Consider the following 237,992-nt stretch of genomic DNA (forward strand, 5'->3'; position numbering starts at 1 on the left):
CTGTGGATTTCTGAGCAGAGGAGTGACTTGATCATACAAGATTCAACAATTTTATTGCAAACTCATAAAATATGTTTAAGTAGTCTGGAGACATCCTACAGAACACAGAAAATAATGGCAGGATCATGACTAACAACATAGCTGGAACTCACCTGTCAAAGAAAAACAGCTACAACATAAAACCCTGGCAGGATAGATGACAATAGTTCTAGGAAGCCCATTACTCAACATGGCAATAGCTCCAATGCTTCCTTATTTTCAGAGGCCCCAGAGACAGAGGGTTTCATTATCCAGACCCAGGACTTGAGTGTTCTGCTTCTAGAGACTACACAAGAGGTATGAAAGATAAGAGGACATACAAGAGTGACACAGAAAAAAACAAGCGGAAGAGAGAAACAAATAGAAATCCATACTGGAAAAAACGCACCGAAATGTATATAAAATGTATCTCCTAAGGAGATGCAATTTGTATGTCCATTTATTTTTAAATGAACGTATACCGTATTTCCATAACAAACAAACAAAAAACACTATGCTTTAGTCAAGTGTGCTTTTCAGTATGACTGGAAGAATCCAGGAATCCCTCAAATTATGTGTAAGGTTAGTTGGTCACAAAATTCCATCTGTCAAATCTCACTTTTAGTTTATTTGCATTGGGAAACGGAAGTGTGTTCTGGAAGAACTAAGATTGAGAGGTAAATTGGGGGGAAAGTAAGGACTTTTCCTTATGTCCATTCCAGCACAGGTATCCTCTCAAGCAACACAGGGCTAGGCATGGTGGTTGTAGGGCTGGCCAAACTGATGAGAGGTGACACTGCTCAGGACACAGTGTAGTCGCACAGCAGGGCATCCTACCACTGGGAACTTGCACCCTATAAAATCAGAGAAACCAAAAAACCCTGTAACTGCCTGCCTTTAGGCTGTATATTCAAAACGTATTTCCTGTTTTACCCAGTCATTAACGTATACAGATATTCCCTACTTAAATGAACAGTGAGTGAATAGATTTTAGGATCAGCATTTTACCACAAAAATGCCATTCATTGCATAACTCCAACTCAGGGAGAACAAATAAAACTAGAGAAACTCATTTCTAGCCCAAAAACAATTTAAAAAAAACAAAAAACAAAACAAACGTCACTGATAAAGCATTCTTGAGCAAAAACAAGAGGATAAAACTTAAGAATCCCGTAAGGATTATACATGCTAAGACTGGCTTTTAAACTTTAAAAACCTTTTTTAAACTGCTTAAAGAAAAAGCAGTCCCATAGACCCAGGTTCCATAAAATTGCAACAATCATATTCAAAGTTACTAGCAACATGTAAAATACTTAAATTCCATTAGTTATGCAATTCCATTTAAAGACATTAAAACACTTTTCACTTCAAAAACAATCTGAAAATTCCTATTTAGGATGTCCGTTATGTTTAAGCCTATATCTGTCTGTCTTTCTGAGGACAATCTCACATTCTGGAAAGCTACCCCTTAACGAAGGTTGAACTACTACTAACAGTCCACTTTTGGGAAAGGGACTGTTGCATACACACTGTTAATGAAAGCTGTTTGGAATCATCTCTTTCCTAGCGGTGCTCTTCCAGGTTCTGTGAGTTACTTAAGCAGTGTGAATGCAAACCTGCTGAGACTCAGGGAAGACTTAATACTTAGGGGAGGTATTTATTGAACCACAGCATTAAGTGTCTACTTCTGCGGACCCTGTCTTAAGTTCTACCTGATTGGGAAGGTAATCTAGGTACTTGGTTCTGAAAAGGTTCTTGAATTTTCATGAAGCAAATCACTAATGTTACCTAGCCAAAGACCCTGGAAGAACATGTGCCTGGCTAACTGGTATCGGTTCATCTGGCTCCAAAGTCAACATTCTAACTTGTTTTCTAAATCGAATGAAAATCTGAGACCCTGTCTCTATTTTTTTGTAATTAAAAAAAAAAAGGCAAAAAAAATTTTTTAAAAAGGTTGGGTGGCTCATGCCTGTAATCCTAGCACTTTGGGAGGCTGAGGTGGGAGGATTGCTTGAGTCCAGGAGTTCAAGACCAGCCTGGGCAACACAGTGAGACCCCATCTCTATTAAAAAAAATCTTTTTTGGCCGGGCGCGGTGGCTCATGCCTGTAATCCCAGCACTTTGGGAGGCCGAGACGGGCGGATCACGAGGTCAGGAGATCGAGACCATCCTGGCTAACACGGTGAAACCCCGTCTCTACTAAAAATACAAAAAATAGCCGGGCGAGGTGGCGGGCGCCTGTAGTCCCAGCTACTCGGGAGGCTGAGGCAGGAGAATGGCGTAAACCTGGGAGGCGGAGCTTGCAGTGAGCTGAGATCCGGCCACTGCACTCCAGCCCGGGCTACAGAGCAAGACTCCGTCTCAAAAAAAAAAAAAAAAAAAAAAAAAAAAAATTTTTAATTAAAACTTTTTTAAAAAGAAAAGAAAAAAAAAAGTCCAATGAAAATCTTCCTAGTTTTCCAAAAATGTGGCCCTTAGCAATCTTTCCCTGGATACTTCTTAATGGAGAAATGTAAGCAAAGCAAATAAGATGCCACATTAGCTTACAGCTGACTTTCCTATAGCTGAATTCCTACTGCTACAAGAAGCATCCTCCCTCCTTTTTTTCCACGTTGTCTGACAGTTTTGCAAAACCCAGATGGAAACAACCTATCCAGATGACAGAAATAAATCATCTTCCTGGTGAATCTTGCATTCTGAATTAGTAAGATGTACACAACCACAGCATGACAGCCACGTATTTCCAATCCTGAAATGAAATCCAGTTAAAAGTTGTGAAGACACAGAAGAACAGCTGTGTAAACTGTTCTGAGCTCAGATCTACGCAGGAGAGCTACAATACATTATCAGAATTTAAAAGATCACACACAAAAGCTTTAATACAGTGAGAGAAAAATGGAATTCAGTTTTATTTTGTCCTCTCTGAAACTTCCATTTACACCATGGCCTCATCTATCAAGAGGAAGAAAAGGCCCTGCCTTATACCATAAAAATCAAGTACTCATGTACTTGTTGGAGGTGGCAGGATATTTGTTTCTCCAGTTTTTTGGCTCTGAGAAATTACACTTTCAGTACCAGCGTAGTGAGGAACCACTGGCAAACTGTTGGAAATGTCTTCTGGATTAGTCAGTGTACCATTTCATAAAGTGCTTCTGGAGTTAAAATCTGCCAAGCTGTCAAAAGTGTCCACACTTTTGCAACAAAGGATAAAAGAATCCCAGTGGGTATCACTGAGTCCTTCCCAGCTGGGTCTCATTATTGGCACTGCTGCTTTAACCTCCAAGGCGCTGGCCCTCACCCCAGGCGAAGCCTCCTGGCCGTTCTTCAGGTAGTGGATTGTAATTTGGATCCTCATCTGGTGTATCAAAAATAGCTTTCCTAAAAGACAGGCAACAGATATAATTTGGTCCCAGAGTCATCTCAGGTCCAAAGTACTACAAGGTCAGTTCAGGTCCCACAGGGTTTCCACCCATAGGTAAACACTACACCCGCCTGCCAATTAAACAGTCAACGTATTGTAAGAGCATCTATAATTATTAACATTTACATTAGCTTTTATCTTTCACTGATTTTTACTAGAAAAGCAACCCAAATCATAGTAATTATAGAGAAGGAGAAAACAAGAGATTAACAAAATATCCTAAATTCCCAGAGGTAACTATTGTCAATGTTTCAGTTACTCTTTGGGAACTTTTACATTATGTAATTTTACAAAAGTTAGATCACACTACTTTTGTAAGCTGACTTTCACATATTTATCATTAATGTCTCCCCATAACCAAGGTATCACCCAAGTGTCCATCAACAGGTGAATGAACAAAATACAGTACATACATATTACAGAATTTTTTTTTTTTTTTGAGATGGGGTCTCGCTCTGTTGCCCAGGCTGGAGTGCCGTGGTGCGATCTCGGCTCACTGCAACCTCTACCTCCTGGGTTCAAGCAATTCTCCTGCCTCAATCTCCCGAGTAGCTGGGATTACAGACACCCGCCACCATGCCCAACTAATTTTTGTATTTTTAGGAGGGACGAGGTTTCATCATGTTGGCCAGACTGGTCTCGAACTCCTGAACTCAGGTGATCTGCCCACCTCGGCGTCCCAAAATGCTGGGATTACAGGCATGAGCTACTGTACCTGGTCAACATGGTAAAACCCCGTCTCTACCAAAAATACAAAAATTAGCCTGGCACGGTGGCGCATGCCTGTAATCCCAGCTACTACTCAGGAGGCTGAGGCAGGAGAATCGCTTGAACCTGGGAGGAACAGGTTACAGTGAGCTGAGATTGCTCCATTGCACTCCAGCCTGGCAACAGAGCAAGACTGTCTCAAAAAAAAAAAAGGAAGGAAATTCAGACACATGGTACAACATAGATGAACCTTGAGGACTTTACACTAAATGAAATATGAAATAAGCCAGACAAAAAAGGACAAATATTGTATGATTCCACTTATGAGGTACATAGAGTAGTCAAATTCAGAGAAACAAAATAGAATGGTGGTGGCTGGGGTGGCGAGTTGTTTAATGAGTACAGAGTTGCAGTTCTGCAGGATGAAGAGAGTTCTATGGATGGTGGTGATGACAGCAAAATAGTATGAATATACTTAATGCCACTGAACATTTAAAATGAGTTAAGATGGTGAATTTTATGTTAGGTATTATTTTACTACAAAAGTTTTAAAAAATTCACAAGGTATCCCAAGAAAAATTACTGCAGAACATAGGAGGGGATAGTAAATGTCCAAAAGACTCTCTAAGTACTAGGATGTAGTAATTCAAAACCTCACTAAAGAAGGAACCATTAAAGCAGCATCCTCAATTTGCACTTATATTTCTACTTGTAATCCCCCACAGTAGATAAAATTAGAAATGTATTTGAAAACTTCTAATTTATACTGGAGTCAGAAAAACTATACTTCAAAATGAGTTTTTAAAATTCTTACGAATTAACAATAAAAACAAACCAACAGAAAAAATGGGCAAAGGGCTGAATAGGCAATTCAAAAAGGAAATCCATGTGGTCAATAAACGTGAGAATGTTTGCTCTCACAATAATCAAAGGAAAGTACATTAGAAACTGAGATCCCGGCCAGGCGTGGTGGCTCATGCCTGTAATCCCAGCACTTTGGGAGGCTGATCACCTGAGGTCAGGAGTTCAAGACCAGCCTGACCAACATGGCGAAACCCCATCTCTACTAGAAATACAAAATTAGCCGGGTGTCGTAGCGCATGCCTGTAATCCCAGCTACTCAGGAGGCTGATGCAGGAGAATCGCTTGAACCCAGGAGGCGAAGGTTGCAGTGAGCCGAGGCTGAGCCTCTGAACTCAAGCCTGGGCAACAGAGTGAGAATCCGTAGCAATGACAACAAAAACAAAACTGAGACCCCTTCTACTGCCCAAACATTAGCAGGATGGGGGTGGGGGCACAGCCTGGTATAGGGAGTCAAGAGCCCCATCAGACCATGCACACATGGAGGTGGCCCGACGAGATGTTAGCCTGAGTAGGGTGGGGAGGCATCCCCGTAAGAGGGCAGCCTGGTCTGGGGAATCTGAGGGTGAGTGAGATGAGCAAGGCATCCATATGGGGCAGGTGGAGACTATCACAAAAGACTGGTTACATATGAGTGGTAATTAGGTAGGTAAAACATTAATCATAGTAAGAATCAGGTTAGGACAGATGGAAAGGGCAGATGGAAAGCAGTGGTACATTCACACAACCAAATAATACTCAGCAATAAAAAAGGAACAAATTACCAATAAATACAAGAACACAGATGAGTCTCAAAAACATTATGTTGAATGAGAGAAGCCTTTTACCAGAGTACATGCATACTGTACGATTCTACTCATGAAGCTGCACAACATGAAAAACTAATCTACAGAGGAACAAAATCAGAATAGCAATTGCTTCTTGGGGGACAGGTGCAATGACTGACAAGGAACGATATCAGGGAACGTTCTGATTGATGGTAATTTTCTGTCTTGATAGATACACAGAAGTGTGCATTTATAGAAACTCAGTTGACATACTCAAGATTTTGTTGCACATAAATACTGAACTCTAGTTACTGATATGCATACTCAAGTATACAAGGAATTAAGTATACATATAATGGCACATACATTTTGGATTGGAAAGCTAGATGTAGGGATAGGTGTGCAAAAAGAATAGGGAACTATTAATTACAGAATCTATGTGGTGGCTACATGAAGCTCACTCCAATTTTTTTCTGATTTCCTATAAGTTTGGAAATTTTCATAATAAAATACTGGAGGAAACAAATAGGAAAAAAGCTAGAACGAACCATGAGGTAGTACTAGAAATGGGAGTATAGTATAAACCCATGTTTTTAAAAATACATAGATCTAAAAATATACATTTGTATACATTATCATACATACATACATATAATTCCACTGCTCTGTTCACTGAGAGGATCTGGGAATAGCAACACTCCAATAGCAATGAGCACATCTAGCACCCAGATCTTGGCTTCTAAATACCATTCTCCACTTTAAAGGAACCAGGGCTCCTTGAAGAAACAGCTGATTCTAGGACTGGATCAAGGAGAGCACAGGATGAGCCTGGTATATCTTGTTGTGCCAGAAAACAATTGCAAAAAATAAAACAAAATAAAAAGTGGGCTGTAGTGGCTCACACCTGTAATCTCAGTGCTTTGGTAGGCCAAGAGACAGGAGGATCACCTGAGGACTGAAGTTTGAGACTAGTCTGGGCAACATAGAGAGACCTCGTCTCCACAAAAAAAAATATTTAAGAAAGAAAATAAGCAGAGGTTGGTGGTGTGCACCTGTAGTCCCAGCTACTCAGGAGGCTGAGGCGGGAAGATCACTTGAGCCCAGGGGTTTGAGTTAACAGTGTGCTATGATCATACCACTGCACTCCAGCCCGGACAATGGAGTGAGACCCTGTACTGCATATGTAATTTCCTGGAGGACTGAAATTGTTTCAAAACATTTTTTAAAAATCATAAACAATGAGACATCATCCTATAACTATTCAACTAGGAAAGGGTAAATGAAATGTCTCCCTTGTTTGATGAGGATGTGCAGAAATGAACAGTTATAAATGCTAGTTGAAATGTAAACTTGAACATCCATTCTGGAAGGCGTTTGGCAACAAAATAGCAATTCCACTTCTAGGAATTATCTTTTGAAAATAATCATGGATGTGTGCAGAGATTTAGCTACAAGGATATTCACCACTCCAATTATAGACGAGAAAACCAAGCACTAATGTCAATGTCCATCAATAAGGGATTAGTAACATTATGCCATATCCATACCATGGAATATCCCCTGTTATAATTTTATAACACTTTAGGATGGAAAAAACAATTCTGACATATTAAGTTTACAAGGTTACAAAAATTGTTTTTTGAGACAGGGTGCCACTCTGTCCCTCAGCCCAAAGTGCAGTGGTGCGATCTTGGCTCACTGCAGCCTCAACCCCTCTGGGCTCGAGCAATCCTTCCACCTCAACCTCTCAAGTAGCTGGGATTACAAGCATGTGCCACCATTTGCAGCTTTTGTAGATATGGGGTTTTGCCACGTTGCCCAGGCTGGTCTCAAACTCCTGAGCTCAAGTGATCCATCTGCCTTCGCCTCTCAAAGTGCTGGGATTACAGGAATGTGTTATGTTTTCCAGGCTGGAATGCAGTGGCTATGTTAAAGGCCTGGCCCAAGAAGAGCAGTGGCTATTCACAGGTGCAGTCATAGTGCACTATGGCCTTGACTGGCTCAGCGTTTTTTAGAAAGTACAGACAGTAAAGACTGAAGAATACACACTGAAAAGTTAACAATGATAGCCACTGCTATACCCAAGTGTGGACAATTTCACTTTCTTCTTTTTGCTTAACTAGTCTACAACAAACATTTTATAACAAAAACTCACATTTTACTTCTCAATTGAGCCCTTTTTAATATGGCATCTCCCAAGGATACCAAATTTCAGAGTAGAAAGAGGTCTCATAAATCAAAGTTCTACTGCACTCCAGCCTAGGTGACAGAACGAGACCCCATGTTTAAAAAAGAAAGAAAGAAAGAAAGAAAGAAAGAAATCAAAGTTCTACCTCAGGAAACTGAATTGCAAAACAGAAGGGACTTGCTCTATGGCTGGTCAGTGGGACAGCTACACCTGGTTTCCAGTCCAAAGCTATTTGCACTCTGCTTCACTTCTTATCTCAACCACCTGCTCGGCAGGCCACAAAGTCCACCATCAGAAACTTTCATCGGTTTTGCCCATTTTGCTACCTTACTTCACTAAACGTGGACAGTGGCTTTCATAAAACCAGCAGGCTCCTCCTGGAATAGGAAGTTCTAGTGGTCATCTGGAACAACGATTACCAGGTTACTCCCAAGATATCCTGAGCCTGTTAACCTTGCTCTTGCCACAACCCTGGCACTCTCTGCTCCTACCCAATCCAAGTGCTCTTCAACTGCAGCCAGACTGCTCAATCTGCAAATAGTTACTGACCTGAACTATGTGTACTAGGAGCTAGGGGAGCCGAAGAAAACACAGATCATGCCCTCTGTCCTGGTTTGCCTGTAAGAGTATGTAACCTGGTGTTAAAATACTCACAAAATAGATGGTGTTTTCAGAATTCTTATTCCACCAGGCTGATTGGGAAATACATCTTCCAAGAAAAAATAAATGTGTCCAACTGCAATACCTAGAGTCAAGCAGAAATAAAGGATGAGGGAGAGAATTAAAATTTAGATGGCAGGTAGACCTACCAACATAAATCGACTACATTTAGGATGAATGTCAACATAATTATTAAAAATTAATGAACTAATATTGTAGTATTTTACAATAGGTAATACATGAAGGCCAAACAGAATAAACATGCAAAATAGTGGTAAAATACTTTTACAGGTAAAATGACTTAAAAAATAGTGAGAAGAGCCTTACCCAAAAGGTCCACAATGATTGAGTTCCCCAACAACAAGGAAAAGCCCATGAGCACCCAGGGCAGAAAGGGGGCCTGGAAGTTGAGAAGGCCAAAGAAGTTCATGCGGACATAGGGGTTCCTTCGGCTCCACACGTAGACGAGCATTATTGTAAAGGCCTGGCCCAAGAAAACTAAGCTCACAAACAGACCAAAAAGCTAGCAAATGACATTAAGGAAAATATCAACATGAAAAGTTTAATAGGGAAGACTGAGCAGGAGAACTAAAGATTGTGTTCTAACAAAAGTTTGAATTGGAAAAGTCAAGTTGTTACATCTTTAGAACAGAAGGAAAAAAACCCAGAAAATAATTACCCAGAGCAATCAGGCAAAAATCTGCTTAGGCTAAATTATTGAGATTTACAGCTACTTCAAACAAATAATTCTGCTTTCGTGAAGTTCTTGCCTCTTTGGAAAATGTGTTAATTCTTCGTTCAATAATTATATTAAAGCTTGCTCACGATTAGCACCTTTACAGAGGTGAATAAAGCTAGCTGGAATAAAACCATCTTGTCGGACCGTACCATATCTAAGTCTATTGTATAGATGAAAATTCTTTTTCTGAAAAATAATTTATTGGTTTTGAAAGCCACCAAGTAAATGTCTTACCAACTTAGTTTAAAAGTGAAGTACGCCAAGCAGCAACGATATAACTGAGATGCTTAACAGGAACCCACCTGGGTTAAAAGTTCCTGTGACTTGCTCTTCCTGTCCGACTGCTAGGCTTGGAAACTTGTCACAGAAAATGTGCTGTAAAATAAATGATAGCGCCCTGAAGCTAAGATCTGGAGATCTACTTTTATCTGTTTGTTCCGAATATCTAGAGAATTGTGGGAGACAGATGACAAGTTTTAGGAAGAGCCAGGGTGTTCTTCAACATTTTCCCGTAGGTTTTCTATTTGTTGAAGGATACGGTCATTAAGAATCCACCAAAAAGGAACATAAATACAAAGTCTGCTGTCCGACCTCGGAAAGAGCCTTCTTCTAGCATTCGACAGTAACGATATCTTAAGTTCCAAGTTAAGAAAATATTCAGCACACGAATATGAACAAAGTAAAAACTTAATGTTATCTTGTAAGTACACTTGGATTCCATATTATTTGTAAGAAGTCAAGTCTTCATTTGTGTAAGAATGTTTGAGTGGTAATGTGATTACTCTTTTACCAAGCATTTTAGAAAAGGTCAAGACCAGCATCATTTTTAACAAACTGTCCCTGGCTGGGAACTAATACAGATGACACACAGACCACAGACATGCTTTCAGTCCCCTATCCTTTTTTTTTTTTTTTTCCTTTCGAGACAGAGTCTCGCTCTGTCATCCAGGCAGGAGTGCAATGGCACAATCTCGGCTCACTGCAAGCTCTGCCTGCCAGATTCAAGCGATTCTCCTGCCTCAGCCTCCTGAGTAGCTGGGATTACAGTTGTGCACCACCACACCAGGCTAATTTTTGTAGTACAGAGCGGGTTTCACCACGTTGACCAGGCTGGTCTCAAACTCCTGACCTCGTGATCCACCCACCTTGGCCTCCCCAGGTGCTGGGATTACAGGTGTGAGCCACCACACCCGGCCCTCCAGTCCCCTACTAAACCTTTAAAAATTTGTATTGTCTTTCCTGTGCTCAGCCACACCTTAATCTGCACCATCTTTGCTTCTCCACGTCCTAACTTGGAAGAAATCCGCAGCAAGAAGCCTTGTGTGCTAAACTACTTTTCCAGGCCTGGCAGGTTGAGCACCTCAGTCAATAAAGATGAATCATGAGGAGAAAAAACTTTACTGGAAACTTCTCAGAACGATATACTACACAGGACTTAAAATGGATTCCTGCCATCCTCGGGAAGGAATGCAGCTGCAGATGAGCTGAACTGTAACTCCCTCTTCATACAGAGGGCAGGGGTGGAGGAGGAATGCCCTGCTCTGTGGCCCCAATTGCCACTGGATCAGAGCTGGGGTTTTCCTTTCAACAAACCGGAACTTGACAAGCCCAGCAGACACAATCACTGTCTTTCAGCCAGTAGTTCCAGCAACCACGACCCAAGGAGATCTCAAGTTTCCACTCCTCATGAACCCACTCCAAAACTTATGCCCAAATTCTGCTAAATTATCATTGTATTCAGGTTGTTTTACCGCTTTGTACCTGTTGGTGTTACTGTGGAGGTATGCCTCAAATCAATTCTCCCCTCCCTTGATCAGATTTGTAAGTAACAAAAAAGCAGAGGTGCTATCTTTTTATGGTTAAAGCCTCCCATTTGAACAAACAGTGACCTACAAACATTTTCAAAACATTACTACCTAACCAACTACTTTATGTACCACCGACCCAGAAATTACAGCTAAGATGGTACCAAAAACAAATAACAGGATTAAAAGTTTCAACTTAATTTTTTACTTCCTAAGAAAACAAAGTTTTGATGCTGACCCCATTTAATAAAGGATACAGAAAAATCATGTTAAATAAAAAATTGAATCCGACTGGCCCAAAAAATAAGAAATTGGTGATTAATCTCCATATCTGTTAAAAAAAAATCAAGAGAAAGATGTATTAAGTAAAATAAATTACCAGGAAACAGTTCCATATTAATACAAAAGATACATCCTATGACTGCGATGGTTGAGAAGCCTTGGACAGAGTGATATTCTGTTCTGAAACAAAAACAGGGGCACATAATCTGATGTTAGATTTTTTTTTTTTTGCTGCTTTTAGTTCAAAGTCTGAAAGACATCATTGTGACTGTGACATTTATAATAATAGGACAGAAAATTTTAAATTGTGATCATCTTATCGAGAAAGTTTGGTAGGAAGGCTAGGTTAATTTGCCGAACAGAAAACAGTGCTTTCGTGTGTAGTATCATCATATAATAAATAGAACTGACATACCAGAGAAAAACTTCAGGGTCTAATATAAATTGCTGAGAAATGTTTACATCAGGCAGTCAGAAACATCAAAAAGAAAGGAAAATTCTTTTTTTTTTTTAATTAAAACTTAAAAAAAAAAAAATAGAGACAGGTCCTCACTATGTTGCCCAGGCTGACTCAAACTCCTGGCCTCAAGGGATCATCCACCTCAGCCTCCCAAAGTGCTAGGATTAGAGGCCTGAGCCACTGCATCTGGCCAGAAGGGAAAATTCTAAGGCAAATACCCAAGTTCTAATCTGAACAAATGGCCAACTCCCTGTAAGAACTAATGCTCTAATAATTACAGTCTACTTGGGAGATACAAGAACACTCATTTTCTTTTTCCTTTTTTTTTGAGACAGAGTCTCGCTGTCGCCCAGGCTGGAGTACAGTGGCACAATCGCAGCTCACTGCCTCCCAGGTTCAAGCAATTCTCCTGCCTTAGCCTCCCAAGTAGCTGAGATTACAGGTGTGCACCACCACACCAGGCTAATATTTTTATTTTTAGTAGAGGCAGGGTTTCATCATGTTGGCCAGGCTGGTCTCAAACTCCTGACCTCAAATGATCCACCCACCTCAGCCTCCTAAAGTGCTGGGATTACAGGCGTGAGCCACTGCGCCCGGCCAAACACTCATTTTCCTGTTGGAAACCCTGATACACCCTTTCCTACCCAACCTCTCCACACCCACAGTAACCACTCACAATGGTAGAGTGCTTAACATTTTAAAATGTCTACTATCTGTTGTGATCCTGTGAGACAAGCAAGTTAATTCACAGATAGGAAACTAAAAGACTAAAAGTTGAATAACTAGCTGATACTAGTTATTCAGCTAAAAGTTGAACTACTAGCTGAACACTAGTTATTCAGCTGAAAGTTGAACTTTTAAATGTCCTGACCAAGGACCCGCAGGAGTAGATGGAGACTGATGGCAAATCTCAAAGTCCTAACTCCAAATGTCATCAAGAGTTTAACAGTTTAACCCCAGGCAGAGTAAAACCAAGCAAGCCAAGTAGGAAGCAAGACTTACTTGGATGGAACTACAGCTCCATGTGAGTATTGTGGGAACACAGTGACAAGAGATGACAGGACTACTTTACAAATCACTAAATTCTTGAGAATTGGTAACTATTAAAGTTGGAACAATTCAGTTATACATATTAATTATCCAGATTTTAGAGTCCTCATCCTAGTGAGGAGACAAGCATACACATAACTGCAAAGTAAAGGTGAGAGATGCTCTAAAACAAAGGAGGATGAGTACATAAAGGTTACACAAAAGCTGCGTTTTGAAAGGCAAGCCAGAGTTCAATGGGTATAAAGTGAATGAAACACATTTGAGACAGAGGGAACAGCATGTGTAGAGGCACAATTATTGGCTTTTGGGTCTCTCCCCTACTCCAACTATGGTCTGTAAGATCATCTTGGAACAGAAAAATCCATGTTTCTTTTAGCATTTTGAGACAGAGTTTCGCTCCTGTCTCAGAGGCTGGCATAATCTCGGCTCATTGCAACCTCCGTCTCCCGGGTTCAAGTGATTCTCCTGCCTCAGCCTCCCCAGTAGCTAGGATTACAGGCATGTGTCATCACGCCCGGCTAATTTTTGTATTTTTAGTAGAGACAGGGCTTTACCATGTTGGCCAGGCTGGTCTCGAACTCCTGACCTCAGGTGATCTGCCTGCCTCAGCCTCCCAAAGTGCTGGGATTACAGGCGTGAGCCACTGCGCCCAGCCTCTTTTGACATTTTAATTACCGGAAAGGACCATCTCCCACTGTAATCTAATAAACCACCATGTAGCTTTAGATGTTTGGAATTTTGTTAGTATGATCTGATCACTGGAAGACAGATCACAATTTAAAAGCACTAACAGAATTGAGTTTCTGGACCATCATGATAACACCAAGGTGGTGGGCGTGCCTAGGTGGTGAATGGACAAAATAAGGCCATCCCTGCAGAGACAACCCCTAAGCAGCTAGCTGGTCACTCTCCTCTCATACTACAACATTAAGTCTAAACCAGTGATTTCCGAATACAGGAACTGGACGCATCAAAACGATGCAGGGAACTTTAAAAATGAAACACAGATTTTAATTCCTACCCTTGCAAATTCTGATTTGGTACTTGTTGAGGAGCTTGGGAATCTCTTCAAAGTTCCCTAAGGGATTCTCAAGTCCAACCAGGCTGCAGAATCACTGCTTTACATCCTGACAAGACAACTTATAATCAAAGGTCCCCCACGGGGTTCTTTTTTAGGATAGTGTACAACAGGATTTGCTACTAAACAGTAAGTAAAAGAAGAAACTGAAGCATTAATCACTATTGTGATGAACCACTTACTTGAAAGTGTTTAAAGATTAATTCAGGATTGAAGTACAACTGAAAAGGTGTGATCAATTCCAACTGCTGAAATAGAAAAAGAGCTTCTTAAAGCAAATCAACCAAGAAACAAAATTTCATCATTTACAACAGAGGATTAGTAGGTCTAGCAATTTCCAACTCTCGGTCAATTACTGATTTTCTTTAAGCCTTTCTTCTTAGGCCAGAGGAAGAGGTTGGTAAAGAATTCTCTAGAATTGGTAGAATTCTTTGTATCCTCAATACCTAACACAAAAAAGTTTATGTTGCAATAGTTGAGGCTGACATGAAGAAATGAGGCAGACAGGTGGTGATATTTTAGACACAGGACAAATAAAAACAGCTGCTATGAATCTACCCACCACATGGGCACCACCTGAAACAGCCGTGTGAAACAACAAAACTCACTTGAAATAACGGAGACTCGAGACCCTGCCACCGTTAGGGCTGGGTACCTCCAGCTAGCCCTTTGTTACCCAGAGACCCTCTTTATTATAAGCCACTCCCCTCTGGACAGTTTCCACCTTGCTTTCCTCATTCCTGTTTCTTCATAAAACGGACCTTCCTCTCACTAGTCACCACGGTACCACCTGGCCATTGGCAGAGCTCTCGGACACATTTCTCGGGTGGGAGGCTCCCGCAACCCTAACCCGGTATAGGTCCGGCCCTCATCTCTTAGAAACTGACCTGACCCCCCATGAAGCAGCACTCCCTTCTCAGGTCACTGGATAAGCATTCTCGGCGCCAACTCGAACCCCAGAGTAATCCCTGTACGTCTCCACCCATCCCCGGACCAGCCCCTCTGGGCCTCCCCGAAGCCCAAACCCCAGTTTCCTGAAGACCCAGTCATATCCAGCCCAGATAATGAGAAGGTGGCACTGCAGCTGCTCACCACGGCGGCGGTGGTGAGGACGCAGGCCGTGGTGTAGGCGCGGCTGACCGGTGGGATCTGCAGGTACTCCAGCCGCAAGCTCTGGTACGCCATCTTCCCCACCGTCGCCTGCCCCCCTCACTTCCCCTTCCGCCAGCAGGCCCCGGCGGCTGGGCGGGACAAAGGCCTCCCCCGCGCCCGCTTTAGGGTTCCCTCGGCTGCCCAATCAACGCCAAGCAATCGGTCAGCCGCCAATCCGTAGAGACTTAAGGAAGGCACATCCGCCAATCACGAGTTGCGTCGCCACCGCCCCCCCACCCCCCACGCCCCCCCCCCCCCCCCCCCCGGGTCCCCCCCCCCCCCCCCCCCCCCCCCCCCAGCGCTCCATCTCCCCATCCTGGCTTCTCCACCAGCCAACGTCCGGGAAAAGCGAGTAAGTACAGGTTCCTTCTGCCAATCCCCGCCGGCCACAGCTAACTTTCCCGCCCGGCCCCTTTCTGTCATAATTGAGGTGTCCCCAACCAGCCAATCAGGAACGCGAGAGTATCCCGCGTTTACTTTCGCTCGCCGAGGCGCGTATCAGTCGGAATTTTGGGGAGCCAACCGCGCCGTCTGTCCCTGGCAAGCCAGCGGCGGTTTAAAGGAGGTGGCGGGAAGCCTGTGTGTGCTCGAATTCGTGACCCTCATGGTCGCTCCGGTAAGTACTGCGGGGCAGCATTTTCTCTGAGGAGAAGCGGGGACGGACGAGACTGGCTTAGGCGGCATCGCGAGGGAGCGCGGCAGCCCGTGGGTCGGCCTTACAGCGGGCTCCAACCTGAAGGTCCCAGCATGCAGCGCGGGCTTGAGGCCCGACGGATGCCGGGAGCCGGCCGGAAGTTCCGGCGCTCTGGCTTCTGGGTCCTGTCCAGCGCGATCGCCGGGTCTTCGCTTAACTCACTGAGATGGCCTGGGCACCTCTGCGTTGAATCGGCAAATACTGATCAAGCCACATTTATTCTGCCTTCAGGAACTCTAAGTCTAGCAGAGAAGATGAGGCGGTAGAAGTTTATCAGCCAGTGCCCGAAAAGAGGTCCTGATGGGAATTCAAAGGAAGGAGTTAATCAAGGAAGTGTATTTTTTGTTGTTAGAGATGGCGCACATCTGTAATCCCAGCTACGTGGGAGGCTGAGCTAAGAGGATCACTTGAACTTAGGAGGCCGAGGTTGTAGTGAGCCAACATCATACCACTGCACTCCAACCTGGGCGAGAGAGTGAGACTTTGTCTCAAAAAACAAAAACAAAAATAACAACAACAAGAAAATTAGCCAGGCATGGTGGCCTGCACCTGTAGTTCTGGCTACTTGGGAGGCTGAGGTGGGAGGATTGCTTGGACCCGGGAGGTTGAGGCTGCAGTGATCCGTGATCGTGCCACTGCACTCCGGCCTGGGTGACAGAGCCAGAACACGTCTCACAAAAAAAAAAAAAAAAAAACAGAAATCCTACCTTACATATACGGCCAAACAGTTATAACCACTCTATATTTAGCCATTACAAACGTAAAGTTTTATTTTATTTTATTTTTTGAGACGGAGTCTCACTCTGTTGCCCAGGCTGGGGTGCAGGGGCGTGATCTCGACTCACTGCAACCTCCGCCTCGGGTTCCAGTGATTCTCCTGGCTCAGCCTCCCGAGTAGCTGGGATCACAAGTGCCCACCACCACGCCTGGCTAATTTTTGTATTTCTGGTAGAGATAGGGTTTTGCTATGTTGGCCAGGCTGGTCTTGAACTCCTGACTTCAGGTGATCTGTCCATCTCGGCCTCCTAAAGTGGTGAGACTACAGGCATGAGCTATCGTGCTCGGCCTACAAACATAAATTCTTAAGATTAGCTGCATCTTCCCATAAGAAGATTTGACTGTACTGCTTATTGCAAATTATTTCATAAAGTGCATTCTAAATTCACCTGATAATTGAAGTAGCAGTTTGTTTTAGCTAATTGCCTTTATCTGAATAATAAAACTTCTCTTATTTCTATGACAAGCATATCATTTCATCTCAGAAAAAGATGCCTAAGTTGAATTCCCACAATGGCAAGGAGATAGGGGTTTATTTTCCTAGATGTTTATATTTGAGAGGAATTGCTTGCAGACCCTTGAAAAAACATGTCAGGGTTATAAAGCTGACAAGGGACTTACTCATCTTCTAATTGGGGTTTTTTCATATGGCTTGGCTGGAGAACAAGCAAATTGAGGACATCGGCAATGAAGTGATCAAAATGATAGATCATGAGGCCTAAAATGAATAAGGAAAGAAGAGAAGTGGGAGAGGCTGAGAACAGAAAGAGAGGGTGGAGGGGCTGTAAGTCTTGAAGATTAGGGTGTAATATGAGTATATAAGAATTGGAAGAATTTTATAGGAGGTGGTAGTCAAAAAGTAGAAGCAGTTTGGAAGAGTGGTTACAAATATCAAGAGCCAGGTGGCTAAAAGGTGGAGCTATAGGTCATTGAAGCTCAAGAAACTGAATCTCTGGGGCATTGGTTAAGTCATCTGTCTAGACTTCAAAGTTGTCTAGGATGGTAATTCAGAAGACTGTGATCTGTGCCAAAGTCACAGGTAAGGGAAGTGAACAATGAGGAGGGGAAAAGGGAGAGTATAGGCTGATGGAAGGAGCCTCAGAGAGGCAAGAGTTTATATTCTGTTGTGGAAGTGGCATCAGGTATAAAGGAAAACAAACTCCTTATTTTTTATTTATTTGCTGCTTTGTTTGCTCTCTGTAATGTGATTTGTTATCCTGCAGAAGATTTTTTTTTCCAAATGAATTATTTCCTTTTTACATTTGCAGGTTTTTCACACCTGAAAATAACATAGCAAAATAAGCCAAGATGTCTGTGGATCCAATGACCTATGAGGCCCAGTTCTTTGGCTTCACGCCACAAACATGCATGCTTCGGATCTACATTGCATTTCAAGACTACCTATTTGAAGTGATGCAGGCCGTTGAACAGGTTATTCTGAAGAAGCTGGATGGCATCCCAGACTGTGATATTAGCCCAGTGCAGATTCGCAAATGCACAGAGAAGTTTCTTTGCTTCATGAAAGGACATTTTGATAACCTTTTTAGCAAAATGGAGCAACTGTTTTTGCAGCTGATTTTATGTATTCCCTCAAACATCTTGCTTCCTGAAGATAAATGTAAGGAGACACCTTATAGTGAGGAAGATTTTCAGCATCTCCAGAAAGAAATTGAACAGTTACAGGAGAAGTACAAGACTGAATTATGTACTAAGCAGGCCCTTCTTGCAGAATTAGAAGAGCAAAAAATTGTTCAGGCCAAACTCAAACAGACGTTGACTTTCTTTGATGAGCTTCAAAATGTTGGCAGAGATCATGGGACTAGTGATTTTAGGGAGAGTTTAGTGTCCCTGGTTCAGAACTCCAGAAAACTACAGAACATTAGAGACGGTGTGGAAAAGGAATCGAAACGACTGAAAATATCTTAATTGCTCAGTAGTCAAAAGGAGGAGCCTGTCAAAAAGTAGAATCATAAGGAATTTATACCAATGACTGTTCAAGCCAACCATACTTTTTATTAGATTTGCTTTGTCAACTCTTTCTTGTATTCTGTGTCTTCCTCTTTTTTGGTCCACTTTCCTGAGGTATGTGTGTACTTCTTTGAACTAGGCTGCAGCATCTGTTCCTTAGAGTCTTCTAATACGTGGGAAGGGATCAAACGAAGAAGCCATGGCCAGTTAAAGATATTTGCAGAGTTGTACCTTGGTCATAAGTCCTTTGTGACCTTGATGATTTTGACTTACTCTTTGGATGAGACCAGATGAGAAATGGATTAAACGAGTGGCTCCTTTAGTAGTAGTAGTATTTTTGAGGCAAGGTCCCCTTCTGTCACCCAGGTTATAGTAGAGTTCAGTGGCACAGTCTTGGCTCACTGCAACCTCTGTGTCCCAGGCTCAAGTGATCCTCCTGCCTCAGCCTCCCAAGTAGCTAGGACCACAGGTGCGTGTCACCATGCTTTGCTAATTTTTTTGCAGAAACGAGGCCTCACTATATTGCCCAGGCTGAGTGACTTTCTTATTAACCAGTCATTACACTGCGGGACAGCCAACATAGAGTACTTGCTCTCACCCTGTACATTTTCTTACATCAGGGAGTCAATATGTAGTGGAAAGAAGCATGTAGCAAAAAAGACAACCTTGGTCTTTAATAAAAAAGAAATTGGTTTATTTCCAAAATAAATCTCCTGACAAAAATCCTGGTGATGTTAAGCAATGACTGTCTTAGAGTCCAGCCGGAAAAGACCTTACACAAAAAAAGAGAACCCACTGGAATAGAGAACGAAGCATGTAGCATACTCAGTAGTGAAATTTAATTTTACTGTTACGTATCCATGCCAATTTGTTTTCATACTTCAGTTGGTTTTGGAATCTGCTTTGTACCTAATATTTAATTATTTATTCATACAAGCATCAAATATTTCATTCCCTCAGTGGGAAATTTGTGTTTAAACTCAATGGAATCTAATATTTCTTTATGTCATTAGTCCCTGTAAAATGTTAGGTCACCCAAGGAAAGGGGAGAAATAGCAATGGCTGCTCCTAAGGTGTTGCTTGCCCTCCGTGTCTTCCTAAAGAGCAGAACTTGGAGTTTCTCCTTTATGTAGAGAAGAAGTAACTTTGGGTGTATTTGCAATGAAATATTCATAGATACTGAAAGCTTGTGTTTACATGAAATATGTTTATTATCAAGAAGTCCTTTTTCCAATTCTGTACATTAAATATATGTGTTTTAAAAGGTTTGGTTTTTATTTTTTGCTGTCTATAATGCCATGGTATATTTCTTTCCAGTATGACTTTTTACTCATTTGAAAACACTGTCCGTTTCACATTTGCAGCTTATTCAAAATCTGTAGTGGGTTGAACAGTGATCCCTCAAAAGATAGGTCCATGTCCTAATTCCTGGAACCTGTGAATGTTGCCTTATTCAGAAAAGGAGACTTTGCAGGTATAATTAAGGATATGGAGATAAGGAGATCATCCTACATTATTTGGATGGACCCTAAATCCAGTGAAAAGTGTCCTTATAAGAGAAAGGCAGAGGGAGATTTCAGACAAAAGGAGGAGGTATCACGATCTCAAAGGCAGGTTGGGGCCAGGCACAGTGGCTCACACCTGTAATCCCAGCACTTTGGAAGGCCTAGGTGGGCAGATCACTTGAGGTTCAGGAGTTCAAGACCAGCCTGGCCAGCATGGTGAAACCCTGTCTCTACCAAAAATGTAAAAAATTAGCCAGGTGTAGTAGTGCATGCCTGTAATCCCAGCTACTCAGGAGCCTGAGGCAGGAGAATCGCTTGAACCCGGGAGGCGGAGGTTGCAGTGAGCGGAGATATCACCACTGCACTCCAGCCTGGTAACAAAGCAAGACTCCATCTCAAAAAAAAAAAAAAAAAAAAAAGTTTGGAGTAATGCAGCCCCCACAAGCTGGAAGAGGCAAAGAAGAGATTCTCCCTTAGAGCCAACAGGTGGATTGCATTTCTGGCTTCCGGAACTGTGAGAGAAATGTATTTCTGTTGTTTTAAGTCATCAGTTTGTTACAGCAGTCACAGGAAACGATATACCTATTAGCAGACATGTTAGTGAAATCAGAATATTGAGATGTTCATGAAGATATAAACTGTCTATTAAGGAAACAACTGCTGAGGCCTTGTCCTTATTACATGCAGTAATATGGTTCATCTTAATACAGTTAAGTATGGTCATGACCTGGATAGAAGGGTGAAATCCAGTGTTTGAACTCAGGGGTCCATTTCGTGTTGAGTACATGCTTAATAACTGCTGGACATTACTGTTGCTGTTTGTCATGGTGGTGTCTCTGCAGAAATAATATAGTTGGCCCTATCGTCCTCCAATAAGTAAATTCTCCCTTCAGAAATTTACAAATGAATCAAAATTATATACAGCTGGTTACCCATTCTCTGCTTCCCTGGGATGCAAGGTGGTTTTAACGTGTGAAAATGCATCAATAGAACAGAATAAATAGAACCACAATAGAATAAAGGATAAAAATTGTCCCATCTCCCATCCAGCATCAATCACCCAATTTCTCACTCTTCCCCCCACCCCAATACTAGATCCCGTTGTTCTGTAATACCAAACCGTCCCTGGTTTTATTTATTCTCTACTGTCATGCCTATTCACCACTACATAATGGATGTAAATGCAAAAAAAAAAAAAAAGCATAACTGGGTGCAGTGGCTCACGCCTGTAATGCCAGCACTTTGGGAGGCTGAGGCAGGCAGATTGCCTGAGCTCAGGAGTTCAAGACTAGTCTGGGCAACATGGTGAAACCCTATCTCTACTAAAATACAAAAATTAGCCAGGTGTGGTGGCGTGCTCCTGTAATCACAGCTACTTGGGAGGCTGAGGAATGAGAATTGCTTGAACCCGGGAGGTGGAGGTTGTAGTGAGCCAAGATTGCACCACTGCACTCCATCGTGGGTGATAAGAGTGAGACTCTGTCTCAAAAAGCAAAAAACAACAACAACAAAAAAAATTGCTGGCATGCACCTGCAATCCCAGCTACTCAGAAGGCTAAGGCATGAGAATCACTTGAACCCGGGAGGCAGAGGTTGCAATATGAGACGAGGTCCTGCCACCACACTCTAGCCTGGGCAACAGAATGAGACTGTCTAAAAAAAAAAAAAAAAAACAGGCTTGGTGGCTCACACCTGTAATCCCAGCACTTTGGGAGACTTGTTGTGGGAGAATTGTTTGAATACAGGAGTTCAAGACCAGCCTAGGCAACATAGTGAAACCCCATCTCTACAAACGAGACAAAATCAGCCAGGCATGGTGGTGCATGCCTGTAGTCTCAGAGACCTGGGAGGCTGAGGTGGGAGGATAGCTCAAGTCAGGGAAGTTGAGGCTGCAGTGAGCCATGATTATGAACACTGCACTCCAGCCTGGGTAACAGAGTGAGACCCTATCTCAAAAAAAAAAAAAAAAAAATAATAATAATAATAATAATAATTCCTGAACAAAATATAAGTAAATCAAATCCAGTAGTATATGAAAAGGATTATACACGATGACCAAGTGGGAGGTATCCCAGGAATGTAATATTGGTTTAACATGTGAAAATGAATTAATGAAATACACCACCTCAATAGAATAAAGAACAAAAACCCTATGATTACCTCAGTAGACACATAAAAACATTTGACAAAATTCAACACCCCTCCATGACAGAAAACACTCAACAAACTAGGAACAGAAGGGAATTTCCTCAACCTGGTAAAGGACATCTATGAAAAACTCACAGCTAACATCACACTTAATGGTGAAAGACTGAATATCAGGAAAGAAAGCAAAGGATGTCCACCCAGCATCCTATTCAGCATTGTGCTGAAGATTCTCCCAGGACAGTTACACAGGAAAAAGAAATAAAAGGAATCCAGATTGGAAAGAAAGATCATGTCTGCAGATGATACGATCTTGTCTAAGACCATCCTGTTGTCATCTTAAACTATTAAAACTCATAGTTACAAGTATTAGAAGAAATAAATGAGTTTCAGCAAGGATTTAGAATATAATATCAATGTAAGAAAAGCTATTATTTTTCTTTTTTTGAGATAAGGTCCCGCTCTGTTGCTCTGGCTGGAGTGCAGTGGTAAGATCCCAGCTCACTGCAGCCTCAACCACCCAGGCTCAAGCGATCCTCCCACTTCAGCCTCCAGAGTAGCTGAAACCACAAAGAGCTTGCCACCACGCCCAACTAATTTTTAAAATTATTAGTAGAGATGAGGTCTTGCTATGTTGCCCAGGCTGGTCTCAAACTCCCAAGCTCAGTCTCCCAAAGTGCTGGGATTACAGGCATGGGCCACTGTACCCAGCCTCAATTATTTTTCTATGCACTAGCAATGAGCAAACAGGAAATGAAATTAAGAAAACAATTCTATTTTGAAGACATCAAAAATAAAATCCTTTGAAGAAATTTAACAGAAAATGTAGAAAACTCATTGTATTCGTCCGTTTTCATGATGCTAATACAGACACAATCCCTATCAAAATTCTAATGGACTTCTTTGTAGAAATTGGCAAGCCGATCCTGAAATGTATATAGAAATTCAAAAGACCTAGACTAGCAAAAGCAATTTTGACAAAGAATAGCAAAGTTGAAGAACTTGTACTTTCCAATTTCAATATTTACTGCAAATTCCAATTTCAATATTACAGTTATCAGGACTGTGTATTAATGGAATAAAGATAGACATATAGATACATACAATAGAAATAAGAATTCAGGCCAGACAAGGTAGCTCACACCTGTAATCCCAGCACTTTGAGAAGCCAAGGCAGGTAGATCTCTTGAGGTCAGGAGTTCAAGACCAGCCTGGTCAACATAGCAAAACCCCATCTCTACTAAAAAAAAAAAAATACAAAAATTAGCCAGGCTTGGTGGTGCAAGCCTTTAATCCCAGCTACTTGGGAGGCTGAGGCAGGAAAATCGCTTGAAGCTGGGAGGTGGAGGTTGCAGTGGGCCGAGATCATGCCACTGCACTCCAGCCGGGGGAACAGAGTGAGACTCCGTCTCAAAAAAAAAAAAAAAAAAAAAAAAGAGAGAGAGAGAGACAGAATCCAGAAATTAACTCTCACACACACACACAAATTATTAAAAAACAACAAAAACCAGAAATTAACCCTCACATTTACAGTCAAATGATTTGAATAAGGGTGCTGGGATAATTCAATGGGGAAAGAAGAGTCTTCTCAGCAGACGGTGTTGGGATAATTGGACACCCTCATACAAAAGAATGAAGTTGGATCCTGCTGCACACCATGTACAAATATGAACTCAAAATGGATCAAAGACCTACATTTAAGAACTAAAACTATAAAACTCTTAGAAGAAAACATGTATTAGGTTTAAATCTTCATAATCTGAATGGGTCAGTGGGTTCTTAGCTATGCCACTGAAAACATAAACAACAAAGCAACAATAGATAAACTGGATATCATCAAAATTTAAAACTTTTGTGTTTCAAAGACACCATCACAAATGTGAAAAGACAACTCACAGAATGGGACAATAAATTGTAAATCATTTAATAATAGACTTGTATCTAAAATATATAAAGAACACTTAGAGGCCAGGAGTGGTGGCTCACGCCTGCAATCCCAGTACTTTGGGAGACCCAGGTAGGCGGATTGCCTGAGCTCGGGAGTTCGAGACTAGCCTGGGCAACATGGTGAAACTCTGTTTCTACTAAAATACAAGAAATTAGTCAGGTGTAGCAGCGTGCACCTGCCATCCCAGCTACTGGGGAGGCTGAGGCAGGAGAATTGCTTGAACCTGGGAGGCGGAGGTTGCAGTTTGCGGTGACACTGCACTCCAGCCTGGGCAATACAGTGAGACTCCATCTCAAAAAACAAAAACAAAAACAAAAAAAACCCATCTCTACAAAAAATACAAAAATTAGCTGGGCCTGGTGGTGTTCACCTGTAGTTCCAGCTACTTAGGAGGCTGAGGTGGGAGAATTGTGTCAGCCCAGGAGGTGAAGGTGGCAGTGAGCCGAGACTGCGTCACTGCACTCCAGCCTGAGTGACAGAGCCAGACCTAGTCTCAAAAAAACAAACAAAAGAAACAAACAAAAAATGTCCCAATATCAATTGTAATTGTTGCACAACTCTGAGTATATTAAAAGTCATTGAATCGTACACTTTAAATGAATGAATTGTAAGTTATATGAATTATGTCTTAATATAGCTGGTAAAAATAAGAATACACACTCCAGAAACAATGCCTGGGTTCAAAATCTTGCTCCATTGCTGTGACCTTGGGCAAATCATCTCACCTATGCCTGTTTCCTCATCTGCCAAATGGGAAGAATAATAGAACTTACCTCATAGGGTTGTGAGCATTCAATGATCTCATGCTATATAAAATACTAAGCCTGCCACCTGGTAAGTTCCATCATTAACAAAGTGAGCTCCATGAAGGCAAGGGTTGTCTCTGTTTTCCTGATAATTATCTCCAGTGCTTGGACCATAACAAGTAATGACATAGTTAAAAAATTAATCTGGCCGGCCGCAGTGGCTCATACCTGTAATCCCAGCACTTTAGGAGGCTGAAGAAGGTGGATCACCTGAGGTTGGGAGTTTGAGACCAGCCTGAGCACCATGGAGAAACCCCATCTCTACTAAAAAAAATACAAAATTAGCCTGGCATGGTGGTGCATGCCTGTAATCCCAGCTACTCCGGAGGCTGAGGCAGGAGAATCGCTTGAACCTGGGAGGCAGAGATGGAGGTTGTGGTGAGCCGAGATTGCACCATTGCACTCCAGCCTAGGCAACAGAGCAAGATTCTGTCTCAAAAAAAAAAAAAAAAAAAAAATTAATCCATTTTCCCAGTATCAGTTTCTACTGTTTCAAATAGCTAAATTTCAACTGTTTCTCAACAACTTAAACTTACTACTGTTCCATGATATTCAGAAACCACTGCTTACTTCACCATCACCATATATTTACCTATGACTGACAACCCAAATTGCCCAAAACAGTTGGCGTTGGCGTTGCCTTCATCCTTTGTGACTTACCGGAAGTCAGTTTACTGGATATCTAATATTTTTACCTGCTTAGCATCCATGGCTCTTCAATCTTCCTCTGGGAACTATTCCTTTCCTATTGCATGCTATTTTCATAGGATTGCCTATTAAGATGACTCTTCTGCCTTTTAGCCAAAGATGGGCATGTGACCCCTGCCAGGCTAATAAGACTCTAGCATTTGATTCTTGAGCAGCACGGCACAAGGACCCCAAAAATGGGTCCTTGTTTGTTTGGTTTTTCGTTTTGTTTTATTTGGAGATGGGGTCTCTGCCATGTTGCCTAGCTGGTTTCAAATGTCTGGCCTCAAGCGATCCTCCTGCATCAGCCTCTCAAGTAACTGGGACTACAGGAATGCACCACTGCACCTGACTTGGGGGCCTATTTGTTTTTATGGTCTAAAAGGCTGTCTGTGTATACTAAGCAGACAGGGAAACACTTGATATTCTGGACAAAGGAAACTCTTACTGGACGCCCAGAAATTGGAGGACAGTTGCAAGCTCAATACAGGTAAGCAGTAACAGTAAAATTAGGCGGGCAGTAGAGAGACACGTGATCACATATTCCTGGGATACCTAAACTATAACTCAAACTATATAAGAGGAAAATTGGCCAGCTTAGACGCATGATGACACTAAAAGTACACACTTATTGTGTGTACACATTGAAGTGTACAAATTAAGTGTACACTTAAAATACTTAGAGAGTGTGAAGTAGTATCTCATTGTGTAGATGATGTGAGAGTAATGGAAATTTAATATTGATTAGAAAATACAGGCCAGGTACTGGAGCTCTATGGAACCAGGAATTTGAAGGAGAGTGAAATCGGGAGAAGCATAGGGAAGAGAGATGGGCTGATAGGAGAGAATATGGGGGTATGGAAAGAAAATGAATTCAGGGGCTGGAGTGAGTTTAATATTGGAGACAGCAGGGATGGGGTGAATGTCAAGGAAGATTGGAGTACAATATTGAGACAATAATCAAGTAGGGGGAACAATGCAATGAATACTGAAATAAGGGGATCAAATGGGGCTGGATATTTAGGAGAATATTGAAGCCAATATTAAGATTGTAGAGGCAATAGGATCTAATAACAGTATAGTCATGGGAACTAGGTGTTGGAATTTGGGGTAGAAAATGGAGGCCCAGACTGGGCACAGTGGCTCATACCTGTAATCCCAGCACTTTAGGAGGCTGAGGCGGGTGGATCACTTGAGGTCAGGAGTTCAATAGCAGCCTGGCCAACATGGTGAAATCCTGTCTCTACTAAAAATACAAAAAAAGTTAGCCGGGCGTGGTGGCATATACCTGTAATGCCAGCTACTCGGGAGGCTGAGGCAGGAGAATTGTTTGAACCCAGTAGGCAGAAGTTGCAGTGAGCCAAGATCAGGCCACTGCATTCGAGCCTGGGGCACAGAGTGAGTCTCAGTCTCAAAAAAAAAAAAAAAAAAAAATAGCTGGGCATGGTGGCACGCACCTGTAGTCCCAGCCAATTGGGAGGCTGAGGCATGAGAATCGCTTGAACCTGGGAGGTGGAGGTTGCAGTGAGCTGGCCACTGCACCACAGAGAGAGACCCCATCTCAGGGGGGGAAAAAAAAAAAAAAAGAAAACAGAGGCCCAGATTTGTTGGCACAAAAAGGGCCATGATATTGTGGAACAGTGATCGAATGTTGAGGAACAGGGAACTTTGGTTTTGGGAAGAGAGGGACGAGTCTACTGTCAGGAGATTGGCTGAGGAAAGGAAGCTGGGGGATCATATCCTGAGTAGTCCCTGCGGGACTGGATGAGAGATAACAGGGGATGTGTGAAAGGGAGACAATGAGATCAAATGTTTGGAGAGCGCTAGGCTATATGTTGGGAGTCCGCGAGTACTTAATACTAAGAGATAGCAGAAGATCGAATATCTAAGTTTGAAAGCTGGAAACCAGTGAGGGATAAATATTGTGGTCCTTTGGAGACAAATTTTTTTTTTTTTTTTGAGACGGAGTCTTGCTCAGTCGCCCAGGCTGGAGTACTGGGGTGCGATCTCCGCTCACTGCAAGCTCCGCCTCCCGGGTTCACGCCATTCTTCTGCCTCAGCCTCTCGAGTAGCTGGGACTACAGGCGCTGGTCACCACGACAGGCTAATTTTTTTTTTTGTATTTTTAGCAGAGATGGGGTTTCACCATGTTAGCTAGGATGGTTTCAATCTCTTGACCTCGTGATCCACGGCGCCCGGCCTGGAGACGTAATTTTGGGAAATAGTGCCACCGATTGCTGTGGGGAAATTGTTGTAGTAAAGTGTGATTGTAAAGCACAAGCTGACATTGGGAACACTGGATGTCATACTTGTGGCACTGAAATAAGTGTCCGGGGACAAGATATCAAGGCACAGAGTGACATGGGATTATGGGAAGTCAGAACCGAGAAATGGCAAGGCCCTGATATTGGAAAACGGGGAGCTTGTAAAGACCCACGGGGCAAATTCCAGAGCTTAGCTGGGGGACTGTACTTGGTTTTCGTAAAGGAAGCAAGTGGAGACTAAATACTGAGGGGCAGTAGGTGATGCCACAATGGGATAGTGGCTGATCTGCCATAAAAGGACGGTAGACTCGGATACCGGCGTGTTGTGAGGACCGGATGTGGAGAAAGATGCCATCGAAGGGCCTTGTAGCTATTCAGTGGAGGGAGAGGCTACATTTTGGAATACTGGGTCATGGGGTTAAGTCTGTTTTGGAGGGACAGTAGGGAATGCTGTGGAGCAGACTAGGAAGTTGGGCAGGGTCCACTGCAGAGTTGGAAATTAATGGAGAACTGAATATAGAGGAGACTGAAAAAGAGATAATTTATTCCATCAGAGGTATCACAATTACAGATTACAGACATTTGCAAGTAAAGACTATGCAGGGTTACAGCGCTGCGTTTTGACATTTAACATTCATGAGTAAACAGAGATGGCCGGTGGGTAAATATCTTGCCAAAGTGGTTTCTGGTATTAAGCCTTTTGAGTCTAAGATGACAAACCCCTAGGGCTCAGGTGGTTTTCCCGCACTAACTCTTGTCAATGACACATCCCTCAGCCCCCTTTGTCTTGGGTGCCACAGCTCCAGAAAGGCTCCGGGCCAGAACGAAGCCATCCTAGAGTCCCCAAGGACAGCCCTCCCGTGGACCCCGGCTAGGGCCCCAGAGTCTCATCCTGAGGAGTGTGCCAGCTCTGGGCCTGCGTCCCAGTGGGGTTTGCAGCCACAGGTCCCGAGAGTCCCGGACACTTCCAGGGCATGGTCTCCTGGTAAGACAGCTCCTCCGGCTCCTCCAGGCAGCGACAACAAAGTCTAAGGCAGGAAAAACGCACAGTCGTGGTCAGCCAGAGCCCCTGGGGGCGCATAACGAAACCCCGACGAAAGCCACTTACCGAGTCCCGCCCTCCAGCTACGCCTGCGGCGCGGTCTTGTCCTCTCTCGGCCGCGCCAACTCCGGGGCACAGCCGGCTCCTCCTGGGGGCGATGCAGCATCACAGGGCTCCGGCCCAGCCCGGGCCAGGGCGCCGACCCTCCCCGCGGGACCCTCTCTAGAAGGCCGCGGGTCTGGATCTGGCTCATCCCTTAAAGAATCCAAGGTTGGGCGCACTCTGAGCTCCCCAAACACAAAATGATGGGCTCCCTGCGCGTGCCCCCGCGTCACAGAGTGGTAGGGGTCCAGCGACATTCTCCTAATTATAAACGGGGTTCAATCACACCCCAGAATTCTAAACGCCCCCACCCCTAACCTGCAGGTGCAAACAGCACCCTTCTTTCATTGCCTGCAGCTACTTTGTACTTTCCTACTGATAGACAAAGATAGTGACAACAAAGAAGGAAAGAAGCATCGAAAGCTACATGAAGGGGGTGTGTTCCAAAACACAAAATGCCGAGCCCTGTTTTCCCTTTCCCTCCCCGCTCGGTCCTGCGCCCACCCCGTCCCGCGCTGGCCACTCAGGCAAGCTGTAAATGGATATAGGTAAAGATGCAGGAGGTGATGGAGAAGGCGATGGCTGCGTAGATGAAGATGGAGAGGTGAGGAAAATGGTCGAGATAGCAGCCCTCGACCAGTGGAGGCGCCTCCTCCTTGGGCTGGGGGCGCGATGCGGCCTTCGGGGGCTGCCCGGCGCGGCCCCCCTGCGCCCTCCCGCCCGCGCGCCGACCAGCCTTCTTGCCCGCGGCCGACGCGGACCTGGGCGCACGGGCAGCAGGAGGGTCTTCCGGGGGAGGCTTGTCAAACAGGCCTTCGGACTCGGGGTCCGGGCGAATCTGCTCGGGACCCCAGGGTCTGCGCTGAAAGAGTCCGTCAGCCATGGGCAGGATCGCGGGTAGGTGGGTCAGCTGGCTCTGGGTCGCAGCGCAGTGGGCGGTGGTCTGGGCTGCGGCTGTATTTCTACAGCCCCGGGTGGGGGCGGAGCCAGAGGGGCAGGGGGCCTCTGCAGGGTCCGCCGGGCCTCTCAGCAGAGGCGCAGCTTCGTCTGGCTCCTCCTTCCGCCCCCAGCCTGTTGCAGACGCTGGCTCGCCGGGTTCCAGCTCCCCGGCCGGCGGCTCGGCAGTCTTTGCGCAGCAAGGTTTGTCTCCATGGCAACCAGACTGGCGGCGCAAGGGGGAGGAAGAGGGAGCTTCCTGGGACCCCGGCTGGCTGGGACCCCGGGGCACGAGCAGGCTTGGCACCTAAGAAGCCGAAATGCAACCAGCCAGGCTCTCAGCTGCGTGGGGAGCTTCCCCAGGGCATATTTCTCCTTTTAAACGAAATATTTATTGTGTGGTCTGTTTTAAATTTTAATCTTAATACGTGAAAAAGCTAACACATCATCTTCGTAGAAAACTGGAAATTGAGAAAACAGTATAGGCAAAATCAGTGTAAAATAAAGCCTCCCACCATCCCAACGTCCGGAGATAATACAGCTAAAGAATTGGTGCATTTCTCTGCCTTCCTCCTTTTTTTTTTGTCTCTCCATCTACATCTGTATCTGTACAACCTGTTTTCTCTTCTTGCTCTTCACCCACAAAAGCAGGACTCCAGCCTTTTGAGCATCTCACATATGATTAAGAACAAATCCTTCAAAGACCTGCCTCACCTAAGCCCATTTCTCAGACCCACCTGGGGTCTACTCAGGCCTCCTTGTCATCCACCAAGCCCTCTCTGGCTTCACTGGTACTGCCACAGGCTGCTGCGCACTAGCATCTCCTGGCGTCTCTGTTGCACCTGAGGTTCCAAGGCCGGCTGGTGTTCCCTCCTGGAATGGAGGGAGAACAATCACTTGGGTTTATTTGAGTCCCAGTAGATTGGAGGGGTCCGCTGGCCGGCTTTGTTAGTTGCAGCAAATCCAAACTGCATCAGACAACTCCCTGCCTCCTGCAAGTGAAAGGCCGGGGGTGAACCAAGGCCAGGGTGCTGAAACACTGTAACCAGGGTGCTATCCCTCTCTATCTTACAGCATTGCCAGCAACTTCTTGCATGGCCAGAGCCTACTAGGTAGTGGTAGGTACTCAGATTTTTGCTGAATGAATGATGCAGTGAATAATGGCAGCAGCAAACTCTGGTTCTCACAGCTTAACCCCCTCAGCTAAAAGGGCTTCCAGTTGGCTGGATGAGGAGAAGATGTGATCCTGGGAATGTAAAATGGTGCAGTTCCTTTTTTTTTTTTTTTTTTGAGACAGAGTCTTGCTCTGTTGTCCAGGCTGGGGTACAGTTGAGCGATCTCAGCTCACTGCAACCTCCGCCTCCTGGGTTCAAGCGATTCTCCTGCCTCAGCCTCTGAGTAGCTGGGATTACATGCGCACACCATCACACCTGGCTAATTTTTGGTGTTTGTAGTAGAGACAGGGTTTCACCACATTGGCCAAGCTGGTCTCGAACTTCCTGACCTCAAGTGATCCACCTGCCTCGGCCTCCCAAAGTGCTAGGATTACTGGCATGAGCCACTGTGCCCAGTCGGATGGAAGTATATGAAGGGTGAAATGGAAAGGTATGGAGGGTGGAATGGAAGGATGGTTTAGGTGGAGTGAAAGAATGTGAAGAATGGAATGGAAGGTTGCAAAAGGCAGAATGGAAGGACATGGAAGGACCAGAGTTTGAAAAGTGGAATGGGAGGATGTTTAGGGTGCAATGGAAGAGCTTGAAGGATGTCATGGAGGGGTGTGAAGGGTGGAATTGAAGGGTGTGAAGGGTGAAATGGGAGGATGCTTAGGGTGGAATGGAAAATGTGAAGAGAGAAACAGAAGGACACGTAGTGGACTGGAAGAGTGTCAAGGATGGAATACAAGGTGTGTAAGGTGGAGTGGAAGAATAGGAAGGTTGTAATGAAATGGTGTGAACAATGGAATGGAAGGGTAGGAAGGGTGAAATGAAATTGTGTGATGGATGAATGGAGGGGTGTGAGGCTAGAATGGAAGGGTGTGAAGGGTGAAATGGAATTGTGTGACGGATGAATGGAAGGGTGTGAGGCTAGAATGTAAGGGTGTGAAGGGTGAAATGGAATTGTGTGATGGATGAATGGAAGGGTGTGAGGCTAGAATGAAAGGGTGTGTAGGGTGCAATGGGAGGGTTTTCAGGGTGGAATGGAAGGGTATGTAGAGTGGGATGGAAGAGCTTTATGTAAGGCTGTGGCATTGAGAAAGTCACCCAAACTGACCTATGAGGTTTAAGTAGGAGCAGGTAGTGGGGAGGTCTCAGTAACCAAGAGGGTCTCGGGCAGAACCATGCAAAGGCTTACTGCGGCGGAGCTGGGTGTAGGTGAGGAGTGCAGGTGTTAAAAATGCTTTAGTAGGCCGGGCGCGGTGGCTCACGCCTGTAATCCCAGCACTTTGGGAGGCCGAGGCGGGCGGATCACAAGGTCAGGAGATCGAGACCACAGTGAAACCCCGTCTCTACTAAAAATACAAAAAATTAGCCGGGCGCGGTGGCGGGCGCCTGTAGTCCCAGCTACTCGGGAGGCTGAGGCAGGAGAATGGCGTGAACCCGGGAGGCGGAGCTTGCAGTGAGCCGAGATCGCGCCACTGCACTCCAGCCTGGGCCACAGCGCGAGACTCCGTCTCAAAAAAAAAAAAAAAAAAAAAAAAAGCTTTAGTAACTGCAGGGCCTTTTGCATATTGACAAGATGTGAGGCTAAATCCGGAGCTCAGACAGCAGAGGCCCAGGTGTCTCTAGGATACCTTGTTATTTTTTACCTGGTGTATGTGTACAGAAATGAATATATTGCAAAACAGTGCTGGTCCCAGCCCAGGTGACCCCTGGGGGCTCTATCTGTCAGGAATTGAGAGAGCTTGACTTACTCCATGGCCTCACCCTGGTGCAAGCTATGCCTATGCCCAGCAACAAGAGCTAACTTTGTCCCAGGCCAGGGACTTTAGGACCCGTAGACGTCCCTGACAGGACAGTTACCAGAAGGTCCCAAGCTACAACTTCACTCTCTGCTTGGCACCTGAGTGTTCCAGGAAAAATCTCATGAGTCCAGGGCCTGGAGCCAGCATCCGCCAAAAGACCCCAAATGGGGCTGGGCACGGTGGCTCAAGCCTGTAATCCCAGCATTTTGGGAGGCCGAGACGGGCGGATCACGAGGTCAGGAGTTCGAGACCATCCTGGCTAACACGGTGAAACCCCGTCTCTACTAAAATACAAAAAAAATTAGCCAGGCGAGGTGGCGGGCGCCTGTAGTCCCAGCTACTCGGGAGGCTGAGGCAGGAGAATGGCGTGAACCTGGGAGGCGGGGCTTGCAGTGAGCTGAGATCCGGCCACTGCACTCCAGCCTGGGCAACAGAGCCAGACTCCGTCTCAAAAAAAAAAAAAAAAAAAAAGACCCCAAATGGACAAAGGTTGCCTTTAGCTCCTGTTTCTGGGACCTGCCCAGAGTACATACCCCTCTCATAGGTGAGAGAGGCCTCTTCTAGAAGGATCTTTGCTCCTGGGCTATACTTTGATAGGTTTTCTTCATCCATTTAGGGATTCATTCTGCCTCTGGAAGAAAGATACACTGTCTGAGTCAATAGGAATCAGGGATTTGAGGCCAAAGCCTGGATCTGAACAATGGCCAGTTGACCGTGTTGGTGACCCCCTCTATGAGGAATCCTAGGACACACATGGATCATAACAGCAGCAGCAGCAATCACTGAGCACTGACTGTGTGCTAGGAACTGTGCCCAACATTTCTGCAGAGATGGTCTCACTTCATTTTCATGACCCCCTAAATTGGGCACCAGTATTTTCTCCAATGTTCCAATGAGGAAACTGAGGCTGAGAAGTGAAGGAATCTAAAATCTGCTGCTAATGCTGACTGCTGGGGGCCGGGTGTGGTGGCTCACGTTTGTAATCCCAACACTTTGGGAGGCTGAGGTGGGTGGATCACCCGAGGTCAGGAGTTCGAGACCAGTGTGGTCAACATGGCAAAACCACCTTCTACTAAAAATACAAAAATTAGCCAGGCATGGTGGTGCATGCTATAATCCCAACTACTCGGGAGGCTGAGGCACGAGAATCGCTTGAACCTGGGAGGCGGAGGTTGCAGCGAGCTGAGATCGCACCACTGCACACCAACCTGGGTGATAGACTGAGACTCTGTCTCAAAAAAATATAGACTATACTAGAATAGAATAAAATAAAATAAAATAGAATAAAATACTGACTGCTGGGGTTCTAACCCATGTCTCTCTAACCCAAGGGTAAGAGGTATACCTCCCAATCCCCACCCCTTCAGCTACCCACCCCAGGCTTGCTCACCATCAAAGACGGTGTCCTGTTAGCCTTTCCCAGGTCACATCCTGGGCCTCACCCTGCAGCAAAACAGACTTGGTCCCTTTAGAATGTGTGCACAGAGCAAGAGGCAAAATTCACCAAGGCCACTTTTAGCTCGAAGTGTTCATGCCCAGCTGAGGAAACAAGCTTCGGTGGCGGTGGTGGTGGGATGTATGTGTCCATGGGTGGGTGGGAGAGAAGGACCTTGCAGGAATCTCTGCTGCCTGGGCTAGAGCTGTTTGTTATCCTGGAAACCATGGTTGCTTTGAAACTGGCTGCTGAATTTCTCTCCTGCCAATTTCTAATTTCTGTGCATGCCCTGGCTAGGAGAAGGGAAGTCAAGCCAGGAATCTCCCCTTTCCACAGGTCCACTACCCAAACCCACCGTTGATGGGAAACCTCCAAGTGTATTGCAACCTCTACACCAGGATGTGCCTGGATAGGCCTAGTCACCTGCTGAAGGTGCTGTGGTACTTCTAGCCCAATGCAGGGTCAGCTGCCTGCCCCACCCTGAGAGGCTTCTGGGAGCTCACACCCAATGCTGACCATCCCTGTGCTCCACCCAGTCCCCTGCTGGGGATAGGGGTAGCAGTGATTGCTGAGCAAGGCAGAGAAGGGGAGGCTGAGTAAAGCCTGGGGCTCCATGGGGCAGACAGCGGGAAGTCAAGAACCTGTCTGGGGGCTGTGAGGTGGCACCTGGCAGGCGGGATTCCACATGAGCTGTGGCTCCAAGCCTCCCTATCCTCCCTTCCTGCCCCTATGCACGCTCCAGGTCCCATCAGACTTCACTTACAAAGCACACATTCAAAGATACAATTATTAAGAATTTCAAGGCAGTGACTGCCATGCATTAAACCCCAAGCATGGGGGCCTACTGCCATTGCACAGGCTGCACCTCCAGGGAGCTGGTCCTACTCACAGCCTACCGAAGGTCTAGTTTAGCCTAGCTGGGCACGGATGGCTTCTTCCTGCTCAGTGCTGTGGTTCTGCATCAGATGTTTAGCTTTCCACGGTGTGTTTTCTCCCACTAGAGAGAACTCAGCGCTTCCAGCATCTCAGCTGCATTCCAGGGCCCAGCAGAACTCACCACTCTGGACATTTTCATCCTCTTCCCCGTTTTCTTTCACACACACAGACCTCGGCTCTCTGCATATGATCTTCCTCAGAGAGAACAGATTTGGTTACTTGTGCTCTGTCCTCTTCTCTTTGTGCCGCCCCTATAGAACAAGAATCATCAAACAGGGTCAGGCGTGGTGGCTCACACCTGTAATCCCAGCACTTTGGGAGGCTGATGCGGGTGGATTGCCTGAGGTCAGGAGTTCGAGACCAGCCCGACCAACATGGTGAAACCCCGTCTCTACTAAAAATACAAAATTAGCCGGGCGTGGGAGTGGGTGCCTGTAATCCCAGTTACCTGGGAGGCTAAGGCAGGAGAATTGCTGGAATTTAAGAGGTGGAGGTTGCAGTGAGCCGAGATCGTACCATTGCACTCCAGTCTGGGCAACAAGAACAAAACTCTGTCTCAAAAAAAAAAAAAAAAAATTGTCAAACAGCCAATTCAGCAACATCATTCTTCTCCTCCTTTCATTCCTCTATCCACCCAGAAGCTGACCCACACTAAATGGTTAAGAACTGTGAGGATAATCCAGCAATTCCCCTGCTGGGTGTATACCCAAAAGAGTTGAAAACAAGGTTTCAAAGAGACATCTGTACAGCTACGTTCACAGCAGCACTATTCACAACAGCCAAAACGTGGACGCAACACACGTGTCCATCAACAGATGAATAGATAACCAAAATGTGGCATAGACACACAATGGGATGTTTTCCTACCTTAAAAGGAAGGAAATTCTGGCCAGGTGCAGTGGCTCATGCCTGTAATCCCAGCACTTTGGGAAGCCGAGGCGAGAGATCACCTGAGGTCAGGAGTTTGAGACCAGCCTGGCCAACATGGTGAAACCCCGCCTCTACTAAACACACACACACACACACACACACACACACACACACAAAATTAGCTAGGCATGATGGTGGACACTTGTAATCCCAGCTACTTGGGAGGCTGAGGCAGGAGAATGGCTTGAACCCAGGTGATGGAGGTTGCAGTGAGCTGAGACTGCACCACTGCACTCCAGACTGGGCAACAAGAGCGAAACTCCATCTCAAAAAAAAAAAAAAAAATTAAAATTAAAAAATAAGAAATAAATAAATAAATAAATAAAAAGGAAATTCTGACACATGCAATACCATGGATGAACTTTGAACACTTTGTGATAAATGAAAGAAGCAAGCGCAAAAAGACAATGATTGTATGATTCCACTTACACAAGGTTTCTAGAGCAGTCAAATTTAAAGAGACAGAAAGCAGAATAGTGGTTTCCAGGGGCTGAAAGGAGGCAGGAATGGGGAATTATTATTTAATGGGTACAGAATTTCAATTAAGGAAGATGAGAAAGTTCTGGAGATGGACAGTGGTGATCGTAGCACGTCGAGGTGAATGTGCTTACACTTAAAAATGGTTATAATCATAAATTATATTACAGATACATTCAACTAAAGTAAGGAAAAAATAACCGTGAGGACATTTTGTTCTCCCTCAAACTGTCTTCAAATAAATTAAATTAAATTAAAGGTCTTCAAATTAAGGCCTTCTAAAATCAAAAGAAAACAAAAACCAGCCATTAAAGAATCAAGAAATTCAGCCAGGCATGGTGGCTCACGCTTGTAACCCCAACACTTTGGGAGGCCGAGGCGGGCAGATTGCTTGAGTCCAGGAGTTCCAGACGAGCCTGGGAAACATGGTGAAACCCTGTCTCTACTAAAAATACAAAAATTGGCTGGGCGTGTTGGCTCACGCCTATAATCCCACGGGGAGGCTGAGGTTGGTGGATCACAAGGTCAGGAGATCGAGACCATCCTGGCTAACACGGTGAAACCCCGTCTATATTAAAGATACAAAAAATTAGCCAGGCATGGTGGCACGTGCCTGTAGTCCCAGCTACTGGAAACTCAGGAGGCTGAGGCAAGAGAATTGCTTGAACCTGGGAGGCAGAGGTTGCAGTGAGCTGAGATTGCACCACTGCACCCCAGCCTGGGCGACAAAGCGAGACTCTGTCTCAAAAAAAAAAAAAAAAAGAAAAGAAAAAAATTAGCCAGCGGGTGGGCACAGTGGTTCACATCTGTAATCCCAGCACTTTGGGAGGCTGAGGTGAGCAGATCACAAGGTCAAGAGTTCGAGACCAGCCTGGCCGAAAAGATTGAAACCCCATCTCTACTAAAAATACAAAAATTAGCCAGGCATGGTGGCGCACGCCTGTAATCCTAGCTACTCAGGAGGCTGAGGCAGGAGAATTGCTTGAACCATGGAGGCAGAGGTTGTGGTGAGCTGACATCGTGCTGTTGCACTCCAGCCTGGGGGACAGAGTGAGACTCGGTCTCAGAAAAAAAAAAAAAAAATTAGCTGGGTATGGTGGTGTGCACCTGTAATCCCAGCTACTCAGATGGCTGAGGCAGGAGAATCACTTGAACCTAGGAGGCAGAGGTTGTAGTGAGCTGAGATTGCACCACTGCACTCCAGCCTGGGTGACCGAGCAAGACGCTGTCTCAAAAGAAAAATAAAAAATAAAATAAATTTGTTTTGTAGAGACAGAGTCTTGCTATGTTGCCTAGACTGGCCTTGAACTCCTGGCCTCAAGTGATCCTCCTTCTTAGCCTCTTAAAGTGTGAGAATTACAGGCTTGAGCCACTGCATCCAGCATGAGGGAAGCTATTGCAAAATATAAAAAGTCATGAGACTATTGATGTCCTTTGATACAATCATCCTATCCCTTAGTATTGACTTCAAGACAGTGATCTAAAGGATAAAGAAAAGCTCTCTGCAGAAAGACATGTATTGCAGTACTGCTTATCGTGGCAAAAAATTGGAAGCAAACTCAATGTCAGAACAAGAGGAGAATAGTTAATTAAATGATATATCTACTGCAAGGAGTCATGCAGTCATCAGGGGAAGATTATCCTGAAAACCCTTAAGTAGCTTGAGGGATGCTTGTGATGATCCAAATCAAAGTCAAAAAAAAAAACAACAAGATTTAAAACCTCATGTACTAGGATGATAACAAGATGAAAAAGTGTTCCTGCAGAGAAAGACTGGAATGGAAAGAGGAAAGACAGAATTTTTGTATTGTTTGGATAATGAGATCCTGGGGTGACTTCTTTCTCATTTGACCAGAACTTGTACACCATGGTTATATTAGTTTCTGTGCAACGAAGGCAATTAACAGATGAAAAAAGTCTAAGTAATGGACCCAGTGGCCATTTTCAGGATTAACAATACTCTGTGATGGTCTGATTGGTGCCCACGCAGACAAAGGTCCACACCTAACCGCCGGGATGGCCCCACATTACCTAGCAACTACCTGCTTAACAGCAGTTGCTAGGAAACCAAGAACACCGCAGGACTCCTGACCAATAGCACAATGTCCATACTACTGCCAGCCTTCTCTTCAGGTTCTCTCCAGCAGTCATGCTCCTGTCTGGCCATTCCTCTTCTCCTCCTGTTCTCCTCCTTCTCATTCCTACCTGCCTGGGGCTAACCTGCGAGTAGCACTCACTCACGGGTCCCGCAATCATACAGCCTGACACAACACAGGTGATCACAGGTTCCAGAGGACCATTTTCCTTCCCCTGCTTCCCCTGCTTCCCCTGCTTCCTTCTTGCTCCAGGACTGGGGCCTGGACCAGCGTGTGTGCATGGCTCAAAGTTTAAATCCGTAGTTATGCCACCATTGAGACAAGTATTGCTCATGGCCTCCATCAGGTTCTAGCACCTGGCAAATCCTACTCCTCCAGAGTGATTCCTTCAGGAAAGGCACTGAGCCCAGCCCAGGGCTCCCACCATCCATCAGAGTGCCTGGTGGAAGCATTCCATGATTCTTTTTTTTTTTTTTTTTTTGAGATGGAGTCTCACTCTTGTTGCCTACGCTGGAGTACAGTGGTGCAATCTCAGGTCACTGCATGAGCCACCACGCCCAGCTAATTTTGTTTGTATTTTTAGTAGAGACAAGGTTTTGCCATGTTGACCAGGCTGGTCTCAAACTCCTGACTTTAGGTGATCCATCTGCCTCAGCCTCCCAAAGTGTTGAGATTACAGGCGTGAGCCACCTCGCCCAGCCAAATCCATGATTCTTGAATACATTCTTTGACAGGGGTCATGTGGACATCTCCCTGTTCCAAGTGGCCCACTTTAAAGAGAAAGAAAACCTCATGTAGGATGGATTAGTCTGAACGCAATGATCCTGGAAGACTCCAATTTTCCACCATTGTTGAGAATGATCCCTGCTGCCCTGCACTTCTCATTCCCATCATCTCCATGTGTTGTTCGACCATCATGTCCATTCTCAGGAAGTCGCCATGTGTCTCTATTCAAAAAGATCTTTCTTCTATTCTTTTTTAAAACAGAGACAAGGTCTCAGTATGTTGCCCGGGCTGGTCTCAAACTCCTGGACTCAAGCAATTCCCTGGCCTCAGTCTCCCAAAGTGCTAGGATTATAGGCAAGCACCCTGACAATTATTTTTATTTAGAGACAGGATCTTGCTCTGTCACCATGGCTGGAATGCAGTGGCATGATTATGGCTCACTGGAGCCTGGGCTCAAGGGATCCTCCTGCCTCAGCCTCCAGAGTATCTGGGAATACAGGCATGTGCCACAACACCTGGTTAATTAAAAAAACTTTTTTTTTTTTTTTGGGATGGAGTCTCGCTCTGTTGCCCTGGCTGGAGGGCAATGGCACGATCTTGGCTCACTGCAACCTCTGCCTCCCATGTACCAGTGATTCTCCTGCCTCAGTCTCCCGAGTAGCTGGGATTACAGGCACCCGCCATCATGCCCGGCTAATTTTTGTATTTTTGTAGAGACGGAGTTTCACCATGTTGGCCAGGCTGGTCTTGAACTCTTAACCTCAGGAGATCCATCAGCCTCGACCTTCCAAAGTGCTGGAATCATAGGCGTGAAAAATATATATATATTTTTTTGAGACAGGGTCTTGCTATGTCGCCCAGGCTGGTCTTAATCAATCTTCAGATCTTTGCCTCCCAAAGAGCTGGGATTATAGACGTGGGTGCGTATATCGTATCTCCTTGCCACTGGAATATAAATTGCTTGAAAGCAGATACTCTGTGGCTTCTGTTATCACTGGCAGCTACAACAGCCTCAGGCCCAAAGAAGCTAAGATTTACTGCCTGCCTAGCGTTGTGTACCAGCTCGCCCAGAACAACTTCCCACTCATGAGCACACCTAATCAAACAACCGTTTGACGCCAGCTTTACTATTCCCTTCTTACACATCTGAAAACCTGTTTCAAGATCACACATTTAATGGGTGGTAGAGTCAATAATTTGATTCCCAGCTCACTGCCTGTCTCTCGAATTCTAGCTGTTGCTATCAGAATCCGGATCCAGGCCGGGCACGGTGACTCACGCTTGTAGTCCCAGCACCTTAGGAGGCCAAGGCGGGCGGATCACTTGAGGCCAGGAGTTCGAGACCAGCCTGGCCAACATGGTGAAACCCTGTCTCTACTAAAAATACAAAAATTTAGCCGGGAGTGGTGGTGGGTGCCTGTAATCCCATCTACTCGGGAGGCTGAGGCAGGAGAATCGCTTGAACCTGGGAGGTGGAGGTTGCAGTGAGCCGAGATTGCGCCATTGCACTCCAGCCTTCCAGCCTGGGTGACAGAGCAAGACTCCGTCTCAAAAAAAAAAAAAAAAAAAAAGAAAAAAAAAAATCTGGCTCCAAAGCGGACATGCATCTGTGTCTCCCCCACCGCCACGCACTTGTTTTTGTCTGGCCTTTCTCCTACTCCAAGACCGGCTCCACTTCCGGGCTCGCTGCCATGGAGACGGCTCCGGATTTAGGAATACATTTCCTAGGCTTCCGGCAACTAACGTGAGGACCTGCTGGGATGAGGGAGGGGGAGCTCTGCAGAAGGGGGCGGGACACGCGGGGCCTGCGCGGCTTAGCGGGTGGCGGAGTCCCTCCTGGCGTGGGTGCCCTGGGTCTCTCCGTACCGGCGCGCCCCCTTGTGCCCCGCACGCTGCGCGCACGCGAGTCCGCCGAGCCCATCCTGTGCCCCCGCACTCGGGCCAAGGCTTCTGCGAAGGTCGCGAGTTGGCCTCCTGCGTCACCGGCGAGAAAGCTTCACAGGTGGCGCCACCCGGGGCTACGCGCCCTGCGGGGCCGCATGAGGTCACCGCTGGAGCTGCTGTGAGAGGGCATGGGAGGCCCAGGCGGCCTGGACCTATCCTGCGACGCGGGGGCCACCCGGCCCCTAGCTGTCCTCTCCCTTTTCACCTGATGCCGTTTAAATTTTTTTTTAATTTTGTAAATAAAAAAATTTAACGTCTCATAAAGATAGGGTCTTGGTATGTTGCCCAGGCTGGTCTTGAACTCCTGGGCTGAGGCGATCCTCCACCTTAGCTTCCCAAAGTGCTGGGATTACAGGCGTGAGCCACTCCACAGGGCCATCTGATGCCTTCCTTTTTTTTTCTTTTCTTTTTTTTTTTTGAGAGTGAGTCTCTCTCTGTCACCCAGGCTGGAGTGCAATGGTGCAATCTTGACTCATTGCAACCTCCACCTCCCGAGTTCAAGTGATTCTCCTGCCTCAGCCTCCCGAATAGCTGAGATTACAGGCCCGTGCCACAAGACTTGGCTGAGTTTTGCATTTTTAGTAGAGACAGGGTTTTGCCATGTTGGCCAGGCTGGTCTTGAACTCCTGACCTGAAGTGATCCACCCACCTTGGCCTCCCACAGTGCTGGGATTACAGGCATGAGCCACTATGACCAGCCTCTGATGTGTTCTTGAACTCAAACTTTCAGCTCACCAAGGCCTCTAGGAGGGTCAAGAGGGCTGGATGGGTGGGTGGGAATGAAAATAGGTGAGGCAGGCCGGGCGCGGTGGCTCAAGCCTGTAATCCCAGCACTTTGGGAGGCTGAGACGGGCGGATCACGAGGTCAGGAGATCGAGACCATCCTGGCTAACGCGGTGAAACCCTGTCTCTACTAAAAAAATACAAAAAACTAGCCGGGCGAGGTGGCGGCGCTTGTAGTCCCAGCTACTCGGGAGGCTGAGGCAGGAGAATGGCGTGAACCCGGGAGGCGGAGCTTGCAGTGAGCTGAGATCCCGCCACTGCACTCCAGCCTGGGCGACAGAGCGAGACTCCGTCTCAAAAAAAAAGAAAAAAAAGAAAATAGGTGAGGCACTGGACTTCCCTGGTTTGGGTTTGGGGGCGTTCACTGCTTGGTCACCTGGTGATTTGAGAAAACACTCTCTAGTCCATTCAGGCCTCTGTTTCTGTACCTCTCTGTCTTTTGTTGTCTGTTTTCCCAAGAGAAAAGAAGAATCAATGACTGACAGCTGCCATCACCAGAATAAGGTGTAGTTTGCATGGGGATATTTTTCTTAACTTTATTTGGGGGCTGTTGCTGCATCCTATTTTGTGCACTCAAGTGTTTTGTCATTTGGGCAGATGTCTGAGACAAAGTGGCAAACATGAGAAGCCATGTTTGCTCATTTCTGTTTGCCAGAATAATTTCACTAAGTCCCTGACTCTGTAACGTCTGCTGCTCTCCGGAAAGATGCTTTGATAATGAAACAGGATAGAGCACAGGGCCCCCAACCTTGTGGTTGGGGCAAGACTCTTGCCTGTATTCCATTAAAGATAAATGTCCCTAACCTTCTCTTTTTCTACATATAAAATAACATCTAGGCCAAGCTCAGTGGCTCATGCCTGTAATCCTAGCACTTTGGGAGGCTGAGCTGGGTTCAGACCAGCCTGGGCAACGTGGTGAAACCCCATCTCTACTAAAAATGCAAGAACGAACTGGGTGTGGTGGCATGTACCTGTAGTCCCAGTGATGCAAGATTTTTCTCAACCCTGCTTTGCCAGTTGGAAATTTCTGTGAATGGTGGGGTCTCTGTTTGTTTGTTCCCATCGTCCCACTCCAGCCCATGCCTCCCAGGCTGGCCCATCCCCACCGCCACTTCCCGTTGCATGGGATGGCCGCCTGGTGCTGGTGGAGGACTGGAGGGCTACAGCTTATAGCTCCTTTTGCCCCCTCTGTTTGGTGGGTTACAGGTTGTTGTCCCACCTCCAAGAAGAATGAGGTTATGGTGACAATCGAAGGGTGAGGACGGCAGAGAAGAATTTTATTGAGTGACAAAACAGCTTTCAGCTGAAGATGATGTGAGGGTGGTCTCTTTCTTAATGTGGTTGGGTCCAGGGCTTTTATGGGCTCAGAATGGGGAGTACACTCTGATTGGTTTGTGAGTAAGCAATAAAGGCTAAAACAAAACCACCACTCAAAGGTGGGCATGATAGTGTAAAAAAGCCAATTAAGGAAGGGTAGGTGTATGTAAAATAGGTGAAGGGTGAGGATCAGTCAGAGGAAGGTGTCCCAAACAGGAGGGGAGGTTCTCAATCCAGTCCAAGGATTTACCTGGGACTTGTTGCTAGGCTTTAAACTGTCTTTGGCTTAAAGGTGGGGTTTCGCTGGGGACCTGTCCCTATCTGCCTAGGCATTTTACTGCCTCCTGCTGCTATTACCAGCCATTCAGGAGTCTGAGGCAAGCAGATTACCTGAGCCCAGGAGGTTGAGGCTGCAGTGAGCTGTGATTCTCCTATTGCACTCCATCCTGGGTGACAGAGTAAGACCTTGTCTCAATAAATAAATAAAAATAACATCTGGCAGGGTTAGTGATTATGCTTCTGATAGTGACATGAGGCAGTCAAATGCCTAGGCACATAGGGGTGGGTCCCTGGTGAAACCCCACCTCCAAGCAGAAGACAGTTTAAAGCCTGAAAATGAAGCTACAAGTTAAATCCTCAGACCAGACTGAGAATCTTTCCTCTGATTGATCCCTACCCTTCACCTGTTTTACCATTCACCTTTCCTAATTGGTTTTCTACACTGTCGTGCCCACCTTTCAGTGATGTCTTCACTTAACCTTTTTTGCATACTCACAAACCAATCAGCAGGCACTCCCCATTCTGAGTCCATAAAAAGCCCTGGACCCAGCCACACTGAGAGAAGAAAAAACCACCCCACTGCAGGGGTAGGGGAACCACCCCACCGCACCCTGCATCCCTTCTCCGCCAAGAGCTGTTTCATCAGTCAATAAAGTTCTTCTCCCTTCAACTGGCAGCATATTCTTCTTGGATGCAAGACAAGAGTTCTGGAACTGCCAAACTCAGGTACAAGCTGTAATACAGGTGGGCGGAGCCAGTATGCAAGCCAGACTCAGCCTGGGCAGGCTGAATGGGTGGGATACCACCAGTGGCAGGTATCCTGGCCCAACAAGGCCTAGGTGGGAAGGTGGGGGTGGGAGGCTTTGGGGAGTAGGAGGTTGGTGGGCAAAATGACAGAGAAAATTCCTGCATCACTTCCGCAGTCAATAACCACATGTACTTTGGTGATCACTGATGTACTGTACACCCACACCCTGGTCACTCTGATGTGATTTTGCAGGTACTGAACCCCACCACTTGCATATGAGTAGTGGGCTGAGACACTGCTTTGGAGCAACTGACAACCACTCCTGGGCTTTAAGGCCTCAGTTTATAGTCTTCAGCAAGACTTCTGAATAAACTAGCTTTAATTATTTAAAAGCTTGATTTTTTTTTTTCTTTAGTTCACATGTCCCTGGATCACTCAATGTGTTTTTTTTGGTCCTCCTGGAACAAGATGTTTGAGGTGGGACTAGCCTTTCAGGAGGAGTTATTCTGGAGTCCTTGGGGGTAACCTCACTTCCTTCCTGTGGCCTTCCTTCCATAGGTGGAGTCTCGCTCTGATTGCCCAGCGCTGGAAAGTGCAGTGGCACGATCTCGTGCTCACTGACAAGCATCGCACCTTCAGCTGGGTTCATGCCACTTCTCGGACTGTTCCTCGGGAAGCCTCCCGAGCTAGCTGGGACTCCAGGTGCCCACCACCACACCTAGCTAATTTTTTTTTTTATTTCTCTAGTAGAGATCCAGGGTTTCACCATGTTAGCCAGGATGGATCTCAATCTGCACTATGACCGTGCAGTGTGATGCGCACCTGCCTTGGCCATCCAAGCAACTAGTTTTGGGATTACAGGCGTGAGCCACCGTTCCCAGCCTTGTTTATGCTTCCTCCATAGGCTTATCCTACCTGAGACCAGAGAACAGCCCCTGGATCTTAGGTAAAGAACATTTTTCTCAAAGTGTGGGTGTCCTGCTAGACTCCACTTCCATTACAAGATTGCTGGTTGATACAACTGCCACAGTTAGCAGGAACAGTGCTCATCCCCAGGCAGCTGATCTAGAATTCGTTCACAGTCAGCCACGTTTGTTGAACATGTTTCCAATGTGATATAAGCAAAAAAGTCCATCTGTCCAGAAGGTAGATCGGATCCCCCACGTCCCTTCACCCATGCTTTCTTTCTGTGACCTGACTGAAAATCACAGAATGACTTGACTGCTCTGTGACCCAGCCAGCTGCAGGTTCTTCCCAGCAGGCTGGAACCCAAACCGAGGCCTTGAACATTCTGAGGTGCTGAAAAAGGTATCTCGGTTGTTGTCAAAAACACTGAAGGAAACTGGTTGCAGCCCTGAGCGATTCCTTAAACCCTCCCACAAACTGCATACCTGACCTTCTTGCTGCAGGAATATGTAGGTAGAATCCCTTCTCTCTTGCTGTTAGTCTCAGAGATACACTGCACCCCACTCTCTGTGTCAGTGTCCCTATTCAGTGCTTTGGACGGATTGCTCTGAATTTAGTGCTGCTTTTTTTGGAATCCCAGCCAGCCCCATGTTGGTATGGTTTGAAGTAGTCCCTTGCAGGAATTCCCCAGAGGCTGCTTCTGGGCTGGCTGGACACAATAACAGCTGAAAACTAAATGGAGTATGCAACTTTTTATTCCTTTATTTTCACTTTTTCTTTTTTATGTATTTTTTAATTCTTAAATTTAAAAATAGAAGTAAAAAAATTTTAATTTATAAGGGTTTTCTGGTAAAAATGGAAAGCCTGCTAGGCAAATTCTCAAAGAGCTGTAATACGCCTGTATTTTCTGAATAAACTTCCCTCCACTTTACTGTGTCGGCTTGCTCTTGTAGATCTTCCTGTACAAAGCCAAGAATCCACGTGGTCTCCCACGCTGAACCCCAGTTTTGGGGCTCACCCTGTGACACGGTCAGAGGCAGACGGTTCCGTGTCCCTCCTATTCCTCCTTGCTTCTGGATGGGATCCAGAGGGCTCTAGGCTTGGCTGCTGTGGCCACCAGACGAGGCTCTATGAGGTCTGTGGGGGTCTTGCCAGCTCCAGATGGACGTTCCCTGAGATGCTGTTAGGCCACCTGGACTGGGGCCCCCTGTGGCATCCCTGGCATAGACACATAATGCCCAGCAAAGGCATCATCAGAGTTCCATTACTTTCGTGCTGGAAGGCCAATCAGATGGCAACTTGTTTGCAGAGAAAGAAACTGAGACCCAAAGAAGGGTCAGGCAAAGCCAGGACTCCAGGGCTGCTGTTCATACTTCAGCTGCTGAGTGGCAGGACTCCCTTTTTGCTGCCCTTCTCCCAGAGTTCCATAATGAGGTGAGGATGGGTCTCCTTCAGGGCTTGGTAGAGTTGATCTTTGCACCTCCGGTCCCAGGACTGGCTCAAGCTGAACAGCTTCCGCATCTGGCTGGGCCTGGTGTCCTCAGCCAGCACCCTCTCATACTGCTCCTGGCTCAGCACCTGTCCATACAGTTTGTCCAAGACAGCCTCCACCGATGTCACTCGGGCTATCAGCTGCTCTCGATACTGGTCCACAAAGTGCAGCAACCCCGGGGCATCCAGAGATGAAGGTAATGCTGGCAATGAACAAAGAAGGGCTCCAACCACAGCCTCCATCTCCAATCCCCATCTTCAGCCCTTTCCTCTCTCCTCTCTGCATCCCTCGCTTCCTTCTGCCTCCAGAAATGCACTTCTGCCCTCCCTCATGCCAGCATCTAGCCTGGCATTCTGCCAGAGTGGGGATCGGGAGTGGAGTTCCTGCTGGGCGCATTGGAGGCTGTCAGATAAGGAGTTCTAGGGTCTCTGTGGATAGGACAAAAGGGTATGGGGAGGGACCATGCACCGCTCTCCAGGGCCTGACCCCTTGTGAGGTCTGCAATGATGAGTCCCTTCCTTTCTCTCTTCCCTTCCCCCAAGAACCAGACAGTACCCCAGAACTGCCACTGCCTCCTGTGGTCTCTGAGAGTTGTTACTGACCTATGGGGGCTGGAGGGACCAGAGTAGCTGCAGGTGTGAGATCTCCTGGACAAACACAGAGATGAAGATGATCTGAAACAGTGCTAAGTTATTAACACACACAGTACACCTCCAGGCTCCCACTCACTTCTGAGATTCTTCGATTTAGAAAAAAGTCACAGACAAATTCTGGTAGAATCTGGAGTAAGAGCTGGAAAGGTCCTTACAGGTTATCTAGGTGAATCCCTTCCTTATACATATGGGGAAACTGAGGCCCAGAAGCTGTGATCATACAGTAATAGAGAGAAGGCATCTAAATGAGCAATAGCAATTTCTCCTACAACATCCCAGACTTGGTTTTAATCCCGTGTTGGCCTGAACTGTATCCCTGGTGAACTAACCAAACCCCTTGCTAGATAGCTTGAACTATTTAGCACCTCCTTGTTCTGAGCAGAAATCTACTTCCTTGTTCTTGTTTAGCCTTCTAGACTGGCACCAACCAAAGGTGTATGTTCTGGAATTGGATGTCAGAATCTAGAATCAAGATCAAGCAATCTTAGGACATGAGAATAACAAATGAATTTTAACAGAAAAGACAGACAACAACAAAAATGAAGGGACTTAAAAATTGCTTTGCAAAGGAGAGAAAGGGGAAGTTCCCAGCAGCTCATATGCACAAGGTCTGAGAGGCTGAGCAGGCTCCAAGTTCAGTGTGATCTCACAGTTCAGGGAGGTGGGCACAGGGGAGGGAGCTGAGGCTGTGGTACCAGGAGCACAGGATCCATGTGGGTGGAGAAAGGAGGGTGTTTCGCATCCTCTCTGCTGACTGGACAGTCCAGGGGTCAATTCTGACTCATTCCCACACTGGAGCATCTGCCGAGGGAGGTGACTGGATGGCAAAGAATTTACAAACCAAAATAGCAGAGGAACGATGGAAGGAGCTGAGATGTGCAACTTGTATAACAAGAGTCATCAGGAAGGCTATGACCACAGTCTTCCAGAATCTAAATGGCTTTCTCATGGGGAAGGAGATACACTTTTTCTATGAGTTCCAAGGGACAGAATTAAGACTGGTAAGAGGCAGAGATTGGCTTAACATGAGGAAAAAGATAATATTGCTACGATTTGTTAAGGATTACTGCATGAGGAATGTATAGACATCGCTTTATTTAATCTTTCCAACATTCCTACAAATTAGTCATTATGATCCTCTTTTTACAGACGAGGGACTCAAATGAATTAAGTAATTTTCCCAAGGTCACTCAGCAAGTAAGTGCTGGAGTGGGATTTGAATCCAGGTCTGAAGCTGGGGCTGGTTAGTTCTCCATCTGTGTTTGCACCCAAGCCAGGACTCAGTAAAGCCCATCCTCTTTCCACTACACTGTGAAGCCAGCTTGTTGCAGCTCAGGAGGTAGACTCACCATTTTTTGACAGCTGACTAGGGATGGTTGTCCTAGAAGGACCGTTTGGAGGGTTTGGGTTCTTAGAGTGTTGGTACTAGACTAAGAGTCCATACGTTTTCTCTATCCCAGAAAATGTATTATTTGATTTCCTCTTGTCTACCTCAAAAACACTGAGCGATACAGGGAGAGTATCTGAAATTGCCAAATCGGCTTAACCCATACAACCATATGACTATCTAGGTCTTATTCTTCCACCTCACATCCAAACTACCATGAGAAACTTAGTGAAAAGCTTTGTGGATGTCGACATCTGTTAATTCAAGGGCACTGTGAAGACACCATTGTACCTGGAGACAGCATACATTTTAGAGGGTCAGATTGACTCAGGTTTAAATTCTAGTCGTAACAACTGTTATGTAACTTGAGAAAGCCACCTACCTCCTACCTCCTGTGGGCTATTTCTTCTCATCAGTAAATTGTGATAATGCACACGCCCTCCTCCACCCCCACCCCCATCCCCCACACACAGACTTTCTATCACTGACTTTCTTCTTCTTTTTTTTTTTTTGGAACGGAGTCTCCCTTTTTGTCCAGGTTGGAGTGCAGTGGAGCGATCTCGGCTCATTGCAACCTCCGCCTCCCGGGTTCAAGTGATTCTTGTGCCTCAGCCTCCTGAGTAGCTGGGACTACAGGCACACGCTACCACGTCCAGCTAATTTTTGTATTTTTGGTAGAGACAGGGTTTCACCATATTGGCCAGGCTGATCTTGAACTCCTGACCTTGTGATCTGCCCACCTCAACCTCCCAAAGTTCTGGGATTACAGGCGTGAGCCACCGTGCCCAGCTCCTTCATTGATTTTCTTTCTCCTCCCACCTCTGAGTTCTGTGGACTTGTCCTGGTTTTACCTGGTTTCACCAAGGCCTCCCACACCAGAGTCTCATCTTTCTTGTCTTTCATTTGCAGCCTGATCCCTGATCCCAAGTGGCCAACGTAGAACTCCGAGAACAGCTGGGCTTCTCCAGGGCTTCGATAGCAGAGCTCCAGTTCCTGAAGAGGCAAAGAGTTTAGTTGCCACCCTGTTCATCTTGCATGGAAGGTTTTTCCCCACCTGACATCTTCTTGGCTCTGCTTGGTTCCACAGGGACACTCCAATGATCCCTGTACTGAAATCAACTACCACCTTCAGAAACTGCTCTTTTCCCAATTTTCCACAGAAGGATGACGACACAACTGAGCACCTCAAGGGTAAGTCAGGGCTCGTCCTTAAACGTAGTGCTCATAATCCTAAGCCAGATCCTTCTTGCTTCACCTCCCCCATCTTGAATTCAAACCCTCATTTCTCCAGCCCAAAGCCTGTCTTCCCAATGGATCCCAAACTCCACCCACTTTCAATTGACAAAAATTTATATCCATCCCTTTTCCTAAATCCCAGCTAAGACAGAACTCTTGATTCCCCACTGTCTTCCAAACATGCTCCCTTTCCAGTTTCCCCAAACTCAGTAAAGGACAGGACCATCCACTGAGCATGCAGGCTCCAAACTTGGAATCATGCTTAACTCCTTCCCTACACAGGCCATCCAGCAGGTCCTGTTGGCTTTACCTTCAAAATCAACCCTGAATTCATACACTTTTCTCCATCTCCCTCACTACCTTCCTTGTCAAGTGACCTTCAACTGTAACTTGCAGTATTGCAACAGCCTTTTTCTTTTTTGTTTTGTCTTTTTTTCTTTTCTTTTCTTTTCTTTTTTTTTTTAAGAGAGATGGGGTTTTTCCATGTTGCCCAGGCTGGACTTGAACTCCTGGGCTCAAGTGCCTCAGCCCCCTGAGTAGCTGGGACTACACGCGTGCGCCACCATACCCATCTTATTTTTTCATTTTTCATAGAGATGAGGACTCCCTACATGGCCCAGGCTCATCTTGAGCTCTTGGCCTCAAGCGATTCTCCCACCACGGCCTCTCAAAGTGTTGGAATATAGGCGTGAGTCACTATACCCAACCACAACAGAATTTTTTTCTTTTTCTTTCTTTTTTTTTGAGACAGGGTCTTGCACTGTTGACCAGGCTGGAGTGCAGCGGCACGATCTCAGCTCACTGCAACCTCCGCCTCCTGGGTTCAAGCAATTCTCCTGCCTCACCTTCCCAAGTAGCAGGGTTTACATGTGCCCACCACCACGCCTGGCTAATTTTTATATTTTTAGTAGAGACTGGGTTTTGTCATCTTGGCTAGGCTGGTCTGGAACTCCTGATCTCAGGTGATCTGCCCACCTCAACCTCCCATAGTGCTGGCATTACAGGCATGAGCCACCACGTCTGGCCTTTTTTTTTTGGACAGAGTTTCGCTCTTGTAGCCCATGCTGGAGTGCAGTGGGGCGATGTTGCCTCACTGCAACCTCTGCCTCCTGGGTTCAAGCAATTCTTCTGCCTCACCCTCCCGAGTAGCTGGGATTAGAGGCGCCTGTCACCATGCCCCGCTACTTTTATGTATTTTTAGTAGACGGGGTTTTACTGTGTTAGCCAGGATGGTCTTGATCTCCTGACTTCGTGATCTGCCCGTCTCAGCCTCCCAAAGTGCTGGGATTACAGGTGTGAGCCACTGAGCCACTGCACCTGGCCCATAACGGCCTTTTGACTTGTCTCTCTGCTTTCACTCTTGCCTGCTTATCATTCATTCTCACCCAGCAGCCAGAGGCATCTTTATGAAAGTAAACCAGGTCTTGTTTTTTTTTTTTTTTTGAGACAGAGTCTTGCTCTGTCACCTAGGCTGGAGTACAGTGGTGCAGCCTCGGCTCACTGCAACCTCTGCCTCCTGGGTTCAAGCGATTCTCCTGCCTCAGCCCCCTGAGTAGCTGGTATTACAGGCATACACCACCACACCCAGCTAATTTTTGTATTTTTAATAGAGACAGGGTTTCACCATGTTGGCCAGGCTGGTCTCGAACTCCTGACCTCAAGTGATCCGCCCGCCTCGGTACCCAAGGTGCTGGGATTACAGGGGTGAGCCACTGCGCCCGGCTGCAAATCAGGTCTTGTATTAGCATGTTTATGACCCTCAAGAGCTTGCCATTGCACTTAGAACAAAGTGCAAACTGCACACCAGGGCCAATAGGGCAGATGAGGCCTGGAAGACCCTGCCTCTAATCTGACTCATCACTTGCTATACTGACCTCTTTCTTGTCATCTGGAGGTGTCAAGCTTGCTCCCACCTCTACGCCTCTGCACACATTCCTTCTGCCTGAAATGTTCCTCCACAAATCTCCATGTGGCCTGAACCAACACCCAATCTAAAGAAAATCTTTGTTTCCTTAGATCTTCCTCAAATGTAACCAAGGCCCAAATCCTACAGCAGATTCTTTCTAACACCCTTTCCTGAGACACCCTATGGTTCCCCATAATATGTGTTCTGCCACTGCAATGAGTAATAAACCCAGTGTGTTCGACTACAGGTTTGTTCCTGGTGGTCTGGACTAGAGGACATTGATGACCTATAGCTCAAACACTTCCCAGTGTCCCCAAGTCAAACCCCATCATCCTTCTCATCCTGCATATGATCCTCCCTTCTCCGAACTTTCTTTCTCCCAGTCTTGGAAGCATTCCCACTTTCCCTAAATCCCACTTTCTGTTCCACCTTGATTTATCCCGTCCCTGGGAAAGCTCTGAGACCTGCCCCACAGGCATTCCCAGGTAGGACTTCTGTTCGCAGTGAAGAGGCTGACGCTGAGCTGCTCACCTTGGGGAGTATCTCCAGCATCCCTGAACCAGACCCAGACACGGTGTAACGACAGCCCATATAAAGTGGGGTCAGCGGGGGTGGCTTGTGGATTCGCACAAACTGGAATTTCGTTTCTTCATCATCTATGGCCTACGGAACATAGGCAACAATGATTAAGGGAGGCTTCTGCCCCGTGGAATGTGGTCTGAATGGGGGGGATGGTGCATCTGTGTGTTTGCGTGGACAGAGTGGGACTCTATCACCCCTGCCTCCCTCCCCGCATGCACTGCTACACAGGGAGCCCTCACTTGGTCTTTGTTATTCTCAGGATGGGAATAGGGTTATTGTTAGAGAAGTTAGAATGGGGAAAGGCTACAGTTTTAGGCATGGGAGCCTCCAATCCTTTGATTCCTGGACAGGGGCTGCAAGAAACTGTCCAAAGATGGGAGATGAGTCCATGATTGAGAAGGGACGAATTGTCCACCCACTTCAAGGTTCTCCTGTACAAGAGGCCCATCCTTAGTCCCAGTTAAAGGCCCTCTAGGGGGCTCTCTGGCTGCATTTTGTGTTTACCGTCAACCCACTGTGGCCCAGCCTTTCTGGCTCTTAGTGTCACCTTCCGAATGGAGCAGTCACTTGGGATCAGGTAGAGGTGGAAGGTGACTTCCTCAGGATGGAGGCGGTGGTAAAGCAACACCAGGGAGTTGACGGGAAAGAAGCGCAGGGTACTATGGATCACTTTCAGGAGGACTCCCAAGGGGGAGAAGCTGGGGTTTTCCAGAATGATGTGATGCAGCTCCACCCTGGCTGGCTTCTCCAGGAGCATCCCCTCCTCTTTAAAGTGGGCCACTTGGAACAGGGACGTGTCCACATGGCCCCCTGTCAAAGAATGGATTCAAGAGGCACAGGTTTATTTTTCTTTATTTTGTTGAGACAGAGTTTCCCTCTTGTCGCCCAGGCTGCAGTGCAATGGAGCAATCTCAGCTCACTGCAACCTCCGCCTCCCGGGTTCAAGCCATTCTCCTGCCTCAGCCTCCCGAGTAGCTGGGATTACAGACACGCGCCACCACACCCGGCTAATTTTTGTATTTTTAGTAGAGACGGGGTTTCACTATGTTGACCAGGCTGGTGTTGAACTCCTGACCTCAGGTGATCCGCCTGCCTCGGCCTCCCAAAGTGCTGGGATTACAGGTGTGAGCCACTGCGTCCAGCCTAAGAGGCACAGATTTAGTGTTGTTACTGAGTCAGGATTTGCTGGTAGGGTAGGATCCCAGGGCTTAGGCTCAGGTACCTTCTTGGGGGAGCCCAGTGCTTATGGTCTTGAATATGTGTGTCCCCCTACAATTCATATGTTGAAAGTCTAACCCCCAAGGTGACGGTATTAAGAGGTGAAGCTTTTATGGGAGGTGATCAGGTCATGGGGGTGGAATTCTCATGAATGGGATTAGTGCTCTTATATAAGAGACTCAAGGGAGCCTGCTTGCCCCTTCCACCCTGTGAGGACACAGCTAGCAGGCTCCATCTATGAGGAAGAGGGCTCTCACCAACACACCACATCTGCGGGCGCCTTGATCTTGGACTTACCAGGCTCCAGAACTGTGAGAAACAGATTTCTGTTATTTATAAGCTACCTAGTTTATGGTATTTTGCTATAGCAGCCTGAACAGGCTGAGACACCCAGCAGGGGGAAGAGGGGCATTTCTAGGCCTGGGGTCTTCGGAGGCTGTGGGAAATTGTGCCACTAGGCGGGAGCACTTAGGATTGCTGAACTCCTCAGTGGGAGCTCAAGGATCACCCTTGAGCCAAACTTATACACAAACCCAGCCCCTGGCCCGGGAGCTGGGAAAGATAGAGAACCTTTAGTTGCCTGTGCTGGTGTGGATTCTCCATGAGAGTGACGCTGGCAGGTTTGACTGGGCAGGTAGAAAAAAAGGAGGAGGAAGGGGCAGTGGGAAAATGGAGTGACCAAGGTGTTTGGCCACTCACCATTCAAACTCTTCTTTTTAGGAAGAGCCTCCTCCTCCCCACTGCGTGGGTCTTGGCAGGAGGCAAGCCGAGCCCCCCACTCAGGATGCTGCTACTCCCTAGCGTCAATGACACAAATGTGTCACCAATACTTGACTAAGTGGTTGTCCCTAACTGGGACCTCAAGTCTAGAGCGGTAAAACACAGATGCAGAGAGAGAGAATTTTGGCAGTAGCAGTTGGGTGAAGAGTCCAGTGGGAGGCAGGTGTCGTGGTGCACACTCATAATTCCAGCTACTTAGGAGGCTGAGGTGGGTGGATCACTTGAACCCAGGAGTTTAAGGTTGCAGTGAGCTAAGATTGTGCTGCGGCATTCTAGCCTGGGTGACAGAGTGAGACCCTGTCTCAAAAAAAAAAAAAAAAAAAAAAAGGAAAAAAGAAAGTAAGTAAAAGAGTCCAGTCGCTCCTGGGCAGGAGGGTCCTACAGTAGCTGTGTCTGCAGCCTGTCTCCATATTTTCTTGATGTGACCTTGGCCCTGCCCTTGGTTTCTCTGAGTCACTGGGCCACTATTTCCTTTCCCCAGCTAAGATTTGTTGCTAAGTCTATGAGTTAGTCAATAACCTTTCAGTGTATCCCTTTTCTGCTTAAATCAGCCAGAATTGGTATCTTTGATTGCAGCCTCTGACCAGCGCCAGCACCTTGAAGTTATAAGAGACCTTGAGGGATGAACACTGGTAATGGGAGAGACACAGGCCTAGCGATCAGGAGTCCCAGCTCCATCCCTGCATTGCCTGGTAACTGCTGCAATGCAAGTGGTTTCTGGGCAATAAGGCATCCAGCAAGCTGGACAAGGCCCTTAGTCAGATGTCAATCCCAGAATCATGAAGACCCTTACTTAAGTTTTCTCATTTAACTGCATTTTTGGGATGAAAATAAAGTCACAGTGGTATCTATCATCTGAAAAAATGAGGAAGAATTCACCTATGAATCTTACCAATCAAACAATACAACTGTTCTTTTTTTCTTTTTGAGACACAGTCTAGCTCTGTCACCGAGGCCGGAGTGCAGTGGTGTGATCTTGGCTCACCACAGCCTCCACCTCCTGGGTTCAAGTGATTCTCATGCCTCAGCCTCCTGAGTAGCTGGGACTACAGGCATGCACCACTGCGCCTGGCTTTTTAGTAGAGACGGGGTTTCACCATGCTGGCCAGGCTGGTCTTGAACTCCTGACCTTAGGTGATCCGCCTGCCTCGGCTTCCCAAAGTGCTGGGATTACAGGCGTGAGCCACCGCGCCCGGCCACAGTATAACCATTCTTAGCATGGGACACCTGCATCCCAGTCTTTCTCTACAGCAACACCTTTTCCTATTTTTATCATAGTCTATGACGCTTTGTCTCTTGTTTCCCGTGGCAGTTTAACTTGTTGCAAGGACGTTGGACCTTTTAATTACCACAGCCTATGATCCCTGCTAGTGGATGCACCACCCTGTGATTCAGCCTCTGTTTCTCATTTCAGTGTTGAGTTTGCTTCCAACTTTTCACTATGATGAACAGCACTGCAATGCACATATTCTGCAGGAAGCTGCTATTTCCCTTGTGTTACTGCCTTGAAATCAATCAGTACCAAGGGATGAGGAAAGCGTGTGAGGCGGCAGGACCTCCTTCACCCCGCAGTTGCTTCTCCAAGAGGTGATGCTGGTTTGCATCGCCATCACTGGCACTAGATGGATGGTCTCACCCTGACCTCCAAACCTTGGGACGTCCTCACATGTCAGCTGAGGGAACCGAAATCCTGGGAAGAAAGTGCTTTTTCCAGGGTCACACAACCGGCCATGGACTCTGACCACAGTCTGTGGCACTAACAGATGCTCGGTGCCACTTGAATTTTCGCTGAATTCCAGAAGGTGCTGGGTGTCTCCAACTTACCTTCTTGCTAGGGTGACCAACTGTCCATGCTTGCCCAGGACCGACAGGGCTCCTGGGGGTGCAGGACTGTCAGTGTTAAGATGAGCTGGTCACCCCCCTTTTGTACATATTGCCCTTTCCATAGATGGTGGTAGTCACCTCATCCAAACCTGACAGCATACTTGTGCTGATAGATCAGAGAGAGAAGGGAAGCAATGGGGGAGACTGTGGTCTGAAGGAGATGAAGGTTGAGTGTTGACTGGGGCAAGTGTCACTGGCAGAAGGACCTACCTGGAGCTGCCTTTGGCTGGTTGCACTAGAAAAATCTAGAAAATGCTATCGTGAGGGAGGCATGTTTCTGTGGGTCAGGGGTCCAGGGCTTTGCATCTGCTCATTACACAAAAGCGTATTGAGTATGGACAATGTGCCAGGCCCTGTGGATGCAGCTGTGAACAGGAAAGACATGGGGACAGCAATTCCAGAGCTTGTGGCCCAGTGGGGAATACAGGCAGCAAATAGAACAATGGACCAAAGCATCACAAGTGCTCCGCCAACGGCAGCCCATCAGCTCCTTCCTCCTTTCCCAGCCGCATGCCCACTGTTTGCCTTGGGACATTGCTGCTCCTGCTGCCCAGGAGCCTGGGGACTCTCCCTCCTTTAGATGCTGCCCTTGGGCCTGTGACCTGATGTCTAGCCGTGCCCTCCCTGCTAAGTGTGTGGTCAGCACCGTCCAGGCTCAGGTGAGGGGCACAGTGGCTCTCCCGCTCAAGCAGGGACAGTGGGACCCACATCACATGAAAGTGGGACACTAGAGGGTTGTCTAGCAGAGCAGCTAAATGATACGGACCGCCTGGCTTTGACTCCCAGCAAGGGCTCTTACTGACTGTGGGACTCTGAGAAGATTACTTGCCCTCTCTGTGCATCATCTGTAAAGTAGGGCTGATAACAGCATCCCCCTCTCGGTGTCACTGTGCAGATTGACTGGGTTTGTGTCTACAAAGCCCTGGGATAATAAGGGCCACTTGCTCGTATTACAGATAAAACGCAGCTTGACCAATCTATCCACCTGGCTGTGGTGCTTCTTTCTGTTTCTTCCTCAAACAACTTGGCCCAGTCCTCTTGGTAACTTGGGGTCTGGGAAGAAAATGCTACTAAATTGTTTTTTTTTTTTTTTTTTTTTTTTGAGACGGAGTCTAGGTCTGTCGCCCAGGCTGGAGTGCAGTGGTGCGATATCTGCTCACTGCAAGCTCCGCCTCCCGGGTTCATGCCATTCTCCTGCCTCAGCCTCCGGAGTAGCTGGGACTACAGGCGCCCGCCATCACGCCCAGCTAGTTTTTTGTATTTTTAGTAGAGACGGGGTTTCACCGTGTTAGATAGGATGGTCTCAATCTCCTGACCTTGTGATCTGCCCGCCTTGGCCTCCCGAAGTGCTGGGATTACAGGTATGAGCCACCATGCCTGGCTTTTTTTTTTTTTTTTTTTGAGATGCAGTCTCTTTTTCTTTTTTAGACAGAGTCTTGCTCTGTCACCCAGGCTGGAGTGCAGTGCATGATCATGACTCACTGTAGCCTTGACCTTCCGGGCTCAAGTGCTCCTCCCACCCCAGCCTCCTGAGTAGCTGGAACTACAGGTGTACACCACCATGCCTAGCTAATTCTTTAATTTTTTTTGCTTTTTTTTTTTAGAGATGGGGTCTCACTATGTTGCCCAGGCTGGTCTCAGACTCCTGGGCTCAAGTCATCCTCCTGCTTCTGCGTCCCAAAGTGTCGGGATTACAGGTGTGAGCCACTGCACCCGGCCACTAAGGTGTTTGAATATCCATTTTGCTGAATCTGAGTGCTGGGACTCTGTATCGTTATACTATTCAGTAAGTGTTGGTTCCAGGAAGCCAACAGTTTTGAGGCCTGAGGGATATCACTGTGGTTTCCAGCCATGTCATCTGGTTGAACTCCTGAGTGGGTAGGCAGGGGGAGGGGGTGAGAATGGGGAGAGACCCCACTCAGGTGGCTGTGGGAAGTGTTCGTGTTCCCACGGGCAGCACAGAGAGGAGCAAGGGTGACAAAACTGAGGGAACTCACTTCCTCTTGGAGGAAGGGTTGTGTGGAGAGCAGAGGTCTGTGTGTGCTGAAGGAGATGGGTGGGTGGGGGAACGAAGGACCCGAAGGACAAGGCCAGCTTCATGGGCGTTTGGCCTGTACAGTCACACAGATGTGTTTCAAAAAGATATGTCCAGACAAGAGTGGAATGCGGGAAAATCTTGCTCCCCATCTCCATAACCCCCCCTCGGCCCCTCAAAGGAAGCCACAACACCCTCTCCCAGGAGATCATCATTCTATACTCCCTTTCAGCCCATAATTACCACCACCTTCCTCCCTATCCTTCCCTCTTGTTTACCTTGGAGAGCCACAAAGTGAGGGAGGTGCACAGCTTCCACGGCTCCGGGCTCAGCCTTGATGTCCAACAGAGGCCCTGCCACCATCCAGCTGTGCTGTGGGTTGATCTCACCCAGGAACTGGTCCCACACACAGAATTCAATCTCAGTGGTCACCGCTTCTCTCACCACAAAGCAGAGACCCGTGTTGGGCCAGCGGTAGGAGCCAGCTACAGGGAAGTGAACTCTGGGAAGAAGAGGGAGAAGCAGACACTTACTGCATGAACTCACTGAGCACATGCTGGATGCCAGACCCCATGCAGGGGCTTGCGGATACGGTACAGGGGCTTCAAGCCCAGACTTTAGAATCAGATGGACTTGCAGTTTAGTCCTGGCTCTTCTGCTCTTGACTGTGGATCCCTGAGCAAGTCATTTAACCTTCCTGTTTTTGGTTTCCTCATCTGTCCCATCTCCTAGTTGTGAGAAAAAGTGACTCAATGCATGCTCACAGCTTAGTACACGCCTGGGAGCAGTGAACTATTTCTACTATGTTGATGATGGCAATGATGGTGATGATGAAATAACAAGTGTTTGTTTATGTAAAGGGCCTATTTACCAATAATTAATAACAATATATGTGCTAAGATTTCTATCTATATCTATTATCTATTTCTATCTGTCTATATCTATCTCTATCATCTCTATCATCTATCTCTCTCTACCTATCTCTATCTATCTCTATCTCTATCTACCTCTATCTCTATCTCTATCTATCTCTATCTCTATATCTATCTATCTATCTCTACATCTATCTATCTAATTTATATCTCTATCTATCTATCTCCATCTATCTAACTGTCTATCTCTATCTATCTATCTATATGTCTCTCTCTTTGGAAATATGGTCTCACTCTGTTGCCCAGGCTGGAGCACAGTGGCCTGATCTTGGCTCACTGCAACCTGGAAATCCCTGGCTTAGGCGACTCTCCCACCTCAGCTCCCTGAGTAGCTAGGACTACAGGCACAAGTCACCATGCCCAGCTAATTTTTTTGGTCATTTTTGTAGACACAAGGTTTTGCCATGTTGTCCAGGCTGGCCTTGAACTCCTGGACTCAAGTGATCCTCCTGCCTTGGTCTCTTAAAGTGCTGGGATTATAGGCATGAGCCACTGTGCCTGGCCATATGTGCTAATATTAATGCTAAACCCTCAGAATTGGAAACAACACGTTTATAGAGATCAGAAGTGATTTTCCCAAGGCTCCTCATGTGGGTTAATAGTGGGTCCCGGGATGCCCCAGCTTCTGTAGGTGTGAGCTGGGAGTGATGCTGTCTCCTGGTTGAGATGATGTCTGTGGCAGTGTTTGGTAAGTGGTAACATGTTATATAAGAGATAATGAGTATGACTATAGACAATTACTACTAGTGCAACTGTAAGCCCTGGGAGGGCAGGGCTGCCATATTCATCTTAGGGTTCCCAGCTACTAGTACAGTCCTTAGCTCATTAGCAGCTGTTAATAAAACAGGAGCATACAGATTAAGAGAGTTGGTGAGATTTAAGAAACATAACAAACAAAATACAATGAGTGGACCTTGTTTGGATCCTGATAAGAACACACCAACTGGCCAGGTGCGGTGGCTCACACCTGTAATCCCAGCACTTTGGGAGGCTGAGGAGGGTGGATTGTCTGAGGTCAGGAGTTCGAGACCAGCCTGTCCAATATGGTGAAACCTCGTCTCTACTAAAAATACAAAAATTTTTATTTTTCACACGTGGTGGCATGTGACTGTAGTCCCAGCTACTAGAGAGGCTGAGGTGGAGACTCACTTGAACCTGGGAGGTGGAGGTTGTAGTGAGCCAGGATTGTGCCACTGCACTCCAGACTGGGCGACAGAGCGAGACTCCATCTCAAGACCAAACCAAACCAAACCACCAACTTTAAGAACACGTTTTAGACAATTGAGCAATTCGAATATGGATTGGGGATTACATGAAAGATTTATTATCAGATTTGTGAGATGTGATATTGGCATGGTAGTTATGTTATGGAAGAAAAGGTTTTTATTTTTGTTTTTTGAGATGTGTAATGAAATATTTAAGGGTAAAATCACCTGACATCTTGGATTTAAAATATTGTAACAATAACAAAGTGGGGGAAAGTGAACAGCTGAAATGAATTTGGCAAAACAGTGGCTGAAGCTGGGTAATGGGTACATGGAAGCTCCTTGTACTCTCTATTTTTGTGTATATTAGACAATTTTAAGTTTCATAAGAAAACAACTTTTTCCATCATGAAAAGCACACACCCGGTGTTTCAGCCCTGTCTCTGCCTGTTGTCTGGGCAAGAGGAGGGGACCCAGTGGCGAGTATGGGTTGAGGGGAACTGTCTGTCTGTGGGGACCCAGCATGGGCAGTGGGGTGGGGGAGGCCAGCCTGGGACCAGCAGAGCCCCTCACTCACCGGTACAGGCTCCTTTCTTTATCAACTACCTCAGTAGCCACAGGCCCCGTGGGGCCCCAGAAGTCATCGTCAGTCCCCAAAGGCGTATCCTGGTCCCCTAGAGAGGCAGGTGAAGGCAGGCACAAGGGTTCCACCTGTTCTACCTCTGGGGAGCTTCCCTCTGAAACAGCAAGGCAGCGGTCAGCTCCAGATTCTCTCACCTGGCCTCCCCCAGCCCCTATGGTTATACTGTAAGGGGCCCTTCCCAAAGCCGGCCTGCCTGGACCATGGCAGGGAGTGTGTCTACAGCTTCTGCTCCTGCTCCCTGGCTGCCTGCCTGCTGTCTGGGAAGCCCCACTCCAATGCCTCCAGCCCAGCCTCCGCCCATCTCCCCTTCCCCACTGGAACAGAAGTGCCACACTTCCCAGCATGCCCAGGTGGGCAGGTTGAGAGAGGAACATGGTTCAAAAGATGAAAGGGGCCAGGCACTGTGGCTCTTGCCTGTAATCCCAGCACTTTGGGAGGCCGTGGCAGGAGGATTGCTCCAGTCCAGGGGTTTCGGATCAGCCTGAGCAACATGGGAAGACTCGTTTTCTATAGAAAAAAGAAAAATATCAGCCAGGCATGGTGGTGAGCGTCTGCAGTCCCACTAAGGAGGCTGAGGTGGGAGTGTTGTTTGAGCTCGGGAGGTTGAGGCTGCAGTGAGCCGTGAACATGCCACTGCACTCTAGCCTGAGCAATAGAGTGAGACCTTTTTTTTTTTTTTTTTTTTTTTTAAGATGGCAGGGCCAAGATGGAGATGTGATTCCCCGGCCTTGGCAGTCAAGAATGGGAGGCTGGACCCCGGTTCAGGGTTTGATACATGCCGTAGACGTTCTGGAGAACACCGGTGGGTGCAGGAGAGGGGGAAACAGAAATCCAGCCAGTTCCTAGGAGTGGGCGCTCTCTTGTCAGGGTAGCAGCTACCTAGGTAGGAAACCTGCCCCGTCCCACATCAGGGGCAGAGGGATGGAGGGAATGACCTCCCACAGCTGGCCTCCCCCAACCCCTGTCATGATGCCCCCAGCCTCGCCCCTTCAAACTACCTGATCCGAGTCTCTGCCGCTTGAGTGAGGACGTGCTATTACTCGTCTCTCCTGTACCCAGGCCCTCATCAGGGATCATCCCAGTTGGTTTCCTGGACAAAGAATTGTTCATTCTGCCTGAGATCCTGGAGGAAGCGAGGGCTGCCTACATGACATTCCCACTAAAAATTCAACTCCTCCTTGGGCCAGGTGCAGTGGCTCACATCTGTAATCCCAGCACTTGGGGAGGCCGGGATGGGTGGGTAGCTTGAGCTCAGGAGCTCGAGACCAGCCTGGGTAACACAGTGAGACCTCCCCACCTCATCTCTGCCAAAAATACAAAAATTAGCTGGGCATGGTGGCATGCACCTGTATCCCAGCTCCTTGGAAGGCTGAAGTGGGAAGATCACTTGAGCCCAGGAGACAGAGGTTGCAGTGAGCTGAGATTGTGCCACTGCATTCCAGTGTGGGTGACAGATCCAGACCCTGTCTCAGGCAAAACAAAACAAACACAAAAACTCCATCCGAATTTGAACTAAATCCTGTGGTTCTTCTGTGGTCCCTGTCTCTGAGCAGCCTCCATCCACTCATGCACCCAGGCTAGAAGTGGGGTGTCATCCCAACTCCCTCTGCGCCCACCCTAAGAGCCGATCACCTTGACAGCACCTCCCAAATAGCTCTTGTTTCTATTCTCTTCTCTCCAGCTCCGTGACCTCCACCCGAGTCCCAGGCCCTGGCCTCCGTGGCTCGCACCACTGCAGCATCCTTGGAAACAGTAGTGGCTGAAACGCGGTGGCTCACGCCTGTAATCCCAGCACTTTGGGAGGCTGAGGCGGGCAGATCACAGGGTCAGGAACTTGAGACCAGCCTGGCCAACATGGTGAAAACCCGTCTCTACTAAAAATACAAAAATTAGCTGGGTGTGGTGGCGGGCACCTGTAGTTCCAGCTACTCTGGAGGCTGAGGCAGGAGAATGGCTTGAACCTGGGAGGCAGAGGTTGCAGTGAGCCGAGATCATGCCATTGCACTCCAGCCTGGATGACAGAGTGAGACTCTGTCTCAAATACCACACAGATTCCTGGGCCCCACCCCGGAGATTCTGGTTCAGTGGGTCTGGAGTGGGGCCTGAGAATTTGCAGTTCTATCGAGCTCCCGGTGAGGGTGATGCCAACGCTGCTGGTCCACGGACCACACTTTGAGTAGCTGCTCCTGACGCCTGGCCTCCCATTCCTCCAGGGGGCTAAACTCTTCTCTCTCAGAGCCTCTACTTCTGCCTGGACTCCACCCCTTCCTAGGCCCAGCCAACCTGTCCTGTCTTTCAGAGCTCAGCCCAGCTCCTCTTGACCAGGTCAAATAGGCCCACTGGTACATGCACTGACCCCAGGTGCATTTGCGCAGACACTTGTGGGATCACCCGTGCCTGTCTCCCTGCTGGACTAAGCTCCTGGAGGCTGGGCCGTATCTTTTTTGTTCACTGCTACATCCTCAGATCCCAAAATAGTGCCTGACACATAGTGAGTCTGCAGGGAATGTTTGTTCTATGAGTGAATGACTCCTCTTAAACCTAGGAGCTCTTTTCCTTCCATTTCAGGGGAGCCACTGCAGCCAGGAACCTGGGGACAGATGTCCTTCATGGTCAGGTGGAAAGGCACCCACCTGGGAGAATGCGGGAGCTGCAGCGGATTCCTCGGGGAAGGGAAGATGGACTTCCCTGGCCCCGGGGCTTGCCCCTCAAGTCAGGGGTGTGTGTGGTGGTGGTGGTGGTAGTGGTGAGGGCGGTGGGTGACAGTGATGGCGAGGGTGGTCTTTTTCCCAGGGCACGGGCTCTCTGTCTTTGTCTCCCTCTTGTGGTCATTGCTTTCATTGTTCCAAACCTTCTCTGGTTTTCACGGAAGGATTGCTGGACTAGAGGCCATTTGGTATCATGCTGTGCTGGGTCCAGGGGATTTGCTGGCTCACCCACCCACTGACTTTTTCTTGTTCTTTTTTTTTTCTTTTTGAGATGTTGTCTCGTTCTGTCACCAAGGTTGGACTGCAGTGGTGTGATCTCGGCTCACTGCAACCTCTGCCTCCCGAGTTCAAGTGATTCTCCTGCCTCAGCCTCCTGAGCAGCTGGGATTACAGGCACCCACCACCACGCCCAGCTAATTTTTGTATTTTTAGTAGAGACAGGGTTTCACCATGTTGGTCAGGCTGGTCTTGATTTCCTGACCTTGTGATCCGCCTGCCTTGGCCTCCCAAAGTGCTGGGATTACAGGTGTGAACCACCATGCCCGGCCTTTTTTTTTTTTTTTTTTTTCCTTTTTTTTTTTTAGATGCAGTCTTGCTCTGTCGCCCAGACTGGAGTGCAGTGGCGCGGTCTCGGCTCACTGCAGCCTCCACCTCCCGGGTTCAAGCGATTCTCATACCTCAGCCTCCTGAGTAGCTGGGACCACAGGCACCCGCCACCACGCCTGGCTAATTTTTTAGTTCACTTACTTTTTCATGTTCTCCTCTCCTTGTTTGTCTAACGTAAGAGTTGAAGGGGGGCGGTGGTTGATTCTATTTGCACTGACAAGCGCACCTCGCTCTGGCTGCTGCAGTTCCTCAGTTTCTCCCTGGCTGTGTTGGTCTCTCACCCCAAGGCTCTTTCCCTGTCTCCTGCTCAGCCCTGGGCCTGGATCAGCCAGAGGGAGTTCTGGGGCCACCCCTTACCATCTGCTGAAGATGAGCAGCTGAGGCTTCTTCTGCTCCAGGGCCCTCAGCTCCTGCCTCATCTCATCGCTCAGAGTCGTCTGGTCCAGCCTGAAAGCACAAAGGGAGACGGGTCCTCCTGGGATCTCCCATGTTGTCCCCAGGTCCCCAGGGTCCAGAATCCCACTTTCTGGAGGAGCGGCCACAGGGTGCGTTCCCTGGGAGCCGGGCTCTGAGGAGGAGGGTACCGTGAGGAGATTCACTAGGGTGTGTTCCTGGGTCAATGCCAGGGCAAGGGCAGGGAGGGAATCGGGGAGACGTGGGCTGTGAGGCAGTCTCCATGGAGGCCTCAGCCGACTCTGGGAGATGATCTTTTAGAGCTGTTTAAAGGAGTTGGGCTGAGGGGCTGGGCCTTTCTACTGCAACACTGGCCCGTCATCGGATGTGGGCCCCCTCAGGAAGGAGACGTGGCCTTGGGTGAGGTGGCTGTCACTGGCAGAAGCTGTCTTTGTAGCTGGCTGCCAGGGATTTCCCCATGGCCTCAAAATCCCAGGCCTGGGTCCTGGGATTCTCTTCCCAGTGGTCGGAGGTTTTGCTGGGAAGAGAGAGTCCTGGTTCCGCCGTCCTCCCAGGCCTTGTGACCTGGGGTTTCCGCCAGATGTGGGATGCTGATTGTCTTCTCTGGGTCTCTGTCCTCTATCTGTCATGTAGGAGGAATCAATCCTGCCCTGCCTGTTCTGAGGCCCAGACGAGGAGGAGGTGAAAAGACCCTGCCTCCTGCGAAGGGCTCCGCACGCGTTCCCCTACTGCTGTTACACCTGTTCTGCCCCTGGGGAGAAGCGCAGCCCTTGAAGTAGAAGGTTCTTCTTCTCAACTAACTCCTGGCTCCAGGAGGGAAGGAGGTGGACACCTACTCAGGACTCCAGAGGGTAAACCCCCTCGGAAGCAGCCCAGGTTTGACGGGTAAGTGTTGAGCTGGGGCCTGAAGCCACATCTGCCTGCCACGGCCAAGCTCTGGAGAGAGGCTCTGCGGCATAAGGGAGGTAGTGATAGCCAAAAATCTCAGTGGGGAGCAGCAGACTGGGGTGCAAAGGTGCTGCCCCCTCGGATGGAGTTCCCATGGTTGTAAATGGCCAGTGTCAGCCACAGGAGAACCCAAATGTAGACTATTTATTTCCGTTATTCTGCCTTGACCACTTCTTTAGGTTTGGGAGGCCTGGCTGAGGAAGGCCCGAGGCCCAGGCTTCCTGGACCCCCTCTGAGAAGGCTCTGGATGTGGGGGTTTGGAGCCCCCATCTGCTCCCTGAGCACATGGCAGGGCCCCTGGCAGGAGCCACAGGTAAGTGTCAAGACAGAAGCCACCTGTGGGCTTGCTCCCAGGAGGTGGAGGGGAGTGCAAGTGGCCCAGAGATGGCGTGGGGGTGGCTCCTCGGGGAAGGGTGAGAATCTCTGGGGCCTATGGGATGGGAAATGAGGGCTGGGGGCTCACTCCAATCCGGCTGCTCAGGGTCCTTCAGCTCTCCAGGGTTCAAGTGCCTCTTTGTTCCAGGCCTTTCCCTACATCATCCCTTGGCCTGGACTACTCTCCCAAACTTGGCCTGGCTACCTATTCCTCCTTCAGACCTCAGCCTGACGTCGCTTTCTCAGGGAAGTCCTCCCTGGCCTTCCCTGAGAATGGGATTTTGATCAAATCCCATCCTCCCTCAATATTACATTCTCATTATACCCTGTACTTTCCTTTCTTAGCACTCCACAGAGCTCATAAATACAGACTTGTGCATTTACAGGTGACCAATGTCCATCTCCTCCCCACTAGAGTGGAAGCTTCAGGAGGGCAGGGCCCATGTCTGTTTGCTCACTATTGTACCCCAGGGCCTGGCCTGGTGCTTACATGTAGGAGGCACTCAGTGAATGAATGAATGAGTAAATGAATGAATGAAGTGCTGCCCTGGAGTGAGGGGAACCTGGGAGTCCCTTACAGCATGCAACCTCAGTCATAGTTATCATTTGATCATGCCTGACTCTCTTCCCAGCACTGTCCTTGTTTTTATTTGGTTGATTAATTAATTAATTAAATTTTGAGACTGAGTCTCACTCTGTTGCCCAGACTAGAGTGCAGTGCTGTGATCTAAGCTCACTGCAACCTCCGCCTCCCGGGTTCAAGTGATTCTCCTGCCTCAGTCCCCGGAGTAGCTGGGGGTTACAGGTGCACACCACCATGCCCGGTTAATTTTTATATTTTTAGTAGAGATGGGGTTTCACCATGTTGGCCAGGCTGGTCTCAAACTCCTGACCTCAAGTGATCCACCTGCCTTGGCCTCCCAAAGTGCTGGGATTACAGGCATGAGCCACCATGCCCTGCCTGTCCTTGTTTTTATACACATTTTGTTTCATTACCATCCATGAGGTGGGTATGATACTCCCATTCCACAGATGAAGAAACAGAGTCCCAGAGAATTTGGTGACTTGTCTGAGTCACACGGTGTAAGTTGTAGAGCTGGTAAGAAACTTGGGTTGACTATGCATTTATCAGTCCTTCCTTTTTCCATGCCCTGTCCGACACCCCCACATCCCTCTTCCCTGCCCTCTGCCCAGAAGGGACCTCCAGGGCCTTACCCCAGGCGTGTGAGTTGGCAGGCAGGATGCCTGAGCCCCTCACACAGCAGTCGCACACCAGTGTCGCCCAGGTTGTTCTGCTGCAGGTCTAGCTCCATCAGGAAGGGGCTGGCGCTGAGCACAGAGGCCAGGTCCTGGCAGCAGCCAGACGTGAGGCCACAGCTGACCAGCCTGCAGGAAAGATACACAGCAGCCCAGGTCACTGTCCTGAGGGTTTGCTCTTCAGGGTAACTAGGGTCTGATCTTCCTTCCTAGCATCTGTAGCCTTTTGAGGGTCTGGGATGACAAGCAGAGAAGATACAAACTTTCCTGGCTTGCAGTAACCTGAGAGATTTTCACTTTCCTCTTACAGCCACGGAACCCCTCAGGATGCCGGCACCCACCCTTTCTCAATCCTGTGTGGTTCACCTGATCCTGTTCCCTCGCTCTGTCCACACTGATGAGTAACTTACTCAATGTCCCACTTGTACACCTGGGTCTAACTGTTTTCTCTTTCCTTTTTCTTTTTGAGATGAAATCTCACTCTGTGGCCCAGGCTGGAGTGCAGTGGCGCAATCTCAGTTCATTGCAACCTCCACCTCCTGGATTCAAGCAATTCTCCTGCCTCAGCCTCCTGAGTAGCTGGGATTACAGGCGTGCACCACCATGCCTGGCTACTTTTTGTATTTTTCGTAGAGACGTGATTTCACCATGTTGGCCAGGCTGGTCTTGAACTTCTGGCCTCAGGTGATTGGCCCTCTTCGGCCTCCCAAAGTGTTGGGATTACAGGCTTGAGCCACCATGACCAGCCAACCTGGGTCTCATTGTTAACCACATCATCCCTGCTAAACACCCAGGGCCAGCTGACATAGGATGCTTTGGTGGGTTTCAATATTAAGGGCATCTACAGTCCAGGAGGAAAATGAGGGAGCTCATATGAGGTTAGAAGAGGGGGAGTATGAAGGCTTCATCTAGAACTGAGGACCTATCCTGGGCTCCTCACCACACACTGGGGTCTGGAGCGTGCACTGTCCCAGGACAGGGCCACGTTGCTACCCGCATGCTGTGCTGAGCAGTGCCACAGCTCTCCAGCCTGCCTAGTATTATCCAGGTGGATGAGTCTGCCTCCCCCATAGCTGGGCTGCAGGCCCCGTGGAATCCAGGTCGGGGTTTCTTGGCTGGCTGCTGTGGGGCCAGGGGAGCCTGGGTTCTTGCTGTTCATGGGCCAGGAATCACAGGGAAGGGATCAGTGGCTCATCTAGGAGGAGGAGCAAGGCTGGAGGGGCAGGCTGTTTCTGCTATCTTTCCAGATAAAGTTCTTCTCTCGCTCTTGCAATGTGAGTCGTTACAGAGATGCACTTGGCAGGGGCTGATAACAGGTCACTTGGAGATGAGGCTCACTGTGGCCCATTTAATCTTGATAAACATGTACCCCTTGATTAGTGGGGCCTCTATTTTGTTGTTTTGAAATGGAGTCTCGCTCTGTCACCCAGGCTGGAGTGAAGTGGCACAATCTCTGCTCACTGCAACCTTTGCCTCCCGGGTTCAAGTGATTCTCCTGCCTCAGCCCCCTGAGTAGCTGGGGTTACAGGTGCACACCACCATGCCCAGGTAATTTTGTAGTTTTAGTAGAGATGGGGTTTCAACATGTTGGCCAGGCTGGCCTCGAACTCCTGACCTCAAGTGATCCACCCACATCGACCTCCCAGAGTGCTGAGATTACAGGCGTGAGCTACCGCCTTGTTTTTATACACATTTTAAATCATTACCATCCATGAGGTGGGTATGATACTCCCATTCCACAGATGAAGAAACAGAGTCCCAGAGAATTTGGTGACTTGTCTAAGTCACATGGTGTAAGAGGTAGAGCTGGTAAGAAACTTGGGTTGACTATGCATTTATCAGTCCTTTTTCCTTCCCCTGTCCGACACCCCCACAACCCTCTTCCCTGCCCTCTGCCCAGAAGGGACCTCCAGGGCCTTACCCCAGGCATGTGAGTTGGCAGGCAGGATGCCTCAGCCCCTCACACAGCAGTCGCACACCAGTGTCGCCCAGGTTGTTCTGCTGCAGGTCTAGCTCCATCAGGATGGGGCTGGTGCTGAGCATACAGGCCAGGTCCAGGCAGCACTCAGATGTGAGGCCACAGCTGACCAGCCTGCAGGAAAGATACACAGCAGCCCAGGTCATTGTCCTGAGGGCTCGCTCTTCAGGGTAACTAGGGTCTGATCTTCCTTCCTAGCATCTGTGGCCTTTTGAGGGTCTGGGGTGACAAGCAGAGAAGATACAAACTAACCTGAGATTTTCACTTTCCTCTTGCAGCCACGGAACCCCTCAGGATGCCAGCACCCACCCTTTCTCAATCCTGTGTGGTTCACCTGATCCTGTCCCCTCACTCTGTCCACACTGATGAGTAACTTAGTCAATGTCCCCCTTGTACACCTGGGTCTGTCTTCTCTTTCCTTTTTCGTTTTTTTTGAGATGAGGTCTCGCTCTGTGTCCCAGGCCTCCTGAAGTGCTGGGGTTACAGGTGTGAGCCACTGCACCCGGCCAGGAGGGCCTTTTTAGAGGGCAAAATTAGCAACATACCCTTTTCCCAGCAGTTCTATTTTTTGAAAGTTGAGCTACAGATAATATGCTGGGTCTCAGGACACACGGGGGGATGGTAACTGCTGCACTGTTTACAGCGAACACTGGAGACAAGCTGGCTGCTCATAACAGGTGGTGGACAAAAATGATGGCACGTCCGTGTAGTGAAATTCCACGCTGTGATTAAAAAGAACGATGTGACTTTGTATGTACTGATGTGGGACCGTCTCCAGCATATATTTTAACCGATAAAGCAAAGTGCAGGGCAGAGTTTGTGCTGTGCTAGCATTTATGCCAGAAAAGGGCTATGTATCTGCTGTATGTTGTATATATGTGGGCTCTCTCTGGGGGATCCCCTGTGTGGGGATCCTTTGCTCTTGGGGTCTCAGCCCTGCTTCTAGAACTGTTGGCTGCCCCAGCTGGGTCTGCTGAGACCCAGCTGCAGTCCAAGCTTGTAAATGTCACAAAGCGTTACAGGGCCTTTGCTAAGACAGGGGACTGGGAAAACGGAAAACCAGGCTTTGACGTCAGACCTGGCTTCAAATCCTGGTGCAGCTACTTCCTGGCTATGTGGCCTTGGGAAAAAAATGAACCTCTCCGAGACCCAATCTTGTCTTCTGTAGATGTAGCGAGGATTCAATCTTACAAGTGTTACCCAGTTCCTAGCCGACCAGGGATCACTGACCCCTGATGTTAGGATGGGATCCGCGTTGTCTCCCCTTCTCATCAACTCTGATCAGGGTTACTGAGTGGGGAAGCAGGCAGTGGCCCTGGGAAAGGGAGAGGTTTGGCCTTGGGAGGAAGGAAGGGACGTGTGATGTGTGAACAAGGATCTCGCAAGGTGTAAACAAGGATCTTTCAGGGCTTGGGCAGAAACAAAAGAAGACTCGGAAGGCAGCTCCCTGAGCGGGTGCACAGAGGGGTATGTGTAACTTTGTACATGGAGGGAGGAGGCCCAGCAGGACCAGGAGAGGGAACTATTCACTCTTGTTTCTTTTTTCTTTTCTTTTTTGAGAAGAAGTCTCGCTCTGTCGCCCAGGCTGGAGTGTAATGATGTGATTTCAGCTCACTGCAATGCCCACCTTCTGTGTTCAAGTGATTCTCCTGCCTCAGGCTCCCTGAGTACCTGGGATTACAGGTTCCCACCATCACGCCTGGCTACTTTTTGTATTTTTAGTAGAGACAAGGTTTCACCATGTTGGCCAGGCTGGTCTCGAACTCCTGACCTCAAGTGATCCGCCTGCCTCGACCTCCCAAAGTGCTGGGATGACAGGCGTGAGCCACTGTGCCCGGACTTGTTTCTACATGGTAGGGGGGGATGGCTCTGTCCCCTCGGATGAGATAGAAAATCGAATTCAGTGGACACCAGTGATTTCAGCTCTCCATGGCAGAACCCCAGAATGCCAAGTAAGAGGACCTGTTACTGGGCAGATCACAGCTGGTGGGAACAGGAGAGGGATAGAAAAACATTGCTGCAATCCTCATAGCTCTATGCAGTGGGCACTATTATCATCCTCCCCTGTGGCAGTCTGTGAAAATGGCCACAAATTCTGCCCCCTGTCCCCACCTTGCATTCATGCCCCTTGACTCAACTTGGCTTCTCTTGCTGTATTTGGAGCCTGGAGGCCTGCTCCCTCCGTCCAAGGGTGGACGAGCTTCCTCCTGAGCCTCTACTCCCTGGCTGAGATCCTGCAGGCTCCTCCCACTCCCACAAAGCAGGTCTCACCTTCTCTCTGCCCTTACCCTCCACCTGCCTCATGGTGGCAGGTGGTTCCCTCCACCTGCCTCATGGTGGCAGGTGGTTCCCTCCACCTCCCCCTGCCCACCAAGAACAATTACTGCAGTCGCTGTAGCGTGCAGCGCGGCCAACTCAGTCTCTGGCAAAGGTGTCTGGCTCCAGCATCCGTGAGCACATTGAAGCTCAGGTCCAGCAGGGTCAGGTTCTGGTTGACTCTCAGCCCAGAGGCCAGGTCCTTGCAGTCCTCAGCTGTGAGGCCACAGCTGGCCAACCTGTGGAAGACACACACCCCCGGTCTTGAGGTTACTCACCTGTTGATTCAACAAACACCCATACGCACCCATTGATCACCTACTATGCGCCAGGCCTGTGAGCCAGGCAGAGGTTTAGAAAACCCTCCCAGGCCCCAGAAATGCACAGGGTACTTGGGGATAGACATAGAAACACATCATAGTTTTTCGATCCTTTTTGATTAAAAACCCTCCAATTTCCCCACCTTACTCAGAGTACAATTCAAGCTCCGTTTCCTGGTCTACAGGGCCCTGAGGACTTGGATCCTCATAATCTCTGTCCTCACCTTTTTTTTTTTTTTTTTTTTTTTTTTTGAGACGGAGTCTCACTCTGTCACCCAGGCTGGAGTGCAGTGGTGCGATCTCGGCTCACTGCAAGCTCCGCCTCCCGGGTTCACGCCATTCTCCTGCCTCAGCCTCCCGAGTAGCTGGGACTACAGGCACCCGCCACAACACCTGGCTAATTTTTTGTATTTTTAGTAGAGACGGGGTTTCACCGTGTTAGCCAGGATGGTCTCGATCTCCTGACCTCGTGATTCACCCGCCTCGGCCTCCCAAAGTGCTGGGATTACAGGCGTGAGCCACCGCGCCCAGCCCTCGCCTCTAATCTCTTTCAGCTCCATCCTCACTGCCCTTCTCTCTATTCCTTCCACACCCCAGGCACAGTTCCACCTAAGTCCTCTGCATCTGCTGCTTCTGCTGCTGCTTCTGCCCGGAACAATCTTCTGGCACTGATAACTCATGGTTTGCTCCTCCACTTGCATCAGGTCTTTGCTCAGAAGGAAGTCGCTTTGGTGACATCTTGCCTCATCTCTCCACTTAAAATTGAACACCTACCCCCAGACTCCCTGCTCCTTTCTGCTTTACTTTTCTCTACAGCTCATGTCACTCACAATATATTTTACTTACTTATTTGGCTTCTTGTCCTCCCTCCCAACTAGAATGTGAGCTCCTGGAGGAAGGAATTTTGCCCATTTCCCTCCTTTCCCTCTCTCCCTCCCTCCCTCCCTTCCTTCCTCTCTTCCTGTTTCTCTCTCCTTCCTTCCTCTCTTCCTGTTTCTCTCTTCTTCCTTCCTTCCTTCTTCTCTTCCTGTTTCTCTCTCCTTCCTTCCTTTCTCTCTCTCCCTTCCTTCTTTCCTTTCTCTCCCTTCCTTCCTTTCTCTTTCTTTTTTCTCTCCTTCCTTCCCTCCCTCCTTACCTTCCTCCCTCGCTCTCTTCCTCTCTTTCTCTTTCCCTCCCTCCCTCCCTCCCTCCCTCCCTTCCTTCGTGTGAGATGCAGTCTTGCTCTGTCACCCAGGCTGGAGTGCAGTGGTATGATCTCGGCTCACTGCAACCTCCATTCCCTGGGTTCAAGAGATTCTCCTGCCTCAGCCTCCTGAGTAGCTGGGACTACAGGTGCCAGCCACCACGCCTGGCTAATTTTTGTATTTTTAATAGAGACAGGGTTTCACCATGTTGGCCAGGCTGGTCTTGAACTCCTGATCTCAGGTGATCCACCCACCTCAGCCTCCCGAAGTGTTAGGATTACAGGCATGAGCCACCGTGCCCAGCCCCGTTTTCATTACTAGTCATATCCCAGTGCCCAGAGAAGGGTCTAGCGTACAGTAGGTGCTTAGTAAGTATGTAGTAAATAAATGAATGAAATAGCATCAAAAGAGGGGCATGTCAGGTACAGCTGAATGCAGAGGAATGAGTGATTGCCAAGGCAGGGAGGAAAAGGTGAGCCTTAAATGAGGGGTTCACTGAGGTGAGGGTGGAGGCAGGGGCACGTGTGGCTGGTAGGGCAGATGTGAATTCACAGCAGGCGGTTCATATAGTGATGTTGGCATAAAGGCTACTCAGGTAGAGAGAAAGTTTGAGGGTAAAGCTGGAAAATATCAAGACAGTGGTAGGTCTCAGAAGTCATTATAAAAGACCTATTTTCCTGTGGCAGTGATGAGCCCATGAAAGTTCTTGAGGACAGCAGTGACCTGGTCTCTACATTGCTTTAGAACAATCCCTGAGGGAGGCTGTAGTGAGCTGAGATCGTGCCACCGCACTCCAGCCTGGGTAACAGAGCGGGACTCTGTCTCAAAAAAAAAAAAAAAAGCAAGATCCCTGAGGGAGTGGAGGTGGCTGGGTGGGGAAAGGTGGGAGGCAAGGGCAGGGAGGATGAGCAATGGGGTCAGAGCAGCAACTTCGGGAGACGCCTCGAGTAGACCCTGTGGCACTCAGTGGAGTCCAGGGAGGCCTCTAGGTTGGATTCAGAGTAGAAGCTGCTGTCACTTACTGAGAAGGTAGATGTGAGAACAGTGTCAGTTTCATCGGTGTACGACCAGGGTGGTTGCACAGGGCCCTGTGCTCAGAAGGACCCGGAACTAACAGGGGTGTGAGGAGGACCCTTCTAGATTACGGGGTTAATGCTCTGTGGTGGCCATCAAAATTTCTTAAGGCCAATTTTGTCCTTAAATTTGTGTCTCGTAGGTGAAGTCTGATGGGACCATGGGGCCTCAGCTCATAGGTGATGCCACCTCCTGCCACCTCCCTCCTTTGCTCAGGGTGAAACAGTTCTTGGCCATCCTGCATTTGAGTGTTGTAGGACCCCCACTCAACCTGCCCCTCAGCCCAGTGATTACTGCCACCCTTTATCTCTGGTGGTGGCTTGGATCAGGCATGGGTAGGTTGAGGTGGGGCATCCTGGGGTAGGGCAGGTGGCAGCCTTTCTCGATGTAGGCTGGCAGCATCATGGCACATTTGGTGATTTGGTGGGGGCCAGTCTCCCCCACCACTGATCCGGACAGCTAATGCATCCTGGCAATGCCCTGGAGGGCCTCCCATCTGCTTTAGGCTGGGGTGGTGGCCCATGGGAAGGACAGATGTCTGGCTTGACATTTTACCCACTCTGGGCCATGGTGCCTGGGTCTGGTGACTTGTGGGAGAGGCAGCCTGCATCTGGTGGGCCATGTGCACATGCTCAGCTGTGGGGAGGCTTCCAGGCACCTTTGAGGGTCTGGATAATCACTGCTAGTGTCCCAGTGCCCAAGGGAATGCATCGTTAAATAGCAAATAAAAGACACTGGAATAGGTTGAGAGAGAAACTATGGAAGAAAGAAAAAGCTCTGTATCTTAGTACCTTTAACAGTACTTTCGTCCTGACTTTTGAGCTAGAACACTGCATTTTCATTTTGTACTGGGTCCTGAAAATGATGCAGTTGGTTCTGAGAGGAGGAGCAGTTTGTTTTTAGTTAGGGAGGAGAGTCTAGGTAAGAATATGCTGAGTTTCAGGAGCCCCTGGGACATCCCCTCCAAAATCCCTGTCTCTCCTTGCTCTCACAAGACCTACTTTTCCCCTTTGTTTTTCTCTGACTTCCTTCTGGACTTTCCTATCCAACCAGGAATCCAAGGTCAGCTGTATTAAACACACATCCTGGCAAGGTGCGGTGACTCCCGCCTGTAATCCCAGCACTTTTGGAGGCCAAGGCAGGAGGATGGCTTGTGTCCAGGAGTTTGAGGCTGCACTGAGTCATGATCACACCACTGCACTCCAGCTTGGGTGACGGAGCGAAACCCCAATTCCCCCTGTCTCTCTTACACACAGACACACACAGACACACACACAGATACAGACACACACAGACACACACACAGACACACACACAGACACACACAGGCACATGCAGACACAGGCACACACACAGACACACACAGGCACACACACAGGCACACACACAGGCACACACACTGGTACACAGGCATACACACACAGACACACACAGACACACACAGACGCACAGGCACACACAGACACACACAGACACACACAGACGCACAGACACACAGAGGCACACACAGACACGCAGACACACAGACACAGACACACGTAGACACACAGACACAGACACACACACGCACACACACATAGACACACACAGGCACACACAGGCACACAGGCACACAGACACACAGACACACACACAGACACACACAGGCACACACAGGCACACACACACACACAGACACAGACACACACAGACGCACAGACACACACAGGTAATAATACAGACACACACAGATGACACACAGAGGGCAATAATGCGAGACACAGGCACACACGCAGACACACACACACACACAGACACAGACACACACACACAGACACACACATCAGGACACACACATCACAGACACACACACACACAGACACACACACACAGACATATACAGACACACACATACACACACATACAGACACACACGACATGACTCAGTATGTAGCACTGTAGAGCACTTGGCATTTTAGAGTGCACCAGGCCCTTGGTAATGTCTCCTTGGACAATCGCTGTCTTCCTTCTCTGCTCCCAACCCTGAGCTGCAGAGTGTGGCCCAAGAAAGTCCAGACACAGCTGGCAGATGTGGCTCTGTGCTCACCGCCTGTGGCTGGCATCTCACAGCTGAGGGCCTACTTCCCAGATGGCTGTCTCCTGCCAGCTCACTCTCTCCCTGGGTGGTTAGTTTTACCTACCTGGCTTATCTGATTTCCTGCTTGTTGACAAGCTCATTTTCACTGGGCATGTTCCTGCCCCAAGGACTCATCTCAGCATAAACAAATGCATCTCTCTTGGGGCTTTCTTCATTTTTGAACAACTTACCATTACAAGCTGTGCTGTGTGGACTTCCCTCCTCCAGTCCTACCCATTCCCAAGCCCCAGTGAAGACACTTGGTATTGGACCTCTGTGAGGAGGCTGAGGCCATCTGACTCTGGGCAGTAGTGACCCCAGTGGGCAGGTGAAGGGCACAGGCTTTGGGGCTAGAGAGAGACACGGGTTCAAATCTTGCCTCTGTCAGTTACAAGTTGAAGACCATGGCAGATGTCTTTATCAAGTTTCAGTTCACTCATCAATATCATGGATCTGCCATTTCTATTGTACCAGCTGGCTGCAAAGATCCAAGGAGATCATGTATGCCACGTTCTTAGGGAAGCCCCTGGCAGAAGGTTAGTGCTTAAAGGATGCTGCTGCTGTGGAAACCGAAACCCTCAATGTCCCTCCGCCTCTCCGTCCTCAGCTGCCTGTGTCATCACATAGTCCTTTCTCTTCTGTCCCAGAGGAGGCCAAGGGTCCACCCTCACGTGTCTGATTCCACACCCTCTGTCTGGTCTCTCCCCTGACCTTGCTCTTTCCAGCATTCCCTTTTTGAGCTCTCCAACCCCACTCCCACCAATTTCTCCTTTGTCTGTGTAATGTGCTCAATTTTACATGCCATTAGTGAAAAAACCCCAGAATACCTGACACCAGCTTACTCAAGGTATTTCAAGATAAATCCAAAAGTGAAATAAGCCAGACATAGAAAGAAAAACACTACATGGTCTCACTTGCGGGTGAAATGTTAAAAAAGTAAAATACATACAAAGGAAGAATAAATGGTGGTTACCAGGGGTGAGGAGGGGGAGGAAATGGGGAGATGTGGGTAAATAAAAACATAGAAATACAATCATTAGTTAGGGCTTTGCTTGTGGGTCTTGGGTAGTCCGGCATCCAAGCGTGTGTAAGCCTGTGCGTTCTTCCGTGTGGAGACGTTTTTACTGTGGGAAATAGTCACATCTGCCTGATCCAGATTTTGTAATCTTAGGCCACTTTTCTTTCTTTTTATGGTGCTACCCCCAGTGAGCCAGAATTATTCAGGCCCCGGCTTACCTCATACAGAGGAGGCAGGTGTTGATCCTAAGTACATAGCACTCACGTGAGTCCTAAGTACCTAGCATACGTGACCCTAAGTACATAGCATACATGACTCTGGAAAGTACATAGCATATCACTGAGCCTCTAAGTACATAGCATACATGTCACTAAGTACATAGCATACGTGACCCTAAGTACATAGCATACATGATCCTAAGTACATAGCATACGTGACCCTAAGTACATAGCATACGTGACCCTAAGTACCTAGCATACATGTCCTAAGTACCTAGCATACGTGACCCTAAGTACCTAGCATACGTGACCCTAAGTATTACAGCATACGCGGATCCTAAGTACCCAGCATTAACGCGGGACTTCTAAGTACATAGCATATCGCGACCCTAAGTACATGCAGCATTAAGCATGTCCTACATACAGCGGCATTAATGCCGACCCCTAAGTACCTAGCATACGCGGACCAAGCATACAGCATACGTGACCCTAAGAAGTATACGCGGACTTAAGCACATAGCATACGCGGATCCTAAGCACACAGCATACGGATCTCTAAGCACAGAGCATAATGCTGACTTAAGCACAGAGCATACGTGACCCTAAGCACAGAGCATACGTGACCCTAAGCACAGAGCATACGTGATCCTAAGTACCTAGCATACGTGACCCTAAGTACATAGCATACGTGACCCTAAGTACATAGCATACGTGACCCTAAGCACATAGCATACGTGATCCTAAGCACATAGCATACGTGACCCTAAGCACATAGCATACGTGACCCTAAGCACATAGCATACGTGATCCTAAGTACCTAGCATACGTGACCCTAAGTACATAGCATACATGTCCTAAGTACATAGCATACATGACCCTAAGTACCTAGCATACATGACCCTAAGTACATAGCATACATGACCCTAAGTACATAGCATACGTGATCCTAAGTACATAGCATACGTGACCCTAAGTACATAGCATACGTGATCCTAAGTACATAGCATACGTGACCCTAAGTATATAGCATATATGTCCTAAGTACACAGCATATGTGATCCTAAGTACCTAGCATACATGACCCTAAGTACATAGCATATATGACCCTAAGTATAGAGCACACATGACCCTAAGTACATAGTATACACGATCCTAAGTACACAGCATACATGACCATAAGTACACAGCACACATGATCTCCTTTGACTTTGTAGCCACCTTGTGCAATAGACATGGTAAATCCATGTTAATGAGTAAACTGAAACTTGCTAAAGAAACCTACCCATAGTTTTCAATGTGTAACTTTTAGAGGCAAGATTTGAACTGTGTGTATCTGGCTCCAGGGAATGTCCTTCCCCAGTCCGTTCTTTATATATGGAAAATGGAAATAATTGTACCTGCTCTGCCATTTTTGCAGGGTGTTTTTTGGAAGGCCCAAGGAATTAATGGATATGGAGGTGTTTGGGTTTGAGAGAGTGAAATTCTATGCCAATGTAAAAAGAGTACATTGAAGATTAGTGTCTTCCTACTGGGGTGTGAAGAAATCACCAGGATTCCTTAGTCCTACTCAAAAGCATTGTTACTGGACTCTGGTGGTTCTCCTTGGATAGGTCTTAGGAGTAGGTAGAGCAGCCTCATGGATACAGAAAGTCACAGCACGAGGCTGGGCTTGCCTCCTTACTCTGCTTGCTCAACTTCTCCCACTGTAACTCCTTTTCAATGAGCAATCTCTTGATTGCTTTCCTTTTTTGCAATCTCCCTTCTCTCAATCTCTTATCACTTTCTTTTCTTCAATTTCCTTAGAATGTAGCTTAGATTCCATGATCCTTCATTGGCAGTATCCCTGAATTTCTTATCCTCTGACCTTCCATCACATTCCTCTGGCTAACCCTGAATTCTGCTATCTTCCCACTCTCCACCCCAACTCCCACCTGTGCAACAGGGAATGTGGCTGCCATCTGGAATCATGACCATGACCCTCACATGGGCCACAGAAATGCCTGACAGGCAGAGATCTCACACTCTATTATGGCCATTTGAAGATCTTGCCTTTTCCAAACATCCAGCACCTCAACCCTCACACTCACTCCTAGCAGACAACTGAATTCCTATTTCTCAGACAAAAATGAAGCCATCAGATGGGAACCTCTCAGCTTCTCAGAGTGAAACCTATGTTCCTACTTCTCTCTTCCCTGTCCTCATCTCCCCTCCTGTTACAGTAAAGGAGACATTTCCTCCCTCTTCCAAGGCCAATCTTTCTCCTCCCTCCTCCCTCTGAAGAGAGAGAGTCATCAATGATTCCTTCTCCTTCTTGTGTCTCTTATCACACCTCCTCCACTGATTCTCAAACTGAGATCTTTTCCTCCTTAAATGCAAGTAAGCAGATGGACAGACACATACATTTACTCAGCCCACCATCCCCTCTGCTTTAGTGCTTTCCTCCTTTTCAGTATCAAAGTCTTTGAAAAAAGTGTATTTGTGGTCTCATTTTTTAACCTCTTTCTCCCTCTTTAATCCACTCCAGTCTGCATTCTGGCCTCTTCATGCCATGTAAGCTACTTCTGCTGAGGTTATTCATGACTTTCCTATCACTAATCCTATGGACAAATTTCAGTACTTATCTTACTTGACCTCCCAGCAGCAGTAGCCCCTGCTGACCTCCTTGAGACTCTCTGCTCTGTTGGGTTCCATGTCACCTCTCTTTCCTGGTGTCCCTTTCATCTATGTGGCCCCTCCTTCTCAGGCTTGTTTGTTGGCTCTTCTTTGGCCATTAAATACTGGGGTGGGGGTGTTCCCCAGGCTTGACATGCAATCTTATTTTTGCCTGTGAATTTTAGAATCAGCTTGTCCATTTCTGCAAAAATGGCAGCTGGGATTCTGACAGGGATTGTGTTGAATCTGTAGATCAATTTGGAGGGTATTGTCATTTTAATAATATCAAGTCTTCTGATCTATGAACACGGGACATCTTTTCATTTGTTTAGGTCTTATATGATTTCTTTCAACCATTTTTTATAGTTCCCTGTGTACAAGCTTTCTTTTGTTAAATTTATTGTTTTCCTAATTTAATTTTTGGATTATTCACTGCTAGTGTATAGCAGTACAATGAATTTTTGTATATTGATCTTGTTTCCTGAAACCTTGCTGAAATTGTAGGGTTTTTTTTCTTTCTTTTTCAACAGGGTCTCCCTTCGTCACCCGGGTTGGAGTGCAGTGGCACAATCTCAGCTCATTGCTACCTCTGCCTACCAGGCTGAAGCAATTTTCCTACCTCAGCCTCCTGAGTAGCTGGGACTATAAGAGTGTGCCACCACGCCCGGCTAATTTTTTGTAGTTTTGGTAGAGACAGGGTTTTGCCACGTTACCCAGGCTGGTCTTGAACTCCGGAACTCAAGCGATCCACCCACCTCAGCCTCCCAAAGTGCTGAGATTACAGGGCATGAGCCACCACACCTGGCCCTAATTTGAATATTTGTAGAGTTCTTAGGATTTTCTACATACAACGTCATGTCACCTGCAAATAATAGTTTACTTTCTTTTCAATCTGGAAGCCGTTAATTTCATTTTCTTGCTTAATTGCTCTGGATGGAACCTTGAGTACAATGTTGAATAGAAATGGCAAGAACAGACATCTTTGTCTTATTCCTAATCTTAGGGAGAAAGCACTCAGTCATCCACCATTAAGTACAATGTTAGCTGTGGGTTTTTCACTGGTAACAACTTTATCAGGTTGATAAAGTTCCCTTTTATTTCTAGTTTGCTGAGTGTTTTCAATATGAAAAGGTGTTGGATTTTGTCAGATGCTTTTTTTTGGTCTTTGAGATAACCATTGGTTTGTGTTCTTTGTTCTATTAACATCTTGCATTACATTGATCAATTTTCTTAGGTTAAACTCAATTTGTATTCTTGGGATAAATCCCATTTGGTCGCGGTCTACAATCCTTTTTATATATTGCCAGTATTTTGTTATGTAATTTTGCATATATATCCATAAAGGATGTTGGCTTGTAGATTTTTTTTCTCTTGTGATGCTTCTGGTTATCTTAGTCTAATTTTGGTATCAGGGTAATATTGGTCTCATAGAACAAATTGGCATGTGTTCTCTTTTCTGCTATTTTTGGAAGAGTTTGAAAAGATAAGTGTTAATTCTTCCTTAAATATTTGGTAGAATTCACCAGTAAAGCCATCTAGGCCTGGATTTTGTTTCACAGAAAGTTTTTAACTTACTAATTCAATATCTGTGTTTGTTACAAGTCTATTAAGATTTTGTATTTCTTCTTAAGTCAGTTTAGGTATTTGTGTCTTTCTGGAAGTTGGCCCATTCCATCTGGGTTATCTAATTTGTTGGCTTACAATATTTCATAATTTTCACTTATAATCCTTTTATTTCTGGAAGTTCAGTTGTGATACCCCATCTTTTATTTCTGATTTTAGTAATCTGAATCTTCTTACTTTTAATTTTAGTTTAGCTAAAAGGTGTCAAATTTTGTTGGTATTTTTAAAGAACGAACGTTTAGTTTCATTGGTTTTCTGTATTGTTTTCTATTCTCTGTTTCATTTATCTCTACTCTAGTCTTTATTATTTCTTTCCTCCTGCTTGCTTTTGGTTTTGTTTGCTTTTTTAAAAAATTTCTTTACTAACATGAAAGACCCAAGGAAAACAAATTCTTAAAGTGTAAGTTTAGGTTACTGATTTAAGATTTCTCCACTTCTTCTTCTCTTCCTTCTTCAATAGATTTTATTTTTTAGAGTAGTTTTAGGTTCACAGTAAAACTGAGCAAAAAGTACAGAGAGTTCCCATATACTCCCTGTCCCCGCATCCCTCATACAATCTTTCCCACTATTGACATGCTGTACCACACTAGTACATTGTGGTGACATTTGTTACAACTGGTAGACTGACATGGACACATCATCACCCGAAGTCCATAGTTTACATTAGGGCTCACTTTTGGTGGTGTCCATTCTATGGATTTTGATTGCTGTAAAATTATACATATGCACGATTATAATATATAGAATAGTTTCACTGCCCTAAAACTCTTCTGTGCTCTATTAATTCCTCCCTTCCCCCAAGCCCTGGAAACCACTAATCTTTTTACTATCTCCTTGTTTTTGCCTCTTCCAGAATGTCATACAGTTGGAATCATACAGCATGTAGCCTTTTCAGATTGGCTTCTTTTAGTAACATGCATTTAAAGTTTCTCCATATCTTTTTGTAGCTTGATAGCTTATTTCTTTTTAGCATTGAATAATAGTCCACTGTCTGTTTGTACCACAATTTATGAGTCCATTCACTCTCTGAAGGACAGCTTGCTTCCAAGTTTTAGCAATGATGAACAAGGCTGCCATAAACATTCGCGTGCAGGTTTTGGTGTGGACAGAGGTATTCAACTCATTTTGGTAAATATCAAGGAGTGCGATTGCCGGATCCTATGGTAAAAGTATATTTTGTTTTGTAGAAAACTGCTAGACTGTATTCCAAAGGGGCTGTCTCATTTTACATTCCCACCAGCAATGAATGAGAGTTCCTGTTGTTCCACATCCTCACCAGCATTTGGTATTGTCAGTGTTTTGGATTTTGGCCATTCTGATAAGTGTGTAGTGGTATCTTTTCATTTTTTCATTAATTAAAAAAACTTTTGTAGAGATAAGATCTGTCTCTGTTGCCCAGCTTGAAGTGCAGTGGCATAATCGCAGCTCACTGCAGTGTTGAATTCCTGGGCTCAAGTGATCCTCCCGTCTCAGCCTCCCAAGTAGTTATGACAACAGGCACACATCATTCTCAACTAATTTTTTATTTTATGTTTTTGTAGAGACAGGGTCTCTGTATGTTGCCCAGGCTGGTCTCAAACTCCTGGCCTAAGGCAATCGTCCTGCCTTGGCCTTCCAAAGCTTTGGGATTATAGGCATGGGCCATCATGTCTGGCTCTATCTTTCCTTTTTTTTTTTTGTTTTAAATAGAGGCATTTATAACTATAAATTTCCCTTTAAGCACTACATTAGCTGCATCCAATACATTTTGGCATGTTGTGATTTTGCTTTCATCCCTCTCAAAGTATTTTCCAATTTCCTTTGTGATTTCTTCTTTGGCCCTTGGTTATTTAGGAGTGTGGTTTTAATTTCAGTGTATTTATGAACTCCTCAACTTTCCTTCTATTGTTGATTTCTAATTTCATTTTATCATGGTCAGAGGATATACTTTGTATGATTTCAGTCCTTGCAAATTTGTTGAGATTTGTTTTATGGGGCAATCTTATCTTTGGATAGAGCTTTATTTGATACCTATTTGGCATGTCCAGTTGGATACCTTGAAAGGATCTTGAAATCAGCAAGCACAAGATCACACTCATGATGCTCCACCCCCCAAATCACTTTTCTTTTCGTATTCCCCATCTTAATGAAGATGCCACTATCCCATGAGCTGCTTTGGTCAGAAACCTAAAATCATCCTTGATATCTTCCTCTTCCTTTTTTCCCTAAATTCAATCCATCACTGAGCCTAGTTGATTTTACTTTTGCAGCTCTCTTACATCTAGCCACTTTGTTCCATATCCATTGCCAATACCATAGTCCAAGCTATGACTGTCTGTTACAAAAAGTACTATAATTTTCCTTAGTCTAAGCTATCACCATCTTTGCAGGGACTACTGCAATTTTCTTACTAATTGGTTTCCCAACCTCTACTTTTGCACTCTTCCAATCCATCTTTCATGTTGCAGTCAGTTTCTATTTTGAAAATGTACTGATCTTGTCAACCTTCTGCTTAAAATTCCACACCATCAGGAAAAGACCCCAAATCCAACATGGCGCCCAAACTTTGCATAGTCTGGTTCCTGCTGGTATCTGTAGCCTTATCTCACTCCTTCGCTATCTGCCCTCCAGCCACACTGGCCTGCTTTCAATTCCTTGACCGCCTCATCCTGCCTTCTGCACAGAGCCTTTGTACGTGCTTATTCTCTTTTCCTGGAATTTTTCCTTCCTGCTTCGCTTAGTTAAATCCTCTGTATTCTTCAGACCTCCCTCAAACCTCACTTTATGAAGGAATTTTTTTTTTTTTTTTATGAGCCAAAAATCCTACCTGTGTTTACTAAAGTCACCCTGGCCAGAGAGGGCCTCAATGAATATTTGATAAATACAAAGACAAATCCCTCAGCCCAGACTCAGCTTCCGCCTTGGATCTGTTCCCCATCCCTGCTTCAGAGCAGAACCCAGGTCAGACTCACCGCAGGGTCTCCAGGAGGCAGCGAGGGCGTCTCAGGGTCTTACAAAGACTCTTCACTGCAGAGTGGCTCAGCGAGTTTCCACTTAGGTCCAGCTCCTTCAGGTTTCTGGTGACCTTCAAGATGGAGAAGAGAATCTCCCAGTAGCCATCCGTGACTGGGACCCACCTGAACCTGAGGGGGAGAGAGGACACGAGAGATGTGATGTGTCTGGCAGGGGTTTGAGGTGCCCAGCTCTGCACAACACAATTGGGCTTTGTCCTCCTGAGCACCAGGCCACAGCAGGTAGTGCCATCTCCAGGACTGACCAGCCTCCCTGCCTGTCCGTCCCTGTCACCCAGGGCTAGGTCCCTCTCCTCCATGTGGCTCCTCATTCTACAGCCTTTACCATAGCACACTGAAGTGTTCATCTTGTATGTCTGTTTCCACCTCAGTCTGGGAGTTCCTTGAGGGCAGGGACAGACATTTGTCTTTTTTTTTTTTTTTAATCTGCACTGCTCAGCATAGCGCCTGGCTTCTGTGCTGGGCACTGCAGATAACAAAACAATTTTTCGTTACAAAATTTGACAGCCTTCCTCCCTTTGATGCAGACACACCTGTGTTCCTTTGGCACAGACATTCTGGAGTCCCAGTGCCCAGGAAAGAAGATGGGAGGCAGGAGCAGAGCCTGGGAGAGATGGCCTGAGGAAGGTGTTGTCATGGAAGACTGTGTATGATCATATGCACTACTGTCCAGGTTGGCTCACAGGGGACCCGATCCCCTTCCCAGGATAACAAGATCATGGAGAGGGTCTGCAGGAGAGAGACGGCCGTGGGGAGTGCCCTAGGAGGGAATATTTGCAGCCTGAGGGGAGGGGATGATGGGCTTTGTCTGAGAGTGTTAGAGTGGACTCCGACTCATGGGATTTCATTTAATCGATCTGTTTTCACACACTACTTTGATGACCTCATCTACCTCCAAGGCTTCGACTACTCAAAGCTCTATTCCAAGTTTCAGACTGAGTTTTCTATTTTCTGGCCGGATATCCCCACCTCGACATCCCAGTAATTCTTTGATCTAATTTGTCCCAACAAGTCCCCAACCTTAATTCATCTTTCTCCGTAAGTCTGCAGAGCCACGTGGGGGAAAGAAGCAGAGGCAAGGAGCTGCCTGCACATGGGCTCTGCTCCTCTGTGCCTCACTCCATCTCCTCAGCTGCAAAAAGAGGACAGCAACAGCACCTGCTGCAGAGGGGTATGTGAGAATTAAAAGCTACTACAGAGTATCCCGAAAGTCCTAGAGCAGTTTTAAGTTGTAATAACTGTGGAAGCACAAGTACTACAAACATCCAGAAAAAGCCAGCTGAGTGCAGTGGCCCTTGCCTGTAATCCCAGTACTTTAGGACGTAGAGGCAGGAAGATCGATTGAGCCCAGGAGTTTGGGCAACATAGTAAGATCCTGTTTCTACAGAAAATTAAAAAAATTAGCCGACGTGGTGGTGTACACCTGTAGTCCCAGCTACTCAGGAGGCTGAGGCAGGAGAATGGATTGAACCTGGGAGGCCAAGGTTGCAGTGAGGTATGGTCATGCCACCGCACTATTCCTGGGAGACACAGCGAGATCTCATCTCAGACACACACCCACACAGACACACACACACACACACACACGAAAAAAAGCCATAAATGAAAGTTTATTTGAATTTCTTTTACATTTAGTTTTGTGAAACTTGAAAAATACATTTTATATTTTTTATTTCCGTCAGCATTTGCCATCCTTAATCAAGGTGACTGGAAAAAAAATAAAAATTTATATTTGAAAATGCACAATGCTTAATCACACGCCGAATACCTGGAACCTCCCATCCTGCCATCTTCATTTCTTTAATATCTCTGGTTGGTTCTCCTCTTCCTTCCCACAGCCCTTGGCCAACCTCCACCCCTTCTTCCTGAACTTTCTTGTTTATAGTAGACGGCTTATTCTTCTGTCTGCCTAGACTAGCCGATTCAGTTCCTTGAAAATTTCTCCTCCCACTTGCGGCTGAAGCCTCTGACTTTCCCATGGCATTCTCTTAAGCTCCACTTGCTCCCGCCCATCCCAAACTCTCCTCTCTGGCCTGGTGTTCTCAGTTCCCTTTGCCCATCCCAGTCCCCATCCCCTGGCCAGCCACCATCTGGCCTCTGTCTGTAGCTGTTTGGAACTCTTCGAAGGTTTCCCATCTGTCCACTGCTACTTGCAGTACCTGTATCCAGGTCCTTTAAAACCTACCTCACATTTATAACTATGAACAACTAGAAACAGCTTACAATGGCCAAGAACAGGAGAATGGTCAAATCAGCCATGGCACTTTCCCTGTGGAATAGCATGTGGTCGTTCAAAATGGTGTTGTATCAGACTACTTAAAAATATATGAAGGGCTGGGCATGGTGGCTCACGCCTGTGACCCTAGCACTTTGGAAGGCCTAGGCAGGAGGATCATTTGAGGTCAGGAGTTCGAGACCAGGCTGGCCAACATGGTGAAACCCTGTTTCTACTAAAAAGACAAAAAAATTAGCTGCGTGTGGTGGCGCGTGCCTGTAATCCCAGCTACTCTGGAGGCTGAGGCATGAGAATTGCTTGAATCTGGGAGGCAGAGGTTGCAGTGAGCCCAGATCGTGCCACTGCACTCCAGCCTAGTGACAGAGCGAGACTGTCTATCTGTCTCTCTCTCTGTATCTCTTTCTCTCTATACACACACACACACATATGTATATGAAGGGCTAGGCATGGGGGCTCACGCTTGTGATTCCAGCACTTAGGGATGTCCAGGTGAGCAGACTGCTTGAGCCCCGGAGTTTGAGACCAGCTTGGTTAACGTAGCGAAACCCCATCTCTATGCAAAAATTTTACAAAAATTCTCGTTGCATGTTGGCATGCTCCTATAGTCTCAGCTTCTAGGGAGGCTGAGGTAAGAGGATCCTTTAAGCCTGGGTGGTCCAGGCTACAGTGAGCTGTGATTGCATCACTGCACTCCAGCCTTGGTGACAGAGCGAGACTCTGTCTCAGACAACAACAAACCAAAAAAAAAAAACAAAACCCCACACCCACACACAAGAAGATAGCCTTGATATATGAAGAAAATAAAACTGACTATAAAATAAAATGTACAATATGGTTTGATTTTGCCATAGAAATGTACATAGAAAAAAGACTGGGGTTCTTACAATTGACCACTATTTTTTTTTTTTTTTTTTGAGACTGAGTTTTGCTCTTTTGCCCAGGCTGGAGTGAAGTGGCACAATCTCAGCTCACTGCAACGTCTGCCCCTGAATAGTCAAGCGATTCTCCTGCCTCAGCCTTCCGAGCAGCTGGGATTACAGGTGCCTGACACCATGCTCGGCTAATTTATGTATTTTTAGTAGAAACGGGGTTTCACCATGTTGGCCAGGCTGGTGTCAAACTCCTGATCTCAGGTGATCCACCTGCCTCGGCCTCCCAAAGTGCTGGGATTACAGGTGTGAGCCACCACACCCGGCCAATTTTTAATGATGGTCATTTCATTTCAGAGTGATAGAATTCTGGTTGATACTACTTTTCATCTTTTTGCTTATGTACATATCCTTTTTTTTTTTTTTTTGAGGCAGAGTCTGGCTCTGTTGCCCAGGCTGGAGTTCAGTATTGCGATCTCGGCTGATTGGAAACTCTGTCTCCCAGATTCAAGTGATCCTCATGCCTCAGCCTCCCTAATAGCTGGGATTACAGGCGTGTGCCACCATGCCCAGATAATTTTTGTATTTTTTAGTAGAGATGGGGTTTTGCCATGTTAGCCAGGCTGGTCTTGAACCCCTGGCCTCAAGTGACCCACCTGCTTCGGCCTCCCAAAGTGCTGGAATTACAGGTGGAGGCACTTTACACATCTTTTTTTTTTTTTTTTTCCCCATAATGAACATGAATTTCATTGTGAGAAAGTTTTAAAAATTTGAATATGAAGACCCACATCAAACATTTCTTCCTCTGAGAATCTTTATTGTCCACTCATGTGATCACTCCCTTCCTTGGGCCACCACAGTACCTTGTCCATACCTCTACTGTTGTAGGCACCACACTCTGTTGTCATTAAATGAATGTTTGTCTTCTCCCCTATTGTTTGAGCTCCTTAAGGCAGGTATTGCGCTTTTTAATCTGTGATCTGTAGGGCCTGGCATAGAATCAGTGCTGAATAAATACTTATGGAATGAATCATCTAAAGCAGGACATAGACACATACCAATACCATGTGATCAATACTGCGACAGAAGTCGGGGAACCGGGATGGGGAAGTTCTCAGGGTTGCCGGGCTGGAGAATGGTTAGAGGAAGCTGCTCTTACACAACCAGAGGGTGGGTTTCAGGTTGAGTGCCTGGGGCAATGGTGGTACCACGGTCACAAATAATTATGAAGTCAGTTTTGCAGGGAAAAATAGGAAACTCTTTCTGCGAGCTGCTGGGGAAGATCTCAGGGCCAATGTCGTTGTCATGGAGAGGGTTCCTGAAGCAGCTGGAGGAGCAATTTCTCTGAGAGAATGAATGCCCAGAGAGAGGAGCAGGGGTAGGGGGGCTGCCTGATCCTTGGGGAGTGTGGGGGTAGCTAAGGTCAGCAGGAAGGGGGGAGCACGTCCAGGAGAGAAGGTGGGCGGTCATTCTAAGGGTAGAAGGAGAGGTGTAGACATGGCGGGGTGCAGTGGCCTCTCCAGAAGCAAGCAAGGCTTGCCCCACAGCTGGGCACTGCAGAGGGGCTTAGGTGGACAGAGCATGGTGGTCAGATTGGGTAGTTAGAAGTCACTGGCGACCCTGATCCTTTAGCCACCCCCGCCCCTGGCCAGGCTCAGGGAGCATGCCTCTGGTGCTCAGGTCACTCGGGCTTATGGACCGACAGAGGAGCTGGAGACATGGGTATTTTGGGTACTCACAGGACTATCCCGGTGGGGCTCCATGCTGGTCTGTGCTGCCTGCCCTCAATCAGCTGAAGCTTCTTCACGTGGCGGCAGAATTGAATGCAGAAAGTGCACACCAGGAGCTCCATGTCTGTTTCCACACACATGCCCATTTCTTGGAAATCGGCCATCATTTGTGTCAGGAACGTTTTGTTCTGAGTCTCGTACAAACAGTGGAGGAAGTCCAGAGAGTGTGGCTGTAGCAGGGGCCGCAGGGACGGGACCCACTGCATCAGGTTCCTCCCCTGAGACAGCCGGCAGTTAAAGATGTTCTCCATCGCTCTCTTCCCCTCATCACTTAACAGGCCCAATAGGAAACGTGTGGTTGGTGCCCCAAACAGGCCATGTGTTCCATATGCTTCTAGCAACTTTTCCAAATCTATGATGCAATTAGCATGTTTACCTCTCCCCTTCTTATCCAAGGCATAGGACATTGCTGCAAAGAACTCCTGGAAACAGAGGTGAATGAAGCTGTAGCTCAGAGGGATGGGGTGCTCTTGAAGAATACCCATCTTTAAGAGGGTAGAGATGATGGCCCCATCTAACTCATGCTTCCTGAGGTCATCTCGGCTGAAAAGGGTCTTTTTTTGCCAGATGCTCTCAGCAGCCAGAGAGCAGACGTCCCCGAGCTGGGGCCCCAACGGCTGAGCTTGGAGAGCCTGGGAAAGGTAATGCAGACAGAGGGTCGTGGTGGTCTTGGAGGTCAGTGTGAGTTCTTCCTTCCGCTTCATCTGCTCCATCAGGCAGGTGCAGGCCAGCCAGGACACCCAGGGCACGAGACATAGGGCCCAGAGCTCTTTGTTTGATTTGATCAACCCAAGGGCTCTAATTGCTTGCCTTTCATCTGTGAAATATTTGTAGAAATATTCCCTCCTGCTGGACTCAGAGAACCCCAGGACCTCTACCCAGCGTGCCTGCTCCAAAGAAGGAATGAGGTTCTGCAGAGCTGTGGTCCGAGCCGTGATCAGGAAGGATGCCTCGGGAAGTATGGTTTTCCCCAGCAAACTGCCCAGCAGTGCATCCGCCGGCTGTGGCTGGCTCCAGTGCAGACAGAGCTCGGAACTCGACTCCTGCAAGACCCATCTTGGCTCATCCACACCGTCGAGGATGAAGAGCAGCCGCTCTGGCCTGGACAGGATCTGTCTAATGGGAGCCTGAGCGGCTGTCCAGTCTTTCCCGATGAGTTCAGCGAGACTCACCGCCTCGCACTGGGCCAGCTCTCTGCAGCTGAGGTAGAAGACATGCTGGAAGCGGTCCCCATACAGCTGGCCTCTCCCCCAGGCTTCCCTCACCTGCCTGGCCAGTGTTGACTTCCCAATTCCAGCAGCCCCCTGCAGTATGACTATGCGAGGTTCTTGGGTATCCAGGCCTGGGCCAAATAAGTCTCTGATCTCAATTAAACGTCCTCGATCCTCCTCCACATTTTCCTCCGCATCATGAGGCCAGCTTCCCTTGACCAGCGGCTTATGGTTTCTGGGGTGAGGTCTTTGTAGAAGTAGCAGCTGTGTGAAATTTTGGTTCAAATCCTCATTTTTCCAGGACCATGTGGAACAGAGGCTCTCTCTCGCAGAAGGCTCCCATGGGTGGTGGTGGGGCTGTAGGCTGGTGTGCACCAGTGGGGGCATTCCTACTGCTGCCTCCCATGGAGGCCTGCCTTTCTCTGATTCCTCTCTCTCTCTTTCTCTGATTCCTAAGTAAGGGAGGGAAAGAAGGAACATAAAGGTAGAGAATAGAAGAATGAGTGAATTAATTAAACAACTGTTTTAGGCACCTATTCCAAGCCACACACTGCGCTGGCTGCAGACACTGGTATGTTCTCGCCATGCGGCGGAAGGAGCATGTGCTTTGCGGTAGAAGATCCCAGTTCAAGTCTTGACTCAACCAAGTCACCCTCCCTGAATGACTTTCCTTCACTGAATATTTATCAAGGGCTTACTATGTGCCAGGTGCTGCTACAGGGGCTGGGGATAAAGAGTGAACAAAACAGACACAACTCTCTGTCCTCACTAAGCACGTGATGCCCGCCATTAGCCCCTGTGAGCCTCAGTTTTCTCATCCGTAAGCTGGGGGTTGTAGGAGGTCATGGATTTGTGGAGGAGATACCAGAGTGTGTAGCAGATGCTGACAGCATCCCCTGAGCACCCACTGTTGCGGTACCTGCCAACCGTGTCCCTCGGCAACAGCTGTGGTCATCTGTCTGAGGGCTCTTTCTGCCTGTAAGCCAGGCAGGCCAGAAATACTGGGGGATAGTTCTCCAGTCCAGGAGATGCCCTTAGTGGATGACAGATGGGGGTCCCTTGCCCCCAGTGCAGATAACACTCAGGCGTGTTCTCACCGTCTCCCAGACATCCGCATCAGCATGGAGCCTGCGGATGCAATGACATTCATAGGCTCAAAGTAAAGGGATGGGGAAAAATCCACCAAGCAAATGGAAAACAAACAAAAGCATGGACTGCCATTCTAATCTCAGACCAAACTTCAAATCAACAACATTCAACAAAGACAAAGAAAGGCATTACATAATAATAAAGGGTTCAATTCACCAAGAAGACTTAACTTTTTTTTTTTTTTCTTGAGACGGAGTCTCGCTCTGTCGCCCAGGCTGGAGTGCAGTGGTGCGATCTCGGCTCGCTGCAAGCTCCGCCTCCTGGGTTCATGCCATTCTCCTGCCTCAGCCTCCCGCGTAGCTGGGACTACAGGCCCACCACTAGGCCCGGCTAATTTTTTATATTTTTAGTAGAGTCGGGGTTTCACCGTGTTAGCCAGGATGGTCTCGATCTCCTGACCTCGTGATCCACCTGTCTCCGCCTCCCAAAGTGCTGGGATTACAGGCGTTTGAGCCACCACGCCCAGCCAACTTAACTATTATGAATATATATGCACCTAATACAGGAGCACCCAGATTCATAAGACAAGTTCTAAGAGACTGATGAAGAGACTTAGATAACCATATAGTACTAATGGGAGACTTCAACACTCACTGACAGTATTGAACAGATCATCAAGGCAGAATACTAACAAAGATATTTGGGACCTAAATTCGACACTTGACCAAATGGGCCTAACAGACATCTACAGAACTCTCCACCTCAAACAACAGAATATATATTCTTCTCATTTGCGCATGGCATATACTGTAAAATCAACCACACAATCTGCCATAAAAAGTTCTCAGTAAATTAAAAAAAAAAACACAAATCATATCAGCCACACTCTTGGACCACTGCACAATTAAAAAAAATCAATACAAAGAAGATAGCTCAAAACCATACAATTCATAGAAATTAAACAACCTGCTCCTGAGTGGTGTTTGGGTAAACAATGAAATTAAGGCAGAAATAAAAAAATTCTTTGAAACCAGTGAGAACAAAGATACAATATACCAAATCTTTGGGACACAGATAAAACGATGTTAACAGGAAAGTTTATAGCAGTAAATGCCCATATCAAAAAGTTAGAAAAATCTCCAATTAGCAACCTAACATCACAAATAGAAGAATTAGAAAAACAAGAGCAAATCAATCCCAAAGCTAGCAGAAGACAAGAAATAACCAAAATCAGAGCTGAACTGAATGAAACTGAGATGGAAAAAACCATACAAAAGATCAACAAAACCAAAAGTTCATTCTTTGGAAGAATAAATAAGACCGATAGACCACTAGCTAGACTAATAAAGAAAAAAAAAGATAGAAGATCCAAATAAACACAACAAGAAATGACAAAGAGGACATTACCACCGACCCCACAGAAATACAGAAACCCTCAGAGACTATTATGAACACCTCTATACACAGAAATTAGAAAAACCTACAAGAAATAAATTCCTAAGACTGAACTAGGAAGAAATTAAAACTCTGAACAGAGCGATAATGAGTTCTAAAATGGAATCAGTAACAAAAATTCTAACAACCAGAAAAGGCCAGGACCAGATAGATTCACAGCTGAATTCTACCAGACATATAAAGAAGAGCTGGTACAATTTCTACTGAAATTATTCCAAAAAATTGAGGAGAAGGGGACTCCTTTTGAACATAGGTGCAAAAATCTTCAGCAAAATACTAGCAAACTGAATCCAGCAGCACATCAAAAAGCGAATTCACCACAACCAGATAGGTTTTATCTCTGGGATGCATGTTTGATTCAACATATGCAAATCAATAAATATGATCCATCACATAAACAGAAGTAAAAAAGCCTCCACATGATCATCTCAATAGATGCAGAAAAGGCATTTGATAAAATTCAACATCCTTTAATGTTAAAACTCTCAATAAATTAGACATTGAAGGAGCATACCTCAAAATAATAAGGTCCATTTATGACAAAACCACAGCCAACATCATACAGAATGGGTAAAAGCTGGAAGTATTCTCCTTGAGAACCAGAACAAGACAAGGATGCTCCTTCTCACCATCTATTCAACATAGTACTAGACGTCCTACCCAGAGCAATCAGGTAAGAGAAAGAAGTAAAAGACATCCAAATAGGAAGAGAGGAAGACAAAGTATCTCTGTTTGCAGATGTTATGATTTTACACCTAGAAAACCTCCTAGTCTCTGCCCCATATCTGCTAGATCTGATAAACAACTTCAGCAAAGTTTTAGGATGCAAAACCAATTTCTTCTATTGGGTAATAAGTATTATGTAACATTGTGCAATGTTGGTGCATTTCCATAAACCAACAACATCCAAGCTGATTGTCAAATCAAGAATGCAATCCCATTCACAATAGCCACAAAAAAGTACTTAGGAATACATCTAACCAGGATTGTGAAAGATCTCTATAGCAAGAACTACAAAACACTGCTGAAAGAAATCAGAGATGACACACACACAAAGGGAAAACATTCCATGCTCATGAATAGTAATAATCAATATTGTCAAAATGGCCATACTACTCCAAGCAATTTACAGATTCAATGCTATTCCTATCAAACAACCAATGACATTCTTCACATAATTAGAAAAAGAATTCTAAAATTAATATGGAACCAAAAGAGAGCCCAAATAGCCAAAGCAATTCTAAGTAAAAAATAACAAATCTGGAGGCATCACATTACCTATTTTTAAACTATACTACAAGGCTACAGTAATCAAAACAGCATGCTACTGCTATAAAAGCAGACACACAGACCAATGGAACAGAATAAAATGCCCAAAAATAAAGCTGCATACCTACAACCATCTGATCTTTGATAATGTTGACAAAAACAAGCAATGGGGAAAGGATTCCCTATTCAATAAGTGATGCTGAGATAACTGGCTAGCCATATGCAGAAGATTGAAACTGAACCCCTTCCTTATACAATATACAAAGATCAGTGGAAGATGGATGACAGGCTTAAATATAAAACCTAGAACTTTAAACACCCTGAAGAAAACCTAGGAAATACCATTCTGAACCTAGGTCCTGGCAAAAATTTCATGAGGAAGATGCCAAAAGCAATTGCAATGAAAACAAAAATTGACAAATGGGACCTAATTAAACTAAAGAACTTCCACACAGCAAAAGAAACTACCCACAAAGTAAATAGACAACCCACAGAATGGGAGAAAATATTTGCAAACTACCCATCTGACAAAGTTGGAATATCCAGAATCTATAAGGAACTTAAACACATAAACAAGTCAAAAACAATTCCATTAAAAAGTGGACAAACGGCTGGGCGTGGTGGCTCATGCCTGTAATCCCAGCACTTTGGGGACTGAGGCAGGCAGATCACTTGAGGTCAGGAATTCGAGACCAGCCTGGCCAACAGGCCATCTCCACTAAAAAATACAAAAATTAGCCGGGTGTGATGGTGCACACCTGTAATCCCAGCTACTTGGGAAGCTGAGGCAGGAGAATCCCTTGAGCCTGGGAGCAGGGAGGTTGCAGTGAGCAGAGATCGCACCACCGCACTCCAGCTTGGATGACAGTGCGAGACTGTCTAAAAAAAAAAAAGTGGACAAAGGACGCTGATAGATACTTCAAAAGAAGACATACACATGACCAACAGCATATGAAAAAATGCTCAATATCACTTATTATTAGAAAAATGCAAATCAAATCCACAATGAGATACTACTGCACACCAATCAGAATGGCTATAACTAAGAAGTCAAAAAATAACAGATGTTGGTGAGATTGCAGAGAAACAGGAACACTTGTACACTGCTGGTAAGAATGTAAATTAGTTCAGCCACTGTGGAAAGCAATTTGGCGATTTCCCAAAGAACTCTGAACTACCATTCAATCTAGCAATCCCACTATTGGGTATATACCCAAAGGAATGTAAATCATTCTACCATAAAGATGCATGCACATGTATGTTCACTGCAGCACTAGTCACAATAGCACCAGTATGGAATCAACTATAGACTGGTTAAAGAAAATGTGGTACATTTGCAAATGGAATACTACACAGCCATAAAAAAGAATGAGATCATGCCTTTGCAGCAACTTGGATGGAGCTGGAGAGCATTATAAGCAAACTAACACAGGAACAGAAAACCAAATACTGCATGTTCTCATTCATAAGTTAGGGCTAAACATTGAGTACACATGGACACAAGAAAAGGAACAATAGATACTGTGACCTTTTGATGGTGAAGAGTGGGAGGAGCCAGGCCGAGCCTGGCGCGGTGGCTCACTCCTGTAATCCCAGCACTTTGGGAAGCTGAGGCAGGCAGATCCTGAGGTCAGGAGATTGAGACCATCCTGGCTAACACGGTGAAACCCCATCTCTACTAAAAAGACGAAAAATTAGCCAGGCATGGTGGTAGGCGCCTGTAGTCCCAGCTACTCGGGAGGCTGAGGCAGGAGAATGGCGTAAACCCGGGAGGCGGAGCTTGCAGTGAGTGGAGATCGTGCCACTGCACTCCAGCCTGGGCAACAGAGCGAGACTCCGTCTCAAAACAAACAAACAAAACAAAAAAACAAAAACAAAAACTACCTAAAAGGTACCATGCTTATCACCAGGGCGACAAGATAATTTGTCCAGCAAACACTTGTGACACATAATTTACCTATGTAACAAACCTGCACATGTGTTTCTGAAACTAAAAGGTTTTTTTTTTTTTTTTTTTTTTTTAAAGTTCCCTATTTGAAGAATTCCCTTAGAATTTTGAATCAGGGTAAAATGTATTTCCCTTGCATTGGTCTTTTCTATTAACAGGTATTGTGTAACCCATTATATTTCCCCTTTTGCCAGTGTTGCTAGAATGTCCACAACCCATGGAACCTTTATTTATAGCACTGAGTTAGTCTTTGTGGTTTTCATACTTGTTTTTTCACTTTTAAAGTTATTGCATTTTTATGCTTCTATAGATGGCTCTGATGTCTTTATATTCTTCCTTTCTTCCTTCTTTTCTGTTTTTCAGTTTTAATTTTCTTTACTGTTTATTTGGGTTTTCTAATTCACAAAATCATTTTGAGAAAAAGTTATCTTTGTGGTTCCCAGATACAGAAAGAAGCAACTAAGAGTCAAGTATTAGAATCTTCCTTTCTTGACCTTGTTGCAGATTCTGTTTTCCTTAGTTTAACTTGAATGTTGATCTTTCCTTATATACCCTATCAAGATTTTAAAAATAGGGGTTTATTTATTTTTTATTTTAGACTCAGGCGGTATATGTGCAGGTTTGTTACATGGCTTCTTCTTTTTTTTTTTGAATGGCAAATGGTGTGAATAATTAAGTAAACTGATAATACTTTGAGCCTAGGCCATATAGGACCACGAAGTCTACAAGTTTACTCCTAGCTGGGTGCAGAAGAAATCCTTTTAACTTAACATCTCCCAGATTTCAAAGGAGGCATCCTCTGGCATTGAGAGGCAGTGTAGTTAGTGGTTAAGGAGCCTGTGGCATCAGGAGCCTCTGTACCTGTGGCTTTAGTATGACTGTCCTCATTGCCCACATGAGGGCACCCCCTATGTAAGAGTTAAATGTGTGGACTGCTGGATGAGAGTGAAGGCTGAATTCCATCTTTGCTAGTACTAACTGTGGGACTATCTTTCTGATCCTTGGTTTTCTCATCTCCATGGTATGATAATAGCAATATTTATCTCATGGAGTGGTTGTAAAATTTAAGGCCAATGTACACGTAAAGCCCTGGACATGGTCTAACCCAGAGTGTCCAGTGAGCACTGATGGGCATGGGACTAGCTGTAGGCCACTTGTGGGATGAGGAGCTCAGTGGAAATTGAACCCATCTCTCCTGACCCCAGGCCAGTGCCCTGTCCAGTAAACCAGGTGATGTGTAACCCCATCCAGCCTCCCCCATCCTTGCTCTGTTGTCCCCCTGATGTGCTGGGTAACACATCTGTATTTTGATGCCCAGGGGCCTCCTGGAACCAGTGCCTTGGACCAGTGGAGAGGCTCCAAGGGTGGGATTTCCTGAGGGAAATTTCAGATGTTTTCCAGAACCTCTGCTCAGCCTGCCAACCTGGTCCCCAGGGGACTCTCTGTCCATGCATTTGCCTCTCCCACCTCACCACCCCGCCAGGAGCTCAATAGGGTCTCACCTGTGTAGTAATTTCCTGACGTTTCATCCAGAGGCCACTGGGTCCCAGGAGCCTCCTGCTCCCTGGGTGCTAGGCTGGGCTGAGGTGGGGATCCCCAGCTCGCCAGCACTGCTGTGGATGTGGGGGCATTGGGCGACTCCTGGCTTGGAGACTCAAAGTCTGGGGAGCTTGGGAAAGCTTGGTAGAGGAGTGAGGAAGAGATTTCTGGGGGGAATTAAAAGAAAAATGACCATTTACTGAACATTTATTTTCTTTTAGGTGCATATATTTTAAACTCTCACAACAGTCCTGAGAGATGGGTCTTAATAATATTATTTTAAAAACCATGTTAAAGTAGAGGGACAATTTTATTCTCTTAGTAGTGAAGAGAGAAGTCATGTGAGGGAGCTGGCTTGGGCCGAGGACTAAGCCTAGCCTCTTCTTGGGGTCTGTCTGGAAAAGAGAGTCCTCCTCGGAACTTCTGGACCACCCTGACCCTCAGGATCTTCACAGCCCACCAATATTATGAGCCGGGTTCTCCTCGGGCAAGGACCATGTCACCCATGACACCCAGCTGGGTAAGACTCATGGCCTGACTCATACAGGTCTCAGCTTCCCCATCTGTCAAATGGGGAGGGGTGCAATCTCTCCCCTGAGGGGTCCCTGAAAGGTCACTTCCAGGCCTGCCTCTCACAGCCCACCCTGGCTCCCCTGTCCTTCTTCTGAGGTCCCCCATGTCAGGTCCCCATGCACAGACATGATCATCTGGGCGCAGCCCATCAGCAGATTTGCAGCTCCACCCAGGGCTGTCGGCCGGACTCAGCAAGCATCACCTCTCCAGCGGCGTCCAGATGTGTCAGGCAGCTGTCTCAAAACCCTTCTCTCTGAGCCCTGGGTGCACTCCCCTGGCAATTCACGGTTCCAGGGCCTCAGCACTGCGGTGGAGGTGGGTTGGCTGGGAGACCCCAGGTGGGGTTCACTTGGGCTGTAGGGGAATGAGGGAGAGTAGCCTACAGGAAAGAGATAAAGAGGTTGGAGACACATTACAGGGGCAGGGGCAGGGGCAGGTGCCAGGGAACTGAGCAGGTCTCCTGTCTCAACCAAGAGAGGTCAGGATACACCAGCGAACCCGCTGCAGCCCTCTACAACCTCCTCTAGAGGCTTGTCTGAAGAATGATGCTCTTACAGATACTGCCAGGCAAAAAGTCCTGGTCTGGGATCAGGAAATTTGCGTATCTGTCTTGGTCCTGACTACCTCCCTGCGTAAATCACTGCTCCTCACGAACCTCAGCTGTGCTTCATTGGGCCAACGGCATCTGCCACCCAGGGCGGCTAATAGTAATAATAACAGCAGCAGCAGCAACAACAGGGGAGATCTTATTTATTGAGCACTTACTGTATGTCAGACTCTGTGCTAAATGTTTAACCTGGATGATCTCTTTTAACCCTCACACAGCCCAGGGAGGCAGGCTCTCACTCTCCCATTTTGCAGAGACACAGGCAGAGAGCAGCGAAGTGATTGGCCCAGGGTGATAGTGCCAGGACTGGGGATAGAGACTGACTCCCAAGTCTGTGCTCATAACTACAATGCCAGGCAAGTACTGGGAATGCACTTGAATAGGAGACGGTGTGGGGCTCTGAGGTGAGCAAGGGCCCCCCAGCAAGCCTCCTGGCTCAAGTGTAGTCTGGGGCCTGGATCCGCCTTTGACAGGGCAGTTCCACGTCACTGCCCAGAGGAAGGCCTGGCAGGGAGGGCTCAGTGGTGGGGGGGGGGTTCCAAGAGGGCAGGGCAGGGCAGGGCAGGGCAGGAGTGGGGGCCAGGGGATGTTCAGCGGGCAGAGGGGTCCTTTGGCTACTCACCTGCCCCTTCCCAGGCTTGGGTGCACAGTGACCACAGCCCCATCTGCTCCCAGGTACGGAGGGCTAGGTCCCAGGCCCGCTGCTCCCCATACTGAGCCACCAGGTATGAGGCCACCTCCATGCCACTCGTCTTCTCTGGCCGAGCGGGTGTCTCACCTGAAGAGCCGCTGGAGTGCACTTTACTGGCGAACAGAAGCTGGAACTCCTTCAGCTCCTCCTTCTTCAGGAGCTCCAAGTAACAGGCCAGGCGGCCCCAGGCTCCGCCAGCCATCTCTGTCCCAGAATTCAGGGCGTGTCTGGGGGATGGTTCACGGGTGGTGAGGGTATCAGGCAGGCAGAGAACAGTGCTGTCCTTTGCCTTGCTCTTACCGTCTCCTATTCAGCATTCAGAGCCCAGTTTTATAAATCCCAGGGCACCTGCAGATAGATGCCGATGGAGGCGGAGTGGTAGGAAAAGCCAGGGGAGGGAGGGGCCCAGAGGGGCCTGCGAGACCCTGGAAGAAGTCAGCTGACAGGGAGGTGCTGGGATGGGGCCCAGGACCAGGCAGGGAGGGGGAGGGGGAGGGGAGATGTGGTGACGGGGGATGGGGTGTGGGCAACGCTCACTGTTCTGTGTTCCTCAGATTCTTCCCTCTCCTGGGTCCTGGACTCCTGAGATCAACCGTGGAGCTGCAAGGCTGAGAAGAGGTGGGGTAGGAGGAGCGGAAGAGCAAGGAATGGGCTTTCAGAACCCAAGAGCGGAGCCCAGGGCTACTGGTTCCCAGGTCTCGTCAGACCTCTCCTGGCCCTGGGGCACCGACCAGCAAGAACAGCCCGCAGTCAACAAGAGTGGGAAGGAAACGTCACACACCCCCCCTCCCCGGAGGAAACTCACAAGGGGCGTGGCCAGGGGGTAGGCTCAAACCAAGCCTGGGTAGACCAGACTCAGAGTCACATATTCAGATGGGCCACATGACATCGATAGGCGGACCAGGGGCACAGGCCCAGACTAGCTGATGCTGCAGCAGGTATACGCCCATACTACACACGGGCACTCCGCCCGCCCGTCACCTAGAGACTGTCTGCAGAGCCAGGATGCAGAGACTCTCCAAGCAGTTGTGTCTACAATCCAGGACCAGCCTCTCAGGGTGGGCGGGGACTCCTGTGTCTGCCCGGGCAGCTCCTTATTGGGAAACATTAGAACTGGGCCAGGGAGCGTTTTTCCCAGCCTCTCATGGTTTTGGGAGCTTGTTGAGTTGCACTGCATGTCCTGCCATGCTACCAGGGGCACTGAGGCATGTGTCCCAGGCCCAGGGGGCTGTTTGCCTTGTGGGCAGCCCAGCACTTAGCTGGTGAACACTTCCACCTGAAAGCAGAACCGCTCCTTCCTCATTCTCGCAAGCAGGCCTCGGGGAGCTAGGTGCGGACTTCCTCTTTGGTGGAATCTGCAAGATGCCGCTGACTCCAGGTTGAGGAATGACATTACCCAACTCATTTGCTGATGTAACACACCACCAGGAATTTCTGGAGATGCTTTGGTTTCACTTGGACTGGCAGAGCCCAGGCTTCAACCCACGGCTTGCTTGGACAAGGACTCCTTATGTGCCTGATTTATTTCTTTGAGCCTCAGTTTGCCCATCTATTAAATGAGACATCATAGGTTTACCAAGAGGCTTCAATTCAGCAAAAGGTCTTATTAGAGTCTTTCTCTATCGCCCAGGCTGGAGCGCAGTGGCAAGATCTCGGCTTACCGCAACCTCCGTCCACCTCCCGGGTTCCAGCGATTCTCCTGCCTCAGCCTCCTGGGCAGCTGAGATTGCAGGTGCGCACCATCACACCCAGCTAATGTTTTTTCTAATTTTAGTAGAGATGGGGTTTCACCATGTTAGCCAGGCTGGTGTCGAACTCCTGATCCAAGGTGATCTGCCCACCTTGGCCTCCCAAAGTGTTGGGATTACAGGTGTGAGCCTCCGTGCCTGGCCTAAATAAATTTTATAAATGTTAAGTTTTTAAAAATGGCTAATAAGCACATTGTAGGGCATTCTAACATCAGACTGACCAGAAGTGGAAAAGCGCTGTGCTAAAAGTGGGATGATCAGGAGGCTCTGAGCACTCCGTGAAGGACCCTAAGACTCCCTATAGTGGGAGGAATGGCCTGGGGGAGGGCTGTGTGGGTTCTTTTTCCTCCTCAACACCAGCCAGTTCTGACACCGACTTGTGTCCTACAGTGCAATTCTGACACTAACTGCCTGGAGTCGGCATCAAACCCCACAGGTTTAGGGGCTCAGTGAAGGGCTGGCCTCATATCAGATGCCAGTTGCAAATGGGGTGCCTAGACCGCTGGCACCTCTGACTGACTTGGTGACAAATGTAAGGGTTTCCACAGCCTTCGGCAGGTTCAATAATTTACTGAAGTGACTCACAGGACTGAGAAAAGCACTTTATTACTATCGGTTCATGATGAAAGATACAGCTCAGGAATAGCCAAATGGAAGAGATGCCAAAGTCAAGATGTGGGTGGGGGAGGGGGCACAGCGCTTCCTTGCCCTCCTGGGCACCCCATTCTCCCTGTCCCTTCCTGCTTCACTAACCTGGAAGCTCTCCAAACCCCAAACAAACAAAACTGTGGGGTTTTCTTGGAGGTTTCACCTCATAGGCATAATTGATTAAATCACTGGCCACTGGAGATCCACTCAACCTGTTAAACAGATCAGAAACCTGACCCATCCCACTACGCCCACCGGGGCCGCGGGTCCAGCCCTCAATCGTCTCTTACCGGGATCATTGTGCTAGCCTCCCACGTGTTCCCCACCCATGCTGACGCTGCCCCTTTACCGTCTACGCTCCGTCTAGCAGCCAGAATTATCCACTTAAAGCATAAATTAGGTCAGGTCACTTCTCAGCTCAAAACTTTCCCATACTCCCCATCTCACTCTGAGTAAAACCAAAGTCCAACCAAAGGCGCGGTGACTCATGCCTGTAATCCCAGCACTTTGGGAGGCTGAGGCGGGAGGATCACTTGAGGCCAGCAGTTCAAGACCAGTCTGGGAAACATGTCAAGACCCTGTCCCTATGAAATAATATTAAAAAACTTCCCAAATCCGGCCAGGCACAGTGGCTCATGCCTGTAAATCCCAGAACTTTGGGAGGCTGAAGTGGGCAGATCACCTGAGGTCAGGAGTTCAAGACCAGCCTGGCCAACATGGTGAAATCCCATCTCTGATAATACAAAAGAAAAAAAAAATTATCCTGGTGTGGTGGCGCACGCCATAATCCTTAAGGAGGCTGAGACAGGAGAATCGCTTGAACCCAGGAGGCAGAGATTGCAGTGAGCCAAGATCATGCCATTGCACTCCAGTCTGGGCGACAAGAACGAAACTCAGTCTCAAACAAAACAAAACAAAAAACCAAACAACAACAACAAAAACTTCCCAAATCCCCCAAAGTCCTCCCAGTGGCTCCCGGGGGCTGCATGATCTAGCCCCTGATATCTCTCCGGCATTATCTCCTACACTATCTCCCTCTCTCACTCTGCTCTGGGTCCTCGTAATCTCTTGCCTGTTCCTTGAATACGCCAAGAATACTCTCACTCCAGGGCCTTTGCACTAGTCTTTCCATTGTCTTGGAATGGTCTCTCCAGATATTGAGAGGTGTGTGCTATCGAACCGCCTGCTAAGTAGTAGGTGGGTGCTTCATTTCTCTGCACGACACTTATTACTGCCTGATGTTACAGACTCGTTTATCTTCTGTCACCCCTTCCTGCCGATAGAATGTTAGGTCCCTGGAGACAGGACTTTGCTTGTTTTGTTCGCTGTTGTATCCGCTATGCCTAAATCACAGCCTGGCCCACAATGTCAGCACAATCAATGCCACAGACATGGAATGTCTTTTGAACCCTTTCCTTTTATCCTTCTAAACAGCTACTCACTCTGGCCACTAGATGGCACTCAAGTACTTTCTGTGCATTGAAGCAGCCTCATGGGTTTGGTGGCGAGGACTCACTGGCCCTCTCTGAGCCTGAAGTTTTAAAGTTATCTCTGTTTCTGGTGCTTTGGGTCTTTGTTTCCTTTCTTTGAGGCATTTTAGGAACGTATTAAGGCTCACTTTTATTCAAGTCATGCTATTTTCAATGAAAACTTAACTCATGAGGAGTATCTGTATGGCCAATACTCCAGCAGAGTACAGTGAGGCTTTCTCTTTACGTTCAAATTACTATGACTTGAATCCAGATCTGGATAACTTCTGGAAATCAGCCTCCTTGAAATTCCCCTCCTCCCACCTATTTATAAGCATGTCCCAGACATTACCTCTTGGGGTTCTGAAGTCAGTCCTCGGTTCCCCTCTGACCGACTACTGGTCTTGACTACCTTGCTGTCGTCCCCTTGGTCTCAGACCCCGTTTCTATCCTCCTGAAGTTGCTGGGTCCACGTGTCCTCTCTGTCACAACCATTTTAGGGCATGGCTCTTTTCTGGCCCATTCCTGAAATGTGGGATGGGGTTTTCCCAATTCATAGCACAGCTGACACCATGATATGAGGATACGATTTTGAGCAAGACCTTCCCCAAGGATCAGGGATGAAGGACAGTAAATACATCAGGGCGTCACTCTCCATAGCTGTGGCTCACACTATCCTCAGAGCCCTCTGGTCCAGGATCATCCCTGCTGTCTCTTTTCCAGCTGGAGCTCTCTGCAGCTCTGGCGGTTTCCATTATACACGGACAGGCCATTGCCCAGCCTCAAGATTCTCCAGCCTCCTCTGCCCTTTGGAGGCCAGGTCTGTCTGGCTCTAATACTTAGAAAGAGAACAAGTTGTCCTACATTCACATCACTCCTAGCACAGGCCCCAGGATTATCCTCCTTCCAGGATGATTGACATAGAAATATCTAGTCCCTTCAGATGTGTGCTTGGTATTGTTGGAAATAAGAGCTTGGAGTCACAAAGAAAATGAGCACTCAAATAAAGGATTTCTCAGCAAGGCAAATTTACTTCTGCAGAATGGTGCCACTTGCCCTTCTGGCCACTGCAAGAGCACACTGAACAAAGCAGGGAAGGGGTTTTTATCCCTAACACAGTCAGTCCCTGATACTGTGTCCGGTCCCCATTGGCTGCAGTTGGACTGCACAGTCTAAGCTGATTCTGATTGGCTACTTCCAACGGAGCAGGGGTGGGGACTACCGCAGTGGAAAGGGCAGTTTTGGCCAAATAAAGTACAGACGTGGTTTGTTACAGATTGGGAATGGATGTGGGTTATAGATTGGGAATGGATGTGGGTTACAGATTGGGAATGGATGTGGGTTGTACAGATAGGAATGGATGTGAGTTACAGACTGGAATGGATGTGGGTTGTTACACAATTAGAGAATGGTCTTGAAATTTACAGGTAAATGAATGTGGAATTTACAGTAGAAATAGTTGCTTGGAATTTTAATTGAGGAATGAATCAAAGATTTTGGAGGTGGAATAGATAAAGTTACAGGTAGAATAGTGTAAATTTAAATTGAAATGAATTTACTTGATTTACAATTAGGGAATGAATGCGGAATTTACAGGTAGGAATAGATATATACAGGTAAATAGATATGGAGATTTACAGGTAGAAGAGAATGAATGTGGAGATTTATTTATAATTGAGAATAGATGAATGTAAAATTTACAATTGAAATAGATGTGGAATTTTAGAGTAGGAATAGATGTAAGTTATAATTGAGAATAGAATGTGGTTAGTATATTGAAGGAATAGATGTAATTTACAGGTAAAATAGATGTGGAATTTACAGAGTAGGGAATAGATGATAGCAAATTCTCATTACAAGAATAGATGTGAATTTAGTATGATACGAAATAGATGTAAATTTACAGGCCCAAGGAAATGAATGTAAAATTTGAGTAGAAATAGATATGTAGAATTTAAATTGAAAGGGAAATGGTGCAAATTTACAAACCAAAGGAATAGATGGCAAATTTGTTATTACAAATTAAGGAATAGATATATGAGAATTACAAATTAGAAATAGATGATATGAAATTTACAATTAGGAATAGATATAAGAAATTACAACAGAGTAGAATAGATGTGGATTATGGGTAGGAATAGATATGGCAAATTTAGTATAGAGTGAAATAGATGATTTCCCAGATAGAAGAGAATGAATGTGATTTGAGCTAATTAGGAAACCAGATGTGGAATTACAAATAGGAATAGATATGGCAAGTTAGTATGCCATTAGAATAGATATGAATTACAGGTAAAGAAGAATAGATGCCAGAAATTTACAAATTTAGGGAAATAGATATGGAATTTACAAATTGTGAAGAATGAATGTGGAATTTACAATTATAGAATAGATATGGCAAATTTACCAGTATTAGAATAGATATGGAATTTATACAGAGTATTGAGAATAGATGTGAGATATAATTAGAAATAGATATGGAATTTATAAGGTGAAATAGATATGTAAATTTATGGGTAGGAATGATGAAATTTATAAAATTAGAAATAGATATACAAATTTATAAATTGGAAATAGATGTTGAAAGAACGTTACAAAATAGAAAACGAATGTAGAATTACAGGTAGAATATAGATATGGAATTTACAAATTAGAAACAGATATATACCAAATTACAAATTAGAAATAAGATATGGAATTTTAGGTAGAGGAATATAGATATGGAAATTTACAATTAAAATGAAATAGATGTAAGTTACAAATTAGAATAGATATTAAGTTACAAAATTAGGAAACAGATATGAAATTTAGAGTGAAATGTAGATATGATTTACAAATTGAAATAGATATGCAAATTGTTAAATGAATGTAAATTTACAGGAGGTAGAAACGAATGTAGCAAATTTAGGTAAAACAGATACTTAAATTTACAAATGCAAAATAGATATTGAAATTTTAATTTAAAACGAATGCTTGAAATTTACAAACTAGAATAGATATATTACAAACCAAAATAGATATGATTGTATACAAATTAAATAGATATGAATTTATAAGTAGGGAATAGATGTAAAATTTACAGGTAAATAGATATGAAATTTACAAATTAGAGGCAAATGTAACAAATTTGGAAGTAGAAATAGATGTGAGTTACAGATTATGGAAATGGTCAGATTTGAATTGGGAATGGATGTGAGTTGCAGTTGGGAATGGATGTGGAGTTTACAGGTGGGGAACGGGCTGGAAAGGTTGTTTACTGTAACTAGGGGCAAGAGGAGGCAAAAGTTGGAAGCCTTGAAAATAGAAGACAAGAATGAGAAATTGAATAAACAGAAGTCTTTGAAAAGACTCTGTATCCAACAGTATTATGGACCCAACAAGATCATCTCAGTAATTTGACAATTCATTTCCCCCAAGTTGGTGTGTTTCAGGCTTAGATAAAACGGTGCTTTGAACATCGACAGGTGAAATCTTTTGTTAAAAAATACAGTCTAGTTCATCCAGCCCTCCTCCTCTCCCTGTTACTCCTCTTCCTCCTTTTAGTCTTTCCTGCAGTGGGAAGTGAAGGAAATACTGGGACTTGGTGTTCTCCCTATCATGGTGTGCTTTAATGTCCTGTGAACCTGGACCAGAATACACACACCCGCATTACCATCTTCCAAGAACACACGATAGCCAAAGGTCACAGTCAATTTACATCAGTTACAACAGAACGCATCTCTCACTCTGAGTTTTCTCATTTGACCTTCTTAACTGCATTTAAATCTCAGTAAAGAACAATGACTTGTTCCTGTTTTATAGGCCTAAAATACCCACCAATAAGGTCCTCTTAGAAACCAGGCAAGGCACACCCAAGTCTCCATGCTAAAAGGAGGAAGTCATGCACAACTTTTTGGAGACCCTTTTTACTTTGAAAGCATTTCAAACTTACAGGAAAATGTCAAGAGTTGTACAGTGAACTCCCATAGAACCTCAACCTAGATTCACCAATTATTAACATTTAATGTTGTTTTAGTTTATTTTTTATTTATGTTTGCTGATTATTGGGATTAAGTTGCAGATATAACATTTACTTCCTTTTTTCTTTTTTTCTGAGATGGAGTCTTGCTCTGTTGCCCAGGCTGGAGTGCAATGTCGTGATGTCAGCTCACTGCAACCTCTGACTCCTGGGTTCAAGCAATTCTCCTGCCTCAGCCTCCCTAGTAGCCGAGATTATAGGTGCCTGTCACCAAGCCTGGCTAATTTTTGTATTTTTAGTAGAGACAGGGTTTTGCCATGTTGGTCAGGCTGGTCTCCAACTCCTGACCTCAGGTGATCCGCCCGCCTCGGCCTCTCAAACTGCTGGGATTACAGGCGTGAGCCACCGCACCTGGCCTATAACATTTACTTCTAAGGACTTTGGCAATATCGACTAAGAATCAGGACGTTTTCTTATATGCCACTGTACAATGATGAAATTGAGGAAGTTCAAAACATTGATGCAATACTACTATCCAATGACGTGTAACTTTTCAAATGACATTTTCAACTTGTTCTTTATATTATTAGGATTATAAAAATACAACACAGAAATATATAGGGGGAAAGTAAAAATATTCTTTTGACTTTCTGCACCATCATATCTACTTCCCAGGAATAACCAATGTTACATGAATGTTTCAGTGTTCCGTGAAAAAAAAAAACATAGTTTTACACGAACACAGTTACTTTTCTATGTGTCAAATATACAGGACCTAAGTTTTTTAGGAATGAATTTTTTTCCTCTTTTATTTCCTCAAAATTTATTTCCTCAAAAATATTTTGCAGATCCCTCCATGTTAGTAAATATGGATCTAAGCCATTCTTTCTTCTTCGTTTTTGTAATTGTTGAGTTTTTCATAGTTTGGATCTACTATAATTTATTTGATTAGTCAAATTTGATGGAAATCTAGCTGGCTTTCATTTGCATTTTCCTGTTACCAGCCATGCGGTGATAACCAACGTTGTACACACGTGCATCTTGTCATACACATGTGAGTACCTCCAAGGGACAGAGTCCTAGAAAAGGAATTTCTGGGTTGAAGAGATCACACATGTAAAAATTTGGGTTCAGAAATATGCTTCCCACCTGTAATCCCAGCGCTTTGGGAGGCTGAGGCGGGCAGATCACGAGGTCAGGAGATCAAGACCATCCTGGCTAACACGATGAAACCCCATCTCTACTAAAGATACAAAAAGAAACTAGCCAGGTGTGCTGGCGGGTGCCTGTAGTCCCAGCTACTCGGGAGGTTGAGGCAGGAGAATGGCGTGAACCCGGGAGGCGGAGGTTGCAGTGAGCCGAGATCGCGCCACTCACTCCAGCCTGGGCAACAGAGTTAGAATCTGTCTCAAAAAAAAAAAAAAAAAAAAAAAGAAAGAAAGAAAAAAGAAATGTGCTTCTCTTGAGAGCTCATTATTTTTGTCTTTCGACCACGGCATCAGGCAACTAGACACATGCATCTTTGATTTGCCTTCTGGGAGGTTTTCAAGTCACAGGTTTGGCCCATCTCTTAAAAATGTACATGCAAAGTTCACTCTTAAAGCACATGATATGTCTACAATGTTAACTCCTAGTTTCATCTTATTTTCTCCCTACTCTTGTTTTAATTTTGCTTGCTGTACATACTAAGGTAATAAAATTTTAATTTTATCATATATCTTTATATGTATCTAAATTTGTCCACTGAGTCACTCCAGAACAATATGTGCTGTGAGTACACAAAACGGTTGAATTGAGCTCCTTCCTTCCTTCCTTCCTTTCCTTCCTTCCTTTCCCTTCCCTTCCCTCTCTCCCTCCCTTCCTCCCTTCCTCCCTTCCTTCCTTCCCTCTCTCTTTCTTCTTTCTCTTCTTCTTTCCTTCTTCCTTTCTTTTTTTTGAGACAGAGTCTCACCCTATCCCCCAGACTGGAGTGCAGTGGCACAATCTTGAACCCCTCCTGGGTTCAAGCGATTCTTGTGCCTCAGCCTTCCAAGTAGCTGGGATTACAGGCAGGCGCCACCACACCCAGGTTATTTTTTAATTTTTAAAAAAACTTTTAGTAGAGTCAGGGTTTCACTATGTTGGCCAGGCTGGTCTCGAACTCCTGACCTCAGGTGATCCGCCCACCTCGGCCTCCCAAAGTGCTGGGTTGATAGGCATGAGCCACCGCACCTGGCCTGAATCGAGTTTTCTTAATGACAGTCCTGGGAGTGGGGAGACGAGCAGATGACACATCTATTGAGTGGGGCCTGTTTCATACCAGGCCCTTTGTAAAGCCAGCTCATTTCATCCTCACAACTATTTTTTAAGATTAAAATTATCGTCCCTATTTTGCAGACGAGAACCAGATCTCTAAGACTCCAAAGCCTCCTCCTTCCCATGCATCACAATGGCACTAATGTGCTGAGAGGCGTGCTCTCCCGGAGTGACAGGCTGGCGCATCCCTCTCCAACAGGCTTGTCCTCCTCTCACTCCCGAGGCTGCTTTCAGCTTACTCCGCGCTGGCATTGGCCCTCACATGGGGGAAGCCCGAGCCTCTCGGAACATATCTGTGTCCATTGCCTCAAGCGGATTGTCGCCTACCCCTCTCTATGGAGGTTTCTGAGTTAGAAAATACAGAGGTCAGATGATGGCCGCTGAGTACATCCAGCACATGGGTGACAATCAAAGCAAAGGGGCTTTAAGTGCAGCAGGAGGAACTGGGATTAACTCTGGGGTAGGACCTCTGCACAGTGAGGGATGCTAAGTTGTAGGAATGAGATAGGGGAGGTTAGCGTGGAATTCCCTTCCAGAAGCCTTTAAGAACAAGCTAAATTTTCAACTGCCTGGGGCTTACTGCAGAGAATTAATGAGGCCCCTTGTGACAGCCCTGCTTAGCCTCCCTGGAAAACTACAAATCCATGATGTCAACTGGTCGTTAAACTCCATTACTCCAGGCTCTCTTTTCGTGACAAAATTTCATTTAGACCAGTAGGTGGCGATAATTAAACAGCTAATTCAACAGGGCTTCTCCCAACCATGAAAGAACGCATTAAAAGCAGTCTGGAAGGTTGCTTCTGGGAGCAAGAGGGGGAACCTTTCTGTGAATCCAGTGCTGATTGAGGTGCAATGAGCAGATCCACTAATGGGATGCCTCTCCTGACTCTTAAGGATCTCCTAGGCTCCCATCGTGATCACTCTTTTTTTTTTTTTTGAGCCACGGTCTTACTCTGTCACCCAGGCTGGAGTGTAGTGGTGCGATAACGGCTTACTGCAGCCTTGACCTCCCAGGCTCAAGTGACCCTCTCACCTTAGCCCCCCCAAGGACTACAGATGCAAGCCACTGCACCTGGCTTTTTTTTTTTTTTTTTTTTTCACTTTTTTGTAGAGACAGGATCTCATTATGTTGCCTAGGCTGGTCTTGAACTCCTAGGCTGAAGCAATTCTCCCACCTTAGTTTCCCAAAAGTGTTGGGATTACAGGTGTGAGCCACTCTGCCCAGCCCTATGATAATTTTCCCTTAGACTGGAGGACGAGGCTCTGCTGCCCAATGGATCTTAGGCAGATGTGTTTTTTGTTTTGTGTTTTGTTTTTTGTTTTTGAGACAGAGTCTTGCTCTGTTGCCAGGCTGGAGTGCAGTGGCATGATCTCGGCTCACTGCAACCTCTGCCTCCTGGGTTCAAGCGATTCTCCTGCCTCAGCCTCCCAAGTAGCTGGGACTACAGGCGCCTGCCACCATGCCTGGCTAATTTTTGTATTTTTAGTGGAAACAGGGTTTCACCATGTTGGCCAGGATGGTCTCGATTTTTTTTTTTTGAGACGGAGTCTCGCTCTGTCGCCCAGGCTGGAGTGCAGTGGCCGGATCTCGGCTCACTGCAAGCTCTGCCTCCCGGGTTCATGCCATTCTCCTGCCTCAGCCTCCCAAGTAGCTGGGACTACAGGCGCCCACCACCACTCCTGGCTAATTTTTTTGTATTTTTAGTAGAGACAGGGTTTCACCGTGTTAGCCAGGATGGTCTTGATCTCCTGACTTCGTGATCTGCCCACCTCGGCCTCCCAAAGTGCTGGGATTACAGGCGTGACCCACCGCGCCCGGCCCCAAGTCCCCCTTTTCAAGGAGGTGTGGCCTGGAACAATCAGACCAAAGCCCATCTGCAGAGTTTCCCCTAGACTAGGGAGCTCTCTGGCTGCAGGGGAGAGGCCACTGATTCTTGATGTGTTCTTGCCTATTTCCTACAGTATAACTATAACTTTTTTGAGGGCAGGGATTATGTCCATTTTGCACACCACCATACAACCGCCACCTAATGCAGTGGATTAGTTATATGTAAGCAGAAGTTCACTACGTGTTGAACGAAGGAATGAAGGAAGGTTGGGACAAGAGCTGGCCTTCATGGAGCTGTCCAGGGTTCTTACCAGTCCCTGACTTCCTTCGATGGATTGGTCTTCTGCTTTCTTGCCTTTCTCCTAGGGCTTTGCTGCAACACTTCACAAAACCTGTTCGTAGTATGTATTCACTGAATTATGTACTTCCTTGACAGTCCTACTGTGTCCGTGGTGGCCCCGAAGCAGCCTGCTGACCTAGGTCCAAAAAAAAGGTTCTCTCTGCACAGAACCACTTGGGTTAAATGCCTCATTCTTCATCTGGGTCTATGGAGTTTTTAGTTCTCAATCCCAGTCCCTTCCATGTCACTACTGTTGAAGGATGTGTGGTGGGAAGTGGCATGAGAGGTTGCTGGAGGGACAAGCTGGGGCCAGACTGCAGGGGCTTAGGGTGTGAATTTATGGGGCAGGGAGTGGGCCTTATCCACCTCTGAGTGCTCAGTGTCCTGCACAATTCCAGGCACAAAGTCAGCTCTCAATAAAAGGTGCATAATTTCTCATCGTGCAGGACTGTGCAAGGATATGGCAAATGTGGACCTGGCTCTAAACTCACCCTCATGAAATGTCTCAGTTGATATTTTCTGAGGAGTGGGAGATGAAGGATTGCTGTTTACATTTATTTCTTCTTTGTATTTGTTTACTCACATCTGGATTGGCTTAAAAAAATGTTCTTAATTCTTCTATGTTGCTTCTTAGTATCTCAGACTATCATATAATACAAGGCTAAGATAGGGAGGAGGGAGGGAAGAACTGGGGGAAAAAAAGAGAAACTAGGGGAATGAATCTAAGACCAAGATTTCAGTCTCTCAAACAGGCTCTGGGGAACATAAATTTCTGCTCCCCAACTCAGAAATCAGTTGGTAAAGAGATAAAATTTCAGAGCCATCAAAAGAGATGAACCAAGAGGTGGATACAGGGAGTGATTTGGGAAAATGACTCAAACCTTGCTCTGGTATGATTCAGGGAACTCTGATGTCAGTGCCCAACATACAACTGCAGCAAAAAGAGTCCCCAAGGCCTGGCACCATCAGTCACATCCTCAGGGCTCTGGGCTCAGCCTCTTTCTTGGCACATCCTCAGGGCTCTGGGCTCAGCTCTGATCTCAGCACCACCTTGGAAATGCACAGAGACTGCAAAGCTCAACGGCCAGGCTGTGTATCAGGCATCTGCCTCCCTCATCCTCCCTCACAGTTCTCTGACCCTAAGACAGCTCATTTCCTGCCCCTGGTCCTCCTCTCCCTCCCCTCTGCTCATTGTCATTTCTTCCATGTATTACCCTGTAATTGCCTCTCAAACTCTTCTCCCTGCCTCTGATCCCACCCCTTCCAACACATCCTCCACGTAGGTAGTCAGAGAGACCTTTCTGGAACTTGCACCTCATCATATCACACCCTTCGATAAACCTGTTCCATGACTCCCCACTGCTGTGTGGTGCTCCAGGTCCTTTAGCCCTGGTCCAACCTTCAGGCCTTGTCTGTATCTTTCTCCCCACATGGTCTCCGTGTCAGCTTTGCCTTCTTGGCGTCTCCAGAACTATTGCATTCTGCCACCCACTGGGTGCCTTTGGGGAGACTGCTCCCTCTATCTGGGAGGCTTTCTCCGACTTGATAAACCCCTCCTCCTCTACTCCAGTTCAGACGTCATCTCTTGTAGGAAGCTTTCTCCCAAGTCCCCAGGTACAGTTCCTTCATTGGCCACACATAAATTATTTACTTCTTGTTATAGAGAGCTGTGCACTATCTGTTACCCCTGTTCCTCTGACCATGAGCACTTTGAGAGCAAGAGTGATAGCTTATTTCTTTCAGCACCCCCTTCCTCCCATTGCCCAGCAGAGTGCCTGGCACATATTTGATGCACAATAAGTATTTGGAGAATTGTAAAATTAATTGAGCCTATAGGATGGACACAGAAGACGGCCTCGTGGGGACGAACTCTTCAGTCTAGAAGGACGGAAGCTGAAAAAGGACAAAACCGAATGCTATAAAATGCTAAGGAGAACAGAGAGGGTCACATGAACTATGGGTGTCTGTTTTTCCAGTGGTCCCTCGGTTGGTCATTGCCCCTGGCTTTTAGATCCATCCCCCGTCTTTCTCCTGCAAGCTGTGTTTCCCAGGTATCCTTGCCATGGGTGTTTGTCTAGGTTTGGCAGGAGATTGGAGCATGAGAGAAAGGGAGAGGTCAGGCCATTTCTCCTTTTCTCTCTGCTCTGGGTGGGGGAGGGCATTTTCTGGCCTTGGCTGCATCTGTACAGCTGCTTCAGGTCCCAGCTGGATGGCCCCTCACACCACAGTCTCAGCTTTTCCTGGCAACCTCTGCTATGGTTCTAGCTCGGGCTGGGTGGCCCTGGCTTCTGGGTTTTGGTAATGTTGTCATCCCCCTGTGTCCTGCAGCTGCTGGAGGGGAAACTAGACCCTGCTGTTGCTCATATTTGGGTGGCTTTACCATCCCTGCGTGGCTTCTTAGTTTTTTTATCCTCACTGTGGCCCATCCTCCCTATTAAATTCCCTGTGATGGAAAACTAGAGTGGTTTTGGTTTTCCTGACTAGATCTTGATCATCACAGTCATTTCATAAATCAGCTGAAGGTTCAGTCCTGGGGTGCCTGGACCAGCCTCTGCCCTGGGTTCTACTCACAAGGGTCTCTTGTCTTGGCCACAGTGTCCCTGCAAGCCAGCCATTGGTGGCCCTTATAAGCACCAGTGTTGCCTCCTGCAGCCATCTGCCGTATGATTCCCTTTCGGGGATTTTGGTGATCTGGATCCTTGGCTGAATCAATGCTACCATTGGTTCTCATGAAGCAGGATTCTGAATCCTGGTGGAGTGGGGTAGGAGGCTTGGTGCGAGACCACAACCCACATGTAGCCACTACTTCCAGGATGCTAATTACCTTCTGTGCCTTGACACTTGGAAGAAGAGTGTTTGAAACACATTCAGATGCTAGTAAACTCCAGCAATTCATTATGCCAAGAGCTGGTGCCAATAGGAAATATAAACCCTTCCTGAGAGGCTTGGCTGAACTCAACAATTGATCAGTGTAGGATGATTAAGGGAAATGAGTCTGTCATGCAGTCACCCCCCACTATGGAGTAGTGATAATGTGTTTTAGGGGACCTGGCTGGAGCCAGAACCGGGGCCAAGTGGACCAGAGGCTGACCCCCTGGTGGCTCTTGCATCCCTTTGCAGGATGGCAGGAGGGTGAAGGGACTCCCCAAGCCCTGGTGGAGTTAAAGGCGTAGGAACCGAGGTGAGGGACCTGGGGCTGGAGAGGAGATGGATTGGTCACTCCAAGGCAGCAGATGGATCAGGTGGAACCTTTCCCAAGAGTGGAGAAATGAAAATACTTAAAGCTTCAGTTTGACCAGTACATATGACAGAGGAGAAGAGAAAACGCCAAGAGAGGGCAAGACAGAGAGATCTGGGTACTAGAAAAAGGGTGGACATTTCTTTTTTTTTTTTTTTGAGATGGAGTCTCACTCTGTCATCCAGGCTGGAGTGCAGTGGCGTGATCTCGGCTCACTGCAACCTCCGTCTCCCAGGTTCAAGCAATTCCCCTGCCTCAGCCTCCTGAGTAGCTGGGATTACAGGCATGTGCCACCACGCCCAGCTAATTTTTGTATTTTTAGTAGAGATGAGGTTTCACCATGTTGGCCAGGCTGGTCTCAAACTCCTGACCTTGTGATCTGCCTGCCTTGACCTCCCAAAGTGCTGGGATTACAGGCATGAGCCACTGTGCCCAGACAAGGGTGGACATTTCTATAAAGGTCATTGAGGAGACAGGAGGGCAGGAAAGACAGGAATTCAACAAGCAGGACCCCGGGGCCCATTCCACAAGACAGGACCCTGTGGCCTCATTTATTTAGTGCTTCTGTGTGCCAGGTACGTGGGAATGCAGAGGTGAAAAAGACAGTGCCCGCTCTTTGGGTGCTCACACTGTCGTTGTGGAGACTGAGAATAAAGGAGATGACCACAATTCAGTGTGGTAGGTGCTCGGTGTATGGGCACACCAGTTGCTGTGGGGTTTAAAAGAGGAGCACCTAAGTTAAGCAAACTTGGCAGGTCAGGTAAAGCTTCCAGGAGGAAGAGATTTCTGCATGGAGTCTTAAAGGACAAACTGTAGTTATGCAGGAAGAGGAAGCAGAGGGGCTGGTGGAGGCATCACAGCATCTGGAGAGTGGTACCCAAAGGCCTGGAGTGAGGGATTGCTGGGTGTGTTCTGGGAGCTGGATGGGTGATGATGTGAGGAGGGGCTGGAGAGGCAAGTGGTGGTGGAGGTACCCTGGGAGGCCTGATGCTACTAGGAGCTTGGACTGGCCTCCTGTGAGTCGTGTGGAGCTGCCGAAACAACATGGTAGAGGAGTGATACAGTGAGATTTGTAGTTCAGAAAGATTACCCTGGCTGCAACGGGGAAATGCGAGCAGAGAGTGGTAAGATCGAGGCAGGAAGACCACACAGGAGGCTGTTGTGATGATTCATGTGACAACTGCTTCCTGCCAGCCCAGGCTATGCTGTGACTCCACACAGGCCAGCTATAACCACCGGGCAGACAGACGGAGCCTGTCCCATCCCTGACCAAGATCTCTGGACCCCAATGGGGCTCACTCTGGCACAGAGAGAGGGACCTTGGGGAGCTGCTTTGGGAGCAGAAGTGGCAGAGAAGTCAGCTGGCCAGGCTCTGAGATGTGCCCCGTCTTCCGCAGTTGACTGCAGGGCTGATGCGGTTTGACTCCGTGGGGCCAGGGCTTTGCAGGTGGAGGCAGAGATTTAATGGCTGCTGCTGCTGCTGAGTTGTGAGAGTGAGGATTTTTCGGGAATGTATGTGAAGGAGGCATCTCTATACAGCTAAATTCCTTTATTAACGTAATGAGTTTGGCTGCTTTCCTGGAAATGCAAGTGCCATTTGGCACCATCGCTGCTGCTTCAGAAAGGGTGTCATTAAACTAAGAATCTGTAGGAACGCACCATAGCGATAAACGAAGCTGCTTGGAGATTACACAGCATCACGCAGACTTCACAAGGACCTTCAGAAGGGAGAATGCTTTCACACTGAGGTCAGTATCCAGTTAGGGGCTGGGAGTAGGGGGAGTGGAGACTCCAGAAATTATCTGGATAATCCAATCAATACAGGCAATGCTGCATAATATTGGGCGGGAGAATATTAGAATATTAAAGTCATTTTAAAATTGAAATAGAAACTTTAAAGGGGTCAAAACACCTCCTAGCCCTTCTCTGTCCCCCGTGTGCTGAGCATCCTCAAGTTCAGGTTTCTAAAGGCAGGACCCAAGTCTAAAGGCTTTGTTCTTTCCGTGTTGCAGCTTTGCATCCGATTGTCCAGGTGGTCCCCAGACCCACTGACAGGGAAACTCGAGGCAAATTATTTCTTCCAAACGCCCCACCAGATTTGGAACACCAAGGGCTGAGACTAGATCACTGGGTAAAGTGGGAACAGAAATCCCTCTTTCCATCCCTTTAGTTCCTTGGAATACGAGGAGCCTTGAAGCTAGGGGGAGACTTGGGAAGTTATTGGGCTTTTGAATTTATAATATAATTGTGAAATCCTCTTTCTCTGAATTGAGTTTGGACTTGAGAGTTCGTTATGAACGCTGTGTGACAAGAAAATTTTCCCAGATGACGTCAGCCAGCGGACTTTGTCTTTATTCACGTGATGCTAAGTTCCCAGAGGCCATGGCTGCAGAGTGTATGGGACCACGTAGCCACAAGTTCCTCTTCCTGATCACCCGCTGTGCGTCAGTCATTCTCTCTAATCCTCACAGCAAGCCTGTAATGGTGGCATTAGTCTTTTGCAGCTGAGAAGTGGGGGCTCAGAGAGGTTAAGACATTCGTGAAAGCCCACCCAGCTGGTAGGTGGTGAAGGTGGGATTGCACTCAGACTGTTGTAGGCCCAAACTGGTGCCTTTCCCCACACACCTCTCCTTGCCGATGGGGAAGGTGTATATTGGGGACCTGCGGACGTCAGGTTTGAGCTTAGCCTGGCTCGGAGAAGTGTCTGTGGTCCCTCCACCCGCTCTTGGCTTCTATCCCAGGCAAGGATTCCACATGGTTGGGTGCTTTTATAAAATTTTTATTTTTCAATTACATACTCACTGTAACAAATCCAAACAACACAAAAGTGGATAAAGGAGGCGGAGAAGGACTGTCCTTCCCATTCCAGTTTGAGACCTTTTTCTTTGCTTCTGACATGTGGAGTTGAAGGAGGGGGGTCGGGGCCAGATGGGCCAGTTCGATTCTGGGCTCCACTACTTGCTAACGCCACAACCCTGGAAAAATTACTTAACTTCTCAGTGCCTCAGTTTCTTCATCCACAAAATGGGATAACAGTATTTATCTCAAGGGGTTGCTGTAAGGGTAAAACATTTAAATAACTGGCAAAGAATAAGCATTTAATAAATCATTAGTGATTTTTATTAAACATGGCTTTTAAAATCCAAAATGAGTATTAACACTCTACAGATTGTGTGGTAACTTCCTTTTTCACTTTACAATATGTTATAGACTTCTTTCCAAGTCTGTACATATGGTACCTTTTAAATGGTTGTGTAGAATTTTATTTGTCGAGATACACTATAATTTATTCATTCAGATATGGATGCATATTTAAATTATTTCCACTTTATTTTTTTTTTAACATTACAACCAATGTTAAACTTTGTGCCTCACCTGGTCCTACTGGTATTTCTGTAAGATAGAGTTCTGCAGCAAGATTGTAAGATTTTAGGGTATTTCTATTTTAAATTTGATTACATATTTTACAATTCAACAGCATAATAAGAAAACCTATTTCCTCAACCTGAAAGAACATTAGATTTACTCACCTTACAGCTGCTGGATTAAAGAAGTATCCAAATAATTCACACAAGATGAAGATATTTATACAGACGTAAGGAAAGTTCTTACTTTACACCATAGATGTGCAGACATGATATAAAAGAAAACAAAAGGCCGGGTGCAGTGGCTCATGCCTGTAATCCCAGCACTTTGGGAGGCTGAGGCAGGCAGCTCACGAGGCCAGGAGTTTGAGACCAGCCTGGCCAGCATGGTTTGAAACCCCGTCTCTACTAAAAATACAAAAAAATGAGGCATGGTGGCATGCGCCTGTAATCCCAGCTACTCGGGAGGCTGAGGCAGGAGAGCTGCTTGAACCCAGAGGTAGAGGCTGCAGTGAGCTGAGATCGTGCCACTGTACTCCAGCCTGGGTGACAGAGCAAGACTCCGTCTCCAAACAAAAACAAAAACCAAAAAACGAACCCCCCACTTCCACAAAAAAATATGGCAAAAGACATAAAGTCCCTTCAGCACAATTCTGAACTAAAGGTGAGTGTGTTTAGGGAGCACTCCCAACATTCCTTAATCCTTATGACATCTACTCATCATTACCCCCATTTCCGAGGTGAGAAAACTGAGGCATAGAGAGATTAAGTAGTTTGCCTGAGATCTTGCAGCTGGTGTGTGGCAGAACCTCCCTCATGTCAGGACCTGCTCTCCGTTCAGCCACACTACCTCCCTGTAGAGGTCCACACGTGCTTTGGATTGGAAGAAACTGAAGAGGCCTCAAGGAAGTGGAAACTTCATTAGCCCCAGGTACAGAGCTGAGTGGTTCCATGCGTCCTGCATGGCTTTAGACGATTTTCCCATCTGTGATGCAGAGGGGCTGAGCTGTAATAGGGAATCACTGGGGTGAACAGAGAGCATCTTGTCCCTCTCTGCCCATCGGGATGGAGAGACTGGGAGCCAGGCGGCAGGACGGTTCCTCTGCAGTTGGACTGCATTCGCAATTCCCATGTATTTATATAAACAGCCCCCAGCTCCTCTTGTGCTCATTTTCTGTGCGTGCCAGTCAGTGTAGTAAATCCTGAGCACTTCTGTTTTTTTTTGTTTTAAACCCAACAAAATAGAATCAGTGCCTTTTGTGTTCAAAAGCTAAGTGTCTATAAATCAGCGCTCCTCGAATGAGAAGATGTATGTGGATTCATGAAGACAGGGCTTTGAATTATTTATCAAGAAGTGGTACTACTTGGAACCTCAGGCACACTCAGCTCCGCAACAAAACTGAGTGGCTTCTCAAGACGTCTTTGTGGACGTGATGGAGGATGACATGGATTTAAAGAATTAATTAGACATGGAGCTTCTTAGTGTCTGGTACCTGCCCACATTTCCAGTCCCCATATGCCCCAAGCTGCAGCCTCACCCAGGCACTCAGATTCCCGAAGCATTATGTTCGCACACACAGTTTTCTCTCCTTGGATGTTCCTTTCCTCTTAGCCACCCTGAAAACTCCTATGCATCTGCCAAGAGCTAGCCTAAATGTCCCCACCTTTTTTTTTTTTTTCAGAAATATTTCCTGCCTTCTCTTGTCAGGGTTACTAGCTGCCTTCTTTGTAAGTCTGTCTTACAAAGAATATACGAAATACTTCAAAAGCATAGTTGGTTATGTCCACCTATCTGTCACTAGAACAGTGTCAAGCACATAGTCAAAATTAGGGTTGTCGAATGAGGGGATCATTTGATGTCAGTGAGGAGACAATTCTTCTTGGTCAGCACCACGTGTCTGGCATGTGATGATAATTTAATTTCAAGTACAATGTGTCTAATACTTCTGTGAGTGGCTTGATCAAGATGCTAGGGAAGGTGCTTTACTGACTTTGCAGGTAATGCAAACCTGGAAGTGATAATAAACACACTGAGTGACTATTTGGTATCTTAAAAAATGTGGATACTTTGGCAGACTTGACTGAAATTAACAAGATGCCACTGAATATGGATAAAGTGGAGGTGTTACCAATATAAAGGTCTGTGAATCAATGGCAGTTGGTGGCTGGTGTGATGGAGAAGATTCACAGGTGACCAGGGTATTAAATAGTCCTCCACATATGCCACGGTCTTTCATACCCATTGGTGAGGGGAAGCTTAGGGGTTTGTCTGGAAAAAGGCAGTAACAGGCAGAGTTTGACTCACTGAATCCTCTGTGTTTGTAATAATGCCTGCCACTTAGTAGGTTCACAATACATATTTGTTGAATTATGAATGAATACGCTAGTCACTTTGCATTTACTTTTTGCTTGCAGTATCCTTTGCCTCCAAAAATTTTTTTTTTTTTTTGAGGCCCTCTGTTGCCCAGGTTGGAGTGCAATGGAACGATCTCGGCTCACTGCAACCTCCACCTCCTGGGTTCAAGTGATTCTCCTGCCTCAGCCTCCTGAGTAGCTGGAATTACAGGTGCGTGCCACCACACCAGGCTAATTTTTGTATTTTTAGTAGAGACAGGGTTTCACCATATTGGCCAGGCTGGTCTTGAACTCCTTACCTCAGATGATCCGCCCACCTCGGCCTCCCAAAGTGCTGGGATTACAGGCATGAGCCACCGCGTCCAGCCCAAATTCTTACTAGTTCTTCAAAACTGAACTCAGAAGTTACCAACTTTAGGGCACCTTCTCTAGTGGCTACTTCCCCACTGGGTTATTATAATACTCTTGTTTAAAACATAGGACTTAATATACTGTGTGAATGCTATTTGTTTATAGCACTCACACAGTATAATATGTGTGATATATAATATGTGTGATACACAGTATGGATCCCCCATTAGACTGAGAGCTTGGCAAAAGCAGGGGCTGGGTTTAATCTCTAATCAACCAGTGAACCCCGTATTACTGGTGCCCAATCGATGTTTGTGGACTAAATGACTGAGAAGTTCTGGCACATGATGTATATTTAATTCCCCACAGAGCTCAGTGGTCTGAGAATTAGAGATGGATCAAAGGACAAGGTCTTTGACTATAGAGGACAAGACCGTAAGGCATGGGTTCAAGGGATCTCAGGGTGTCACTAAGAGCAGCACTTGGTCCAGAATCTGTAGGGAGATGAGTGTGGCTCTATCGCCCAGGCTGGAGTGCAGTGGTGCGATCTCAGCTCACTGCAACCTCATCCTCCCAGGTTCAAGTGATTCTCCTGCCTCAGCCTCCAGAGTACCTGGGACTACAGATACACGCCACCATGCCCGGCTAATTTTTGTAGTTTTAGTAGAGATGGGGTTTCACTATGTTGGCCAGGCTGTTCTCAAAGTCCTGACCTCAGGTGATCCATCCGCCCTGGTCTCCCGAAGTGCTGGGATTATAGGCGTGAGCCACCGCACCTGGCCGAAAATAGGTAGGTTTGATTTCTAAGCTTCAATCATCCTTCAAGAGCTTCAAGAGCTTCTGACTCTAGGTCTGTGCATTGGGTATGACATCACAGCTGTCTGAGACACTGAAGAGGTCAGAGTTACGGCAGGGTCCCTAGCCTGGGGGCAGCGATATAGAGGAGAATGTTACTGGAGTTGAGGAGGCAGGAGAACTGTAAGGCCAGAATGTCAGAGGGACATCATCTTGGATGCTGAGTTCATCAAGGATGATATCAGAGGATAGAATGTAGAGCACATTTTAAAGATCACTTCGGACTGAAAATTACAGAATGGTCCAACCTCAAAAACACTAAAGCAAGAGAAGGATAATTTGTTGGCTTCAAGTATCCTAGGAAGGGTAGATTAGTCAAGCTATGGGGCAGTCAGGGAAGCAACTGGGTCTCAAGAACTGCTGGAACCAGGGATTTTAATGCCAACAGGTCGGTCGGTTTCTCTCTCTCTCTCCTCTCTCTCTCTCTCTCTCTCTCTGTGTGTGTGTCTGTCCTTTTCTCTGTCCACATCTTGCTTCTTGGACATGTTTGTTTCACTTGCCCTTTCCATAATGAATCATTTTCTTCATGTGGCAGGAAACAATGCAGTTCTGAGGTTTACTTCCTATAGCTTTAATCACCAAAGAGAGAGATCTTCTAGGACACACATTTAAAAATTCCCAGGGAAGAGATCCATTATCTCAGAGGGAGTGAAGTGCTCATTCCTTGACTAGGGCCCTCAATTTGTCATCAGGTAGGTTGGGGGATGCGCTTACAGAGTAAAGTTATTGTGGGAAGCGTATTCATTTAATAGACATTTATTCTTCACTTTATGATAGGAGACACAGCAATTGGGATGACTTTGGCCGCAAATAGGAGAAAACCTTACTCACACTGGTTTAAGTAATAAGGAAATTTATTGGCTCATGTGATGTGAAGCCCATATGTAAAATGGTCTTAGGGTTAGCTTAATCGAAAGGCTCCAGTGTCCTTTTTTCCTGCAATTCCCTCATCTCCACTCTCTTTTTGCTTAGTCTTTGTCTTCAGACTGCTTCCTTTAGGGAGGCAAAAAAGAGGTGGCAGTTTCTGGCTCCACATCCATACATAAAATCCAGAGGAAGAGAAATTGTCTGAAAGAGTTTTCATAATAAAGGAAGCTTTATTCTGAGAATCTACCAGCAAACCTCTTTGTAGTTTCATTGGCTTGAATTGGATCCCATGCCCTTTCCTGAACAAGTTGGTGGCTGGTGGATTCCGTGTGCTGATTGGCTCAATTCTATTCATCTCAGAGCCTGTGGCAAGAAGACGGGGATTATCCAGATTGGATTAGACTAATTAGAGGCCATCCAAAACACCTGAGTGCGGCATGGTAGGCATGGGTGTATCAGTTAGCTTTTTTTTTTTTTTTTTTTTTTTGAGATGGACTCTTGCTCTGACACCCAGGCTGGAGTGCAGTGGCACGATCTCGGCTTACTGCAACCCCCGCCTCTTGGGTTCAAGTGATTCTCCTGCCTCAGCCTCCTAAGTAGCTGGGATTATAGGTGCCTGCCACCATGTCTGGCTGATTTTTCTATTTTTAGTAGAGACAGGGTTTCACCATGTTGGCCAGGCTGGTCTCAAACTCCTAACCTCAGGTGATCCATCCACCTTGGCCTCACAAAGTGCTAGGATTAAGGCGTGAGCCACCGTTCCCGACCTCAGTTAGTTTTTGTTGTGTAACAAACCACCTAAATTTTAGTCGATTAAACTATCATTTGTTCATTAAGTTCAGATTTTGTAGGTGAACAATTTGGGCTGTGTTTAGTAGGACAGTTCTTCTGTTGGACCCGGATCGCTCCTGCATTTTTGGTCAGCTCATGGGTCAGCTGGGGTTGTGGGGTTTATGACATCTTTGCTGAGATGGCTGGGATACTGGAGACTCTCTTCCTCTAATTGTCTGAGGGTTCCAAGAGCCACAAGACAGAATAAGCCCCAGGGCACACACGCTTTCCAAGTATCTTCTTGCCACACATTGCTACTGTCCCATTGCCTGAAGCAAGTCACACAGCAAGTACAGAATCAGGTAGGGGGAAGATAACTCAAGGGGATGGATACAAGAAAGGGCTGGGTGCGGTGGCTTACACCTGTAATCCCAGCACTTGGGCAGCCGAGGTGGGCAGATCACTTGAGGCCAGGAGCTTGAGATAAGACTGGGCAATATAGCAAAAATCCCATCTCTAAAAATAAAAATACAAAAATTAGCCGGGTGTGGTGGCAGACACCTGTAGTCCTAGCTACCAAGGAGGCCGAGGTGGGAGGATCACCTGAGCCTGGGAGGTCGAGGCTGCAGTGAGCTGTGATTGTGCCTGTGCACTCCAGTCTGGGTGACAGAGTGAGACCCTGTCTAAAAAAGAAAAAGAAAGAAAGAGTGAACAAAGTCAGAGCCATAAACACAATAATCTACCCCAGTGAGGAGAGCTGACGTTGGGAGAGAGCCACTGTTTCTACCCTAAGATGCAACGGAAAGAGTGGTTCTAGAGAAGATGCGGAACGCAGGAGACTCAGATTCCAATACAACAGGAGCCACAGGGCAAACTGTATTGGAAGAAGTGTTTGGGCACAGTATATATCTGGAGAAGAGACGGGAGAGAGAGAGGTTTGCACTTAGGACTGAAAGTAAGGATGGAGGGAACAGTTCAACCTGGAAACACTGCCAGGCTCTGGACTAGGCATGCTGCCTGCTCCATCTCATTCGGTCCCTACAGTTGCAGGTGAGAAAATGGGCTCAGAGAGGTTAAGCAATGTGCCCAAGGTCAAGGTCACACAGTGAGACAGTGTGGATTTAAGCCCAATTGTCTGTGGATCTCAGGTGTGAAGGAAACAGGATTTGGCTGACAACGGCAGTGAAGGAGAGGGAGGGGAATGGGGTAAAGGAGTGCTGAAGTGCAGAGATCTGTAGCCCCAGCTCACCCCAATGTTGAGCAGAGTAAGCCTGGACCAAGACGCCTCTTTGCCAGCATGGAGTTCTGGACTGTGAGCTCCTGGGGCATGGGCCTCATTCCTGCTCTAGTCCTCCTGTCCCCAGCATCTAGCAGAGTTCTGAGATCAGCACTGAGGGGCACATCCCCTGTACCTGGTGCTTTACTGCCACTGTCTCACTCAGCCCTCCTAACAGCACAGATGTGGCATGTGCTACTATTATCCCCACACTACACACGACATAACCACGGCCTGGAGAACTGAGACACGTCTTCGTGTTTGCAGACTTAGTGAGTGGAGAAGCCAGGGCTTAAAGGTGGGGTCATGGAGCCCAAAGTTCATGCTCTGAAGTGCTGGCTAGGCTGCCTCAAGGAGGGAACAGTGCACCAAAGGGAAGGGTGGTGGGTGGCGGAGAGCCTGGACATGGAGTTCTTCACAGTGAGGGGTTTGATATGTCACCATTGAAAACATGTGAGGGCTTATTACTACTCCCCAGGATTGGACTAAGTGTTTTCTTTTCTTTTTTTTGAGACGGAGTTTTGCTCTTGTTGCCCAGACTGGAGTGTAATGGCGTGATCTCAGCTTACCGCAACCTCCACCTCCTGGGTTCAAGCAATTCTCCTGCCTCAGCCTCCTGAATAGCTGGGATTACAGGCATGCACCACCATGCCCATCTAATTTTGTATTTTTAGTAAAGATGGGGTTTCACCATGTTGGTCAGGCTGGTCTCGAACTCCTGACTTCAAGGTGATCTGCCTGCCTCAGTCTCCCGAAGAGATGGGATTATAGGTGTGAGCCACCGCACCTGACCTGAACTAAGTGTTTTCTATATCTTATTTAATCCTCAAAAATTACGTGGGGGGCTGGGCACTGTGGCTCAGCCCTGAAATCCTAGTACTTTGGGAGGCCAACACGGGAAGATCACTTAAGGCTAGGAGTTAGAGACCAGCCTGGGCAACGTGGGGATACCCCATTTCTATAAAAGGTAGAGAAGATTAGCCAGGTATGGTGACATGTGTCTGTGATCCTGGCTACTCAGAAGGCTGAGGTTGAGGATTGCTTAAGCCTAGGAGTTTGAGGCTGCAGTGAACTATGATCATGCCACTGCATTACAGTCTGGGTGAAAGAACAAGACCCTGTCTCAAAAAAAACAAAAAAAGTACTTGGGGATACATATTATTTGTTTGCCCATTTGAGAGGTGAGAAAAACGGAGGATCAGTGAGGTGAGCTCATTTGCCAAAAACCACCAAGAAGAGGCAAGGCTGCAGGCAAATCTGGTCAGGGCTAACCTCAAAGCCCACGCTTAACCACTGCTCCGCCCATCACTTTGCCATCCAACACAGAGCGATTCAGCCCTGCACTATCTGGGCCATGCAGGGTGCAGGATTGCGGGGTGCAGGACGACGGGGTGCAGGACAGCGGGGTGCAGGACGGCAGGGTGCAGGATGAGGCTGCAAAGGCAGACGTTAGTGGGATGTGCTGCAAGCTCTGATGACTTAGAAGACCCCTGGGAGAGGAGGGTCAGACCTTTTTGTTGCTTCTTAGGATTGAATTTTTTGAACACTCTGGTGAGAGTTGAGATTTTGGCACAGAATGAGCACCCCAAAAATGATGGCTGTGCTGAACCAAATTGTGGCTCTTCCTGGAGTGTGACACTTCCAGTCAGAGGCCCTTCGGGTGTGCACAAGAGCAGCAACGCCCCAGACCTCCAAGGACTCAGGACCTAAAGCAGTGCGAGAAGCCCAGATGCAGCCTCCCTGCAGGAGGGGCACGGAGAGCTCCAGGCCTCCACATCTGGATGGAGAGCTCCCATCAGCTTGGACGAGCCAGATCAGGTCCCTCTGCACACGATGGCTTTCTCCTTTTCATGCCATTCTATAAACTCCCAGTGCTGTGGCCAACCAAACAGGCAGGGGTGGAGCAAGAACCATGTTCTCCCTTCGAATCAAACATTTCCCTTCGAATCAAACATTTCCCACAAACCTTTTTCTCCCCAAAGTCATTAGTAACAATCTTCATGCCCACAGCATCTGCTAACGGTTATTATTACAGAGGTAGTATAACATTTTCATACCCACACCGTTTTTCATCCTAGGTGGAGTTAATTGCAAACGACTCACAAGCAAACAGCATTTCCTCCAGCAATCCATTGCGAACAATGGAGCTCTGATTCCCCCCACCGAATCCTGCCGCCTTGCCCCAGCTCCCATGACCTTCCCTCATTTATCACCATTGATCTAAACAAGTCACACACACCAATAGAAAAGGCCCTGAAACTTTCCACTCAGTGGCTCCTTTCTGCTAAAAGCAGCCCTGAAAGCTTGTGGACTTTCTTGAAAATTGAGTTCTAGTTTCTCATCAAATGGAAAAAGGAGTTTTCCTTAGCGGCGTCTCTCACCACCTATGTCCATGTGAGTTATGTGAAGTCATGATGTCTTGGAGGTGGCTGAGGGGCTTTCAGGTTCATTTGGTCGGTGACAGAATGCTGCCAGGTGAGAGCAGGGCTGCAGGGAGCAGAGCTTTCCAAATTGCTGCATTTTCTACAACTCTAAGGCAATAAAACTGGACTAACTAACAATCGATGTTTATCTAATTCTACTAAGTCCCAGAGACTCTTCTAAGTCCTGTATGTATATTTTACATATATTGAACATCTGTATTAAGCAGCCTCCTCCTAACCATTCTGAGGTAATTACTATTAGTATTTCCACTCTACAGGTGAGGAAACTGAGGCACAGAGAGATAAGTGACATGTGACTTGCCCAATATCATAGAGCTGGTAAGTGCTGGAGTCAAGATGCAAACCCAGGTTATCTCCGTCCAGTATGAGCTCTCATATGCTCTGCTCTCTGGCCTTTTTGTAGGGTGTTAACCTCCTTCCTTTCTTATGTTGATAAAATCGTTTCAAAGACTATACAGAAAAGATGTCCAGTGAAGCAGTGTGAATGAAGACCGTGAGTTTCGTAGAGACGGCAGACAGAGGGCTGCGCCTTTCATAGGGCTTTCGACTCCTACCAAGCTACGATAAGAGCCCCCTCTCCCTCCACCCAGTGGAATCATTTCCCCCAGTTCCATGTCTATGAGACAGCAGAGGGAGAGGACATTGCTGGAGCGGGAAGACCTGCATTTGAGAACCAGTGGCCTCTCTCTCCAGCTGTGTGGTGTGAAAGGAATACCAGCGCAGATTCTGGGCATGGCCTTTCACTAACTCGCTGTGTGCTCTCAGCCATACTGTTTCTTTCTCTGGGCCTAAATTCCTGCATCTTCAGAAGAAGGAGGTCGAGCTGGATGACAGCCAACGTTACATCTTGCTCTAAGTGAGGCAATTCTAGTTCAGGATACAGAAATCATTCATTAAGTGAACCAACTTCAGATCATTTTAGTGGTGGCCACACGGTGCCCCTTCTGGAGATTAATTCTGAGTTCAAGTTCAGGCTCAGAGGAAAAGGTGGCTTGATCTATTTGTGAGTCTGCCACAGACTTTGGAAGGGGAAAAGTGAAAGTTACATCAGATATCTGACATTCTAGTTCCACTGTCCTCACTTTTTGTTTTTTTTTTGTTTTTGACTCAGGGTCTGGCTCTGTCGCCAAGGCTGGAGTTCAGTGGCACAATCTCAGCTTACTGCAACCGGGCTCAAGCAATCCTCCCACCTCAGCCTCCCTAGTAGCTGGCGTACACTACAGGTGTACGCCACCATGCCCGGCTGATTTTTGTATTTTTCGTAGAGACAAGGTCTTGATATGTTTCCCAGGCTGGTCTTGAACTCCTGGGCTCAAGAAATCCACCGGCCTCAGCCTCCCAAAATACTGGAATGACAGGTGTGAGCCACTGCACTCAGCCTCCTCACTTTTTACGTGAGGAAACCAAGGCCTAGAGAGGTTAAGTGACTTCTGTAAGCCTCACAGTGAGGTAATGGTGGAGTTGGGATTAGAAGCCAATTCTGCATATTTACTATGGAATGTCACTGTATGAGGAGTTGGCAGCATAGCTAACAATGGCCGACATTTGTTGAAAAATCACTAAATCCTCACTATGTGTGGTAGATTAAATTATTGTCTATCACTCGTTCCTTCCCCCTGAATCTCCAATCCACAGGCAAATGAGTGAGAAGTATGTGTTGTTGTCTGACACTGAGCTTTTGTGGCTGTCACGCAGCAATAGCTGACCGATACAGTAGTTGGTATCTGAAGTGGAATGCTTTCATAAGACCTGAAATACATGGCACTGGCTTTGAGACCGGGTGGCAGGTGGTGAGCCAAGTGTTGTAGGAGGCTAGTAAAATGGCACTCATGTTATGTAATGGCAAAACATTCGGCACAGCTGTCACTTGGAATAGCCTGGAAAGTAAAGAATGTGCCTGAAGCATTTGTCAAATTGGATGAAAAGATTCTGGGGCAGGATGTTGAAAGTATGTGCTGACTACTGCTAATTGCATTAAGCTCAAGGAGGACCTGGCCGGCTTGCAAGCAGAATTTCAAAGAACTGTAAAGAGGCCAGAAATTACATGGTGGGAAAACAAAACTGTGTCTTACCAAACCGGAGGTGTGGCCACTACAATACAGCCTTGGGAGATGACATTTAGGGGTTTCATCTGTAGGATTTTTGTTGGTTGTTTTGCAGCCAAAGCTGACTGATGGATACTCTACCAGTCACTTTCCATGCACTATCTCATTTAATCCTTATAATAATCCCAGAATGTAGATGTGATTATTTCCATTTCACAGACGCTGAAACTGAGGTGTAGGGAGGTTCTGAAACAGGCCCAAGGTCACACAGCTATGTGAGGCAGAGCCAGAGTTAGAACTCAGCGGTGGCTCATACCTGCAATCCCAGCTCGGTGGCTCACGCCTACAATCCCAGCACTGTGGGAGGCTGAGGCGGGCAGATCACCTGAGGTCAGGAGTTTGAGACTAGCCTGGCCAACATGGTGAAACCCCATCTCTACTAAAAATACAAAAATTAGCCGGGTGTGGTGGCACCTGTGATCCCAGCTACTCAGGAGGCTGAGGCAGGAGAATCGCTTGAACCTGGGAGGGGAAGGTTACAGTGAGCCGAGATTGTACCATTGCAATCCAGCCTGGGCGACGGGGAGACTCCATCTCAAAACAAAAAACAAAAAACAAACAAACAACAACAAAAAAAACCTCAGTGATAGATCTGACTCTAAAACCCATACTCTCACCAGCAAGCTTTTCTGCCTCTCAGCCTGCAAACGCTGCCGTTCTCTTTACTGTGAATGTGTGTGAGTGTGGTAGGCAGAATAATGGACCTCCAAATATGTCCCCATCCCAGTCCCTGGAAATGACAAAGAGGAATTAAGGTTGCAGGTGCAATTGAGATTGCTAATCATCTGACCTTCAGAAGGGGAGACTATGCTGGATGATCTGGGTGGGCCCAATGTAATCACAAGGGTCGTTATAAATAGGAGAGAGAGGATCAGAGAGATCTTTGAACTGCTACGCTGCCAGCCTTGAAGACAGAGGAAGGGGCCATGAGCCAAAAAATGCACACAGCCTTCAGAAGCTGGAAAAGGCAAGGTCATGAATTCTCCCCTAAAGCTTTCAGAAGGAACGCAGGCTTGCCGACACTGTGATTTTAGCCTCGTAGTCTCATTTTGGAGTTCTGACCTCCAGAACTCTAAGATGACAAATGTATGTTGTTTTAAGTCACAAAGTTTGTGGCAGCTGGTTATAAATAGCAACAGGAAACCAATACGAGTATTCCTAAATGTGTGCTGTATGTGTATGCACAACATGACGTTTTCTTTGGAGACGGAGTCTTGCTCTGTCGCCCAGGCTGGAGTGCAGTGGCGCGATCTCAGCTCACTACAACTTCCGCCTCCTGGCTTCAAGTGATTCTCCTGCCTCAGCCTCTGGAGTAGCTGGGATCACAGGCACACATCACCATGCCTGGCTAACTTTTGTATTTTTAGTAGAGACGGGGTTTCACCACACTGGCCAGGCTAGTCTCGAACTCCTGACCTCAGGTGATCAGCCTGTCTTGGCCTTCCAAAGGGCTGGGATTACAGGTGTGAGCCACTGTGCCCGGTCCAACATGACTTTCTAAGTGTGTATCTCTCCATAAAAGTCTACATGTCTTGGGTGAGGGAAGCCCTTTTGGTAGCCAAATAGGGGTGAAGAAGTCAGCAGATTTCTGGGAGGGCTGCAAGCTTCATCTATTCCTTTATCAGCTGGCCACACCCCCCAGAGCACTGTAATTGAATTCAGCAAGCATGATGTGCCCGAGACCCACAGGTATGTATCTATGTGAGTGAGTGGTACAGTCATCTGTGTTCAGGTACTCACACATGTGTGTCAACGTTCATACGTGCACCTGTGTGAGTGAACATGTCATCTTTGCTCATGCATGTGTGTAGACAGATGTGTCTATATATGTGTATGACTATGTGTCTATGTATGTATATGACTATGCAGGCATGTGTGTACATAGGTGTGCATGCATAAGGCACATGAGAACACATATGTACACCTCTGTCTGTTATGTGTTGTGTGTACATGCGTGCACCCTGGATTCACTTGGGCATTTTGGGCCTGAGATCAGAACCCTTGAACCCATTTAACTTGCACCTTCCTGAGCCAGGCCCTGGGTAGAGATGTAGCACAGGAGCCCTTGACAGGAATCATTAATTTGCTCTTTTCTCCCTGGGGCTGGAGTAAAATGAAGCTTGTTTTCCATTTCTACACAATGAGAAGAAGTGTATCGATTTTTCCTCACTTCTGATTGTTCACATTAGGGGCTTGTTTCTAAATAATTGACACTAGGATCATTTGTTTTACGGCACAAACATATTTTACGGGTCACTTTTCCCTTTGAGACATAGTCCTGGGTGGACTTGAAACAAGTCCACTTTGTAGATTGGTGTTTCTCTGCATGGAGAACATCCCTCAAAGAGCAGGTTCAGCTGCTCTGGTGGCCCCCTTTCAATTGTGTATTTGTTCACCCATTAATTTGTCCAAAAAAATTGCACTGAGTGCCAGTGCTGTGCAGACAGAATCTAGGCAGTGGGTGTGGGCTGTGGTAGAGGAGTACTAGTGGTCCTTGCTTGCTGAAGCAACCAATTGGGCCTGAAGTGCTAGCCTCAGAAGAAACCTTTCACCTGTCCACTTTAGGAAGCAGCAAGGAAATTCATGGGCTCAAGGAAAAGCAGGAGGAAGAGGGAGGGACACAGTCAAAGCCCCCAGCTGTCAAGGTCCCCTCTCCTAACTTTGCTCATGTCACACTGACTTTTCAAAGGATGCTGCCCAATCGTCCACAACCCAATCATCCTCATGCTTGAAAAATAGCTTAACCCCCCTCAGGCTTCTCTGAGCCCCCAAACAGGAAGGACACCTCCCTCCTCAGTCCATCTCCCCCAGGGTCAGCATCTGAACCTCCTTCCTCACATTCTGATTTGGGTTTCAATATTAGTTCATTGGGATGTAATTTCTTTGAGGTCAGAAGCCACTCCTGCCTCACCGTCTCTCCAGCTTCCCCAGGAGGAGTTTCCAGTGCTGTTACCCATATACTCAGATTGCCCTCATTCCCTAGACTTGTGAAATCCCAAGAGAAGTAGCTGGGATAGAAAGCGGTGACCATCACCCCCAGCCCTGCTGACAGTTTTTCTGGACTTCTAGTACTGATCCTCCACGCCCACCCTTGAGTTGAGGTGGTCTCTCTTGAGGTCTTCTCAGTGTGACTCTAGGCTAGTTTTCCTTTTTTGAAAGTGGTGCTGAGAACAGTAGTTTGTTTTCTTGTATGAGTGACCTCTTCATGGAGAGCTCAGGTTTCCAAGCTTCGGTGCCACATCCTGCAACCCAGTGAGGAGCAGAGGGAAAGGTCCAGGCTGAAAGGCTTACAGCTTCCCACTGCCCCTACAGGGTAGGCTCCATTCTGGTTGCCTGTGGGCCCCTGAGCAATTGGGCAGCCTTGTCTGCTTAGGGGAGGGTTGTTCCTGATTCTTGCAGGAGGCCTCAGCTGGTGCAACAGCAGTGGCAGGTTTTGGGGGGAATCTCTTGTCTCTTCATATGGCCCCAGAGAGAGAGAGAGAGTCATGGGACTCTTATATAGGCTGAAGCCAGGAATACTGGTTGCCTCCCTAATATCCATTCTCTTCTTTGTTCTTCATGACAGAACCCCAATTCTATTTTATGTGGCAATGGGTCTAACTAAAGGACCAAGTGTTCCAGCTTCCCTTGCAGCTAGAGGTGACCAATAGGTTGGGAGCAGAAGTGGTTGGGTAGAGCTTGTGAGAAAGTGCTTTAACAAAGGGCAGGCAATGGTATGTGAATTCTGCCCCCTCTTTTCTCTCCTGTTTTTTTTTTTAAATTTTGATTTTAATTATTTCATTTCATTTCATTTTATTTGAGACAGAGTCTGGCTATGTCACCCAGGCTGGAGTGCAGTGGCACGAGCTCTGCTCACTGCAAGCTCTGTCTCCTGGGTTGAAGCAATTCTCTTGCTTCAGTCTCCCAGGTAGCTGGGACTACAGGTGCCCACGATCACACCTGGCTAAGTTTTTGTATTTTTAGTAAAGATGGGTTTTCACCATGTTAGCCAGGATGGTCTTGATCTCCTGACCTTGTGATACACCTGTCTGAGCCTCCCAAAGTGTTGGGATTACAGGCATGAGCCACCACGCCTGGTCTTTTCTCTCCTGTTAGCTTTCTGCCTAGAATTCAGACATAATGACTGGAGCCCCAAAAGTCATCATGAAGTGACCTTGAGGATGAAAGCCATGTTCTAAGGATGATAGAACATAAAGGTGGAAGATCCTGGCTCCTATTTACTATAGAACATTTTCTTTTGTTTATCTCAGGGCTTCTTGTAAATAAGAGAGAAATAAATTATTGCCATTTTCTGTTACTAGTTTCTTAATGCAACTCCTGATACATAAGACTGTATAGTTATAGCTGTTACTGAGAATAGCCAGGTGTTCAGGAGCTGGGTGGCCCATGCACAAGTGATCTACCATACCAGTCTTTTAAAATTCTATTACTAAAACCCAAACATGCTCTTCCATTTCCAGAAGAATACTGGGTCTAAATTTAGACTGGTGCATCCTGATGCTGCACCAGCCTGCTCTTAATTTAAGGCATATAGGCATCTTGCTAATTTGGGGATAGTTATGTGACTAAGGGAGAAAGTGGCAGATGTAAGGGGAGCCCAGGTTCCAAAGGGGATTTTCCCAGAGACTCCTCCAATACAGATATCCAGAGTAAAGTAGCAAACAACACAGGCCGAAGGTTTCAGGCTTGGCCAAGCAGCCAGGTAGTGCAGCCCAGCAGAACTCATTCCACTTTGCAGAAGCTATGTGTGCATGTATGCAGGCTGACTGTCAGTACTGATTTGACTGGATGGGTTATTAAGGTCAATGTTTATTCTGACTGGTTACTGCCTATGCCTACACTAGTTAACTATTCTGAATATGACCCCTGCCTAGTACAAGGCTTTTAAAACCTGACAACCTCCTTGCTTGATGATGGACTGCTTCATCTCCAGGTCTACCCAAGGACTGTGAAATGCACTGGAGTTCAACCTGTATATTCAAACAATAAATAATTAATTCTACACATGTTCAACTCTCTGTAATATTGAAAGAAGAGGTCAATGAGTGTGTGTATTAAAGGACAACAGAGGCCTTTCCTCTAAGTGGATCATCCTCAAACTGTTTTTGTTGTTTTCTTCAATTCTCTATCTGGTTGTCTTTTGATCAGTACAGACAGACCTTGATTGGGAATTAATCATATTCCAGCTGCACAGCTGCCTTTTTCTCTGTGTCAAAAATGACAAGTTCTTTACTTTCAAACATAGCCACCTATTAGATGGTGCTGTGTTCTTCAAGTAGTGTTCCGCCTTCTGAAACAGATTCCTGTTCAGCACATGCAAATGGCAGCCCGTGGGCCTCTGTCAGCCTGCTCCCTCCCTTAGCAGTTAACCTGGTGGTGCTCAGCCTACCAGGGGCATGGGATGGCTCCCACTACTTGTGGTTCTAATTCTTCATCTCACTGTCATGGTGCCTGGCTTCCTAGGGGCTCAGGACATTATTCCCTCCCTAAGCCCTTTGGGAAGGCTACTCAGGGGTCTAACCAAGAGTGAGTTCAGGCCTGCCCCCCATCACTGCCTATTCCCTAAAGTGGTTTTGGGTCCTTAGGCATCCTTTTACTAGTTCATCTCGGGTGGAAGTGGAAGTTCCCATCCTTTCTAATACTGAGCTGTGCTGCTCATCCCTTCTGCTCCACCCTGGTCTTACAGGTCCTATTCCCTTCACCCCACCCCAGAGGAGGAATGCAATTCAAGGTCATATGATAATGAGGAGACCTTTTCTTCAAGAGGTAGCAGAGATTGGAGACCTGTCTGTGTCCATGAGAGTTTAAAGATATTCCTGGAGGACTTCCTACTCAAGATGCTGCACTGAGCACATTATATCCCCTCCTTCCACTAAAATGACAGTAAAGGAATACAACAGTATAGTCCTCTAACAAGGAAGACAATGGGGAGGGGCAGTGAATGAGGCATTTTAACAGATTTCCGGAAGGGAAGAAGTATATGAAGAAATGCTGGTTGGAAAGCAGAGTGGAGAAACTCTCGGCTTGGAATACATGCAAAGGGGACAAGCTTAGTGGAGCCCAGAGAAGGCTGCAGACATAGAGATGACAGGTACTTTAGGCTGGCCTAGGACGAGAGAGTGAGGCTGAAAACAGGAGGAATAATTGAAGATGTGTACAAAAACAGCTGACCTTCACAATCCTCACTCTCTTTCCCAAAATGCAGACTAGATGACAGTCTGGAATTTACCCCCAGGACAAAACAGAATGATTATTTCTTAAGAAATTCCATAAATGTCTGGGAAGAATTTGGATAGTGAGTGTGAGCTGGGGTCTGAGAGTACGGTCCTCTGCCTTCTGGCATTTGAGGGGGGAAGGTCTGGTATAATTTTGACTTTCTCATCATTCATGTGGCATGAAGCCCACCAGTGGCCAGCCCCGCCCTTGGATAGAGAGTTCCTGGTCAGAACAGTTCATTCATAAACATGAATGAATGGCCAACGATCCTCAAACACCTGAGGAGAATCTGAATTAATCAAGAGACAAAGTAAGGTAAATGGGACATTGGTTGCAGAAGAAACAGGATGATTAGGGAACAGAACTTCTAAAAAAAAAAAAAAAAAAAATCCTGTCTCCAAAGCATTAACCCTGTCCCTGAACATATCAGACTTTCTGAGTGGTCCTGTTGAAGGTCCTCACGCTTGGCTCAAAGTGGAAAATTTAAACATCTTGGTTTGGCATCTTACTAAATCTATGCTGTAATGTCCCAAATGGTAGCCATTAGCCACTTGTGGCTATTTAAATGTAAATTTAATTAATTAAAATGAAGCAATAAATTTAGTTCCTCGGTTGCATTAGCCACTCACGTGCTATTTCAAGTATTCAATAGCTGCATGTGGCTAGTTCCTACCATATTGGACAGAATGTTTACATCACCAAAGAAAATTCTATTGGACAGTGTTGATTTATAGCAATAGGTTACAGCCGAAACTTGCATTTTATCATCATTACATAGATTTATACACACACATACACACATCAATCACTTCCTCTTTTACAAATTATTTGTTTTCATATATTTTTAAATTGAAGCATAATTTATATACAGTAAAATGCACAAATCTTAAGCGTACAGGTCGATGAATTTTTAATATGTATATAACAGCGTGACTACCACTCAAATCAATACATGGAATACTTCCATCACTTCAGGATACTCCCTCGTACTCCTTTCAGCCAATAGTTTGTCTCACGCTCTCCCATCTCCCCCAGATAACCATGTTCTGAAATCTATCACCATAGATTAGTTTTGTCTGTCCTTGAATTCTTAAATGAGGTCATACGGTATGTACCTTTTGCATCTAGTTCTTTCCCTCAGCATAATGCTTTTGAGATTCATTCATGGTGTGCACATGCTGTGCATGTGGTGTTTGTACTATTTTGTTGCTGAGTCATGTTGCATTGTATAAATATACCACAATTTGTTTCTCTATTCACCTGTTGATGGACATTTGGGTTGTCTCTAGTTTTTGGCTATAATAAATAAATATGATATGAACATTTGTTTTTAAGTTGTGTGTGTGTGTGTGTGCGCGCGAGGAGCAGATTTACTGAAGGCTGAAAAATGGGTTGATGTCTTGGATGTTGCTTTTGGCAACACTTTATTTCCTAGGTTTCCATGCAAGATCATGGGCTTCGCAAAAGCAAGGCAGGGGAGGACTTTGGATCCCTGGAAGTCCTTGGGAATTAAAAGTGTGTCGCTCGACGCCAGGGACGGGGAAATAGAAAATAAAGGGTCTATTGTTTACTTGTCTCTTATGCCCTCTAGTTCGTAACTAGCCCTCCTTTGAGGGTCCCACACGATTGAGAAGACTACACGTTTGATTTCAGGTGTTGTCTGTTACAGTCCTCTCGCCGAACCTCACTGTAGGTAACAGGGAAGGGCTGCAGAAGCAGCATTTTTTTTTCCCCGGTGTGGGTGAACTCACCTGCCTTCCTGGCCCCTCCCCCCGATGACGCTGGCCATGATGGCAGCCACAGCGTAAGCTCCCAGACTCCAGGTGCATATTAGTCTGTTCTCACACTGCTATAAAGAACTGCCCGATACTGGGTAATTTATAAAGGAAAGAGGTTTAATTGACTCACAGTTCAGCATGGCTGAGGAGGCCTCAGGAAGCTGACAATCGCGGCAGGAGGGGAAGCAAACGCGTCCTTCCGTTGACGGTAGCAGCGAGAAGGGCTGAGGAAGGGGGAAGCCCCTTATAAAATCATCAGATCTCGTGGGAACTCACTCACTATCGCGAGACATGTGACAGTACACGGAAACCACCCCCCATGACTCAATTATATTCACCTGGTCCCGTCCTTGACATGTGGGTATTATTACAATTCAAGGTGAGGTTTAGGTGAGGACACAGAACCAAACATTTTCAGGGTAGTTCCCAGAGTCTTCCCAGACTCAGCTTCCTGCTGCTCAGCCTGGGGGCTCTGACGATGCCAGCCACCCCATGACCCCGACCTTCATCTGCACGGCCCCTGCCCTCGGTTAGGCCTTGTCCTTTTTCACTTGGCCGGTGCATCAGCCTTCTTGATGGTTCGGCAGGCAGGGTACGGTGATCTTTCTAAGACACAAGTCTGACCCCGCCCCTTTCTTCATTAAAATATTTAAGTGCTCCCCACTGCCCGCAGGATAAATCTAAGCTCCTCATCATGGCCTAGAAAGCCTCCTGTGTCCTGGCCTAAAGTCTCCTCATCAGGGTCCTTTCATCTGGTTTTCCCACGTCCACCCCTGACTCCAGCTAGTGCAGGGGGCTGTCATAGCTCTTTGCCTCAGGTCTGGGGCAAACAAAGAAGGCCCTTGCCACAGGTGTCAAAAATTTATAACTAAAATTTTAAATCAATATTTAAAAAGATCGAAATGAGCGCCAAAACCCCAAAACTAACATAATATCAGAATTTCATGTAAAGACAGGCTCTTAGAGTGCTGTGCAGAGTGTTATTTGGAGGCTGAGGCAAGGGGAAAAGGTGCATCCTTACAAATGTGTTTTTATGTGTTTTTAAAGGGTTAGTTTAAGTATTGCAAAACAGAAAAGTAGACGTATCAACACAACATTATTTTAAGTTTAAATATTTTATTTTTACCCAGACCAGAATTTATTATAATTTCACGTTCCTGGCTTTAGTAGAAGCAAGTGCATCAGTCATATTTTCAAAATCTAGTTTTGGGAAAGGGCAGACTTTGAGTCTGGCTTCACTATGTGTTCACATGGTGCTGATGCAATCATGTCCTCTTTACCTGGGATACCACTTCTCCTGTCTAGGTGGTGTAGGGTGCTAGTGAAGAACAAGATCTTAAAACCGGACCAGGCAGGGCGCGGTGGCTCACACCTGTAATCCCAACACTTGGGGGGTTGAGGTGGGTGGATCAGACGATATAGGAGGCTGGTATAGTTAGCTGTCCTGTAGAGTGTTTTGTTACAAATTTGGTATTGAATTTTTATTTTTGGGACAAATATTTTTTCTTATGCAAATATCAACCACAAATATTGTACTGAGAGATACTTGGTGTTCTGTGAAGTTTGAGTACTAAAAACAGAGGTGTTGAATGAGGGCATTTTCCCTGGGGAGAAGTTCTGCAGGGCATGCTATGTCTGGTTTTACATTTGCTCCTTGAGGCAGAGATTCATTCCCCCTTCTCATCCCAGGCCCAGTATAGATACCTGATGACTTTGTCTAGCCAAGAAATGAATGAAAGATTTAGAAGACTGCATGAGTTCTGGGTCTGTTGGCTCTCAAATCCATCCCCTAGCTTTCTGTGCCCTGCTCTGTATGGAAGGGGGCTGACTTCTGTAGGCAGCATTCCCAGCCTTCTGTCAGCAGCAGCCAGTGGGAGGCTCTGGTGGAAGATGGAGGTACTGGGAAGAAGGGAGAAACCACGATATTTTTCCCTCCTTGTCTGCTTTGGGTGGAGTCTCCAGGAGCTGCTATACCTCCTTTATAGTGGCAGCTTCCTCAGGGTGACCCTGCGCCCCTCCTGGGCTTCCTTTCTCTGTCCCGTGGCCTGGTGAGGGTAGTGGCTTCCTGCTGTCACTAACATTTGGTTGCTTCACTGTCCTGCTGGGCTTCTGAGCTTTTTCATCAATCGTATAACCAATTCATTGCATTCAAGTCCCTTTGCCTTAAACAATCTGGTGGTAGAAACCTGGTTTCTGGTTGGATTCTAATGAATGCAAGACTGAGTTGTGGATGTGGCTTCCCTGTCCCGGGACCTCACAGTTTCTGGAAATTCCCCACCTACATACCAGCTGCCTTGAGAAACTCCTTTAAACACAAATGATGGGGGATGCCATTCGCAGTTAAAAGAAGATACTGCTCCCTTTCTCAGGAATAAAAGTATAAATGAACACATTAAGGAGAAGGAGTAAGATGAGGGAGTAAGTTTTGGGGGAAGGAGCAATGATTGCAATAATAACAACTGTTAATTATTAGACCTCTGATATGTGCAGATGCCTTGCATACATTCTCATTAATCCTACAAAGAAGTCATATTGTTCTCATTTTGCAGTTGAGCAAATTGAGGCTAGTAAATGGCAGAGCTAAGGCTTGAACCTCTCATCTCACTCCCTCCAGAACCTACAACCATTCTGTGGCGCACACCAAGTGAGAAAACCTAGTAAAAATATAGTAATATTTTTATTAGTTATATATGCATTTATATACATATGCAAACATACAGTTAATATACTGAAACTATATATTAATAAGCTGCAAAGAATATTGTTAAACCAGGTCTTGCTACTCAGTATGGAAATGTCAAATCTTCAATGTCCAAATCACCTTGATGATGTCTATGATGCCAAACACCCAGACAAGGGTTGAAACATCAGCCAACATCACCAGCAGCCAGTGTGACGTCCCTGGACACACAGATATCACACCACTCTTACTTTAACAATGACATAAAACTGCACCTCCAGGGGGACCTACAGCAGCAAAATCCCAGGCTTGATTGTCCAGAAGACTGTATCTTCCTCACAGGTCACAGAGCAAACACTGTAAGAACCAAATCAATTACAGGAAGAAAGAGGAGGCATCAAAGGAGGAACAGGGTCCTTGCCGTGTGCACAGTATAAAAACCAGGTAGCAGAAGCCAAGGAAGTGAGGCTCATTCAACCCTTCCTTCAGGAAACTCAGCACGGAAGTCTACCCATAGGCTTTAACTTTTTTTTTTTTTTTGAAAAAGGCTTTTTGACAAATGTACAGGGCAGAGGAAAGAATGCTTATCAAGAATGAGTTGGGGCCAAACAGAGGCCATAAGGAAGTTGCCATGGTCCTTTTAAAAAACTGTTTTTATGTGTTAGTTTTCAGAGTTTTATTTCTCCAGGATCCTCCTAGGGTTGTAACGATGACGTGCGCTTTGTGTATGAAGGTAGCTATTTCTTCAGCAGTGGTGAGTGGCTTACTCAATCCTTACTGTTTCTTTTCTGATAATTCTTGCCCTCAATAAACCCTCAGTGTGTTTATAGGTTAATCTTGGGCGGAGGAACAGCAAAGAAGCCCTTGGGTACTCACACGGGTCAGACTTGCCTCTGGGCTCAGTGGCCCCTCATCACTGCAGCCTGCAAGCCTTTGCCAAGCTGTTTTGCCTGCAAGGCAGGCTCCCCAGCTGCTCGCCAAGGCTGTGCTCATCACTTCCTCTCATTTCTGATTCTGGATTCAACTGTCTTAGGAAGGCTTTGTGGGCAACCCTGTGCAGTCTTCCTTCAACTCCCTAAGGATCGAGATGTAGGGTTTATATTCGGCCATCATTGATTTGCTTCCATCTTTGCTTTGTCTCCGAATTGTCCTACTTACTACTTCCAGATTTTTTTCCTAAAACATAGCTCAGACCCGATCATAATCAAATGCAAAGGCTCCAGCAGCTGCAAGGAACATGGTTTGATTATTCTTCCCTCCTTGAGACACTTTTCCCTCTTGGTATTCAGGATATACACTCATCTATATATCCTCATATCTCACCAATGGACCCATCTTAATCTCCTTTGTTGGCTCCTCTTCATCTCCCAGACTTTGAAATGTTGGGGTGCCCCAGGGCTTAGTCCCTGTTCCTCCTCTTTATTTCCCTGCCTATGCTCACACTCTTTTTTTTTTTTTTTGAGACAGAGTCTTGCTCTGTCGCCCAGGCTGGAGTGCTGCAGTGGCGCGATCTCGGCTCACTGCAAGCTCTGCCTCCCGGGTTCCCACCATTCTCCTGCCTGAGTCTCCCGAGTAGCTGGGACTACAGGTGCCCGCCACCACGCCCGGCTGATTTTTGGTATTTTTAGTAGTGACAGGGTTTCACCGTGTTAGCCAGGATGGTTTCGATCTCCTGACCTCGTGATCTGCCCTCCTCGGCCTCCCAAAGTGCTGGGATTACAGATGTGAGCCACCGTGCCCGATCTGCTCACACTCTTGATGATCTCATCCTTCCTAGTGTCCCAAAACAACATGTACTTGTTGAGAACTTCGAGATTTCTGTTTCTAACTCAGACATCTTCCCTAATCCTAGGCTTATATATCCAGTTTTCTTGGGGAAAAAAGTTGAATGAATCCAGTCTCTCCTTCTCTCCTTCTTTCATTTTCTTTCTTTCTCTCCTCTTTCTTTCTTTCTTTCTTTCTTTCTTTCTTTCTTTCTTTCTTTCTCTCTCTCTCTCTCTCTCTCTCTCTCTCTCTCTCCTCTCTCTTTCTCTTTGTCTCTTTCCTTTCTTCTTTTTTAACAGGGTATCATTCTGTTGCCCAGGCTGGAGTGCGGTGGTGCAATCTCAGTTCACTGCAGCCTCAACCTCCCAGCCTCAAGTAATTTTCCCACTTCAGCCTCCAAAGTAGCTGCAACTATAGGAGTGCACCACTACATCAGGCTAATTTTCTTGATTTTTTTTTGGTAAAGATCGGGTCATGTTGCCCAGGCTGGTCTAGACCTCCTGGGCTCAAGCAGTCCTCCTGCCTTGGCCTCCCAAAGTGCTGGGATTACAGGAGTGAGCTACCAGGCCCGGCCTTTCATGATCATCTTACATTGCATCCTTGACATTCCTCCCCTGTGGGATCTATGTTCTTTCCCCTTGAACCTGGGAAGACCTCCATGACCGTTGTGACTGATAGAGTATGGCTGAAGTGATGCTATGTCATTTCCAAGGCTTGATCATCAATATGCCGTGCAGTTCTGTCCTGCTGTCTTGAGATGCTCACTCTTGGAAGCTAGTCACCATGCTATGAGGAAGCCCAAATGAGGCCACACGCAGATACCATATGGAGAGGCCACTTGTGAGCCTTCTGGTCAACAGCCCAGCCAAGTTCTGGCTGACAGCCAGCTTCAGCCACTGGACATGGGAGTAAAGACGCCTCCAGTTCATCCTAGCCCCTAGCCATTGAGTTACCCTCAACTGACACGTCTTCCCAGCTGAAGCCCCAGACATTGAGAGAAGCGTCAGATTGTCCCTGCTGTGCCCTGTCTGAATTCTTGACTCGTAGAGTCCATGAGCAGAATAAAATGGTTGACACTAAGTTTCAGGGGTTGTTATGCAGCAGTAGTAGCTGGAGTACTAGACCTGCCTTGGGCGTATGCCTACCCTCCAGTTTCAGACTCAGGGAGGCCTGCCCCTCCTCCACAGCTCCTTTTCTTGAGTTTATTTAGCCACAATCTTCCTAACTGTGTATTCTTCTTTTCTGAGACAGGGTCTCACTGTGTTACCCAGGCTGGAGTGCAGTGGTGCTATTTCGGCTCACTGCAGCCTCTGCCTCCCAGGTTCAAGCAATTGTCTGCCTCAGCCTCCCGAGTAGCTGGGATTACAGACCTGTGCCACCATGCCCAGTTAATTTTTGTATTTTTAGTAGAAATGGGGTTTCACCATGTTGGTTGGCTGGTCTCGAACTCTTGACCTCAAATGATCCACCTGCCTCAGCCTCCTAAAGTGCTGGAATTACAGGCGTGAGCCACCGTGCCCCACCCCTAACGTTGTATTCTTACACTGACCCACTCCTCCCACCCCAACCACTTTACTTCAGCCTATCAGAGGAGCCAGACCAGACACCATGCAACCATTCTCAAGCCACCCTGAGGCTGGACTCAAACACTCGGGGCTGTTTCATGTCCATGTGCCTTTGCAGGTGTAGCTCTTCTTGTCTGGCCACATTTTCTTTTTTCCTCACCTCTTAACCTCTCAACCTGGAGAACTCCTACTCACCCTTCAACGCCCGATCTAAACGTTTCTTCCCTGTAAAAAAGACTCCAGAAGTCTCCAGATTCAGATGCTTATGGAGTGAAGTCAGAGTTGGATGTGGTGGGTGTGGAAGACCCTGTGTCCATCCATGGGGGCTGCTGTTACCTGGCCCCAGATAATTCTTGCCTCCTTGGACTGTGGACTCGATGTGGATCGATCATCTGATTTTTTAAGACAAGGCTGAGTTTTTATATAAAGTCTCCTGATTTTAAAACCTTTAAGCAGGCCAGTCAAGCCAGGTTGCTTCTGGCCTGAGGCCACCAGCTTGCCATCCCTGCCTTACATCTCTGTTAGCCACCTCTCACCTGGACACATTCCACACAGCGTTTCTAGAGAGCTTTCCAGACTCTGTAGAAAGGATTTTATAATACTGGGCACGTAGCTGTGAACTCCCCAAGGGCAAGGTTGGCCCCTGTGCTCCCCATCGCTGTAACCCCAGGGCTTAGCATAGGGCCGGGTGCATGATAGGCTGAGGAGGCTGTTTGTTCAGTCAGTACCATGGTCTCCGCAGCCCTGGTCTCTGACATGAAGGTTTAGATGCTGCCCTCCACGTTTTCCCCACAGTGTCAGCCCCAACTGGCTCTGAGCCCTGCCTCCTTCCTCAGGAGGTCGCCCCTCTCATCTTCTCTAGGCTACATGCCTCCGAATCAGCTCTGCACACTCTGAAAGCTTCTCCTTTCCCGTCTCCCACTACACTCCTATTTGGAGCCTGAGCTAGTCAAAAGCCCTTCTGATTCTAGTGTGTAAATGTACTCAGAGATGGGTGCCTCTCCAAGCCTGTTGTTTTAGCCGAAGCAGGACACTTACAGCTGATTATCGTATTACTGCGGAGCTGATGTGCAGTGCGGATCCACAAGTTAGATTGCACAACACTGAGAAAATCAGTGCTTCAGAAGAAGTTGTCTGCAGTGTAATGGATGCTCCGTCATCAACAGTGTTCCAATATTCTCTCCGGAGAAGCTAACGACGCTGACAAAATACATCGAACTGCTGTTCTCTTCCACACATTCAGATAAAAGGCAGCATCTCTTGATGCAGGGCACATCATTGGGTGATGGCAAAACATAATCTTTTCTTTATGAATAATAGAAGATGTTTGGCTTGCTCATAATCTTTTAAAAACCGTAGTCATAGTAACATATGTCTTGCCCATTAATAAGAGATTTTTTTTCTCCCTCTTAAAGACAACAGCCTATTTTACAGTGTCTTCTTAGCCCCCCAACAGAGCAATATCCATTCAATTTGCAACTTGACCGAAGTCAGTTATAGAAAGGAAAACTTGTCTCTGCTACCAGCGAGATTCGTAGCTATTACCCCTGTGGGGTGACAGAAGAGCTAGATTCATTTTGGTCAAAAATTGTAGTTTAGAACAAAAGAGCAAAGTCTCTGATGAAAAGAATAATCAGTGATTGTGCCCAGGTTGGGGGAGTGGTCTTCTTACACGTGCTCTTTTCCAAAGGAAAGAACTCAAGTTTCAGGAGAAGTGACCAAAATGGAAGAATAATTCTGAGTGTGTCCAAACCCAAGGGGTCCTTGCCTCTAGCATCAAGGTAGCCCCGACGGGTGGTTGTGGTGGTGACATAAAGGGGTGTCACATAAACGTGGGGCATGTTTTCTCTTTTTGTAATTGATACACTTCAATAGGGGCATGGGGATTTTGTAAAAGCAAGCAGAAAAATGTGGATGTTCCATGTTAGAAGGTTGAAGAAAGGGAAGTTGATTGGATTGGAGAGGGCATCAGATGGCTCTCAGGAGACACGGTGACCAGTTTTAAATATCTGAGAGTCTACTGGGGGTGAAGGGATTTGACTTGTTTTGTGTGTCCCTGAGGGAAAGAACTGATGGCTATGAATGAGAGGACACCATTAGGAAGGCATATTTCAGGTCAGTGTAAGGAATAGCTTTCTCCTCTTTGTTGCTGTCCAGATAAAGGATAGAAGGCATGAGTACTTATGGTGCCTTGGGTCGGGTTCCCTGCACACAGCTCTGAGATGAATCTCCGAATGCACAAAGTTTATCGGGAAGTGCCTCCATGATCAATATCTGGTAAAGGAAGCATGACTGGGCAGAAGAAGGAGTTGAGATATGATAAAACTGCAAAAGAGCTTCAGCTGCTCCCCACGGGGAGCCCTGGAGTGGAGGCGGCCCTTTGGCATGGTCCTGAATTGAGGCTGGAGAGTCAGCCCTTTGGAACCTTGCACTGACCAGTCATCGGATGCAGCTGTCCCCCAGGGAAGTGGGAGGAGGGATAGTGGATGAGGCTACTTTTCAGTGGAGGGCAATTCCAGGAGAGCAACTCAGCTGGGAGTCATCAGCCACCAACATTTCCAGGAGCTGGAGGGATGAGTGAGTGCCTTTGTCCCAAAGGGGGATCTGGGCAGCATCCCATAGCATCCATTAGAGATGGCTGCTTAATGGAGATGCTGTGACACCCTGCCCCTTGTGTGACTTCTCATGATCCAGTGTTCCCATTCTATAATGAAATACCATAAAGTCCAGATAAGACCCAGTTTATTGACTGCTTCCCCATGGGGCCTCCAGTATGGGGTCCTGGAGGGAGTCAGAGGCATGGCTCCCTTAGCTTCTAGCTTAAAGCTCTTGGCTCCTGGGCAGCATCCGACCAATAATCCTCGGTTCCAGGAAGAAAAGTTCATTCATTCAAATTTCATTCAGTAATATTAATTGAGTGCCTTCTTTTAAGAGCTAGAAATACAAGTATGAAGAAGGTAAAGTCCTATGCCTGATGGGGCTTATATTCTCGTGGCAGAGCTAGAAAACAATACACAAATAAAATAATCCTGGTAAGGAGAGGTGGAGTGATCTTGTGTGTATGTGATATTTGTATTGGGAATTCAGGGAAGGCCTCTTTGGGGAGTGACACTGCAGCAGATTTGAATGATATGAAGTAAAACGCACCAACCATCAGCACTCTGTCAAAATGGACCAATCAGCTCTCTGTAAAATGGACCAATCAGCTCTCTGTAAAATAGACCAATCAGCAGGATGTGGGTGGGGCCAGATAAGGGAATAAAAGCAGGCTGCCCCTGCCAGCAGTGGCAACCCACTGGGATCCCTTTCCACACTGTGGAAGTTCTGTTCTTTTGCTCCTTGCAATAAATCTTGCTGCTGCTCACTCTTTGGGTCCATGCTGCCTTTATGAGCTGTAACACTCACTGCAAAGGTCTGTGGCTTCATTCCTGTCAGCAAGACCATGAACCCATCCGAAGGAAGATGCTCCAGACCCATCTGAATGTCTGAAGGAACAAACTCCGGACACACCCCCTTTAAGAACTGTAACACTCACCACTGGGGTCCGCGGCTTCATTCTTGAAGTCAGCGAGACCAAGAACCCACCAATTTCGGACACAGTGGCAACGTCTGAAGATCTGGGGAATAGGGTTCCAGGTAAGAGGAACAGCAAGTGTGAAAGTCTTGAGGTAGGGGCCGCCTTAGTGTTTTCATGTTTCTTTTAACTAAGTAGAGTATGGGAAGATGAACCTCAATGTTTAGGGAGAACCTGCCTCAGTAAAGAGGCAGCAGCATTAGGGGATGTAAGAGGTATTTTCAATGTTAGTAGCCAAAAACCATGCATGGTTCTCAGGAGAGAAGACCCCAGTTCTATTGCAGAGTGCTGGCATGAGACTGCCCTTGGCAGTGGAAACCCAGCTGACATGATTTGTTTCCTCATTTGAAAAATCAAGATTATTTTAGTACCCACTCTGTTAGGGCTGTTGTGAGGATCAAAGACTGTGATGTGTGGAGGTGCTTAACTCAGTGCCTGGCTCATAATAAGTGCTTGATACATGTTAGCTTTTATTTGTGATGTGTAACTCAAGAGAGCTAAAGAACTGGGGCTTGAATCTAGGATTTAAATTCTATCAAAGTCCTTGTTCTATGCAATGTTGCTGTTTCTCTCTCTCTTAGTTTTAGTCTCTGTATATCTGCTTGTGTGTCTTTCTCTGTGTCTATCTCTATGACTCCTGTACTCCATCTCTGCTTGTCTGTCTGTCTCTCTTTTCACTTCTCTCTCTCCCTCTCTGGCTTTCACTCTGTCTGTTCTTCCTTTCTCTGTTCTCTCTCTGCTTCCTTTCTTCCTACAAGACTGAGAACCCCACTGTCTTCTATAGGCCCAGGAGCAGGCAACTCTCCACGGTGCTGACGAGGTGTGCAGGTCCCAGGCTTCCATCCCGCATTAGGGAACGGAAATGGATGGCAGTGATTTTCCTCCAGCAGCCAGTCAGCAGGGACTCTCCATCTGCTAGTGCAGGTAGAGCAACTTCCCTTAATGGGACCAACTTCCCTAGAGCATGTAGAACCTTCTTGGTCATGAGAGCAGCTGTCTTTCTGCCCCCTTCCCACAAACACACTTAATCTTGCCTTGTACATGCCCGTATGGCCTCCACGGGGGCTGGAGAAGCAGGCTCTTCCTGGTCTCTGGACTGTAGCAAAACAGATTGGAAGGGGATTTATTTCTTCTGCTCTAGTGGCATATAGCAGCTCCCCAGTGAGGGAGCTGGGGGCTGGCCCTTCTGGAGACACAGGCACTTTCTCCATGGAAACCCTTGTCAAGGAGAATGGTAGCAAAATGCGGTGTCATTTTACCCCTCAAATAAGCTTTCTTTAATATCACCTAAAGTGAATTAAATGATGAGGGCCTTGAGATTTCATCTCTCCTGACTCCTTTCAGCAGGTGATGGATGGCAGCAGGGAGGGCTCAGGGCTAGGGGAAAGGGGGAAGTTGCTCTGAGGAGGTGAAATGTGATCACAGAACTTAAAGCAGCCAGGCACACGTTTTAGTCCTGACCCCATCACCAACTCTGTGTCATCTTGGGCAAAGGATTGATCAGTTTCCTCACCCAAAACCAGGGGTAAACATATCTGTTCCAGCGTCCTCATAGAGTTGTTGGGAGGATCAAACAAAAAATGGGATGACAGAATTCGGAAACTAGGTGTAGGGCATCCAACAGCTCACATTTTTTTGAGTGCTTTTTAAGGCCAGGCTCTGTGCTGGGCATTCTGTGTGCCTCATCTCATGGGATCCTTAATCCTCATAAGGTAGACACTATTATTGTCTCACTTAAGGGACAGGGAAATTTCGGCCTAAGAGGAGTGATGTGTCTTTAGCTACTCTCTCTCTCTGTGTGTGTGTGTGTGTGCGCGCGTGTGTGTGTGTGTGAGAGCGAGAGAGAGAGAGAGAACGAGAGAGAGAGTGCGCTTGGAAATTAACTCTGGTCTGTTTGACTCCGAAGTTCTGTCTTCCTTTGTGCCCCACCCCCATCTCTGTCTTGCAAGACAAGCTGTGGCTGACGTCCCTGCAGCCCAGTGGTCCTGACAGCCTGACTGAGACACAGGCAGATGGCGGGGCTCGAGTTGTCAGATATGTCCTGAGTTGTCCAAGAGGCTCCCCTTGCACACACCAGCAGACACTTGGAGAAACGGGATTTTTTGAGATTTTTATCTTAGAGAAGGGACTATCTGCTCTCTGCTCTTTAAGATCAGTGACCTCCAGAATCTGTGACTTTTGGGCAGCAGAGGTTCAGGACACCGGGTGTCTGCTGCTTTATTCATGCAGTGAGAGCAGAACTGGGCCTCTCAGGGTTTAGGAGGCCCCTCTCATTGGCAATAAGAGCCCAGCCTGAGGATTCTGCAAACAGCTGGAGCTCGCTCTCTCTGTCTTCTTGTATCTGCAGCCTCAACTTTTAGCTCCAAGCCACGTTCATCAATTGACGGCCCTTGTTTCTGTTTTCACAAAACCAAATCTGCTTTTAAAGTCCTGGGTTCAGAACTCTAAGCACAACCCTTCAGCGACACACGAATAAGTTGGATCTAAGGGAGACTAATCGGGGAACAATTCTGAAGTGAACTGAGTTTCTACAGCTAGACTCTCCAGCTTCGTTAAGAGTGAATTTGGTCACCTTTTATATTTTTCAGTAAAAATAGGCTAAGCCCCTCACTTGCCATATTCTAAAAAGTCTCAGGAAATCTCTTGGGGCTTTTAGATTATTCCAAAAAAACCCTTAGTGTGCACTCAGTCCTAAGTGGTCAGTCTGGCTTCCATATTCTCGTGCTGGTAAAACTGGGAAATATGTTTCCAGTTTTACGCTGGAACGCTGCTGCTGCTACATGGGATGCTTGTTGAAAACTGATCCAGCACAACGTGGTGCCCTCCTGTCCTTGGCTGTGAGGATGTGCTTGCTGGCTCACATCCTTGCACTGATCACGTTGCTATTTTTTTAAATTATTTTTTAAAATTTTTTTGAGACAGCGTCTCGCTCTACTGTCCAGGCTGGAGTGCAAAGAAGAGGCTTTGGAACTTCATTTTCTTGCTCTGACAAGTTTGGAACTGGGGACCCAAATCTTTGTTTCTTTTCTTTTTCTTTCTTTCTGTTTTTGTTTGTTTGTTTGTTTGTTTGTTTTAAGATGGAGTTCCCTCTTGTTGCCCAGGCTGGAGTGCAACGGCGCGATCTTGGCTCACAGCAACTTCCGCCTCCCAGGTTCAAGCGATTCTCCTGCCTCAGCCTTCTGAGTAGCTGGGATTACAGGCATGCGCCACCACGCCCGGCTAATTTTGTATTTTTAGTAGAGACGGCTTCATCATGTTGGTCAGGCTGGTCTAGAACTCCCGATCTTAGGTGATCCGCCCGCCTCAGCCTCCCAAAGTGCTGGGATTACAGGCGTGAGCCACGTGCCGGGCCTCAAGTCTTTGTTTCTAAGTCTTTCTTCAGGCTTTGGGCTTGGTTTCTCCTCAAGTTCTGGTGAATAGTTCAGTCCTCACACCTCATTCCTTAGCTTTTGCCTGTTTCCCATTTGATTGGCCCTGGCCTTGGTGGGGAACTGGGGATTCTCTCCCTGCTTTTGAACATTTGAAACTAACCTTTTTTTTTTTTTTTGAAATGGAGTCTCACTCTGTTGCCCAGGCTGGAGTGCAGTGGCGTGATCTCGGCTCACTGCAAGCTCTGCCTCCCGGGTTCACGCCATTCTCCTGCCTCAGCCTCCCGAGTAGCTGGGACTACAGGCGCCTGCCACCTCACCCAGCTAGTTTTTTGTATTTTTAGTGGAGAAGGGATTTCACCACGTTAGCCAGGATGATCTCGATCTCCTGACCTCGTGATTCACTGGCCTCGGCCTCTCAAAGTGCTGGGATTATAGGCGTGAACCACCATGCCTGGCCTAAAATAACATTTTTATTTAAAAAAAAAAATAATTCTGGATTTGCATAAAGTCACAAAGATAGAGAGTTTCTGTATTTTCTTCACCCAGCTTCCTCTGATGTTAACATGTTACATAACCATAGTACTTATGTCAAAACTAAGAAATTAACTTTGGTACAATATTACTAACTAAACTACAGTCTTTCTTCAGATTTCACCAGTCTTTCTACCAATACCCCCTTTCTGTTCCAGAGTCTATTACAGGTACCACATTATATGCAGCCAGCACTGGAACCCACCTGGCCTAGTGACAGCTGCATGACCCAGTGAAGTCCACACCCAGTCTCACAGCATGTGTTGGAGGCAGGAAAGGTGAAGGGCTATGTCAACTGAGCTCAGCTAGAGCTGCGGTTCTCAGGACTCACTTTCTCTTGTGCTTCCAATTTCAGGGTGGCCCCAAGAGAATTTTGCACAGAATTCGGGAAACAGAAATGAAGCACCAGCCGTTACTCCCAGAAAGTCAGCGAAAGGCACCAGGCAGTGTCATAGTTTACATACCATGTCTCTCAACTGCTAGCTCACCTTTCTGGTGGGGAGCTGGTACGGGGAACACCTGAGCTATACATCCTCCAGTTCCTTCTATGTCTCCTCCTTCAATTTTTCCAGGTCTTGGGCCAGGTATATGGTCAGCTCTGCAATAAAGGATGCCAGCTTCTCCTTCAAGTCACCTGTATCAACAAGATTGGAGGCAGTGAGGAACAGACATAGGTTCTGATTGTCCTTACGGGATCCCGTCAATAATGTTCTGGTAACTGTTTAGTAACCAGCTCACCAGGTATAGTTTCAACATGGATGTCAGTTGATATTTTTGTTTAAGCCAATAAACATTCTATGTAGAAAGCCTCTGTTTTCATCACTGCTGCAGAGTTCAGTGTAGGACTTGGCATAGAATAGGCAATGTGTGAATGAATGAATGAATGAGTGAGCAAGTGCTCACAAAGGACAGGCCTTCCACTCTGACTAGTTGCTACTAGGGTTTGTGGCTATGTCCCATACATGCTGAGATATTCCAGTGGTTCCTTCAAGTCTACTCACCTGAGGCCTTATCAACCCTGCTGCTGGGACAGCCCCTCAGGGCCCTTCTTAGATGAATCCTGGCTCTATCACTCTGGCTGTCCCACCAGGCTGGGAATAGTGATCCAAGCCCTGATTCTGCATGCTGCCATCCCACGTCCATAGGGAGGGTGTGCACATTTATGTTGATGTGTGTGATTTAGGAGCAGCTTGGAAGATGACTGCAAGCTTGCATTACTGAGAAATGGAAACAGACCTCTAGAGCCTACTACAGGGGAGGCCAGCATCCTTTTTGGACTCAAGAAATCCCTTTATTTCTGTATCAGTCAGCGTTCGAACACAGAAGCAGAAACATATTGAGTTTCGTAGAATAAGGGATGCTTTATAGGAACTACAAGTGATGTAACTGTAGGAGCAGGTTCGTACCTCTGTGTGAGGTTGCTGCTTCCATGTCTGATCTTGGGCCTGAGGTCGCTATAGTTCAACAAAGCTGCTGGAAGGAGAGGCTGAATGTGAATCTGGGGAGAGCAAGCACAAGCTGGAAACCATGAAGACCCTTCAGCCAGAGCTGGCTTGTACCAACTTGCAAGAGCTGATTATTAAATTTTTAGGAATTTTGTGATCAAGCTGTTAAACACAGCCATTTTTAAAAAATTGAAAAGCTGGGTGTGGTGGCTTCCAGTACTGTGGGAGGCTGAGGTGGGTGGATCACTTGAGGTCAGGAGTTTGAGACCAGCCTGGCCAACATGGTGAAACCCTATCTCTACCAAAATGGAAAAAATTAGCCAGGCGTGGTGGCAGCCGCCTGTCATCCCAGCTACTTGGGAGGCTGAGGCATGAGAAATGCTTGAACCTGGGAGGTGGAGGTTGCAGTGAGCAACAGAGCGAGACTCTGTCTTAAGAAAAAATTAAACTATATAAAGATCCAATTAAATAAATTACATTGAAACAAATCTAATAGTCAAGACTCATTCCTTCCTAATCATTTTGCTATGTCTTGTTATTACCTATGCCCTTGAGGTTATTCATGTCTATTGTATCTGTATAATATATAGCTGTATAATATATTATATTATACAGATATAATAGACATGAATGTTGGAAATGCCATACAATGTTTAATGATATCATGTTGATAGCTTTAAAGTAGCCCCAGAGAGGGTTGTTTACACCACAGAAATTGGCAAACACTACAGATCAGAGTTTGATTTATTATGTTGCTGATTATTTAGACTTAAGAAGGTGATGAAGAAAATGTTAACAAAGCAAATTAAGCTTAAAACTTTGTCACATATGTAGCAGTTACATTGTGAGTAAAGGAAGTAGTCTTTTGGCATTCAGAACTATTTTTCTTTTTCTTTTTTTTTTTTTTTTGAGACAGAGTCTCGCTCTGTCGCCCAGGCTGGAGTGCAGTGGCCGGATCTCAACTCACTGCAAGCTCCACCTCCCGGATTTACACCATTCTCCTGCCTCAGCCTCACGAGTAGCTGGGACTACAGGCGCCCGCCACCTTGCCCAGTTAGTTTTTTGTATTTTTTAGTAGAGATGGGGTTTCACCGTGTTAGCCAGGATGGTCTTTATCTCCTGACCTTGTGATCCACCCGTCTCAGCCTCCCAAAGCGCTGGGATTACAGGCTTGAGCCACCGTGCCTGGCCCAGAACTATTTTTCAATTTAGCAAAGAAGCAGCTTACAACATTGATGAACAAGTGAAGTGCTAACATACATCTTCATTGTTTCACTTTTGTCTTGCTTAGTCACATAAACGACCTGGGTCACACAGTTGAAACTATACCTGGTGAGCTGGTTGCTAAACGGTTACCAGAATACAATTGACTGGATCCCATAAGGACAATCAGAACCTATGTCTGTTCCTCATTGCCTCTAATCTTGTTGACACAGGTGAATTAAGGGAGAAGCTGGCATCCTTTATTGCAGAGTTGACCATATACCTGGCCCAAGACCTGGAAAAATAGAAGGAGGAGACCCAGAAGGAACTGGAGGACGTACGGCTCAGGTGTTCCCCGTACCAGCTCCCCACCAGAAAGGTGAGCTAGCAGTTGAGAGACATTTTGCGTGAACTGCGACACTGCCTGGTGCCTTTCACTGACCTTCCAAGAATAACGACTGGTGCTTCATTTCTGCTTCCTGAATCCTGTGCAAATTTCTCTTGGGGCCACCCTGAACCTGGAAGCACGAGAGAAAGGGAGTTCTGAGAACCGCAGCTCTAGCTGAGCTCAGTTGACATAGCCCTTCACCTTTCCTGCCTCCAACACATGATGTGAGACTGGGTGTGGACTTCACTGGGTCATGCAGCTGTCCCTAGGCCAGGTGGGTTCCAGTGCTGGCTGCTGTATCTCCGTAGGTGAGTGTTCAGGTGGGTGTATGCATACATCAGTCAGCCAGGGCTTAGGGATGCGCCTCCTGTGCCAACTCTCTGCCTTTACCATCAATCCAGAACCTGGAGATGGGCTTTCTGGCACGGGGCTTCTGCAGGAAGAAGTGGAATGATACCCCATACTAAGGGGTGTCTAAGTCAGTCTTTTTCGGGGCACCCCATAGGCATGACAAAGTGTCTGAGCTGAAGCAGTGAAGGGGAAGGAAAATTCAGAAGGAACTTCCTTCATGGAGAGGTCCAGAATGAGCAAGTGCAGCCTCCCTTGATGGACCAGCTGAGTACCACCGGTCAGGGCAGAGGTGGGTGTGAGGTTCATGGAGGTACAGTCACCCTTCCCACCCATCAATTGGATATAAGCACCAATTGTCCATGAGCACCTTGGCCTCCCCTCACCAGCTGGATGGGAGCAGGTGCTCTGACTCCACCTGATGGGCTGACTCTCAGGTTGTTTGCCGGCACCTGCCAAGGCTTCTGTGGGTCCTGCCAGCTTTGCTAAACTGGAGGGTGTCAGATTCAGGGCAGCCAAGGACCAGGTCTTCATTTGTTTGGCTGTGAGCTCAGTCAGATGGACCAATATCTGCTCCAGTGTCTGAGCTGGGGGCTGAGCTGAGTGGCTTCAGTCAAGGATGACCTTGCCCAGCTGGTCTCCTTACAGGTGTCTGAGCCAGGCAGGCAAGGGGTGGGTGAGATAGTTCCTGAGGAAGGGGCCCTGGAAATGGCTGAAAAGGAGGAAGGAAGGGTCAGTCAACCAACATGACCATATCTCAGATGTGTCTCACTCTCTTCCTCATTGATGTAACTAGAAACGCCTCCCATTGCTGGGTCATTCCTCCTTGTGTCACACATCAAGTGATGACAAGGGTAACGCATGCTCATGCCACTTGCCCCATGGCAGGTGCTTCTTCACCAGCATGGCTGCATAAACTGGTCAAAGCAGGGCTGCTGGAGACGTGGGCAGAGCTGCTTCCCTCAGACCACGCACTCTGGCACCTGCCACCTGCTTCATGACCTGTGTCTCCGGATGTCTTGGCTTTCAATCATCTGCTGCAGTCCCCCTGTTATGACCCTTGCTCTCAGGTTTCAACAACAGTTTTGTCCCTGCTGGGCTCTGGGCTTGGTGTCTAGGGCTTTCTCAGTGCACAAACCCTTCAGTGGAGCACTCTGGGCCAGGCTGCCAGCGCTCCCTGTCTTGCTTGGCTTTGGCACTGGAGGACGGCCATTAGAATACAAAGACCTTTCCTACAAACTCTGGTGCTTCTGTCTGACCAAGTTGACCTTCTCACTAGGGCTAGCAGGGGCTAATTCCTCACACAATGGTGAGGGCAAGTAGGGGGTGAATACCCTTTAAGAAAGCAAAGAACATTTTTTTTTTTTTTTTTTTAATGTACAGCTGCTTCGGGCTACAATACTGCCTGCAATTTCCTTCCTTCACTCCTTCTTTCCTCCTGTCATCTCTCCTTTTCTCTGTGATGGAGTCATGGTGAGATTGGCATGCTATGAGATGGTGTTACAGTCAGAGGACCTAGGAGCTTCATTCTGTCCTTAAAGTTCCCAAGGCCATCTGAAGGCTCATTCACTCATATGTGTGTGGTTGCTGCTGGGTGTTGGTTGGGGTGCTCACTTTCTCTCCGCGTGGTCTCTCTGTGTGGGCTAGTTTGAGCTTCCTCATAGCATGATGGTTGGCTTCTCCAGAGCAAGAGTCCCTAACGCAGTGTGACCCAGGGGGAAGTGCCGTGTTTTCTATAACCTAGCCTTGGAAGGTGCATAGCATCACTTCTGCTGAGCTCTAGTGGTTGAGGCGATCCCAAGCCTGACCAGTTTCATGGAGAGGGAGCAGAGATCCCACTTCTCAGTTGGAGGAATGTTGAAGTCACATTGTATGAGAGGCATGTAACAGGAGAGACATTGCTGCATCATGTAGGAAAATACCATCTGCCACAGAGGCAAAGGAATCTTTTCAAAAATAGGTGAGGTTTTGATGCTCAAATCTTGATGCGGAATTCAAGTGGACTGGTTGCACCCTGTGAACAGCTTCTTTCTTCTTAAGCCTAAATAGCTTCAGGATCAAGTCCAGGAGGTTCACACTTTTCTGTTTCACCTCTTACTGCTCAAACCCAAAGCTTAAATCTTATTGTTGCTACGCAAGGAAAAGCCAACATGAGGGGGAACGGATCTAGGGAGGAAGAGAAAGAACATTTTCGCAGGTTGGGCGCGGTGGCTCACATCTGTAATCCCAACACTTTGGGAGGCCGAGGCATGCAGATCACCTGAGGTCAGGAGTTCAAGACCAGCCTGGCCAGCATGGTGAAACCCCATCTCTACTAAAAATACAAAAATTAGCTGGGTGCAGTGGCAGGTGCCTTTAATTCCAGTTACTCGGGAGGTGAGGCAGAATTGCTTCAAGCTGGGAGGTGGAGGTTGCAGTGAGCCGAGACTGTGCCACTGCACTCTGGCCTGGATGACAGAGTGAGACTCCGTCTTGGGAAAAAGAAAAAAAAAAGCATTTTCTCTAAGGCCTAGGGCATACTTGTCCCTGGCTGTCCTCTCTCTGCCCTTCCAGACCTAGGCAGTGTCCCTGGGCCTGGCGACTTGTATTTGTTGGGGTTCTCCAGAGGACAAAAGTCAAGACTTATGATAAGGAATTGGCTTTTGCGATTATGGATGCTGACAAGTCCCAAGGTCTTCAGGGTGAGTTGGCAAGCTGGAAACCTGGGAAAGTTGAAGAAGTGGCTCCAGTCCAAGTTTGAAGACCTGAGAACCAGGAGAGCCAATGGTGTAGCTCTAGTCTGAAGGCTGGAAAGCTCAAGGCCCAGGAGGAGCTGATGCTTGAGTTTGTGTCCAAAGATAGAGAGAGCTCCAGTTAGAAGGCAGTCTGGTAGGAGGAATCCTCTCTTAATTGGAGGAGGGTCACCCTTTTGTTTTATCCAGGCCCAGCTGGTTAGATGAGCCCCACCCACTACAGGGAGGGAAATCTGCATTACTCGGTATACAGATGTAAATGTTAATGTCATTAACAGAAACACTCAGAATAGTGTTTGATCAAATATCTGGGCATACCGTGGCCTAGCATGGCCCAGTTCCATTGACACATAAAATTAACTGTCATGTTACAGTGTAGGAGAGAGGGTTTAAAGAGCAGAAGCAAGCTGGCCACCATGAAAGAGAAGCTTTTCCATCCACTGAAAATTCTGCCCCTACAAACATCAGTCCAGTGTCCTGAAATCCAACTAACCAGACCGTGCCTCTTCTTCCTTACAGAAGAAACATCCTTCTTCTTCACCCTTGATTCCCATTCATCCTTGTGGGGAGAGAAGGATGGAGAAAGAGGAGCTTTAGGTCTTCTGCAAGCCAGACTCCATTCATTCACTGAGTACTGAGCCAGGCCACATGCTGGGCACTGGACCCACGAGATAAATCTTACCAGTCCCTGCCTTTAAGGAGCTCACAACCTGTAGAGGAAGAGAGGCGAGGCTGGGAAGCAGGAGGAGATAGTGGCCTCCAGGCTCCTCCATCCAGACAGGTGATGTTACCCCACCATACTGCTCCAGAAACAGCAGTGGCTCCCCACAACACGCCCAGTTCCTTTGCACAGAGCGTTAAGTTTCGCACTTCGGCTGCTAGCCCTCCTAACTAGTCAACAGGTGTCCCTCCACTTGTCCTGTGCTCCCCTGCTTTGCTCTGTCCTCTAAGGCCTGACATGCTGATGTGTTCCTACAGCCTAGCACGTCACCTCAGCTTTTCTTCCTACTGAAGACCTCTCATTCTTCCAGTGCAGCCTCCGGCATGAGACCCCCAAGTTCATGGCAAAGCAATCACCCTCTTCATCATTGACTCCCACGTCTTATGGCTTGTAGCTTGCTTGCTCTCTTCCTTCCTTCCTTCCTTCCTTCCTTCCTTCCTTCCTTCCTTCCTTCCTTCCTTATTTTCTCTTTTCTTTTCTTCTTTTTGAGATAGAGTCTCACTCTGTTGCCCAGGCTGGAGTGCAATGGCGTGATCTCGGCTCCCTGCAACCTCTGCCTCCTGGGTTCAAATGATTCTCCCACCTCAGCCTCCTGAGTAGCTGGGATTATAGGCGTGTGCCACTGCGACCGGCTAATTTTTCTATTTTTGTAAAGACGGGGTTTTGCCATGTTGGCCAGGCTAGGTCTTGAACTCCTGACCTCAGGTGATCCATCCACCTCAGCCTCCCAAATTGCTGGGATTACAGGCGTAAGCCACTGTGCCTGGCCTGTAACTTTCTTTAATACTGTCAATGACATGTGTGTTGATGGATGTGTGCAGAGAACAAAGCACGTGTCAGGCACTGTGCCAAGCACTTTACGGCATCACCTCCATTCGATCCTTTCACAAGCCCTGGGAGCAAGCATTTCCATGACCTTTTTACATACGGGAAATGGAAGCTTGGAAAAGTTCACCGTAATGTTACCAGGGGCACACAGGTAGTAGGTGGCAGAGCTGGACTTAAAAAAAAATTTTAATGGGTACATAATCATTGTACATATTTATGGGGTACATGTGATATTTTGATTCATGCATACCATTTGTAATGATCAAATCAGGGTATTTGGGCTATGCATCACCTTAAACATTTATATTTCTTTGTATTGGGAACATTCCAAATCCACTCCTCTAGCTATTTTGAAATATACAGTAAGTTATTGTTAACTATAGTGACACTGCTGTAGTGTTGAACACTAGACCTTATCCTTCTATCCAGCAGTGTTTTTGCACCATTACCCAACCCCTCTTTATCCACCATCCCCACTCCTCTTCCGAGCTTCTGGTAACTATCATTCTACTCTCTACTTCCAAGGGATCCTTTTTTTTTTAAATCTCTCACATACGAGTAAGATTTGAATCTCAGCGAGGGCTGCTCTTAACCTCTAAGACATATGGACTGCCTATTTGGCATAAGGCGGCGAGCATAAATGCCAGTTCCCTGGACCAAGACCTGAGAGTAGGCCAGTCGGGGATCCTGTGGGGCTGTTTGCAGGCGGCCGGTTTTCAGGGGGTGGTGGGATGGCAGCTCTCTGGACTGCAGGGTCTTCAGAGAAGGCTGGGTCCTGCTGGGGCACAATAAACCGGAAGGCTGTTCAGCTGAACAGTAAACAACGCCTTTTGCAGCTATGGAAAGAAACCAGGCCCAGCATTGGGAGTGAAAATGGTTCCCGGGCACAATTCCGCCTCCCACCTCCTCAGCTCAGACTGGAAAGCTGTCAGCTTCGCTTGTCTCGTCTGACTGAATGACACAATGTGTAGGAGGCACGAAACCAGGGGATCCCTTAATAGATCGGGTGCCTCTCAGCCCTGAAACTCGATATCCACTTTTTGGGCGGACAGCATCAGTGTCTAAGAATTCATCCACCTCTGCAGGGGCGGGACTGGGGCGAGGCAAGTGAGGCACCCACAAAATTCAAGGGGGCACTGAAAAACTCGGTAATCAAGTTAAGCAGTATTTTAATGATATTTGAAAACCCCAATTAATACAAAATACTGGGGATGAAATAATAGCAACATTTTAAATTAAGGCAGGATCAGTAGGACAGAAAGGCTTTTAGGAATTCTGAGGCACAGCTATGTGGTCTAATGAACAGGTGAGCTGGCCTCCCAAAGCTCTGAGCCTCCAGGAAACTATGACATTCTGCTGTGTTTGTCCTTGACCCCATGGAACCAAACTGCATTTCATTTATTTATTTATTTACAAATAATAATTTATTTATTTATAAATTATTTATTTATTTTTATTATTTATTTATAATAAATAATTATATTATTTTTATTATAATTTTTTAATTTTTAATTTTTATTATAAAGATATATAGAATGTATCTTTAATTTTTATTATAAATTTTATAATAAAAATAAATTATATTTGTTATAATTATATTATATATTATATATAGTATAAATATAATTATATATTATATAGTATAATATAATAAATAAATAAAATTTAATTTATTTATTTATAATTATATATTTATATTTATATTATTTAATTTATTATAATTATATTTATAAATAAATTATAAATTTATAATTTATAATTAAATTATATTTATATAATTATAAACATAATTATATATTATATAGTATAATTATAATAAATAATTATAATAAATAAATTAATTTATTATTTATTTGTTATTTATAATTTTTTTATAATATTATAAAAATATCATATTATAATATTAAGTTTTTTTTTGTTGTTGTTGTTGTTGAAACGAAGTCTCGCTTTGTTACCCAGGCCAGAGTACAGTGGCGCGATCTCAACTCACTGCAACTTCTGGCTTCCGGGCTCAGGCGATTCTCCTGCCTCAAGCCCCTGAGTAGCTGGAATCACAGGTGCGTGCCACCACGCCCGGCTAATTTTTGTATTTTTAGTAGAGGTGGGGTTTTGCCATGTTGGCTAGGCTGGTCTCGAACTCCCACCTCAAGTGATCCGCCCACCTCAGCCTCCCCAACTGTTGGGATTACAGGTGTGAGCCACTGTGCCTGGCTCCATTATATTTTCTTAACGTTATTGGTTTATTTAAGTTTTCTATATATCTTTCAGTTCGTTTTTAGCATTTATGTCATTATAGAAAATTGTTCATGTCTCATTGACTTGAAGTTCATATTTTTCTTGTATGGTTTCAAGTATTTATTGTATTCCTTTTCCTTGTTTGAGATTTGTCTATATTGTTAATCTTTTAAAGAGTCAGTTTTTGGTTAATCCTCTCTAATACTTTCTCCCTTTCATTAATTTCTGCTCTCATTTTTATTATTTCCTTTATTCTACCCTGATTTTCTTTTCCTAGCTTCTTCAGTTGAACAAGGAACTCATTTATTTTTAATCTTTCTTCGTTTTTAATAAATACATTGAAGGCTAAATTTTTCCTCTAGGCAGAGCTTTAATCATGTCCCACAGATTTCACATCAAGTGTAGTGATTGTCATTTAGCTCTCAATATTTCATACGTTTTCATTGTGAATTTCTTTTTTAACCCATGTTATTTGGGAGCATATTTTCTCTTCTCCAAATGCATTTCAAACTACTTTCATTGTTGAATTGTAATACAAGGGAATTGGTTGGAGAACAAGAGTATGTTCACAGACTAGTGTGACACGGATTCTTTCAAATTTGTTGGGACTGTCTTCGTGACCCAGGGCATTGTCAATGTTTAGAACGTGCTTTGCGTGCCTGAAAAGAATTAATATTCCATGCTTATTGGGAGCAAGATTCCAGATTTATCTATTATATCAAGACTTTTAATTATGTGGTTCCAAATAATCAATACCCTTACTGCTTGATTTATTTGTCTCTGGGGAGGTACGCTAAACTCTTCCTCTGTGTTTGGGTATTTGTCAATATTTCCTTGGAACTCTACCAGTTTTTGCTTTATATATTTAAGACAGGGTATTTAGACTTACAGGCGTTTATGATTGCTCTGTCTCTTTGGTGGACTGTGTTCCTTTTTATCATTATGTTTAATAATAATGTCTCATTATTTCTCTTATAGCTTTTTGCTCTAATTTTGGCTCACATTAGCATTGCTTAAATATTTGCTAAGGATGGGTTCTTTTTTGTCGCTTTATTTCAAAGTTTCTCTGTCACATGTAAGTAACATAGTTTTTAAAAACATTTCAGTTTGATCATCTATTCTTTACCAGGTTATTTTGATCTGTTCAGATTTTTTGGTTCTCATTAGTGTATTATGCCTACCATTTTATTTTGTGTTTTTCTTTAGCTGCTGTTAGTTTCTCTCTTTAGCTGCTTGTGTTTCTTTTTTCAGCTGCTGTTAGATTGATAAAGTTTCATTTTTTCCATTTCTCCTGCTGACTCGGAGACGATGCATTATATTAGTCGTCTTTTAGCAATGAGATGTATATTTTTAGCATTTCTATTTTACTATTAAGCTTTCTTATAAAGTCAAAGGTTATTCGTTATTTATATTCTCCTGCAGGTAAGACTTCAGCATACTTTACCCACAGAACCCTTGAATCTTTCATGTACAATAAAACTTTGAATCTTTCTCATTATTGCTGTCTAGACTTTTGTTCTAGACATTATTATTGTTTGGTAATTATATAGTAACAGAAGAGCACTACTTAGCAATTTATTAAATTTATTAACATTTTACCAATTTCTGAGTTTACCTTTGTTTCTTGCATGACACTTTTCCTCTGGATTCACTTTTCTTTTTGCTAAAGTACATTATTTGCCAATTCTTTCAGTTAGTTTCCTTGGATGGCAAACAGTTTTATGTCTGAAAATGTCTTATTTTCACTTTCAGTCTTGAACGATAATTTAATTGGGGATATTATTCTAGGCTTCCAGTTACTTTAATTAATTAATTATTATTATTTTAGAGACAGGGTCTGGTTCTGTCACCCAGGCTGGAGTGGAGTGTCACAAACATGGTTCACTGCATCCTCGACCTCCTGGGTTCTAGCAATTCTCCTGCCTCAGCCTCCAAGTAGCTGGGACTGCAGTCACGTGCCACCATGCCCAGCCGGTTTTGTGTTTATGGTAGAGATCGGGTTTCACTGTGTTGCCCAGGCTGGTCTTGAACTACTGAGCTCAGGAAATCCACCTGCCTCGGCCTCCTAAAGTGCTGAGATTGCGGGCATGAGCCACTGAGCCTCGCCAGCTTGCAGTTATTCTACTATTGTAGTCTTGAGAAACTTATAGTCATTAGACCATTTTGTTTTGCAGCTAATCTGACTGCTTTTTCTTTATCTGATAGTTTTTTAAAATAACTTTTTCTTTACCCCGATATTCTACAGATTCACTATGGTATATAAATAGGTGTAGTTTTAAGACATTCATTCTATTTAGTATACATCTTGGAGGATGCACATTTTTCTTCAATACTGGAAAATCCTCAGCCCTTACCTCTTTGGAAATTCCTTTTTCATACCCCCCTCTATTATCTTCCGGAGCTATTATTTCAACATATATTTGAGCCAAAGAGTTTTTTAAAATAGCTCTTTCCTATTTTTCTTTATTTCTTTAAGCTGTGTTCTTAGTGCTTAAATTAGCACCATCGTCCAATGTACCCATTCTCTCTTTGACTTTGTTCTCTAACATTGATTCCTTCTATTGAAAAGCATTGTAAATGAAATGTCTATTTTGTATTTAGCATTCACATCTGGTTTTTTGAATGTCCACCTGACTTTGTTATATTTTTGCTTGCTTTTGTTTCACAATTTCTCATTGTTATTAGTCATGTTATTTCTTCCTTTATCCATTTTGGACCCTAAGTAATAAAAAATATTTTCTGGTTGCTTTATTATTTTACTTGCCCGGGGTGTGTCAGCCTTCTGAGTATGGTTTTGTTGGCTGTTTTTCTTAGCATGAGATTTCCTCATATGCTTCAGAACTTAGCTTTGTAGGATAATTATGTATGATTACTATGGGAATCCACTCAACTCCCTCAACCCCCACTTCAACTTTTGTGGTCGTCTCCAACCCAGTCATAAGGCTTCCATCCAAGGACTGGTCTCATGTTGGTGGTTGGGGTTCTGGTTCTTTAAGGAGACAGAGGAAGATGCAGATCCAAGAGCTTGGCTGGTTTGCCTGTAGGTCCCAGCTGGAAGGCTTCCCACTCCTACCTTCACCATCACTGAGCTACATATAAACCACAGCCTTGGGCCAGATACATTGCAGTTGGTTTCAAACTCCTTCCCTGACCAGGGAAATCCTATTCCAGGCCCAGTAAGTCTGGATCAAAATTCTTACATTGTTAGTTCCTTGTACCCCACAAGATAGAGCTCCAGCCACCCCACAAGATAGAGCTCCAGTCACCTCTTCCTGCATCTTGGTCGCAGTCCAGCAGACCTGCAATTCAGTCAGCCTTTTTTCTTTGTTCTTTTCTACCATTTCTAGTCCAGAAAGGTACTCATCTTACTTTTGAAGGTGGCTATGTCTTCCTAGCTCTCGTTGTTTATATTTTATCTATGAGTGCTATGTGTTGGGATCAGAGGGAGAGCTCGAAGTATGAACCCACAGTGCCATCTTGGCTGGGAGGCTCCATTAGTGTTTAAACCATTTTTAGTTAAAAATAATATTGTTGTGGCCATGTGCAGTGGCTCACGCCTGTAATCCCAGCACTTTGGGTGGCCAAGGCAGGTGGATCACCTGAGGTCAGGAGTTTGAGACCAGCCTGGCCAACATGGCAAAACCTTGTCTCTACTAAAAATACAAAAATTAGCTGGGACTGATGGCATGTGCTTGTTGTCCCAGCTACTCGGGAGGCTGAGGCAGGAGAATCACTTGAACCCAGAAGGCAGAGTTTGCAGCTAGCTGAGATTGTGCTGTGCCACGACACTCCAGCCTGGGTGACAGAACGAGACTCTGTCTCAAAAAACAAAACAAACAAACAAACAAAAAACCTGTTATGACTGGATTAAGAAAATGTGGCACATATACACCATGGAATACTATGCAGCCATAAAAAAGGATGAGTTTGTGTCCTTTGTAGGGACATGAATGCAGCTGGAAACCATCATTCTTAGCAAACTATCACAAGAACAGAAAACCAAACACCGCATGTTCTCACTCATAGGTGGGAACTGAACAATGAGATCACTTGGACTCGGGAAGGGGAACATCACACACCGGGGCCTATCATGGGGAGGGGGGAGGGGGGAGGGATTGCATTGGGAGTTATACCTGATGTAAATGACGAGTTGATGGGTGCAGCACACCAACATGGCACAAGTATACATATGTAACAAACCTGCACGTTATGCACATGTACCCTAGAACTTAAAGTATAATAATAATAAAAATAAATAAATAAAAAAATAAAAGTAGTTAAAAGGTTAAAAACCTTAAAAAAAACAAAAACAAAAACAAAAAAACCTGTTACTTACAACCTAAAACATCCTAACTGACAGAGGTACTTATCTCATAAGATTGTTTTGAGGACGAAGTGGGATTTTCCAATGCGAACGCTCTGAGTGGTGTCCTACATTGAGAGAGGCTCAATAAAAGGTGGCTATTACTTTAATTGTTTTCATTGTCTACTGTTTCCCCACGTGTTTCTGAAACTGTCCCTATAAACGTTGTAAAGTTAATCAGGGAAGAAGAGAGGGAAAGAAATGGAAATAAACACAGCTTGCAGCACATTTGGCATTAACCACGAGATCAGCCACTCTCTGACCCACTTCCTCATAGTTGTTTGGTGCCTGTTGTGTTAGAATCACATTGACCCTAGATTACAGTTTCCCTTAACTTCTCTGTAGGTAACAACTTGAACATTACAGACTATTACGTTTTCCCATTGAGATAGTCTTCAGATCCTGCACACCGGTAAAACTATCGATGTCAGCTGGTCTGAAGGACTCCACAAGGAGCTGACTCCCCAGAGAATGCAGTTTCCACATCCTGAAGATTTCATCCCCCGTTTACCCTAACCAATCAATGACCCCAATTTCCTAGCCCCTTGCCCTCCATGATCCCCTTAAAAGCCCCAGCCCAGAACTCTTTGAGGAGATGGATTGAGGGTCTCTTCCCATCTCCTTGCTTGGCTGCCTTGTGATCATTAAACTCTTTTCTCTGCTGCAAACCCTGCTGCCTCAGCATACTGGTCTGTTCCTGCATAGCCAAAAGCTGTAACACTTCTGCTTTCTCTGGGTTCAGCCCAGAAGAACCATAATGTGGAAATTTCATTTGGGCTGCCTCTACCTTTGGGCATATGCCCCCTCATCCATCAAACACACTGGTTTCACTTACTGTCTTTTCTTTCTTCTTAACATGCTTTTTCATGTTTGCTTCTTCAGAATGATTCCAACCCCGCAACTTCTAAATGACGGTTTGGAAAGCCCACTTAACAAAAATACCTAAGCTATTGATTTAGCCCCACCCATGCTATTAGCCGCAGGACCTTGGGGAAAAAAAAGCTCTCAGCCCCATTTTTTCCATCAGCCAAATGGAGGTGGTGATGGCTTTGGCCACTTTATAGGGTTGTTGTGAGAATTCAGTGATGTGAGGCTCTTTACAAACTGTGAAATTCTGTGTAATTTGAGGGAAATTAATTGTTAACATTTATTAAACATTGTATTGTATTATTTAACCCTCATAACAATGGTTTTCTATACAGAATCTTTTTTTAATTTTTGCTTTAGAGGCTCAAGTCTTTGGAAAGTATAGTAACCTGATGAAGCAATTTATTTACTGAATAATGCAAATGAGATTTGGCTCTAAACCTCTAAACTCATCTCCTTCTTTTCCTTACCATCTACCTTGCTCTCTACTTCGTATCATTCTAAGATAAATTCCCTTTTAGAGTGTCTGGCCTTGAAATTACCCTTCTATTTTTGCTATATTGCCTGTGGTCTCCCTGTTTAACACCTTGTAAGGCTACATCTCTTCTGCTATGAATTTTGGATTTCAAGAAGACACAGACCTTTCCTCTTACCTTTTTGCCACTTCCATTTCATCAGCCATCATTTCCTTTTGGGTCACATATAGGCAAGGAGAAGGTGCTGCTCTGACTGTTTTCTCTATCTATTTCTTGGGAAGAGAAATAGAAGTGTGTCTCAGTTCAGTTTCCCTACAAAGCAAGATCCTGAAGGCAAAAACTTACATCCAATGCTTTGTTGAATGGTGTTAATTCCAGGGAATGAAGAATGAGGCAACAAAAAAGCAAGGGAAGATGAAAGGAGAGAAAGCACATACAAGAGGATGTGTTGAGCTTGAGAAACACTTCCAGAAAGGCTGTATGAGACTCTTGCTCTTCAGAACAGTACATGGGGAGGGAGGAAGGGCAAGGTAGGTGTTTACGAACTTTTCCCATAATCTCTTTCTCACTGAGGAATCAACCATGGATCTCTGTCTCACCACGGATCAACATCATGGGTGTTAATCTCCAAATACCATGAGGGGGCAACTCTAGACAGCCTCTGGGAAGCTGGAGCCGCCAAGGTCCAGACTGGCTCTTGTGCTGCTGTGGCCAGCTCTCTTCGTTCACTGATGCTGTGAGTGGGCGCTTGGTTGGTAGTGGCAGCAGCAACCATTGAGACTTTCCACAGGAACAGGATGAGATGTCACTGGGGCTGCCCTGGCTGGGACATGAGGCACATAGCAGAGATCCAGGTTGGGTAGATAGGGCTGAGTGGATCTTCTACTACCTCACCTTCCTCGCCACACTCATCCTCATGAACCACAGGTGAATGCATGGATGTCATTAGTTGCCAAAGGTTATTACTACCCTTTTATCCCAGCCACTGGTGCCTACTACTCAAATCATGTGGTCAAGCCAGCTCCATAGTCCCCTCCTGAGCTCCAGCTTTCTAGGGTCACACTTGACAGCAATTGTCTGCATTTCCCAGAAAACAGAACCAGAGACAAAAGCTTCCTTGTTGATGGTTTATTTAGGGGAAGATATGTGCATGTCCCAGGAATCATGTCTGAGAAAAAGGGAAAGTGAAGCAGAAAAGGGGTCAAAGCAAATACAAGGATGTGTGCTACTGGGCTGACCACAGCTTTGCAGTAAACATGGGGGGTTGCTCAGGACCCTGGGAGGTTTCTAGAGAAGCACAGGGAGACATGCAGGCAGCTTCCAAGAAAGCCAGAACTTTAATCAGGCCAGTGACTAGGGACACGGCCTCTGCATCATGTTAGCACAGTACACGGGAGCCCACTGGGTTTTAGAGACCGTGGTAGCCACCAAACTTTTTGACTATGGCGGGCAGAATAATGTCCCTCCAAAGGTGTCCACAACCTAATCCCCAGAACCTCTGAATCTGTTTGCTTACATGGCAAAGGGGAATTAAAGTTGCTAGTGGAATTAAGGTGGCTAATCACATGACTTAAGAAGAAGAAATTATTCTGGATTGTTCTTGGTGAAACCAATGTAATCCTAAGGGCCCTTAAAAACAGAAAGGAGAGGTAGAAAAGAAAGTTGGAGTGATGAGTTGTGGGAAAGACTCTACTAGCCACTGCTGGCTTTGTAGGTAGTGGAAGGGGCCGTGAGCCAAGGAATGCAGGTATCCTCTAGCAGCTAGAAGAGGCAAAGACATAGATACTCCCCTGCAGCCTCTAGAAGAAGCACAGTCCTGTCCATACCTTGATTTTAGCCCAATGAGACTCATGTCAAACTTCTGACCTACAGAATCGTAAGCTAGTAAGTTTGTGTAGTTTTAAGCCACTTAATCTGTGATAACTTGTTGCAGCAGCTATAGAAAATGAACAGAGTGACGCTAGGAACAGATGATTGTCCCTGGAGTCTGCAGAGTTCCTGGAGGGGGTGGCATGTGGTCAGAATTTGATTGGAGGCCTCTAAAGAACCTATCAGATTTGGCATCCTGGAGGGTGAGTTCCCCCCGAGGTGAAGGTCCCCGTCACCGTGACAGCTCCCCTCCACGTCAGTGTCCAGAGCTCTGCCAGAAAGCTTCCACCTCACCGGGCAACAGTGTCCTGTTCTCTGTCCTTTGTCCCTCTCCAAATTCTCCCATGCTCAAGTGCGTTGCTCTTCCATTGTGTTAAAAGCATTAGGAATACCCTCTCTGTGTTAGAAAGGCAGCTTTCTAAACTGCCTTTCTTGAACTATTTATTGAGTGCTTACTTTGGGAAAGAATGATGCCTGGGGATACAGGGATGAACAAGACAGGTTCTGAGTCCATTTTGCTAATGGGGCGACAGGACATTAAATCTTATGAGCACATGACTGGGCACGGTGGCTCACGCCTGTAATCCCAGCACTTTGGGAGGCCAAGGCAGGTGGATTACCTGAGGTCAAGAGTTTGAGACCAGCCTGGCCAACATGGTGAAACCTCCTGTCTACTAAAAATACAAAAATTAGCCAGGTGTGGTGGCGCATGCCAGTAATCCCAGCTTCTCGGGAGGCTGAGGCAGGAGAATCGCTTGAACTCGGAAGGCGGAGGTTGCAGTGAGCCAAGATTACACCATTGCACTCCAGCCTGGGCAACAGAGCGAGACTCCATCTCAAAAGAAAAAGAAAATCTTATGAGCTCACCAATAAGTATAAATTCACAAAGTATAAATTCACAAATGATTATTATGAAAAAGCTCTAGAAACTATTCAGATTCACAGGAAGACATGCATGAGATCAGGGACTCAGGGCAGGCCTCTCCGAGAGGTGACAGTTAAGCTCATGCTTACATGATGAGAAGCTTGAGCCACACAGAAGTTGGTGGTCAGAACAGGCAGGTGCATGTCCTTGAACCCTGATGTGTTTCCTACCAACCAGGCAAGGCTTTCGTTACATTACTTCAGGTAGGAGCTTTCTCCTGCCAGATTCAGCAATAGCTACGAGATGCCCACGCTGTCTTGTGTTAGAATTTCAGGTGAAATGTATCTGAGCACATGGGATTCCTTCTAAAAGTGGTTGAATGAAGAGCGTTGGCTCTGGGAGGATGGACACAGGGAACCTCCAAATCCTCAGCACCTCTCACAAGTCTCTGTTGAAATCTGAGTCTTGTTTGGTTGAAAGAGAAAACCGTGCCTGGAGTAGCTGTGGAATAAGGGAGAACCGTCTTGGCCCTGGAGGCAGAGAGGCCTGGGGCTGGATCGCAGCTCCTCCACGGACTGACCTTACGGTCAGCTTGGGCAAATGGCCTTCCTCTTTGAATGAGCTTCCCAAGCCGTGAAACGGAGGTCACAATGCCTACCTCAGGGAGATGTGCAGGTTCAGAGAGGCGATAGGTCCTCCACTTCTGTTATATCCAAGACATTCAATAATTATAATAATATACTATGATGTAACACTATTCGAATAATTATTAACCCCATGCCAGTTCAATTTTTATGATGTGGCAAGGTGCATTGCCCCCTCCATTATAATGAGTAGGAGTGTGTGTGTGTGTGTGAGAGAGAGAGAGAGAGAGAGAGATTTGCAACAAACACGCCAGTCAGAGTTGGTGCCGTGCCCTCAGAGAGGGTGTCATTCACAGTGGGAATGCAGAGTCAAATGTTTCTTAGCACAACAAGGCACTGGAATGGCTTCTCTTAAAGGACAAGGTCAGGGTTATCTTAACAGGAGGAATAACCTTTTCTCATGTGAGAAACCTTATGACTTGCACTGATGTGGTGTCTTTGGGCCTTATGTAAACTGTGAATGAGGATTCCAGGCCGCACTTTCTGCTCGCTCCTGGGAACAGAGTCTGCACTCCCCTCTTTGGTTGCTTATTTTATTTTAAAATAAATGTTTCGGTTGAGAATAGTTTTAGATTTATAGGAAAGTTGCAAGAATATTACAGAGAGTTCCCGTATACCCCACACCCAATTTCTCCTATACACACCTTCTGCTTTGTGACTCAACAAGGATGGAACTGGGGAGAGTCTGCGCTAGCACCCAGCCAGAGCATCTTAACAAAACAGAGGGACCCGATGGAGTCACCAGAGGAAGGGATAGAAGCTGGAAAGAAGCAAGGGTGGAGGAGAAGGCGTAGAGAAGACGCCAACCATGGGTGCAGGAGGCAGCGACAGGTGCCGAATTTCCCAAATTTTTAGCAAACTTTCCTCCCTCAGCCCTTAGCACAAGCAATTAAAAGCACATTTGAAACAGAACAGAGGGACTTTGCCACACCTGGAGTTTATTTCTTACTATTTCCAGAGCAGGTGGTGTAGGAAATACCTATTGCCAAGTAAGAGATGCCACAGACAGATCAGGGCAAAGTGCATAAGAAAAAGAACCGTTTTGAATGCTGAAATCTCAGAGGAGGTTAATACGCATGTTAGATTTGTAACTCACTTTTCACAGTCCTGATTTTGAGGTGTGGATCTGCCATAAAGACACGCTAATCTTTAGCAGGGCAAGCTCTGCTCTCTTGAGCTGTTTCTTCTTAGACTCTCAGGACAAATATGTTGATGTGATGTTTTTACTTAAGATTACACATATTTTCCATGTATGATTGTATGGACATGGCTCTCAGGTTCCTCTCCCAAACCATAGCCGACTTTGGAGAGAGGGTGGGGGGATTTCAAATGTGGCTGGGGCTGGACGATTGGGTGGGCGGGTTGGAGGCTTTGCAGAGGGAACCTGTTGCTCGAGTGACATGGGGCGGATGGCCCAGCGGTGGATGGAGGAGCGAGGTGATTGCTGGCTGCCATCTCTTGAATGATCCTGGCGTGAGCTCCTCCTGTTCCTCCTGGGATTGCTATGGAAACCCAGACTGAGTTGTTCTCTCTGTGTCAGGGCTTTCCTGGGTGTTTTTCCTCCTGGCCTCAAAGCTTACAAATCATTCTTTCCTCTGTGCCGATCAGCTGATTCTCCCAGGCCCTGTCTGGGGCAGGGTGACTGACAAGCCAATTTGGTCAGACAATTGCTTAGGCTGATTTTTCCATTGCACTGAGCTCCTTGTTTCGGCTCCTGGTAAACTGGGTTTGATCTGGGGCTGGGAGGTGGAGGTTGGGGATCAGGAAGGCAGGGAGGGGATGCCACGTGAGCCTTCTCTTTCTCAGGAGGGGCTGAGAGGGAACCGTGAGAGTCCACAGCCCCCAGGTCTGAAGCAGGGAGCGGGGGCTATGTCAAGATTGGGGGTGGGGCATCATTTCCACTTTAAAGATGAAGAAGCCCAGCCCTCACTCATTCTTTTTTTTTTTTTTTCCTTTGAGACGGAGTCTCACTCTGTTGCCCAGGCTGGAGTGCAATGGTGTGGTCTTGGCTCACTGCAACCTCCACCTTCCAGGTTCAAGAAATTCTCCTGCCTCATCCTCCTGAGTAGCTGCGACTACAGGCACATGCCACGCCACCTGGCTAATTTTTGTATTTTTAGTAGAGATGGGGTTTCACCATGTTGGCCAGGGTGGTCTGGAACTACATGTTGAACTCCTGACATCAGGTGATGAGGCCGCCTTGGCCTCCCAAAGTCCTGGGATTACAGGCGTGAGCCACCACGCCGGCCCCCACTTATTCTTAATGGCAGCAGAAATAAGAGTCAGTGTTGTCTCCACACTGATAAACACCTCCTCTGCTGATAAACTTCAGATGACAGATTCCATTGCTTGCAACGGACTGAAAGAGTCCCAAGGGTCACTAAGTGCAGCTCCTACGTTTTACAGACGGGGGAGCAGTGGCTCAGACGGGAGAATGTTCCTTACCCAAGGGCCCCTGGGATTTCCCTCCTTCTCTTGGTCCAAGTGTCTTCTGTGTCACTCAGGCCTGACCAGAAGGCCTGGGACTGAGCTGCAGTGTTCTAGCCCCTGAGATGGGGAGAGAGATGGGCTCTGCGGGTGTTCTTGGTCTCCTGTCCTGGGTGACCATCATGTTCATTCTGCCATGGGAGTGATACGCTGAATGCACAGCTTGGCTTAGCTCCCCACAGGCAGAGCCTTTTGAACCCCATTTCAGGTTCAGGTTCAGTCCCAGCTCAGACGCTAGGACCCTCCCACACCCAGGCAGGAGGGGTAGAGGCACTTCTCAGGTCTCTCTGAGGACTCCAAGGCAAGTTTTCCAGGTTGCTAGTCTGGCCCTGTCCTCTTAGCCTAAGATGACAAATACCACTATCGATAATGATGATTGGTGCAAGCATCGTGCTAGCGACTTTGTACGTAATGTAACATTTATTTCTCTAGCAACTGTGAGCAGGTGGTTTTTTTGTTTTGTTTTTGTTTTGTGATTTATTTATTATTATCATTATTATACTTTATGTTCTAGGGTACATGTGTACAATGTGCAGGTTTGTTAGATATGTATACATGTGCCATGTTGGTGTGCTGCACTCGACATTTACATTAGGTATTTCTCCTAATGCTATCCCTCCCCTTCCTCCAACCCCACAACAGGCCCCGGTGTGTGGTGTTCCCCTTCCTGTGTTCAAGTGTTCTCATTGTTCAATTCCCACCTGTGAGTGAGAACATGTGGTGTTTGGTTTTCTGGATGAGTTCATGTCCTTTGTAGGGACATGGATGCAGCTGGAAACCATCATTCTCAGCAAACTATCGTAGGTGGTTTTATGTCCATTTTGTGGATGGGTACACTGAGGAACAGAGCAGCTAAGTGATGTGCCTGAAGTTCTAGAACTAGTGAGTGTTTATGGAGGCAGGAGCTGAGCTCAGTTTTGTCTGAATCCCAAGTTTCTTCTCCAAGCCACATGCATATGCAGCCTGACTCAGTGAGCTCAGTTCATATGATTGGGCTGCAGCGCTGTTCCTCCCTGGCCAGTATAGTTCCCTGTGAGCCCCTAGTTCGTTGTGGGGTGGGGCGGGAAGGCACCTAAGGACCTGTCACCTGTTGATGTCACTTTCTGACAGTCTCAACTTCCAAGTGTCCCCTGGCTCTTGGTTCCCTGGAGTTAGGACCCAGGCTGTCTGTGCCCATTCTTCTCACAAGTGGTGCTGCCTGCTGAAATCCTTGCTCCTCGCTGGGCCGAATGAATTCTCAGTCTCTTCTCAGCTCTGCTGCTCTGGTTCTAAGGAGCAGGCCCCCCACCTAACCGAGACAGATGACCCAGAAGGCTTGCAGGAGTGGAGCCTTTGCATGTGAGCGCACAGAAGAATGATACCTTCCCAGAAAGAAAAACATCTCTTGTTTTCTTCCAGTAAATCAAGCCTGGGAGGTGCATTTGTTTAATGGGTTCTGTCCACAGTTAATCTAATTTGGTAAATGATTTGAGGGTGGGGAAAAATGCTGACCCAACACTTCAGAGAATGGACTCAGAGCAAGGGGTGTAGGCAGCGACACGCAGCGGGGCTGTGAGCAGGAGAAGGGGCCGGAGAACCTACCTGTGGGTCAGGGTTTCCTGCCCCCTCCCCGTGTGACAGAAAGTCTCACACACATGCACCCACGCGCAAACACTCCCACTTGCGTGTATGTGGGTGCTGTCTTTCCCTTCTGGCTCTTAGATATCAGCATTGCCAAAGTCAGAGATAAAGTTCGTTCTGTTACAAAGTCAGCCAATGACGGGGAAGGCTCAATATTTCATTTGTTTGTGGTGGGGTGGGGTTGGGGGGGTGCAGAACCAGATAGGGTGATCCTGTTAGTTTTGGTGTATTTTTTCCTAGTTGTGAAATGTGGTCTTCACTTATTTTATTTATGTATTTATTTTTTCCTCACTCGTGGACGCACATGTGTTTGCTTCTTCATTACGACGACAGGAACAAGGGTCAGCGTTGTCTCCACACTGACAAACGCCTCCTCTGCTGAAGTGTCTGTCCACATGTCTTTCTGCCTGTCTGTCTACCTGTTACAACCACAGCTCACCAGGATCCAGAGAGCAGACCCACCCACCATAACAGAGGAATCATAGATATTTTGGGAAGGGCAAGCTTTAAGGATGGGGAGTATGGCAGACAGAATAATGACCCCCAAAGATGTGCACATCCTCACCCTCGGAACCCATGAGGATGGCAAAAGAGACTTTCTGGATATGAATAAGTTAAGGACCTCAGGATGAGAGGGTCCTGGCTTATCCAGGGGGACCTAACGTAATCGTAAGGGTCCCTGTCAGAGGGAGGCAAAGGTTCAGCCTCAGAGAGGAGATGTGATGATGGAGGCAGAGGCTCCAGTGATGAGCTTTGAAGGTAGAGGCGGGGGCCGTGAGCCAAGAAATTCAGGCAGTATCTATAAGGCAGAAGAAGCAAGGAGACGAATTCTCCCCAAGAACCATCAGAAGGAGTGCAGCTGCTGACACTTTGATTTTAGCCTGTAAGATCTGCTTTGGATTTCTGACCTCCAGAACTATCGTCTGTTTGTGTTGTTTTAAACCACTAAGTTATAGCAGCGATAAGGAACTAACATGAGGAGTCAGCAAAGCTCAGGCATGGGGCAGGTGGGTGCCTGGGCTCTCCGGGCACACTGAGACTCACGCAGTGGGCAGAATGTGGAGACAGATCTGGGAGCTGGAAAGGGCCTCAGAAGTTGCCTGGGATCAGAACAAGGCTAGAGGTCTCTGGAGAATGGAATCCTACAACGTTTCAGAGGTGCTAAGATCCTGGGCACAAAGATAGGGGCTCAGGTATTAGGGACTAAGACCTGAGGATGGGTATAGGGTGTGGCTGTGGAGAAGAACAAAGGAAAGGCCTACTTCTGATAAGCTCAGCTTGGTGCTGAGCTGTGTGCTCTGAGATTTGCTCTCTCTTACCTGCAAAACAGAGGTCTTGGCTAGCTGAGAGGTCACAGACCGGAGGCTGGAGGCTTGATACAGCTCACAGACACGTTTGGCCTGTACCGGGTTTCTAAAAACATTTGGATGGGTAAGGCATGGCGGCTCCCGCCTGTACTCCCAGCACTTTGGGAGGTTGAGGTGGGAAGATGACTTGAGGTCAGGGGTTCGAGACCAGCTTGGTCAACATAGTAAGCCCCTGTCTCTATCAAAAACAAAAACAAGGCCGGGCATGGTGACTCACGCCTGTAATCCCAGCACTTTGGGAGGCTGAGGTGGATGGATCACTTGAGGTCAGGAGTTTGAGACCTGCCTGACCAACATAGTGAAACCCCGTCTCTACTAAAAATACAAAAATTAGCCAGGAGTGGCAGTGCACACCTGTAGTCCCAGCTACTTGGGAGACTGAGGCACGGGAATCACTTGAACCTGGGAGGCGGAGGCTGCAGTGAGCCGAGATCACGTCACTGCACTCCAGCCTGGGCAACAGAGTGAGCCTCTGTCTCAAAAACAAAACAAAACAAAAACAACCGCAAAAGACATTTGGACCAATATTTTAAAATCATTGGATTTCACATATAAATCCGATGTTCTGACTTTTATCTTAAAATATGAGGTGATCTGGCAACAACTGGACTGATACTCCTGCCTATTTCAGAGCCTCCCAGGCAATTCCAGTTGGAGGTGGAATGTTCCCAGGGGAGGTGGGCCCTGCAGACATGGGAGGGGGGCCACTGTCACCCAAAAGGAGGAGCATCGGCTTTTTAGACCTGGGTTTGGGGAGCCCCCAAGGGAAGTGTCTGAACCACGCAGGTTCCTTATAGTCTTGAGCTCAGATTCCACTTGACAAGTGCTGAGTGCAGCGGGACTCTTAGCCACATTGATCCAGACACTAAACTCCTATTAATGTAGTCAGAGAAAGCAATTGCTTTCTTGGCAGCCACATGCGGCTGGCGGCTCACACAGACCTTGCAGTCAGATGGAGACACCAGGACTGCCCCGTGGGAGCAGCTGCGAGCTAAGACTTCCATGCCTGGGTGTCCAGCTTCAGCTCAGGCTTCCCCTCTGGCCCTCTCAGTGAGGGCTGTCATTTCAGCTGCCAGCCTCTCCTGTGAGTGGCATCCTCAGCTATCTCCCGCACTGGCCCCTTGGTGTTTTCCTAACCCCTACACAAAAGGGCAGTGGGATCTTGGCTAGGAGGCTCAGAGCAATGCTCCCCTGCTCCCCAGTTTGGTCTTCCCTGCTAGGATCCCCTTCCCTGGTGTTCTGACCCTTTTTGGCTCCCTCTCTCAGCACAGGCAGGCCCACTGATGCTCTGTTTTGGATGTGTCTTCCTGGTTCTCCCTCCTCAGGTTCACTCCAATGGACATGATTTTGCTTCTGACCTCTGGACCTATGTGCCTTGGCTGGGCCCAACCGCTTCTCCCTTTTTGTTGCTATGTCAGGACTGTGATGGCCAGGACCCCTCCCCAGCCCCAGCAGCACCCTCCTTGGTCACCAAAGTCTGTCTCTTTCACTTCCTGATATCTCCTGACCTTGTGATCCGCTGGCCTTGGGCCTCCCAAAGTGCTGGGATTACAGGCGTGAGCCACGGCGCCTGGCCTCTGGGCTTTCATTTTATGTGACCTAATGCAAGGGCTGTGGTAAGGACTCATCTTTCATTACTTCAGGGCTTATAAAGGGCAGGGACCAGGCTTCTCTCTGTGGACTTCCCCATTGCTCAGCACAGGGCCTGGCCCATCCATAGCCCTGAACATATGATCATTGAATTGAAAAGCTCTTTGCAGACCACTTCCTAAAATTCTTCATCAGTCAAGTGCTTGAGCTGGGCAGGGAAACCCACTCCATCCTCACTAACTGGACAATTGCCTCATGTCACTGATGGGCGTTATTATGTCCTCTGCTAGAATGCATGTCTTTTTAAAAGAAAATTAGGATCTGTCAAGCACCATTACGCAATGAACCCAGCAAAGGGGCAGCCAAGCTTCCAGCCAAGCAGAGGCCGTGAGCGGTATGGGGAGCGGTTGTCTGGTGCTGCTCATTGCCCAGGCCGTAGTCCATGTGGAGGGTTCCCTGCTCTGGGGAGTCTCCTTCTCCTCCCAGATCCCTGGCCCAGAGAGGGGAGTGGGGAGGGTTTGATATAATTTTCTGGCCTGAGAAGCAAAATCCACTTCTGAAGGTACTCAGGATTCCATGCCTGCCCACGCACTGGAGATTTGTGCCAATGAGAAAGACCACAAAGAAGGCTGGAGCTGGGCACCCAAGTAGGGATGGCTCCTCCTAGTTCTGGTGTCTTGCACCTGGCAATGTTTTGGCACCATCCCTCTACTCCTAAGAGGGAGGTCCTTTTCCTAGATGAGGAAACTGAAGCTTGCAAAGAGTCCAGCCGAGAATTAGGTGAGTGTGACCCCAAAGCCTGTGTTCTTTGCAGATATGGTGCTGCCTGCCTTCCCCTGAGGTTCTGTGGACCATGGATGGGGGAAGGCTAGCAACAGAGTGGGTGTTTGGGATTCTATGCACGTCGGGAGGAGCCCAGCCTTCATCCATCTTCCATGGGAAAACATATTTTTTATTTCTCACTGCATTGGTTGGTTGCTGTCAGGAGCCACCTTTTGTTTGACCAGCTCAGATGTGACAGACAGGCCTATGGTGGGGGTTAAAGGATGGCAGTTTAGATGCTTCATTCTCAGTGGCCTCCTAAGCAGCTGAGAGGCCCTCACCCACCCATGTCGCTTCCAGGGCTGGCCCTGCCCTACACTTTGCTATTCCTTCTTTTTTCCTCCTAGTCTTCACCTTCCTCTTCCTTCTCCTCCTCCTCTTACTTCTCTTCTCTCTTTCTCCTCATACTCCTCCTCCTCCCTTCCTCCTCTTTCTTTTCTTCTTCCTCCTACTCCTCTTCCTCTTTCCTTTTCTCTTTCCTTGCCCTCTTCTTCCTTTTTCTTCCTTCTCCTTCATCCTCTTATTCCCTTTCTCTTCTTCCTCTCCTCCCCCTTTCCTTTTCTTCCTTTGTCCTCCTCCTTCTCCTCCCCTCGTCCTTCCTTCCTTCTCCCTCCTCTTCTCCTTCTCTTCTTCCTCTCCTCTCTTCTCTATCTTTCCTCTCCTTCCCCTCCCCTCTTTCTCTTTCCTCTCCTCCCTCCTCCTCCTCTTCCCTCCTCCTCCCTCAGACAGTGCTCACAACTTCTCACCTGCCAGCACATGGAACTGGGAGAAACCAGAGGCAGCCTCACATGTGGGGGAATAAATGCTGAGCTGTGACAATCCTGACTGCCTCAGAAAGAGAGATTTTATGTAGTTTTTGGCATTTACAAATCCTTTGTGAAAAGGTCACCCTGTTCTTGGAATCTTTTATTAATGCTGAAGACTGGCCCCGGAAATGTCATGTCTTTTTACCATGATATTTACTCAAAAAGGTATGACTAAGCATCTGAAATTCTACCAGCAGCTCGACCCAGGTCAGGCTGGGTGAACCTGTAGGGGACAAATGGATGCTGGGCTCGCTGGTGCTGTTGGGCTGCACCCTCCCCTGATCCCTGAGTGAAGGAAAGGAGGGGTGCGCCAGGGTCGGGTACCTGGGCACCCGTCTGCTCTGCATGGCTCTCTGCTGTCCCAGTTTCTCAGAGGCTCCAGAGGACAGACCAGCACTCCAAGCTGGAAGGGACTTTGTGTGTACAACATCCCAACTTATCATTTTACAGATGTGGAGACAGGCTTAGGGAGGGAAAGACACGGGCAGGGTCACCGAGCAAGTCAGAGACAAAGCAGAGACTAAAGACCAGGTGTCCTGACGTCCAAGTCAGCGGCCAGTCCTGACTCTTGTTCCTGCGCTGAGCCTGAGAAGAGGATGGGGACTGCGCATGGTGGCACGTGCTAGTAATCCCAGCCCTTTGGGAGGCTGAGGAAGGCAGATCACCTGAGGTCAGGAGTTCCTTGCATTGACATCAAAGCTCAAACTCACATCCCGCCTCACCTTCCTCTGCGATGTGACCCTGGGGGAACTTAACCTAGTGAACCCTGATTTTCTCATCTGTAAAACAGGAACAATGAAAATGTCTGTCCTACTGCTCACTGGGATTGTTTTGGGAGGATGAGGCGGTGGATGGGAAACTGACATGTGAGCTATAAACTGTGTACCTATGTGAATTCTAACACTGTTTTAAGTTTGCAAGGGAACCAGGGGAGAAAGGAGAAATGGAACAGTCGTAAAGAGAGCCACGACTTTCCATCGGGACCCAGGCATTCGTTTCCTCTCTTTTTCCCCTTATGTTCAGAAAACTCAGATTAAAAACTACATGAGACAAAAGTCCACACTTCAGCTGTCATACCAGCTTTAGCCAGGACACCCACTAACATGAAAGATGGGGGTTAGTTGATTATTTGGGTTTGGGAAATGGTCAATCGTATTTTGGAAATGTTGATGTTTGCTGGCTTGGGATCATCACGATGTTGCCCACACTCCTTCTTCTGAGGCTGAAGGTTAATCAAGAGGTTCTAGTGAATGTTGATATCCCACAGAGTTGGTCTTTGTCAATATCGCCCCAATGCAAAGACAATTAATAAGCATAATCCAACTATGTCTTATTGCACACCTGCTGCAGAATGGAAGCTTTATGGGCATGATTTCAACTTGGAAGGTAGGTACTACTGTTTCCACTATAGCGATGAGAAAGCTGAGGCCCATAGATGTTAAATTACTTGACTAGGGTCACAGTTTTTTAAGCGGCAAGGTTCTTGCCCTTTGACTGTACCCTTTTACTTCTAATAAGGGACATGAAAACACTTTGTGAACTGTGCAGTGTTGAACAACTGTAAGGGATTGTTATTAGTGCTCAGAGCAATTTTCTTGAGTTTTAAATTTCCCTGGTTGAAGAAATATCTGGCTACTTATGCATATGGACACCAGCAGCATCGCCTACGTGGCCTCTGCAGTATCCTGTAGTCTTGATAACAGATCCTCAGCCCTAAGAGACCATAGCTCCTCAGGGTTACAGGAAAGGGCATTTTATAAGCCTTCTCAATTTTTATTTTGCATTAGGGTATTGCCTGGGAATAGCTTGTCTCCTCCTCCCCGCCCCCAACTCAAAGCCACTTTGTTGCACTGGCATAATTTCTTACAATAACATTAACATATCATTGGAGCTCATTACCTTTGGTGTAATAGTTCCCTATTGAACTGTGTCAGACTAATTATGTCAGTTCCTTTTCATTCCAGTTTAGTGCTTCTCCAGAGAGTCGCAGTGCAGCACCGGTAATAATGATTAAACTGCTGTCTAATGCTCCACTGGATGGCCAAACCAAACAGGGGAAAATTCCTTGCTGAAGATGGGACTCTCAGCAGCCCTTGTACTTGGTGCAATTTGGTGTTTTAAAAGCCATTACCTGGAGGTCGTTTCCACATGACAATGGAGGGCTGGTAGTGTTCCTTGGAGATGGCAGACAAAAACGCCTATCAGGGAAGGAAATAGCTTTGCAAGGCAAGAAGTAGCAGAGAGGCAACTCAGGTGCTTTCCATTTGTGTGGTGAGCCCTCAAGTTCTGATGGGGACCATCTGGAGCCGTGCTTTACAACTTAGCCAGCAGAGGTGGGTGTGCACGAAGAGGCCAGGGTAATGAATCAGGACAAGCCAATATCAAATGCTTAAAGCTCTGCTGCCAGTGTCAGAGGAAAAAGCCCAGGGAAGATGAATGAAAATGAAGTCATTTTCACCTTCCTGTAGTCTCATATAGAGCTCTTTGCTCGAGCCTAAATTGAACATGCTTTTGTCTTTTTGTATAAAGGGAAGGAAGGAAATTTCATGCTTCAACAAGCGCTTCAACAGAAGTTGATGCTCTTCATTGCCTAAAGGGATGCTAGCCTGTTCTGAGCACCTGTTCTTGATGAGTATTAATGAACCTAATAATAACAACAACTGTTACTATTAGGCATCCGTTATGTGATGACTTTGTGCCAGGCACTGTGTTAAGGGTTTCACATCTGCTAGTTAATATAATCCATAAAATAACTCGATGGGTAAAAGCTGTCTTATCATTCCCATTTTGCAGATGAGAAACTGGGGCATAGGGAAATTAAGTAACTTGCTCAACAATATCTAACTCCCATATCTAACTCTAAAGCCTATATGTAGAGTTATACTCCCTCTTCATTCATTCATTCAGTCAATATGATGAAGGCCTTTCTGTCCTTTAGCCATGAGCTGTGTCCCTCAGACATTTTGTGAACATTACAGACACAGTCTTGGGCTTCCTGAACTGAGAGATCAACAGTAAATTTCAGTACAGGGTGAGCCATTCTATGAATGGGCAAAGGGAGAGAGCTGTGAGAACACCTTCATTCATTCACTCACAGGTATTTATTTGAGTGTCTACTATGTACCAGGCTTTGCTGGGTTCTAGGACACTGGGGTCAGCAAAATACCCACAGACTTTGCTTTAATAGAGTTTTTAGTTCATATTATAGAAGCCTATACAGACTGAGACAGGAAATTGGTACGGAGAAGTGGGGGTGCTACTGTAACAAATACCTGAAAGTGTGGAAGCAGCTTTGGAACAGGGTAATGTGGAGAGGCTAGAAGAGTTTTGAGGTGCATGGTAGAAAAAGCCTACATTGCTGTGAAGAGACTGTTAAGAATGATTCTGGAGAAGCTTGGAAAGAAAAGAAGGGAGCTGTAGGGAAAGTCTCAGTCTTCTTAGAGAATACCTAAGTAATCAAGAATGCTGGTAGAAATATGGATGGTGTCTAAGCCCATTTTGTGCTGCTACAATAAAATGCCAGAGTAACTTATAAAGAAAAGAGAATTTCTCATAGTTCTGGAAGCTGGGAAGTTCAATATCAAGGTGCTGACATCTGGCAAGGGCCTTCTTGCTGTGTCATCCCATGGTGAAAGATGAGAAACAGAGAGAGAGAAAGAGAGAGAGAGAGAAAGAAAGGGCCAAATTCATCCTTTTATGAGGAACTCACTTCCAGGATAATAAAAGTCCTCTAATCCATTCATGAGGGCAGTGGCTCCATAGCCCAAACACCTCCCATTAGCCCCCACTTCCCAGCACCACTGCATTGAAGATCAAATTTTTCAACATGTGAACTTTGGGGAGCACTTTCAAACCATAGCAGATGGTAAAGGACATTCTGATGAGGCATCAGATGGAAATGAGGAAGTTGTTATTGAACAATGGAGGAAAGGTCATCCTTGTTACAAAGTGGCAAGGAAGTTAGTTGAATTGTGTTTGTGTCTTAGTAGTTTGTGGAAGATAGAACTTGTGAGTAGTGAAATTGGATGTTTGGCTGAGGAAATATCTAAGTAAAGTGTTGAAAGAGCAGCTTGGCTTCTCTTGACTTCTTACAGTAAAATGAAAAAAGAGAGAAATGACTTTAAGATGGAATTCTTAATCAGAAAGAAAGCCAAACTTAAAGATTTGGAAACTTCTCAGCCTTTCCGTATTGTAAAGAATGAAAAGGTCTCTTCCTAAAGAACTTTAAAAGTGTGGCCCAATGGCCAAATCTTACATGGAGTTGTGTCAGCTGTCTGAACAGAATCCAGGGGCTATTGTTCAAGACAATGGAAGAATGAACCCCTTGCATAGCAAGGTGCTCCAGAGATCATCAGAACAACTTCATAGGAGGGGCTGTAGATGCCTGCTGGACCCCTGCAGGCTTTGTGCAGCATCCCTCATATCACAGGCTCCACTCCACTGCATTCCAAGGTTTTGCTCCATGGCTGCCCATCCAGAAGGCACAGGCAGCAGACTTTGGCTGTGTCTGTGTAGTGCTCAGAGTGTGCAAGCTGTGGGGGCAAGCCTACCTTCACCTAGATTTCTAACAATGGAGCCACCTGAGGCCATGGGTGTGCCACCCAGGCAGAAAACTATAGAGGGCCACTGGTAGGGCAATGCCTAGTGGTACCAAGATGGAAAGGTTACCCTGAGACCCCAGAACAGTAGAGGCATCAGTGTGTGATTCTAGTCCTGGAAAACCACAGGCATGCAACTCCAACCTGTGAGAGCTGTGGCAGGGATTGTACCTGGCAAAGCTGTGAGGGCAGGGCTACCTGGAGCCTTGGGTGCCCAACTTCTACCCTGCAAGCCTTTAGGGATGAGACTTCTACTCCAGTGGGCCTGGAGGGCAGAGCATTGAGCCAAAGAAGATTATGCTCAAGACTTAAGGTTTTGGACTTGCTTGGGACCTGTCACTCTGGCCTTCTTCACCGTTTCTCCCTTTTGGAATGGGAATGTTTGTCCTGTGCCCAACCCACCACTGTATTTTGTAAGCATTTAACTTTGATTTCACAGACTCAGAGAAGGAAGGGAATTTGCTTCAGGATGAATTGGACTTTGAGTTTCACCCATATCTAATTTAGATGATATTCAGATGAGACTTTGGACTTTAGGGTTTGGAGATGATGTTGGTATGCGTTAAAACTTTTAGGGTTATTGGGATGGAATGAATATATTTTTCATGTAAGAAGGACATGAATTTTGGGGGTCCAGAGGCATAATGCAATGGTTTGAATGTTTTTATCCTCTCAAAATTAATATGTTGAAATTATAACCCCCTAAGGTGATGGTGTTAGGAAGTGGTGACTTTGGGAGGTAATTAGGTCAGAACCCTCATGAATGGGATTAGTGCTCTTGTAAAGGAAACCCAAGAGAGCTTGTTCACCTCTTCCACCATGTGAAGACATAGAGAAAAGATGGCCATCTGTGAACCAAGAAATGGGCCCTCACCAGACACCGAATTGGCTGACACCTTGATCTTGAACTTTTTAGCCTCCAAACTGTGAGAAATAAATATCTGTTTTTATAAGCCACCCAGTCCATGGTAGTTTGTTATAGCAGTTCAAATGGACTAAGACAGCCCTGATGGGAAAATGTAATCTTTATTTAACATTTATTAAGCATTCACTATGTGCCAAGATCTATGATAAGTGCTGTTAATCAAGTCGGTTTATTTAGCCCTCACCATAGCTCTCTATCATTTAGATAGATGAGAAAATGAAGCCTTGGAGAGTTACACAGTCAGCCCAAGGTTATTTCTCCCAACCACTATGTTCAGCTGTAGGCAGACTTGACCTATTTTTGGGGGTAAGTATAATGGGGCATATTCCATTTTTCTCTTGAGGGCCCCTTATTCCAAGAAGAACAGGCCATTGAGACTCTTAAGCCTGGCTTTGCACCCCTCTCACGGAGCCTATCAGCCTGGTGCCAGTTAGGGGCCTTACATCCCTATGGGCTCTGCTGCCACATTGGTTGAGGATGGAGCAGAGAGGAAGAAGCCTTGGCTTAGCTATGATGAAAAGACAGCAGAGAAACATGTAATGCCTGGCCTGTTCCTTTGGTCCAAGGAAGGGCATACATCTACGAAGACTCTCTATGGTGTTAATTGCACATCTGTTATGGGCTGACTTGTGTCCCCACCAAATCCATATATTGAAAACCTAACTCTAATGTGATGATATTTGGTGGTGGGAGTCTTAGGGAGATTATTAGGTTTAGATGAGGTAATAAGGTGGGGCCCCCAGGATGGGATTAGTGTCCTTTTAGGAGGAGGAAGCAGCATCAGAACTATCTCTTTCTCTGCCATTTGAGGACACAGTGAAAAGATGGCCATCTGCAAGCTAGGAAGTGGGTCCTTCCCAGACAGTATACCTGCCAGCACCTTGAACTTGGACTTCCCAGTCTCCAGAACTGTAGAACTAAATGTCTGTAGTTTAAGCCATGGTATTTCATGATGGCAGCCCAAACTGAATAAGATAACATCTTAAATGTGATGATGTATGGGAATGTGTCTTGTAAATGGTAAACTACTGGGCAAATGGTAATCATCAGAGACTTCATGAGTCATACATGCTCAGATACACTGTGCCTCTGCATCAGAATTACCTGGTAAAGGTAGATAATATGATGAAGTGCAGATTTCCTGGGGCCCACTGGCCTTATATAGTGATAATATGCCTCTACCCACAGCAGTTTTTCCTAAGATGAGTTCCGAGCAACACCATATTCATTGAATATTTAGAGTGATTACTTGAGAATAGGGATTTTGTAAACCAATAAATTTAGGGAAGCTGGGTAAATTAGGATTTTTTTTTTCTTACTGAGGGCTTCTCAGGGCCTTGAAAATGCCTTGTAATCTACTAGAGAGGAAATAATACTGTTTCCCAAAATGCTCGTAACCTTGGAGTATCTTTTCCTCAAAGCATCTTGTGGGAATCCGTTTTTTTGCTTTTTGTGGAATGTAAATTATTTGGTGAATGTAAAAGGGAATGTTAAACCAGGACTTACAATGTCAAATGCCCTCAGGATCCAGGCAAGTAGTGCTGATGATGAAAGCAAATGGAGTCAGCAATAGGGAGGCGTGAGGACTGGGGGAAACTGTGGTCTATGTCCTCCTGTTTGAATTGGGCATCCGAATGCAAATTAAAAAATTGGACTCATGGTTGCTGAGACCTTTGGGAATGGCACTTTCTGGGAAGCAAAAGAGAGGAACCCTGGGATAAGCCTGGACACGGGACACACAAGGAAGGACTTGGGAGGTGCTCACATGCAGGTGGGGTGTGGTCGCTCAGCAGGCAAGCTTCCCCAGGAAGGTGTGCCCAAGTGGTAGTGAGGGTACAAGGAGAGGGCTGGAGACGCTGTTGTGGGCATAAACCCTTGGGGCTGTGTTTCTCCAACTTTAGTGAGCACATAGATCATCTGGGGATCTTGTCAAACTACAGATCCCCACTTAGCAGGTGTGGAGCGAAGCCAAGATGATGCATTTCTACCCAGTTCCCTGGTAATGCAAAGCAGCACTGAAGACATGACTCTGGGTCTTAGGATTTAGGCCACCTGACCTGAGGGAGGCTCCATCCAGGCTACATTTTCTTGTAATTCGAGTTTGTTCTGATTGCAAGGAAGAGCTTGTTTTTCTCATAGGAAGGGGGTGAAATATGAATTCAGAACTGGGGTGTGGGAGATAGAGAACGGGGAACACAACTCTATTTAATTTAACGAAGACAAACTAAGCTTCTGCTCTGGAACTGTTTACATGATGAAACCGAGAGTGGGAGGGATAAGATCTCGGGTTCTGGAACCACACTCCCTGGTTTGATTACGGGCTCTGCTGAGCGACCTTGAACAAGATATTGGACCTCCCTGAGCCTGAGAAAATAGGGCAATAATAGAACCCCACACATTGTTTTTTTTTTTTTGAGACTGAGTCTCGCTTAGTCGCCCAGGCTGGAGTGCAGTGGCGCGATCTCGGCTCACTGCAAGCTCCGCCTCCCGGGTTCACGCCATTCTCCTGCCTCAGCCTCCCGAGTAGCTGGGACTACAGGCGCCCGCCGCCTCGCCCGGCTAGTTTTTTGTATTTTTAGTAGAGACGGGGTTTCACCGTGTTAGCCAGGATGGTCTCGATCTCCTGACCTCGTGATCCGCCCCGCCTCGGCCTCCCAAAGTGCTGGGATTACAGGCGTGAGCCACCGCGCCCGGCCCCCACACATTGTTAGTTATGGGGATTACATGAGTTACTCTCTGTAAAGTGTTTAGAATAGTGCCTTACACACCTTCATTATTCTCTAAATCTCATTCCGAATGAGACGGTGTGAGAGCGCTGATGCTGTAACTCTCAGGCTGTGGAACTAAAAGCAGAGTAGGTAAGAACAACAGCTTTGATTTCAGACAGACCTGAGTTGAAACCCAGCTCTGTTACCTATTAGCTCTGTTACCTTGGGCGAGTCACTGAACCTCTCAGAGCCTCGGTTTCCTCATCTATAAAATGGGGGTAATCATATTAGAAATGAGGCTCAACTAAGACGGTCCATGTGAAAGCACTTTGCCAACTGTAAAGTGCTGAACGATGCAAAGTGTTCGTGTGCAGGGTTTTTTCCCAAAGCAGCCCAGTAAGTAGGCAGAGCTGCTTTTGGGAGTGATGGAGGGGTTCTGACATGAGATTGTGTGATGGCTGCGTAACTCTGTAAATAAACCAACGATCTCTGAATCGAACCCTTAGAAAGGTGAATTTTAGGCTGGGCATGGTGGCTCATGCCTGTAATCCCAGCATTTTGGGAGGCTGATGCGGGCGGATCATCTGAGGACAGGAGTTCGAGACCAGCCTGAACAACATGGAGAAACCCCGTCTCTATTAAAAATACAAAAAAATTAGCCAGGCGTGGTGGCGCATGCCTGTAATCCCAGCTACTCAGGAGGCTGAGGCAGGAGAATCGCTTGAACCTGGGAGGCGGTGGTTGCAGTGAGCCTAGATTGCGCCATTGCACTCCAGCCTGGGCAACAAGAGCGAAACTCCGTCTAAAAAAAAAAAAAAAAAAGAAAGAAAGGTGAATTTTATGGTGGTTAAATTATAGCTCCATAAAGCTTTTAAAACAAAATAGAGAAACACCTTGATACCTCTGGTCAAGAAGAGCTGAAGGGTCTTTCCTGTTCTTACCTATTGAGGCTGCCCAGGAACCAGACCCTCTCCCTCCTGTCCCTCTGGCCAGCGCTCTTTCCACAAAGAGAAGCCCCAGACTCTGAGCCGACCTGTTTTCTTTTTCTAACCTGATTTGAGCTAGCATTTGCAAAGCTTCGTTCTCTGGGGGCAAAAGTCCAACTTCTTATTCACCGTCAAAAGCATAGAATCTGGGTCAGCAGAAAATGCTTTTTTTTTTTTTTTCCTGAGGAGTGGGGTCAAGGAACAGGTGTCAGTCCTCCAAATTAGAAAGGAGGTCAGAGAGGGACAGAGACACACCATCTGCCTCCTGGCTTGGGACTGAGAAGGTGCTCCCATTCACACACCTGCTCTAGCAAACCACTCTGTCCAGGACAAGCAGGTCAGGCAGGTGAGAACTGATTGGGAACAGGCAAAAGGTCCGTGCTCCTGGAACTAGAAGATTTGCATCCCAGGGCGATGGAGGGCAGGGGGTGGGCGGCTGCAGGAAACCAAGCAAAGATCAGGGCTGGGCTGCCTGAGGACTGGGGCTAGACAGAGGAGAAGTCTGGGTGGAGCTGTCAGAAGGCAGAAGTGGGGAGAGCCATGGATTTTACCGGGGTGGACTGAGGAGTCTCTCAGAATAAGACATTTCTCCTTCCAAGAAAGTATTACTCTCTTCCCACCACCTGCTCCCGGAAACACTTTTAATTCCAGTATAACTTGCAGAAAGTTCTGCACAAATCCTTAGTGTATAGTGCCATGCATTTTCACAGAGTTTTTTCACAGAGTTTATGCAAGTTTAACCAGGTTCTAGATCAAGAGACGGAGCACTGGCCGGGCGCGGTGGCTCACGTCTGTAATCTCAGCACTTTGGGAGGCTGAGGCAGGCGGATCATCTGAGATCAGGAGTTCGAGACCAGCCTGGGCAACATGGTGAAACCCCATCTCTATTAAAAATACAAAAATTATCTGGGCGTGGTAATGCGTGCCTGTAGTCTCAGCTACTCTGGAGGCTGAGGTAGGAGAATCGCTTGAACCTGGGAGGTGGAGTTTGCAGTGAGCCAAGATTGTGCCATTACACTCCAATCTGGGCAACAGAGCAAGACTCCGTCTCAGAAAAAGAAAAAAAGGGAGAGATGGAGCATTTCCAGCACCCCAGAAGGCCTCTTGTACCACTATCCACTCCCCACTCCACAAGGGTAAACACCGTCTTGATTTCAACACCACGCACTCCTTAGTTTTGCTTGTTTAACTTTATACAGATGGACTCAGAAGCATTTGCTCCTCTGTGTGCAGCTTTTTTTTTTTTTCCGAGAGTTTCTCTCTTGTTGATTAGGCTGGAGCGCAATGGCACAATCTTGGCTCACTGCAACTGCTGCCTCCCAGGTTCAAGCGATTCTCTTGCCTCAGCCTCCCGAGTAGCTGGGACTACAGGCACGCGCCACCACGCCTGGCTAATTTTGTATTTTTAGTAGAGATGGTTTCTCCATGTTGATCAGGCTGATCTCGAACTCCTGACCTCAGGGGATCCACCCTCCTTGGCCTCCCAAAGTGTTGGGATTACAGGCGTGAGCCACCATGCCTAGCCAGTGTGCAGCTTCTTTTGCTCAACCTTCTGCTTGTGAGGTTCACCCAGGTTGCTGTGGTCTCTTCAGTCTCATGGCAGGGTGGAGTATTCCACTGTGTGATGACACCACACATTATTTATCCATTTAACAGTTTCTGGGTGTTTGAGTGGCTTCCTGTGTGGGGCTATTATGGATAGGGCTGCAATGAGCATTCATTCAGGTGGCTGTCTTTGGGTGAACACATGGATGCATTTCTGGTGGGGGTGGAGCTGCCGGGTCCCAAGGTATGTGCATGTTCACCTTGAGTAGATACTGCACGGCAGCGCAGTCTACCCAAAGTGGGTAGACAAATTTGCAATGCCGCTGGCAGTGTGTATGGGGGAGAGAAGGAGTTCTGCTCTAGTCCTCCCTCTAAGAGCAAATAGGCACTGAATACTTTATGAGATGAATTGTGTCTCCCCCAAGTATTCATACATTGAAGCCCTCACCGCCAGTACCTCAGAACGTGACTGCATTTGGAGATAGGGCTTTCTTCTAAGAGTTAAGTAAGTTCAAATGAGGCCGCGAGGGTGGTCCCTGATCAATCCAACTGGTGTCCTTATAAGAAGAGGAGATTCCTGTAATCTCAGCACTTTCAGAGGCTGAGGCTGGTAGATCACCTGAGGTCAGGAGTTCAAGACCAGCCTGGCCAACATGGCAAAACCCTGTCTCTACTAAAAATACAAAAATTTGCTTGGTGTGGTGGTGCATACCTGTAATCCCAGCTACTCGGGAGGCTGAGGTAGGAGAATCGCTTGAACCTGGGAGGTGGAGGTTACAGTGAGCCGAGATCGCACCACTGCCCTCCAGTCTGGGCGACAGAGCAAGACTCTATCTCAAAAAAAAAAAAAGAGGAGAGACAGAAGGTGTGAGAATGCATAGGGGAAAGACCTGTGAGGACATAATGAAGAGGAGGCTGAAGGGCAGTCATCTGTAAGCCAAGGGGAGAGGCCTTCAGAAGAAACAACCCTGCTGACACCTCCACCTTGGACTTCCAGCCTCCAGAACTGTGAAAAATAAACTTCTGTTGCTTCAGCCACACTGCCTGTGGTATTTTGTCATGGCAGCCCTAGCAGACTAATACAAGGACTTTCTTTGTGTTGGGCCCTGTGCTTAGCTCATGCTTCATCTGACTGAATCCCCATATCAACCCTGTAGGGTAGGAACAATCGTGACCTCCATGTTACAGGTGGAGGACTGAGCTTGGAAGCAAATGACTTGCCCAGGGTCAGAACACAGGCAGTGGCCTGAGCCAAGACTGGAACTCAGGGCTGCCTGTCCAGAGCCCTTGAACTGAACCCTCATGCCTGCCTCACCCATCTGTTAGGTCGTTCATGGCCCACTCCCACACCCTGCTTATTTGAATAATGGCCGTATTAGGTTTTGCAGTTTAGTGTAAAGAAGGGAGAGTGTGCTTGGGAGGCAGAAGATCTGGGCTTGAATCCTGGGTTCTTGGCCTCCTGTTGAGTAAATGTGGGCCCCACTGCTTAGATTTTGCATGTCTCTATCTCCTCATCTACAAGGCCTTCCTCACGGGCTGATTCTGGATATCCAATGTGATGATGCATGGAAGGTGCACTGCAGATTATAAAGTGCTGGGCAGATGGTAATCGTTTCAGAGATTTCATGAGTCATGCTACGCATTTAGCATGGGCCGAATTGTGTCCTCCCGCCCCCAATTTGTATGTCAACAGTCTAACCCCTAATGTGATGGTATTTGGAGATGGGACTTTTGGAAGATAATTAGGGTTAGATGAGATCATGAGAGTGGAGATCTGCTCTGAGAGCATTAATGTCCTTATAAGAAGAGACACCAGAGAGCTGGCTCTCTCTTGGCTTGGGGGCATACAACGAGAGAATGGATGTCTGCAAGCCAGGAAGAGAGTCTTCACCGGGATGGAATTGGCTGGCACCTTAATCTTGGACTTTTCAGCCTCTAGAATTGTGCAAAATAAATGTCTGTTGTTGAAGCCACCTAGCCTTTGGTATTTTGCTATGGCAGCTTGAGCTGACGAAGACAGTGTGACACCCCTCTTTCTCTTTGCAAAGCTTCATAGACATACATGGCCTATACACTCAAAAATTCAGATTCCTAAAGGGCTGACTGTTCAGCAGGCATCAGTTCTGGGGCTGGGCTGGGTGATGGGTTCCTCCAGTGGAAAACATGCAGTAGCCGTGTGTCTGCTCTGGGGCTGGTGTTTGGTGAAGGAAGTCAATGTTTCTTTTTCTTCTTTGTCTCATGCCCCAGGACTGTGAACTGCTCTTGTCGTGAAGCCTCCAGAGTAGAAAGGAGAGGATGGGGTAGGGACCCAGGTACAGGAAAGGGATGGCAGAAGTGCTTTCCATTTGGTGCAGATGCTCAGAGAGGAAGGTTTTGCTGTGATCCCCATTTTACAGCTGGGGGAACTCAAGCTCAGAGACTTACTCAACAATGCTTTCCTAATATGTCATAGGACCCAGGACCGAAGCTGAAGACCTCTGGATTTGGGGTCTGTTGGTTGCATGGTATTAGTCTGGATAGGCTAGATTAAGCTGCACAACAAGCAATAACAAAACCCAGATCTTTTGTTGTCTTACAGCGACACAACTTTTTCTCACTCATGCCACATCCATCCTAGTGGCTGGTGCTGCCACCCCTTGTCTCTTCACTCCGAGTCCAGGCCAGCAGAGCGGCCACCAACTCCAATATGGATGGGTCTCCGGAGGGTCTCACACTGGCAATTCAATGCCCCAACCCAGAAGTGACGTTCATCATTTCCACTCAAATTCATTGGCCGGAGTTAGTCACTGGCCAGAGTTAGTCTAGTTATTCTAGATCCCCAGCCGAACACACAGGGGGCTAGAATATTCGCCCGAGGTGTGCCCAGCAGGCAGAGGGGGCAAGTATTATGGGGGCAGTGTTAATGCCCATCTCAGAATGAATGAATGCATGCATGCACGAATGAATGCAAGTAGAATCTCCATCTGAGTCTGGTGGTTATTGATGGACCCAGGAAAAGACAGCATAAACTTGTAACTTCCCAATATCAAGGGCATTGGAACTCCTTCGGTCCCAATAATAGGTTTAAGCATCTTGAAAATATATGCATGTTCTTTTCCTCTCCATCGTTTCCGGCTCGCCTGCTTACATGTCTTCTCTTTCACCAAATCTGTTTGCCATTTGCTGTGGATGGCAGAGTCACCCCACCCACACAGGCCCCATTCTGAGGGTGATTGATAACCCTTGGACACACACAGATGGACACACAGAGAAATTTCTGCTCCTTCCACGCGCCTCGGGCAGCCGTGGAGACGGTGATTTTTCAAGTCAGTGTTCGCTCAGAGTCTTTCGCAGGCTCTGGAGCATAACTAAACCCAGACAGACTCTGGGAGATGAAAAATAAACCGTTGTTTTTATGATGCCATGAAAAAGCTTTCTTTTTCCTCCTAAAAAAGAAACTTATTTATTTCCATGTGGGTATGGGTTTGCAGTAAGTGTGGAAGGATTAAGCCTTTGAAACTGTCCATTTATATCCATGAGTGATGTGAAGTCTTTGTCCTGGAGAGCAGCAAGCTTTACAAATTGGAAAATCAAGAGTCGGGCCCCTTTCCTCATTCACTTAGTGGCTCATTCACTAAATATTTACTGAGTACCTCTTGCCTTCCAGGCCTGGCTTCAGGAGCTGGGGGTGCAGAGTCCATGTCAGAGGGCACCTTCCCTGCCCTCAAGGAGTTTGCAATCTACAGGGGATATTCCAGACACCTGTAGAAAGCGTGTGGGGTACTGAGCAGGAAGGGGGAGCTTTGTCAAGGAGCATGAAGGAACTTAACCTGGAAGGACAAGGAGGAACCAGCCAGGTGAGGAGGACAAAGAGGCAAGATTCTGATGGAAAGAACAGCATCATCAGATGCGGGGAGGTGTGCGAGGGTGCAGTGTAGTTGGGCTTCACCAGGTAGGTCGTGTAGTAGAGAAGATAAGCCTCTGGGCTCTGGGTTCAAATCCCAGCCTTGCCCCTTCCTTGCTATGCGACCATCTATAAAATGGGGAGAGAAGCTGTAACTCCCTCCCAGGGTATTGTGAAGAGTTGATGGGTTGAAATGCATAAGGAGGCCAGAGCAGTGCCTGGTGTGCCAAAAATGCTTAGTAGCTGTGACCTGTTCTCATTTTGCTGAGGCTTGAGTAGAAAAGAAGAGGAAGAAGGAAAAGGTGGGCAAGGACCTGAACGTCAGGGTGAGGGGCTGATGCTCTGACCTGTACTTGCAGCGTTCAGGGATGCAAAGTGTGGATTTCATGGGTCTGATCTGACCCTGGGGAGGAAGCCTGACTGGGTGGTCCTGAGAGAGACCCTACACTAACGGTAGAGTGATGCACTGGAAGCCCGGGGGCTGAAGGGGAGGTCCCACGGGGTCACTCAGAGGAGGTGTGGCCCAAGTCATGGGGTCTGCCGAAGAGAGACCTTAGACAAGAGGATGGGTGGCTCTGAAGGACTCACACCAGCACCCCCCTGCTGGGTGCCCAGTGGAGGGTGAAGCCTGCAGACGAGAAGTGGGCAGCTGGGCCCCTGCACGGCATGAGTGAGGGGCCCCTCATGGCTCTAGAGTAAGACTAGCTTGAACCCAAAGCCCAGGCTGAGCCTGATAAGCTGAGCCTCCCACAATGGGGGTAATGATACCCATCGCTCAGGGGTGTTTTGTGAGTTAAATGTCTCTCTCTGTCCTTCTGGAGCTTAGAACACGGGGGTGCAGTGCAGGTAAAGAGAGGATTAGACACAGATTGACACGTGGTCTGTGGGAACACAGAGGAGGGGCGGCTGCCTGGCAGTCAATCAGGCAGGCTTCCTGGAAGAAGGGGCCTTCTGAGAGGCTGAGATTCACAGGATGACTAGAAGTCGGTATCCAGGTGAAGAGGAGCAGGGTGAGGGCTCCAGATGAGGAGATGGCGTGGGTAAGATCTGGAGGTGAGTGAGGTGTCATAGGATTGAGACACTGCCGGGTGTTCAGTGTGGCCAGAGCCAGGAGCACAGAGAAGACAGTGTTCCAAGACCACGGAAGAGTGAGTGAGTCTGGCAGAGAGACTCAAGCGCTAATTGGGAAAAGTGAGTCCTCCTGGAGTCGGAAGACCTGGCTTCAAGGCTGCACTGGGTCACTCCTTGGCTGTGTGCCCTAGACACTTTGCTTTACCTCTCTGCGTCTGTTTCCTTCCCTATGAATTAGGTTTCACGTGAGGACAGAGACGGAATGTACTCCTTCATTCAAGCAGACATTTACTGAGTGGCTGCTATGGGCCAGGTGCTGTTCTAAGCACTGGGGATTATTCAGAATATGGGGAAGATCAAGTCCCTGCCCTCATGTGGCTTACACTTTAGCAAGGGACACCTCATAAGGGCAACGAAGAAAAATGAAGCAGGGTAGGGGCCAGAGGGTGGCAGGGTACAGTGGGGTTGGGGGTGGGATGGGATGGTCGGGGAAGGCTTCTCAGAGGAGGGCACATTTGAACTAATGACAAGGGGGAGTGAGCTGTGTGGGATTCACGGGAAACAAACATTACAGCGGTAATGTACTCGGTAGATGTACCAAGTACAGGAAGTGCTCTAAACACTTTGCCTGGATTAACTCATTCCACCCTCGAACACCCTGAGAACCAAGCACCATTATCATTATACCCCATTACAGGTGGCAAAACGGAGGCACAGAGTTAGGTGGCTTGGCCAGGTCTCAGGATTTGAACCTCATGGCCTGGCCTGCACAGCCACAATCCTAACTACCTTCACCATATCCCAGACAGGCAGAGCTGGACAAGCTGAGTCCCAAACTGCTTTTATTGTGGGGGATGGTGGGTGCAGATTGCAGAGTGCAAGTCAAACGTGAAATGTTGTCACTGATATTTTCTTTGGAATGTGAAGGAAACATCTCAAACCAGTGGCATACTGTCCACTTCTGCCAATATTCTTTCTTATTTATTTTTTTTGAGACAGGGTCTTGCTCTGTTACCCAGGCTGGAGTGCAGTGGTGCAGTCACTGCAGCCTCTACCTCCTGGGCTCAAGAGATCTTCCTACCTCAGCCTCCAGAGTAGCTGGGATCACAGGCATGTGCCACCAGGCCTGGCTAATTTTTTTTATTTTTTGTAGCGATGGATTCTCACTATGTTGCCCAGGTTGGTCTTGAACTCCCAGGCTTAAGTGATCCTCCCACCTCAGCCTCCCAAAGTGTTGGGATTACAGGTGTGAGCCACCGCACCTGGCCCTCTTGCTGATATCCTTAAAAATAAAGGCCTGTGGGCCTCAGTTTCCTGCGTGATTCTTGGCAGAGTATATGAAAACACAACTTGCTTAGGGCAGGAAAAATGTTGAAAAACAAAATACCTGCATTTGCTCTTTGTAAAAATAATATATCTGCATACTGAAAATATGAAAAATAGAGAAAAGAAATTTCTCACATAGTTACCATTTAAATATAAGCACTTAGTATTTTGGAATGTTTTTGTTTACTCTTTTTCAAAAGGAGAGGGTGTTTCAGTTGTGTGCAGCAGAAAATAGAGAACTCAGATACTTTGGAATATATAGACAATTATATAATGTTATTATGTGACAAGAAAACATAGGCTAGGCCATGCATGGTGGCTCATGCCTGTAATTCTAGGACTTTGGGAGGCTGAGGTAGGAGGGTCACTTGAGCCAAGGAGTTCGAGATCGGCCTGGGCAACACAGGGAGACCCTGTCACTACAAAAAAATAAAACACGTAGCTGGGCATGGCAGCATGTGCCTGTAGTTCCAGCTACTCAGAAAACTGAGATGGGAGGATGTTTTTGAGCTCAGGAGGTGAAGGTTGCAGTGAGCTGAGATTGCACCACTGTATTCCAGCCTGGGTGACAGAGCAAGACCCTGTCTCAAAAGAAAAAAAAAAAAAAAGAAAGAAAACAAAAAATATAGAATAATGCAATACCTATTTTACTTTTCTATTCTCCAAAATATTAGCTTATGCAAACAGCTCAGGGCAGCAGGTAGAGCTCTGTGGCAGATCACTAAAGACTGGGTTTCAGGTTGTTCAGTTCTCTCTGAGATTACCTGTTTGCCAGCTTGATGGTCACCTAACCGTACTGTCACCTGGTTCCATGGTCACCAAGCGTTTTAGTTGCTTACTCATCTTTGTATGAGAGAATGCTTATAATTTTTGAGCACCCTGTCTTCAGACAGGCACATTTATTTATAAGTCATACTATTACCAATCTGCAGAATATTAGTACATTCCTGAACTGTATGTTAATATTTAACACACTGATTTGTTTTGTGCGACCACCAGAGCAGGCGCCAGAGAAAAGGCAAGTAGGCAAAGTAAAAAGAAACTTTATTAGCTAGCCAATGTGAAAGATGAAAGGGCGAAGTTCACCGGTCTCCGGCGGTAGAGGCCGAGGAAGTCGCTCCGGCGTTCTGGGGCGAAGTTCCTGGGTCCGCATATGAGGAGGGGCCGAGGAAGTTCGCGCCGCGTGTCTGCCCGGAGCGGCTTTATGTCTTGGGCCTGGGAGTGGGAGGGCAGTAGGCCGGACATGGGCGGGTTGGGGGCCGTGTGGTAGGCGCGGCCAGGTAGGTTTCGGTTTCCTCAGTCGGTCGTCAGGTTGCACCTAAGTTGACCTGTGTCTTTTCCCGGGCGTGGGAAAGTTGGTGATGAAGAACCTGGAAATACGCCATCCTAGTCCCTTTTGTTCTTTGTTTCCCTCATCCCTCCGTCCAGACAGTCCAACCTTTTATTGATTATAGTGATTGGGGGCGTCGTTGTCTGTCTGGCTGCTTCCTGCTGTTAAGAGGTGTAGTTAGGGTTTGTGGTTTGTATCTGGACGTAGGGATGTAGGAGCATCTGGTCGAAGGTGATGCGGGTGATCTCTTGCACTTTGGCTCAGAGAAGTTTTATTAAAATGGGAGTAAAGCACAGTATAAGACATAGGATTAAGATAGGAATGAGGAATGGGAGCATTTGTTGTATTACTGGTAATAACCATATAGGTGGACCAGGGGTTAAGGGAGTGTTGTAGTTTTTGAGTTCTGTTTTAATCCTGTTTAGGGTTTGGATGTTGGTGTCAACTAGACCTGACTCGTTTATGTAATAGCAACATTCTTCTCCTAAGAAAAGGCATGTTCCTCCTTTTTCAGCTGTAAGCAGATCTAATGCCTGTCTATTTTGTGCTGCTACCTGGGCCACTGAGGTGATTTGATGTTGTAAAGAGGCTAAGCTTTCAGCTGAAGCCTCTATCGCTGCCTGGACCTGAGTGGAGAGGGCAGAGTGACAACCCTGGGGGTGGGGCATAATCTGCAGTGCCCTGCATGACTGAGTGTATCTGGTTGTCTGTAGACCAGGTTTCAGTTATAGGAATCTCCATACAAAGTTAGGATTAGTAGGAGTAACTAGGGGAATTAGAGTGAACCATAATAATGATGACAAAGGTGTAGAGGATAAGTTCAACATTGCTGAAATCACAAAGGGCACCGTGCCAAGCTAGGTCTTCTATGAGAGTAAAAAGTCGGGAAACCTACTGGTTGGGGGATGGGTCGGGAAGGAGGGTGTCTATGGGGTTTATGAGGGAAAAGTCAGTTAAGATGAAGAATAGTGAGGAAGCGGGAAAATTTGAGGAGGGTGTTGATCTTTGGGCAGAACCTGGTCACCTGGAGAAAGGCAAGGGGAATAGATGTTTTGAGTTAGGTTAAGATGTCTCATCCCAAGAGGGGGGTGGGACAAGAGGGCATGATGAGGAAAGAGTGGGCAAAGCATGCATAGTCCAGGCAGTAATTTAACACTGGGGTCTGGTGAGGATTAGATGGTTTACCGTCTACCCCAACTACTGAGATAGTGGATGGCTGACTAGGACCTCCATAGGTTGACAAAACAGAATATTGATGAGAAAATAAATTGGCTTACCCGCTATCTGTAGAGTTACCCTAGGCTCAGCGAGGGTGACCGGGGTCTCCGAGTGTGGGCACCGTCAGTCGTCGTCCAGGTGTAGGAGCTGGAAGGAGCCTTCCGGCCTTTGAGGAGAGGCACCACGTTGAGGCGCAATGCCTGCCCTGCTGGCGGGGCAATCAGACTTCCAATGTTTCTCCTGTTGGCAGGTTGGGCACGGCGTGGTAGGCGGGCGAGGATTTGGACACCTTTTTGCCCAATGCCCAGTTGTGCCACACTTAAAGCATGGACCAGACGGAGTGGCCGGCTTGGCCTGGGGGCACTGGTTTGCCCAGTGTCCTGGGTCTCCGCATTTATAGCAGGAGCCCTTAAGAGACTTATCTTTGGTTTTCCCTGCCGGCAAAGTGGGCAACACGGGTTGGAGGGCAGCCACTAAAGCTTGCGCCTGAAGCGCAGCCCTTCTTTTCTCCTTGTCTAGCTCTGCGGCCTCAGCTGCTTCCTCTCTGGAGTTAAAACTTTGAAGGCCAATTTTACTGAGTCCTGTATGGGAGTCTGAGGCCCATCTTCAACCTTTTTTAGCTTTTTTTGAATATCTGAGGCTGACTGGGAAATAAAATAGGAGGCTAGGACGGCTGCCCCGGCTGGGGAAGTGGGGTCTAGCCAGGTAAATTGGGCCAGTCCCTCTGTAAGGCGATTTAGGAAGGAAGCCGGGTTCTCATCTGGGTGTTGGATAATTTCATTTAATTTATCAAAATTGACCACTTTGTTAGAGGCTGCCTGCATACCGGCTAAGAGACATTGAATCATAGTGTCCTTCCTATGGCGGCCAGGCTGCTGTGGTTGGTAATCCCAATCTGGTTCTATGGACGGGACAGCCATCTTTCCTAATGGGACGGAGGCATCAGTTAAATGCCATTGATCTGCATGTTGCCTGGCGGCTGCGAGAATGCAGTCTCTTTCCTCTGGGTTAAGAGTGGAAGTAGGAATGACATGTAAGTCATGCCAGGCAAGGTCATATGCCTGGCCTAGGTATCGAAACTCTTTGGAATATTAGGTGGGGTTGGCTGAGAAGTCGCCGAGTCATTCTTCAATTTTGGAAAGGTCAAGGGGACGTGGACTCTAACCATGCCTTCGGCTCCGGCAACTTCTCGGTGGGGGCGGGGGGCAACAAACTAGCAGGGGAGGTTGGAACAGACTGACCAGTAGGGTAGGTTAAGACAGGCTGACTGGTAGAGGGCTGACTACTGGGGGCCGCTGCCGCGGTCTTGGAGCGAGTGTGGACGGAAATGGGAGAGGTAAGAGGAGTGGCTGAGGGAGGAGTGGCAGGAAGTCCATAGGGACGGGGGTTGGAAGGTCGGTGCCCCGCCCTCAGCCCCATCTAAAATGGAGGTGGAGTCGTCCTCTGACGTTGAGGTGGGGGCCCAGGGCTGGGTTTTGGCTAACAAGACCTGGGCCATCGAACACTGGGCACACAGGTCTGGGCGAGAACGCAAGTCTTAAAAGGAAAAAAAATCTTTTGTATATAGTTAATTTTGTACTACTTGCCTAGGTGCCGGCAGAAACTGCCAAGATGGAGTAGAATATTGCGGTCTAGAGTGCCTTCAGGTGGCCACTGAGATGGTTTAATTTATATTGGGGCCATGCCACAGTGGAGAGGAAAACCAGTTGCTTTTGTTTAAGATCTTGCTCTAATTGTAAAGTTTTGAGATTAGTTAGAAGACACCCTAGCGGGGAGTCTCTAGGTATTTTGGACTGGGGGAGTCCCATTGCCTTCCTCTCGCCTATAGGCGGAAACGGAAACTGAACTCTACCTGGCTACAAAGCGTCCTTTGAAGCCACTAGAGGCCGGCGGGAGGCTCCCGGAGCCGGAATGGAGATTCCCTCCAGGCGGACGTCTCCGTCCTGGACGGGTCTCACACGGACTGGAATAGAGTTCCTTTGGGCAGACGTCTCTACCTTTGGGAACTCTCCTGTGGGTCACCTGGTGACCAAAAAAGCCTTGGGCCTGCGCAGGACTTCCAGCCAAGGAGTATGAGAGGGACGCAAGAGGTACTCACCCCTAGGAGACACGGAGGTGTGGAAAGCGACGTCTAGGTCCTGGTCCGTCTGCGCGTGGAAGGAGGAGGCTCCTCGGACCTTGGGGGAGCCCTGAGGAGGGGGTCTCCTCCCGGGTTCAGCACCACCTGATTTGTTTTGTGCGACCACCAGAGCAGGCGCCAGAGAAAAGGCAAGTAGGCAAAGTAAAAAGAAACTTTATTAGCTAGCCAATGTGAAAGAAGAAAGGGCGAAGGTTCACCGGTCTCCGGCGGTGGAGGCCGAGGAAGCCGCTCCGGCGTTCTCGGGCGAAGTTCCTGCGTCCGCATATGAGGAGGGGCCGAGGAAGTTCGCGCCGCGGGTCTGCCCGGAGCGGCTTTATGTCGTGGGCCTGGGAGTGGGAGGGCAGTAGGCCGGACATGGGCGGGTTGGGGGCCGTGTGGTAGGCGCGGCCAGGTAAGTTTCACTTTCTTCGGTGGGTCGTCAGGTTGCACCTGCGCAGTTGACCTGTGTCTTTTCCCGGGCGCGGGAAAGTTGGTGATGAAGAACCTGGAAATACGCCATCTTAGTCCCTTTTGCTCTTTGTTTCCCTCCTCCCTCCGTCCAGACACACATAGTTTAATTTCTTATTTTTATATAGAAATATAAATATTCTAATATTTTCCTCCCACACTATTTACTGATTTTCTCACACCCCACGGATTTAATGCATTTTGCCCCAGTCCAGAGACAGTTTTGTAGACAGACATGATATCTTGTGAAAAAGGGTTGAAGAAATGTGTCATTTTGCACCAAATCCCACTGTAGGAACCTCTGATGGGGTTGGCACAGTCTACCTCAGTGGGAAAATAAATCCTCTCTTCCACTTACAAGACAGGTCAGGGAGGGAGAAGGGGAAGAATGAAATCTCGAGGCCAGGATCTGTGTTGATGGAGGATGCCTGCAGAGACCACAGTCATGCCACTTTTTTGCCTCTTTGGCCTGGAAGGGCAAGCGCTGGATCCTGATGGGGCTAGGACTGAATGATTGGCATAATAAAGTGAGAGGAGGCACACTGAATGGAGGGTGAAAAATATTCCATTAGTATTAAGTAATTAATTCCATCCAATAATAGCCCATTATATGTATAAACCACATTTTCTTTATCCGTTCATTGGACAAAGATGGACAGTTGAGTTGCTTCTATCTTTTATTATTATTATTATTTTTGAGACCTAGTCTCACTCTGTTGCCCAGGCTGGAGTGGAGTAGCACACGGAAGTTAAAATGTGATGAGGCTGGGCGTGGTGCCTCACACCTGTAATCCCAGCACTTTGGGAGGCTGAGGTGGGCGGATCACCTAGGGTTAGGGGTTCAAGACCAGCCTGGTCAACATGGTAAAACTCCATCTCTACTAAAAATACAAAATTAGCCAGGTGTGGTGGCGGGCGCCTGTAAGTCCAGCTACTCAGGAGGCTGAAGCAGGAGAATCGCTTGAACCCAGGAGGCGGAGGTTGCAGTGAGCCGAGATCACACCATTGCACTCTAGCCTGAGTGACAAGAGTGAAACTGTTTCAAAAAATAAAAAAACAAAATTCTGATGAGATAGAGGCACTGGAGGTTAGGAGCTTGGGCGCTGGTGCCTGACTTCCATAGTTAGTGTCCTAGCTCTGTGTCATTGGGCAAGTTACTTAGCCTCTCTGTGCCCCATTCCCATTATCTGTAAAATGGGGCTAACAATTTCTACCTCCCAGGGGCCTGTGAGGAGTGGATGGTCTAATATGCACAAAGCACTCTGAACAGCTTCATAAATGTTAGCTGTTACTTTTGAGATGAGCACCAGCCAGAATTTGAAGCTACAATGCAGAGTTGAAAGTGATTCCCAGATTTTGAGCCCCTGAGAACTCAGAGACATCTTAGGATTCAGTGCTTGGGCCAATCTTATTCCAATGTGAAAGGACAGGGTGACCTCAGCTGACCAGCCCAATTGCCGTGGTGACCGGGATTTGGTTCTCACCTCCCAGCCTGGGTTTTGTTTTCTGATATGATGAGGCCCTAGTGCTGTCATTTCAAGAGTGGAAAGAGAGAGGTTTTCTCTTCTTGTTTAGTGCCAACCAGGCTCCCCCTACCATAGAAATCCCCAGAGGACTCTTCCATCAAAGTGAATATTCGTAAAGTGCTTTAGAGTTGATGGAGTCCCTTTATATCCATTATCTTATTTGATGACCCCAATAATATTATGACCCTTTTACTGCTGGGGCACTGAGGAGAGTGAGAGTGGAGGAGAGAGGTAGGAGGGGAAGGGAGGAGGGAGAAAAGAGGAAATGAAAGGGGAAGGGAGGGGTAAAAGTAAAGCTGAAATGCTGAGACTGGCTTTTATTTTATTTTTCATTTTTTCAAAAGTAGAGATGGGGTCTTGCTATGTTGGCCAGGGTAGTCTTGAACTCCTGGACTCGAGCAATTCTCCTTCCTCAGCCTCCAAAAATGCTGAGATTACAGGCTACCACACCAAGACAACTCTCTAATTTTGATTTTATTATATTTATTTTTGTTTTTAATAAGAGCCTGGGTCTTTTTGGCTCATATATCCATGTGCTTCCTGCTTTACTAGCTGGCCCTCGGGTGGGAGAAGCAGGCCCTCTGTTTGCTCAGCCTGGGGTCAGTCACTGACCCAGTGCCCAGCACAAGGTGGGTGGACCCCCCAGGGGCTCTTGCTACCCTGACCAGGAGCCTTGCTGACCTACAGATCTGATACCTGGATCCCTGCCAAGGGCTTGGGCTAATGTGCCCTGTATGGACTCAGCCAGGTGAGCCATGATGGTAAGAGCTGGCTTGCCAGCCTCGCCTTCCTTGCAAGAAGTTATTGAATAACAGCAGAGCTTTTTGAGGCAGGTGTTAATCATGTCCCCATCTTACCAGTGAGGACGCTGAGTCTTGGAGTGGCTCCTATCTGTGAGTAAGTGTTGGAGCCAGGTCTGTCTGACCTCGAAGTTGAACTTCTACTCTCCATTCCGAGGAGAAGCGTGCTTAGGGAGGCGCTGCTTGTAGAAAAGGATCCTGGAGAACTATTCATTTGCCATCACTCAGGCTAAAAGAGCAACAGAAGAAATGATCAATGAAAAACCCTCCAAAATTTGTCATTGGCTCGGGTTTATCCTGCTTTAAATCATAACCTAAGCAGCCTGAAATGCTATTTCCCAAAGATGGGAATGAAATTCTGGTTATTCAGGGAAGAAGCCAAGAGCTGGGGGTTTGCAGGAGCAGTTTCCAGACTCCCAGAGTGCAGGTAAGCTCTGAAGAGGTGGAGGGGCAGGGAGGGAAGAGCAGGGGAGGAGAAGGGGCTGGAGCCCACCGAGAGAAGGAGGGGCCTGGCTAAGCCCATACTGCACTGGGGACAGCTCTTCCCCTGGGGCTAACGACAGGCTCTTATCATCAGCCTTGTCCCAAGATGCCCCGCGGCACAGTTAAGTGCTTTAAGTGGCAGCTCCGAAAAAGGCCATTTCCCGCCAAGACTATAAAATGGAAAAATGGAGATGCTATATTCACGGCAAAGAATCAAATGAGCAGAGCCTTAACACGGAATTTATAAATCAGTTACCAGGAACATTAAAATGCCTCTTGCTGCACTTAATCTCCAGCTTCCTTTCTTTTCTTCTTCCAAATACCTAACGCATCAGTCTTTTTTACTGGCTCTGGTGGACTCTTCAATGAAGTCTGTTCCTTTTTCAGAATAAATATATGTGTATTCTCTTCTCTGACTCAACTCGACTGTAAAACAAATAATGATACATGCTTACTCTGGTTCTTCAGATAAATATGAGAGGAGGCAGTTTTGTTTTTCTTTGGGCTGGGACCTCCCTGGGAGCAGGAATCATGGCTGTGCCAAACACAGTTTCTGTAGCTGTATCCCATGCGATCTTGTAAGTAGGAACGCTCAGAATGTAACACCAGCAAAGCGTGGTCTAGACATAGTCAAGCTTGGCCCAATAAAAACAGGAGAACCAAATTGCACTCCAAGGCATCGCCAAGACTCTTGTATAATAAGAACAGCCAGCGCCTTCATGAGCCTACCTTAGGCCGGCTGCTGTCCTAAGCACATTGCATTTATCGACTCCATTTAATCCTCACAATAACCCTAGTATTGTTATGTTCTCCATATTATAGATGAGGAAACAGAGGCACAGAGATATTAACTTTCCCACTTTCATACAACCAGTGACTGGAGGAATTGGCCTGTGGACCCAGGCAGTCTGACCCAGCAACAGGGCCCATAAATTGTATGCTATATGGCTATAATAAGCAGGCTAGGTTTACCATTTACCCTATGATATGGTTAGGCTTCGTGTCCCCACCCAAATCTCATCTTGAACTACAATCCCCACAATTCCCATAATCCCCATGTGTCAAGGGAGAGACCAGGTGGAGGTAATTGGATCATGGGCGTGGTTTCCCCTGTGCTGTTCTCATGATAGTGTATTCTCAAGAGTTCGGATGGTTTTATAAGGGGTTCTTCCCACTTTGCTCGGCATTTCTCCTCCCTGCTGCCTTGTGAAGAAGGTGCCTTGCTTCCCCCTCACCTTCTGGCATAATTGTAAGTTTCCTGAGGCCTCCCCAGCCATGCTGAGCTGTGAGGCAACTAAACCTCTTTCCTTTGTCAATTACCCAGTCTCAGGCAGTTCTTTATAGGAGTATGAAAACAGAAGAATACATCCTAGTTCTGGGAGGATTCAGGGACCCAGGCTGCAATGAGAGGGCAGAGCTGTTGAGAGCCACCAATTTGGTTATTCCCTGGATGTCTGTTTGCTGGGCTGGTATGTTGTGGGTTGTTTTTGTAATCACCTTAAAGCACATTTGGTCAAATCTTATGAGAGGCTTCTGCTGGAGCCGTTCAAGTGGTGGCAGCTGAGGCAGGCCCCGTCACTCAGGGAAGGCAGCCCTGCGAAGGATGCCTGAGTCTGGAGATCTGCAAGGGAGAGGCTTTCTCCTGGAGAACTTTGGGGAAGTTTGGCTCAGTAAAGAGGAGGCAAGGTGGCCTGAACACAGACACTGGGCTGAGGTACATCTCTAAGATGACTGTTGTGTGACCAGGAAGTGCTTCTGACCCTGGATTCCTGGTGATATTCCAGCTGGTGAATGTAGCATCCCAGTCTGAATTTCAGCATTTGGGTCCTCCTTGAAAGCTTCTGAGAATTTCCTTGCCAATATCTGTTTCTGGTCCTTGCAGACATCCAGACACTGCTGGCCTTAGTCACTAACTCTGTAGACCAGCCCTCTCTTTCATGCGTTTCTGATATCAGTCCAAAGAGGGCCCCAATGGCTCCCTTCTGGCCTACCCCCACCCCCACACACCTACCCAGGCTTCTGGAATATTGAGGCTCAGCATGAGTCCAGTGCCCTGGAGTCCCCTTGTCTTGAGGGGGCAGTGGGCAGCCCTGGTCTATCATCCTCAGTGTGAATTCCTGACCTCTTTGAGCTTAGGTGGAATTGTCAGCCTGGGCTTTCCTCATTTTCCATAGGTGTGGCCGTGAGGCTGCATTGGCACTAGGCCAAACTTCACCAGAACAATCACATCCACCACGATGGGGCGGCAGGAATTCTGAGCGGCCAGTGAGGGAGGTGTATTGTAGAGGCCCAGGGTGAAATCCAGATGATTTCACCTGTACAGCCTCTTCTCACCCTGAGATTCTGTAATTTAAAATGGAAATCTAAAGGGAGATTATAGATGAAAGACTACAGCTAGTGACTTAGATGACAACCTCCAGCTCAACAGCTGAGTTGTGAGCAAGGAAAAAGTAAATAGTGAAGCCAGGGAGCCAGTGTGGGTTCCCTGGGAACAAGTGATACCCAAGGATTTCCCTGAGAGAATTATTAGCCCATTCCAGCATGAAAACACTATAAAACAATCTTATAGCTAGAAAATACTTCCTGGTTTTCAAGGCATTTTCCTTTACTATTATTTCCCCCCTTCTTTCGTAACAGTCCTGGGAAATAGGCAGGGAAATATAACACGCCCATTTTACAGACAAGGAAACAGAGAGAAAATGGGATTTACCCAGGATCACGCAGCTAAGTTATGGAATGTAGACTCAAACTGAGCTCTTCTGCCTCTGCTTTAGGACCCTTTCTATGACTCTGCATGCTGTATTTTGATTTTTGCAAAATGCTTGACAATGGGCATGATCTCCTTGAGAACCAGAGGGAGCAGTGTCCCTGATGTGATGAATAAGCATGGTGGGTTGAACAGTGTCCCTGATGTGATGAATAAGCATGGTGGGTTGAACAGTGTCCCTGATGTGATGAATAAGCATGGTGGGTTGAACATTGGGGCCTATTTGATGGCTATGAGCCCATTTGATGGCTGAATGCAGAGATCTCTGGTGCACACCTGCCACAGCCCTTTTGTCTGGGACGACTTCCATGAGACATGGCAGTGTTTATCAGACTTCCTGATGACACAGTGCTGGAAGTGATAACTAATCCACTAGCTGGGAGAACTGAGTAGAAAATATTGAGAATGTTTGATGTATTGGAGAGGGCATAGACTGTGGAATCAGACCAGCTGCAGAACCTTGGGCAAATTACTTAATGAGAGCAGATGCTCATTTAATGCTCCTTCCCCTTCCTTTCTTCCTTCAGGCAAAGAAAAGGCAGGATTGCTGTCTTCCAATGTTTGAAGCTCCATCTTAATAAAGCAGGTGCTGCCTGTGTCAATACCCTAGTGGCTACCAGCTCAGCCCCTGGAAACTGACTGCCTTGGTTCCTTTCCTGATTCCACCACACACTAGTTGCAAGATCGCGGGCAAGCTACATCCTCTCTCAGTGCCTGTCCTGTAAAATGGAGACAACAGCACCCATCTCACAGGACTGTCGCTAGAAAGCACTCACAGTGGTAGCCAGCACCCAACACGTACTATGACAAATTTCCTTTGTTGTCGTTATCATCCTGTGGCCCCTAAAGGTAAAATGGAGCTGAACGCTGTAACTTACAGAAAGTGGGGTTTTTATTTGTGTAGGGGAGAACTTTTTGCATCACTGCCCTGCTGAACACTTTTCAATTCCACTTCATTACCCTTTGGAGAAAGGCAGAAATCTTTAACGTGACCTCCACAGTCCTGCTCCTGTGGCCCTTGTAACCCTGAAACTGCCTGTGCAAAATTATCACTGAGATAGTGAAAGAGATCTAACTTAACTGATTCCGTTTTGCTTCTAACCTCCAATCTGTCCTTGTTCATTCCTGGGTGTAGGCTGAACTAACTTTGGGAGAAACTTTATAGTTTACAGTTTACAGTTTAAACAAAGACAGGAACAGCCTTTCCCAAAGCAGATTTCCTTGCCTGGGGACTAGATTGCCTTTGTAGGACTAACATGTGCCACATTAGAAATGAGCCGAGATTAGAAACATAAGCCAAGAAATGTGCCAAGATTAGAAACATAAGCAAAGATGAGAAATTATGGTTTTGGAGTCATGCAGCTGGAGGCTACAAGATCCTGACCCTCCCTAAACTGCTCCTAAGATCAATGCTTGAGATATTTTGCAGACCTGCCCTTGATGGATCAGCTGGCCCCACCCAGATCAATCAACTGGCTCATCTGATCTTGTGGCCCCCACCCAGGAACTGACTGAGCACAAGACGACAGCTCCAACTCCCTATGATTTCACCTCTGACCAATCAACACTCCTGGCTCACTTCCTTCTCCCCGCCCACCAACTTATCCTTAAAAACTCTGCTCCCTGAATGCTCGGGAGACTGATTTGAGTAATAATAGAACTCCGGTCTCCCGCACAGCCGGCTCTGCGTGAATTACTCTTTATTGCAATTCCCCTGTCTTGATGAATTGGCTCTGTCCAGGCAGCAGGCAAGGTGAACCCCTTGGGCGGTTATAACAGGCTTATCTTGCACCCCTTGGTCCCTTGCTCACTGTACTCCATCTGTCATCCTTTGAAATTTCTTGTGCACAGTGCCCCCTGCCTCTAGCCTCAGGGCCTTTGCACATTCAGTTTTTTTTCTGCCCAGAACAATCTTCTGTCTTCCTCCTGGCCAATCTCTGCCAACCTTTCAATTTTCAACTTAAGTATCATTTCCTTAGAGAAACCTTTCCAGATCTTCTAAGTGAGTCTAGTCCTCCTTCTTACATAGCCTCATAGTATCCTATTCTCTGTAGTGGTTACCACAGTCATACTTTTCTCATATAATTATTTAATGTCTACCTCTAATGGTACCAGAAACAATCCTTGCCTCACTGCTGTACGCTTGGCTGTACCCTTGGCACAGTGCCTGGCACTGACAGGCAGCAGGAAACATTTGGGGGTTTAATGAATATATGTTCTCACCAGCTTTTCTGGGCAGGGCTACCTTTAGGGGCCATGCGATCCATCCCTGGAGATGTGCAACCACAGCCGGGGACATGGTGAGCTGAAGAAGCACTCAGGTGAATGAGGCCTCTCTGCTTCCTCCAGGGAGAATGCGCTGCCGCTAACCTTCAAGCTCTGAGGCTGCAAAATTGGCAAGACACCAGCTGAGACTGATAGGGGCTGCGATTGGATTATTCCTTCAGGGAGGGGTATCACCTCCTGGGGGAAAAGGGAAGGGGGTGGACACCCCCCAAGTGGGATGGGGGAAAGGAATAGCTGCAAGAAAGGAAGGAGGAGGGGTCCTGGAGGATTAGCACAGAGGCAGGATTTAGCAGCTGTGCAGGTCAACATCCCCGAGTCTACACCGATAGGAGCCCCTTCCCTCTCCTCCTCTCCAGCTGCCCCTGCCCTCAACACAAAGCCTCCGAACGATTGCCCAACCCATATGGTAAAATATTCATAGGGGCGCAAGGCAAGGCAAGAGACTGAGGCAGCCTCGGAAGAGGGGGTGGGGTTTCCTTGCTGAGAAGTCCTGGGTGCATCCTCTCTGGGCAGCGAGGCACGATGTTCTCTCCTTGGGAGCTGCGTGAGGGTCACAGTTTGAGCACGGTGAAACTCCTGAGGGTAGCACGAATATATTTAACATTCCACTAACGTCCAGCTGCTGGGGACTTCTGCATTATTTATTTATTTTTGTACTAATGGCCTGAAACGTCTACAGAGCAGCTCTTGGATAGCATGGTGACTAGAAACCCAGGCCCCTCGCTCCCCACCTTCTGCAGCGTGGGTAGAATTCGCAGCCTCGGGTCCCACTGACTAGCCCTGGGTCTGGAATCACAGGCAGCACTGGGGTGATTTTCCTCCTCGCCAAGACACAGATCCCTCTGAGGAGCGCCTGGTTATTTTTGAGTCCTCTGTGCTCAATCTTATCCCTCATCTCCAGGAACTCCATTGGCACCCGAGGCTCTTGCAAGTGGCAATTTACTAGAACAAAATAAAATCCCTAGTCAGATTTAAAAGCAATGAAATAAATAGAATTGCATTTTTCACTTGGCGTCAAAACGGTGGAGACACACCCACGTACAACTTGAAAGCACCTTGTTTGCTTCCTTTTCAAGAGAGGCTGCTGATCCATCAGCTGCTTTCAGTTAAACTCAGGGACACAGGGGAAAAGACAGAGAGCAAAAGCCCCTTTTCTCCTTCCTGGAGTCTGAAACCAACTGTTCCTATTTCTTAAATCTGTGGACCTCCCCTCCCATCCTCTGAACCTTTTCCCTACTTTTTCTCAGGATATATTTCACAGGAATTGAACATCTGGCAGCACAGGTTTCCATGGAAAAGACAGCAGGCTGGGCTTTGTTCTCACCTGCAGCTGATGGAGATGCGCCTTTCACATGGCAGCAGGAAGCCACTGTTAGCCACCGCAGGCTGGAGCTCAGAGCCCAGAGGGTCATGGCAGCACTGGGAGCTGCCTCTGCCTTCTAGCCCTTTCCTTTTTTGCTGCACTCTTCCACATGCTGACTTTCCTCCAGACCTGGCTTTATCCTGCCAGGACATAGAGAATGGTCTTGGAGCTTCCCTGATTGTTTCCAGTGTCTCCAGTCTCTGCTCTAACTCCATGCGGTACTCTTACCTCTACATGACCTGGAATATTATTTCGGCTTCGTTCATTGATGACTTTAGGGAGGTGGCCAGGCTCTGGCCATCAGTCGGACCAAAGTGGCCATTTTCTCATCTGGAACCCAGAGAGATGGGGGTGGGGTGCATTGGAGATGGTAGAGTCCAGCTGAAGACCCTCAGGCCCAGAGAGACTCAATAGCTGGCCCAAGGTCATACAGCGAGTTAGACGCTGGACCTCCTGGTACTCACTCAGGCGCTCTGTCCAGTACTCCATGAAGCCTGAGATTTGAGTCGGCCCTTCTGAACCACGTCCTTGGCAGGGGAGGCAGAATGAGATGTCTGGCAGAGCTGAGCCGTGTGGCAGAATGACAAATGGGCCCCTGTATTGCTAGGAAGTGGGTTCTGGGAACAAGGGCAGCCAACAGAGCCATTTATCCACCTCCCAGTGACTCGGCCAGCAGTGGAGAAGTTAAGAGAGAACAGGGGGGTGTAAAGGCTATGGGTTCCCCAACTCATTACTGGCAGGGACTGCCATGCAGGGCTGACCAGTACTTCAAATGTGAAGTCTGTCGTCCTAAAGGCCAGGGCCAGGTGAAGAACTTCCTTTTAATATAAATTGCACGTAAAATCAGTGTTTCTTAATTTATGTTAATTGCAAATGGAAGTCTTGCAATTTCATGTGTGTATACATAGACATATATTTAATTTTTTAAACAGCATAGTATACAGGATGTTCTAAGACAGGGGTTTTCAAATGGAGGTGATAGAAGAATAATTTTTTAGGGAGCATTTGGCAAGCATTATCAAAGCTTTAAAATATTTATACTCTTTATCTTAGGAATTCCATTTCTAGAAATACAGCCTAGGAAAACAGAGATAGATACAATAATGTTGGTTGTAGCATTAAATTAGATCTAATCTTAATATCCCACCATTAAGACAATGTTAGAGTGTAGTATATCCATTTGGTAAATTATTATGAATCATTCAAAAATGATGTAAAGAATTCTAATGAAATAAGAAAATGCTTATGATATAATATCAAACAAAAAAGTCGAGTATACAACTGCATATACATACTTTTCAACCGTTAAATCTATATGTTTATTTCTCTTCACATAATCTTAAAAAGATGGGCAAGAAAAAAAACATGGGAAATATGTATAGTGTTTTCCCTCTCGAAGGAGGTGACTTGGGTGATTTTTAAACACTTTCCTCAATTTTTTATACTGTGTGTGTGTGTGTGTTGTGTTTAGGGTTGCACACACATAGCAGAGGTTTTATCTGGGCTGGAGCTGAGATTTGGGTATCTCTGATGGGTGGAGGTGACAACCTCTCTCTTTCAGATATGTTTGCCTCCATTGATCTCTAGGGGCCTGCAGACTGTCCTTGACTGGTGCTGTGATTTGAATGTGTGCCCCAGATTTCATGTGTTGAAAACTTAATCCCCAAATTCATATGTTGATTAGGAGTGGGAGCTTTGGGAGGTAATTAGGATTAGATAAGGGCGTTAGAGTGAAGCCCCCGGGATGGGACTGGAGGCTTTATAAGAAAAGGAATGGAGACCTGAGCTGGCACACTCTTGCCCTCTTGCCATGTGATAACCTTAGCCTTGTTATGACAAAGCATGAAGGTCCCTACAAGATGCTGGTGCCATGCACCTGGACTTCCCAGCCTCCAGAACCGTGAGCTAAATAAACTTCTTTTTGAGAAAAATAAATCACCCGGTCTGAGATATTCTGTTATAGCAATAGCAACAGAAAACAGACTAAGACAATGGGCACACAGGCATTTATGGATGAGCTTCACAAGCCTGGGTTGGGCCCCAACTCCTTCTATCCATGTAAATGGCAAGGGACCCAGGACAAAGGGAGCAGAGCAAACAATGCTCAGCAAGGGGACCTGGGAGTCAGAGAAGGGCTTATTCTGAGAAACAACATAATGGCTGCTGCTTGAAAGTCCTCCCTCCCTACCTGTTGACCCAATCACCATGGCAACTTGTGTTTACTCTGGGAAGAGATGCTATTGTCAAAAAGAGAGCTATAACTCCCAAGGGCCCAAGCAACCCTTAGAGGAACCCATCTAGGTGTATGAAGTTAGTGGCGAGGGAGCGTGTCTGTAGCCACTCTGCGGTGGCGATAATGAAGCAAGAACAGGGGAGCATCCCGGGGGATCTGCACCTGGGGCAGTGGAGAAGTGGGCCGCAGACTTGGCTCAGTGGCAATAGCAGAAAGTGTGGGAAGAACAGGGTGTTGTGCTGGAGACCGGGATCCCAGTGGAAATTGAGACTGAGAGAGGAAGACAGAGGGAGGGAACTAGGGGAAACAGTCTTGGGGTTTGATACTGTGACTTCATATGTATCATTTGGGTTGCAAATATGAATATGGGGTGGTAGGGGGGTGGTCCATCTGGCCTCAACCTGTCTTTGTAACAGTCATGACATTCTGCATACATATACTGCCATATATTTGAGAGGATTAGATGAGTTAGTCCATGTAAAGCACACAGTGAGCCCTAAGCCGAGTGCCTCTGCCATTAATATTGTCAGTTTGTCTGTGAGTGGGCAAGAGGGCCTGGCACTAGAAATCAGGGGACGTGGCTCTGGTCTGGCTCCGCCTTTGGCTGTCCTTCCCTAACTCTCCTGCGGGGGGCAGGATGGGTGGGTTCCATGTTGTTGGGGATTTTTGCAGTTCGTTTGCCCCTGCAGCACTCTCCTCTGTTGTTTCTGCAACTGCTTTGGGACAAGCCTCTTGAGTAGACGAAAGGGAGTGGGAAATTGAGAGCATCCCCGCTCCCTGCCACCTCCTGCGTCTTCTTAATGAACTGCCACTATCTCTGTGGGGTGTGGGGTGGTGTTAGCTCCCATCTGGAGGGAGGCTGGCTCTGACCTTGTTCTCCAGGTGCCAGCTCACCTCCAGGGAGGTAGTTTCTCAAATGCTGACTCCAGGCCAGGCCCTGTCCTCCAGGGACTCAAAGTCACTTTATACTTCAGGGCAGGGAGTGCAGTGCAGGCCAAGCGCAGGGGACTGGGTGATCCCAGCCTGGAGGGGAGGGGCTCAGGAAGAGGGTCGGGAGGAGGTGGCCCTGGAATCCTGAAGGCCCAGTAGGAGGTGATTAGAGGGTTAAGGGTGAGCATTCCAGGAAGACAATGGCCTGGGGTGAGGCCACAGGGGAATAAGCTAGCCATGTTCAGTTGTTCAGTGGGCTGGGGTGGAAAGTGGCCGGATTACAACCTCCTAGCCTGGGAGGATAACTCCTGAGAGGGAGAACCTAGGCCTCGGCCAGGATCCTTGTGGTCAGGTTGGGCTGAGGAAGGTGGAATGCTGAGCCCACTGCTTCTCTGGTTTTAAGCCCTTTTCAGTATATCTTGGAAGAGAAAACACACCTCTGGTCTCTGCCCCTTCTTCCTGGGTGGGCTTAAAAGTGGCATTAAACACCTTATTCCCAAAGCCCTGGGATGTCAATTATGGGGTTCCTTGAGGAGCTGCTGGGTGTTGCTCACCTTCACGCCAGCCTCCCAGCCTTCCCGCATTATGAAGGAAGCTCCAGAAGCCCAGCTTTGGCCGTTGCAAAGCCAGTGAGGGCCCAGTGCTGGGAGGCCAAATGGGGAGCTGTGCAGAGGGGTACCTTGGCCGACCCAGGGACTTCAAGCTGGCCCCTGAGCTAAGCAATCGGGGGTCAGGGCAGGCCTGCCTTTTTGGGCCTTCAGACTTCCCACCATCTGCTTAGTTGGACCCTTTGTTTAAATTCTCCACTTGTCTCGCCTTCCACAAAATAATTAGCATCTATTCGTTCCTAGAGCTCGCTTGGTGACATTAGTCATTGTAGGCGCTTTCAGTGCGGCTCGCAGAAATTTCCATTTGATGCAAAGTTGAAAATGGCTTAAGTGGGACTCCACGGGCCCCACTTACTTTACCAGCATCTGGTGCCTTGGTTTGTTTCCTCCCACCCGCTTCTTTGCTGCCTTCTGAGCAAGTGTGGGGCCTGATGATGACAAAGGGAGAGGAGGGCACTCAGACAAAAGGGGATGCTGTCCTCCTGGGACACCGTGGGGAAGGAGACTCACAAGGAAAACCCATCTGGGGTGGGAGAGGGAGGAGGAGGTTTTTAGTGCTGCAGCCACCTAGGCCCTTCCCGCAGGCACAGAGCTTTTGTAAGGGAGCGATTCATGTGTTGAACTGCAAAGGAGCTCACATAAACCCAATCCCAGCTCAGGCATGAAATCCGCTGCAGAACAGTTCTCTAACATATTTGCTGTACAAAACTAGCATGCACGATTGCAGAGCAATCTGCTCTGAGTCATGAGTGGCTCAAAGCCCTTTGGCTTTTCTTGAAAGCAGTTGCTTTGTCTCTCTGAGAACCCAGCTACTCTAGCGTTGGTCAGTTTACATATTCCTGAGCCAGAGAAAGGGAGAAGGTGCTGCCTCCTGGCTCTCCTCTGGGGAATGAATGTGGGGCAAGCAAGTTCCTGAAATCATGCTTCATGCTCCCTGGGCTGCAAAATGCTTTCCTATACGTGGTCTTCTTTGATCCCCCCGAACAACCCTCTCAGGTGGGTGTTGAGGTCTTATCTGAGCGAATGGGGAGATGGACATTCAGGGAGAGGAAGGGCCATGCTTGTGATTCTGGCCTTTCTTTGCCTATCTGTAAAATGACCTGGTTGCCTGTAATCCCAGCACTTTGGGAGGCCAAGACGGGCGGATCACCTGAGGTCAGGAGTTCAAGACCAGCCTGGCCAACATGGTGAAACTTCGTCTCTACTAAAAATTACAACAATTAGCCAGGTTTGGTGGTGGGCACCTGTGGTTCCAGCTCCTAGGGAAGCTGAGGCAGAAGGATCGCTTCAATCCGGGAGGCGGAGGTTGCAGTGAGCCGAGGTCACACCACTGTATTCCAGCCTGGGCAACAGAATGAGACCCTCTCTCAAAAAAAAAAAAAAAAAAAAAAAATTACCTGGTTGGACAAAGTAATCTCTGAGGGCTGTCCACATTTAGTCTCTCCCTTATGGTGTACATTGGGCCTGAGGGATTTTACCCCTATGGAGGTCCACAGGGGAGGCCCTGCCCTGGGCAATGGCCCACACAGCAAGCTGCATGGTGCTGTGCGATGATTTGGGTCTGCAGTGTAAGACAGATCTGGGTCCAAGCCCTGGACTGGCCCTGTTTTAGTTGTCTGGTCTAGGGCAAGTTGCCTTCCCTGGCTGGATCTTGGTTTTCTTCTCATCCACAAAGTGGGGTCAGCTCCTTCTTCTGCCTGCCTTGTGCCTCACTCTAGTGTGAATGTCAAAGAAGAGAATCGATATGGAAATGCCTTGTGGGTGAAAAGGTGGTGTTTGATTTTCTTTTGCAAAACACGATGAATGCAAATTATACCAAAATTCAGATGTCGCAAAAAGATGATGAAAGATCCCTTCCCACCTGTCTCCCACTTCATCTCTCTAGATATAACCCATTATTAACTCCTTGTGTGCGCTTCCTTAGAGACTTTCCATATGTCCAACATATATGCGCAATGAGTGACATCTGAAGTATTTATACATCCATCTATCTATCTCACTTACGGATGATTTTTAGGACTTTTAGAAATAGTCCTTCAGCAAATATCCATTTTCCTTCTCTTCCTCCCAGGAATATGCTTCCTGGCCCCATTGGTGCTGGACTTGGCGATGACTTACTCTGGCTAATGGGATATGAACAGGTGTGACACGAACAAAGATTTGAAATATACTTACAGTATATTTCACTATACTTGTGGAATGACTAAATTGAGTTATTTAACATATGCATTACTTCACATCCTTACCATTTTTTATGGTAAGAACACTTAAAATGTACTCTCTTAGCATAATTTTCAAGAATACAATACATCCTTATAGCACCGTAGAAATCTGTGCTTCTGCCATGACCATGAGAGGAACAAGCCCTAGCTAGCTAGCTGGTCCCAGAAGAATGAGAGTTGTGGATTGGAGCCACTCTAGCCTATCTATGGGAGAGTAGAACAAAAAGAAAACTGTCCCAACTGACAGCACACCTTTGAGCCTGAAAATAATACTTATTATTGTATGTCATTGAGTTTTGGGGATGTTTGTCACATAGCAATTGCTAACTGATACAATATATATACTTACTTTTTTTTCTAAACTGTGTGGGAACATATATACAATATTGTGCACCTTGCTTTCTTCACATAATGTGTGTTGGAAATTGCTCTGTATTGGTACGTGTACATGTCTCTCAATTTTAATGGCTGTATAATATTCCATCTTATAGTATGTTCCTTATTGATGGATGGTTATGTTGCTTCTGTCTTTTCCTATTATAGGTTGAATATCCCTTATCTGATGCTTGGGACCAGAAATGTTTTGGAGTTCAGATTTTTTTTGGATTTTGGCATATTTGCATTATACACTTACTAGTCGAGCATCCCAAATCCAGAAATCTGAAATCTGAAATATTTCAATGAGCATTTACCTTTGAGTGTCATGTTGGTACTCAAAAAGTTTTGAATTTTGAAGCATTAAATGATGATTTTGGATTTGGGATGCTCAACCCCTAGTAGTTGCTAATTTCCCTTTGAGCTCAGAGCCTTCGGTGGGCAGTAGTACTTAGCTTTCATTGGATTCATTTAAAAAATTAATTTGTTTTTAATGGACGAATAAAAACTAAATATATTTATCGTGTACAACGTGATGTTTTGAAATGTATATGTTGTGGAATGACTAAATTGAGTTATTTAACATATACATTACTTCACATCCTTACCATTTTTTATGGTAAGAACATTTAAAATGTACTCTCTTAGCATAATTTTCAAGAATACAATACATCCTTATAGTCACTATGTTGTACAATAGATCTCTTGAACTCATTCCACTTGTTTAACTAACATTTTGTATCCTTTGACCAATCCCCATTTCCTAGTAATCACTGTATTCATTTTTTACCAGTTAACATTATTTAATGGCTATTGTTCCTGATTTTTCTTTTTTGGGGAGTGACAGCAAGTTTCCTTTGAAAATAAATTTATTTCATTACAAAAAGTTTGTGCTCAGATTTATTTACTTTTTTTTGGGTAAATAATGTTAGACATACAAAAGAGTGGCAAAAATGGTACAGGGCTTCCTATATTCCCTTCACTCAACTTCCAGTAATGCTAACATCTTACATAACCACAGGACAATTATTGAAACCAGAAAATTAACATCGATTTGATATTCTTGACTAATCTAAAGACCTTATTTGAATTTTGCCAGTTTTCCCACTAGTGTCTTTTTTCTGGTCCAGATCTAATTCAAGATCCCACATTGCCTTTACTAGTTGATATGGTTTGAAGCTGTGTCTATGCTCAAATCTCATGTGGAATTGCAATCCCCAGTGTTGGAGGTGGACCTAGTGGGAGGTGATTGGATCATGGGGTGGATTTCCCCCTGTGGTGCTGTTTTCTGGTGATAGAGTTCTCATGAGATCTGGTTGTTTAAAACTGTGCAGTACCTCCCCCTCCTCTCTTCCTCCTCCTCTAGCCATGTGAAGACATGCCTGCTTCTGCTTCACCTTCCACTATGATTGTAAGTTTCTTGAGACCTACCCCCCCACCAGCCATGCTTCCTGTAGAGCCTGCAGAACCATGAGCCAATCAAACCTCTTTTCTTTATAAATCACCCAGTCTCAGGTATTTCTTTGTAACAATGTGAGAATGGACTACTACAGTAGTCCTAGCTATTTAATTTCCTCCACACTGTGACAATTCTTACATCTTTATCTTTCATGATCTTGATAAGTTTGAAGAGAAATGGCCAGTTTTTTTGTAGATCGTCACTTAACTTGGGTTTGTCTGGTATTTTCTCATGCATACCACAGAAATGATGTTTTGCCATTCTCAATGCATCTTATAAAGAGGTACATGATGTCATATGGCTTAGGTGACCTATGCTTGGCGGAGGTTTGGGAAACCCTTGCATAGTTGGAGACAGTTTGTGGTTGTCCTCTGGTAACTTTTGTGATGTGGATCTGTGTCTGGGCAATAGTCCTCCCAATCCTGGCCTGCCATGAGGAGGCTGACCACCCTCTGCCCATGTCATAACTCATGGTGCAGCTCTGAAGTTTCCAGCACCCCCATCCCCAGCACCTTGCTTCCTAAGGTTGGTCCCGAATGGTGATTGAGCTAAGACTCTATGGAGCTTTTATTTCTGTGCCTTCTGAGACATGTTCATGCTGGTTCAGATGAAAGGTGCGAGACAGCTCTTTGGATTTGATCTTCCCTCAGATGAAACATTTTAGGCTAGAAAATAAAGATGTCCCAGGCAGGTGGGAGTCAGTGACACCCTCGATAGAGGCATCTCTGCAGTTTTTCCTTTCAACCCCAAAAGAGATTTTCCCAACTGATTTTGCTCACCATCTGTTGCCAAGCTATTGCTTTGTTTGACTTTCTTTCCCTTCATGTTCAGGAAAATGTCCTGTGAATTCCCAATCTCTCTTCCCTCTGTGATCTGAAGAAACACTCTCTTTTGGCTTCTTCCCCACCTACCTCTGGAAAGACACTGGAGTCTTGGATGGCTGCTGGCTCCTGGGCAGCTGATGCTGGTTTAGGTCTCAGATAATATTGCCCTGAGGAGAAAAGTCAATTACCTTAAGCTAAGACTAATTAACTACCACAGAGGGTGGGATTTCTGAAGAAAATGCCTGACTCTCCCTAGGGTCTGCTTAATGAGCCCATGGCTCCGCAGGGATGCCTTTGATAATCCCAGGGCCTGAAACGGATCCCATCACACAACTCACAACTGAATCTGGATCCCAGCGTCACCTCTGCCTCATTTCTGACTCACATACTGACTGGTTTCATGTACTGTTGAAGTTGGTGGATGAAGATGAAAAATAATTTTTTTATTTTACTTGTCAATATGAGTCAACTCCTCCTTTTTCCTCTTCTGTGTGCAAAGTCCTGGTTTAGGTACCAAAAATACATGGGAGACACTACGTGGTAGGCACTGTTATTGCTGCTGGGGAGACAGCAGTGAATGGGCTATAGATATATCGCTTGTCCTCTTGGAGCTTGGAATTTAGAATTTAGTGGGAATCCAAGGTAGCTCAACGATGAAGAGGAATGAAGTATAGGATAAAGTGCTATGGGAGGGAAGAAGAGGAGACCTAATCCAGTTTGGGGTTGTGGAGCCAATTTCAAGGTGAGGTTTGAACAATGGGCAGGAATTATGCAGCTAGAGGAGCCAGAGGTGGGTGGAAAGGGAAGGTGTGTCTCAGGCAGAGGCACCAAATGTGGCACAGAGATTAGAACAGCACAGTGAAGTTGAGGAACTGTTGAAGTGGAATTGGAACCCAGAGTTCAAAAAGAAGAGTAGAGAGAGATGAGCAGGATGGGGGTTGGCAGGGAAGGCCTTGTAAGCTCAAGGGTTTGACTTCACTTCTCCTTTTTTTTTTTTGAGACGGAGTCTCGCTCTGTCATCCAGGCTGGAGTGCAGTGGTGCGATATCAGCTCACTGCAAGCTCCGCCTCCCGGGTTCATGCCATTCTCCTGCCTCAGCCTCCCGAGTAGCTGGGACTACAGGCACCCACCACCATGCCCGGCTAATTTTTTGTATTTTTAGTACAGACGGGGTTTCACTGTGTTAGCCAGGATGGTCTTGATCTCCTGACCTCATGATCCGCCTGCCTCAGCCTCCCAAAGTGCTGGGATTACAAGCGTGAGCCACTGCGCCCGGCCAGGTTTGACTCTACTTCTAAGAGCCAACTATTGTATATGAGAAGGAGGGCTCAGATCTCCATTTTAGTTGACTTGGTTGCTGTGTTATAGTCCCTTTGCATTGCTATACAGGAATACCTGAGACTGGGTAATTTATAAAGAAATGGTGAAACCCCACTAAAAATACAAAAAATTAGCTGGATGGGTTGGTGGGCACCTGTAATCCCAGCTACTGAGGATGCTGAGGCAGGAGAATCGCTTGAACCCAGGAGGCAAAGGTTGCAGTGAGCTGAGATCATGCCATTGCACTTCAACTTGGTCAACAAGAGCAAAATTACATCTTAAAAAAATTGTATAAAGAAAAGAGGTTTATTTGGCTCACAGGTCTGCAGGCTGTACACGAAACATAGTGCTGGCAAATGCTCCTGGTGAGGGCTTCGGGAAGCTTACAGTCATGGTGGAATGTGAATGAGAGCCAATGTGTCACATGGTGAGAGAGGGAGCAAGAGAGAGGGAGGAGGTGCTGGGCTCTTTTCAACAACCAGATCTAATGTGAATTCAGAGTGAGAACTCACTCACAACTGCAAGAACAGCACAAAGCCATTCATGAGGTATCTGCCCCCATGATCCGAACACCCACCATGCCCACCTCCAACACTGGAGGTCACCTTTCAACATGAGATGTGGAGAGGACACAACATTCAAATGATATTGGCTGCATTGGAAAAGAAAAAGCTGGCATCGGGGCAGGGAGAACAATGGGCAGATATTGTGCAGTTCTAGAAAGAGGGGATAGTGTCCTGGTCTAGGGCAGGATAGAGAGGAGGAGGAAGTGGATGAAGACCAGGGTTTTTAGTAACACCTCCCACCCCAGGAGTAACAGCATGGAAAATACAATGGTTCTGAGTCCTAATAGGCGCTACCTTTCTTTACCAACAGAAAGTGACATTTCTGTGTGGCAAAGTCGATGTTATTGTTTATCACACATTGAGTACTAACCAGCGGAGTATGGGCAGAAGTGATGTAAGTCTTTTCTAGGATTGAGCTAAAAACATCCCACTCAACCCTCCAGGCTTCCAGAATGGTGGTTTTCTAAGACAGCTGGAGCTTGAATCCCTGAGTCCCCGCTTGGAGGAGAGCCCTCAGGGACAATGTCTTATCTTGTTTCAAGTTGTGATACGAACAAGAAACCACCCCGTGTTCAATCATTGAAATTTTGAGGTTGGTAATTATAGAAACTGGCATTTCTTACCAGGCCTACCACAAACCAGATGGGCTCACATTTTTCTTGGTTCTTTCATGGCACTTTGGTGGTTTCTAACTCTCTGTTCATCCAGAGAAGAGGAATTGTTGGGTGTGGAGAAGGAAAGAAAGGCCGTTATACAGAAACAGAAATATATATACACACAGGTACATGGGACCCCTCAACCGAGATACCCATACAGGCCCAGAAAATCACTCAGTATAATGAGAAAACAATAAAACTGAAATTCCTTGAATGTCATGGTCTATGCTAATAGTTGATTAAATCCCACAACAACCCAACAAAGTAGATATTATTATAATTCTCTCTCTCTCTCTCTCTCTCTCTTTTTAAATTTTGAGACAGGACCTTGCCCTGTTGCTCAGGCTGTAGTGCAGTGGTGCAATCACAGCTCACTGCAGCCTTGACCTCCTGGGCTCAAGTGATCCTCCCACTTCTGCCTCCTAAGTAGCTGGGACTATTGATGCCTGCTACTATGCCTGGCTATTTTGTGAATTTTATTTTTGTAGAGATGGGGTCTTTCTATGTTGCCAGGGCTTGCTTCTTCTCCCTCTTCTCTGTCTCTCTCTCTTTCTCTCTCTCTCTTTTTAACAGATGGGAAAACTGAGTTCAAGAGGGGATGAGTAACTTTCCCGAGGCCACATAGGATTTAGACCCAGGTATCCTGACTCAGGAGTCTGTCCTCTTGGCCACAACTCACAGACAAGGGCACGGTGACAGAGGTCTGGGGATGGACACACACACACACACACACACACACACACACACACACACACACACGACAGAGACAGAGTGTCTGGATTGTCCTTGTCCTCAGCATGAACACCATTCCATTTTCAGGAGAGAGATGGCCAGATTGCAGTGGTGACAAGAACAGAGCATTACCATTACCAAAGACTTACTTTAATGAAATTCTCAGCTGGCTCAGGACATTTTGTTTCTCTCTAGATAACTTCCTGATGCTATCATTTTTGCATACGCTGTTTATTTTACCTGCTCCGTCTTTCCATGGCCCAAAAGGGAGGCTCTGTTGGTTTGTTTGATGTTCCTTAGATACAAATGATCCTTCCCTGAATAACAAATAGGATGCACCCTTCAGAGGGATTTATGATTCACCTCTTGTTCCTCTAGTTTCTAAATGAGATACTTCCCCAGAAGGTGCTTTTTCCCAGTTGACACCTGAAACTTTGTCCCAGCAAATGTGTTGTCTGCTGAGCACATGGGCTTAGTTTTTCAGATCCTGGGCTTGATGTGTCACCCAGACTCTGGCCTCTGAAGCCTTAGGCTGCCCAGAGTGGAAAAGTCAACAGCAATGAGAACCCCTGCTTTGGCATATTTGTGGGTGTGGGGAGTAGTTCCTGTGGGAAGTTCCTGGGATAACAGTTTCTAGGATGGACTGGTCTCTTCATCCATCAGTTCTAGTCGCTATTGCTGCAAAACTGAGTGGTGTCATGCAGCCATTTTTATTATGTTTACAGATTCTGTAGGTTAGGAATTTGGACAGGACCCCGTGGGGATGGTGTGTCTCTGCCCCATAGTGTCTGGGGCCTCCACTGGAAAGATTTGAAGGCAGGTGTTGGGCGGGGGGTGTCATTTGATAGCTTTGGGCTGGAGTCATTTGGAGATGTCTTCACTTACATCTGGAGGTTGATATGATATATAATATCTGAAGCTGACCATCAGACAGCGCCAGATGGACGGAGTGCCTCTACTTGGCTTCCCCATGTGATCGCTCTGCATGGGCTAGTTTGGGATGATACACAGCATGGCGATGGGGTTTTAAGAGTAAGCATCCCGGCCAGAGTTAGTGGCTCACACCTGTAATCCCAGCACTTTGGGAGGCCAAGGTGGGGCGAATCACCTGAGGTCAGGAGTTCTAGACCAGCCTGACTAACGTGGTGAAACTCCATCTCTACTAAAAATACAAAACTTAGCCGGGCGTGGTGGCATTCACCTGTAATCCCAGCTACTTGGGAGGCTGAAGCAGGAGAATCACTTGAACCCAGAAGGTGGAGGTTGCAGGGAGCCAAGATCCCGCCATTGTACTCCAGCCTGGGCAACAAGAGCGAAACTCCGTCTCAAAAAAGAGAGAGAGAGAGAGCATCCCCAAAGGGCAGGGCAGAGAGTATGGTGCTTTGCGATATAGCATTGGAGGTTACATAATGTTACTTCTGTCATGCTGCTTTGGCTGAGGCAGTCACAAGTCTTTCTAGGTTCAAGGGAAGAGGATACTGATCTCACCACTCAATGGGGAAGTGACAAGGTTAGAAGAGGACGTAGGACAAGAGACATTTTTGCAGCCATCGTTGGAGAATGTAACTGATACACCATTTCACGTGAATCCCTTCCTTGTAGCCCACTGCATACTCCTGCAGCTTCTGCTCTCCTATATTCCTATCATGGGGAGTTCACTACTTGTCCTGGTTAATTTTCTTTTACTTTTTTTTTTTGAGAGGACTCTTGCTCTGTCGCCTAGGCTGGAGTGCGGTGGCACGATCTTGGCTCACTGCAAGCTCCGCCTCCCGGGTTCATGCCATTCTCCTGCCTCAGCCTCCCGAGTAGCTGGGACTACAGGCACCTGCCACCACACCCAGCTAATTTTTTGTATTTTTAGTAGAGATGGGGTTTCACCATGTTAGCCAGGATGGTCTCGATCTCCTGACCTCATGATCCGCCTGCCTCAGCCTCCCAAAGTGCTGGGATTACAGGAGTGAGCCACCGCGCCCGGCTGTCCTGGTTAATTTTCTCTGAGTGTAAGCAACAGAAGCCCACTCTGGCTAACTTAAGCAACGCAGGATGTACTGACAGAAGGTGGGGGGTGTTGAAGGATGGAAGGGAAGGCTGAAGATCCAGGCTTGGCATGAAAAACGACCAGGGCAGTGCCAGAAGAAGTCTTGTTCAGTCACGCCTGGGGGATAAATTCCAAAGCATGTTTGAAACTTTTAGTCATTCTGTTCAAAATTTAAATCACAAGGCGAGAAGATCTGAATGGCCCTGTGCTATGAACTTTACCACTTACTACTTGCTTGACTCTGGGAAGGTTACTTCACTGCTTTGTGACTCAGTTTCCTCATCTGTAAAATGGGGACACTCATAGCGGCTACTTCATAGGTTATGTGAGACTTAAATAAGACGGTGCTTACAAAGTGCTTAGCCCAAAGTCTAGCACATGGTAAATCTTCAATTAGCATTAGCTAACAACTGCAACAATAACAACAACTGCTACTGTCACTGCAACTACTGTTATTATTATCATTATTATTTGAGATGGAGTCTTACTCTGTCACTCAGGCTGGAGTGCAGTGGCATAATCTTGGCTCACTGCAAACTCCGCCTCCTGGGTTCAAGCAATTCTCCCGCCTCGGCCTCCCGAGTAGCTGGGATTACAGGTGCATGCCACTACACCTGGCTAATTTTGTATTTTTAGTGGAGAAGGAGTTTCACCATGTTGGTCAGGCTAGTCTCGAACTCTTGACCTCAGGTGATCCACCTGTCTCAGCCTCCCAAAGTGCTAGGATTATGGGCATGAGCCACCGCGCCCAACCCAGACTATTACTGTTTTGGTTGGCTTGCTTCTGTGCATAGTACAGGGTCAGGCACACAGTAGGTGCTTAGTTTTAGTGCTGAATGAATGAACAAACAAATGAATGACTTCTGCTCTAATACATAGCAATCAAATTCTTTGAAGTCATCTTTAGACATTTCTTTCTTCTTATTTATTATTATTATTATTATTATTTTGTGATGGAGTTTTGCTTTCGTTGCCTAGACTGGAGTGCAGTGGTGTGATCTCAGCTCACTGCAACCACCACCTCCTGGGTTCAAGTGATTCTCCTGCCTCAGCCTCCTGAGTAGCTGGGATTACAGGCATGTGCCACCATGCCCGACTAATTTTTTGCATTTTTAGTAGAGACGGAGTTTCTCTACGTTGATCAGGCTGGTCTCGAACTTCCAACTTCAGATCATCCACCTGCCTTGGCCTCCCAAAGTGCTGGGATTACAGGCGTGAGCTACTGTCCCTGGCCTAGACATTTCTTATAATTAGATCAAAACAAGAAAAATCAACATATAAGAATCTCAGTGCATTTAAATATTAGACACACCCTCCTGAGTGATTTGTTTTTCTTTTCTTTTTTTTTTTTTTCGAGAAAGAGTTTCACTCCTGTTGCCCAGGCTGGAGTCCAATGGTTGGATCTCAGCTCACTGCAACCTCCACCTCCCGGGTTCAAGTGATTCTCCTGCCTCAGCCTCTGGAGTAGCTGGGATTACAGGCGCGCACCACCAAGCCTGGCTTATTTTGTACTTTTAGTAAAGATGGGGTTTCACCACGTTGGCCAGGCTGGTTTCGAACTCCTAACCTCAAGTGATCCACCCACCTTGGCCTCCCGAAGTGCTGGGATTACAGATGTGAGCCACCGCGCCTGGCCCTAGTGACTGTGTTCTGTGTCTGCAGTCCTCTTTCTGAAAAATAATCCCTGATGTTGCTCATAGTCCGAGTCCTTCAGAAATGCTGCAACAACCCCACCCCAAGGAAGGGACTCATCTGCTGACGGGATTGCACCCACATCAATTCTCGTGTCATATTTGATTAATTTCGTATCTAGCTTCATTACATCTCATCCCTCACTTCAAAGGTGTCCTTCATAGGGGACACTGGAGGAAGCAGAGAGGGGAGACCGAGCAATGGACATCCTGCTGCGAAGAGTTCATGGGCACCCCAAACAGTAGCAACGGAGATTTAACGCTCTCAGAGCTCCCCCCGCCGCCGCCCGCGAGATGAGCTGTCTGCTGGTTCTATAGTGTTTCCCAAGCTTGAGTCACGGTGCCCCAGCCACCATGAGACAGCCACTTTACACACCATTAATCAGCAGAATGGCTGGCAAATGCTGACCCACTTAGCAGTGATACCCAAGCAGGTGACGGCTACTGGAGCCGACAGCATCTGGCCGGAGGGCACACATCTCCAGGCAGGCCGTCTGGAGCTCTCTGAGTTCTTTGTGGGTTACTGTGAAGCTAAAGGTGAGACATCCAGCTTCTTGGCCAAGAGTTGCTTAAATGGGTCAGGGCAGGATTTAACTCTGGCACACCTGAGTTCTGGGCCCTTTCTCACCAGGGCTGATGACATCTCCTTCCCATTCTTCCCCTTCTACCCACGTCCTACCACATCTTGGAACTCTGAGGATTCATCTAATATTTATTGAATTCAATTCAATAATTTGTTGAGTGGTGTAGCAGAAACCTCTGCTGTTTACGTTATGTCTGTCCTGTTGGCCCACTTCTAATTTCAGTTGAAGCTGTGTGCATGTGGCATGTGCAACCACAGCTGTGGCTATGGATGGAGGCTGAGCCTGGATCCTGGCCTCAGACCGTGTTGTAGTCGTGGTCACAGACTGAGCCCTCATTTTGGTCACAGGCTGAGCTCTGATCACAGCCACGGACTGAGCCTTCCTCCTGGTCACAGAGAGAGCCTTGATTCTGGTCACAGACTGAGCTCTACAGACTAAGCTCTGATCATAAGAGAACACAGTGAGAAAGAGATTGAGGATGGCTCAGCTCAGGCCACCCTCACTTCCGCAGTCGCAGGTGGGAGCCATGCCCTCTCAGTGGGATATGAGGAGTGGGGACATCAGAGTAAAGGCATCCTGCATCTGAACAAAGACGGTGCCAATTATGGCAGCTTGCATTCTCAGGTTCTTAACTTGGAAAAAGCCACTGTGGTTTCAGGCACAGACTAATGAGGTTTTCAGAGCTGTGTCTTATTTCCTTTAGCGCATAGAGGTTATTGTGTTTTGCAGGAAAATTAACTGGCAATTAAATTTCTGAAAAAGTGTTTGAAACTCCTACAAGCGGTGCCTCATTGTTTTGCAAGATTGGGTACACAATGTAATAATTTCATCTGCAAATTAATTTTCTCTCACTCACAGCTTCTGATGTAACTGCAATGTCATCCATTTAGTCATTCATTCATCCCTCGATTCAGTGCACATTTACTACGAACCTCATGTTGAACCTGGCACCGTGGGGAGGGCAGAGGTGGGTCACTGCTTCCCAGGCAGCTCCCTGTCTAGAAGGAAGGCAGGATTTTCTCAGAAATAAAGGTCACAGGAGGCAGACTGTGATCATTCCATTAGAAGGAGATTTATAGTGATTTGGACTTTCAGATTTAGGAGGAGGGGGAGGTAGCTCCTGACTTTGTCTCAGTGAAGAAAGAATAGAAAGCAAGCTGAAAGTAGCCAGGTGCAGCGGCTCATGCCTGTAATCCCAGCACTTTGGGAGGCTGAGGCAGGTGGATCATGAGGTCAAGAGATCAAGACCATTGTGGCTGACAGGGTGAAACCCCGACTCTACTAAAAAAACAAAAATTAGCTGGGCATGGTGGCACGCGTCTGTAGTCCCAGCTACTCAGGAGGCTGAGGCAGGAGAATCGCTTGAACCTGTGAGGTAGAGATTGCAGTGATCCAAGATCGCACCACTGCACTCCAGCCTGGCGACAGAGAGAGAGACAGAGGAAAAAAAAAAAAAAAAAGAAAGCTGAAAGTAATAGTAACTGACATTGACTGGACACCTGCTGTAGGCCAGACTCTGTGGCAGGTGCTTTGCATCTGGGATCTCATTCAATCCTTAGGCCAGTCCTATGAGGTAGTGTTATCACCCTCTTTACAGATGAGGAAACTGAGGCTCAGACAGGTTGGATGATTTGCTTGAGATCAAGTACCCAGCAAGTGTTGGAGTCTGTTTTGGAACTCACAGCTGTCTGATTAAAACATTTCCCACTAAACATGCTAAATTCTCTAAGGATGACTTCTTTGCCAAGGGGTTTGTAGCCTTCCTGCTTCCCATCGGCACAAATGAAGGAGCTGGAAAAGGTCTAGATGGGAGTTCTGCCAAGGCCAGAATGACATCAAATGTGCTTTGAAGAAGAGAGTGGCTGGGACTGCAGGAGAGATGGCTACGTGGTCACTTACTGAATATCTACTATGTGTTTACGTAGTGCTTTCCATACGTTTTCTCATTTAATCCTCACATACAGTCTTCAGGGTAGGCATTATCAGCTGCATCATTTTTGTTGTTGTTAAGGAAATGAAGACTTAGGGAAGCTAAATGATCTGTTCATGGTCACACAACTGGTAAATGATGGAGCTGTGATTCATGCTCAGGTCTGTCTGATTCTGAAGTCTGACTTCTTTTCTTTGCTTTACTTTGCTTTGCTTTGCTTTCTTTCTTTTTTTTTTTTTTTTGAGATGGAGTTTTTCTGTTGTCGCCCAGGCTGGAGTGCAATGGCATGGTCTTGGCTCACTGCAACCTCTGCCTCCCGGGTTCAAGCAATTCTCCTGCCTCAGCCTCCCAAGTAGCTGGGGTTACAGGCACGTGCCACCACGCCTGGCTAATTTTTGTATTTTTAGTAGAGACGTGGTTTCATCCGGTTGGCAGGCTGGTCTTGAACTCCTGACCTCAGGTGATCCACCTGCCTTGGCTTCCCAAAGTGCTGGGATTACAGGTGTGAGCCACCAGGCCCAGCCCTGACACTTTTCATCTTACTTTGCTGCTTCTTCTGTGGTGTGGTGTATACCTAGTCTTGGAGCATGATGGACTGTTACAAGGTGCCCGTTGTAGGTTGTTCTTAGGAGTTTGTTTCTGAGGATTAGGCATCAGGAAGAAGGGATGACGTCCTCAGGCTCCAGCCCTAATTCTGACTCCTGTCCCCAGCTGGATCCTTAACCAGAGCCAATCGTCTCATCCACCTTTTCTTAAGAGGCCTAATCTATCCCATGGCAATTACTAACACCTGTACATAGATTACATGCTAATCCTACCTGGGCCCTTCCCCTGAGCTGCAGACCTTTACCTGTTCACCTCCCAGACAACTCTTTCCAGATGACCCTGCGAATGTGAACCCAGCACGGCCAGATGAAATCATCACTTTCTTCTGCCCTTCCTAATGGTCCCCATTTCTGTGAACAGCACCCTCTAAGAGCCTTTCTTTTCAAATCCTTTCCTCTCTCAGGCATGTAAGTAACAACTTGGTGACTGCATCCTGTCTTTCCTTCCAATGGTTCCCTTACTCCACTCCCACACCACTGCCTTGGTTCAGGCCTCATGCCTCCTCTCAGATGGTTGCTTGCCTTTAGTGTTGCTCTGCCCAGCACCACACTGTAGCTGGAGTGGTGGTTGCAGGGGGCATGGGCTCTGAACCTGTGATGTGCTGTCACCCATGGCAAGCCCCTTAACCTTTCTGTGTCTCCTCCTCCCTGTAAGTGAAATGAAGATAACAGAACCTTCCTGGTCGGGTTTGTGTGAATTATATGACATGACACAGATACAGCATGTGGAAATGGATTTGGCTCATAATAGACACTCAATAACTATTAGCTAATGTGATTACTATTTAAGCAGAACAGATGACGTCTATTCTGCTCAAAGTCTTCTGATGGCTCCTCATTGCTTCTGGAATTAAATCCACGTTCCTTATAGGCCTTTGAATCTGGCTCTGACCATCTCTCTAGCACCATATCCTGATATCCTGGAGCTCATCCCTCACCCCCATCTCTACATCTTGTCTGCCCCAGTATTTTTTCTACCTTATTTTTGTACATATTTATGGTGTATGACATGATGTTTTGAAATATCTGTAAGTTGTGGAATTTCCCCCCTTTTAATTCCATCCATATGGATAGAAACTCGGGTTTCTAGGATGTAGCACAAGGAGTGGGGATCTGATGTCTTAGTTCAGTCTGCTATAACAGAATACTATAGACTGGGTGGCTTGAACAATGGGAATTTATTTCTTATAGTTTTGAAGTCTGGAAGGCTGAGACCAGGGTGCCAGCATGGTTGGGTTCTGGTGAGGGCCCTCTTCCTGGTTTACACATGGCTGAGTTCTCATGGTGTCCTCACATGGTAGATAGAGAGCACAGACAGGAAGGAAGCCCTCTTACATCTCTCCTTATGTGGGCATTAATCCCATCATGGGGGCTCTACCCTCAATGCCTAAACACCTCCCAAAGGCCCCATCCCCAATATCATCACATTGGTTTCAATATATGAATTATGTGAGTTTATAGTCTTAATCAAATTTGGGCATTTTGTGACCATTATTCCTTTAAATATTTTTTCTGTGCCCCCCCCCCCACCACCCAACTCTGCCTGTCTTTTTTCTTCTGGTGACTCCAGTTACATGTATATAAAGCCACCTGAAATTGTCCCATAGTTCACTAATGCTATCTTCATTTTTTTTCAGTTTTTTTCTTCTGTGTGTTTCATTTTTGATAGTTTCTATTACTATGTCTTCAAGTTCAATAATTTTTTCTTCTACAATGTCTAATCTGCCATTAATCCCATCCAATGTATTTTTCACTTCAACCATTATAGGTTTAATCTCTAAAAGGCCAAAGTCAAACTTTTAGAAAAAGGACTGGATCCTCATCTCTCATCTTATACAAAAATCAACTCGAGATGGATTAAGGGCTTACATCTAAGACCTGAAACCATAAAGATTTTAGAAGATAACATCAGAAAAACTCTTCTAGACATTGGCTTAGGCAAAGACTTCATGACCAATAACCGAAAAGCAAATGCAACAAAAACAAAGATACATAGATGGGGCTTAATTAAATTAAAAAGCTTCTGCACAGCAAAAGGAATAATCACCAGAGTTAACAGACAACCCACAGAGTGGGAGAAAATCTTCACAATCTATACATCTGGCAAAGGACTAACATTCAGAATCTACAATGAACTCAAACAAATCAGCAAGAAAAAAAAAAACAAACAATTGCATCAAAAAGTGGGCTAGGGACATGAATAGACAATTCTGAAAAGAAGATACACAAATGGCCAACAAGCATATGGAAAAATTCTCAACATCACTAATTATAATGGAAGTGCAAGTCAAAACCACAATGTGATACCACCTCACTCCTGCAAGAATGGCCATAATAAAAAAATTAAAAGTAATAGATGTTGGTGTGGATGTAGTGAAAAGGGAAGACTTTTACATTGTTGGTGGGAATGTAAACTAGTACAACGACTATGAAAAACAGTGTGGAGATTCCTTAAAGAACTGAAAGTAGATCCGCCATTTGATCCAGCCATCCCACTACTGGGTATCTACCCAGAGGAAAAAAAGTCATTATATGAAAAAGAAACTTGCACACACATGTTTATAGCGGCACAATTTGCAATTGCAAAAATGTGGAACCAACTCAAATGCCCATCAGTCAACAAGTGGATAAACAAACTGTGGTATATATATACAATGGAATACTACTTAGCCATAAAAAGGAATGAATTAATGGCATTCACAGCAACCTGAATGGAACTGGAGACTATTATTTTAAGTGAAGTAACTCAGGAATGGAAAACCAAACATTGTATGTTCTTACCGATATGTGGGAGCTAAGCTAGGAGGACACAAAGGCATAAGAATGATACATTGGACTTTGGAGACTCAGGGGAAAGGGTGGAGGGTGGTGAGGGACAAAAGACTACACACTGGGTACAGTGTACACTGCTTGGGTGATGGGTGCACCAAAATCTCAGAAATCACCACTAAATAACTTATTCATGTAACCAAACACCACTGGTTCCCCCAAAACCTATTGAAATAAAAAATTAAAAGTAAAAAAAAAATGTGTTTGAACCTAGTTATAATGATTTAAAAATTTGGGGACCAAAGCCGCAATTACTTTGGTACCAACCTAGTGCAACTCCACCTGGTGAGAGCAGAATATACATTCTCTTCAAACACACCATGTGGTCTTCCCGCAAACTTCCCTGATCCAACACGGCTTCGTGGCTGTGCAGCATCTCTGCAGTGTCACAGTGGCTACCGGAGGGCCAAGGCCTGTGCTGGGGATGTTGCGGCTGCGGCTGCGGCTGTGGTGCTTTTCCATTCAAGGACAATGAAGGCTACTGGTTCTGCTCCCTCTCTGTTCACAAAGTGGATCCCTGGAAGGATGCTCACTCCACCCTGCTGTCCAAGAAGACCAGCAACCTCTACAAGATCCAGTTTCACAGTGAGAAGCCCGAGTGCCCAGATGCCTATAGCAGGCACTGATGGAGGCAGCACTGCCCATGCTGCACCAGGATGAGGACCACCTCTGGTCCTCGTGGGCAACTGGAACATGTGCTGTGGGGAGCAGGACTAGGCACTGCACCTGTGGAGGTTCTCAGGTGGCTACCCAGCCCTCATGGGAGCAGGACTAGGCACTGCACCTGTGGAGGTTCTCAGGTGGCTACCCAGCCCTCGTGGACTGCATGACAAGGAGTACCTGGAGGTCCGGGAGTGCAGCCGGATGCTGTTGTCCAGGAGACACCAATTGCTCCTTGAGTTCAACTTCTGGAATGAGCCACAGCCCAGAGCGGGCTCCAACATCTTATGAGCTGAGGACCTGCAAACTCAAGCCAGGAACCATGATGGAGTAGGGGAACAACTGGGCTCCTGCCAGCAGGTGCCAGCAGCAAGTCCCAGCAGGAGAACCAGGAGGTGATGGTGGCTTCTCCCATATAGGAGAGCTCCGCCTTATGCATCATCTCTGGGCCGAGAAAGACCCATAGTCTTGGCAGGAGACCCACAGTGCTGCCTGCAGGAAGAGGGGCTGGGATGAAATGTCTATTAAACAGTTCTCCTGGTGCAACACATGGAGTCTTGGATCAGGGTCCTCTTGAAGACCTCACCTCTCCAGCCATGCTGCCAACACTTCTACCTTCTTCCCGTTCTCCCTCAGGGCAACCCTGGACAGAGGAGCACCCCAGTCCTGCTGTCATGGTTTTCTTTCGGCTCTGGGAGGAGTCTGAGGGTCTGTGCTTAGCTCAGACAACGGGGAACAGAAGGATGACAAATTCTGAGGACTTACAGCTCAGCTCAGCTCCTTCCTGCCTTCCCCTCCTCCCTCATTCCCCCTGCTGGAAGCAGTTCCTAATTTCTCTGAATGAAGCATAAAAATCTTCTAGGCCTGCTTACATCTTTTCCTAAGATTTCTCAGTCCCCAGCTATCACCACAGAAACCCTCGGTTTAGCTTAATTGCACAAAAGGAAGTATGTCTAGTGGTTAGAGGTGGAATGGGAGGGAAGGAGGTCAGGCCAGGCCAGGCCAGGTCCTCAGGAATTCCCTGATCTCCGCTGGGCCACTGCCACCCACTTGCTGTTCAGTCTAAGCCAAGTCCTTCCTGATGGGGAAAATCCTGGAACTGCTAAAAAAATCCCCCTCAAATCAGCAAGGTAAGGAAGATGCCCAGACATTCCACCCAAAAAGACAGGGAAAAAGGATGGGAACCAGGAAGGATTTAGGGGCAGGAGACAGACATGTAACAGAACCCAGAAGGCACAACTTGGAGAATTCAGAACTTGGGTTTGAACTGCAGAATTTGGAATTTGAAATACAGAATTGGAAGATAGAACAGAGATGACAGGCTGGGCGCGGTGGCTTACGCCTGTAATCCCAGCAATTTGGGAGGCTGAGGTGGGCGGATCACGAGGTCAGGAGTTTGAGACCAGCCTGGCCAACATGGTGAAACTCTGTCTCCACTAAAAACACAAAAATTAGCCGGGCGTGGTGGTGGGCGCCTGTAATCACAGCTACTCAGGAGGCTGAGGCAGGAGAATCACTTGAACCTGGGAGGCGGAGGTTGCAGTGAACTGAGATTTTGCCACTGCACTCCAGCCTGGGCAACATAGAGAGACTCTGTCTCAAACAAACAAACAAACAAAACAAACAAAAAAACAAAAAAAACCAGAGGTGACAGAAAACCATTTGGGGAAGGATTCCTAATACTAGACAGATGGAGAGTTACTTGTCTGCTTTTCCCTACAGGTTGCGGTTGAGGACATGAATGTGTAGTTCCAGTCCTTTGCAGGGAGTCTCTCCTGCCCTCCCTCCTTCCTGCAGGCAAAAGTATAGACCAGGGCGTGTGTTTCCTTCATCCCGATTCCTTCTCCCCTACTTGACATTCCGTCAGCTCAATCCTCATCCTCTAGGGCCACCAAGCGTGTGGACTGGGGGGTCTCCTCAGTGAAAACCATATTTACGAACCCTCGGGATAGCTTCATTATGCTCCTCTTCCGGGAAAGCTGATGCTGGGGTTGCTGATGGAACCAACTAAACATTTACTATAAAAACAAACAGAAAACAAGCACAGCATGTACTTTTGTCAAGATATGCCACACTCTGGCGTTTAAAACAAGACACAATAAATTTAAAGGGATTTGGTTCATGCCAAACGGACCCCAATGGATTAAATTTGACCCCAATGAATTAAATGATAAATCAATGACAAGAAGCTCTCTGAAAAAAAATCCTCAAATATTTAGGAACTAAATAGCATACGCTGCTGGTGGGACGTCAAATGGTACAAATACTTTGGAAAATAATTTGGCAATTTATTAATTCAACTCCTAGATATTTATCCAAGCAAAATGAAAGCATACATCTATACAAAGACTTGCACATAAATGTTCCTAGCAGCTTTATTGGTAATAGCAAAAAAAAAAAAAAACAAAAACAAAAACCAAACACCTGGTAATAGTCCAAATGCCCATCAACAGATGAACGGATACACACTGTGGTACATCCGTGTAATGGAATACTACTCAATAATAAAAAGGAATGAACTATTGATACAAGCAACAACAGGGATCAGTCTCACGTTGAGTAAAAGGAGAGAGACAAGAAAAATGCAAATATTTTAAAATCCATTCATAAAAAATTATAAGAAACAAAAGCTACTTGATAATGACAGAAAGTGGACCTGTAGTTGTCTGAAGAGAGGGGTGTCAGGGAGTGGCTGTAGGGAGAAATTATAAAGAGGCATGAGAAAACTTTTGGGATTGATGAATTTGTTGACATGTTGATTGTGGTGACAGTCTCCTGGGTGTGTACCGTACATACATATGTCAAATTATATATACCTTAAGTATGTGTGATTTACTGTATGTCAATTGCACCTCTAAAAACTGTCTAAAAATGTGATGGTTCTGCCGGGCGCGGTGACTCACACCTGTAATCCCTGCACTTTGGGAGGCTGAGGCAGGCGGATCATGAGGTCAGGAGATTGAGATCAGCCTGGCTAACACAGTGAAACCCCATCTCTACTAAAAATACAAAAAATTCACCAGGTGAGGTGGTGGGTGCCTGTAGTCCCAGCTACTTGGGAGGCTGAGGCAGGAGAATGGCATGAACCCAGGAGGTGGAGCTTGCAGTGAGCTGAGGTCGTGCCACTGCACTCCAGCCTGGCAGACAGAGCAAGACTCTGTCGCAAAAAAAAAAAAAAATAAATAAATAAATAAAATAAAAATAAAATGTGATGGATTTTTTTTATTGTGGTAAAATATATAAAACATAAAATTCACAATTTTAATCATTTTTGTTTAATTTTTAATTTTTAACTTTTATGGGTACATATATATATATATATATATATATTTTTTTTTTTTTTTTTTTGTGAGAGTCTCACTCTGTTGCTTAGGCTGGAGTTCAGTGGTACAGTCCTGGCTCACTACAACCTCTGCGTGCTGGGTTCAAGCAGTTCGCCTGCCTCAGCCTCCCAAGTAGCTGGGATTACAAGCTAGCTAAATTAGCTATCACACCTGGCTAGTTTTTGTATTTTTCCTAGAGCCAGGGTTTCACCATGTTGGCCAGGCTGGTCTCGAACTCCTGGCCTTAAGCAATCCACCCGCCTGGGCCTCCCAAAGTGTTGGGATTACAGGCGTGAGCCACCGCGCCTGGCCTACCTTGTATATTTACGGGCTACATGAAATACTTTGATATGGGCATACAATGCGTAATAATTACATCAGGATAAATAAGGGTACCCGTTATCTCAAGCATTTATCGTGTGTGTGTGTGTGTGTGTGTGTGTTAAAGATCCATTTTAACCATTTTAAAGGATATAGTTCAGTAGCATTAGCAGATTTATATAGTTGTGCAACCATCACCACTATCCATCTCCAGGACTTTTTTACCTTCCCATACTGAAACCTGGTCTGACAAAGGCTTTTGTCCTAAATAGTAATAGAAAGAGTTGGAATAGGCCAGGAGCAGTGGCTCACACCTGTAATCCCAGCACTTTAGGAGGTTGAGGTGGGTGGATCACAAGGTCAGAAGTTCAAGACCAGCCTGGCCAACATAGTGAAACCCCATCTCTACTAAAAATACAAAAATTGGCCTGGCATGGTGGCATGTGCCTGTAGTCCCAGCTACTCAGGAGGCTGAGCCAGGAGAATTGCTTGAACCCGGGAGGTGGAGGTTGTGGTGAGCCGAGATCTTGCAGTGAGCCGAGATTATGCCACTGGACTCCAGCTTGGGTGACAGAGCGAGACTCGGTCTCAAAAAAAAAAAAAAAAAGTTGGAATAGAAGAAGTCTGGGACATATGGTTTAGATACTAAAAAAAAAAAACATTTCCAGGACATTTTAAAGGTATTTGGAATCAGGGCTGTTGCTCCTGGAGGAGTAGGTTCCCAGGGAGACTGGGACACAGAAAAGAAGGGACTTGGACTCCCGTCTATTGGGTACTCAGCTCACACCCCCGAGGAAGTCTGTATGACATTTACATGTTACTCTGCTCAAACAGGGTTTCTGTGCCTCCTGGAAATTTAGGTAAGCTTGGTTCAACCCTCCCAAGTTGAAGCCTGTGAAAGCTCAGGGTCTTCCTCATGACCCTGGAGAATTTCTGATGGCCTAATTCTTCAGTCTGTTCTCGTCA

The 237,992-nt window shown here is 46.7% G+C and overlaps 4 protein-coding genes, 1 non-coding gene and 1 pseudogene across 35 annotated transcripts; 2 read left to right on the plus strand and 4 right to left on the minus strand.

Annotated features, from left to right (window-relative positions):
- Window positions 1-2,898: 2,898 nt before the first annotated feature.
- Window positions 2,899-16,073, minus strand: DERL2 (derlin 2). Of its 8 annotated transcripts, none has more exons than XM_009189473.3 (8): window positions 16,063-16,073; window positions 15,130-15,249; window positions 14,220-14,282; window positions 11,425-11,498; window positions 9,901-9,994; window positions 8,951-9,146; window positions 8,618-8,708; window positions 2,899-3,396 (listed from the first exon to the last, which is right to left on the minus strand). In XM_009189473.3, the coding sequence occupies exons 2-8, from the start codon at window positions 15,220-15,222 to the stop codon at window positions 3,291-3,293; spliced, it is 717 nt and encodes a 238-aa protein (XP_009187737.1). In that variant the 5' UTR covers window positions 15,223-15,249; window positions 16,063-16,073; the 3' UTR covers window positions 2,899-3,290. The 8 variants fall into 8 exon arrangements, 7 of the variants coding, with proteins under 7 accessions (XP_009187737.1, XP_009187739.1, XP_003912232.1 ...); XM_009189475.2 differs by lacking the exon at window positions 11,425-11,498 and adding an exon at window positions 11,580-11,629; XM_003912183.4 differs by having other exon boundaries at window positions 14,220-14,285.
- On the plus strand, window positions 15,474-19,892 carry MIS12 (MIS12 kinetochore complex component). Of its 5 annotated transcripts, none has more exons than XM_003912185.5 (2): window positions 15,474-15,541; window positions 17,929-19,892. In XM_003912185.5, the coding sequence occupies exon 2, from the start codon at window positions 17,969-17,971 to the stop codon at window positions 18,584-18,586; it is 618 nt and encodes a 205-aa protein (XP_003912234.1). In that variant the 5' UTR covers window positions 15,474-15,541; window positions 17,929-17,968; the 3' UTR covers window positions 18,587-19,892. The 5 variants fall into 5 exon arrangements, with proteins under 5 accessions (XP_003912234.1, XP_003912233.1, XP_021784321.1 ...); XM_003912184.5 differs by having other exon boundaries at window positions 15,495-15,805; XM_021928629.2 differs by lacking the exon at window positions 15,474-15,541 and adding an exon at window positions 15,813-16,212.
- An 8,608-nt stretch (window positions 19,893-28,500) lies between these two features.
- LOC101003700 lies at window positions 28,501-30,202 on the minus strand. 2 transcript variants are annotated; one of them, XM_003912187.4, is made up of 2 exons: window positions 29,092-30,202; window positions 28,501-29,011 (listed from the first exon to the last, which is right to left on the minus strand). In XM_003912187.4, the coding sequence occupies exon 1, from the start codon at window positions 30,008-30,010 to the stop codon at window positions 29,651-29,653; it is 360 nt and encodes a 119-aa protein (XP_003912236.3). In that variant the 5' UTR covers window positions 30,011-30,202; the 3' UTR covers window positions 28,501-29,011; window positions 29,092-29,650. The 2 variants fall into 2 exon arrangements, with proteins under 2 accessions (XP_003912236.3, XP_031513175.1); XM_031657315.1 differs by having other exon boundaries at window positions 29,092-30,054.
- Window positions 30,203-30,432: 230 nt separating this feature from the next.
- Window positions 30,433-138,749, minus strand: NLRP1 (NLR family pyrin domain containing 1). 19 transcript variants are annotated; one of them, XR_004179319.1, is made up of 19 exons: window positions 100,582-101,428; window positions 99,555-99,731; window positions 98,743-98,946; window positions 90,218-91,931; window positions 85,314-85,484; window positions 72,226-72,396; window positions 67,822-67,992; window positions 65,227-65,316; window positions 62,554-62,645; window positions 61,970-62,062; window positions 61,490-61,649; window positions 59,054-59,277; window positions 53,406-53,668; window positions 52,808-52,939; window positions 49,986-50,127; window positions 35,518-35,647; window positions 34,416-34,468; window positions 33,559-33,656; window positions 30,433-30,936 (listed from the first exon to the last, which is right to left on the minus strand). XR_004179319.1 is itself a non-coding variant. In XM_031657305.1 (18 exons), exons 2-18 carry the CDS (start codon window positions 100,850-100,852, stop codon window positions 46,977-46,979), a joined length of 4,440 nt encoding a protein of 1,479 aa, XP_031513165.1. In that variant the 5' UTR covers window positions 100,853-101,258; window positions 138,688-138,749; the 3' UTR covers window positions 46,341-46,976. The 19 variants fall into 19 exon arrangements, 10 of the variants coding, with proteins under 10 accessions (XP_031513170.1, XP_031513169.1, XP_031513165.1 ...); XR_004179317.1 differs by having other exon boundaries at window positions 30,433-31,055; XR_004179320.1 differs by lacking the exon at window positions 34,416-34,468.
- LOC116271115 lies at window positions 46,440-46,500 on the minus strand. Its single transcript, XR_004179556.1, has one exon. It is a non-coding gene; the product is annotated as a U7 small nuclear RNA (small nuclear RNA).
- An 88,426-nt stretch (window positions 138,750-227,175) lies between the features above and the next one.
- Window positions 227,176-234,789, plus strand: LOC101005465 (annotated as a pseudogene).
- The last annotated feature ends 3,203 nt before the right edge of the window (window positions 234,790-237,992 follow it).

Source organism: Papio anubis, chromosome 17 (genome assembly GCF_008728515.1).
Source record: "Papio anubis isolate 15944 chromosome 17, Panubis1.0, whole genome shotgun sequence".
Taxonomy (NCBI): domain Eukaryota; kingdom Metazoa; phylum Chordata; class Mammalia; order Primates; family Cercopithecidae; genus Papio; species Papio anubis.

Bases quoted from the DNA above. Each gene is read 5' to 3' on its own strand.
- DERL2 (XM_031657303.1), bottom strand. From the start codon at position 15,023: ATGGGTGGAGACGTACAGGGATTACTCTGGGGTTCGAGTTGGCGCCGA. The intron at 9,995-11,424 runs GTATCCTTTATT...TTGGAACTTAAG, and splicing joins TTATTTAACATGATTTTTCT to ATATCGTTACTGTCGAATGC. The intron at 8,709-8,950 runs GTAAGGCTCTTC...GCTTGACTCTAG, and splicing joins AATCATTGTGGACCTTTTGG to GTATTGCAGTTGGACACATT.
- MIS12 (XM_003912185.5), top strand. From the start codon at position 17,969: ATGTCTGTGGATCCAATGACCTATGAGGCCCAGTTCTTTGGCTTCACG.
- LOC101003700 (XM_031657315.1), bottom strand. From the start codon at position 29,278: ATGAGCCAGATCCAGACCCGCGGCCTTCTAGAGAGGGTCCCGCGGGGA. The intron at 29,012-29,091 runs GTAAGTGGCTTT...TTCCTGCCTTAG, and splicing joins TAGCTGGAGGGCGGGACTCG to ACTTTGTTGTCGCTGCCTGG.
- NLRP1 (XM_031657305.1), bottom strand. From the start codon at position 100,852: ATGGCTGGCGGAGCCTGGGGCCGCCTGGCCTGTTACTTGGAGCTCCTG. The intron at 91,932-98,742 runs GTGAGACCCTAT...TCCCTTACTTAG, and splicing joins GTCAGGAAATTACTACACAG to GAATCAGAGAAAGAGAGAGA. The intron at 65,317-67,821 runs GTAAGGCCCTGG...TTGTGCTTTCAG, and splicing joins TGCCAACTCACACGCCTGGG to GCTGGACCAGACGACTCTGA.